Here is a 288,358-nt window from a genome sequence, read left to right as displayed (position 1 = left end):
ACTTGGAAAGTACAAAGCCGATATTACTGCCATACAGGAAATACGATGGACTGGGAAAGATGTCACAACAACACCTAAAGGTGACGCACTGTATTATAGCTGCCATGACACAAAGCATGAGTTTGGTTGCGGTTTTGTAGTTGGTCGGAGGTTAAAACATCTGGTCTCCAGCTTCACCCCAGTAAATGAAAGACTTGCTACAATTCGATTTAAAGCAAAATTCTTCAACATCAGCTTTATCTGCGCTCATGCCCCAACCGAAGACAAGGACGAACAGACCAAAGATATATTCTACGAGAGCTTAGAAGAAACATATGACCGTTGTCCTGCCCATGACATTAAAATTGTTCTAGGCGATTTTAATGCCAAAATTGGAAAGGAGAATATCTTTGGACAAACAGTTGGGAAATTCAGTCTACATAGTGAAACATCAGACAATGGAATGAGGCTGATAGACTTCGCAGCGGCAAAAAACATGGTAGTTAGCAGTACCAGATTTAAGCATCTCGATATTCATAAGGGTACTTGGCTGTCTCCAGACCAAAGAACAATAAATCAAATTGATCATGTTGTGATAGATGGAAGACATTCATCGAGCGTGTTGGATGTACGATCGTTCCGAGGAGCAAACATAGATTCGGACCATTACCTCGTTGCAGCAAAGGTACGTACCCGTCTAAACGTTGCAAATAAAGCACGGACAGACACAACACGAAAGTTGGACATCGCCAAGCTGCAAACACAACAGATAGCCACAGCATATTCCACTCAACTGACCCAATTGCTTAATGATAGCGCTTCTCGTCCCGATAACATATCAGCACAATGGCAAAATATTGCCCACTCCATGCAAACAGCCGCAAAATCAGTACTTGGATACCAGAGACCTCCACCAAAGAATCCGTGGTATGACCAGGAGTGCCGTGCTGCTACCGAAGAAAAAAATGCGGCATATAGGGCTACTTTACAATCAGTAGCAACGCGTAGCGCACGAGAGAGGTATCGGGAGAAAAGGAGAGAGGAGAAACGTCTTTTCCGCAGGAAAAAGAGAGAAATGGAAAAGAGGGAGTGTGAACAAATGGAGATGTACAGGAGACAGAACGAAGTCCGAAAATTCTACCAAAGAGTGAAGCATCAAACTGATGGCTTTGGTACAGGAATATCCTCCTGTAGAGATCAACAAGGTAATTTGGTAACTGATACAGATAGTGTGCTCAGGATATGGAAAGAACATTTTTCCAAACTGTTGGTATCCGATAGCAGTGAAGACGGCGAAGATACCACAGATCCAATCCCAGATGATGGTATTGAATGTATACCGCCCAGCCAAGATGAGGTAAGGACAGCAATAAACCGGCTGAAGAATAATAAGGCGGCAGGAGCAGATGGCCTACCAGCCGAGCTGTTCAAAACCGGAGGCGACACGCTGATAAGGTGTATGCATCAGCTAGTTAGCACCATCTGGCAGGAAGAACGCGTACCCGACGATTGGAACGTGAGCATCCTATGTCCAGTCCACAAGAAGGGTGATAAGACTGTGTGCTCCAATTATAGGGGCATAAGTCTGCTCCCTATTGCATATAAGATAGTATCTGGCATATTGTGTGAGAGACTAAAGCCTATGGTCAATGAAATTATTGGACCCTATCAGTGCGGCTTTAGACCTGGCAAATCCACCATTGACCAGATATTTACCTTGAGACAAATCCTGGAAAAGACCCAAGAAATGCAGATCGACACCTTCCATCTTTTCGTCGATTATAAAGCAGCATTCGACAGCCCTATACGTTCAAAGGTGTTCCAAGCCATGTCTGATTTTGGTATTCCTGCAAAGCTCATTCGACTTTGTAGAATGACATTAACTGAGACGAGATCCTCAGTTAAAATTGGAAAGAACCTCTCCGAAGAGTTTACTACCAAAAGAGGTTTCAGACAAGGAGACGGCCTGTCGTGTGATCTATTCAACATCCTGCTGGAAAAGGTCATACGAGACGCGAAGGTCAAAAGAAATGGAACGATATACACGAACAGCCACATGTTACTGGCTTATGCCGACGACATTGACATCATGGGTCGATCGGTAAAGGAAGTAACTGACACCTTTGCAAAAGTCGAAAGAGAATCTGCTAAAGTTGGTCTGGCAGTAAACGGCGTAAAAACCAAGTTGATGGTATCGACGCGTAATATGTCCATAAACACCGCACCATCTGTGAATGTTGGTACCTATAATTTTGAGGTAGTAAAGGACTTCGTCTACCTCGGCACCGCCATAAACACAACAAATAACATCAGTTGTGAAATACGAAGAAGAATAGTGTTGGCTAACAGATGCTACTTTGGGCTGAGTAAGCAGTTTAGAAATAAAGCCACCTCTCGTCAAACAAAAATAACACTGTACAAAACACTGATACTACCCGTGCTAATGTATGGTTCCGAAGCATGGGTACTTGCTCAAGCAGATAAGGCAGTGCTTTGTGTGTTTGAGAGAAAAATTCTTCGAAAGATCTACGGGCCAATCTGTGTTGACGGCGAATATCGGCGTCGTATGAACATCGAGCTGTATCAACTATACAATGACATCAATATAGTTGAACGAATCGAGATACAACGATTGCGATGGCTAGGCCATGTTATAAGAATGAGTGATGATGAACCCGCTAAAAAGGCGTATAAATACGGGCCGCATGGAGGTTCTCGCAGATCTGGAAGGCCAAAGCTTCGTTGGAGCGAACAAGTGAAACGAGATATCACAAAGCTACATATCCCAGATTGGGAAAATACAGCAGCAAACAGAGAGGATTGGAGATTTTTTCTTAGTTCGGCTTATGGAACAAATGTTCTGTAAAAGGCCAGCTAAGTAAGTAAGTATTTAAGCCACTATGACCCATTATAAGTATTTTTGTCATACCTTCCCATGTAAGTGCCACCAATGTGGGATGCGGCGATTCGTAGCTGCCCTTGAGCTGTTCAGTAATAGACGGAAAAACGACCGGCTTGGGGATTCGTTGCTGGGTAGTAAATGATTTGATGATGATCTGGAATTCACTGATTCGCTGTTCGGTAGTGTTCGATCAGAAGATAATCGGGAACTCGATGATTCGCTGTTCGTTAGTAGGCGATTTGAAGATAATCAGGAACTCGATGATGTTTGGTATGATCGTGGATGCTATGGTTGTTGTTCGGTTGAACGGATACCCAATGCTCGTGCCGTATGTGTTCGGCCACTCGGTGATTCGTATTGTAGATGTTGGGCCACTCGGGGTTCGTATGTGTTCGGCCACTCGGTGATTCGTATTGTAGATATTCGGCCATTCATAGTTCGTACGGTTGATCGGGCTCTCGTGTTGTAGGGGTTCGGCCACTCGCCTCGGTTGTTCGGGTCGTTGTTTTTTAGTGTTAGTTCTATGTTAACCTCTATAGTATACAAGGAGTACTGACTAGTGGAACAACAACCGAAGGTGGAGTGAATGTATTAGCCACCGCGCAAAAGGGGTAGATCTCAAAAGTACTTCCCAACCTTTCTACACTCCCGTGCCGGTTGGCGGACTACGAACACACAACTGTACTCAAGCCCGTATGGCTGGCTCCCTGCAGTAGCAAGCCTACCAGTCCCACCATAAACTGAAATACTTAAGTGAACGGTAGCATAAAGCGATTGAGAATTACTCCGCTGTTGTCATGTTGGTAGTGAATGTGTACTAGTTGTATAGCTATGGGTTTGTGTGTGGATGGCATTGCGTTGTTAGGTGTTGGACCGTAATATGTACGTGATAAATTTGTCACGTTACAGGACCTACCCTGAACCCTGAAAATGTAGTTAAAAACGTCAAAATTCGGAAATCGGTGGGTGGTAGATGATAATTTCAATGCGTTACAAACGAAAAAACAAACTTACTATACGGTGAAGTGTATAAAAAAGTTTAGATCCTCACACAGGTTCGAATGTGGGTGTACTTTAAATTAAAATTCAACGGTATTCTCTGGTAATCATTGTAATTATCTAATTTTTGTTAAGATAACAAATATGTTTTCAATTTCACCTCCTAAATATTTTAGTTCATCATAAAAAACTATAAGTTCTTATCCTGCATGCCATCGGTTCATAATTTGTGTGTATTGAAGAATGATTCTAGTAAGACCAGAGACACTAGGTGGACTTGATAGTAAAAAGGCTTCAAAAATACTTCACAACTGCAAATTTGCAATAACTTTACTATATATACAAGTTTTCAAACTCAGCCTTTTTCTACCACTACATCTGAAATGCCTGATGAGCTGAATTAATTCACCAGCGAAACGATGTGGACTTTGCTAGATTCATTCATTTTGGGATAAATAAGCTAACATTAACAAAAATGTAGGTGTTCTATTCTACTGACGTGGAGTGTATATTGACGATTGTATGTTAGCATTTTTGTCGCCCAACCTGTAAATTATAATTGTGATTGATAAAGTGTATTTATTTTATTTGTATAGCTGTTCTAAGCACAAAGTACACAAATCTTATTTCGTAAACATTACGAATTCTTTTGATCTTCTATTTGTCCTCATATTGGAGAAACATAAACACATTTGTATTTCTTTATCTTATCTTTTTCATCCCCATCAATCATTAAGGACCCTTTTTTGTATTACCAATTGGCTTAATATTCGTTTTTCTTCATGTAGCCTTCCCAATGCTCCCGAAAATGTCTTGCTGTGTTATTTATGTTCTCGTTAAGAAATATAAATTATCCATGTCCAAATCGTTGTCCTCATTGACTGTTGCTGTTACCACAGCATAGAAGAGATTTATGTGTTCTGGTTACTCAGTAGGCCAATGAATTACGAAGTTGTCTATTTTCGTCGTAGACCAATCATTTATTTCAATGCTTGTGTAGTTGTATACATACATACATACATATTTCTTTGTCTGACACATTTCCACTGAAATGAAAAGAAAGCAAATTGAACAAATTAAAAGGCAACTTAAGAATGAAAGAAACAATTCTCTGGGCTAACTTAAAAATGATGTTGTGGCAAAGTGAGGGGATCAGGTAATGGACTGAAAAATAATATGTCAGCAACAGTTAATGGTCTACCAGCCAAAGTTTGAAGTAGAGCTTCAGGCAATGTTTGAAGTACAAAGTGTTTTTATACCCACCACCATATAATGGTACGTATATTAAGTTTGTCATCCCGTTTGAAAACGCATCGTAATAATCATTTTAGATCCCACAAAATATATGAGTGAAAGTCAAAAAAAAAAATAAAATTAATATTGCTAAAGCCAAGGTTTGCACTATTATAGTACGCCAACCATTGCAGAATACCATAAAATATGATATCAGGACCACATGAACAAAGCTCAAAAATTTGTCGAAAAAAGTTAATTTGCGTTAAAGCGTAAATGAATAAAAATAGGTAAAAACACGTTGAGGCAAAGTCGTTTTTTACATTGTTATTCGATCGCTGGTCAACCCGTTTAAATTACGGATATATGTCCAAAGTGAAAGTAGAAGAATACAAAATGAAGATTACACTCCTGAGGTATCTCTTCTTTAAATCTCCACTACAACCACCTTTTATTGATGCTGACATTTTGAAGCATGATTTTGGCGCGCTTTCAGTTATTTCAAAAATCCAATAGTAGGATTAAATAAATCGCGATTATGCACAATTTGATGTGTATATTTATTGACCATGTTGTCTATACAGCATCACAGTAATCTATTGCCAAAAGCCAAAATTTGTGCGATATTTTTTTTAAAAAAAAACCTATTTTATGGGTACAGTATTTACAATATCCTTTTGATTGTGCTGGGACGCCAAGATATTTTTTTTATTATCCGGATCATATAAAACATAGATCTTGAAAATCCATCCACTAGAACAATGAAAACGGCTATTGCAAAATTCAGAAAATGTGCTAAAAATGTTTTCAAAAATATTGCGGATTTAATCACGTTTTCTGTGGATCGTTTAATTTTCAATGAAGAAACTGACACAAAACGCGCGTTTTTGCGAAAACAGCGGTTTAAAAAATTTAGTGGCATGGTAGCTGTATCCGATTTTTCTAAAAAATAATGTGTGATGCTGCACCCACGGTTCTTGATGGATTTTATTGAAATAGGTTTAGATCGATGTATTTTTTCGTGGTTAATAGTGAAATCGGATGCGTATAAAAAGCTTATGCACTTTGTGGATGTTATATGCATTACACAGTTTTTATACCCTCAGCATTTATGCTAACGAGGGTATATACACTTCATACGGGCAAAATGTGCCTCATCGAAATAATGGTTTTAGACCCCAAGTATGTTTGGACGAAATGTGTTTAAGACAATTTGGAGTCGATTTAGCCATGTCCATCCGTCTGTCTGTCTGTCTGGCTGGCTGGTGCGCACGATAACTCTCGAACGGATCAACCGATTCGGTCCAAGATTTGGCTTTCGTAATATTTTGTCCAAACTTATGTTAAGTTCTGATATGGGTTATGTCGGTCCACTCCTTCCGGTACCTCCCCCACAAAACTTCGGAAATGTTCGGAAAATTTGTGCGCACAATAACTCTTGAAGGGAGTAACCCATTTGGTCCCCACTTTGCACATCGTGAAATTTCTACTAGACTTAGATGTGGTTTCAATACGGACCCAATCCGTCCACTCCTTCGGGTACCTCTCACACAAAAATTTGGAAAAGTTCACTTTAGGAGCTGCTCTCGAATCGTTTTGGTTTTTGTTGTAGCAACTTCTATTCATTGTCCTCTATAAGACAGTACAACTCATCAGGGGCAAGTCCATACTTCCTGAGAAAATAGCCTGAATGGTACCAAAAACCCCTATGACACTGTGTGTAGTAGTTGGAGCGCAAAATAACTCTTGAACGGATCTGCCGACTCGGTCTAAAATTTGGCCTTCGTAATATTTTGTCTAAACATAGTTTAAGTTCGAAGATAAACTATATCAGTCCACTCCTTCCTTGTGCGCATGATAACTCTTGATGGTAGCGACCGATTTGGTCCATACTTTACACATCCAAACATATCTACCAAATATATCTCAGGTTCGAATATGGACTTTATTTGTCCACTCCTTCGGGTACCTCCCACACAAAATTTTGGATAAGTTCATTTTAAGAACTGCTCTCGAATCACTTTTATTTTTGTTGAAGCAACTTTCATTCGCTGCCTCAATTTCGACGGTAAAAGTTTTTTCAGGGTCAAGTCCATACTTCTTGAGAAAACAGTCCGAACGGTGTAAAAACCCTCTATGGCACCACCTAGTGGCTGGAGAGCACGGCAACTCTCGGTCCAAATACTGAGTTGATATCATATTTTTCGTAGGCAAGTACATGCTTCCTGATATAATGGTCCAAAACCTGTGAATTATAGGTGACCGACTGAAAAGACAGGTGGTCCCGATATCTTTCGAGGGGAATGACACCCAAAATAAGACCCACTTTCAAAATGGAATATGTCGTTCCATTCCTTTCGATACCTTCCCCGCAAAACTTTTTGAGATTCTATCCAAATCCATATTTTTGTCGTTTCATAGGCCCATAATTTTCAAAACCCTTTAAATATATAGGTTTTTGGGGAAAAATTTGTTTCAATTCACACAGGCTGAGGGTATATATCTGTCGGCAAAGCCTACTGATCCTTTTTTACTTGTTTTTTTTAATAAACTGCAGACGATGCTACATCTTAGCGGACAAAGTAAATCGTAGCAAATGTGTAAAAATTAAAAGAGAAGAATTCGCTGTTTTGGTAAACGGCATGCGCATCAAGTAATTTTGAGGATTTCGCGATTAACACGCATTTCAAAATGAACATTGCCCGATACAGTTTTAGTTCAAGATTATACCCCATTTAAAGGAATCCAAATCTTATTTGTTAGTTGTTGATGTTAGCGTTTATTCGAGAAGTGACTAGAATAAGAAATGTGATTTTGTGCGCGAAATTTAACTAAAATGGAAGAACAACACGGACCTATTTTTTCCTATATTTTACAGTGTTTTTATTATTATTTATTTAACTTGCTATGGTGTCCGTTTAGTTCAAATCTGGTAACTCATTTTGAACACAGTTGCAGTTGACCAATCGAACTGAAACGTTGCACATTTTTCAGATTTAGATGACAATACATGAATATGAAATTAAAACATAGATTAGTCAATTTTACAGTGTTTTAACGGTGTTTTATTTAACTTGCATTTCAAAACTGGTAACTCATTTTTGACACAGATGCAGTTGACCAGTCGAACTAAAACTTTGCACACTTTTAAAATTTGGATGACAATACAAAACTAATATTGGTCCACTTTTACCATTTTCACAGTGTTTTTACGGTGTTTTATTCAACTTGATTTTCAAATCTGGTAAATCATTTGGACATAGGTACAGGTTTTGGTATATAGAGGTACCACCTGATTTCAAGTGTTTTAAGGATTTTATTTTAATTTTTAACTCGATTAGGCTGTAATTTGGCATTTGGGGTTCCCAATGGTACTAAAACTTCCCCAACAAAAATTGTGGACATAGGTCCAGGTTTTGGTATAGCCCCCATATAATGGTACCAACCGATTTCAAGTGTTTTAAGGTTTTTATCTTCATTTTTAGCCAGAATTGGCTGTAACTTGGCATTTGGAGATCCGAATGGTACAGAAATTTTCCCACGAAAAATTATGGACATAAGTCCAGGTTTTGGTATAGCCTTTATTAACGGTACTTCACGACTACAATTTTGTTGTCAGTGGTCAAAAAAATGTATTTACTAAAAGGTTAAAAATAAAAAATAATTTAAAAAATTAAGTTTCAGTGTTTTTCTAAACAAAACTTACTTAAAACTAGAAAATAATTTGTAGCTTAGCCTCAATAAATATATTCTTTCTCATGATGGAATCCCTCAAATAAAACGCTTGCATTTAGATTATAAATGGTGGCAAAATTAAATGGCGTTTTATTTGAGAGATTCCATCATGAGAAAGAATATATTTATTGAGGCTAAGCGGCAAATTATTTTCTAGTTTTAAGTGCTTTTCTAAATAAAACACTCAAACTTAATATTTATACCCTACACCACTATGTGGGGAGGGTATTATAAGTTGGTTTTGGCCAAAAAGTTTGTAACGCATCGAAATAATGGTCGTAGACCCATACTTATATATACCAAAATGAATGTCTCGACGAGCTGAGTCGATCTGGCTATGTGTGTCCGTCCGTCAGTCCGTCCGTCTGTCCGTCTGTCCGTCTGTCCATCTAAACCTTGTAATCACGCTACAGGTCGCAATTTTGATCGGATCGTCACGAAATTTTGGATGTTGATGGGGGTCCCGGAGGGGAAGAAGCCTATTGATTTTGGTGATGGTCGGATAATATTTAGGGGTCGGAAAGGGCAAAAAACTTAGGTGGATAAAAAGACAAGGTTTTTTCCCAAAGCGAATATCTCAGCTTCTACATGGGGTATACCAAAAGCAAAACCTGACAATGAAAGCAGAAAATATCACCTTTCTACTGATGTAAAGTAGGTGCTCGTAGGTGATCAAACAACGAAGATATCACAAATCTAGCAAATAAAACCCCAATTTTCATTTTTTGCGATTTTAATTATATTGACGAATATCACAGCTTTGGTTGGAAACTTTCCAAAAGCAAAGGCTGATTATGAAAGTAGAAGGTCCCGTCTTTACAATGATGTAAACTAGGTCGGCGTAGGTAACCAAATAACGGAGATATCGCAATAGTCGGAAATACATCCCATTTATCCATTTTTTTTGGAAATCACGCTACAGGTCCCAATTTTGATCGAATCGTCACGAAATTTTGAGGGTTAATGGGGGTCTCACAGAGGAAGAAGCCTATCGATTTTGGCAATGGTCGGATAATATTTAGGGGTCGGAATGGGCAAAAAACTTGTTTGGAGAAAAGTCAACATTTTATTTCAAAGCCAATATCTCTGTTTCTTTAAGATTTATATCAAAAGCAAAACCTGACAAGGAAAGTAGAAAATATCACCTTTAAAATGATGTAAAGTAGGTTGTCGTGGGTGGTCAAATAGCAGAGATATGGCAATAGCCGATAATGCATCCCATTTTCCGATTTTTTTGTAATCACGCCACAGGTCGCAATTTTGATCGGATCGTCACGAAGTTTTTGGGGTTAATGGGGGTCCCACAGAGGAAGAAGCCTACTGATTTTAATGATGGTCAGATAATATTAAGGGGTCGGAATGGGCAAAAACTTATTTGGAAAATGGTCAACGTTTTATTTCAAAGCCAATATCTCTGTTTATTTAAGAGGTGTATCAAAAGCAAAACCTGGCAAGGAAAGTAGAAAATATCACCTTTACAATGATGTAAAGTAGGTTGTCGTAGCTGCTCAAACAACAGAGATATCGCAATAGTCGTTAATGCATCCCATTTTCCGATTTTTTGTAATCACGCTACAGGTCGCAATTTTGATCGGATCGTCACGAAGTTTTTGGAATTTTATGCGGGTCCCACAGAGGAAGAAGCCTATTTATTTTGGTGATGGTCGGATAATATTCAGGAGTCGGAATAAGCGAAAAGCTTATGTGGAGAAAAGTCAACGTTTTTTTTCTTATGCGAATATTTCCGCTTCTAGTAGGAGTATTCCAAAAGGAAAGCCCGCCAATGGAAGAAGAAAATATGTCCTTTACATTGACGCAAAGTATGTTGGCGTAAGTGGGCAAACAACCGAGATATCGCAAAATATATTATAAAATGTAATATATCCAATTTTTCCATTTTTTGTAATCACGCTACAGTTTGGAATTTTGATCGGAGAGTCACGAATTTTTGGGGGTTGTTGGGGGCCCCACAGATGAAGATGCCTATTGATTTTGTTGATAGTCGGATAATATTTAAGGATCGGAATGGGGAAAAGCTCATGTGGAGACAAATTCAAAATTTTATTCTTTGTGAATATATCGATTTCTAGTAGGGTTATTTCAACGGCAAAGCCTGTCAATGGAAGAAGAAAATATTACCTGTACATTGGTGTAAAGTTGGTTGCCGAAGGTGGTCAAACAAGGGATATACCACAATAGTCGGTAATGCATACAATTCTTCCATTCTACAGGTCGAAATTTTGATCGGATGGGCACAAAATTTTGGTTGCTTATGGGGGTCGCAGAGAGAAAGAGGCATATTTTTTTGATTAAAAGCCAAAATATGTTTGGTGGTTGTCGGATTATGTTCCCTAAAATAAATGTTTACCAGTGAAAAGCTTATGCACAGGGGTAGTGGTGTAGGGTATCACATGGTCGGCCCCGTCCCGACTATAGCCTTTGCTCACTTGTTTTAAATTATTTTTTATTTATCACACAACTTATAAAATAAATTTGAAATAAAAAATAATTTATTACCCTCTATTACAGAGAGTAATGTTTTTCAAAACGAACTGACAGTGTTGCAAAATTTTACTGATCGCTACCAATATCATGATTTCATTCCGGCGAAGGCATCATTTCAAAAACTGAGAAGGCAATTGATAATTCCCTTCGCCGGGATGAAATCATGATATTGGTAGCGATCAGTAAAATTTTGCAACACTGTCAGTTCGTTTTGAAAAACATTACTCTTTGTAATAGAGGGTAATAAATGAAGTTGAGCCAATGGGGGAATACTCCACTCAAACAATCGAAAATGAGATTGAACTTCAACAATAAACAAAACAAACAAAAAACAGCCGAGGCACGGGCGAATGAATGGAGCTTTGTTAAAAACAAAAAAACAAAATTCCAAAAACAACCTCACAGGCAACTGTGGTGATGTTATTTTCAACTCACAGAATTCGACGAATTCTTAGTTGATACGTGCTGACATGTTGCAAAATATTTTGATTTTGGTGTTTCTTTGGAAAAGCCGAAAAGTGAGTGTGATTCTCATTCATATGAGAATACTAGACACTTAAAGAGTTCGGTTTTTCGCTAAAAAGGCATCATTTCAAAAACTGAGAAGCCAATTGATAATTCCCTTCGCCGGGATGAAATCATGATATTGGTAGCGATCAGTAAAATTTTGCAACACTGTCAGTTCGTTTTGAAAAACATTACTCTCTGTAATAGAGGGTAATAAATGAAGTTGAGCCAATGGGGGAATACTCCACTCAAACAATTAAAAAATAATTAAAAAACAAGTTACAGTGTTTTATTTATAAATGTTCCAACAAAATTCTGAATACCCCTAAACATACTTTCCTATGCTCAGGAGCATAAGACAAACAGACGCAACGTACACTGTAGGCAATATTGTTTGCATTTGGTCGGTTTAGGCATTTCTTGTTGTTTAAAACAATACAAGCTTACTGGTTAAGTCCTTACATGTGAAGTTGCCCATAACTCTCTTAAATACATATTTTTGGAAAGACGTATTTTTATTGGGTAGCTGGTATTCGATCTGTCCATAAATAAAAGTTTTAATTTACAAAGGCTGAGTGTATATCTCTTTCGGCAATACCGACTGATGTTTTATCTAAATTTTCGGGCAAGATTTGCCATATACAGTTTCTAGTCATTTCAGTGGGTCATCGTATAACATTTGGACTAGTATGCCAGGAAGCATGAACTTGTCCACGGAAAACATAATATCGCTGTAAACAGGACCACAACGAATAGTATCGGTATACATTTCCAAAGGATCTTCTAACAGACTCTAAACTGCTCTTAAAGAAAAATATTGAACTTTTGCAGGAGGGGTACCCTAAGAAAAAGGACCATTTTAAACTACATTTGGACAAAATTTTAGAAGATCCTAAGGTTGGACCGGTTACCCCGTTCAAGAAAGTGTGTAGTGCGTACCATTTAAGTGACATTTTTTAAATTTTGGGGGGAAATACTGGAAGTTGTGGACCGGTATTGCCCATCTTCGGACTGAAACTAAGTTTGGACAAAATATGACGAAGGCCAAATTTCTGACCAAATATGTTGACCAGTTCGAGTGCTATAGTGCGCTCCAGCCACTACACATGGTGCCATAGGGATTTTTTACAACTTTCGGGATATTTACCCAGGAAGTATTTACTTGCCCCTGAAAAAACTTGTATCATTTTGTAGGGAGTCAGTGAATGCAAGTTGCTTCAACAGGTCTTAAAGTGAATATATCCGAAATTTTGTGTGGGATGTACCCGAATTAGTGGACAAATAAAGTCCATATTCGAACCTGATCTATACCTGGTAGATATATTTGGATGTGTAAAGTATGGACCAAATCGGTCACTCCCTTCAAGAGTTATCGTGCGCACAATTTTTTCGAACATTTTTGAATTTTTGTGCCTGAAGGAGTGGACCGATATGGCTTATCTTCGAACTTAAACTAAGTTTGGACAAAATATTAAGAAGGCTAAATGTTGGACCGAATCGGCAGATCTGTTCGAGAGTTATCTTGCGCTCCAAAAACAACACTTGGTGTCATAGGGTTTTTTTTTGTAATTTTCAGGCTATTTTCTCAGGAAGTTTGGATTTTCCCCTGATGGAACTTTTAGCGTTGTATGGGGAGAAGCGAATACAAGTTCCTACAAAAAACCAAAGTGATTCGAGAGCAGCTCCTGAACTGAAATTTTGTGTGGGAGGTACCAGAAGGAGTGGACCGATTGAGTCCATATTGGAACCAAATCTAAGTCTGGTAGAAGTTTCAGGATGTGCAAAGTATGGACTAAATCGTTTACTCCCTTCAAGAGTTATCGTGTGCATAAATTTTCCCAACATTTTCGAACTTTTGTGAGGAAGGTACCCGAAGGAGTGAACCGTCTTCGAACTTAAACCAAGTTTATGCAAAATATTACGATACCCAAAATTTGGTTCGAATCGGTTGATCCATTCTAGGGTTATCGTGCGCACCAGCCAAACAGACAGACGGATGGACATTGCTAAATCGACTCCAAATTGTCTGAAACGGATTTCGTCCAAACATACTTGTGGTCTATAACCATTATTTCGATGAGGCACATTTAGCCCGTATGAAGATTTTGAAGATAGGCCCACTTGGAGGTATAGCTTCCATATAACAGTACCGCCCGAAGTTTTTAGCTGACCGAATTAGCTTAAATTATGTGTTTGGGTTTTCAGTGATCTTCTCCACATATAATTGAAGACATTGGTTCTTCCGTAACAAAACGTCTTTTTGACTTGTTCACAGCTTGACGAGATCATTATCAATTATGGATCAATCATCACGACATTTTAAATTAAGGTCGTAATTATAGTACAGTAGAATCGCGATAATTCGTACCTCGATAAATACAAAATCTCGATAATTCGTATAAGCTGTCGGTCCCTTGAATCAATTTTCTTCGCATTTTAACCTCGCTAATTCGAAATCCTCGATAATTCGTATAAAATTGCCGGTCCCTTGGATTACGAATTATTGAAGTTCTACTGTATCACTGAACTTTTATTCATTTAAAATTCGTTATCCTGTTATTGAACATCCCAATAATTTTGTGTCCAATGTAGTTCATAACGGTCATCCCACGGTATTTATTATCATCTACTTTTTTGTGGACTGGGAAAATTTTGCCTGAGAAGAAAGTTTTAACAATTTCGTAACTAATAAAAACATCAGTAAACACATTGAACAATGTTCTTATTAAGCCGTCTGTAGCATTAACCATGAACTTATATGGAATACCGCCATCACCTTGTTCGCCTTTATGTTTAATAACATCATTCTTAATATCAAATATTGATAATTTTCTATCCAATAATGAATCTTAAATTTGTAATTTTAGATTTCTTCGATGGTCTGTGTCATAATGTGGACGTATCGCTTATTTACTCAAAGAGTGGCATAACAACATTTTCTGAGTTAGCAAATTCTATTTTTCTACGACTTCTACTTTGTCTTGTGTCTCGTATCTCTAATAATCGGGTTACAGCTCATTTACTACGGGTTTGGTATAATTCAACAAATAAGTTTTTTTGTGGTTATAATGCACAGAAATTTAGCACGAATATACGATTGTCTGCTTTATATTGGAAAGTCACATTTCAATCGCCAACATAAAAGTTGTTTTCGTTTTGAATAAATGAGCGATGAAGTGAACATATCAAAAAATCATATGCTAAGGGTTTTTATTAAATCAAGCTCGAGGTCATTTGTTGTTAATAATTTTTATTTATTTCCTACATTTCGCAATTTCATAAATTGCATCTTAAGGAATAATGATCTACAACAAATTTAACAAATAAGAAAAAATAATTTTAAAAAAATTAAGTTAAAAATAAAAATAATTAAAAAAAAATAAATTACAGTGTTTTATTTATAACTGCACTGAAAACTAGAAAATAATTTGTCGCTTAGCCTCAATAAATATATTCTTCTTCGTGATGAAATCTCTCAAATAAAACGCTTGCCTTTTATTTTTGCAACCATTTTTATTTTAAATGCAAACGTTTTATTTGAGAGATTCAATCATGAAGAAGAATTTACATAATGAAGCTAAGCGAAAAATTATTTTCTAGTTTTCAGTGCATTTATAAATAAAACACGGCAACTTATTTTTTTAATTATTTTTATTTTTAACTTTTTAGTAAAGTATTTTTTTTTTTTGACCACTGAGAACCCCGTAACCAAATTACAGTCCATTTTATTCCGAAAATATAGATACAAAATTTAAAATGCTTGAAATCGGGTTGTACCGTTTATAGGGGCTATACCAAAACATGTGGTCAAACTTGTATGGGAAGAGCGGCCAAAAATACTTCCTGTGCAGATATCAATACGAAAATTTCAGTAAAGGTTAATTTAACAACACAAATAAAAACCCCAAAAAAATTCAACATAGGTCCAACTTTTGTTATAGCTCCCATAGAACGGTATCCCCTGATTTTTGGCATTTTTGGGGGTCTTGACCATATCGTTCAATGAAATTGGCTAAAATTTGGCTATCGGTATTCTCTAGTGTTAGTAAACCTACTTGCAAAAAAATTTTGAATTGGGTCCACGTTTTGTAAGGGTCCCCATATCATGGTACCGCCCGATTTTAGGGATTTTTAAGGTTTTAAGGTTTATTATATAATTCGAAATGGCCGAAATGCCACTTAATTTTTCCTGGAGGTAGGCAACCTCCAGAAAATTGTCGATTAATGTAGGTCCACACTTTGATGTTGTCCCCATAAATCGATACCAGCAAATATTCGGTATGTTTAGGGTTTTAGCCATAATAATCAATCAAAATGGCTAAAATTTCGAAATTTTACATTGAGAACCATATTTTAACGTATCCTTCATATAACTGAACAGCACAATGTCTCTACTATGTATTTAAAAACTCAAATGTATTACCTGGACATATGAAAAAATGACAAAAATACCCTAAAAGGTATCCTTAGTATTTTGGGAACAAGTTCCAAAGGTGCAAAAAGATGCAGCTGATATTTTAAAAATTGGGGGGGAAAGAGGGGGAACATAACTAAAATTTTACATGAAATTTAAGTATAGAGAAAAAATGACATTACAAAAGTACTTCAGTCAACACACGTATTCAATAACGAATCCAAAAAATAACAAACACAAAACTGCTTAAAAATTAAGTTAATACATTGTTTTTCAGTATTTGAATTAAGTTTGGTCAATATAGAGTTTATTTTGTTTGATATTAATATTTTACTTTTTCCTAACTTTTGCACCGAATTCACCTCGAAATCCAACCCCTTAAATTTTCTATTTTTTGATGCTATTCTCTAGGAGTACAGTAAGAACTAATACATAACAACTTTATTATAGAAAAATTGAACATGTAAGAAATAGATATGAACAAATTTGGTACCAAAAATTAGACTTTCATTTTTATAATGACAGCGACCACTGTGCATTGGGAACTCCATGTCCACGATTTTTGGTGAAGAAGTTTCTGTACAATTGGGATCTCCAAATGCCAAGTTACTGCCAATTCAGTCTAAAAATAAAAATATAGCGGTACCACCCTATTTCAGGTATTTTGAGGACTTTCTAAATACCTGAAATCAGGTTGTACCGCTATATGGGGGCTATAGGAAAAAACGGACCCATATTGGTTTTGGTTTCATATTCATGTATTATCCTCCAAGTCTGAAAAGAGTGTAAAGTTTCAGTTCGATTGGTCAACTGTAACTGCGTTAAAAATATGTTACTAGATTTGAACAAAATCGGGTGGTACCGCTATATGGGGGCTATATGAAAAAATTGACCCATATTGGTTTTGTTTTCATATTCATGTATCTGAAAAGTGTGGAAAGTTTCAGTTTGATTGGTCAACTGCAACTGTGTTAAAAATTAGTTACTAGATTTGAACTAAACGGACACCAAAGCAAGTTAAACAAGTAAGAACGGCGTTAAGTTCGGCCGGGCCGAACTTGTTATACCCTCCACCCTGAGTTGTATTGAATCAAGTATTGGATCAATTAGTTTCCTTTTTTTATGAAGAAGACTTAATACCAACTGTCAGCAATTTCGGTAAAACAATGTGGCTAACCTTCAAAATAGTGAAATTAGTGAGGTACCATTCCGTGGAGGCTATATCAAATCGTCGATCTATACCTACGAATTTCTGACGGAAAGTTTGTAGACTCAAAGAAAGCTACATACTAAATTTCCGATTATTCGGTAAGATAATGTGGGTTAGACCTTCAAAATACCGAAAATCAAGGCTACGCTTCTATGGCGAATATAGGAAGACGTATAGCTATACTGATAATTCACTTCTGGAATATTTTATAACCCCATGGAAGACTAAATAACAAATTTCAATAATTTCGGTGGGATATTAACGTCACAACCGTCAGAATTACGTGATGTTCCGTTCTATGGGGGCTATATGAAGGCGTGGACCTGTACCGACAAATGTCTGGGGAAAGTTTTATACAACTACGAAGACTAAATACCAAATTTCAGTAATATCGGTGGAATATTGGGGCCACAAAATTAAAAAAAAAAAAAAAACGAAGATCGGGAGGTGCCCTTCTATCCAAATTTCAATCAATTCGGTGGATTATTGTGGCCACAACCTTCAAAATACCGAAAATCGGGAGGTACCGTTCTATGGGGGCTATATGTAGGCGTGGACCTATACCCACAAATTTCTGGAGAAAGTTTTATACACTTAACGAAGACTAACTACCAAATTTCAACCATTTCGGTGTGTTAATGATGTGAAAACCTTCAAAATACTGAAAATCGGGTGGTACCTTTCAATGGGGGCTGTATCAAAACGTGGACCGATATAGCCTATTTGCAATACCAAACATCCTAGGTGTAATGGAAACTTATTATATTACAAAGATCTATCCTAAAAATTGCGAGCTGTATCTTGATTACGGACGGACGGACATGGTTATATCGACTTAGAATTTTGCCCTGATCAAGTCTCCGATGAATATTTCGATGTGTTACAAACGGAATGACAAATTTAGTTATACCCTCCATATTATGGTGGAGGGTATAATGAAACACTGTAAAAATAAATATAGTGAATACATGAATTAAAGTAGCTGTGTTGGCATCAATGTAGTAAAATGGGCAAAAATTGGTTGAAGCCAACAAGTTTTTTTATGTCCCCTTCCGACTTCTGGCTTAACCTTACATTTTATAGGCCTATTCCCAAGGAAAGAATCACAGAATACCACTGTGCAATATTTTTAAGGTGATCTTGTGCAAACAATTCGAACTGAGGATATTTTGAAAGTACAGACCCAAACGACAAGAAACCCTAGTTGGGTTTTGTTGTGTCAGATCCAGCTCGGATTTTATGGCCCCATCAAAACATGGTTAAATATTGAGTTTTTAAATAAATTCGGGGCTATATCTCTGAAACCAGTGCGAATCTTCTTCTGACCTCTGAAGCAAATTTGTAGATAAGGACAAGAATAAAATATTTGGAGAAATAATGAACTCGAAAAACTACATTTATTGTCTCAAATTTCAAAATATATGCAAAACTACCACAATTTTTGTACATTTCTCACCGTATCTCCAAAACCGTTATTTTATTTTGGAAAAATATTCCCTGGAATGTAATACACAACTCTTCAGAACATGTCATTGTTGTAAAATGCCTCTATCCCGTTGTTTTCAGTACATTTTTAAACGACGATTTAATAAAAATGTCAATAATGTAGTGAAATCCGAAATGCGAGAATAAACTGTTGGTGTGAACTGTGTTTGAAATACGTGTTGTAAAAGATATGATGCAAAATACCGCTGAAACAACATGAAGTAAGCATTTTAGAGTTTCAGAATGTTCTAAAGAATTGTTCAGAACTTTATTTGGAAGATTTTTGCAAAAGGTTACTTGGTTCAACTCCCAATAGTTTAGCCGATACCGACCAGAATTTCAGCAATTATGTAAAATTTTCTATATTTTATAGATTTTGATGCCCTAGATGGAGTTTCTCTTATGTGGTTTCTTCAAAAGATAAGTTATACTAGTTTAGGGCTACAATATTGCTAAAGACAGCAAGGCTAAATTCCTATTCGTTTCTGAGATAAAGGCCTGATAAATGCAAAAAAGTGTAGATTTAGCCGGGTTTAGATGAGGCCATAAAATCCGAACTGGATCTGACAGGACAAAACCCAACCAGGGTTTTTGTAGTCTAAATATGTACTTTCAAAAAATCCATACTAGAAGTTGTTTGCATTTTCAGTGTTGCACAGTGTACTCCATGGGCAACATGATTCTAGTGTATGATTTTTCGATATATGCACTGCATCCACCTTAAATTGCTGCTGACCTGTTGAAGCCGGAATTTGAGGGCTTTTTGAATTTTTTAATGACGAGATATTATTCCAAACTCATAATAGCATTGGTTTTAGTTTTTCTAACGAATTGGTCGATAATTGGATTTGTGTGCACCAAGAGATAGAAAACTTCTAGTATTGGTCCATGTTTTGGAAAGAACAACAATGTCGTCACATGGTGACTTATTAACTTTCATTAAGGAAACTAATTGTTAATACACTTCGTGGTGGAGGGTATAAAAAGTTCGACCCTGTCGAACTTAAGCGGCTTTTACCTGTTTTAATACTAATTTGTCTCTCAAACACCCCAAGTACTATCTTAACTGCTTTCTTTCGCAAGTACCAACGGTTCTGTTTATGCATATTAAATATCTACTAATTGCAGTTTTATTGATGCTATTACTAAATATGTATATTTAATAAGTTTTTAAAATTAAGAATTTAACAAAATTAATTGGATAATATCAAACATTTACCACAAACGTCAACATAAAAGTTGATTAGAATGTTCATTGTAGATCTGTCAGCTACAAATTATAATTTATCCAATTGTTGTCATGGCTCGATTTTTGAATTTATCAAATATTGTTTGTAAAAATAAATTGCATTTGCTAGTAATCTGATGCTTGTCTGGTGATGTGATATGACTGCCAATTAAATAGTGCATTCAATGTATCTAGAAAAATATCCTGAAAATTAAGCTGACACAATATCTTCACATCACTGTCAATGTCGGTGTTTGTCACTCGAATGATTTTGAAGAACGTGTACATGCATGCATTTGAGTTCCCGTGCTTCCGAAGCAAATTGTGTTGTAAATTGTAGTTTGCGTAGCAGAGGAATAAACAAAATTTCAACACAACAACCAAAATCTCATTTAACATGATTGATGCCGCAGAGAAGTTGGCAATAATATAGTTTAAGATGTTAGTTGCAAAATTGTTATATTCAAGTTATAAAACGAAATTTTGAATAACAATTTTAGACAAATAATTTAATAACAGTATTTTTTATTGGCATATTCAATTTAAACTTAGCCTATCACAAGAAAAAACACATTTTAATTTTTTATCTATATAATATATGTATGTTTTGAATGTTTCTTATTCTAGTTATTTGATATATTGTTTCCATTTTCCAATATTTCGGGTTATGAATCTAAGTTCGTTCATTGGTTTGGACGTTTCTTTCTGAATTGTGCGCTGCCATGTAACTTTTGGTTTTCTTCTCACACCTTGCGGATGTCAGGATAGGGCCGATTGTAGTATATCATCGGTGTGTTTGCGGAGAGTATGCCCAAGTCAGCCATATTTCCTCAATCGAATGTATTTTTCAATGCCATCTTGTTTTGTTAATTCCCATAATTATACCCTCAGCCTTTAGGCTAAAGAGGGTATTTACACTTTGATACGACCAAAAATGTGCCTCATCGAAATAATGGTTTTAGACCCCAAGTATGTTTGTACGATATCCGTTTCAGACAATTTTGAGTAGATCTAGCAATGTCCGTCCGTCTGTCTGTCTGTCTGGCTGGTGCGCACGATAACTCTCGAACGGATCAATCGATTCGGTTCAAATTTTGGGTATCCAAATATTTTGTCCAGATTTGATTTAAGTTCGAAGATGGGCCATCTAGGTCCACTCCTTCAGGTACCTCCCCCACAAATGTTCAAAAATTGTCGCAAAACATGTGCGCACGATAACTCCCGAAGGGAGTAACCGAATTGAACCAAACTTTGCATATTGTAATACTACTTCTAGGCATACATCAAGTTCGAATATGGATTATATCGGTCCACTCTTTCGGGTACCTCTCACACAAAATTTCGGAAAAGTTCAGTTTAGAGCCATCTCTCGAATCGATTTGATTTTTATTTTAGAAACTTGTATTCACTGCCCTCCATACGACGGTACAAGTTTCATCAGGGGCAAGTCCATACTTCCTGAGAAAATAGCCTGAAAGTTGCAAAATACCCCTGCGACACCGTGTGAGGTGGTTGGAGCGCGAACGGATCTGCCGATTCGGTCCAAAATTTGGCCTTAGTAATATTTTGTCCAAACATAGTTTAAGTCTTAAGATAAGCCATATCGGTCCACTCCTTCAGGTACCTCCCCCACATAAGTTCAAAAATGTTCGGAAAAATTGTGCGCACGATAACTCTGGATGGGAGTTGCCGAATTGGTCTATACTTTACACATCCTAATATATCTACCAGATATAGATCAGTAGTGGGATTCTGTAACTCATTTTTGCTGTTATCGATAATTGTCGGTAAAATTGAAATGCTTATAATTTCGATAGTTACCAAAATTTTTCGGTAAGTTTACGATGAATAAAAAGTAGTCGCTAGCCTCTACCGACACAAACAGCGATGCCAACTTTTCTTTATGTTTTTAGTCATAATTTTGCGATTTAATTTTACCGATTTTTGTCGGTAACAGCAAAAATGAGTTACAGAATCACACTACAGGTTCAAATTTGGAGTATATTTGTTCACTCCATCCGGTGCCTCCCACACAAAATTCCGGATAAGTTCACTTTAAGACATGCTGTCGAATCACTTTATTTTTTGTTGAAGCAACTTGCATTCGCTGCCTCAATTACGTTGGTAAAAGTTTTTTAGGGGCAAGTCCATACTTCTTGAGCAAACAGCCCGAAGAGTTTAAAAACCGCCTATGGCACCATATGTTGTGGCTGGAGATCCACTTCCTTAACGGTCAATTACGATCCCTTCCTTTTAGTATCTCCTCCGCAAAACTTTTGATCTTTAATCCTAATCAACAGTTCTATTTTGAAAAAAAAAAATTTGTTTCAATATACACTGGCTGAGGGTATATCTCTGTCGGCAAAGCCGACTGATACTTTTTTACTTGTCTATCATTTATTATGGTATTAGGCCACCATATTTTGAGAATTGCTCGTAGACATCTGTTCACAAACGCTTGCATTTGGTTTGTCGTTGCCTTTGTCACAAGCCATGTCTCGCATCCGTACAATAATAATGTTTTGACGCAACTATTAAAGAGCAGTATTTTGGTGTGCAAACGTAGACTGTTACTACGCCATATTTTACTGGGCATTCCAAAAACATTTCTGGCTTTGCGTATTCTAGTCTCCATACCCCACCATCCGTCTTAATTTGACTTTCTAGGTATTCGAATTCGCTAAAATTGTGTAGGGTCTCATCGTCTAAAAAAATGTTTTTGTGAAGTGCAGAGTTGATGGACGTATTCTTTGTCTTACTTATGTTGACTTTTAATCCAACTTTACGTGCTTCAATAACACTGTGCTACAGTGAAAATTTGCAGGGGTTCTAATGCATAAATTCGGTTTTGTGGGAGTCCACAGAAGACAAAAATACCTTTGGTTTCTTTGGGTCACTTCGGTTTTTCATTTAATAACGGTAAATGTAGTGAAAAATGGGCTTTCTTGGATTTTCAACTTTAAACGGACATTACTTCTTTTTACCACAACCGATTTGCACACACTGTTTTTCATACAAATGGCTAAGTAATAGTGGTTTAAGTGTGACAAAAACGCATTAAAAAACAGTAAAATGCTTTTCCTTGTGCTCTAGGCTGCGTAAATGACACCCATTTTTGGTGTTTCAACTTTTTGGTTTTTTTTCATATTTTCCTTTATAAAACATTGATACCTTGTGCGTAATTGTTAAGCAGGATAATCACAACTAGAATCATACATGCCAAGATACCCATCTTTTATAAAGGAAAATATGAAAAAAACCAAAAAGTTGAAACACAAAAAATGCCATAACGCATTCATTTTTCAACCGATTTCGTTGGTTTTTCCATTTTGGAAAGCCAACTCAATTTCCTACTTGCTAACAGTAAACAATTGTACTGTTAGGTGTCGTTTACGCAGCCTAGAGCACAAGGAAAAACATTTTACTTTTTTTAATGCGTTTTTGTCACACTTAAACCACTATTACTTAGCCATTTGTTAACCGATTTTAAAAATCTATGGCTTGTTCGAAAGGCATTACTCTCCCCTTAATAGTGAAAAACAGTGTGCGCAAATCGGTTGTGGAAAAAAGAAGTAATGTCCGTTTAAATTTGAAAATCCAAGAAAGCCCATTTTTCACTACATTTACCGTTATAAAATCAAAACCCGAAGTGACCCAAAGAAACCAAAGGTATTTTCATCTTCTATGGACTCCCAAAAACCGAATTTGTGCATCAGAAATCCTGCAAAAAAATTTTGTCCACTTTTGTATCACAGTGTAATTAAAACTAGGGCAAATAAAGCACAACCCTGTTTTACTCCACTTCTGGCACTAAAAGGATCAGTCATAATTCTTTTTAATTAGTCGGATTATCTTACTCGGTATGCCTCTGCACAAACGTTATGTAAAGTATTCAGTTGAACTCTACAGACTGTTCAATCAATATAGGGATAGTGTTGATATGATCTATGCAGCTTCTATGAAGGAGGAATCTGGCTTGTGTTGGAGATGTAAGTTTGTTCAAGGGCTCCGCAATTCGATATAAAATTACTTACTTACTTAGCTGGCCCATTACCAGAACATTTGTTCTAAAGGCCGAACTAAGAAGAGATCTCCATTCCTCTCTATTTTTTGCTTTGCACTCTGGAATACCGCGCCTTTTCATCTCATCATCCACTTGTTTGCGCCATCTATTCCTTGGCCTGCCAATTCTGCGTACACCGCCATGTGGCATGTATTCATATGCCTTTTTAGCGGGTTCATCATCGCTCATTCTTATGATATGGGCCTAGCCAACGCAATCGCTGCATCTCGTATGTACGTTTAACAATATTGATGTCGTCGTGTTTCATGCGACGTCGATATTCACCGTCAACGCAGAATTGGTCGTAGATCTTTCGAAGAAATTTTCTCTCAACACACCAAGCACTGCCATGTCTGCTTGCGCAAGTACCCAGGCTTCGGAGCCATACATCAGCACGGGTAGTATCAGTGTTTTGTAAAGCGTTATTTTGTTTGACGAGATGTGGCTTTGTTTTTAAACTGCTTACTTAAACCAAAGTAGCATCTGTTGGCCAATACAATTCTTCTTTTTATTTCACAACTGATGTCGTTTGTTGTGTTTACGGAGGTGCCGAGGTATACGAAGTCTTTTACTACCTCAAAATTATAGGAACCAACTTCAACAGTTGGTCCGATCTCAATGGACGCATTGCGCGTCGACACCATCAACTTGGTCTTCTCACCGCTTACCGCCAGACCCACCCACTTAGCAGATTCTCCTTCGACCCATGATGTCTATATCATCAGCATAAGCAAGTATGTTACTTGTGACTATTGGTGTAGATTGTGCCACTTCTTTTGACGTTTGCCTCTCGTATAACCTTTTCTAGCAGGATGTTGAAGAGGTCACACGAAAGGCTGTCTCCTTGTCTGAAACCTCTTTTGGTACCAAACTCTTCGGAGAGGTTCTTTCCTATTTTAACTGAGGACCTCGTGTCAGTTAAAGTCTTTTACAAAGCGGATGAGCTTTGCGGGGATACCAAATTCAGACATGGCTTGGAATACATTGGAACGCAGCGGACTGTCGAAGGCTGCTTTATAATCGACAAAAAGGTGGTAGGTGTCGATCTGCATCTCTTGGGTCTTCTCCAGGATTTGCCGCAGGGTAAATATCTGGTCAATGGTGGACTTGCCAGGTCTAAAGCCGCATTGGTATGGTCCAATTATCTCGTTGACCATAGGCTTTAGTCGTTCGCACAATATCCCTGACACGATCTTGTAGGCAATAGGTAGTAGACTTATGCCCCTATAGTTATAGCATACAGTCTTATCTCCCTTCTTGTGGACGGGGCACAGGATACTCAGGTTCCAATCGTCGGGTACTCGTTCTTCCTGCCAGATGGTGCTAACTAGCTGATGAATACACCTTATCAGCGTGTCGCCTCCGGTTTTGAACAGCTCGGCTGGTAAGCCATCGGCCCCTGCTGCCTTATTATTCTTCAGCCGATTTATTGCTGTCTTTACCTCATCTTGGCTGGGCGGTATACATTCAATACCATCTTCTGGGATTGGAACTGTGGTATCTTCGTCGTCTTCGCTGCTATTGGATACCAACAGATTTGAAAAATGTTCTTAATATAGTGCGTCACCTTTAGGTGTTGTTGCGACGCCTTTCCCAATCCATCGTATTTCCTGTATGGCAGTAATATCGGTCTTGTACTTTTCAAGTACGTCTGCCAATGCGAAGACTGCACCTTCTCTATAAAGAGTGCGAACATTCCAGGTGCAGATTCGCAGATCATTGTCCTTAAAACGTTTGCGGGGTTCGTCAACTTTAGAGGGGTTTGTTTTTCTTTTCTTTCGTTTTTTCATAGTAGGCTGTTTTTTCTAGGGGTGGGTTACTAACCCGACGCCCAAACCCAAGTTTTTAACGTTCTTATGGGTGAACGCGCGGCACATGTTAGCTCACTACCTTTAACGGGTGTTAAAGGCAGTTCCCCAGGTGACACCACGGGGAGGTCAGTGTCCACTTGGGATGAAAGAGGGACCAAGATAAATCCTGGGCTTTGCCATGTTAAAACCGGTCAGGACCGTTGTTTGGTATCTTCCATCCCCTACGTCACCCATTCGATATAAAATAATCTTATTAAAAATTTTTGTGACGGTGGGTGTTATTGATATTCCGCGCCAGTTGTCACATAAAGTTAGACTTCCCTTTTCCTGCAGTTTTATAAGGATGGATTCTTTCTTTCCATTGCGTACGAATGTCATCTGTTTCCCAAACATGCTCAAACAGATATCATCGATATTTTCATCATGAATTTTGTTGAGTGTATTTTCGAAATGTTTTTTCCAGACCACGAGTTGTTCTTCTTTGTTAGTTTTCAACATTCCATGGTACAGTGGTTCCACTTGTATGAAGAAAGTGGCCATAAAATAAAACGTCTTCATTAAAAATGATCAACATAGGTCCGTGTTATGGTATGGTCACGGCACCGCCGGATTTAGCTACAATTTCTTACCAAACTAGCTGTAATTTAAAATTTGAGGTTGCAAGTTCAAGCCAAACATTATCAACATTGGTCTATGTATTGATAAGGTACCGACCAATTGAAGACATTTATAGATACATTTTCTGAGCTTGTTTAAGTATTTGGGGTATTAGTGGACGAAAAACTTCTCCACCTAAAATTGTGGAAGGGAAACTAATTATTACATTTTAGTTCAGAAGAGTGGAGTTGGCTTTTTTACGCTTTTTTACATGTTTCGTTTTGTTGATTCGCAGATATCCAATATATCAACTGGCATTCCTTTATCTGCTACCTGGGAACGCGCTCCGTTGCATTCGATTATGCTAAGGTGGGCTAAACACCCATACTCAATCTCAATGCGAAGCGTTGTTTCAATGGACACCAACGCCAGCAAAAGCATAAATTTCGCTTGTTTTTATACCTTGAAAGGATTCCTACTCGTATATCAATGGTTTTCATCCTTTTAATTGACTGTTTGTTTATTATTTTATGGTTATTCGTGTCGGTTATTTTATCCTTGGGATGCTGTGCCTAAAACAACCTTCAATTTATTATCGACCATGAAATATGAAAACACGAATTACTCCCACTGGAATGAAAATGGCTAACGTATTGTGTATTAATAAAATCCAGTCTAGGCAAATAAATGTGCATAGACATTTCTCCCTCTTAATATGCTTTAACATATTTTCGTTCGTGCCATGGTATTTGGGGTTTCTACGTTCAGAATGAACAGAGTGATTGTTGTAGAAAAAGAAGATGTAAAGTTTTGCTCTGGGTTGAGTTTTATCAGCTACTATTGATTTTTCATTTGAATACGTTGTTGATTGTTCATTATCAAGCTGTTACTCTTGGTAATATTTAACTTTGCTGACTGTTTTGTCGAATGAATTGAAATTTAACAATTAGCGAAAAATTAGATTTGTTTAAATTATGATTTGTTTGTTAATATAATGGTAAAAGTAAAACTTTGTTAAAAGGAAATAAAAACAAGTGAGCAAAGACTATTGTCTGAACGGGGCCGACTATGTGATACCCTACACCACTATTTATTTATTTATTTTATTTTACATCTTTGTGTTTATTTCAGCTTTAGTCCATATTTTGTTGTAATTCAATTGTTTGAATAACAACAAAATATTTTAAAGTGGATATGAAATTGATTAGTTGCGGGCGAAGGGTAGGGAATACTATAGTTTCAGTTGTCACCAAACAACTTCATCAGTTCCCTTTTTCGCCGACTCTGTATCGATAAACAGGTCAATAAAGCCATCTAGCAAATTAAATAAAATGAGAAATTTGCTGTATGGCCCTAAAGCTGTTTACCCTACAATTTGAGTCGAACTAAAGAATTTCATATCCACCACTGTTTTTATGTCGTCTTTGCTTCGCAAAGAATACGAACATAGGAGTGTTGCTTCAATAAGCGGGGGTAAAAACAACAAGAAAGTTGTTTTTGCATTACGCATTGGTCAACAAGGCCGTGCTGATGCCTATTATTGTTGTTGGCGTTTTTTATTGTTGGACTGCAGAATTTTACATCTTTGTGTTTATTTCAGCTTTAGTCCATATTTTGTTGTAATTCAATTGTTTGAATAACAACAAAATATTTTAAAGTGGATATGAAATTGATTAGTTGCGGGCGAAGGGTAGGGAATACTATAGTTTCAGTTGTCACCAAACAACTTCATCAGTTCCCTTTTTCGCCGACTCTGTATCGATAAACAGGTCAATAAAGCCATCTAGCAAATTAAATAAAATGAGAAATTTGCTGTATGGCCCTAAAGCTGTTTACCCTACAATTTGAATCGAACTAAAGAATTTCATATCCACCACTGTTTTTATGTCGTCTTTGCTTCGCAAAGAATACGAACATAGGAGTGTTGCTTCAATAAGCGGGGGTAAAAACAACAAGAAAGTTGTTTTTGCATTACGCATTTATTTTATTTATTTTATTTTATTTATTTTATTTTATTTTATTTTATTTTATTTTATTTTATTTTATTTTATTTTATTTTATTTTATTTTATTTTATTTTATTTTATTTTATTTTATTTTATTTTATTTTATTTTATTTTATTTTATTTTATTTTATTTTATTTTATTTTATTTTATTTTATTTTATTTTATTTTATTTTATTTTATTTTATTTTATTTTATTTTATTTTATTTTATTTTATTTTATTTTATTTTATTTTATTTTATTTTATTTTATTTTATTTTATTTTATTTTATTTTATTTTATTTTATTTTATTTTATTTTATTTTATTTTATTTTATTTTATTTTATTTTATTTTATTTTATTTTATTTTATTTTATTTTATTTTATTTTATTTTATTTTATTTTATTTTATTTTATTTTATTTTATTTTATTTTATTTTATTTTATTTTATTTTATTTTATTTTATTTTATTTTATTTTATTTTATTTTATTTTATTTTATTTTATTTTATTTTATTTTATTTTATTTTATTTTATTTTATTTTATTTTATTTTATTTTATTTTATTTTATTTTATTTTATTTTATTTTATTTTATTTTATTTTATTTTATTTTATTTTATTTTATTTTATTTTATTTTATTTTATTTTATTTTATTTTATTTTATTTTATTTTATTTTATTTTATTTTATTTTATTTTATTTTATTTTATTTTATTTTATTTTATTTTATTTTATTTTATTTTATTTTATTTTATTTTATTTTATTTTATTTTATTTTATTTTATTTTATTTTATTTTATTTTATTTTATTTTATTTTATTTTATTTTATTTTATTTTATTTTATTTTATTTTATTTTATTTTATTTTATTTTATTTTATTTTATTTTATTTTATTTTATTTTATTTTATTTTATTTTATTTTATTTTATTTTATTTTATTTTATTTTATTTTATTTTATTTTATTTTATTTTATTTTATTTTATTTTATTTTATTTTATTTTATTTTATTTTATTTTATTTTATTTTATTTTATTTTATTTTATTTTATTTTATTTTATTTTATTTTATTTTATTTTATTTTATTTTATTTTATTTTATTTTATTTTATTTTATTTTATTTTATTTTATTTTATTTTATTTTATTTTATTTTATTTTATTTTATTTTATTTTATTTTATTTTATTTTATTTTATTTTATTTTATTTTATTTTATTTTATTTTATTTTATTTTATTTTATTTTATTTTATTTTATTTTATTTTATTTTATTTTATTTTATTTTATTTTATTTTATTTTATTTTATTTTATTTTATTTTATTTTATTTTATTTTATTTTATTTTATTTTATTTTATTTTATTTTATTTTATTTTATTTTATTTTATTTTATTTTATTTTATTTTATTTTATTTTATTTTATTTTATTTTATTTTATTTTATTTTATTTTATTTTATTTTATTTTATTTTATTTTATTTTATTTTATTTTATTTTATTTTATTTTATTTTATTTTATTTTATTTTATTTTATTTTATTTTATTTTATTTTATTTTATTTTATTTTATTTTATTTATTTATTTATTTATTTATTTATTTATTTATTTATTTATTTATTTATTTATTTATTTATTTATTTATTTATTTATTTATTTATTTATTTATTTATTTATTTATTTATTTATTTATTTATTTATTTATTTATTTATTTATTTATTTATTTATTTATTTATTTATTTATTTATTTATTTATTTATTTATTTATTTATTTATTTATTTATTTATTTATTTATTTATTTCGTCTATGAAGTACAAATTCCTTACAGACTAATGCATTAAAAATAAATTAATTCCAACATATTTTAGGATTTTATAATAGTATCAGAGAAATCTAAGTTTGACTGTACATGAATTCTATTAAATTCGCGAAGGATTTTTAAGATTGGTTCGTTCATTGCATACGTTGTTCTATGATAAGGTATATAAAAATGTTCAGTATATAATCCCAGAAGTTGGGGACAATCAATCAATGGGGACAATGACTAGTGTCGACACCTACTTGGTACTGATAGAAAGCTTTGCTGGTCTTCTTGATTAGCATTTTACATGTCTTTAATATACCAAATAGAAGCAGAAGTTTTGTCATTAAAGTAAAAACTTCAAAATATTAAAATTGTGATAGCTTAGCGCGTTTTGCAATAACTCTGATATTTTACCATAAATCCCACATTTTGTAAATATTAACTAAAAACTCAGATGGCTTAGTTTCATTATCAAGCTCTCTCCTTGGAATATGACCGACAGAAGCAAAAGTATCTGACATGGAAATAAAATACTATAAGTTGGAAATTGGTCTTTTCCAACATAACGAGCATTTCGCCAATTTTGTTAACGCAATTGGGAACATTCTAAAGCTCAGAATATTTTTATTGTTGAAACGCATCCAACCAAAGCTGAGATACTCGTAAGTACAATTAGAATAATACAAGTAAAAAAGTATCAGAGATATACCCTCAGCCTATGTGAATTGAAACGTTCATCTACGGACAGATCGAATGTATTTAAGGTCTTTTCAGAATTTTTGGCCCTTTTTGGACATTTGAACTTGCCGACAAAAATGTGGATTTGGATTAAAGTTCAAACTTGTTGCGGAGGAGGTACTTAAAGACATAGATCATTATGGAAGTGGATCCTATTTTGGGAGTCATATATTTTCGATTGATATCGCGCCCACTATTGATTTCAGTGGGTCATCGTATAACTTTTGGACTAGTGTGCCAAGAAGCATGGACTTGTCCACGGATAACATAATATCACCACAACAAACAGCATCGGTATATATTTCAAAAGGATCTTCGAACACTCCAACACATACTTAGAAAAAATGTTGAACTTTTGTGGGGGAGGGCCAATATGGGCCATTTAAAAAGTTAAACTAAATTTTAAAAGTTTAGACCAAATTGGTTGCACCGTTAAAGAGATGTCGTGCATACCATTTTAGTGACATTTTTTAAATATTGGGGGAAGTACCAGCAGTTGTGGACCCATCTTCGAACTGAAACTATGCTTGGGCAAAATGTGATGAATGCCAAATTTTGAACCAAATCGGTTGATAAGATCAAAATTTATCGTGCTCTCCAGCCACCACGGTGGGGGTTTTTAAACCTTAGTTGTTTCAACAAAAATCAAAGTGATTCGGGAGCAGGACTTAAAGTGAACTTATCCGAAACTTTGTGTGTGAGATACCTGAAGGAATGGACAAATATAGTCCACATTCGAACCTGATCTATTACTGGTAGATATATTAAGATGTGTAAAATATGGACCAAATCGGTCACTCCCTTCAAGAGTTATCATTCACACACTTTTTCCGAAAATTTTTGAACTTTTATGGGGGAGCTTCCTGAAGATGTGGCCCGATATGGCTTATCTTCGAACTTAAACTATATTTGGACAAAATATTACGAAGGCCAAATTTTGAACCTTTCAGTTTATTTTCTCAAAAAGTATGCAAGTCCATACTTTTTGAGAAAATATACTGAAAGGTACAAAAAACCCCCATGGCAATGTGTGTAGTGGGTGATAGAACTTATACCGTCGTATGGGGGGCAGTGAATACAATTTGCAACAACAAAAATCAAAGCAATTTGAGAGAGGTCCTAAACTGAACTATTCCGAAATTTTGTGTGGGAGGTACCGGAAGGGGTGGATCGATTGAGTCCATTGGAAGCTCATCTAAGTATGGTAGAAATTTTACGACGTGCAAAGTATGGACCAACTCGGTTACTTCCTTCAAGAGTTATCGGGCCCACAAATTTTCCGAACATTGGTGGGAGAGGTACCGTAAGGAGTGGTCCGATATAACCCATCTTCCAACTTAAACTAAGTTTGAACAAAATATTACGAAAGCCAAATTTTGGACCGAATCGGTTGATCAGTTCCAGAGTTATCATGCGATCCAGCCAGACGGACGGACATGGCTAAATAAACTCCAAATTGTCTGAAACACATTTCATCCAAATATACTTGGGGTCTAAAACCATTATTTCGATATTCGTTAACATAAATGCTGAGGGTATAAAAATTTTGAACTTTTGTGGGGGAGGAACAATATGGGTCATTTAAGAAGTTAAACTAAATTTGAAAAGTTTGGACCAAATTGATTGCACCGTTAAAGAGATATCGTGCATACCATTTTAGTGACAGTTTTAAATATTGGGGAAAGTACCAGCAGTTGTGGACCCATCTTCGAAATGAAACTAAGTTTTGGCTAAATGTGATGAATGCCAAATTTTGAACCCCATCGGTTGATCAGTTCGAGAGTTATCGTGCTCTCCAGCCACCACGTTTTTTAAAACTTTCCGGGTATTTTCTCTAGCAGTATGGACTTGCCCGGAGAAAACTTTTACTGCTGTAATTGAGGCAGCGAACGCAATTTGATTCAACAAAAATCAAAGTGATTCGAGAGTAGGTCTTAAAGTGAATTCATCCAAAATTTTATGTGGGAGGTACCCGAAGGAGTGGACAAATATAGTCCACATTCGATCCTGATCTATTACTGGTAGATATATTAGGATGTGTAAAATATGGACAAAATCGGTCATTTTCGTCAAGAGTTATCATGCGCACACTTTTTCCGAACATTTTTGAACTTTTGTGGGAGAGGTACCTGAAGGATTGGACCGATATGGCTTACCTTCGAACTTAAACTATATTTCGACAAATTATTACGAAGGCCAAATTTTGGACCGAATCGGCAGATCCGTTCTAAAGTTATCTTGCTTTCCAAACATTACTCACGATGTCATAGGACAATTATCTCAGGAAGTATGGACTGTTACAACAAAAGTTAAAGCGATTTGAGAGCTGGTCCTAAACTGAACTTTTGTGTGGGAGGTACCGGAAGGAGTTGATCGATTGATTCCATTGAAAGCTCATCTAAGTATGGTAGAAATTTTACAAATCGGCTACTCCATTCAAGAGGTATCGTGCGCACAAATTTTCCGAACATTTTCCTACTTTTGTGGGGCAGGTACCGGAAGGAGTGGACCGATATAACCCATTTCCGAATTTAAACTAAATTTGGAAAAATATTACGAAAGCCAGCCAGACAGAAAGACGGACAGACATGGCTAAATCAACTCCAAATTATCTGAAACGGATTTCGCTCAAACATACTTGGGGTCTAAAACCATTATTTCAATGAGGCACATTTTGTCCGTATGAAAGTGTATATACCGTCATTAGCATAAATGCTGAGGGTATAAAAAGGTAAGTGGGAGTGGGAGAGTGGCGCCAACCTAGTTTGCATCACAATAAAGGTGATATTTTTCTCATCCATTGACGGGCTTTCCTTTTTGGAGTACGACTACTAAAAGCGGAGATATTCGCATAAAAATAATACTTTGAATTTTTGCCCATTCCGACTCTTGAATATTATACGACACTCACCAAACTCAATATGCTTATTTCTTTCTGAGAACCCTATTAACCACCAACATTTCGTGACGATCCTACCAAAATTGCGACCCGTAGCGTGATTAAAAAAAAAATAGAAAAATGGGATGCATCAACGACTTTTGTGATATCTCCGTTGTTTGCTCACCTACCCCAACCTACTTTGCAACAATGTAAAGGAAATCTTATCATATTCCCTTGACGGGCTTTACTTTTGGCACACGCATTTGATTGTTCTCCACATACGTTTTTTGCCCATTCAGACCCCTGAATATTATCCGACCATCACCAATATAGGCTTCTTCCTCTATGGGACCCCCATTAACCTCAAAATTTCTTGACGATTCAATCAAAATTGTGTCATATAGCGTGATAAAAAAATGAAAAATGGGATGTATTACCCACTATTGCGATATCTCTGTTATATGTTCACCTACGCCAACCTACTTTGCATCATTGTAAATATAGGGTTTTCTACTTTCATAGTCAGGCTTTGATTTTTGAATGTCAAATGAAAACTATTACAAAGAAAATAGTATTTCCAATTTGCAAGAACAAGAATCCAGCAACTGAGTATTGTCTGTACATATGTATAGCGTGTGCTTGCATCCAGGTTTCGAGTCCGTAAAACAAGTTTTGTTCTCCAGGATATGAAAATCGAATTCCACGCGTAGTTGAGGAGACATATGCATGCTTTGCATTGGAAATGTCTGAAATTTTCATTATGAAGTCCTAATTTGGCAGTTTTTCAGTCATCCAGAAACGTTCCATCATCAGCCGAACTACTTATAAGCTTTTAACATTTCTCGTTATGTATTGTCTGCTCCTAGAGCTTTATTGTTCTTTAAAACTTTTACTGTTGTAACTATCTTATCTTATCTGATCTCATTGAATCGGTTTGTGTTGATTTACGTCTATCTATAAAATGTAAAGGATATAAAATACAGACATGTTATATAGTGCGTGCGTATGTTCATCATGAACCTCCACACACTTTCTAACAAAACACAAAATATTTTTCATCAGAATAAAATTGTACGTTCCTACATAAAAATGAAACACAACATGTGGTTGATAACACCAACAACGTTTCTCCGTATATGAGTACTTTGGGAAATCATCTGACAACATTTAAGTGTTTATCACAGTAAACTTTATTTTCTATGTACATAGTTGGTTGGAGTTTTCCTTATTGACAGTCTTCAAAAACCCATCTATAAAAACTTTCTGCCTAAGTGTTAGTTGAGGTCAGTCACGCTCTTAAACGTAATAACAAATACTCGTACATAGTTGGTTTTCCTAACAGATTATGTGACTTTGAAAATTGCCAAGGGAAAGAGTAAAATTTGTTACGCTTGTGTTAAAATCTATTTTATGTTAAAGACATTAGTTATACCCTACTATGTGAAAAGGGTGTTATATATATTCGTGTATGTCCGTGAAATATACTTCGCACAGTGGTTCAGAATAACACTTTCCGGTGAATCAAAAACGATCAAAATCGGTCTAGTAGTTGCAGAGGAGTTCGAGGTCAAAATTAAAATGTTCAGTTTTTTTTCATATTTTGCATCAAAATATTAGAGTTGTGCCAAAGGAACTACATATATCGAACTATCTCCTTCACTTCGCAGTTCCAATGGCCCACATTTTCCTTTGAACAAACTGCGTATACTTAATATCACACGTTACATTTCATGATGTTACTTATACGCTTTGGAACTAGTACAAGGAACTAGATTACCCAACTCTACAAAATATGAGTGTTTTTTTCTTTGTTTTCTATATATTCCAATCTATTAAAAAGGTCAAACCCCAATTAAATGTTCCATGTTGTTCCCCAATATTTAAGTTTGTGTAAACGCTACGGTAATTTATTAAAACGATTGTAAAACACAACAATTCTACCCAATTAACAAAAAAATTAACGCAATGTTTAAAAATAATGTGATATTTATACCCTACACCACAATATGGAAGGGTATTATAAGCTTGTTTTTCCGAAAATTTATGTAACACCGCGAAATATTCGCCATAGACCCCCATGTGGTATACCAAAATTCATATCTCGATGAGATAAAGCAATTTTGAGATGTGTGTCCGTGTGTCGGCCCATTAAAAATTGTAATCAAACTGCAGGCCGCAATTATGGACCAATTTTCACGAAATTTTGTATGGAGGTCGGTTCAGACCAGATTAGAATTAATTCTCTTTCGAGTTGAGCTGTTATGACTTACTTACTTACTTAGCTGGCCCATTACAGAACATTTGTTCTATAGGCCGAACTAAGAAGAGATCTCCATTCCTCTCTATTTGTTGATTTGCACTCTGGAATATCGCGCCTTTTCATCTCACCATCCACTTGTTTGCGCCATCTATTCCTTGGCCTGCCAATCCTGCGTGCACCGCCATGTGGCATGTATTCATATGCCTTTTTAGCGGGTTCATCATCGCTCATTCTTATGATATGGCATAGCCAACGCAATCGCTGCATCTCGATACGTTTAACTATATTGATGTCGTTGTATAGCAGATACAGCTCGTGGTTCATGCGACGTCGATATTCACCGTCAACGCAGATTGGTCCGTAGATCTTTCGAAGAATTTTTTTCTCAAACACACCAAGCACTGACATGTCTGCTTGCGCAAGTACCCAGGCTTCGGAGCCATACATCAGCACGGGTAGTATCAGTGTTTTGTAGAGCGTTATTTTTGTTTGAAGAGATGTGGCTTTGTTTTTAAACTGCTTACTTAAACCAAAGTAGCATCTGTTGGCCAATACAATTCTTCTTTTTATTTCACAACTTATGTCGTTTGTTGTGTTTACGGAGGTGCCGAGTTATACGAAGTCTTTTACTACCTCAAAATTATAGGAACCAACTTCAACAGTCGATCCGAGCTCAATGGATGCAATGCGCGTCGACACCATCAACTTGGTCTTCTCACCGTTTACCGCCAGACCCACCTTAGCAGATTCTCCTTCGACCTTTATAAAGGTATCAGTTACTTCTTTTACTGATCGGCCCATGATGTCTATATCATCAGCATAAGCAAGTAACATGTGACTATTGGCGTAGATTGTGCCACTTCTTTTGACGTTTGCCTCTCGTATAACATTTTCTAGCAGGGTGTTGAAGAGGTCACACGAAAGGCTGTCTCCTTGTCTGAAACCTCTTTTGGTACCAAACTCTTCGGAGAGGTTCTTTCCTATTTTAACTGAGGACCTCGTGTCAGTTAAAGTCATTTTACAAGACCGGATGAGCTTTGCGGGGATACCAAATTCAGACATGGCTTGGAATACCTTGGAACGCAGCGGGCTGTCGAAGGCTGCTTTATAATCGACAAAAAGGTGGTAGGTGTCGATCTGCGTCTCTTGGGTCTTCTCCAGGATTTGCCGCAGGGTAAATATCTGGTCAATGGTGGACTTGCCAGGTCTAAAGCCGCATTGGTATGGTCCAATTATCTCGTCGACCATAGGCTTTAGCCGTTCGCACAATATGCCTGACACGATCTTGTAGGCAATAGGGAGTAGACTTATGCCCCTATAGTTAGAGCATACAGTCTTATCTCCCTTCTTGTGGACGGGGCACAGCATACTCAGGTTCCAATCGTCGGGTACTCGTTCTTCCTGCCATATGGTGCTAACTAGCTGATGAATACACCTTATCAGCGTGTCGCCTCCGGTTTTGAACAGCTCGGCTGGTAAGCCATCGGCCCCTGATGCCTTATCATTCTTCAGCCGATTTATTGCTGTCTTTACCTCATCTTGGCTGGGCGGTATACATTCAATACCATCTTCTGGGATTGGGACTGTGGTATCTTCGTCGTCTTCGCTGCTATTGGATACCAACAGATTCTTGTTCTTTCCATATCCTGAGTACACTATCTGTATCAGTTACCAAATTACCTTGCTGGTCTCTACAGGAGGATGTGCCTGTACCAAAGCCATCAGTTTGATGCTTGACTCTTTGGTAGAATTTTCGGACTTCATTCTGGCTCCTGTACATCTCGATTTTGTCACACTCCCGCTTTTCCATCTCTCTCTTTTTCCTGCGGAAAAGACGTTTCTCCTCTCTCCTTTTCTCCCTGTATCTCTCTCGTGCGCTACGCGTTGCTACGGATTGTAAAGTAGCCCTATATGCCGCATTTTTCTCTTCGGTGGCAGCACGACACTGCTCATCATATCATGGATTCGTTGGTGAAGGTCTCTGGTATCCAAGTATGGATTTTGCGGCTGTTTGCATGGAGTGGGAAATGCTTTGCCGTTGCGCTGATATGTTATCGGGATGAGGAGTGCTTTGATTAAGCAATTGGGCTAGTTGAGTGGAATATGCTGTGGCTATCTGTTGTGATTGCAGCTTACCGATGTCTAACTTTCGTGTTGTGTCTGTTCGTACTTTGTTTGCTACGTTTAAGCGGGTGCGTACCTTTGCTGCAACAAGGTAGTGGTCCGAATCAATGTTTGCGCCTCGGAACGATCGTACATCCAACACGCTGGATGAATGTCTTCCATCTATCACAACATGATCAATTTGATTACTTGTTCTTTGATCTGGAGACAGCCAGGTGCCCTTATGAATATCGAGATGATTAAATCTGGTACTGCTAACTACCATGTTTTTTGCAGCTGCAAAGTCTATCAGCCTCATACCATTGTCACATATTTCGCTGTGGAGACTGAATTTCCCGACTAGACTAGGCCAAAGATATTCTCCTTTCCAATTTTGGCATTAAAATCGCCTAGAATGATGATGATGTTGAAGAATTTAGCTTTTATCCGAATTGCAGAAAGTCTTTTATTCACTGGAGTGAAGCTGGATACCAGATGTTTTAGTCTCCGACTAACTACGAATCCACAACGAAATTCATGCTTTACGTCATGGCAGCTATAATACAGTGCGTCACCTTTAGGTGTTGTTGCGACGCCTTTCCCAATCCATCGTATTTCCTGTATGGCAGTAATATCGGTCTTGTACTTTTCAAGTACGTCTGCCAATGCGAAGACTGCACCTTCGCTATAAAGAGTGCGAATATTCCAGGTGCAGATTCGCAGATCATGGTCCTTAAAACGTTTGCGGGGTTCGTCAATATTAGAGGGGTTTGTTTTTCTTTTCTTTCGTTTTTTCATAGTATGCTGTTTTTTCTAGGGGAGGGTTACTAACCCGACGCCCAAACCCAAGTTTTTAACGTTCTTATGGGTGAACGCGCGGCACATGTTAGCTCACTACCTTTAACGGGTGTTAAAGGCAGTTCCCCAGGTGACACCTGGGGATGAAAGAGGGACCGAGATAAATCCTGGGCTTTGCCATATTAAAACCGGTCAGGACCGTTGCTTGGTGTCTTCCATCCCCTGTTATGACCAATTGATACAAATTATGTTGACTTGCCTGGTCAGATAACATAGCTTCAGTCTATTTTGTACAGTTTTAAGTGTGCAGTGTAATTATAATCAAGCTAGATTTCGCAGTTATAGTTCAATACTGAAAATTTTTGCACGGTTTTTGGCCAAGGAAAATGTCAGTCACCTTGGAGAATAATAGGATCGTAATCAGCGGTTTTTATGGGAAAAATATTCAAAGGTAGTTTTTGTTCTATATTTTTAATTCTTGGGGGCATATTCCGAAAAACTAAGAAAGCGAAATTTGAAAACTAACGCTTGACCTCTCCCATGATGCAAATTATAGCAATTTAACGGTTAAATACCAGAACTACTGTCGAATATATAAATTGGTTCATGCTAGAAAATGTCGCAATAATTATAGAAAAGTTTTTAATTTTGTTTTTTCAAAATAGTCTGGCTTAATCCCATTGTTGTTGTTTTAATATTTTAAAACAACTATTTTATTAGTGGAAAAGATTTGGCATTGTTCGCCAAGGGGTAAGGCAGGGAATACTATAGTTTCGATCCACGCCACTGGATCTCATCAGTTCCCTTGTTTCTTGTTTGTGGATATTCTCCACCGAAGTTATTTTTCAATAACTTCTTCAACAAGAAACTTTTTATACCCAAACATCAATCGTCAGCTCGAAGTATAAAGGTAAGCAAAGAAAAAAGTTCAATGAGAAGTTTTTCCTTGGCAACCTCATACAACTCCGACGAAAGTGTCTGCGAAAACAATTCAAACCTCTTCCACTTGTATGTGTCGTCGAATTTTGACGAATGCACACACCAAAATTTGGTTGGTCTGCTTTACAGCAAAAACAACACACGTCGTGCCAGTGTCTTCAATTTGAAGCATTGTGGCGTTTTTTTTTATAGGGATAGCGTTTGCAATTTTGTTTTTTCAAAATAGTCTGGCTTAATCCCATTGTTGTTGTTTTAATATTTTAAAACAACTATTTTATTAGTGGAAAAGATTTGGCATTGTTCGCCAAGGGGTAAGGCAGGGAATACTATAGTTTCGATCCACGCCACTGGATCTCATCAGTTCCCTTGTTTCTTGTTTGTGGATATTCTCCACCGAAGTTATTTTTCAATAACTTCTTCAACAAGAAACTTTTTATACCCAAACATCAATCGTCAGCTCGAAGTATAAAGGTAAGCAAAGAAAAAACTTCAATGAGAAGTTTTTCCTTGGCAACCTCATACAACTCCGACGAAAGTGTCTGCGAAAACAATTCAAACCTCTTCCACTTGTATGTGTCGTCGAATTTTGACGAATGCACACACCAAAATTTGGTTGGTCTGCTTTACAGCAAAAACAACACACGTCGTGCCAGTGTCTTCAATTTGAAGCATTGTGGCGTTTTTTTTTATAGGGATAGCGTTTGCAATTTTGTTTTTTCAAAATAGTCTGGCTTAATCCCATTGTTGTTGTTTTAATATTTTAAAACAACTATTTTATTAGTGGAAAAGATTTGGCATTGTTCGCCAAGGGGTAAGGCAGGGAATACTATAGTTTCGATCCACGCCACTGGATCTCATCAGTTCCCTTGTTTCTTGTTTGTGGATATTCTCCACCGAAGTTATTTTTCAAAAAAACGCCACAATGCTTCAAATTGAAGACACTGGCACGACGTGTGTTGTTTTTGCTGTAAAGCAGACCAACCAAATTTTGGTGTGTGCATTCGTCAAAATTCGACGACACATACAAGTGGAAGAGGTTTGAATTGTTTTCGCAGACACTTTCGTCGGAGTTGTATGAGGTTGCCAAGGAAAAACTTCTCATTGAACTTTTTTCTTTGCTTACCTTTATACTTCGAGCTGACGATTGATGTTTGGGTATAAAAAGTTTCTTGTTGAAGAAGTTATTGAAAAATAATTTCGGTGGAGAATATCCACAAACAAGAAACAAGGGAACTGATGAGATCCAGTGGCGTGGATCGAAACTATAGTATTCCCTGCCTTACCCCTTGGCGAACAATGCCAAATCTTTTCCACTAATAAAATAGTTGTTTTAAAATATTAAAACAACAACAATGGGATTAAGCCAGACTATTTTGAAAAAACAAAATTGCAAACGCTATCCCAATAAAAAAAATAAAAAAAAAAAACGCCACAATGCTTCAAAAAAAAAAAAAGTTTTTAACCTATAATAGAGAAAATCACAGTTTTTTTAAATTTATGCAAAATGCTGTACGGTGTCTGGAATTTGTGTACCACCAGTACCTCGAAATATTGGTATTTTTATACCTCAGGCTTTAGTCTAAAAAGGGGCGATATACTTTGATGCGAACAAATATGAGCCTAATCAAACTAACGGTTTTAGACTTCAATTCAGTTTCGAAGAAATTCGTTTCAGACAATTTGGAGTCGATTAAGCTCTGCCCGTCTGTCTGGTTGGCTGGTGCGCACCATAACTCTCAAACGGTTCAACCGATTAAAACCTAATTTTGAACTATGTAATATTTTGTCCAAACTTAGTTTAAGTTGGGAGATGGGCCATATCGTTACCTCAGTTACCTCCCCCACCAACGTTCAAAAATGTTCTATAAAATGGTGTGAACAATAACTCTCGAAGGTAGCAACCGATTCGGTACCAAATTAGCACATCATTCCAGCAAAATGTTTGCCTCTAAAGATACCGTTAAATCATATGTACATGTGATAATTTTTACAAGAGCATGACTACTGAAACATGCACTCCATTACCACTTCATTTTAACTAACCCTTCGGAACTGCATTTTAACTATCCCTTTGGAATCGCATTTAACTAACCCTTTAGGGTAGAATAGGATGCAGTCCAATTTGCATCCAAAGCACGTGTTTTGATGCAGTGCTTTCGATTGAATTTAAAGGCACTCTTCGGAATGTGTTTTAAGCAGTTCAAAGATGCAATAAAACTGCAAGTCATTGCAAACTATCCCAAGATAATAACAAGAATTTATTGTTTATGTAAAACAAGAATAATAAGAAATTTATTAGATTAACACAGATTATGAAATTTCTGAGTTTGTTTCGTCCGCTCTCCATTTAATCCAAGCTGAAATGTTTTTGCTTCATCTGCTAAAGTTGTTCTTATATTGTCTTCCCGTCACCAGTTGAGATTTCGACAAGTACTCCAACAGCATTTCATAAGGACATTTTCTTCTCGTAAGTTACCGCAAACATGTTCCTAACTTTTGGTTGTATTTATACCCTACACCACTATGTGGAAAGGGTATTATAAGTTTGTTTTGGTAAAAATTCATGTAACACCGTGAAATATTCGTCAGAGACCCCCAATGTGGTATACCAATCTTCATATCTCGGCGAGATAAAGCGAATTTGAGATGTGTGTCCGTCCGTCCATTTGTCCGTCCATTTGTCCGTCCGTGTGTCCGTCTGTCCATTATAAATTGTAATCAAACTCCAGGCCGCAATTATGGACCGATCGTGACGAAATTTGGTTTGGAGGTCGGTTTCACATCAGAATAGATCGCTATTTTAATTGGTGATGATCGTGAAATATTTAGCGGTTGAAATGGACCAAAAACAAAATTTATATTCGATTTTGTAGCTGCTCTGTAGGTCGCAATAATAGTCCGATCGCCTCGAAATTTTAAGTGAGGTAAGAGTATATGACATAGAAGAAGCTTACAAGTTGAGATGGCGATCAGACAATATTTAGAGGGTTAAATGGACCGCAACTTTTGTGTGAACATTGTGAAAATTTTTAATATACAGCTTATATATTTTTTCCTGGAAAATACATTCCGGGCAAGTAAGCTATGCTTGGAAGAGGAACGCTTGACCTTTCTATTGATTTCAATTGTGTTGGTGTACATAATAATATAACAGAGTTGCAGCATGGGTCGCCTTGCCACCTTTTTGCAAAACGATTCCTCTGCCAGGCAAAATCAAATTTTCATCGGTGGCAAAACATCCTTCAGTATTTCAGCAATATAAAACTTATTTACAAGTGGTGTCCTAGGGCACGCCGTTCGGACTCGGAGCGAATATGAATCGGGGTACACTTACTCATTGATATGAGAGAAGTCTCCATTGTCCCTTCTGAGATGTTTGTGAAACAATTATTATATTATTATTTAAGCTTGGTGTGAAAAAAAAACGTTGTTCCACAACATCCTATACGGGACAAGGGAGACTTCTCTTGTGTGATACGGTACCAGAATCCACAAAGTTATTTCTTACAATAAATTTAATTGTTCCAAAAAGAAATTTTGATTTTTGAGGAGCTAATTCCCAGTGGTAAAGGTGTAGGGTATCACATGGTCGGCCCCGTCCGACTGTAGCCTTGGCATACTTGTTTTTATTTTATATAAAAACTTTAGAAATTGGTGCACTATTTAAAAAAAATTCTGTAATTGTAGGTATCTACAAATTAGCTTGCTTGTTAGGGATCACTAAGCAACTGCTTGTAAAATGTATCGAACGGAGTGCCTTTTTCACGACTCCCTTGAACTGCATCCGGATGCAATTTAAATGTGAGAAATGGATGTCAATCATTGGATCGCATCCAAATCTAATAAGTTAAAATGTTAACCACAACAGCAATTATAATAATGTAAAATTACAGCTTACACACATACAAGCTAAATATAGCATCGTGGGAACTATTATACATTTGCCAATAATTAATTTTGAATTAAAAACATTTAATATAAAAAGTGCAACTGCGCATAATTCTGCATAGGACTAATAATTTTCCATTGAATACATGACGTAATTATACGTTAAAAATGCTTAAAATATTGTGTAGATTCCGTTCTAAAAAGTTTCGATTCCCATGAGCGTTTTCGTGATTGCGTTTTTAATGTATCACGTCATAAGTATGTATAAAATTGCGAACAATGCTGGTGTACAAAGAGTTTTGTATATTATAATTGCGGTAAATTACAAGAAGTTTCAGAATTGAAAATGAATGTGGTCTTTGCGACATTTTTTCTTTTTTTAACTTTCTAAGGATGAAGTAACATTTATTAAACTTCATTTAACATTAATTAACTCAATTTCATTTCCATTCCTTAATAATAAATAATATTTTACTTGTACTTTTTAACTCCATTAAAAATGCTATGCTGCTACTTTTTCGTTTATTTACTACACCAAGATACAGAAAAATGTAAACACATTTGATACATACATACATATGTTAAATAATATTCTTCATGAAGAAATCGAAGCAATCAACGATTTTAAACAAAGCAGAATAATTTGCTAAGAAAATATGGAATTTGGGAACAAAATATTTTTAATTTCATTTTAAGCTTTTATCTGAAAGAGCACTTTGCATAAAATAAATTAGATTTCATCACTTAATAATCTAAAAGAAAGCCGAATCTTGTAAAATAGATAATCAAATTTTAAAATAGATATCAAATTATCAAACCGTTCTGGATCAATTTGTTCTCAAATCGCGCCATTTCGGAGCATATTAAGAACTTTTGACACTATTGCAATTTTTGGTTTTTCTTTATAAACTCGTGAATTTAATGTTTATATTTTTTGTACCTATCGGACAAGAGAATAGGTGTCATTTGCAACGAATTCGCGAAAGTTACAGGCTGTTTTCGTTGACTTTGCCTGTGAGGATTGTATTTATTATTATTATTTATTCAAACAAAGCAAATTTAAAAACTTTTTTCATCGAATGATCTTAGGAACGCGTTTTCATTATTAGGACAAAATTCCCCTCATGGTACTGGTGTTGTATTTCTGTAGACAACAAATACGATTCTCACAGGCAAAGTCAGCGAAAACAGCCTGTGACTTTCGCGAATTCGTTGCAAATGACACCATATTCTCTTGTCCGATAGGTACAAAAAATATAAACATTAAATTCACGAGTTTATAAAGAAAAACCAAAAATTGCAATAGTGTCAAAAGTTCTTAATATGCTCCGAAATGGCGCAATTTGAGAACAAATTGGTCCAGAACGGTTTGATAATGATTTTAAATTAGATTACAAAAAAAATAAAAATTTTTATGAAAAGCAAATAAGTTATTATAACAGATAAAATTAAAAAATGCATTACTGAACTTCAATGCATTTTTTTCGCGATAGAAAAAAATTTACACCGTATTTCATAATAGTTTTCCATGCTTTTCCAATACACACGATGTCATGGAGCTTTTTTGTATCTTTCAGGCTATTTTCTCAGAAAGTATGGACTTGCCCCTGATGAAAATAATACCGTTATATGGGAGGGGTGCGGGAGCAGCAGGTACTAAACTGAACTTTTCCGAAATTTTGTGTGGGAGGTACCCGAAGGAGTGGACCGAATGAGTCCATATTGGAACCTCAACTAAGTCTGGTAGAAATTTCACGATGTGCAAAGTATGGACCAAATCGTGCGCACAAATATTCCGAACATTTCCGAACTTTTGTGGGGGAGGTACCGGAAGAAGTGGACCGATGTAACCCATCTTCGAACTTAAACTAAGTTTGGACAAAATATTATGGAAGCCCAGTTTGGACTGAATTGTTTGATTCGTTCGAGAGTTATCGAAACACCAGAACATTTCAATTCATGCTTGATCTTGGACAGAAATTTAACACTGATATCTGACTAGCTTTTTCCAAAATATGGTCCAAGAGGTTATTTTATTTTTTGTGTTATAATCTTATTAAGTTAGGAAGTCATATTTCAATTACCAACTTAAAACGCGTTTCTCGAGAGGTGTTAAATCGCACGACCTTGGAGGCCAATTGACAAGTCCACTTCTCGAAATCAACTTATCGCCAAATTTTGATTTCAATAAGTCGATGGTTGCGTTCGCCGTATGCCACGTAGCGCCATCCTGTTGAAACCACATCTCCTCCGGATCAATGTCATCCATATTTTCAAACAAAAAATCATTGATCATGGTGCGGTAACGATCTCCATTGAGCTCCGGCCTCATTTTTGAACAAATAAGGTTCTATGATGCCACCAGCGTGAAAACCGCACCATACGGTGCATTTTTCTGGATGTAATGGAGTCTGTAGGGTCTCTTGTGGATTGGTCTCACTCCATATGCGGCAATTTTGCTTATTAACTAACCCGTTAAGCCAAAAATGCGCCTCATCGCTGAACGCCATACAAATGACGAAGTCGTCTATAAGTTGCGCGAATCGACGACTGATTTTCAAAGTAAATTTGGATAATTTCGTAGCGTTGTTCAAGCGTGAGTCTATTCATGATGATTTGTCAGAGTATACTGAAACAAATAAAGAAAAAAGTTTCATCAAAATTTAATTTTTTGTGTTACTTTTTACAATTTAAAGTTCTATCTCGCTTAAAAAAACACACTCTAGTTGGGAAGGAATTGACCAAGGCTACAGCTATAATATCTTTGAGAGACTTCATAAGAATTATGTTGAAATATCTAAATCAGTGATGGCCTAAAACACACATTTGCAAATTATAACTTGCGCTAGTGTGAGTGGAAACGTAAACAATGCATTACCCTGTCGGACTTTTATTAACCAGTTGATAAAATGATTGATAATAGATCGATAATTTTTAAACTGACTAAAACCTGGCTGAAATGTTATCTAGAGATGAACCACTTTGAACAGAAACAATTTTCGGCAATTGTCCATGTCTAGATAACTTTTCGACCAATATAAAGTTAGTCGAAAAGTTATCTAGAGATTAACCACTCTGAAAACAGAAACATGTACCGTCTGCAAAGTATTTGTGTTTGTCGAAGAAATAAGGCACAAATGTATAAATAATTCGCACTTGCTTTTTCTTAATATTCTTCGTATAAATGCAGCATCCAGTTATAGAATACAGTGTTGATGGACTGAACATATTCTTACATATTACTCACATTATTCTGGAATTAAAAAGGAACACAAAGGAAATATACAAATTTGCCCCTTCTTCTCTCTAACAAAAGAGAGAGAGAGACAAAGAGAGGGAGAGAGAGAATATGAAAAGTCAAAAATAAAAAACACACAGAAACAAAAATTGTTTTTTTTTCACATTATGTTTTAAACTGACTAAAAATAGGCAAAAAAAAAGTTAGTTTATTATCAGTCGAAAAGTTATCTGGCGTTGGACAATACTGACCACTCAGGCGCTCATCGCCTTGTAAAATTAGTCAGTTGGCATAAGGCAAAATAATCGATAAAATGCCACTTATGTTTAAAAAAAAGTTAGCTTTATGTGAGCTTTAAATCGGCCACAGTCCCTACAGGGTAATGTAACGAATGTGTTTATAGTGTACGTGTGTGTCGTATGCCCGCGGGCATAGGAATGTTGTTGTTGGTGGCCATTACTGATCTTATTCATTATTTGACTAAAAATTATCAAGTGCGAGTTTCCCTAAGAGTAATTTAATATATCACAATATGTTAATATGTATATGATCTGAAAACATTCATAATATAAATTACAACTATCCTCAAGCTTAAGGTTCTCAAACCTGGTTTTATTCTCAATTTAATTCACTCAGGCAGATCTAAATCCAATCTGTAGAAATAAGGAAAAATTAATAGTGTGAGAATATAGCTTACGTAGGAATACTTATAGTCGAGAAGGCTTTAGGAGGAGTGTTACCCCTGAAACATTCAAAAATACCATTGTAGCGCCATAACAGCCCTGAATGGGTAGAGAACACCTTAATATCTCCTATATTTATACGTTAAAATATTAAAAAAGTTTATATAATTATAGCATTCCATTATATTTAATCTTAGTCGGGGTAGCAAAGCGCACCGGGTTCAGCTAGTTTGGTATAAAAGCCAGACATGTGATAACTTTACTACATCCCTAAAAGACATGTTTACGAGTGAAAATCGTATGCACAGGGGTAGTGGTGTAGGGTATCACCTAGTCGGCCCCTTTCCGACCATAGCCTTTGCTCACTTGTTTTTAGTTAAATTTTCTGCACTAGTAACGCTAAATGCCAAATTATAGCTAATTAGGTCTTAAATGTGTAAAAACGTCAAAATACTTGAAATCGGGTGTTACCAATATATGGGAACTATTCCAAAATGGGAGCCTATGTCCACAAGTTTTGGTACAGAAGTTTTGCCACATTATAGCTCATTTGGTCTGAAAATATAGCTAAAAACCTTAAAATATATATGTAGATGGTTGGACCTACGGACATGCATACGTTGACTCAGAATTTTGGCCTAATATAGAATATATATTTTTTAGAGTCTCAAATGATTATTTCAATGCGTTAAAAACGGAAAAATAAACTTAATCCACCCTCCGTGATATGGTGAAGTGTATAATAACAATAAAATATAAAGGCTTTTGATAAAGGATCACCGTTAGAGGAAGGAATATCAAACAAGATAATTACAGGCGAGCCTCGGTCTAAGAAAAACTGATTTAAGAAATATTTACAGTAAACACTATAAACGAACTAATTGAACAAAAACAATATATGTTATAAAGAAACTTAATTATAATTGAAGAATTCTTATATATAACAATTAAACTAACTTAAATAAACATTTACTTGTGACACATTCGGGAAAGTTACCTATTGAATAAGAATCAGAAATATCATTTGTAATAGAATATTTGTTTATCCAGTGAGTTTCACTGTTTAATTGTTTCTATAACGTTCATCCCCAAAGCCCAAATTTTCAAACCGAGCATTACATTTCGTCGTCAGTGGGCAAACTGGCCTCCACTTCCCGTATAAATCCTTTTTTAAACAGTTCTGTACTATGTTGTATCGTAAATTTCTCCAATCTTTTCTTATAAATATGAAAAAATAAGTAATGGAAAATACAAATAATACAACAACAGCAATAAATTATATCACATTATTTGCACATCAGATGAGTGAGTACATAAGTAAATGTTTACACCAACAAAATGATAAAACATGAAATGAAAAGATGAAACGAACCTTATTGTGGGGGCGTATGGCGTATGCATACATATTCATTCCATGCATCATACGCCATAGAGTTCATTTTGTTACGCTTACTGAAATACATACATAGTACATATTTAACACTTGAGTAAAAGGGTAAGTAGAAAGTACACAACACAAACATAATTGTCATCAATAATAAATTTGACATACAAAACATTCGCAAAATATGCAAACGAAAATACACGTTGTAAAAGTGGTACAGAAACAGAAACATATAAAGTCTACAAGTAAATATACATACATACATTTGGAGCGGACATGAAAAGCTTGCTAAGCTATTGTATGGATTGCTTGATTTACAAAAGAAGAATATAAGGAAATAGACTTTGAGTGATTAATATTTTTCCTCAACACGAATCACATTTAAGGGTGAAAGTAATCTGTTCTTAAATATTCAACTTGCTTGCTCGAAGAATAAGAAAGAACAATAATATATAAATAAGAAAGAAAAACAAAATGTCAAAATTGTCCAGTGAAAGCAAAAAACAAGTTCTTACAATATAGCTAAATTCTAGCTCAGTACCTGTAGTAAGACTAAAAAAAATAAAAACAAAGACAAATTTTTGATTAATGTCTGCCTGGTCGCATTTCTGTTCAAGTAATATTTCATTGAAATGATTAACTAATTAATTGCGAAATCTCCTCCATACTAGTGCATAAATGTTTTAAAAATAAGAATATTGTTCTTTGTACAACAAGGGTTTTGTGCTGTTAAAAATTACTTTTGGGGATGAAAGCCCTTGCTGAATATAATAAGAACCCAAAAGGAAATTTTCGCCACAAGACAAATTTCTGAGTTATGGCGTGTAGAATTTTTTGATTGTCCCTCTATTACGCTTGACATAAAAGTGGTTTATATAAATATCTGTTTCAAATTATTCTAGCTCCGTTCTGAGTTTACATGTCAAATCGTATCGAAACTTGTTTAGAACATATTTGTTTTGTAAATGAGCTATATTGGTCCACGTTTTGATATAGCCCCCATAGAACGATACCTCCAGATTTTCGGTAGTTTGAAGGTTTTAGCCTCCGTATCCCACCGAAATAGCTGAAATTTAGTACGGAGACTTCATTGTGGATACAAAACTTTCCACAAGAAATTTTTTGGTATAGGTCTTCACATAGCTCCCATAGAACGGTAACTACTGATTTTCGGTATTTTGAAGGTTGTGAACGATGCTACATCTTAGCCTCCAAATTGAAATTAATAAATATAGACAACTTAAAAGATATGGTCTTGCTGTACATGAAAATCACATGCGGACAAAATGATTTTGATAATTACGCGATTTACACGTATTTTAAAATGCATATAAATTATAATAGGTTATTTGACCTCTATTTCCATTTCAGAAGCTTTCAGATATATCCTCAGCAACCCAATTATCTTTCCCAATGAGAAAGCTTTAAGAAGAATGTCTATAAAGCAAAATCCGTCTATTTTATTGGGAGATTTAAGCAAAATGAAGGAAGTATTCCTATAAATTTTTCCAATATTTTCTACTACAAAAAATAATTTTTTTGACCAAAATATGTGCTTCTTTTGGTTGTAACATCGAAACTATACAATTATGTGATTCGCAAAAAATTTTTGGATCCACAAAAAATTTTTATATAATTTTATGACCACTAAATGGGCAATTAATTTGAAAACAGTTGACTTAAATTCAATAATTTATCAATTTTATGTACATTCCGCGAATTCTGTGTAACATTTTACATGTATTATGCAATCTTTTCGCTGAAGGCACTTAGAGAGAACTTTTTAGTAACAATTGTGCTCATTAAAATTTATGCTAACGAGGGTATATGGTAATATTCAAAAAAGTTTTACAATCGTTGAAGTTGAGGTTTACCATTTAATAAGTGGCGAACTGTTAATATATTTTATAAAATATGAATATATTTATTTTAATTGAAGTGTTTTAGTCACGATCTCATAATATGGTCCATAACAAATAATTTTCGTGGAAGCTGCGTTGGTGGTAATATAAAAAAATGGGAAAAATGTGTTGAAGTAAACAAGTTTTTTTGTGTTCTTCCTTGATTTCTCGCCAAACCACGCAAAATTCAAACCTGTGCTCAAAGAAAGAGCTAAAGAATACTCCTTGAGCAACATGGTTCTAGTGTATGACTTTTCGATATATATACTGCATCCCCCTAAAATAGATGCTAACATTTTGAAGTTTTGATTTCAGTGCTTTTCGAATTTTTCTTATAATTATAGGGTGCAACTAGATAATAAATCCAAACTAGTTATAGGATTGTAGAACTCGCAATTCCACGTCGTCTGATGTATATCTCATGAGTGTGCTCCCTACAGCTTCCTAGTAATAGGAGTCCAAAGGCGAAAATTTGGTGCGTAAATTTTCTGAAAAAACCTATTTTTTGGCTTTAAAATTTACAACTGTCGTACAGGTACCCCTGAACCCCGCGTGATTTTAGTTTTTTTACGTGCCGGATCTAATAAGCTCTTCCGCGTTCGAATCCGTCCACTAAAACGCCGAATATAGATACCTTGAAAGTAGGAAAATCTGCAAAAATATATTTTGACAATTCCGCGAATTGAACCGCGATTTTCTTTGATTATTTTTACATAAATGTAATCCTTTATACGCGATTATAATATTTGCCAAAAAGAGGTGTCACAAATTACAAAGATTCGGGAGTAATATCCCTATTTATCCCATAATAGAATGTGGTGGCACATCCGCGTTTCTTGACAAATCTGTCTAAAATAATTTATATTGACGTATTTTTAATAGGCGGCCATTGAAACGGATGCACCTTATAATCATATGGACATCGCGTAATTTTTGCCCAATTGAAGGTTTTTTGAATAGTAAGATGCAACTGATGGCACACTTTGGCCGCTGAATGAAACATGGGAAAATCCGTGCATATTGATGGAGATGGACTCTCTGTATCCGAAAAGCACATGCACCTCAACTGATTTAAACGGATTCGCGAATTATACGGTTTTTAATTTCTATGTTTTTTCTTTGATTGTAATTTGAATATTACTCTCTACTTCTTATTTCTATTGCTTATTACACAAAGCAAATATACTTTCACGATGACTAATTACTTTTCTTGTAGGAGTTTAAGCAAAATACTTCAGGATTTGTATGGAAATTTAGCGAAATAATTGAATAACTCCCAACATTTTTTTTTTTCAAATTTTTCATATTTAACCAAAAAAACATATTTTTGAAATAACTTCCAACAATAAGTTTCCGTTCTTTGTTGTTGCTGTAATATGCAAGTTATAAAAGCGATCTTTATAATTTTGGTCTCACATTTTTCTACGCGTTGTCTAGATTTTGTACGTATTTTTAAATTATTTTTTTAGAGATTTTTATGGACTCTGAGTTAGAATAAATAAAATTTACTCCAAGATTTTTTCAATATTTTTTTATTTTCCGCGAAAATAAAAATAAATTTAGCAACTATTTTAGCATCTACGGATAGATATCAAATGCTGTTAACGATTCATATATACATGTTCTTATTACAACACAATAGGAATTTTTAAATATTTTTTCTTTATAAGAGAGTAAAACCCCTCATAACTTTTGAGTGCAGCATCCAATTTTGTGAACGCGAACAGATTTGAAGCCACGATTGTTTTCGTAACCCATGTATCAAAAATGGCGGATGTGCTCGCCAAAAAAATTTTTATTTTTTTTCTATGGAATTGTAAAGGAAATTTGAAATTTACCATATACAGTTTCATGCCGGCAAAATGTGCCTCATCGAAATAATGGTTTTAGACCCCAAGTATGTTTGGACGAAATGTGTTTCAGACAATTTCGAGTCGATTTAGCAATGTCCGTCCGTCCGTCTCTCTGTCTGGCTGGTGCGCACGATAACTCTCAAAGGGATGAGCCGATTTGGTCAAAAATGTGGCTTAGTTTAAGTTCGAAGATGGGTTACATCGGTCTACTCCTTCCGGTACCTTCCCCACAAAAGTTCAAAAATGTGCGCACGATAACTTTTGAAGGGAGTAACCGATTTGGTCCATACTTTGCACATCGTGAAATTTCTACCAAGCTTCGATCGGAAAAGTTCAATTTAGGACCTGCTCTCGAATCGCTTTAATTTTTGTTGTAGCAACTTGTATACACTGCCCCCTATACGACCGTACAAGTTTCATCTGGAGCGATTCATACTTCCTGAGAAAATAACCTGAAATGTGCAAAAAAACCCTATGACACCGGGAACAGTGGTTGGAGAGCACGATAACTCTCGAACGGATCAACCGATTTGGTCCACAATTTCGTAATATTTTGTCCAAACTTAGTTTAAGTTCGAAGATGGGTTATGTCGGTGCACTCCTTCCGTTACGTCCCCCACAAAAGTTCGAAAATGTTCGGAAAAATTGTGCGCACTTTATAATATATCTACCAGATATAGATCAAGTTGGAATATAGACTTTATTTGTCCACTCCTTCCGGTACCTCCTACACAAAATTTTGAATAAATTCACTTTAAGACCTGCTCTCGAATCACTTTGATTTTTATTGAAGCAACTTGCATTCACTCCTCCAATTACGACAGTAAAAGTTTTTTGAGGGGCAAGTAAATACTTTGTGAGAAAACAGCCCGAAAGTTGGTGCCCTATGGCACCATATGTAGTGGCTGGAGAGCTCGAACCGAATACTGCGTATGTTCACACTTGGGATATCGTAATATTTCGTCCAAACCTTCCGGTACTTCCCCCAAAAAAGTTTGAAAATATTCGCTCAAATGGTACGCGCGAAATCTCATAGGCGTATCATACGATTTCGTCCAAACTTTGGATCTCTAAATATTGTAGAAACTTAGTTTATGTTCAAATCTTGGCCCTATCTGTCCAATCCTTGGTGTACCACCCACACAAGTGTTCAACATTTTTGTGTGGTTAAGGGTCTGTTCGAAAATATTCGAGGATCGAGGATCCTTTGGACATTTTAAGGGTCTGTTCGAGGATCCTTTGGACATTTTTACCGATAGTTTTCCTAGTGGCCCTGTTTACAGCGATAATATGTTTTTCGTAGGCTAGTATGGTAAAAAAAGGCCTATCTATCGATATCCCCGCAAATTTTTGAGCTTTAATCCTATCAATATTTTTGTCGGTTCATACGCGCAAAATTTTGAAAACCCTCCTAAATACATAAGTTTTTTTTGGGAAAAAAGTATTTCAATCCACACAAGCTGAGGTTATATCTCTGTCGGCAAAGCTGACTGATACTTTTTTACTTGTTTTCCCACCATTTTCATATAGAAAGAAATACACTAACGAGTAATTTACTATAAAACAGTGTGCTGTAGATTATAACAATTGTATCTTACTTATCTAGAGTAATATTCCCAAAATGATGAAACTGAAATTAAGCCATCCACATACATGCATACATACATATGTTAATCTTTAAACCAACCATAACAACACTTCCCAGTTTCTGTTAAAGCTGATTGATGTTGCTTGAATTTTAAAAGGCATTTGTTATTCTAATTGGCCTCATAGAGCATGTCATCTGTTGTTTCACAAAGTGTAGCGATATGCATCTACTCTATTGCATATTCATTTGGTTTGGCGTAGGAAAATTTGCATATCCACATTCATACTCTAAAGGTATTTGAATGAAACATATCGCCAAAAAGAACAGGTTCAGAATAATAACAAAAAACATCAAAACATTTGGATATAAAACAACTGTGAATAGTAAAGGTGAAACAAGGAAATGGACCGAACGTACTACTATCTTGTTATCTTCTCTGACACTAACACAGACAAATCATAAGCACTTTAAACATTTGATACACTTCTTCAATCAAGGGTTCAAATTAATACAGATTTAATAGAAATGAAAAGTAAATCGTACTTGAATATCATAAGTCATGCAGTCAATAGTAGTTATGATGGCAGTTAGGAGTAGGTTAAAAAAGAAGAAATAGCAAAGATCCAAATCCTAAAAATATAATACTATTGAATATCTTCTAGATGAGCTGATTATCTAATCAATTATAACATAGACTTGCAGACAGCCGTATTGACAACATCAAACAAGGTATTAAAAACAATGCAGAATTCCACAAATGGCACACGCAACTAACCATTCTGCCTGCTTAACAAATGGGTTATTTCTTAAATATGCCACACAAGAACCATTCTTTAATACACCTCTGGGACAAGCTGACAAAACATTAAATATGAAAAGATTCTTAAGAGGGGAAGGAGTATTTGTTACGCTTGCCTGGAAGAAACACCTTTCGAAGAAAATCCTATTTACTGAAATTCGATTTGGCATGACCAAAACAAAGCTATAAAGGTTTAACAATGGGAAAGTTTGCTTTTGAAACACAAACAAATTCATGCGAAACCTCTTTCTTTTGGTGTTAATTTCTAATTTATTTATTATTGCCTTATGGGGATTGTGGGACAAAATTTCTCGAAATTAATTTTTGAATGGCAGAAAACGTTTTTAATGAATAAAAAATTCACAAGCCCTTGTTAAACCATCAAACGTAAATACAAATTGTGTATGATTTGGCATTCACTTTTGTATTTTAAAACTTTATCGGCTACAATTCAAAGAAAGTACACGGTGCTCTTGAAACAATTTTAAATGGAAGGTGCTTACACCTCGGAAGTTTTTGCGGATTCTGAAACTACAATGTTCATAGATGAGAACAATCAAAAAACAAAAAAAATCGCCGGAGCGCCTTTTAAATAAATCGCGATTTAAGTTGACATTTTTAGGGGTTGTTTAGGTTTTCGCCATTTTGCTTAGAAACCGCATTTCCTATCAAAATAGGATTAAAACAAATATTGTAGCTATGAAAATTCTCTACAAGATCGACCATTATGGTATTTTCGTAGTTTTTACCATTTTTGAGATATAGAAGTTCAACTTGGGACAATTCACTGACTGTATCGCCCCCTTATAAAACAATGTCATGTAGGGTGCGCCTTAACTAACTTTTGATGAAAACCGCTTACACAGGGAAAGTTTTTGTGAATTCTGAATCAGCAGTGTTCATAGATGAGAAAAATCCAAAAACAAGAAAAAATCGCTGTAGGGATTTTTAAATAAATCGCGGTCAAAATTCACATATTTAGGTGTTTTTTAGGTTTTTACGATTTTGCTTGAAAACCGCAAGTCCAATCGAAATGGAGCTAAAGAAAATGTTGTAGCTGTCAAAATTCTCTAGAGGATTGACGTTTATCATTTGTTCCCAGCTTGTACCATTTTTGAGATAAGGAAGCTCAGTTTACATTTTTAGTTTTTTTTTTGTTAGGGTTTCGCGAATTTGCTTGAATACGGTAAGTCGTGTCGACATGTGACCTGAGAAAATCTTAAAGCTGTGAAAATTCTCTACAAGACTGGCTTAAGTAACTTATCCTTAGTTGTAACATTTTTTAGATATATAAGTTTAAGTTGGGAATTTGCAGTCATGACATAGTTTTATAAGGGGGCGATACAGAATTGAATTGAATTTGAATTGTCCCAATTTGAACTTCTATATCTCAAAAACGGTAAAACCTACGAGAATATCATAAAGTTCAACCTTGTAGAGAATTTTCATATCTACAACATTTGTTTTAGTCCTATTTTGATAGGAAATGTGGTTTCTAAGCAAAATCGCGAAAACCTAAACAACCCCTAAAAATGTTAACTTAAATCGCGATTTATTTAAAAAGCGCTCCGGCGATTTTTTTGTTTTTTGATTGTTCTCATCTATAAACATTGTAGTTTTAGAATCCGCAAAAATTTCCGAGGTGTAAGCACCTTCCATTTAAAATTGTTTCAAGAGCACCGTGAGTAGGTTTAGTTACTGTTCAATATTAGGCTATGGGGGAAAGGAATTTAGTTTAATAAAAAAACTGATCTATTATGTATTTGATTACATTCTCTCCATAGCACTAACATGAACAATTGTTAGACCACAAATAACAGTACAGATTTCAGGTATTTTGAGGTTATTATCGACATTTTACTAGAGTTGTGTAGTTCCGGAACGAACTAGTTCCAAAGAACTATTCCGAATGAGGAACTATTGGAACTATATCCAGCTCTTTCTTTTATATAGTTCCTTTAGTTCATATAGCTCCTTTTGCTCACCTCGTTCCTTTAATGTATCACCTCACCTACGTCCATCTTTTTTCGTTGCGTTAATATTTCTAATTTTACATTGGCAAATAAAGATAAATGACATGCACCTAACATCGCTGCAATTCATTTATTATTATGTCAATTCCACCAAACAAGGAAAACAAAAGGAATGATATATTTCGCTCTCGGAACTATTTTTAAACGATGGACACAGAAAGAACGGTTAAAGAGAAAGATTCATGGAACTATATCGCTCTCGCAACTATTTGGAACCATGGAACTATATTAAGGAACTAGTTCCTTTTGGGAAAAGGAACTAGAAAGATCGATCCGCTCCGGGAACTGGATTGCCCAACTCTACATTTTACGCCCGTTAAGCTCACTGACCGATCGACTGAAGGCCACGATTGGTCTAATAATAGGTGATACCTATCATCACTGGTAATAGGTGACGCCTATCATCACTGGTAACACTGTGCAACAAAATTCAATTGCTAGGGTTAACTTCGTAAATGCCACCAAAGTAGGAGTGAGTCCCATCATTGTAGTTTTTTTGGACCACACCAAATTGTGCATGTGAGAGCCCATATGACACCTATATTTTCACTGGACCATAGCTGTAGACCTCTAATGTATTTTCGCATGAAATATAAGTAACCAATGGCTTATCCTAACTACGGAATTTAAGTTGAAAGTATTAAAAATACGCAATTTTGGCAGGTTCGATCTGGGTTTTTTTATTTTTTTCAAACATATATATTCACCACAAATGTTTCTTAAGCCGTTTAAATTGAACGCACAACATATTCTGTATGAATTTATAACGAAAAACCATCACTAAGATATTTATATTTTTCAATCACAACGGCAATCTGTATGAAAATTGGAAAATATGGCCCTAAAACCTATATATCAAAAACATGTGCTGCTAAGAATGTTATATGTTATGGTTACAGATTTCTTTTATTCAGAGACTTATAATGAAATTTCAGTTGGAACATTTCTTTCTTTAACAATATTCCCAAAAAGTAAAGGATTTTGCTAGATTTTGATCCAGTATGGAATTATGTAAAATTAACAGTCCAAAATTAAAACATATAATTTCATCCTACTATATATACATTTGTAATCTAATTTTTCTAAGGAAATAGTGTACATAGATTTATGGTTTATTTCAAAACTCATAGTAAAATTTTGTGTAAAATTTTTCATCCTTTGACCTTTTTCACCTATAACCAAGTTTTATATTACTTCCAGGTATCAACTAGAAAAAAGGAGGAAAAATTTTTCATCAAAAAAATTGGGAAATACTTTCATGTTTTTTCAGCAAAATTGATACTGATATTTCCATGCTATAGAATGTAAATAGACATTTCATTTCTTTGGTGACCTATGGTAAAATTTGACGAAGAATATTTTTGTCTCTGACATTATCTCTATAAAATTATGTTTTGTGGGACAGTTTTCAATAAACTCAGATGAAGTCCGACTTTAACCCTAAAACGTGTTTTTCATTTTAAGAGATTCCTGGTGATTGGACAAGAGTTACAGATTTGGTGTATTCTGAGATCTATAATAACAACAATTTTGTAAAATATTCGTATTTGCTACGATCACATTTATAATGAGTTTTTTTAAAGATTTTCGAAAAAAGGACAAAAAAGACCCCTTTGATGAACCGCATTAGGGTTAAAAATTTTGACAAAAATATTTCCCAAACCCTCCTAAGTAAAGTTGCCAAAGACACTATACATATACCTGAAATGCAAGGATTCCAAGATATCTAAACTCGAATATTTCGACAAATTTAAAAATGGGCGGAACTTGCCCCGCCTATTTTGGTTACTTTCCGACGTAAACTTTAAAAACGCCGATACAAGTGTCTCATATTTTTAGCTCTACTTTCTAATCTACTCGATTTTCCTTGTCATTTTTGTTGTTGTTGTCGCACAGTGTAATAAGTGACACCTATTATCACGGTTACCCCTACCAAGAAATGCCTGAATTATATTTGTTTAATGGGTAATAGGTACCGACTGTTTTCCTAAAAAAGGACATTGAAAGGGGATCAGTCACTGTTCACAGGAAGTCAAAGTAACAAGTGCGAGAATTCAACCGAGTGAAGTTAAACAGCTAAACAGTTAAACAGAGAACCAGGTGAGTCAGAGTGGGGATACTTAATTCTTGCCCAGATTCCTTGAAGTGTTCGCAACTCTTGGAACTCCCTCACGTATTCTTGCCCAGATTCCTTGAAGTGTTCGCAACTCTTGGAACTCCCTCGTGTTCTCTTGCCCAGATTCCTTGAAGTGTTCGCAACTCTTGGAACTCCCTCGCGTATTCTTGCCCAGATTCCTTGAAGTGTTCGCAACTCGTGGAACTCCCTCTCGTATTCTTGCCCAGATTCCTTGAAGTGTTCGCAACTCTTGGAACTCCCTCGTGTTCTCTTGCCCAGATTCCTTGAAGTGTTCGCAACTCGTGGAACTCCCTCGCGTGTCCTTGTCCAGACTCCTTGAAGTGTTCGCAACTCTTGGAACTCCCTCGTGTTCTCTTGCCCAGATTCCTTGAAGTGTTCGCAACTCTTGGAACTCCCTCGCGTATTCTTGCCCAGATTCCTTGAAGTGTTCGCAACTCTTGGAACTCCCTCGTGTTCTCTTGCCCAGATTCCTTGAAGTGTTCGCAACTCTTGGAACTCCCTCGTGTTCTCTTGCCCAGATTCCTTGAAGTGTTCGCAACTCTTGGAACTCCCTCACGTATTCTTGCCCAGATTCCTTGAAGTATTCGCAACTCTTGGAACTCCCTCGTGTACTCTTGCCCAGATTCCTTGAAGTGTTCGCAACTCGTGGAACTTCCTCGCGTATTTTTGCCCAGATTCCTTGAAGTGTTCGCAACTCTTGGAACTCCCTTGCGTATTCTTGTCCAGATTCCTTGAAGTGTTCGCAACTCTTGGAACTCCCTCGCGTACTCTTGCCCTTATTCCTTGAAGTGTTCGCACCTCTTGGAACTCCCTCGCATATTCTTGCCCAGATTCCTTGAAGTGTTCGCAACTCTTGAAACCCCTTCGCGTGTCCTTGTCCAGACTCCTTGAAGTGTCCGCAACTCTTGGGTCTTCGCGTAACCTTGGCAGATTCCTTGAAGCGTTCGTTGATCTTGGCAATCTCCCCGTATCCCTGTCCAGACGCCTTGAAGTGTTTGCAACTCTTGGGTCTTCGCGTAACCTTTCCAGATTCCATGAAGTGTTCGTAACTCTTGGAACTCCTCTTCGCGTATCTTTGCCCGAATTCCTTGAGGTATATGCAACTCTTGAGTCCTCTCTTCCGCGTTCACTCGTCCAGATAGCCAATCCGTTCGAAGAACTTATCCACGTCTCCCGCGGAGTCTACGGAAGCCTTGTCCAGGTCTACCATTTAGCCCATATTTTTACGGTAACTTGTCTGAAGGAGGACGCGGACGGTGGGCGAACTTATCCACGTCATCCAACAGGCTGGTATAGACGGATAAGTTTATCCAGGTCTCCCACACAGCCCATATCCGGAATCTACTCGGGTCTCCCGTCGAGACTGGACTGTCAACGACGAGCGGATAGGTGAACTTAGCCAGGTCACCGCAAACGAGCGACCGGAACTCTAAACATTTGTATATCCTTAATCATTTAATAATAATAAAACCCAGTCTCTCGGTCTTTCCAATTACAAATTTCTGTGGCAGACTCTGGACCCCCGCGAGCTATCGCAGCAACCGGAGGGAACTTGTTGTTACACATCCCAGAAGGGACAAGGGAGACTTCTCACATATCTATGAGTGCACCCCGATTCATATTACTGCTTATCTCTGAGAGAAGTTTTACATGGTTGAAATACTCAGGAAATGTTGCCAACATTACTGAGGGTTATTTTTGCCACCGTTGAAAATTTGATATTGCTTGGCCTGGGAATCGAACCGCAGATCTTCTGCGTGAGTGGCAATTGCTCCACGGTGCATACCACTGCACCACGGTGTAGGGTATATTAAGTTTATTTTTGCGTTTGCAACGCAATGCTATAATCATTTGCTACCGAATGAAGTATGTATATTTCGCACATTTATTCAAAGAGTGGCATAACTCAAAATGCGTTTTCTGAGTTATCAATTTCTATTTTTTCGAAGACTTTTACTTTATCTTGTGTCAAATGTTCATACTCATATCTCTAAAACTCAACGAGTTACAGCTCATTTACTTGGAAAGTCAAATTTCCATCGCCAACATAAAACGCGTTTTTCTCAAAACTCGATTTTTTGAGATGTGTTACTCTTTGAGTAAATGAACGATATATTCTTGATCAGTACTGCGATCCTCTAATTTATATTTTGAGTCGTCGCTAATTTACCGAAAAACATTGGTAATTGCCGAAATTATAAGCATATTAATTTTACCGATATTTGTCGGTAATTCGAAAAATAAGTTAAAGAATTGCACTACTGGATAAAATTCTGAGTCGATCTAGCCAAACCCGTATGTATGTATGCTGTTATCGCTATAGCGTCCACAATAATTGGACTAGGTCGCTATATTTTTGCAACATAGGCAGGACAAGTTTGTATTGGTATAGCCACCATATAACGGTACCTCCTGATGATTTACGAAATTTTTAGGATTTTAGCTAAATTTTTTGACAGAACTATCTGTTATATGAAATTAGTTTTAACTGAAATAGCGGTAATTTAAATTTGAATTTTCCAGTGGTCACAACACTTCTCTACCAAATATTGTCAACATAGGTCCAAGTTTTGGGATAACCCCCATATAGTTTTAGGTAATTTTTTTTTTTGATTTTCGATACATCTTTGGACTGAACTGCCCTTAATGTGACATTAGAGGTTCCCTGCAGTCACGAAATTTCTCCACCAAAAATTTTCAACATAGGCTTATTATTGCCATTGCATAACGGTACCTCCCGTTTTCGGTATTAGAGGATTTTAGCTGGTTTTAGCTGAGTTACCCAGTGATCCACCAAAATTGTTTACATAGGTCCACATTTGAGTATGGCCCCCATAGTGGTCACATAATTCCTCCACGATTAATTGTAAGCATAGGTCCATGTTTAACGATACCTCCCCACATTTGTTGACCGAATTGTCTGTAATTATACCTTACACCACTATGTGGGGAGGGTATGTTGGTTTTAGCCAAAAAGTCTGTAATGCAACGAAATAATCGTCGTATACCTATATTATATATGTATATCAAAACGAATGTCTCAACGAGCTGAGTCGATCTGGCTATGTGTGTCCGTCTGTCCCTCCGTCTGATCATCTAATCCTTGTAATCACAGGTCGCAATTTTGATCGGATCGTCACTAAATTTTGGGGGCTGATGGGGGTTGATGGTCGAAATATATTCAGGGGTCGGAATGGGCAAAAAATATGTAGAGAAAAGTACATTGTTTTATTCTAACGTGAATATGTCCACTTCTATTAAAAGCATTCCAAAAAAACCTGATAATGAAAGTGGTAAACATCACCTTTACAAAGTAGGTTGGCGTAGGTGAATAAACTGCGGAGATATGGCAATAGTCGCTAATCCAACCCAAGTTTTCATTTTTTGGGATTTCAAATGAAACGTCGGGTATCACAGCTCTGGCCAGTGGCCTTCCAAAAGCAAAGCCTGATAACGGAAGTAGAAAAGCTCACCTTAACAATGATCGCTACGAATTTTTGGTGGCTGAGAGAAAGTAAGATTGTGGAGCTGGTCAGATAATATTCAGGGGTCGGAATGGACAAAAAAATGTGGAGAAAATTCAACGTTTTGTTCGTATGTAAATATCCCCGCTTCTAGTAGGGGTATTCCAAAAGCAAAGCCTGTCAGTGGAAAAAGAAAAGTTCACTACTCCATAGTTCGCAATTTTGGTGGGAGGGAGAGAGGGTGAAGATTATTGATTTTGGTGATGGTCGGGTAATATTCAGGAGTCTGAATTGGCAAAAAACGTACATATGTGGAGTAAAATTTAACGTAATATTCTTATGCTAATATCTCCGGTTCTAATATGGGTATTCCAAAAGCAAAGCCCGTCAATGGAAAAATAAAAGATCACCTTACAGTGGTGCGAAATATGTTGGCGTACATCCCATTTTTCCATTGTTTTATTATACCCTCCACCATAGGATGGGGGTATATTAAGTTTGTCACTACGTTTGTAACTACTCGAAATAATCATTGTAGACCCCACAAAGTATATATATTCTTGATCAGCGTGCAATTCTACATCGATATAGCCATGTCCGTCCGTCTGTCCGTCTGTCTGTCTGTCCGTCTGTCCGTCTGTCCGTCTGTGGAAATCACTCTAGCGTCCGAACGGATTGACGTAGGTTGATGAAATTTTGGGAAAATATGTTATATTTACGTAGGACTTTTGGTATTGAAAGCGGGCTATGTAGGTCCACGCTTTCGTATAGCCCCCATACAAAATGACGCGTGACGCGTCGTCGTTTTAAGGAATTTTTAAGATATTTGGCCCATTTTACCACCGAATTGGTTGTAATTTGGTACTTTGTGTCTCCAGAGGCCAAAAAATATTCCTACCAAAGTTGGGTTATATAGGTCCACGTTTTGGTAAAGCCCCCATATAAGGCCCCATATAAAGTACGCGTCATTTTAATATATTTTGAATGTATTAGACCCATTTGACCAAAGAATCGGTTGTAACTTTGTATTTTGTGTTTCCAGAGGCTAAGAAACATTTCTACCATAAAATGTTTATATAGGTCCACGTGTTGATATAGCCCCCATAATACAATATCTCCCGATTTTCGATATTTTGAACGTTTTAGCCTCATTATCACACCGATATGGCTGAAATTTGGTATTTAGTCTTCTTTAGGCGTATAAAACTTTCCCCCACAAATTTGTAGGTATAGGTCCACGCCATCATATAGCCCCCATAGAACGGTTCTTTTCCGAATTTCGGTATTTTGAAGGTTGTGGCCACATTAATCCACCGAAATGGCTGAAATTTGTGGTGGAGGGTATAAAAAGTTCGGCCCGACCGAACTTAACGCTTTTCTTACTTGTTTGAATTATACAGACGAATATTCCAGCTTTGCGTAAAATTAATTCCAAATATCTTTGTAACAGTGTTATTGCAAAATGCGCTAAGCTATGCCAATTTTAATATTTTGCAGTATTTGTTGTAATGATAAATACCTCTGCTTCTTTTCTTTTTCTCTTCTGTAAAGCGTTCAATCCGTACAAAGACAGTAGTCAACTATATAATTATTAATTATTATACCCTACACCACTATGTGGGGAGGGTATTATAAGTTGGTTTTGGCCAAAAAGTTTGTAACGCATCGAAATAATGGTCGCAGACCCATACTTATATATACCAAAATGAATGTCTCGACGAGCTGAGTCGATTTGGCTATGTGTGTCCGTCCGTCCGTCTGTCCATTTTTGGATGTTGATGGGGGTCCCGGAGGGGAAGAAGCCTATTGATTTTGGTGATGGTCGGATAATTTTTAGGGGTCGGAAAGGGCAAAAAACTTAGGTGGATAAAAAGACAACGTTTTTTTTCCAAAGCGAATATCTCAGCTTCTGTATGGGGTATACCAAAAGCAAACCTGACAATGAAAGTAGAAAATATCACCTTTCTAATGAGGTAAAGTAGGTGCTCATAGGTGATCAAACAACGAAGATATCACAATAGTAGCAAATAAAAAAAAAGCAAAGCCTGACTATGAAATTAGAAGATCCCGTCTTTACAATGATGCAAACTAGGTCAGCTTAGGTAACCAAATAACGGAGATATCGCAATAGTCGTTAATACATCCCTTTTTTCTATTTTTTTGGAAATCACGCTACAGGTAGCAATTTTGATCGGATCGTCACGAAAATTTAAGGGTTAATGGGGTTCTCACAGATGAAGAAGCCAATTGATTTTGATGATGGTCGGATAATATTTAGGGGTCGGAATGGGCAAACACTTATTTGGAGAAAAGTCAACATTTTATGTCAAAGCCAATATCTCTGTTTCCTTAAGAGGTATATCAAAAGCAAAAGTAAGGAAAGTAGAAAATATTGCCTTTACAACGATGTAAAGTAGGTTGTCGTAGGTGGTCAAATAGCAGAGATATGGCGATAGTCGATAATGCATCCCATTTTCCGATTTTTTTGTAATCACACTACAGGTCGCAATTTTGATTGCATCGTCACGAAATTTTTAGGATTAATGGGGGTCCCAAAGAGAAATAAGCCTATTGATTTTGATGATGGTCGGCTAATATTCAGGGGTCGAAAGGGGCAAACACTTATTTGGAGAAAGGTCAACGTTTTATTTCAAAGCCAATATCTCTGTTTCTCTGTCGTAGCTGCTCAAACAACAGAGATATCACAATAGTCGGTAATGCATCCCATTTTCCGATTTGTTTGTAATCACGCTACAGGTCGCAATTTTGATCGGATGGTCACGAAATTTTTGGTTGCTTATTATATTCCCTAAAAGAAATGTTTACCAGTGAAAAGCTTATGCACATGCGTAGTGGTGTAGGGTATCACATGGTCGGCCCCGTCCCGACCATAGCCTTTGCTCACTTGTTTTGGTTCAGTTAATCCTAAGTCATTTGGTATAAAAGCCAGGATGGAGAAAACTTTAGTATCTACCTACCGACTATAGCCTTTACTCACTGGTTTCATATTTGGGATTCCCAGTGATCACTTCTTTAACAAAATTTTTCAACATAAGTCCACATTTTGATATAGCGCCCGATTGAAGATATTTTTTGGAAACATATTCGAACCTAATTTAGGCATTTAGGGTATCCATGGTCCAAAAATTTCTCCACCTAAACTTGTGGACAGGAAAGAAATATTTTATGTTAGGGCATATAAAAAGTTCAACCAGATCGAACTTAACGATTTTTTATTTGTTACTATTCACGGTGCGCCTTAACTAATTTTAAATGGAAGGTGCTTATACCTTGGAAGTTTTTGCAGATTCTGAAACTACAATGCTCATAGATGAGAAATATCAAGAAACAAAAAAAAAATCGCCGGAGGGGTTTTCAAATAAATTTTACATTTTTAGGGGTTCTTAAGGTTTTCAGCAATTTGCTTGGAAACCGCGAGTCCTATGTAAATGTGCCTAAAAAAACGTTGTAGCTGTGAAAATTCTCCACAATATTGGCTTTTATAATATTTTTGTAGGTTTTACCGTTTTTGAAATATAGAAGTTCAAATTGAGACAATGCACTGATACAGTCACTTATAAAACAATGACATTACTGCAATTTCCCAAATTAAACGTATATATCTTGTAAATGGTACAACCTAGGAAAAAATAAATCATCCATTCTTGTAGAGAACATTCTTCAACATTTTTTTACTCCCATTTTGATGTGACTTGCGGTTTCGAAGCAAAATCTTGAAGACTTAAGATAAAAACCTACAAATTTGAACTGAACCTCTATATCTAAAATGGTAAAACCTACGAGAAAACCTAAATGTCAGTCTTGTAGAGAACTTTCACAGCTACAATATTTTCTTTAGACTCATTTCGATACGACTTGCGGTTTCCAAGCAAAATCGTGAAAACCTAAAAAAACCCTCCGGCGATTTATTCTGTTTTTTATATCTATGAACATTGCTGTTTCAGAATCCATGAAATCTTCCCATGTGTAAGCTGTTATCATCAAAAGTTAGTTAAGGCGCACTGAGCATGATTTTGTTTTATAAGGAGGCGATACAGTCAGTGCATTGTCTTAATTTGAACTTCTATATCACAAAGACGGTAAAACCTACGAAAATAACGTAAAGGTCAATCTTGTAGAGAATTTTCAGTGCTACATCATTTCCTTTAGGTCCATTTATATAGGACTCGCGGTTTCCAAGCAAAATCGTGAAAACCGAAAGAACCCCTAAAAATGTGAACTTAAATCGTGATTTATTTGAAAATCCCTCCGGCGATTTTTTTGTTTCTTAATATTTTTTTTTTTAAATTATAAAATCAGTGTTCTACAAATTCCAAATAAATTACAACAAAAGAGATTCATTTAAAACAAACACATTTCAATTTTCATAGTAGATGATGAACTTTAAATTGTTCCAAGTTTAAAGAATTTCATAATTGCTTTCACCAAACTCTCTTCAAAGTTTATTTTACTTTGTGTTCGCCTGAGTTGTTTTTACTTCATTCCATTTCAAAAAGCAAACATCATGAACATGAGAAGCCCTTAAAGTCTTTTACATTTTAAATTCTAGCAGCAAATTTTATCAGTTTCAAATGTTTTTTCAATACAATAGGTATGTGTTACTTTTTTGAGTTTTTCCGTAACCTAATTTTGGGATTGTAAATATTTGTTTTTGAATATTTAGTGAATGCTAATAATATTGTACATATGCCTACTATAATAAGTAGCCTTTGTTACTGGTTGGATGGAAAATATTATGTACCTTCTGATTTTCTTAAATGTGATCATTAAATTAAGAGATCTCCTTACCATCAACATTAATGTGTGTATTCAGATTTCAGACATTTAGAAGATTTTAGCCATTTATCATTAACTGGAGTTTTACATTTAGAGGTGTGAATAAAACTGCCATAATTTTTAAAAATTCCCCAACATTTTTCAACTTTTTCTGATTTTTATTGCAAATTAAGGGTGAAATCTACTCGAATACTGACGCTATGTAGGACTCCATTTACTAAAACCGGAACTATAAAATTGTTACAAATCTGCTCAACGAACAAATATGGCGAATGATGTATAAATACCGTACAAGCACAACGTATACACCACATGTGCCTACGTACCCTATAACCCTAAAACATTATGGTCTTGCGTAAGGCAACCATTCTAATGGCCCTCATGAGGGTTAATTCATTCAACACGTCTTATTGACTTATTTATCGTTACAGAATCTGCGGTTTTTAAAAGGAAAATAATGCAAACAAGACAAAGGGAACTGATGAAACAATTCTCTTCTCTGCCTCCTCCTGTGGCTAATCAATTTCATAAAATCGAGGTATTCCAAGTAATCTTATTTGGAATATTATTTAAAAAATGAAGAGATGATGGGTAAACTCGTCTAGCCTATTAAGGTTACCTTTCGATTTAAACTTTCAAAACACCGACACTCGTGTCACAAATTTCTAGCTTTTCTTTCATAATATTTCATGCCAGCCATGACATAATTCGTGATTGGTAGGAAGAGCGCGTACCCTACGATGGAACTTAAGTAACTTGCTCTATCTATATGGGCACAAGTCTGCTCCCTATTGCTTAGAAGATAGTGGCAGGGATATTGTGCCATACAAATGCAGTTTTAGACCTAAAAATTGTGCCAAAATTGACTAGATGTTTACACTGTGGCGAATCCTGGGAAAAACCGAGGAGAGGCATATGCAAGCAATGTCTTAATGTGGTATCCCCACAAAGTTCATTCGGTTTTATAAGATGACTTTTACGGATAACCGGTCCTTAGTTCAAATATGATCTCCTTAACATCTTGCTGGAAAATGTCATGAGAAATATCACAATATACACCAATATCCACCTGTTACTTGCTTATGCTGACGACATTGACATCACTAGTAGATGAGTTAAAGAATTAACTGATAACTTTAAGTCGAAGGAGAAACTGCGGCAACGGCGACAAAACCAAGTTCATGGTATCGACGCCCAATGGATCCATAGAACTCCGACCAACTGTGGAAGTTGCAGCTTATAATTTTGGGGTAGGTAAAGACTTCGTCTATCTCCGCACCGATATAAAGCAGTTTAAAAACAAAGCCACATCTTGTCAAACAAAAACAAGTAAGAACAGCGTTTAGTTTGGCCGGGCCGAAATTTTATACCCTACACCTTGACATGTATTGAAGTAAAATAGAACACGTAGTATCTTTTCGTTTATGAAAGTACTAAATTCTTCGCCACGTCAAGGCTTATTCTTAGAATAATATGCTAACTGGAGGTACCTGCGTACATACCAAAGTATTAATCTATGTTGATAATGTTGTGCGTGGAGGATCCGTAGCGAATACAACGTATCGAATTTTATATATTCCTGTAGGATAATGCGACTAAAACCCTTAAAATACCAAAAATCTGACATACCGTCCTCTGGGGGCTGCACAGTGGATCAGCTTGTATGGAGAAAGTGGCCAAAAATATTTAGAATAAAAATCAAGCCAATGGGCCGGTTACAGCTCTGTGCTGCTGGGAAGAGTGTTTTAAGAAACCACGAGGATAATGCGACTAAAACCCTAAAAATACCAAAAATCTGACATACCGTCCTCTGGGGGCTGCACAGTGGATCAGCTTGTATGGAGAAAGTGGCCAAAAATATTTAGAATAAAAATCAAGCCAATGCGCCGGTTACAGCTTTGTGCTGCTGCGAAGAGTGTTTTAAGAAACCACGAGCGTAACATTAACCCCCCCCCCCCTTTCATTTTTGTTATTTTTGGCCAATGAGTGGATCCACTGTGGGCTGAATCAAAACGTGCACCTATACTGACAAATTTTTGGAGGAAAGTTTTTTTGGTGCCAACGAGGACAAACTACAAAATTTCAGCCATTTCAGTGTGATATTGGAGCAAAACCTTTAAATCCCCGAAAGTTGGATGGGACCATGCAATGGGGGCTATATGAAGAGGTGGAGCAATACCGACAAATTTCAGATGAAATGTTTGATACCACCAACGAAGACTAAACACCAAATTTCAACCGTTTTATTGGGATATTGAGGTCTCAACCTTCAAAATACTAAAAATCGAGGAATATTCCATCAAGGGGGGCTCTATGAAGACGTAGACCTGTACCAACAAATTTCGGGTGGAAAGTTTGATTCTCCCAATGAAGACTACATACGAAATTTCAGCCATTTTGGTGCGACATTGTGGCCAAAACCTTCAAAATACCGAAATCCGGAGCTATATGAAGGCGTGCACCTATACCAAATTTCATGTGGCATGTTTAGTACCCCCAAAGATGACTAAATACCAAATTTCAGCCATTTTGGTGTGATAATGATGCTAAAACCTCCAAAAAATCGAAAACCGGGAGGTACCGTTCTATGGGGGTTATATCAAACCGTGGACCGATATAGCTCATTTCCAATACCAGACATCCTAGGAGTAATACAAACTTCTGTACCAAATTATAAAGTTCAATCTTAAAAATTGCGAGCGAGATTGCACCACGGGGCCACCATGGTGCAATGGTTAGCACGTCCGCCTTGCACTCAGAAGGTCTGCGGTTCGAATCCCAGGCGAAGCAACATCAAATTTTCAACGGTGGCAAAATTCCCCCTCAGTAATGCTGGCCACATTTCCTGAGTATTTAAGCCATGAAAAACTTCTCTACAAGTGGTGTCGTAAGGTACGCCGTTCGGACTCGGCAATAAAAAGTAGGTCCCATATCATTGAGCCAATATGAATCGGCGTGCACTCATTGATATGAGAGAAGTCTCCCTTGTCCCTTCAGGGATGTTGTGGGAACATATGTATGTATGTATGTCTAGATTTCAACAGATGGATGGACGGACAGACGGACATGGTTATATCGACTTAGAACTTTAGGCTAAGCCGTGTCATAACAATGAGAGATGATGAACCGCTAGCCAAAATAGCAAAGTCGTATGTTGTTTATTTTCGTGTAGCACAGTGTTAAAGTTGAACATATTTTTAAAATTTAAGAAACAGGTGAAACTTATTAAATGTCTCTGCTTTTAAATCGCCATAACGTAGTCTTTGCTACATAAACTTGACATTTCCAAAATGGATATTTCAAACAGAGGTAATTCTTAATATTTTAGGAAAAAATGTTACTAAAAAAATCTTATACTCGTAGAAATGTGTTTAAAAATTCGTCTAAATGTGTCCAGAATTTGCATAATTTTGAAATGTATTGGAGTATAACAAAAAAGAGTGTAGAGAAGGTCGTGAGATTTTTGTATTTTTTGTATTTTTCTCTTGATTGTTGTCTTTGATATTGCGCAAACAAAACTTGCGTCTTGCTTGCGAATTTTGAGTTATGTCAAAAATGGTGGAAATAGCTGTGGGTAAAATTTTTGCATTTTGGGGTTTTTGTCTTCATTTTCCCTGTTATTGTTGTACAGTATGTCGTGTTTTGGTTTAATGTCTGCTGTCACCCTACATAAGACAATGTGTGCAGGTCCACCACTATGTTATAGTTACTATATATAATGATTTATGTGTATATAATGATGGCGATGTACAAGGGGTGAATTCGCAAACAATGGAGATTAATTAAAAAATGTAAATTCGGTTTTTGGTATAACTGTCGTTACATGGTAATACGGTTTAAAATTCTAAGTCTTTATCCATAATGTCAAGACCATATATTGTTTACTTCTACAGTTAAACTGTGATAAAGCTAAAGAATTTTTAATAATTTAAAGAGCACCATAAAAAATTAAAGTTTTTTGGTGTATAAAGAGTAATATATTTTTACGCATCAAAAGTGCCCATTTTAGAATGGAATCGTCAACTGCAGTTAAAAATCTGAGTGTTAGAAAAATATGTTTATGGCAAAAGAAGTTAGAAGCATATTAAAAATTAATTTAAAATGTATCCATTTTCCCCTATTTTTGAAAAGTATTTAGAGTTAAAAAAAAGTAGCGGAATATTTTATATGAAGGTTATTCCAAAACGAGAATGTATAGACTGATGTTTGATAGAAATATTTTCAATCACTTCAATATGCACAATTCACAATTTGAGCTAGTTTAGTTGCAATATATGAATAAAATATTCGAAAACCCTAAAATTTGACTGTACCTCTATATGGGGTCTATACCAAAACATTGACCCATATTGACAAATTTTCACATTTTGAATTCTTAGGCATTCAGAACTAAAAATCCTTATTTACAGATAAATGTACTAAAAATGTGGTCAAGACCCTCGAAATACATAAAATCGGGAGATACCCTTGTATGGGAACTACACTAAAATATTGACCTAACTTAATAATTTTTTGCCAAATATTAGCTTAACCAATAATATATCATATTAGAAGATTTTAGATTCATCAAATAAGAAGGGTAGGCAAACCCGTAAAAACACTTCATAGTTTTTATGGTACCCATTTATGAGGGCTTCGAATATACCTCTCCAATCCCTCAATTTGCACCAAAACTGTGTTCCGTTATATTGATTGTAGTGTAAACATTCGAATAATATTAACATTAGATCACTCAAATGCTTCCCTGAATTCATCTCCGTTTTTCGGAATCTTGCCCCAATGTGTGCCGGTATATGCAGAACTGGAAGGCCAAGGCTTCGATGGAGAAAACAAATGGTATACGAGATTGAAAAGCACGGGCTTTCAAGTTAGAGAAGTAGAAGAAGCTTATAGGGAAAATGTTCTGTAATGGGCCAACTAAATACTCGTAAGTAACTAACGTTTTCTGCCATTTGGAAAAAAAAACTAATTTTGTTTCATAATGAAACAACTGTAATATAAGGAAGAAACTGGAGAAATTGAAAGGTTTTTTGATAGTTGAAACTTGCAGACAGTGATGCAAATATGTTGTTCTAATATTTTTTGGGAAAGGAGGGAAGTAAGTGAGTGAGTCATTTAAATGGTAATACTCGAACTCGGTTTTTCTAAAAAATCATCAAATTAAAAAGTTGAAAAAGCCAATTAAAAATTGCCAGCCGCGGATGAATTCGTGATATTGGTAGCTATTCGTAAATATTCCACTTTTTTGTCAGTTCGTTTTGTAAACAGTACCCTCTGTAATAGAGTGTAATGTTAAGCCAATATGGGAATTCTTCAGACTTAAGCAATTGTTTTTGTTCTATTACAAATATTAGCTGATTAATTTCAGCGTTTTAACTCTAATATTTATTTAATATTAAGTTAGAATTCACGAAATCCACTCGATACAAAATTTCAATTTCATTCCGTAGACGTCAAATAAATACTCGTCAAAAATCAAGTGGATTTTATTTGACATATACACTTCTGAAATAACATATGAAATTCAGTGGATTTTGTTAATCTAAACGTATTATAAGGCGACTTACCTAATATGTAAGGCATGGCTGATTACAGTTTCGGATCTCGCCACAGATCCTGGACAGTTCTTTTGTATTTTGTTAGCTGATAAGCTGCTGCGGCGAAGTTTTGCATTAGTTTATTCAACAACACATAAAATATTTATATCCAATATTAAATTGCTCTCTCGAATTAAAACAGAGAATCACACTCGTCGAAAATTTCCTTAGCACTCACTAAACTCGAAAAAAAAAAAATTTCCTAGGCAACACGCATTGTTAACAGATGCCATTTACATTTTAATTGAAAAGTTTAATATTTTTAGCAAGTGTTGAGTTTATTGCCGTGACTTGAAAAAATCAATTTGCCAAAAAATGGAATTAACTCGTGAACATTTTCGTGCGAAAATTTTAAATCTTTTTATGTTGATATAGGACTGTCCTACAGCAATATGAAAAATTGAGTTTATGGATTCAACCGTGGTAGATACTTGTTAAGCGGCGAAGATCGTAAGGCTGTTCCAAAAACGGCCGTTGTAATGCAAGATCACCATGTTTTATACCGTGAAATAGAGACATCCTTCCACGAACTAACGTTTGATTTTTCATGAACACCTGGCGCCAAAATAGAGTTTTTTCTCGTTAGATCCCATATCGATCGAATAAGAAGGATCCTGCTGACAAATCATGGAACAATGCGTATGAGTCCGAAAAATACCAGCAATCGCCAGAAGATGATGTAAAAACGTTCAAAAAACATGTTTTGGAGGTGTCTCAATCGGAGTGGAGAAAGTGTTTCAATAATTAGTTTGAGCTCATAAAAAAGTACATAAATCATGATGGAAACTATTTAAGAGAACAATAAAAGTGTTTTGATGATAAATATTCACGTTATTATTAGGCCGGAAACTTTTCTACTTCCCCTCGTATGTACGTTGGTTTTTAAATGAGATTGTAAATGATTCATAAATAATTCTTTTTTTCTCGTTCATTATTAATCAGTAATCCATGATGCTGAAAAATATATTAAAACATATGTTTTCAAATTGGTTATGGCCACAAGCAAATGCTTAAACGTGACTGTGGTTAAACGTAGTGACGGTAAATTATATTTAACATGCATACGCAAATTATTATCATTGGTACATGCATACATATATGAACATATAACGTAAATGGAGAGAAACACAAGTTAAATAGATAATTATATAGATGTGCAGCGTAAATAAAGAAATAATATCAATTTTATCACATGATAATATAAATTAACATACAGTGTCGGCCAAAACTAAAGCACCCCCTCAGTACATTTTTTAAGATGATAATTTTTTTAAGAAAACAAAGTTATAAATTTATTTTTAATTTTTCTTTTTATTTATTTATATTTATACCCTATACCATAATGTGGAAAAGGGTATTATAAGTTTGTTTTGGTAAAAATTCATGTAACACCGCGAAATATTCGTCGGAGACCCCCAATGTGATATACCAATCTTCATATCTCGACGAGATAAAGCGATTTTGAGATGTGTGTCTGTCCGTCCGTCCGTCTGTCCATTATAAATTGTAAACACGCTCCAGGCCGCAATTATGGACCGATCGTCACGAAATTTTGTATGGAGGTCGGGTTCACATCAGAATAGATCCCTATTCTTATTGGTGATGATCGTGAAATATTTAGCGGGTGAAATGGACCAAAAACATAATATTTATCCAATTTTCTAGCGGCTCTGTAGGTCTCAGTAATAGTCAGATCAACGCGTAATTTTAAATAAGGTAAGAGTATATCACAAAGGAGAAGGTTGCAATTTAAGATGGCGATCGGATAACATTTAGAGGGTTAAATGGACCAAAACTTTTGTGTGGAAATTGTGAAAATTTTTAATGTACAGCTTATATCTTAATTCCTGGAAGTGACATTCCGGACAAGTGAGATATACTTGAAAGTGGAACGCTTGACTTTTCATTTGATGCCAATTATGTTGGTGTGCATGATCAGATAACAGATTTACAGCCTAATATATTCCGTTATTTGTTTGTAGTGTAATAATAAACTCGCTAGAAGTCGCAATTATACATCAATAGTCACGAAATTTTGCACCGGGTAAGAGTATAGGTCGAAAATGATGATCTGATATTCTTTAGCGTGTGAAATGGACCATTAATTTTGCATGAAAAATATAAACATTTTATTTTATTAATTTTCTCGTTTAGAGTTAAGCTTAATGATCTGAAATTATTTGCAAGTGAAAAAGGAAAGCCATGGACTCGAACCCACATAGTCACCAAATTACGTTACCTGGTTTCATTGGTGGTAAAGCAAATCTTCGGACGTATCGACTATGTAATGGCTTCTCTGTCCTAGAACTTATCGTTTTTCAAATGCAAATGTGTTTTTATACATTAACGGATATTTGGCCGTTGAAATGTATTTTCTTCACAACAACCGCTTTTTGCGATGCCTTTGAAGTTATGAGTTTTGGCTTTGAACGCTAACACGCCGTGACAACATTTTTTTTGATATGTTTTCAAGGACGTGGGTTCAAATCCCGTAATTTGGTGACTATGTGGGTTCGAGTCCATGGCTTTCCTTTTTCACTTGCAAATAATTTCAGATCATTAAGCTTAACTCTAAACGAGAAAATTAATAAAATCATTAAAAAAAATGATCTTCTCCCTAACAGGCAAAATTTCAAAAAATAAAAAAAAATAGGCTGAGCCCGGCTGGGATTTGAACCCACGTCCTTGAAAACATATCAAAAAAAATGTTGTCACGGCGTGTTAGCGTTCAAAGCCAAAACTCATAACTTCAAAGGCATCGCAAAAAGCGGTTGTTGTGAAGAAAATACATTTCAACGGCCAAATATCCGTTAATGTATAAAAACACATTTGCATTTGAAAAACGATAAGTTCTAGGACAGAGAAGCCATTACATAGTCGATACGTCCGAAGATTTGCTTTACCACCAATGAAACCAGGTAACGTAATTTGGTGACTATGTGGGTTCGAGTCCATGGCTTTCCTTTTTCACTTGCAAATAATTTCAGATCATTAAGCTTAACTCTAAACGAGAAAATTAATAAAATCATTAAAAAAATGATCTTCGCCCTAACAGGCAAAATTTCAAAATATAAACATTTTATTTTTGGTCAATATTTTAATTCCTTGAGGACATATCAGGAAAAATGTCTAAAATTGTCTTTTCCATTTCAAAAAAATCAAAAAAATTTTTTGATACTACATCAATGATTTTTGATACATAGATTAAGAAAAAATCAGCATTCCATATCTGTTTTCGTTACTAACCTTGATCGTTGCGCGCAAAAGATATGACCGTTTTAATTATAATAATTAGAAAAAGATCTAAAAAAATCGCGGCTTAATATAGTTAGCTGTTATATCCTATTATCGTTAACTGAATTCGTAACCTTTGCGATGATGCAAAACATAATCGCGAAGTCTCAATGGATTCGCGAAAAATCAAATTTGTTAAATAATTTCACGTATTTATAAACATATTTTTGAAACAATAGCGCTCATAGTTACGAAAAATATATAAAAAAATTATAACAGCATCCAGACTTTTTGAGGAATAAAATGAAACCTTAGTTGTGAAGGTTGGAGCTATAGTATTCATGTTATTTGCAAAAATACGAAGAAAATATTACGAAAAAATTAAAATCATATTATTCTCATTTTATTTTTTTATGGTTTTATAGGAAAAGTTTGAGAACAAATGTTTGAATTCTTCGGCATTTTCGTCAAAATTTCACGCAATAATGATGATATTCCGCTGTAACAAATTTTTCGCTTATAGTTTTCCTATTGGATAATATTATTAGAACCTTATATTAAATCACAAGGAATTCCAATTATGGCATAACGTTAAAATAATGTTATATTGAATATTACAACATTTGAGACGCATATAAACCGCGTAATTATGAAAATGACATGATGCGCATCCGATTTTCCAACACAGCGAATCAATCCCTTTTATTTGATGTACAGTTTGTTAAATTCTATTTGGCGGCCACGATGTAGCATCTGCTGCATTTAAGGGTGCAAAATACAGTAAAATGGTCATAATTTCCGCGAAGTTCATTTACATTTTATGCGCATCCGATTTCAATAATCACCATTAAAAAATACATCCTTCTATGCCGTTTCAATGCGATCCATCAAGAACCGTGGATGTAGCATCGCACTCAATTTTTAGAAAAAATCTATTATATCTCTGGATTTACAAAATTTTTTAAATATCTGTTTTCGCGCAGTTTAAACACGCGTACCGATCTATTTATTTAAGTAGAACTGACACATCCAAAACGCGTTTCAATATGCGATATTTTCAAAATAATTTTTTGCAAATTTTCGAAATTTGAGGGGCATCATATCCGCCGATCTAGTGTGTGGATTTTTACGCGTCGTGGCTTGTTAGATTCAGAACTTAAAAAAACTAAATTTACGCGGGTTTCCACGGAAATCGAATGACGTTTGTAAATTTTAAACCAAAAAAATAGGTTTTTGAGAAAAATTTACGCACAAAAATTTCGTGTTTAGGCGCAGATTACTGTGATCCTGTGAGGGCTACACCCTCATGTTATACATTAAAAAATGCGAACTCGCGAGTACTACAATCCAATAATAAGCTTTTAGGGAAATCCAGCTGCGCGTCCCGATTATTCAAAAAAACCCATTTTTCAGGTTTCAAAATGTCACCATCCGTTTGAGGTAGATACAGTGGATATATTAAAAAATGATACATTAGAAACTTCAACTCTGAAGTGTGCTCTTTAACTTCTCCTTTGAGCATTAAGCTCTACATTGTGTTGTATAACCACTAATTGGAAAATAACATAATGAAACTCGTTTATTTTTTCCGATTTTTTTACATTAGTACGACCACAGCTTCCGCTGAAATCATTATTTTAAGAAATCCCTCGGTGAATCGGGCTAAAACAGTTTATTTTGCCGAAATACGGTCAAAAATTATGGTATAGTAAAACTGATCGCGAGTTACAATACCTCATATCTCAGTTTCAACATAAGTTAATTTTCTACAAAAAGCTTGATATATATTTCGCAAAGTAGCCTACATATGGGAAAAAACTACTGACCTTTCCTCTGATGTAAATGGCAATAAAGTGTTTGCTAGATAACGGGCCTACTGCCTAATATATAATGGGTTCTGTGTGGAGTACCACTTTTTTATCCCATGCTACATATTGTCTCTCCAAAAGTTTATGTAACACCACGAAATATTCGACCTAGACCCCTTATTTTGTATCCCAAAATTCATATCTCGACGAGATAAAGCGATGTGTGTCCGTCCATTACAAATTGTAAACAAGCTTAAAGCCGAAATTATGGACCGATTGTAACGAATTTTTTAAGGAGGTTGGGTTCGGGCCAGATTGGAAATGATTAGTTTTTGCAGATGATCGTGAAATGTTCAGGGAATGAAATGGACCAAAAACAAAGTTTTAACCAATTTTGTAGCGGCTCTGTAGGTCAAAATAATAACCAGCAAAATTTTAAACAAAGTTTGAGTTTATGATAAAGAAGCGTACAAACCAACGTGAAGATCAGATAATACTTAGCGGGTTAAATGGACTGAAACTTTTGTCTGAAATTGGTAAAAATTTCAATAACGTAGCGGTTAAACAACGGAAGTAGTAGTACTACATAAGTGGGTTTCATTACATTTTAGTTTGTGTGAACTAAATTTTCCTTTCCTGCTACAAAAATATCTTTGTCATACTAGATAACTTTTTGGTTTTGGTCATAAGTATTATAAATTACATCTCTGATATTTTATAATTAAATTTTCACAATCATTGAAAAGAAGTTCCGTGGAGAGCGATTGTCCAGGGATAGTGGTATAGGGTATCCCATGGTCGGCTCCGTTCGACTATAGACTTTTCTAACTTGTTTTTTTTTGTTTTGTTTGACTGACATATAATTTTCTGCCAGGTCCATTTTCAAGATATTAAAAATGTCCACATTTTATAATTATTAATGTCACACATAAACTTAATTATAATCAAATATTTCAAAAAGATTTCGCTGTGGTCTTCATAAAATTCTCAGTTACATTGATAGATTCACTTTAAACAATATTTAAATTACCAAATTTTTATCTTCTCTTTCTCAAGCAGAGCAGTTGGAAACTTCATATTTTGTGGCTTAATAATATTAGATGTAATTAACATATTTCATCGTTGATGGAAAAACCGCCAAGTTTAGCCTTCTCATAGCCAGCCAATGGCGCTTTTATAGCGGATGGCAGCCAAGACATCACTCTAAGGACTGTGAAAGAAAAAGAATAATACGAAACTTATTTTGTACATTTATTTTGGACATGAAAGCTTTTGGTGTGTATATTGAGAACACCGAAGAAAAGATCCCCTTGTGAGTTATGGTGTGATGAATTTTTTGGTGAAGACCATATTGAAATTAAGATTTAGCTTTATATCTTTTAGCTCTGAAATATTTCAGTCAAATCAAATTAGGATTTTTTGTAGAATGCATATTTGTGAAAACTAATTTCTAATACACTTTCCACATTATAGTGTAGGGTGTACATAAGTGGGTACGTCGAACTTTTGGCAGCCCCCATAAAAATTGACACGTTGATGCTTCGACGCTTTAACGAATTCTGAAGGCATTAGCCCCACATGTCCCATGCAGACTTTGATCATCGTATTATTTGATGTATCAGGTTGGAATATGGACTATATCGCTCCACTCCTTCGGGTACATCCCACACAAAATTCGGAAAAAGTGAAGTTAAGGAGCTCCTCTCGCATCGTTTGGATTCTTTTTTGCAGTAGGTTGTGCTAGCAGCCTCATTTACAACGGTACATTTTTTTCCGGAGTAAGTCAATACCCTCCAAACCCCTGGGGCACATACTAAAATGGCTATTGTGCAATATAACTCTAAAACTTTTCCAAAAATTTCTTTCAAGCTTAGTTTAACGTAACTTAATATTTCGAGTCCTTTATGTCCTTTTTATATACGGGATAATTATTGTGTTTGGTTTGGAATTGTTGTTTTTTGTTGGTGGCGGAGGGTATATCTCCGTCAGCACAGTTGATTGGTACTTTTTATTTGGTTTATTTTTAACTTTTCAGTACACTGAGAACCCCATAATCGAATTACAACCAATGTTGGCCGAAAATGTAGATAAAATCTTTAAAATGCCTGAAATCGGGTGGTAAAATTATATGGGGGCTATGCCAAAACCTGGACCTATGTCCACAATTTTTGGTGGGGAAGTGTCTGTACCATTGAGAACTCCAAAGGCCAAATTACAGCCATTCGGGCTAAGAATGACGATAAAATCCTCAAAATAAGTGGGTTCATTTATCGTTATGGTTTGTCTACAAATAACTATATCAACATCATTCTACAAAATGTCACAATCATTATAGAAAAGTTTTTAAACCACGACAGAGAATTTCCCAATTTTTTAAATCGACGAAAAATGCTGTACGGTGTCTGAAGTTTGTGTACCACCTTTGGTAAAAGGCAATGCAATACCTGGAAATATTGGTATTTTTATACCTCAGCTATTAGCCATACGAAAGTTCAAGGACTTTGTATATAATGGTGTGAACGATAACTCTCGAAGGGAGCAATCGATTTGGTCCCAAATTGGCATATCATATTATTCTTTCTAGATATAGATCGGATTCGAATATAGATCCACTCCTTCGAATATCTTCTACACAAAATTTGGAGAAGGTGAAGTTTAAGAGCTCCTCTCAGATCGTTTTGATGTTTTTCAGCATAAATTTGAATCAGATGTTTGCTTATTAAAAATTGTTGGTAAATGTCAGGTATAGCCACGGTCCCTACAGATTCCATGAATTTAAAACAAACTTGTGATACAACAAACAAACTTTGAGTTCATATATATTTTTTATTTCATAATTTATAATTGATTCAAAATTTTTAAGAAAATTAAGTACAAAGTAAATTGTAGCCAATACAAATCGAGCTATATTCAAATGCCATCAAACCTATTTTAAACGAAAAATTCTACCTACAGGAAAATAAATAAGTTGTTGTTGTTGTTTTCAAAATACTTTCTGAAAAACGAAAAGCGCCAAAATTTAGTCTATCTATCTATGCCCCTCTGTTCGTATTTTTGCACTCAAGTTGTATAGCCCCCATACAACGGTACCTCCTGATTTTCGGTATGTTTAGGATTTTATTTACAATTTTTAACCGAACTAGCTGTCATTTGAAATATGAGGTTCCCAGTGGTCACAAAAGTTCTCCATCAGAAATCGTCATAATTGGTCCATGTTTTTGTAAAGTCACCATATAACGGCACCTCCTGATTTTCGGTATTTTCAATATAGTTCCACTTTTTGGTATAGGACCCTTCGGTATTTTGGGAATTTCAGCTTTATTTATTTACCGAACTTGCTGTAAATTTACATTTGAAGTTTCTAATGCGCACAACATTTCTCCACCAAAAGTTGTCAATACAGGTCCATGTTTTGGTATAGGACTTATTTTCGGTATTTATTTGAGTTTTTTGAAGCTATCTGCAGTCACGAAACCTCCGAAACAAAAATTGTGAACATCCGTTTTTTGTATTTTGTGGGTTTTAGCTACATTGTTTGATGGAACTACCCGTAATTTTACATTTTAGTTTCCCTGCAGTCATAAAACTTTTCCAACAATAATTGTCAACAAAAGCCCACACTTTGAAATAGCGCCCACATAAAGGCACCAACTGATTGAACACATTTATTAGATTAGATAAAAAATTAGTGACTTCTTACTTACTTACTTAGCTGGCTGGAAGATCACTCTGCCTGTCTCCTTGCCTGAAACCTCTTTTGGTAAAAAAAACTCTTCGGAGAGGTTCTTTCCTATTTTAACTTAAGATCTTGTGTCAGTTAGAGTAATTTTACAAAGCCGAATGAGCTTTGCGAGGATACCAAATTCAGACATGGCATGGAATACCTTTGAACGTAGCGGGATGTCGAAGGCTGCTTTATAATCGACAAAAAGGTGTTAGGTGTCGATCTGCATCTCTTGGGTCTTCTCCAGGATTTACCGCAGGGTAAATATCTGGTCAATGGTGGACTTGCCAGGTCTAAAGCCGCATTGGTATGGTCCAATTATTTCGTTGGCCATGGGCTTTAGTCGTTCGAACAATATCCCTGACACTATCTTGTAGGCGATAGGGAGAAGACTTTTGCCTTTATAGTTGAAGCATAAAGTCTTATCTCCAATCGTCGGGTACGCGTTCTTTCTGCCAGATGGAGCTAACTAGCTGATGCATACACCTTATCAGCGTGTCGCCTCCGGTTTTAAACAGCTCGGCTGGTAGGCCATCAGCTCCTGCTGCCTTATTATTCTTCAGCCGGTATATTGCTGTCTTTACCTCATCTTGGCCGGGTGGTATACATTTAATACCATCTTCTGGGATTAGATCTGTGGTATATTCGTCGACTTCGCTACTATTGGATACCAACAGTTTGGAAAAATGCTCTTTCCATATCCTCAGCGCACTATCTGTATCAGTTACCAGATTACCTTGCTGGTCTCTACAGGAGGATGTGCCAGTTCCAAAGCTATCAGTTTGGACCAGTTGAGTGGAATATGCTGTGGCTATATGTTGTGATTGCAGCTTACCGATGTCCAACTTCCGTGTTGTGTCTGTTCGCACTTTTTTGCTACGTTTAACCGGGTGCGTACCTTTGCTGCAACAAGGTAGGGGTCCGAGTCTATGTTTGCACCTCGGAATGATCGTACATCCAACACGCTTGATGCATGTAATGTGCAACGTGATCTGGCTTTCTTGCAGCTGCAAAGTCTATCAGTGTCATACCATTGTCAGATGTTTCACTGCGGAGACTGAATTTCCCGACTGTTGGGCCAAAGATAATCTCCTTTCCAATTTTGGCATTCAAATCGCCTAGTATAATTTTAATGTCATGGGCAGGGCAACGGTCATAAGTTTCTTCTAAGCGCTCGTAAAATACACTGAGGGAAAAACCCCGTTGCGAAATCAAGCACGTATGTTGTCATTTTCACAACGACCCGTTGTTATTTTTTTCAACAACGGCTGTTGGTGCATTGTACACGAACGTGCTCAAATTGTCAACTTTCGGTACCAACAACGGCCGTGCTTAATTTGTCCACCGATGTGCTCAAAATGACAACGTTGCGTTTTTAATATTGGTAATTGCAGCCGATTACACACGAGTAAAAAATGACAACGGTGGTGCATGATTCATACACGGTCGTTGTCAATTTGACACCGAACGTGTATGAATTATGCACCACCACCTGCATAAATCATGCACAACCGTTGTTACTTTGTACACCGACGTGCATGAATCATACACGGTCGTTGTCATTTTAGCAACGACCGTGTATGAATCATTCACCACCGTTGTCATTTTTTTACTCGTGTGCAATCGGCTGCATATTTACCATTTTTTTTCGTGTTATTGAAAGAGAAAGGACGCATTGTGCAAAAAATTTATTGAAAATGAATAATATTCAAGAAATTAATTCGCAAGAGCTTCAAAATATCATTGGTGAGTTGCTAGAAAACGATGGCAATATTGTTGTGGTTCGCGATACAAGCCATTGCAGCAGTCAAGATGCGGAATACCATGAGGACGATTATATGTTAATGGACTTTTTAAAAGGAATAAATATGGAGTCGCTTTCTGAACACTTAAAAGGTAAGTAAATAAAAATGAAGTTTTCAGTTAATCAGTGTAATTAACAAAGAATTTTCTTTTTTGTTCTTTTAGTATCACATGTAACATTTCGCAGTTTGCAGTACTTGAAAAAAGAAGATTTAAAGGCAGCAGTGCCACCATTGGGACTGCGTGTTGAATTCAGAGAAGAGCTCTTTGCTTGGAAAAAACGAAAGGTACGTTTATTTGTATTACAGTGTTGAACTCAGTATTAATATACTCAGTATTAATATTAATATAGGTGAATGGTGGAAACGCAACGAGACACCTGCAAGTACTCCTGGTACTCCCGGTACTCCCGACACTACAGGTTCGAACTGCTCAAAAGCCAAAGGAATTCTGTCAGAGGCAAGGGGAAACTAGCGCTTGAATGTAGTAGTGCTAATAAGAAATTAGGTGACGAGCAAAGAGATGATAAAATTAATATAATTATTGAAGATATTTTAACCAACAATGTTTCTCTTTACGCTCAGGACTATATGCGCATATTGGACGAAATTTGTTCCGTTTTTCCTCTTGAAAACGAAATGAGGGTAAGATTAACAATATAAATAACGTATCTGATTATGTAGTTTCTTAACTTATAAAATGTCTTTATTTTTAGGATTATTATTACATTTCAAGAAAACGAAAGAACAACGCAAGCGGAAAACTTTATGCCAAGAATAGAAACAAGAAGTCCAAAAAATAAAGCTTTTGAATTCAGAGCCTAGCACAAGCAAAGCAGCAACGCACACGTCTCCTAATTTTTGCGACAAAGATGTTCCCGAAGTTGATGAATCAGTTGAAAATTCATTGAAAGCTTCCTTACTAAGAGAATGTAATGATTGGGGATCGATCACTTATATCCTATGAATAATGGAAAAATTTATTTCAGAGTTAAGTTAATTTAATTTGTTTCCATATAGGAATATATGTAATTCGAATTGTTTTGTCAAATCAAATATGTATTTATATTGAATGTATTTATATTGAATTTATGTAATTGGTTTCGTTTAATAAAATACTTTTCAAAAAATTTCATTTCTTCTACTAAGGGTATAAAATGGGAAAGGAACGGATATCAAAAAAATGACCACCATTGGTTTCAATCTGACAACGGGGCGTTGACAATCTGACAACGGAGCGTTGACAATCTGACAACGAAGCGTTGACGATCTGACAACGAAGCGTTGACAATCTGACAACGGGGCGTGCTCGAAATTACCACGTATGTGCTCATTTCATGCACGTCTGTTGTTGAAACCGTTGCTAAAATCTCGGTGTCAAAATGACAACGGCGTGCTCATTTTGACACCAAACGTGGTTGATACACTATCATACACGGATGTGGTCATTTCATACACGGATGTTGTCATTTTTTCACTGGGTGTATATCTTTGGTCTGTTCGTTCTTGTCTTCAGTGGGAGCATGAGTGCAAATAAAGCTGATGTTGAAGAATTTTGCTTTTAATCGAATTGCCGCGAGTCTTTCATTCGCCGGAGACCAGATGTTTTAACCTCCGACCAAATACAAATCCGCAACCAAACTCATTTTTTAACGTTCTTATGGGTGAAGTTGCCATGCCATGTTAAGATCGGTCAAGACCGTTCCTTGATATCGTCCATCCCCCTACGTCACCCTTGTGACTTCTTACTTGTTTAAAATAAAACTTGTTGATGATTATATCCGTCAAAGATGTTTAAAGTATAAAATAATTTGATTTTTATCGATAATAATATCATTATATTATAATGTAATTGGAGTTGTTGGTTGGTTTTTCTCCTCCTTTTCCTGGTAAGATGTAAGAAATTGTGGTTGGTGGGTGTATGGTTGACTCATTAAAAACCACAAGTTTAAACTTAACGCAAATAAACCCATGTTCAAAAAAGTTCCAAAGTTTTCTAACAAAACAATTTCAAATAAAAAACTTAATATACAATTTTAATTTATAAATTACTAGCTGAACCCGGTGCGCTTAGCTGCCCCGACTACGATTAAATATAATATAATGCATAATTATATTAACGTTTTTAATATTTTGGCGAATAAATATAGGGTTGTTATGGATCTACTATGGTATTTTTGTATGTTTCAGGAGGTAACACTCCTCCGAAGCCTTTCCGCCTATAAGTATTCCTAATGATTTAGATATGTCATAATAAAACATAAACCTTAAGAAGTCTCTCAAAGATATGATACTTAATAGCTGTAGCCTTGGTCAATTCCTTCCCAACTATAAGTACTTGTGTAAATAATGATGTCTTCTAGTGACTGCTAAGTCTTCAAAATTTCATTGAAATTGAACATACGTAACAAAAATATGAACAAATTCCGTCAGACATTCAAAATTTCAGCGAAATTGGACATATATACCGTGTTTGGTGCATCAAATGTTGAAAATCGGCCGAAAATATATATTGGAGTTATATCCAAATCTGAACCGATTTCGATATAATTCGGCACATAAATGTTGCACATTCCAAATTTCAGCGAAATTGGACATATATAGCGTGTTTGGTGCATCAAATGCGGAAAATCGGCCGAAAATATATATGGGAGCTAAATCCAAATCTGGACCCATTTCAATATAATTTGGCACATTTATTTCTAGACCAAGTTCTGTAACACATTCCAAATTTCAGCGAATTTGGGCATATACTCGTATAGCGTGTTTAGTGCATCAAATGCGGAAAATCGGTCGAAAATATATATGGGAGCTACATCCACATCAGAACCGATTTCGATATAATTTGGCACATTTATGTCTAGACCAAATCCCGTTACGCATTCCAAATTTCAGCGACATTGGACATATATAGCGGGTTTGGTTCATAAAATACAGGAAATCGGCCGAAAATATATACAGGACCTATATCCAAATCTGAACCGATTTCGATATAATTTGGCACATTTATTTTTATACCAAGTTCTGTAAGTTCTGAAATTGCATTGAAATTAGACATAAATAGCATGTTTGGTACATAAAATAAGGAAATCGGCCGAAAATATATGTATGTGGGATATTCAAATCAGAACCGATTTCGATATAATTTGTCCCATTTATTTCTAGAACGAATTCCGTCAACCTTTCCAAATTTTAGTGAAATTGGACATATATAGTGTGTCCAAATCTGAATCGGTCTCGATATAATTTGGCACATTTATTTATGGAACAAATTCCGTCATACATCCCAAATTTCAGCGACATTGGACACATATAGCGTGTTTGATGCATCAAATACAGAAAATCGGCCTAAAATATATATAGGAGCAATATCCAAATCTGAACCGATTTCGATATAATTTGGCACGTTTAATTCCAGACCAAGTTCCGTCACACATTCCAAATTTCATTGAAATTGGACATAAATAGCATGTTTGGTACATAAAATAAGGAAATCGGCCGAAAATATATGTATGTGGGAGCTATATCCAAATCTGAACCGATTTGAATGTAATTTGGTAAATTTATTTTTACATCAAATTCCGTCACACATACAAAATTTGGAGGTTGTATCTATAATAGTTCTAAAGATATTTGCATACAAAATTTAAATTTTTTGGAGGTACCTCCGGTTTTGATGCTATATCTCCAGATCAACGCGAAATTTCAAAAAATCATATAGCCTATTTTCATTCCAGGCCATGTAGCAATGTACCCTAAAAATGTCAGTAAGATCTGTTCAGCGCTTTTCGAGTCTATAAGGCACAAACAAACAAACAAACAAACAGACAAACAAATTTCAATTTTATATATATAGATGTATGCAAAGACTGTCAACTTTTTAGACATCTCTCCTTAGTATGCTTAATGTTAAAGTAATTGCTTGCCAAACACTTGATGTCTGACTATTATTAAATTTTGTACTTTTTAGAAACTTTGTTTGTTTGTAGTTACAACTGACTACACAATTTAATGACGACGAAGATAAACAAGTAAAGAAGACAGTAAGTTCGGCCACGCTAAACTTTTGATATCCTTCACCATGTAGTAAATTCACAACTTCAATAATGTGAAATGATATCGCCTGTATGAAGCCCGAACATAATATAGTTCTGTTGCCAAATCTTTTAATATGGTAAATATCTGAAATCTGCAGAATTTTAACATGGGGACATACATAAATTAAATGTGGACCTAAATTGACAGTTTTTTATAAAAATATTTTCTACTCTCTGGAAAGTAAAATTGAAAAATATTTGATAGGAAAAAAATATATACTACCCCCAGCGAAAATAATCCAATTACCATGATTAAAAATGTGGCTGAACCTCTATAGATGCCTTAAATCAGGCCCTACCGTTTATGGAGGCAATACAAATACGTGGACCTATGTTAGAAAATTTTACTAGGACTACCCTTAAAGAAAAAATGCCAATTAACATCCAATTCGATTGGAAAATCCGGCTCAAACACTAAAAATACATAAGAACGGGAGGTACTGTTATATGGAGGGTGTACCAATCCTATTCCAACAATGCAATCCATTCGAAAGCCAGTGTGATTTTCACGGGCGTACGGACATGTCTAAATCAACCTAGAATGTTATGCTGATCAAGAATATATACTTTCTAAATCTCAAGATAAGTGTTTCGAAGAGTTACATACGGAATGACACACATAATATACCCTCCACAATATAGTAGACATTTTAATTTATTTATTGACATTAAATAAGAAAAACAAGTAAGATAAGCGTTAAGTTCAGCTGGGCCGAACTTTGTATACCCTCCACCACGAACTGTATTGAAGTGAATAGAAACAATTAGTTTTATTTCGTTTATGAAAGTACTAAAGTCTTCCTTTTGTTGCAGAAGTAGTACATATATCTCAACTGATAATACTCCCTTCAAAACAATTAATATTGGGCGACATTTTTGTTCTTTCCAATACTTTGACCAATATTTACAATTTTCCGAATTGAGCAAAATACATAAAATTGGGCAAAACCGACTAGACCTAAACCTGGATATTCTAGATTTGGATAGTTAACAACGTTAACCTGTACCGATAAATTTCTGGAGGAAAGTTTCGTAACTCCAGCGAAGACTAAATACCAAATTTCAGTTATTCCCATTGAATATTGTGGCTAAAATTTTTAAAATACTGAAAATTTGGAGGGATCTTTCTATGGGGGGTATATAAAAACATGGAACAATACCGGAAATTTTCATGTGGAAGTTTTATATCACCAACGGAGATTAAATATTAAATTTCACCCGTTTCGATGGAATATTGATGACACAACCTTAAAATACCGAACATCGGGAAGTACGCTTCTATGGGGTTATTTGATGAAAAGGGCTTATACTGATAATTCTCTTCTGCAAAATTTTATACACCCAATTTAAAAACTAAATTTCAGTCATATCGGTGGTATATTGAGGCCGCAACTTTCAAAATACCGTAAATCGGAAGGTACGGTCCTATGGGGGTATTTGAGGACGACGACCTATACCGGCACATTTCGGCTAGAATGTTTCATACCTCTATAAAAAACTTAATACCAAATATCAGCTATTTTGGTGGAGAACGAGCTATATATATGTAGAAAATAGGGAGGTACCGTTCTTTGGGGGCTATATGAAGACATGGACCTATACCGACTAATTTCAGGTAGAAAGTTGTATACTCACAACGAAGACTATGTACCAAATTTTAGCCATTTCGGTGTTATATTGAGGCTAAACCCTTCAAAACACCGAAAATTGGGATGTACCGTTCCATGGGGACCGATACAGATAAATTTCTGGGAGAAAGTTTTGCATCCCAAAAGAGGACGAAATATCAAATTTCAGGCATTTTGGTAGTATAGGATAGCTAAAACCTTCAAAAATACTGAAAATTGTGAGATGTCGTCCTGTGGGGACTATATGAGGGCGTGTGACCTATACCGTCAAATTTCATATGGAATGTTTTATACCCCAAATGAAGACTAACCATCAAATTTCCGCCATTTCGGTGGAATATTGAGGCCACAACCTTCAAAATACCGAAAATCGGGAGGTACCGTCCTATTGGGGTTATATGAAGGCATGGACCTATACCTACAAAATTCTGGGGGAAAGCTTTATACCCCCAACGAAGGCTAAAAACCAAATGGCAGCCATTTCGCTGCGATAATGAGGCTAAAACCTTCAAAATACCGCAAATCGGGATATATCGTCCTATGGGGTCTATATCAAAACCTGGACCTATATAAACATTTTATGGTAGAAATATTTCTTAGCCTGTGGAAACACAAAATACAAACTTACAACCGATTCTGTGGTCAAATGGGACTAATACATTCAAAATATCTTAAAGTGACGCGTAATATACATATATATGGGGGCTCTACCAAAACGTGGACCTATAAAAACAAACGTTTGTAGAATTTTTTTGAGCCTCCGGAGACACAAAATACCGAATTACAACCAATTCGGTGCTCAAATGGGACTAATACATTCAAAATATCTTTAAATGACGCGTACTATACATATGTATATGGGGCGTTATATGGGGGCTATACCAAAACGTGGCCCTATGTAAACATTTTATGGTAGATATATTTCTTAGCCTCTTGAAACGCAAAATGTAAACCGATTCAGTGGTCAAATGGGACTAATACATTCAAAATATCTTAAAATGACGCGTACTATATATGTCGTCTTATATGGGGGCAGTTCCAAAACGTAGACCTATATGAATAAAATTTGGTAGAAATATATTTTAGCCTCTGGAGACACAAAATACCATATTACAACCAATTCGGTGATCAAATGGGACAAATATCCTAAAATTTCCTTAAAACGACAACGCATCAAGCGTCACTTTGTATGGGGGCTATACGAAAACGTGGACCTACATAGCCCGCTTTCAATACCAAAAGTCCTACATATATATAATACATTTCACCAAAATTGCATCCACCTACTTCAATCCGTTCGGACGCTAGAGTGATTTCCACAGACGGACAGAGGGACGGACATGGCTATGTCGATGTTGAATTGCACGCTGATCAAGAATATATATAGTTTGTGGGGTCTACAATGATTATTTCGAGTAGTTACAAACGGAATGACAAACTTAATGGATGGGGGGTATATCCTATAGTGGAGGGTATAAAAAATAAAAATTATATAAACATGAATACTCCAAATCTTAGTTTCAAGATACATATGTATGTACGTTTTATGCACAAGTAGCTTCTTATTATGTATCGCCCAATGAGTATCGTCTCTGTCATCAACATTCCATGTAGTTTGGCGTAAAATGTAACCATTTTTGTTCCTTATTGTTTCAATGTTACAAAAAACACAAAATTCTATTGACACCTTAAAATATTTCACATCCCATTTTTTAAGTTGTTTCCCAAGCGAGAAGAAGGGTAAATCATAAGGGTGCATATTTAAATAATGAGGGTATCGTTGTGTGAAATGAGAAAAACACAGAGATGTCATTCATCTCTAACGTAATATGAACAGACAGAAGGTAAGGCTAATATTTCATAGTGTATCTAAAGGAATAACATTGAAAATGTACACTGGAAATATTTTTTGCTTGAGGTTTTAACAAATTGTGCACATATAATAATGTTTATTCAGTCCCATTTTAATAAAAGTTTATCAGTTTTTCATATTTATTGGGGAAAATCAAATTTAAATGTTTATTAAGTGAAAAATATGTGAAAACTCTTTAAAATGCCCAAAATGGGCCACTGTATTTATAAAACGACATATGTATGTGGACTAGGGTTATGACTTTTTTACAACCTCATATCCCTGTATCATAGCGTGATGACTTTTGCCATAAGATTACATAAAATCTTAATTATAAGGTGATTCGGTGAAAAAACCTCACGCACAAAATGATTTTAAAATTTGAATTTATCAAAATTATGGACAATTTTTTGAAGTCACTGAAAACAGATACATAATTGAAAATAAACTTTGGAGCCACATGAGATAATTAAAATGACATAAAATTTATTTCTCACTATTTTTCTTCAATTCTGAGAATCGTAAAAATGTCGTAAACGCTTTTATTCAAAAATATAATTTTTTAACAAAAAACAAAAAACTTAAAATTTTTTCAAAGTGACTTTTTTCGCGACTTTTTTAATATTTGAATGAAATAAACGTTATTATAGATATTAGTAGGCTTATATTTATTTATACGTGCAACAAAAAATAATTTTTTGAAAAAAAATTTTTTTTTCATTTCATATATTTTTTTAAAAAAATATTTTTTTAAAATCGATTTGTGCGTGAACTTTTTTTATATTTTGATGGAATAAACGATAGCATAGTGATTAATAGGCAAAAGTTCATTCATCCCTGCTACAGGAAATCATTTTTGAGGAAAAATGTCAAAAAGTCATAACCCTAATGTGGACAATACAAAAATGTAGGCCGTAAGATTTTATAATTTTCGAAAAAAAAAACAAAACAACAAAAAAGTTTATGAGTGATATTGAATTTGCTTACTTGGGCGGAGTCAAAGAAGATTATAGTTCGGCTTGGTAGCGGTGAGTTACGTACAGAACAAGTAAATAAAAAAAAAATTAAAAAATAAAGTTGCAGTGTTCTATTTATAAATGCACCAAATACTAGAAAATAATTTTTCTCTTAGCGTGAATAGCACATTCTCCTTCAAATAAAACGCTTGCCTTTTATTGCCATTTAATATTGTCACCATTTTTAATAAAAACGTAAGCATTTTTTTATACCCTCAGCATTTATGCTAACGAGGGTATATACTCGTACACTTTCATACGGGCAAACTGTGCCTCATCGAAATAATGGTTTTACACCCGAAGTATGTTTGGACGAAATGTGTTTCAGACAATTTGAAGTCGATTTATCAATGTCCGTCCGTCCGTCTGTCTGGCTGGCTGGCGCACGATAACTCTCAAACGGATGAGCCGATTTGGTCCAAAATATGGCTTTTGTAATATTTTGTCCAAACTTAGTTTAAGTTCGAAGATGGGCCATATCGGTCTACTCCTTCAGGTACATCCCCCACAAAAGTTCGCAAATGTTCGGAAAATTTGTGCACACGAAGGGAGTAACCGATTTGGTCCATACTTTGCACATCGTGAAATGTGAACCAGACTTAGATAAGGTGTCAATATGGACTCCTGAGAAAACAGCCTGAAATGTGCAAAATAACTGGCATGACACCGTTGTAGTGGTCCAAAATTAGATCTTAGGAATATTTGTCCAAACTTAGTTTAAGTTCGAAGATAACCCATATCGGTCAACTCCTTTAGATACCTCCCCCACAAAAGTTCAAACATGTTCGGTGCTCTCCTTAGTGTATTTCACCCACAGAAGTGCAACATTTGTGTTTACAGCGATATTATGTTTTCCGTGGACAAATCCATGCTTCCTGGCATACTGGTCCAAAAGTTGTACGATGACCCACTGAAATGACTTCCAAAATAAGATCTACTTCCATTAGGGACTATGTCGGTCCATTGCTTTAAGTACCTCCTCCGCACCACTTTTGAATTTTAATCCTAGTCAACATTTTTGTCGTCAAGTTCAAATGTCCAAAAAGGCCACAAAATTCTGAAAAGAACCTAAATACATAGAATCTGTCCGATACTTTTTTACTTGTTTACATTGATAATCTAATTACACCCTCAGAATTTATGCTAACGAGGGTATATACAATTTCATACGGGCAAAATGTGTCTCATCGAAATAATGATTTTAGACCCCAAGTATATATGTTTGGACGAAATCCGTTTTAGACAATTTGAAGTTGATTTAGCCATGTCCGTCCGTCTGTATGTCTGGTTGGAGCTCAGGATAACTATCGAACGGATCAACCGATTCGGTCCAACATTTGGCTTTCGTACTATTTTGTACAAACTTAGTTTAAGTTCAAAGATGGACCATATAGGTCCACTCACTCGGGTACCTCCCAAAAAAGTTCAAAATTTGCTTGCAAAAATTTTGCGCACTATAACTCTCAAAGGGACTTACCGATTTGATCCATACTTTGCACATCGTGATATTTCTACCAAATGTGGAATATAGCGGTCCACTCCCTCGGGCACACCCCACACAAAATTTCGGAAAAGTGTATATATTAAGACCTCCTCTTGAATCGTTTTGATTACGGTACAAATTGTTTCAGGGGCAAGCCCATATTTCCTAGGAAAATGCCACTATGCCACAATATGTACTGAATGGAGCGCACGATAACTCGCGAATGAATAAACCGATTCGGTCCAAAATTTGGCAGTCGTATTATTTTGCGCAAAATTAAAACAAGTACTAAGATGGACCCTATCGGTCCACTCCTTCGGGTACCTCCCCCACAAAAGTTTAAAAACTTTTCGCTAAAGTTGTGCACATTATAACTCACAAAGGCAGTAACCGATTTCATCCATACTTTGCACATGGTAAAATTTATACGAGAGATAGATCCGGTTGGAATATGGCCCATATATATGTCAACTCCTTCGGGTATCTCCCACACAAAATTTCGGAAAAGTGCAGTTTAGGACCTCCTTTCGAATAGTTTTGATATTTCTTGAAAAATGTTGTGCTCAAAGCCCCTTTTGCGATGGTACAAGTTTTTTGAGTGGCAAGTTCACACTTCTTGAGCAAATGACCTGAAAGCTGTAAAAAACCCTACGGCCAGCATGCGTAGTGGCACGTGAGTTATGTATTTCAATAATAATTTGTTGTCAATTTTGTCATTCACTGTACTTTATTCAATGTTATCATAATTCATCAAATATTCTTTTTTATAACTTACTAGCTGAACCTGGGTCGCTTCGCTACCCCGACCAAGATAAAATATAATGGAATGCTATACTTACATATATTGAAATTATTCTTTAAAATACTTTAATACATAAATATAGCAGATTTGAAGGCTTTCTCTACACATTCAGTGCCGCGTATGGAGCTTATGTTATGGTATTTTTGTATGATGCAGGTAGTAAGACTCCTGCTAAATCCTTTCCTACTATAACTACACCTAAGTAGGTGACATTTGGAAACGTCATATCTTCACCATAAATGTCCCCTTTAAAGAAGGGAACTAAATTAGGAATAACGTTAAGATTGAGAACGTTTTTCCAAGGCATATATCAAGCTGTTGTGACACCTTAAATTACTATTAGGTTAACTCCCACTTGCATTGACAATTTTTAATCCAATAGTAATAAAAATGAGGATAAGGACATGTCTTAAGTAAATATAGGTAACTGTTTCCCTATCGCCCATCCCACCTAAGAAGCCTCGGAGATATATGATATTTAATAATATTAGCCTTGATTTTCTCCAACTAAAAGTACACGCATACTATTATGATGACTTCTAATGACTTCAAAGACACTTCCTTAAATAATGAATCAGAGATTCAATATTTTATTATTATTCCTTATCTCTACTCATGTGAAATTTTTAACATAAGGATGACCTTAAATCTGAACTGTTTTCAAAATATTTTTTCGAACATTTTTTAGTCCAAATTCTGCACACAATTTACAAATCTCGACCGATTTCAATATAATTAATAGTTAGTTTTTTTTTAGTTAGTTTTTAGTTAGTTTTTATTTTGTTTCTTTCAACATTACAATTCAAATGTATTACATATTTTTACAATAATTTTATGGATATTTTACTAAAGATAACAAAATATAATGTCTTGACAATAACTTATCAAAGTTGTCTGTCAGCAGATATTTTAATTTCTGTTAAAGATATTTTAAAGTGATATAGTAATTCAATCTTTTGGTACTGTAGATATGTTACTACATATTTTTTTCATTTGTATTAAAATTGCTCCTGCATTATCCTACTTCTATATTTTAATGCTTTTCTAACATAATTGTATAAGTTATCCCATGCATTTTCTATACATCCATTTAGAATATTTGTTAGTTCCTCCTCTTGGAGATATATATTTCCTAAGTATCTAACCCTGAGTTCTCTCAATACTGGGCATTTGGCGATAAAATGTTGCATATCTTCAACATCTCTTGTATTGCAAAGCGTACACTGCTTACTTTCCTCATTTCCATACTTATTTCCATTCAAGGGCAGTACGTCGGCTCGGGTTCTCATAATAATTGAAATCTTTTCTATGTTCCATACATTTGCCATGTAGTCTACTCCTACTTCTGGATTTAAAAAGCGGTAGAATCTTGTTGCACTTGCGTTAGCTTTTTCCCTTTTTTGCATATAGCTTTGACTTCGGAGCTGAATTAACATGGTGTTTATTTTATTTCCCCAATCGTTTGAGGTTATATCTATATTCGTTATAGGCACATTTAGGTTTTCTGCCAACGTTGTTATGGTTTTCGCCCAGAATATTCCTCTATCCCATATCTTTTTTGCTAGAATATGTGGTAACCGATTGCTTTCATATTTATATATTACCTTCGAAATATAATCAACGTGTAACTTCAAAGTATAAAAGTGGTTGTCTTGTATGTCCGTCTCCAGAGATAAGATATAATTTGGCAGTGATTCTGGCAGTTTTAATACTCTGTTTAGGAAGTACCTTTGTAATTTATCAACCTCTTCAAACCATCCGAATCCCCAAACTTGAGCTGCATATGCTTGTGTTGTCCTGCATACACTTTGGAATATTTTCCATTTCGCCACCAATGATATATTTGGGTTCGCTATAAGTTTTGTCCACGCCGCATTGATACATGTCTTCGATTTGATATTTCTAGATTCTACATGCTCCTTGAAAGACATTTTTGGTGTTAATATGACGCCCAAATAGCAATATTCGTTGACTATTTCAATTTCGCGATTTTGATACTGCCATCTCTCATTTGCCGATATTCGCCCACCATTCCGAAATACCATTATTTTAGATTTTTCTAAATTGACCACCATATTCCAACGCATACAATATTTTTCTAGATTTAGTATCATTTTTTGAAGTACTTGTCTTTCTTCCGCTAATATTACAATATCGTCCGCATACAGCATCACTCGAATATTCAAATCATCTATCATTAGACCCCCTTCTAGCCAATCATGCAGGTCGTTCAAATAGAGGGCAAACAGTAATGGTGATAACAGGCAACCTTGCCTTACTCCTGTGTATGTGTTGAAATGTTCTGAAACTTCCTTTCCGGTCCATACTACAGACTTTGTATTTTCATAAATATTTTCAATAAATTTTACAACTTTTGTTGACATACCCATGTTGTAAAGTTTGAAGATCAAAAGTTTTCTAGATATCATGTCAAAAGCTGCAGAAAAATCCACAAAGAAAGCGTACACCTTTTTTCTTTTACTTATCTTTATGTGGACAATAGCGGCTAAATTGTACACATTATCTGCAGTTGAGTAACCCGATCTGAAACCTGCTTGAAATTCGCATAGAATTTTGTTTTCTTCCGTCCACAACTTAATCCTTTTATTCAGGATTCCCATAAGAATTTTGGCAGATGAATTCATAAATGAAATCCCTCTGTAATTACTGGGATCGTTAAGGTCACCTTTTTTGTGAATGGGGAATAAAACTGTTTCTTCCATTATGTTATCCATATACCCGGTATTAAAGATTATGTTGTATTGATGTGCTAATTCGGCAAGAAATTCTTGAGAAGCGTGTTTATAAAATTCGTAAGGCACCCTGTCCATTCCTGGAGCCTTATTATCCTTGGCTGTTTTTATTATATCTTGTATTTCAGCAAGCTCGATATCCCTGTCCAAGATCGGATCTGATTGGAAAGGTGCTGCATAGTGAATGTCATTTGCGAATTGTTCCTTGTTTAAGAGCATATCAAAATACGATTTAAACTCTAAAGCTGATATGTTTGCCCCAATTTTAAAGTTCTGGCCTCGTATCTCTTTTGCGACCCTCCACCACTCTTTAGCGTCGACGGTATTAGATAGTTTTTCCTGCAGCTCTCTCTCATACTCCCTCCTTCTGTTTCTGCATATTCTTGCGTAAGTTCTAGAAGCTTCTGTGTAATTTCTTTTATCCTGTTGGTTGTTGGTTTTCCTAAAGATATTGAGTAGTTTAAAGGACTTACTGCGTGCTTTCTCACAAGTACCATTAAACCATTTCGAATTGTAGCTTTTTGATCCTGTAGGATTATTAATTTTTGTCGAAGATTTATATATAATATTTGTTAGCTCATTTAAACTATTCACGCCATTATTGCATTTTGCTATTTGTAGGTTTTGGTTGAGCCTTTGCTTATAATCGCCAGTTTGTTTTTTCCATTGTAATGCTGGCAGCAAATTTAGCGATATTCCATTATTTGGGGATTGAGTTGTTTCGACTTCTATTTTTAGAGGCAAGTGATCCGACCATACTTTCCCTTCCACTTCAAATCCTTTTACCATCCTTAGCCCATCATACGTCATAGCCGCAATATCATTCACAGAACTACCAATACTGCTTATAAAGGTAAACTGTCCTGATTGGTCACCTTCTGTTCTGCCGTTTAGAATAACCATACCAATATCCTCACAGAATTCTACAAATTTCTTGCCTTTTGTATTTACCACCGTATCCTTTGACATTCTCGTTTCTCTTCCTGCAGTGAAATCCACGAGCAAGCATGATTCCAAGTTTTCTTGCAGATTTCCTATTCTGATATTCATATCCCCCATCAGTAGTATTTTATTTTCCTTGAACTCTTTAACGGTTTCTTTTATGTTTTCAAATTCGAATGACCAGTTATCACCTCTGATATAAACAGGAACAACAAGAAAATCTGTTTCCATTGTTTTTATTTTTATTGCATTTAAACTATTTTTTTGTATATACTCATGGACTATTCCTCTACTTTGTAAATCTCTTTTGTTTCCGCACAAAATGCCACCACTTGCTCGACCGTATACATTAATTCTCTGTGCATTCTGCCAGTATAAAATGAAGCCACTTAAGTGTTTTGCCCATCCATCTGTTTCGTTCTCTTCTATATGAGTCTCACTTAATGCAAAAATATCAAAGTCTCTAACATATTGAAAGAACTCGGGATAAAGACACTTGTTTTTAAGTCCGTTTATATTTTAGGACAGTATTTTAATATTTTTTTGTTAATAACACTTAGATTGTTTTTTGTTGAAATGGGAGTTTTGGAGTTTTTTAGTTTTTTAAATTCAAAGATTTTTTTATAATATTATACTTAAGGTTTAGATTAAAATCATTTCCGTATATTTCTAACAATGTTTTTACAGCGTCCTCAGGCCCGAAACCAATTTTTTATCTGAATTCCATCTAAACCATTTGTTACCAATCTTCAGTCTATCATCTCGAACCTTTACTTGCTGCTTCTTGTTGAAATCCGCCAATAGTCTTCTCACTTTTATCATCACTATCTTATCTAACCTGCGGTCTGCGTTTAGATCACGTTCGATGTAGATCGGGGTGCCTTTTAAGTTGCTAGTCTGACGAAGTATTCTTTCTGCATCACTTTCAGCTTCAAATTCAACTAAGATTGTTACTATTCCATTCCTTTGATACAAGGATTTCACTGACTTTACTCTTGAGTCCATTTCAGCTTTTAGTGTTTCCGATAAGAATTTTCGCACTTCGTAAACATTGGCCTGTTGAGGATTGAGACCTCTTATTATTAAGTTTTTTCCTTTAGTCCCATTTTCCAAATCCGTGTTTCAAATCATCATTAGTTGCCCTTAACTTGTTCACTTCTTCAGTAAGACTTGATATTTTCCCCAATACATCTTCATTGCACTCCTTGATAATGGCTTTCAAGCTGGCCACACTTAAATCGCCAACTTTTTGTTCATTACTCATTTTGAATTGCTTTGTGTTATTCAAAGTTTCTCCTTCCGGAGACAGATTTCTAGCTTTCCTTTTTTCCAGTTTGTTGCGATATTTTTTTCTTTGGGCCACTGTAATTTCAAATTAACGGACAGCGTAACATAAATGCGACTCTACTATAATAATAGTTGTGTAAACACGGCTATTTTAATGAAATGTCACAAATTGCAGCATCAGCTGTTGTATGTTATTGTTTTGATTAGTTGGTTATCTATACCGATCATCGGTTAACATAAAATAACTTCGTTGTGCAATTTTGTAATAATGTTAATGAATTTTATAAATGTTTTGTTTAAATATTTGTTTAATTTCGCGTTGTTACGGTTGCTTTCATTAACTTTGTGCCGATATATCACTGTCGATTATATGAAATAGTTTTTGGTGTCCAAACTACCGCTTTTCCCTCTTAAAAAGAACACTTTTTTGGAGCTCACTTAAGGTGCGTGTTTACTTTAACAGACTTGAAATGAAATAGTCCCAATATAATATATAGTCCCAATACCTTCACACTTAAAAACTTCATTTGAAATTGGACATTCATAGCGTGTTGGTGTGCATAAAATTCCAATTCGATGTGCCTCAGTCTGCCCGTCTGTAGAAAAGTAGACAAAGCTCTCAACATTTTTAATGAAATTTTTAATAAAATTATACAGTTCCTAAGACTTTGGACGGATCTGCAAGAGGAACGAAGTCTTTTGAAAGCTGCCAGAAACCGAAGGCTTTCGATAATTGAATAAAAATGTATTTAAATAATTTTAACAATTAGTTAAGTTAATTATAGTAACACGAAATTGTAATTGTATAATCGGGAACATCCGAATACAAATTGTCGGATGAAGAAGAAGAGGAGATTTTGTTATTGAAGATGATTTTATCGGTCGTTGTTTTAAAATAGACTCCATAGAACAATACCATATTTTCGGTATTTTGAAGGTTCGGAAATTAGATGTATACCACTATGTTGTAGAAAATTGTTGGTATAGACCCAAAAACAATACCTACATATTTTCGATATTTTGTTGGTGTTAGGCACATTGTACAATAAAAGCGTGTGCAAAATTTTATCTTGGTCTTCGGTCCAGGTACAAACATTTCTTGCCGAAAATGTTCGGCGAAGCTCCACATTTCGCGCATAGCACCCATAGAACGACACCGCCCGAAAGCGGTATTTTTGGAGTTGAGCATAAATCACTGCGCTGTGGGTATTCTTGATCACCTATATACCATTGATTGCGGTAATTTCGAATTTTCAGACTCGTGGTACCAGAATATAAACACAACTGCATAAAAGATGTTTTGTCGTTACTTACGGTTACAAAATTAATATCGGAATGTATTTGCTTTCCCAAATAATAATAAAAAAAACAAAAAATTTTAAACTTGAATATAAGCATTTAAGACAATCGCGAAACAAAACAGTTGTAAATTGGTCGAATTTTCGATCCACATACGAACGACATTTGAGTTTTATATAATAGAAGTAGCGACATTGAAATATGATAGATCATGTAGCAACCACATAATAAGCTTTTGTCATTACTTACAGTCACAAAATTAACACCGAAATATATTTACTTTTGGGAATGTAGGTATTTTCTTACTAAACTAATAATAATAATAATAATAATAATTGCCTCTCTCGAAACCACTAATAATCGTTGACAATTTGTATCGTTTTAATTCCCTTTAAATAATTTCAATACAAATTAAATTGTCGTAAATAAAACATTTCAAATATTGATAAAATTAAAACATAAAATATGACAATTTGTGCATAATAGGAAAAGTAAGAATTTTTTTATATTCCATTTGAAAAAATTTAAAAAAATTGTTTGACGCTACATGAACGATTTTTGGTACATGGATTGAGGAAAAATTCCCATTCTTAAATCTGTTCGAGATACTAATTTTGTACATTGCGCGCAAAAGTTATGGCGGTTACAATTCTGATTATTAGAAAAAATCTTATAAAAACGCTATTCATTATATCGAGAAACATTGTTAATTTATGGCTTCCTACATACTATATGTTTACTGAGGTCCCATAACTTTAGTGAAAAAGTTGTAAATGTTCGCGGAAATTAGGAAATAATTCAAAACAATTGGTAGTTTGCAACTTGTTTTAATAAAATTCAAGCTGTTTATGCATCCGAAAAATCCGAAAAATATATAAAAATATGTACGTAATCTAAACATGGCGAAAATTCAAATGAAAATGAAAACTATACAAATCAGTTTAGTGGTTTGCATATTATAGCAAAAACAAAAAAAATATATTGAGGAAATTTATAAAATTTTTGTAAGAGAAAATATTTATTAAAATTTATTTTGTGAGTTAGATGAAGAAAATGTAGTAAAAATAGGTCGGAGTTATTCTTCTATTTTAGTAAAATTTCACACAAAAAATCAAATTTTTTATTATATTCACTTCTTGGATACACTCTAACATCTAACGGAAGATCAAGTTCAAATATATTTTGGGTTCCTTTAAATGGGGTTTGATCTTGAAATAAAACTCTATCGGGTAATGTTCATTTTGAAATGCGTGTGAATCGCGAAATCCTCGAAATAGATTGATGTGCATGTGGTTTACCAATAAACCGGATTCTTCCCTTTTAATTTGTACAGATTTGCCAGAATTTACTTTGGCCGCTAAGATGTAGCATCGTCTGCAGTTTAGTGTGCAACAAACTGATTACGCTTATATTTTGCACAAAGTGCATACACTTTTTATGCGCATCCGATGTCACTATCATCCAAGACAAAATACATCGATCTAAACCTATTTCGATAAAATCCATCAAGAACCGTGGATGTAGCATCACACACAATTTTTGGGATAAATCGGATACAGCTCTCATGTCACTAAATTTTTTAAACCGCTGTTTTCCCAAAAACGCGATTGATGTGTCAGTTGCTTCATGGAAAAGGAAGTGATCCACAGAAAACGTGACTAAATCTGCGATATTTCCAAAAACATTTTACGCACATTTTTCGGTTTTTGCAGGTGCTGTTTTCGCCGTTATAGTGGATGGATTTTCACGATTTATGATTTATATGACCGGACCGTCAAAAAAATAAAATATCTTGGGGTCCCAGCACAATAAGAAGGATATTGTAAGTACTGTACCCCAAAAATTTTGGCCTTTGGCAGTGGATTACTCTGATGCTGTCTGCGCTACATGGTCAATATACATATCAAATTATGCGTAAGGGGGATGCAATGGAAATTTTGAAATGTGATACATTAGAAGTGTAATCTTCATTTTTATTCTTATACTTTTACTTTGGACAGATATCCGTTATTTAAAATAACAACGTAAAAACTCGTTTGCTTCAACGTGTTTTTACCATTTTCGTGTTTTTATTCATTTACGCGGTCATAGCTTCCGCGAAAATTAACTTTTTATCCACATTTTTGAGCGTTGATTAAAAACACTTCGTTTGATGCAATTATAACAGTGCAAACCTTGGCTTCATCAATGTTAAATTTTTTTGACTTTCCGTCATATACACTTTTCGCTAAAAATTTGAAAAAGGTGGAAATAAGCAAGTCGACAACAAAAGCCTCCAACAAAATATGAGGAAACAATTAACTTTCTTCAAAATATATTTTTGCAAATTTTAGCGGATTTTTCGCGCTAAAAAAATTAAAAATGTGGAAATAAGCAAGTCGGCAACAAAAGCCTGCAACGAAATGTGAGGAAACAATTACCTTTCTTCAAAATATATTTTTGCAAATTTTCGCGGATTCTTCGCGATTATTCAAAAATAAAATACGTCAGATCCTTCCTTGGATAAATACGAACATTTTAAGACAAACGCGAAACAAATCGGTTGTAAATTGGTCGAGTTTTTGATTCACGTACGAACGTCATTTGAGTTTTATATAATAGATTATTTATGTTGCTTTCAATTTCATTTATCATCATTACTTTCAATTATCTCTTTCACTACATTCCAAAACATATTTGTTTTTGTAATTAATCTCTCTTTATCTTAAAACCGCTATTCCTAATTATAAGAAATTAGATTTAAGCATTGATCTTTCTCTAATTACAGTCAGTTCTAGTTTGGAGTAGAAATCGTCTGTTTGTAAAGTTTTAAGAAAAAAGTAAAGTTCAAACTGAATATTAAAAATATGAATGTGTTTTAATTTACATAACTGGCGCAATTTAAAGAACCTTTTAAAGCTACGACATTGTTTTTAATGCAATATTACAAAAAAATAACCAAAATAAACTAAAGTTCATTTAAATGTTTCGCTGTCAAAAGAAATACAAAACATAGTATTATTTCTAAATACTACCTTGTGAAAAGAAATAATCAGTGAAAGAAAAAACTTTAGTAAACAAAACATAGTATTATTTCCAACGCAAACTGAAACGACGCAAAGCGAGGTCTTAGTGTACTATCTTGTGAAAAGAAATAATCAGTGAAAGAGAAAACTTTCTTAAGAAATAAATGTTTATTATTACTTAAAAATATATCAACAAAAAAATCAAATAAAAAGTTTAAAAATATTAACAAAATCAATCAACGCAATCAAAAGTTCAACATTTCAAGGTCAAACTAACTTTCCAATAATTCTAATTGAACAAAAAAAAACAACAACAAAAGGAGAAATTAATAAATAATGTGAAAAAATCACCATGCAAAAAAAATATAATAACAACAACACATTTTAAAATAAAACAAAAACAATTCATCTTGAACAAAAAGGCCTACGTGACTTTTATCACAAGTGAAAATAAACGGTGATTGATTATTGAGAACTTATCACTTCATTTAAGAGATAATTTAAGAGATCAGCAAAATGTCACAGCTATCACTGACAAGGAACGATGTTCTTAAAGATGCTCAACGTATCCATGAGTACAGAGGTGATGATACGTACGTTCTCACGTCTTTTTTAAGAGAGGTGGACACAATTTTATGCCTTGTTCAAAGTGATGAGGCAGCGAAGGAGTATATCTACAAAAGAGTCGTGCTGAATAAAATACAAGGAGAGGCGCTCCATGTTTTAAGAACGTTGGGGCCAAATCCAACTTGGGAAGAGACGAAGGAGGCCTTACTAGGCAATTTTGGTATTCGTGAGTCATATCATCAGCTGTATCAACTAGCATTTGAGGCAAATACTGTATGCATTATAAAATATTACAAACAATTGAGAGACGTTCTGTGTAAACTTAATGAAAAATACGAGTACGATAAAGACAAACCTTTGGAGTTCAGTCCATTGTATGTTGAGAAAATAATGTTAAAAACGTTTTTAAATAACATAGATATCAATTTGGCTTCTGTTATTATTAACAAAAATGTTGATAAACTTCGCGATGCATACAATTTACTTGAACGTGAAGGTTTGATTAGAGTATGTAATAAGAAAACAGAAATAGATCAGCCAAAGAAATACAATAACATCAATAACAATAGTAACCCAGCAAAATGTTCGATGCCAAAGATGACATTCAATCATGGGTGCATGTGATCTAGCATGTCATCTTTTTAGCATCTTCATCGATGAATTTTATATGAGCGTGGACCCCAAAAGATGACGTTCTTTTCTGGATCCTAAGCATGTCATTTTAACCAATGCGTTGACATGTCATTTCCACCAATGCTTTGGCATGTCATTTCCACCAATGATTTGACATGTCATTTTCACCAATGCTTTGACACGTCATTTTCACCCATGCTTTGACATGTCATTTTAACCAATGCTTTGGCATGTCATTTTCACCAACCCCTTGGCATGAAATTTTCATATTGTTTGGAAAATGGAAATGCTGTATTGAAATATGGTTTTCATGAAAAACAAAACTCTTTATTAATTCAAACGAATTCATGAAATAGCTACAATTAATTTATCAGTTTAGTTTTTCAAAAGTTTACATCCAAAATTGCAATGTAATCACCACCGCTGCAACGCAAAAGATTACTTCCTCCGTTCTCCGCAACTGATATTCTTTCATCTTACAAAAGGTTTTTTCAATTATCTTCCCATCACCAGTTCAGATTTCAACATGGACTCCAAATGCACTCCTTTAAGTATTTTTATTTCGTAAATTACTTTTATTTTATAATTTTGTTATTTTATAACAACATTTTGGTAATTTATACTCTTTTGTTTAGTGACGGAAATATGTAGGGATCTACAACCCGGCTTGCTTTAGGGATCTCTAAGAACAAAATGTAACGAACGGAGAGGAGAGACTTTTTCTGGAAAATACCATTTATGCTTAATTAATTTATTTTTAATTGTTGCTTTCCAAAAGTCGTTTCTTCTTTATTTTCAGATTCTTGTTCCTTTTCGTTTCGGACTTTTTTTCAAATTCCAAGAAGCGAGATTTGATTGATTTCGTTCTATGTCAGATTTAGAACAGACAAGGGAACTTTTAAAATAGCAATGTGTGCAGTCCGATTCTATTTTTAGCTCGATGATTGGGACTTCATTTTTATTGCAGACATTTCGAGCTTCATACAATACCAATTGTTTAGAAGTTTTTGTTGTCTGATATGCAGGAAATGTAAGACAACATCACGACGACAGCTCTAACAACTTTGGTCTGTCCCAGAACCTGCAAGAATCTACTAATTTTTACTACGATAACAATTTTGCCTTTATGTTATCGGAAAAAATAGTAAAAATTAGATTTTTCCAGTACTGGAACATACCAAAATGAAAATAAACAGGTGTGCAAATAAAAACACAAACATCATCTCTATTGGATCGATGGAATGGGTACAAATGCTGATGAAAAGATCGGATCTTTCACGACTTCGTTTGCATTGGTTCAAATCCTAATGAAAAGATCGGATCTTTCACGACTTCCTTTGAACCAATGCAAAAGATGACATGAAATCACGTCATCGCAAAGAACCCATTCCTTCAAATTTTGCTGGGAACAGAAATAATTTTTCTAACAGAATGTATGTTAGTAGCTACAATAATAATAATAATAACACAGCTAATAGAAATACTACATTTAATTCTAATCAAACTAGAAGATCATTTAATAACAATCCAAATCAAAGAAATTACCCACGCAATAGCTCTTACTTTCATGCATCTGGGGGAAATAATGAAAATAGTCCAAGAGATAATTACACAGGAGAAATGGAAATAGATCATATTCACGCTTGCCAAAATTTAAATGTAAATGAAGAACAGGTAAATTTTCTTACAGCAGCCTCAAAAAGGCACTTCCTGTGATTTACTTAAGCATAGGAAATGATAAAATTAAAGAACTTATTGATACAGGCTCTACTACTTCCATTTTGGATGAAAATAAACTTCCTACATACAAGCGTATTCCACTTCCTAATAAAATATTATTCACATCTTTAAACGGGAGTATGAACATTACTCATGAAATTGTTACAGGCTTACCAAAAGAATTCAACGAAGAGGCTACTATGTCCTGGAAACTATCAAAATTTGTTAATAAAGACTTTGATGCTATTATAGGCCAACATATTTTAAAACCACTAGGAGCGATTATAAATATGGACAAAGATACTTTGACCATTAACAATAAAACTTTAAATTTTATACGAATATGTCCTTATGATTCAGATATGATACACCAACTTGAGACATTAAATATTAATAATGTAGTGTTGGCTCATTTGTTTAAAAATTTAAACAAAGAAGAAGCTATAGCTTTAGAAAAAATTCTAGATTCTTTTAAGGACCTTATTTATCAGGAAGGTGACATATTGGGAAATACTCCCGCCATAGAAGACGAAATAAAAACAATTACTGATAAACCTATTTATACGAAGATTTACAGATATCCTCATATATACGAACCAGAGATATGTCGTCAAATTGAAGAAATGTTAGCAAATGGTATTATTACGGAGAGTAATTCTCCTTACAACAGTCCCTTATGGATTGTTCCAAAAAAGATAGACAACTCTGGCGAACGTAAATTTAGAATTGTTATAGATTATAGGAAATTGAACGATAAAACAATTGACGATAAATTTCCAATACCTAATATCGATAATATTCTTGATAAGCTTGGCCGATCCCAATATTTTACAACAATAGATCTAGCCAAAGGCTTCCATCAGATTATAGTAAAAGAATCAGACAGACATAAGACGGCTTTCTCAACACCATATGGACATTATGAGTTCGCTCGAATGCCATTTGGGTTGAAAAATGCACCTGCAACATTTCAAATTGATTGACTAACAACGTTCTACGTGATTATATAAATAAGATATGCGTTGTTTACTTAGATGACATTCTTATTTTTTCCACAAGTATTCAGGAACATATAACTAGTGTTACGAAAATTTTGAATAGACTTAGGGAAGTGAATTTAAAGGTTCAGATTAATAAGTGTTCGTTCTTTGCGAAGAAAACTTTGTATTTAGGACACTTATTAACAACAGATGGTGTGAAACCAAACCCTGAAAAAGTAGATGTTATTTTAAGTCTAAAACTACCTAACACAATTAAGGGAATAAAATCTTATCTCGGTATTACGGGATATTACCGAAAATTTATTAAAGATTATTCGAAGGTGGCATATCCAATGATAAAATATTTAAAGAAAGAAGTCAAGTTGAATGTCTCTGATCCGAATTATATAAATTCATTCGAAAAACTGAAGAGGATTCTAACTGAAGATCCTGTACTAAAATATCCAGACTTCAACAAACCCTTTCAGTTGATTACGGACGCCAGTGATTTTGCAGTTGGCGCCGTTTTGCAACAAAACGGCCATCCCATCTGCTATGCTAGCAGAACTCTAAACAATCATGAACACAATTATTCAGCCACAGAAAAGGAGTTATTAGCAATCGTGTATGGGATAAAGTTTGAAATACTTTCCGATCATCAGCCATTGAGATGGCTACTCGTAAAATCTCAGAGTAAGGAATTAAGTCCGCGACTCTATAGGTGGATAATGAAACTTAGTGAATTTAACATCACAATTGATTATATTAACGGAAGAGACAATACAGTGGCAGATTTTTTAAGTAGGTTAAATAAAGATACCGGACAAATCAATCACTTTAGTGAGTCCAGTGACTCTTTATACAATCATGTCGATGATGATTTGCTTACTATTCATTCGCAATATGAATCAGATGAAAATTATATCAACATTTTGGATACCATTGTAAACAGATTTAAAATTCAAATAATCTTATCTGATGAGAAAATTCAATAATGAAGTTATACATGGAAATAAAAGGATTTACATCAGTTCTAAAGATGTAGAAGATGGCATTGTGGATAATATTCTTACTGATAAAATAGAGAAAGGACAAGTTGGAGTATTTACTAACCTGAATGATCACACCTACAATATTTTACAAAAAAAAAAATCATTCAATTATATATAGGGTAATTCAGGGATTACGTTTGTACGATGTTCGTATATGGCTCAGGATATGAATACAGAAGAGGACACATATCAACAGATACATTTATATCATAAAAATGAGACGGGACATACAAGAATCAATGAAAATTATGAAGGTTTGAAGAGGAAAATTTACTTTCCAAATTTAAAAGTATTAATTCAGAATTATGTCAATAACTGTGATATTTGTAGCAGAGTCAAATTCGACCGCAAACCTATCAAAGCTGAGTTTCCAATCACAGAAACCCCCACAGACATAAAACAAATAATTCACATAGATATATATATTAATTCAAAGTCTCCATTTTTGACATTTTTTGATAGATTCTCAAAATTTGCTACAGCATATTAATTGGAAGACAGGAATAATCAAACAATAATAGAAAAAATTCGACTATACAAATCCCAAATGGGTAATTTCAATATGTTAATCACAGATAACGAAAAGCCATTTGATGTAGAATATGGATTTTGTGATAAAAGAAAAGTGTATGAAAGAGCCATTGCTATTAAGAACCACATAATAAATAAAAGAAATATTGGAAGAGAAATTTATAGAGAAGATAGAGATAAAGGTTACATTAGAAATTATAAATATCTAAGGCATAAAGACGAGCCGAAATTTAGATTAAATGATCTTCAAAACGTTCACCCTTCTAATATAAAAAGAAAAACAAAATATAAAGATGATCATAATTCTTCAATATAAGTGGATAATAAATATTTTAGACAAACGTATTTTAATATCTATTTTATGTTTTTTTTTTTTTTTTTATTTTTTCTATCACATTCCTTAAAAATATATGTATATATTATCGTTAAATTTTCAAACATTGATACCAATTTTTAATATAGAAACAACAATGAGGACATTGTTTTCATTTAAACGAAGGGGAAGTTATGTATGTATTTCAATAATAATTTGTTGGCAATTTTGTCATTCACTGTACTTTATTCACTGTTATCATAATTCATCAAATATTCTTTTTTATAACTTATTATTTATGTTGCTTTCAATTTCATTTATCATCATTACTTTCAATTATCTCTTTCACTACATTCCAAAACATATTTGTTTTTGTAATTAATCTCTCTTTATCTTAAAACCGCTATTCCTAGTTATAAGAAATTAGATTTAAGCATTGATCTTTCTCTAATTACAGTCAGTTCTAGTTTGGAGTTGAAAACGTCTGTTTGTAATGTTTTAAGAAAAAAATAAATTTCAAATTGAATATTAAAAATATGAATGTGTTTTAATTTACATAAATCGTGCGCGCGACAACTCTCGAACCGAATACTGCGTTGGTCCACACTTTTAAAATCGTAAAATTTCTTCGAATATTAGATGGAATTCGAAGGTGGTGCTTATAGGTCCACCCCTCCCCTTACCTCCCCAGCAAAGGTTGAAAATATTCACTAATACTTTTTTACTTGTCTTATTTCGAAATAAATCTGAAATACTCTATATATTTTGCTGCAATCTTTAATTTCGGAAAACAGACCCAACAGACCTTATGTCCGCTATAGGTGTGGCCATACCGCCCAATTTCATTTTGGGCGTTATGTCCTTTGGGCGTTAAGCCAGGTCGCCATTTCAAAACATAGAACTATATAAATAAATTTTGGTGGAGAAGTTGTCTAACCACTTCGAATATTAAATTCCATATTGGATCCAATTGGGACAGAAAACATGGGACGTGGACTTGCCCACTAAAAACATAATGTCACTGCAAACCATACCACAAGAAATACCTTCGATAAAAATGTCCAAAGCATTTTCGTATGTAGAACTTTTGCGAAGGAGGAACCCAAAGATGTTCTCAATTCGGGCTTTCTAGAGCTTTTGGTCCATTATTTCTGGAGGTATGGACTTATAATTGTGCCACAAACATCCCAGATGGGACAAGGGAGACTTCTCTCATATCAATGAGTGCACCCTATTCATATTAGCTCAATGATATGGGACATACAGTTTATCGCCGAGTCCGAACGGCGTGTCCTACGACACCACTTGTAGAGAAGTTTTACATAGCTGAAATACTCAAGAAATGTCACCAACATTACTCAGGGGTATTTTGCCACCGTTCAAAATGTTGATGTTGCCTGGCCTGCGAATCGAACCTACGACCTTCAGCGTGCAAGGCGGGTGTGCATACCATTGCACCACGGTTTTATTCAAGGTATGTACTTACCCCCGAAAAAATGTGTACCTAACAAAATACTGCGAATGTTTCGAAAAAATCGGAAGAGTGCAATCTAAGGACATGGTTTGGCTAAAACTACATACTTCCGATTTTTTACATTTTAGGTGGGAGATACATAAAACTGTGTGTAGATATAATCCATATGCGAAACTATTCTATGTCTACATGAAATAATGCGATGTGCAAATTTTAGAGCAAATCAGCTATTTACACCATTTTTGAGAAAACTTTTGAACTTACTCGAAAAAGTGGACGAACTTCGAACTTAAACTAAGTTTGGGCAAATATTACGAGATACAAAGTTTGGACCAAATCGGTTGATCCGTTGTACAGTTATCGTGTGCTCTAACCAGCCAGACAAACGTACAGGGCTTAATCGACTCTAAATTAAACGGATTTCGTCCAGACATGCTTTATTTCGACAAGATACATTTTGTTCGTATCAAAGTGTATTCCTTCTTTAGCCATAATGCCGAATGTATAATAAAATGTACATTACAAAATTTAATATTGAAAGCCAAACTTTAACATACACCTAAATCTTATACGAGAATCAATAATTTCCATTTTAGTGTAACGAAACTTGTTTGCAAACAATTTGCTTTTGCCTAGAATACACCACTTCAAGGACATTATTATCGTTACGCTATCAGGCAAACACCTTTGCCACGACAATTCTCTTTGCCTGTAATTCCAGTTGACATGTCCAGAAACAAAGAACCTCTTCTACACATTCTACCTTTTGAAATCTATTTGTTTTGTTTTCTTGTTTGTTTTGTTTTAGTAACCCAAAGGAATTCATGCGAAACCACATCCTTGTCTTTCATTTCTTATTTCCTTATGATGACTTTATGAGGGTCATGGGACAGTTTTATCTAAATCAATTTTCAAATGACAGCAAACATTTTAAATAAATAGACATTTTGTTTTTACAAGAACACGATATCTGACAAATGGTTTCAGACCAAGGACACCTATTTATAACCTACACCACAATGTGTAAAGAGAACTATAAGTTTGTTTTCTGAAAATTCGACCGACCGACTGTGGGTCCGAAAATGACATGGAAATCGGTTCAGAAGTTTTGGAGATATAACACATTTAAAAAGTGGGCGTGGTCAGGTCTTAATGCCACAAATAAGTGCCTAGGGTCGGAGACACAATCACCATCGTCTATCGAATTAATTTTCAAACTCCGGTCAGCCGAAATTCAACAAAATATAAAGCTTATTTTCACCAAGAGACATCCCTGTACATAATTTGAATATTACATAAAATCGCTTCAGAAGTTTTAGAGATATAACATATTTAAAAAAGGCATGGACGAATCTTTATGTCCCCATTAAGCACATATGCATGGACAGGCCTTTATGTCCCAAATAAGGACCTAGAGTGGGAGACACAACCACCATTGCAAATTCATTTTCAAACCGATACTTTCTCAAGATTTACAAAAATAGCGTTTTAAAAAATGGGGCCTAGCGGAGGTATCCCGGCCCCTCCGAAATTCAAAAAATATATTGCCTATTTTCACCAGTGGTCATACTTGTGCAATCTCTGAAATTTTCAGGAAACCGAGATCATCTTGGTACATTCTCTGAAGTCGGATATGTAGACCCTAAATAAGTACTTACGGACGGAGATTCAACCACCGTTGCCTCGCAAATTAATTTTCTAACCGAAACGTACTTAAGTTTAGCAAAAATAGCGTTTTTAAAAAAGAGGGCCTAGGGGTGGTTCCTCGACAACAAAATATTTAACCTATTTTCACCACTGATCACGCCTACAGATTCTCTGAAATTTTCACGTTAAATAGTTTTGGATATATAACATATTTAAAAAAGTGGACGTGGTCGGGTCTTTAGGCCTCAAATGAGTACCTAGGGTCTGAGACACAATAACCATTGCCTCGGAAATTAATTTTCTCACCGATATGTTCGTCAGTTTTGCTAAAATAGCGTTTTTAGAAAATAGGGCATAGGGGAGGTGCCTCGCCCCTCCAAAATTCAATAAAATATATAGCCTATAGCCACGAAAATCAGTAGTTTTGGATATATAACACATTTAAAAAGTGGGTGTGCCAAGATTCAACCATATATTTTACCTATTTTCACGACTGGTCATCCCTGTACATTCTCTGAACATTTCAGTTTTGGATATATAATATATCGTCACCATAAATGCCCGAAGACGTAACCCACACGCAAATCGAAATTCTTTTTTTTGATGGAATCTGATACATAAAGCTAAAATACATGCTCTGGCAAAGTTTCAAGTTTCTACTTTCAAAAATAACGATGCTATTCATGAAGTTGCATTTCGGAAAATGGATAACATTACATATTTTGTTGTAATGACGTATCCCAAAACCAAGCGTGTCCGAGGTTTTGGTTTTATTACTTACTGTCATTCGTATATGATTGATAATATCCTATATACTCGCCTTCATAAGATTAATCTAAATATATAAAAGAGCTTAGTGAATGAGTGAGTGAATGACTGACATATCATCGCCCAGACGAAACCGCTGAAGCTAGAAAGTTGAAATTTTGACTGTAGGTTGCTGTTGGTGTGTAGGGGTGAGATAAGGGTAGAACTAGAAGGGTACGAAAAGTACTAAAAGGTACTAAATATGGTACCCTTTGATTAGGCAAACGGGAAGAGCTAGAATTGTGAAATTTGGAATTAGGGTAACTGATGGAGAGTTAGAAAGTCGTACTAAAGGGTTTTTGAAATTCAACCTATAAGTGTACGAAAAGTACTAAAACTTTTTAAATTCAGTACCAATTGTATATTCTGAACGGTTATAGCTAGAATCTTGAAATTTGGTATTGGAATCTAGTTTAGGAAAAGGTGTTATTATAAGGAAATCGTTTTGGAAGTTCGTACTTATGGGCACGAAAAGTACTAAATGGTAATAAATTTGGTACAAATTGGATTTGGGTGAACGGATAGAGCTGGGGTCCTGAAATTTGGAATTAAGATTACTGATGGATTGAAGGATGTTTTGGAAATTCGTACACATGGGTACAAAAAGTACTAAATGGTACTAAATTTGGTACAAATTGGATTTGGTTGAACGGATAGAGCTGGGGTCCTGAAAGTTTGGAATTAAATTACTTTGGAGAATAGGATTGAGTTAGTCTTGAAAATTCGTACTTATGGGTACGGAAAGTACTAAATGGTATTAAATTTGGTATAATTAATATTTGGGTGAACGGATAGTGCAGGAATCCTCAAAAGTGGAGTTAATATTACTGTTGGAGTGTACGATTGAGAAAGTTTTTGAAATTCGTACTTATGGGTACGTAAAGTAGTAATTGTACTAAATTTGGTACAATTTGGATTTGGGTGAACGGAGTGAAGAACTGAGGATGTTTTGAAAATTCGTACTTATGGGTACGAAAAGTACTAAATGGTACTAAATTTGGTACAAATTCGATTGGGTCAACGGGTACTTTTGGATATGCGTACTTATGGGTACGGAAAGTACTAAATTTAGTACAATTTGGATTTGGGTGAACAGAGACAGCTGGATTCCTGAAATTTGGAATTAAGATTACTTTTGGATTGTATGATTGAGGTACTTTTAGAAATCCGTACTTATGGGTACGGAAAGTACTAAATGGTACTGAATTTGGTACAATTTGGATTGGGGTGAACGGATAGAGCTGGAATTCTGAAATTTGGAAGTAAGATTACTGTTGGACTGTAGGATTGAGTTATTCTTGGAAATTCGTACTTATGGTTACGGTAAGTACTAAATGGTACTAAATTTGGTACAATTTAGATTTTAGTGAACGAATAGACCTGGAAACCTGAAATTTGGAATTAATGTTACTGTTGGAGTGTAGTATTAGGGAAGTTTTGGAAATTCGTAGTTGTGTGTACGAAAAGTACTAAATGGTACTACAATTTGCCACAATTTGGATTTGGGTAAATAGATAGAGCTGGAATCCAGAAATTGGAATTAAGATTTACTTAAGGAGTGCTGGATTGAGGTAGTTTTGGAAATTCCTACTTATGGGTACAGAAAGTACTAAATTTGGTACAATTTAAATTTAGGTGAACGTATAGAACTGGAATCCTGAAATTTGAAATAAGATTACATATGGAGAGCAGGATTGCGGTAGTTTTGGAAATTCGTACTTATGGGTACCAAAAGTAATAAATGGTACTAAGTTTGGTACAACTTGGATTTGGGTGAACAGATAGAGCTGGAATAATGAAAATTGCTTATGGGGTGTAGGATTGAGGTAGTTTTGGAAATTCGTACTTATGGGTACGAAATGTACTAAATGATACTAAATGTGGGTGAACGGATAGTGCTGGAATCCTAAAATTTGGATTTAAGATTACTGTTGGACTGTAGGATTGAGTTAGTCTTGGAAATTCGAACTTATGGTTACGGAAAGTACTAAATTTGGTACAATCTAAATTTAGGTGAACGGATAGAGGTGAAATCCTGAAATTTGGAATTAAGATTACTTATTGAATGCAGGATTGCGGTAGTTTTGGAGATTCGTGCTTATTGGTACGGAAAGTACTAAATGGCACTATGTTTGGTACAATTTGTATTTGGTACAGATACGGCTGGAATCCTGAATCCTGGTACAGATAAGATTGACTCCTGAAATTTATAATTTAGTTTACTTATGGAGTGTAGGATTGAGGTAGTTTTGGAAATTCGTACTTATGTGTAGGGAAAAGTGCTAAATGGTACTAAATTGGGTACAATTCAGATTTGGGTGAACGGATAGAGCTGGAATCCGGAAATTTGGAATTAATATTACTTATGGAGTGCAGGATTTATGTAGTTTTGAAAATTCGTAATTATGGGTACGGAAAATACTAAATGGTACAATTTGGGTGAACAGATAGAGCTGGAATCCTGAAATTTATAATTAAGATTATTTATGGAGTGTAGGATTGATGTAGTTTTGGACATACGTACTTATGGGTACGAAAACTACTAAATGGTACTAAATTTGATTCAGTTTGGATTTGGGTGAACGGATAGAGCTGGAATCCTGATAATGGAAATTAAGATTACTGTTGGAGTGCAGGACTGAAATAGTTTTGGAAGTTCGTACTGGTTACGAAAAGTACTAAATGATACTACATTTGGTACAATTTAGATTTGGGTGAACGGATAGAGGTGGAATCCTTAAACATTCGAAATTACTGTTGGAGATAGTAATTGAAATTCGTACTTTCATACGAAAAGTATTCATTTTATTATGAGCCGCTGTTGGTGTGTAAGGTTGAGTGTACGAAAATTACTAAATGGTCATGATAGCTCTATTAATTCAATTAAATGAAACTGACACAGAATTTGGTTCAAATTGTTACTTTGTAAAGTTGGAAAGTTTTGGAAATGATATATACGAAAAATACTAAATTGCGGTTGGGATGTGGTCTTGGGTATAAGAAAATAATTTTTGAAACTTATACATATTATAAGTACTAAATTTGGTACCAGTTTGGTATTGCATGAAGGGTAGGTATATAACTTTTTGCACTTTTTTGCAAATATCAAAAATACCACCACATAGCCGTGTAGAGCATGAAAAACTATTGTGAAATACGGTGTCAATTTTTCTCTACCGCGAAAAAAGTTTCCGCACCAAATGCATTGAAGTTCTGTAATGCATTTTTTAATTTGATCTGTCATAACAACATATTTGCTTTTCATTAAAATTTTTATTTTTTTGTAATCTAATTTAAAAACATTATCATAGCGTTGTGGACCAATTTGTTCTCAAATCGCGCCATTTCTGACCATATTAGGATTTTTTGACAGTATTGCAATTTTCGGTTTTTCTTTATAAACTCGTGAATTTTATGTTTATATTTTTTTAACCTAATGGACAAGAGAATATGGGGTCATTTGCAACGAATTCGCGAAAGTTACAGGCTGTTTTTGTTGACTTTGCCTGTGAGAATTGTATGTTTTTCTATAAATATTTATTCAAACAAAGCAAATTTAAAATTATAAGTAGAAAAAGCTCGAAAGGGTTTTAGTAATCAAAGTTGGTGCGGAGACTTTTTCACAGGATCGATCTTAGAAACGCGTTTTCATTATTAGGACAAAATTCCCCAACTGGTGCTGGTGTTGTATTTTTGTAAAAAACAAATACGATTCTCACAAGCAAAGTCAACAAAAACAGCCTGTAACTTTCGCGAATTTGTTGCAAATGACCCGATATTCTCTTGTCCGATAGGTACAAAAAATATAAACATAAAATTCACGAGTTTATAAAGAAAAACCAAAATTGCAATAGAGTCAAAAAATCTTAATATGGTCCGAAATGGCGCGATTTGAGAACAAATTGGTCCACAACGCTTTGATAATGTTTTTAAATTAGATTACAAAAAAATAAAAATTTTAATGAAAAGCAAATATGTTGTTATGGCAGATCAAATTAAAGAATGCATTACAGAACTTCAACGCATTTGGTGCGGAAACTTTTTTGCGGTAGAGAAAAATTGACACCGTATTTCACAATAGTTTTTCATGCTCTACACGGCTATGTGGTGGTATTTTTTTGGTTATAGCCCTAATGAAGGGATATATGTGGAATTTCGAATTGTTTAATGAGGGTTTGTGTTTGTGTTGAGATAAGGATTTTTTGAAATGCTGATTTATTGAGAAATAGGAAATGTACTAAATGGTATTAAATTAGACGTTGGGTGTAGCATTGAAGCTGCAATTATATAATTAGTGTGTGAAAAGTACAAAATTGCAATATGTTTGGTATTGGACTAAGGAATAGAAGTGGAATTCCGATTTATTATTTATTTGTCAGGTTCATTGTTAGTTGTTAATACTAAATATTGAAGCACTGATATTGAGTGAATCGATAAATGAAATTTGTTATGAGAATCACTGTTGAGATCAGAGGATCAGGATCAGAATGTTTATTAAAATCCAGCTTTAAATGTATGAAAGGTTCTTATATGTAATACCACTGGCATTGGGTGAAAAGTAGAGTTAAAACTGTGACATTTGAGCTAAGGTCCTTAATTTAATAAATGTACTGCATAGAGTACTATTGTTTTTATGTTAACACTAATTCGGTTTCTAAAAAATTTACTGAAATCAAAAGTCAAAATTGTTTTAGTTTTTGTTGTCTATTCTGAACGTTAAAGTAAGTTCATTTGAAAAAGGAAAATCTATGCAGCTAATGTTTTGCAAGAAGGTTTTTACATCCTGAGAACAAGAAGACCTAAAATAAAATGTCTCAAAAATTAACTTTTATATAGGGTAACATCTTTCGAATAAAGGCTTTCTACATTTTGATATCACAAATTCCAAAACTCGGTTGGAAAATATGGATAAAATTTTCAAAATATTCATACCGTTCTAATAAAAAATGGAATTTAAAATGTAGGCTGTTGTAGTGTAGAGGTCTGTTTTTGAAATTCGAACAAAACGTGTACGAACAGTACTTAAACGAAATTAAATATCAATTGAAATAGGTATTAGAACATCAAAATTTTCACTGTTCACCATATTATATATTGTTTATTTGTATAGTATTCCTTTTCCGCATACGAAGTAGCGGGCATTTTGCTAGTATTCCATAAAACAGTTTTTAATTTTATAAAGTTTTTTGCTTCACCTGCAAAGTTTTGATTTTATGGGTTACGTCTTTGGGCATTTATGGCGACGATATAATTGTTCCATAAACATCCCAGATGGGACGAGGGAGACTTCTCTCATATCAATGAGTGCACCCCGATTCATATTAGCTCAATGATATGGGACGTACTGTTTATTGCCGAGCCCGAACGGAGTGTCTTAAGACACTACTTGTAGAGAAGTTGTACATGGCTGAAATACTCAGGAAATGTCGCCAATATTACTGAGGCGTATTTTACCACTGTTGAAAATTGTTTGATGTTGCTTGGCCGGGGAATCGAACTCACGACCTTCAGCGTGTAAGGCGGGTTTGCATACCATTGTACCACTGTGGCATATAACATATTTAAATAGTAGGCGTGCTAAAATAGTGTTTTTAAAAAAGTAGGTCACGTGGCAAGTTCTCCGCCTCATCCCAAATTTATGAAAATATCTAGCCTATTTTCACCACGGTTGTTCCCTGAACATTATCTGACATTTTCAAGAAAATCGGTTCAGACGTTTTTGAGTCTATACGGAACATACACACAAACATACACACTAACATATACACATTGTCTTTTAGATATAAGATTCTTTCCATCGCCTTTGCACTTACTCACGTCGGTCTTCATTGTTTTATTGTAGCACTTTCTCTCACTCGCCATGTTATTTAAATTCCCAACAATTTTCTCATCTCTATATTTTCATTTTTCATATAAATAAAACAATTCTCTAAGGCATCCTCTGAAACATAACTTGTGCAAACGTTTAGTTTTGTGGCTGTATAGTTATAGTTAACGCAAACTGATGTTACCTCTTAGCAAGTCGTATTGTAATATCAGATGGTGCCCGTAAGGATATATGCGAAAGGAGAGAGTAAAAACTGAAATTGTATATTTAAATGCATATTGAAAATTTTAATTTATTTCGTTATTTAATATTCAAGATAACATGATGGGAAAATAGTAAAAATGTTTATCCGATAATATGTTACACTTAGTATAACTTTGACACATATTTAGACATATAACTTCATTTACGCACTATACCAAAAAAATTCCACGTTAAAAAACACAATAACAGCATCAATTCGAAATTTCAAACACATGTTGACAAATATGTTAATTCCAACCATTCAAATGGAGAAAACAATATTGTCAATCAATGTCATGGAAGATTCTTGAAAAGAATTCTGTAAGCACAAAATGACAAAAATTGTGACAGATACAAGATGTGATTTTAAATCAGATAATAAAATGTAGGAAAAAACTAGAGTAAGGAGAAAGCAAGTGCAAATGAACATGTCAGCTTTGCCGACGAGAAGTGGTCTTGAACTGGATTAATGCTCAAAAATATTGTAATTTTGTGGAGGAGATACATGAAAAAAGCACCGACATATTCCATTTTTGAAGTGGATCTAATTTTGGAATATTATAGCTGTCGTGCCAATAAGCTAAATTTTGTTGGTCTTTGCAGGACTTTTTTAAGCTTTTGGGCCCATGTTGCCACGAAACGCAATCTTTGGTTAAAATATCAAAACAATCATCAAACAGCCCTTCAGAAAAGTCGTCAAGAACAACCTTATGGCTGCTGTGGATAACGACAAGAAAAGAAAGCTGTCCCCTATCACCACTGCTGAAGGGATAAGGTAGAAACTAATTTGTCGGATATGTTTTTATTTGTTTTTACAAACGTATCATGGTTACAGGGTTATCAAAGCTTCCTGGCCCGGGAAATCCCAATGAGATCACTTGCTGAATTTTTGTTGCTCAGGATAAAATGCAACAGCCCAAAGCTCCTGAAAGTACTGTCGAAGAGAAACAAGGATGTTTTATGTGACTGAGCCGCCCTACAACATAAACATAAAACTAATTATCTCGATAACATAGGATTGTAAGCACTGGAGATACAGAAAAATAAGCTGTTCATTGGCATAAGAGAGGCCAAAGTTTAACCCCCAGTTTATGTATTTCGAAACGAAAATGTGTGCGCATGAAAGACACCCAAACTTTAGTTTTTGAATTATTATTTCATTTGCTTTTGCTTCAAAACAAAAAACAAATTTGAAATACACACTCAAGTTTGGTAGTTTTTCTTCCGCATTCGTTTTCTTATCGACATACATAAACAGGCCCTTAATCTTACACCCGCTTGGCTCGAATGGAGAAGATGACGTACATGAAGTAGACGATGCCGAAAATCGGCTGGACAACATGCAGCTAGAGGCCCTAGCCACATCATTGCCCACAAAAAACCCGCTCAATGTCAAGCAAATCAATCTGAAACACTCTACAGTCGCTTCACAAAACGTCATTGAACTCACTCTTGTATCATAAAGAAGAAAGTTTTTAGACTCAAATAACACTAAATACGAAATTACCGATATTTCGGTAAAACCTTCAAATCAAGATGTACGCTTCTATAAGAACCCGCGGGACCTGTACTTATAATTCATTTCTGAAATATTTTATAACCACATGAAAGGCTAAATAACAAATTTCAGTTTTCCGGTGAGATATTGACGTCACAACCTTCAGAATTATGAAAATCGGGAGAACCGTTATATCGAAACGTAGACCTATACCGACAAATTTGAGGGAGCAAGTTTTATCCCCCATCGAAGACTGAGTGCCAAATTGCAGCCATTTCGGTGGGTTGCTGTGGCCACAACCTTCAATATACCGAAAATCGAGAGGTACCGTTCCATGGGGGCAATATGAAGTCGTGGACATATACCGAAAAATTTCAGGGAGAAAGTTTAATACCCCCAACGAAGACTAAGTGCCAAATTGCAGCCATTTGGTGTGAAAATAAGGCTAAAACCTTCAAAATACCGAAAATCTGGAGGTACGTTCTATGGGGGCTATAAGAAGGCGTGGACCTTTACCGACAAATTTCATACGGAACGTTTAATATCCCAAATGAAGATCAAGTACCATATTTCAGCCATTTTGGTGTGATAATGAGGCCTTCAAAGTACCGAAAATCGGGTGGTACCTTCTATGTGGACCGATATAGCCCATTTGCAATAGAAAACATCCTAGGAGTAACAAAAACTTCTATACCAAATTACAAAGGTCTATCTTAAAAATTACGAGCTGTATCTTGATTTCAACAGACGGAAGGACGGATGGACAGAGGGACATGGTTATATCGACATAGAATTTTAACCTGATCAAGAATATATATATATACTTTATAGGGTCTCCGATGAATATTTCGATTTGTTACAAACGGAATGACAAATTTAAGTATACCCTCCCTGGGTATAACAAAACAACTGTCAAACAATGTCTATCTTATTAAACATTAAACATGAATTTCTGAAAAAATATTCTGCAGTATGGTAGCATAACGTCAACGACCAGGAGGGACAAAGGAGGTAAAACAACTTGAAAGTTGTGAACGACATGGAAAAGCGAGGATTCAAGCTCATCACAGTTTACAATCAATTACTTACAAAGGACGAGCAACAAAAACAATACCTTGTCCTAGTTGTCAGTAGATGCCGTCATCTGTATCCAGATAGCTCCAAAACCACATTATGTCCGTCACTTGAATAATTTTAAATAAGAATAAAAACAAGTAAAAAAGTATCAGTCGGCTTGGCCGACTAAGATATACCCTCAGCCTTGGACCTAAAGAAAAGAACACACAATAATTCTGAAGTCTATATAATACGATGTACAACGATTGGACCAAATCAGTTTTTCCCTTCGAGGGTTATCTTACGGACTGCCCAGTTTAGTTGGTGCCGGCAGATTTTTTGGAGCTTTTGGGTCATTATATCAAGAAGTAAGGACTTGCCCTCGGCAGAAAACTTTTACCGTCGTAATGAAGAAAGCGAATACAAAATGTTGCAAAACAAAATCAATGGGATTCGATAGCCGAAGCCAGTTCGAGAGTTGTCGTGCTCTCCAGCCACTACGCATGGTGCAATAGGGGTTTTTTGTAGCTTTCGGACAATTTTCTCAGGAAGTATGGATTTGTAACTAAAAGCACGTGTACTGTCGCAATGGGGACAGCGAATTTAAGTTGTAAGAAGGAGCAACAAAACGTTTCGAGAGCAGGCTTTAAACTGCGCTTTTCCCAAATTTTGTGTGGGAGGTAATCCAAGGAGTAGACCTATATAGTCCATATTCGAACCTGATCTATGCCCCATAGAGATATTACGACATGAAAAGTATATACCACATCGGTTACTGCTTTCGAGAGTTATGGTGGGCACATTTTTTCCGAACATTTTCCAACTTTTGTAGAGGAGGTACTTGAAGAATGGACCTATATGTCTCGAACTTCGAACTTAAACAATTTTTTTACAAAATTTTACTTAGGAAAAATTTTGGATCAAATCGGTTCCTCCGGTCAAGAGTTATCGTCGCTCGAGCTTCTACACACGGTGTCATGGCGTTTTTTTACTATTTTCTGAGGAAGTATGGACTTGCCCCTGAAAAAATTGTACCGTCGTAATGGAAGCAGCGAATACAAGGTGTTACAACAAAAATCAAAGCGATTCGAAAACAGGCCCTTAGCTGAACTTTTCCGAAATTTTGTGTGGGAGGCACCCGAATGAGTGGACCGATAGAATCCATATTTGAATCTCATTTATGCCTGGTACGAGTACAAATTTCACAATGTGCAAAGTATGGATCAAAGCGGTTACTCCCTTTAATAGTTATCGTACGCACAAATTTCCTGGACATTTTCGAACTTTTGTGGGGGAGGTACCTGAAGGATTGGACCGATATGGCTCATCTTCGAACTTAGGCTAAGTTTGGACAAAATATATCCGTTCGAGAGTTGTTGTGCGCTCCAGTCTGCCAGACGGACGGACATTGTTGAATCGATTCCAAATCGACTTCTGTCCAGTTTTGTGTTTTATAAGTCAAATAGGGCGAAACAATATATGAGACCTATATCAAATCGGGTAAACATATATATGGGAGAAATATCCAAATCTTAATCAATTTAAATATAATTTGGCAAACATCTTTTTATAGCAAAAACATTTCAAATGTCATCGAAGTTGGACATACATTGGGAGGTTGATGCACCAAATAACAAATTTGAACCGATTTCAATATAATAAGGCAAACTTATTTCTAATGCAAGTTCGCTGACATTATCCAAATTTAACGAAAAATGGACAGAATTTGCGTGATTGCCAATCACTGATTGTTGCCATAAAAGCGTCAAATCGGGCGAACATATACATGGAAGCTATATCCAAATATCAACCGATATCAATACAATTTAGCAAAAATTCCGCCAACCTGCTGGACAAGTCCGCTACACACGGTCGCGATAAAAATGGCGACCCTGTGGCGACTACCATCTTTGAGCACGGCCTCCGAGGAAGGAATATTTTTTAACAATTGATCTGGTGCAAGCTTATAATCAAATTCCTATTGCTCCTGCAGATGTCCCAAAGACAGAAATTGCACCGACCTTTGGACTCTTTGAGTTCGATTACTTGACATTTGGGTTATGTAATGCGGGACAAACATTTATGATCCTGCCCAGAGTCACCCCGGCCCCTCCTTCAGCAAAATCGCTTCACCGCAGCCCCTATTGAATTAAGTACCTATGTTATCCAACTAACTTCACTTCTCAAAGATCACAATAATTTTTTTATTATTATTGAATTCAAAGAAATATGCATTACAATTCATTTTGTGTAGCCCAAGCGCCACATGGACATTTTTGGGGTATATAATTTCACTGTTGATTCCCATTTCAAAATGCTCGAAAGAGTATTTAAAGGAAACGTATGTATCTATGTAGAAACATAATAATTTTCAAACTTTAGCGTCGTTATTCTGGTTTGCAGGTAAATGTGTAAAAACTATTCTGGCTGGCTGGTGAGATGGAAAATATTTCTATGTTTTTTGTTCGATTGTGTAAAACTTGAAAATGGCGTGAATAATAGTCATTATGATTTAGTTTGTTGGAGCCACATACATATATGTATGTGTGTATGTAAATATCGCAAATGTGGATGCAGCTGTGGACAAAACACGACAATGCTATGTGCAGGTAAAGCCTAGAAAGACTAATATTCAGAACATAATTTAAAAGGAGAATTCGGCAGTTTTAGTGTAAAGATTGGAACATTTCCCGCGGGCACAATACATACTGCGAAAATGAAAAAAAAACGAGGCATGCACTCGAACTACACGTTTGAGACAAATTTTGAAATTTTGTGGGGGAGGTACCTTAAGGAGTGTGCTCATTTTCAATCCTATCTATGCGAAAAATATTTAACTTTGTGGGGGAGGTACCGAAGTAGTAGACCCATAAAACCCATCAACTGACTTTTTTTATACCCTCCACCATAATATTGAGGGTATAATTAAATTTTTCATTCCGTTTGTAACACATCGAAATTTTTCTCGGAGACCCTATGAAGTAGATATATTCTTGATCAGGGTAAAATTCTAAGTCGATATAACCATGTTCGTCCGTCCGTCTGTTGAAATCAATATTCAGCTCGCAATTTTAAAGATAAAGCTTTGTAATTTGGTATGGAAGTTTCTATTACTCCTGGGATGTTTGGTATTGCAAATAAGCTATATCGGTCCACGTTTTGTTATAGCCCCCATAGAACGGTACCATCCGATTTTCGTCATTTTGAAGGCTTTAGCCTCAAAATGACTGAAATTTGTTACTAAGTCTTCGCTGGGGGTACAAAACTTACCCCCTACATTTTTCGGTATAGATCTACGCCTTTATATAACCCCAATAGAACGGTACCTCCCGATTTTCGGTATTTTGAAGGTTGTGGCCTCAATAACACTGTGCAACATTTTTAAGGTGATCTTGTGCAAAAATTCGAACTGAGGATTTTTTGAATGTACAGACCCAAACGACAAGAAACCCTAGTTGGGTTTTGTTGTGTCAGATCCAGCTCGGATTTTATGGCCCCATTTAAACATGGTTAAATATTGAGTTTTTTAAGAAATTCGGGGCTATATCTCTGAAACCAATGCGAATATTCTTCTGACCTCTGAAGCAAATTTGTAGATAAGGACAACAATAAAATATTTGGAGATATAATGAGCTCGAAAAACTACATTTATTGCCTCAAATTTCAAAATATATGGTAAAATTCCATAAGTTTTATACATTTCGCACCGTATCTCCAAAACCGTTAATTTTTTCTGAATATTTTCTTACGTGTTGTAAAAGATATGATGCAAAATACCGCTGCAACAACATGAAGTAAGCATTTTAGAGTTTCAGAATGTTCTGATGAATTGTTGAGAACAAAATTTGGAAGATATATGTGACAAGTTACTTGGTTCAACTCCCAATAGTTTAGCTGATACCGACCAGAAATTCAGAAATTATGTAAAATGTTCTATATTTTATCGATTTTGATGTCCTAGATGAAGTTTTTCTTATGTGGTCTGTTCAAAAGATAAGTTTTACTAGTTGAGGGCTGCAAAATTGCCAAAGACAGCAAGGCCAAATTCCATTTCGTTTCTGAGCTAAAGGCCCGATAAATGCAAAAAAATGTAGTTTTAGCCCGGTTTAGATGAGGCCATAAAATCCGACCTGGATCTGACAGGACAAAACCCTACTAGGGTTTTTGTAGTCTTAATATGTACTTTCAAAAAAGTTATATTAGAAGTTGTTTGCATTTTCAGTGTTGCATAGTGTAATCCACCGAAATGGCTGAAATTTGGTATTTAGTCTTCGTGAGTGGTAAAAATCTTTCCCTCAGAAATTTGTCGGTACAGGTCCATGTCTTAATATAGTCTCCATATAGCGGTATATTCTAAATTTCATTATTTCGAAAGTTAGCCACATTGTTTTACCGAAACTGCTGAAATTTGGAATTTAGTCTTCTTCATAAGCGAAGGGAAATTGTTCCATTTTACTTCAATACAACTCGTGGTGGAGGGTATAACAAGTTCGGCCGGAGGGTATAACAAGTTCGCCGTTCTTACTTGTTTTATTTAGAAAACACTTTACATTAATTGAAAGCCATCGTGCAAAAAAAAAATAAATTTTGGAAAAAAAAATATTTCAAGATCCAAAAGTTGGACGGAATCGGTTGATCAGTTCGAGAGTTATCGGGTGCTCCAGGCAGACAGACGGGAGGACGAGGCTATATCAAACCCATACCGACCAATTTTGGTCCTAAACGCCAATACATCTTATTCGTTATTATATCTAATTTTTTCGCTTTAACTGATTTTTCAATATATTTAATAAAATTTTATTTATTCAAGAACAATTTGGATATCTATATATATAAAATTGAAATTTGTTTGTACGTTTGTTTGTTTGTTTGTTTGTTTGTTTGTTTGTTTGTTTGTTTGTTTGTTTGTTTGTTTGTTTGTTTGTTTGTTTGTTTGTTTGTTTGTTTGTTTGTTTGTTTGTTTGTTTGTTTGTTTGTTTGTTTGTTTGTTTGTTTGTTTGTTTGTTTGTTTGTTTGTTTGTTTGTTTGTTTGTTTGTTTGTTTGTTTGTTTGTTTGTTTGTTTGTTTGTTTGTTTGTTTGTTTGTTTGTTTGTTTGTTTGTTTGTTTGTTTGTTTGTTTGTTTGTTTGTTTGTTTGTTTGTTTGTTTGTTTGTTTGTTTGTTTGTTTGTTTGTTTGTTTGTTTGTTTGTTTGTTTGTTTGTTTGTTTGTTTGTTTGTTTGTTTGTTTGTTTGTTTGTTTGTTTGTTTGTTTGTTTGTTTGTTTGTTTGTTTGTTTGTTTGTTTGTTTGTTTGTTTGTTTGTTTGTTTGTTTGTTTGTTTGTTTGTTTGTTTGTTTGTTTGTTTGTTTGTTTGTTTGTTTGTTTGTTTGTTTGTTTGTTTGTTTGTTTGTTTGTTTGTTTGTTTGTTTGTTTGTTTGTTTGTTTGTTTGTTTGTTTGTTTGTTTGTTTGTTTGTTTGTTTGTTTGTTTGTTTGTTTGTTTGTTTGTTTGTTTGTTTGTTTGTTTGTTTGTTTGTTTGTTTGTTTGTTTGTTTGTTTGTTTGTTTGTTTGTTTGTTTGTTTGTTTGTTTGTTTGTTTGTTTGTTTGTTTGTTTGTTTGTTTGTTTGTTTGTTTGTTTGTTTGTTTGTTTGTTTGTTTGTTTGTTTGTTTGTTTGTTTGTTTGTTTGTTTGTTTGTTTGTTTGTTTGTTTGTTTGTTTGTTTGTTTGTTTGTTTGTTTGTTTGTTTGTTTGTTTGTTTGTTTGTTTGTTTGTTTGTTTGTTTGTTTGTTTGTTTGTTTGTTTGTTTGTTTGTTTGTTTGTTTGTTTGTTTGTTTGTTTGTTTGTTTGTTTGTTTGTTTGTTTGTTTGTTTGTTTGTTTGTTTGTTTGTTTGTTTGTTTGTTTGTTTGTTTGTTTGTTTGTTTGTTTGTTTGTTTGTTTGTTTGTTTGTTTGTTTGTTTGTTTGTTTGTTTGTTTGTTTGTTTGTTTGTTTGTTTGTTTGTTTGTTTGTTTGTTTGTTTGTTTGTTTGTTTGTTTGTTTGTTTGTTTGTTTGTTTGTTTGTTTGTTTGTTTGTTTGTTTGTTTGTTTGTTTGTTTGTTTGTTTGTTTGTTTGTTTGTTTGTTTGTTTGTTTGTTTGTTTGTTTGTTTGTTTGTTTGTTTGTTTGTTTGTTTGTTTGTTTGTTTGTTTGTTTGTTTGTTTGTTTGTTTGTTTGTTTGTTTGTTTGTTTGTTTGTTTGTTTGTTTGTTTGTTTGTTTGTTTGTTTGTTTGTTTGTTTGTTTGTTTGTTTGTTTGTTTGTTTGTTTGTTTGTTTGTTTGTTTGTTTGTTTGTTTGTTTGTTTGTTTGTTTGTTTGTTTGTTTGTTTGTTTGTTTGTTTGTTTGTTTGTTTGTTTGTTTGTTTGTTTGTTTGTTTGTTTGTTTGTTTGTTTGTTTGTTTGTTTGTTTGTTTGTTTGTTTGTTTGTTTGTTTGTTTGTTTGTTTGTTTGTTTGTTTGTTTGTTTGTTTGTTTGTTTGTTTGTTTGTTTGTTTGTTTGTTTGTTTGTTTGTTTGTTTGTTTGTTTGTTTGTTTGTTTGTTTGTTTGTTTGTTTGTTTGTTTGTTTGTTTGTTTGTTTGTTTGTTTGTTTGTTTGTTTGTTTGTTTGTTTGTTTGTTTGTTTGTTTGTTTGTTTGTTTGTTTGTTTGTTTGTTTGTTTGTTTGTTTGTTTGTTTGTTTGTTTGTTTGTTTGTTTGTTTGTTTGTTTGTTTGTTTGTTTGTTTGTTTGTTTGTTTGTTTGTTTGTTTGTTTGTTTGTTTGTTTGTTTGTTTGTTTGTTTGTTTGTTTGTTTGTTTGTTTGTTTGTTTGTTTGTTTGTTTGTTTGTTTGTTTGTTTGTTTGTTTGTTTGTTTGTTTGTTTGTTTGTTTGTTTGTTTGTTTGTTTGTTTGTTTGTTTGTTTGTTTGTTTGTTTGTTTGTTTGTTTGTTTGTTTGTTTGTTTGTTTGTTTGTTTGTTTGTTTGTTTGTTTGTTTGTTTGTTTGTTTGTTTGTTTGTTTGTTTGTTTGTTTGTTTGTTTGTTTGTTTGTTTGTTTGTTTGTTTGTTTGTTTGTTTGTTTGTTTGTTTGTTTGTTTGTTTGTTTGTTTGTTTGTTTGTTTGTTTGTTTGTTTGTTTGTTTGTTTGTTTGTTTGTTTGTTTGTTTGTTTGTTTGTTTGTTTGTTTGTTTGTTTGTTTGTTTGTTTGTTTGTTTGTTTGTTTGTTTGTTTGTTTGTTTGTTTGTTTGTTTGTTTGTTTGTTTGTTTGTTTGTTTGTTTGTTTGTTTGTTTGTTTGTTTGTTTGTTTGTTTGTTTGTTTGTTTGTTTGTTTGTTTGTTTGTTTGTTTGTTTGTTTGTTTGTTTGTTTGTTTGTTTGTTTGTTTGTTTGTTTGTTTGTTTGTTTGTTTGTTTGTTTGTTTGTTTGTTTGTTTGTTTGTTTGTTTGTTTGTTTGTTTGTTTGTTTGTTTGTTTGTTTGTTTGTTTGTTTGTTTGTTTGTTTGTTTGTTTGTTTGTTTGTTTGTTTGTTTGTTTGTTTGTTTGTTTGTTTGTTTGTTTGTTTGTTTGTTTGTTTGTTTGTTTGTTTGTTTGTTTGTTTGTTTGTTTGTTTGTTTGTTTGTTTGTTTGTTTGTTTGTTTGTTTGTTTGTTTGTTTGTTTGTTTGTTTGTTTGTTTGTTTGTTTGTTTGTTTGTTTGTTTGTTTGTTTGTTTGTTTGTTTGTTTGTTTGTTTGTTTGTTTGTTTGTTTGTTTGTTTGTTTGTTTGTTTGTTTGTTTGTTTGTTTGTTTGTTTGTTTGTTTGTTTGTTTGTTTGTTTGTTTGTTTGTTTGTTTGTTTGTTTGTTTGTTTGTTTGTTTGTTTGTTTGTTTGTTTGTTTGTTTGTTTGTTTGTTTGTTTGTTTGTTTGTTTGTTTGTTTGTTTGTTTGTTTGTTTGTTTGTTTGTTTGTTTGTTTGTTTGTTTGTTTGTTTGTTTGTTTGTTTGTTTGTTTGTTTGTTTGTTTGTTTGTTTGTTTGTTTGTTTGTTTGTTTGTTTGTTTGTTTGTTTGTTTGTTTGTTTGTTTGTTTGTTTGTTTGTTTGTTTGTTTGTTTGTTTGTTTGTTTGTTTGTTTGTTTGTTTGTTTGTTTGTTTGTTTGTTTGTTTGTTTGTTTGTTTGTTTGTTTGTTTGTTTGTTTGTTTGTTTGTTTGTTTGTTTGTTTGTTTGTTTGTTTGTTTGTTTGTTTGTTTGTTTGTTTGTTTGTTTGTTTGTTTGTTTGTTTGTTTGTTTGTTTGTTTGTTTGTTTGTTTGTTTGTTTGTTTGTTTGTTTGTTTGTTTGTTTGTTTGTTTGTTTGTTTGTTTGTTTGTTTGTTTGTTTGTTTGTTTGTTTGTTTGTTTGTTTGTTTGTTTGTTTGTTTGTTTGTTTGTTTGTTTGTTTGTTTGTTTGTTTGTTTGTTTGTTTGTTTGTTTGTTTGTTTGTTTGTTTGTTTGTTTGTTTGTTTGTTTGTTTGTTTGTTTGTTTGTTTGTTTGTTTGTTTGTTTGTTTGTTTGTTTGTTTGTTTGTTTGTTTGTTTGTTTGTTTGTTTGTTTGTTTGTTTGTTTGTTTGTTTGTTTGTTTGTTTGTTTGTTTGTTTGTTTGTTTGTTTGTTTGTTTGTTTGTTTGTTTGTTTGTTTGTTTGTTTGTTTGTTTGTTTGTTTGTTTGTTTGTTTGTTTGTTTGTTTGTTTGTTTGTTTGTTTGTTTGTTTGTTTGTTTGTTTGTTTGTTTGTTTGTTTGTTTGTTTGTTTGTTTGTTTGTTTGTTTGTTTGTTTGTTTGTTTGTTTGTTTGTTTGTTTGTTTGTTTGTTTGTTTGTTTGTTTGTTTGTTTGTTTGTTTGTTTGTTTGTTTGTTTGTTTGTTTGTTTGTTTGTTTGTTTGTTTGTTTGTTTGTTTGTTTGTTTGTTTGTTTGTTTGTTTGTTTGTTTGTTTGTTTGTTTGTTTGTTTGTTTGTTTGTTTGTTTGTTTGTTTGTTTGTTTGTTTGTTTGTTTGTTTGTTTGTTTGTTTGTTTGTTTGTTTGTTTGTTTGTTTGTTTGTTTGTTTGTTTGTTTGTTTGTTTGTTTGTTTGTTTGTTTGTTTGTTTGTTTGTTTGTTTGTTTGTTTGTTTGTTTGTTTGTTTGTTTGTTTGTTTGTTTGTTTGTTTGTTTGTTTGTTTGTTTGTTTGTTTGTTTGTTTGTTTGTTTGTTTGTTTGTTTGTTTGTTTGTTTGTTTGTTTGTTTGTTTGTTTGTTTGTTTGTTTGTTTGTTTGTTTGTTTGTTTGTTTGTTTGTTTGTTTGTTTGTTTGTTTGTTTGTTTGTTTGTTTGTTTGTTTGTTTGTTTGTTTGTTTGTTTGTTTGTTTGTTTGTTTGTTTGTTTGTTTGTTTGTTTGTTTGTTTGTTTGTTTGTTTGTTTGTTTGTTTGTTTGTTTGTTTGTTTGTTTGTTTGTTTGTTTGTTTGTTTGTTTGTTTGTTTGTTTGTTTGTTTGTTTGTTTGTTTGTTTGTTTGTTTGTTTGTTTGTTTGTTTGTTTGTTTGTTTGTTTGTTTGTTTGTTTGTTTGTTTGTTTGTTTGTTTGTTTGTTTGTTTGTTTGTTTGTTTGTTTGTTTGTTTGTTTGTTTGTTTGTTTGTTTGTTTGTTTGTTTGTTTGTTTGTTTGTTTGTTTGTTTGTTTGTTTGTTTGTTTGTTTGTTTGTTTGTTTGTTTGTTTGTTTGTTTGTTTGTTTGTTTGTTTGTTTGTTTGTTTGTTTGTTTGTTTGTTTGTTTGTTTGTTTGTTTGTTTGTTTGTTTGTTTGTTTGTTTGTTTGTTTGTTTGTTTGTTTGTTTGTTTGTTTGTTTGTTTGTTTGTTTGTTTGTTTGTTTGTTTGTTTGTTTGTTTGTTTGTTTGTTTGTTTGTTTGTTTGTTTGTTTGTTTGTTTGTTTGTTTGTTTGTTTGTTTGTTTGTTTGTTTGTTTGTTTGTTTGTTTGTTTGTTTGTTTGTTTGTTTGTTTGTTTGTTTGTTTGTTTGTTTGTTTGTTTGTTTGTTTGTTTGTTTGTTTGTTTGTTTGTTTGTTTGTTTGTTTGTTTGTTTGTTTGTTTGTTTGTTTGTTTGTTTGTTTGTTTGTTTGTTTGTTTGTTTGTTTGTTTGTTTGTTTGTTTGTTTGTTTGTTTTTTTGTTTGTTTGTTTGTTTGTTTGTTTGTTTGTTTGTTTGTTTGTGCCTTATAGACTCGAAAACCGCTAAACAGATCTTACTGAAATGTTAAGGGTACATTGCTACATGGCCTGGAATGAAAATAGGCTATATCATTTTTTAAAATTTCCCGTTGATCTGGAGATATAGCATCAAAACCGGAGGTACCTCCAAAAAATTTAGATTTTGTATGCAAATATCTTTAGAACTATTACAGACACAATCTCCAAATTTTGTATGTGTGACGGAATTTGGTGTAGAAATAAATTTACTAAATTTTATTCAAATCGGTTCAGATTTGGATATAGCTCCCACATACATATATTTTCGGCCGATTTCCTTATTTTATGTACCAAACATGCTATTTATGTCCAATTTCAATGAAATTTGGAATGTGTGGCGGAATTTGTTTTAGAAATAAATGTGCCAAATTATATCGAGTTTGGTTCAGATTTGGATATAGCTCCCATCTACATATATTTTCGGCCGATTTCTTTTTTATGCACCAAACACGCTATATATGTCAAATTTCGCTGAAATTTAGAATGTGTAACGGAATTTGGTCTAGAAATAAATGTGCCAAACTATATTGAAATCGGTTCAGATTTGGATATAGCTCCCATATATATTTTCGGCAGATTTTCTGCATTTGATGCACCAAACACGCTATATATGTCCAATTTAGCTGAAATTTGGAATGTGTAACGGAATTTGGTCTAGACATAAATGTGCCGAATTATATCGAAATCGGTTCAGATTTGGATATAGCTCCAATATATATTTTCGGCCGATTTTCAACATTTTATGCAACAAACATGTTATATACGCCCAATTTCGCTGAAATTTGGAGGGTCTGATGGAATTTGTTCTAGAAATAAATGTGCTAAATTATATCGAGATCGGTTCAGATTTGGATATAGCTCCCATATACCTACATTTTCGGCCGATTTCTTTATTTTATGCACCAAACACGCTATATATGTCTAATTGCGCTGAAATTTAGAATGTGTGATGGATATTGGCCTGGAAATATATGTGCCAATTTAAACAGAAATCGGTTCGGATTTGGATATAGCTCCTATATATATTTTACAGATCTTAGTCTAGAAATAAATGTGCCAAATTATATCGATTTCGGTTCAGATTTGGATATAGCTCAAATATATATTTTCGGCCGATTTCCTGTATTTTATGCACCAAACACGCTATTATGTCCAATTTCGTTGAAATTTCGAATATGTGACGGATATTGGCCTAGAAATAGATGTTCCAAATTATATCGAAATCGGTTCAGATTTGGATATAGCGCTCATATATATTTTCGGCCGATTTCATGTATTTGATGCTCCAAACACTCTATATATGTCTGATTTCAATGAAATTTTTAACGTGTGACGGATATTAGCCTAGAAATATATGTGCCGAATGATATCGAAATCGGTTTAGATTTAGATATAGCTCCCATATATATTTTCGTCGGAATTGATGAACTTAATGCACCAAAAACGCTGTATATGTACGATTTCAATGACATTTGGAATTTATGACGAATATTGGCCTGGAAATAGATGTTCAAAATTATATCGAAATCGGTTCAGATTTGGATATAGCGCCCATATATATTTTCGGCCGATTTCATTTATTTGATGCACCAATTACGTTGTATTTGTCCGATTTCAATGACATTCGTAATGTGCGACGGAATTTGGCCTAGAAATAATTGTACCAAAATATTTCGAAATCGGTTCAGATTTAGATATAGCTCCCATGTATATTTTCGGCCGATTTCATGTATTTGATTTGATATATACGTCCCATTTCATTGAAATTTTTATCATTATTGACATATCTCTATCAATATTGGAGTAAAAATTATCAATAACAGAAGCAGTTATCCTAAGAATAATTTAAGATGTCCCAATACACTGAATAAATTACAAGTATCCTCATGCTTAAGGTGCTTAATTTTAGTGTTGTTCCTAATTTAATTATCTTCTTTAAAGGAGAGAGTGGACTCAGGAGTGTTAGAGTATATAAAATTTGTAAATGTGACCTACGTAGGACTCATTCATTTATTTTTCACTTAGTCGGGGTAGCGAAGCGCACCGGGTTAAGCTAGTAATCTATATATATAAAATTGAAATTTGTTTGTCTGTTTGTTTGTTTGTTTGTTTGTGCCTTATAGACTCGAAAAGCGCTGAACAGATCTTACTGACATTTTTAGGGTACATTGCTACATGGCCTGGAATGAAAATAGGCTATATGATTTTTTGAAATTTCGCGTTGATCTGGAGATATAGCATCAAAACCGGAGGTACCTCCAAAAAATTTAAATTTTGTATGCAAATATCTTTAGAACTATTATAGATACAACCTCCAAATTTTGTATGTGTGACGGAATTTGATGTAAAAATAAATTTACCAAATTACATTCAAATCGGTTCAGATTTGGATATAGCTCCCACATACATATATTTTCGGCCGATTTCCTTATTTTATGTACCAAACATGCTATTTATGTCCAATTTCAATGAAATTTGGAATGTGTGACGGAACTTGGTCTGGAATTAAACGTGCCAAATTATATCGAAATCGGTTCAGATTTGGATATTGCTCCTATATATATTTTAGGCCGATTTTCTGTATTTGATGCATCAAACACGCTATATGTGTCCAATGTCGCTGAAATTTGGGATGTATGACGGAATTTGTTCCATAAATAAATGTGCCAAATTATATCGAGACCGATTCAGATTTGGACACACTATATATGTCCAATTTCACTAAAATTTGGAAAGGTTGACGGAATTCGTTCTAGAAATAAATGGGACAAATTATATCGAAATCGGTTCTGATTTGAATATCCCACATACATATATTTTCGGCCGATTTCCTTATTTTATGTACCAAACATGCTATTTATGTCTAATTTCAATGCAATTTCAGAACTTACAGAACTTGGTATAAAAATAAATGTGCCAAATTATATCGAAATCGGTTCAGATTTGGATATAGGTCCTGTATATATTTTCGGCCGATTTCCTGTATTTTATGAACCAAACCCGCTATATATGTCCAATGTCGCTGAAATTTGGAATGCGTAACGGGATTTGGTCTAGACATAAATGTGCCAAATTATATCGAAATCGGTTCTGATGTGGATGTAGCTCCCATATATATTTTCGACCGATTTTCCGCATTTGATGCACTAAACACGCTATACGAGTATATGCCCAAATTCGCTGAAATTTGGAATGTGTTACAGAACTTGGTCTAGAAATAAATGTGCCAAATTATATTGAAATGGGTCCAGATTTGGATTTAGCTCCCATATATATTTTCGGCCGATTTTCCGCATTTGATGCACCAAACACGCTATATATGTCCAATTTCGCTGAAATTTGGAATGTGCAACATTTATGTGCCGAATTATATCGAAATCGGTTCAGATTTGGATATAACTCCAATATATATTTTCGGCCGATTTTCAACATTTGATGCACCAAACACGGTATATATGTCCAATTTCGCTGAAATTTTGAATGTCTGACGGAATTTGTTCATATTTTTGTTACGTATGTTCAATTTCAATGAAATTTTGAAGACTTAGCAGTCACTAGAAGACATCATTATTTACACAAGTACTTATAGTTGGGAAGGAATTGACCAAGGCTACAGCTATTAAGTATCATATCTTTGAGAGACTTCTTAAGGTTTATGTTTTATTATGACATATCTAAATCATTAGGAATACTTATAGGCGGAAAGGCTTCGGAGGAGTGTTACCTCCTGAAACATACAAAAATACCATAGTAGATCCATAACAACCCTATATTTATTCGCCAAAATATTAAAAACGTTAATATAATTATGCATTATATTATATTTAATCGTAGTCGGGGCAGCTAAGCGCACCGGGTTCAGCTAGTAGAATAAATATGTAAATATAATATAGAATACACTTATACTTTATAACATTAACAAACACTATGCAGTTCTCTCTGTTGTCTCTCCGTTTGTTCCATACTTATACCGAAGACATGTTTATGTTAGACAACATTATGAAATAACAACAACAGTTGTTTATGTTATACATGCATACTTTTTCATGTTATTTTGATCACTTGCATACGATTTCTATTACTTATTAATTACAAAATGAAATAATGCACAAAAATTGCAGGAAACAGTCGGAGATTCTTTTTATTTAAGAAGTGAAAAAAAATGAAACACACCTCAGGCACTGATATCCTTTTGTCATTTTTATACCCTCAGCATTTATGCTAACGAGGGTATATACACTTTCATACGGGCAAAATGTGCTTCATCGAAATAATGGTTTTAGATCCCAAGTAATATTTTGTCCAAACTTAGTTTAAGTTCGAAGATGGGTTATATCGGCTCCTTTCGGTACCTCCCCCCCACTAAAGTTCGAAAATGTTCGGAAAATTTGTGCGCACGATAACTCTTGAAGGGAGTAACGGATTTGGTCCATACTTTGCATATCGTGAAATTCCTACCGGACATAGATGAGGTTTCAATATGGACTAAATCGGTAAACTCCTTCGGGTACCTCCCACACAAAATGTTGGATAAGTTCAGATTAGGACCTGCTCTCGAATTGCTTTGATTTTTGTTGCAACAACTTGTATTCACTGCCCCACATACGACGGTACAAGTTTCATCAGGCGCAAGTCCACACTTCCTGAGAAAATAGCCTTAAAGGTGCAAAAACGCCCTATGACACCGTGTGTAGTGGTTGGAGCGCAAGATAAATCTCGAACGGATCTACTGAGTCGGTCCAAAATGTGGCCTTCGTAAAACTTTGTGCAAACTTGGTTTAAGTTCGATGATAAGTCATATCGGTCCACACCTTCAGGTACCTCCCCAAAAAAGTTCAAAAATATTCAAAATAATTGTGCGCACGATAACTCTGGATAGGAGTGACCGATTTAGTCCATACTTTACACATCCTAATATATTTACCAAATATGGATCAGGTTCGAATATGGACTATATTTGTTTTGTTCAGTCCTTCGGGTACCTCCCACACAAAATTTTGGATAAATTCACTTTAGGACCTCTTCTCGAATCACTTTGATTTTTGTTGAAGCATCTTGCATTCTCTGTCTCAATTACGACAGTAAACGTTTTTTCATGGGCAAGTCCATACTTCTTGAGAAAATAGCCCGAAAGGAGGAAAAAACCACTATGGCACCATATGTAGTGGCTGTAGAGCTCGAATCGAATACTTTGACATCGTAATATTTCTTCGAATATTCGATGAAATTCGAAGGTAATGCTTATAGGTCCACTGCTTCCGGTGCCTCTCCCACAAATGTTCGAAAATATTCGCTAAAATGATAAGCGCAATATCTCACAAACGTAGCAACCGATTTGGTCCAAATTTTCGATCTCCAAATTTTTTGTCCAAGCATAGTTTATGTTCTTACAAATGTTCAACATATTTTGGTAGTTGAGGGTCTGTTCGAGGATCCTTTGGACATTTTTACTGAAGGTTTTGCTAGTGGTCCGATATTATGCTTTTGTAGGCTAGTATGGTACAAAAGCCCTATCTATCGATATTTAGGGAGGTTTTCAAAATGTTGGGCGTATGAACCGACAAAAGTATGTATAGGATTAAAGCTCAAAATTTGCGGCCATATCGATAGATAGGGCTTTTTATCACACTAGCCTACGAAAAACATAATATAGCTGTGAACAGGGCTACTAAGAAAACCTTCGGTAAAAATGTCCAAAGGATACTCGAACAGACCCTTAACCACACAAAAATGTTGAACATTTGTGTGGGTGGCACCACAAGAATTGGACAGATAGTGCCTAAATTTGAACATAAACTAAGTTTCGACAATATTTAAAGACCCAAAGCTTGGACCAAATCGGTTGCTACGTCTATGAGAAATCGCGAGTACCATTTTAGCGAATATTTCCGAACTTTTGTGGGGGAGGTACCGGAAGGAGTGGATCTATAAGTACCCCCTTCGAATTTCAACTTATAGTCGAAGAAATATTACAATATCCAAAGTGTGGACGAATGCAGTATTCGGTTGTGTGGGAGGTACCCGAAGGAGTGGACAAATATAGTCCATATTCGAGCCTGATCTATATCTGGTAGATGTATTAGGATGTGTAAAGTATGGACCAAATCGGTCACTCCCATCCAGAGTTATCGTGCGCACAATTTTTCCGAACATTTTTGAACTTTTTTGGGGGAGGTACCTGAAGGTGTGGATCGATATGGCTTATCTTCGAACTTAAACTAAGTTTGTACAAAATATTACGAATGCCACATTTTGGACCGAATTGGCAGATCCGTTCGAGAGTTATCTACCACTACACAAGGTGTCATAGGGTTTTTTTGGAACTTTCAGGCTGTTTTCTTAGGAAGTATGGACTTGCCCCTGATGAAGCTTATACCGTCATATGGGAAGCAGTGAATGCAAGTTGTTACAAAAAAGAGCGATTCGAGAGCAGATCCTAAGCCGAACTTTTCCGAAATTTGGTGTGAAGGTACCCGAAGGAGTGGACCGATTGAGTCCATATTGGAACCTCATCTAAGTCAGGTAGAAATTTCACTATGTGCAAAGTATGAACCAAATCGGTTACTTCCTTCAAGAGTTATCGTGCGCACAAATTTTCGGAACATTTCCGAACTTTAGTGGGAGGTACCGGAAGGAGTGTACCGATATAACCCATCTTCGAACTTAATCCAAGTTTGGACAAAATATTACGAAAGCGAAATTTTGGACAGAATGGGTTGATCCGTTCGAGAGTTATCGTGCGCTCCAGCCAACCAGACAGACAGACAGACGAACGGACATTGCTAAATCGACTCCAAATTGTCTTAAACGGATTTCGTCCAAACATACTTGGGGTCTAAAACCATTATTTCGATGTGGCACATTTTGCCCATATGAAAGTGTATATACCCTCCTTAGCATAAATGCTGAGGGTATAAAAATTAAACAAAATTTACAACCTTTTTACTCAGCGAAGGAACAACTAATGAGAAAATATCAGCTGTTCACTGCCAAGAACAGCTGTAGTGCGTGCATCGGGCATGGTTCCTATGTAGTTTTCGACACTTCATATGTCAAAATGAGAAAGTTAAGCAGATTGTGGTTGGACTGACTATCAGATAATTATGAAAATATTACCATATATCAAGATTTTGTAATTTGTTGTTGTTTTATATGGTGAACAGAATCAAAATTAGCAATATAAATTATCGCCATTAAAATAATATGTGCGCCAAAAAAAATATTTGGTACCAGCCAAAATAAATAAATAAAATAAATTTTGCCCACCACCAGTTAAAAAAAATATTTTTTATCTGCTTGCAAAAACAAAACATAGTTTTCTGAACAAAAACCGGATAAATGCCAAAAGGACCATGAAAACGGGGAAATATCGATTAGTCATCAATGAGAACCGTACCTAAAATCTTCTGAACAAAATTATTGTAGAATATTTGGATGCTGTAAAATCTCGTCTTGTGGTACTTTTACTAATGTGGAAGAAATAAAGGACAAAAAGGACGAGGAAGGAATTGTGTTAGAGGGATGAAGTATTTTACAAAAAGATTCGTCATTCGATGTGACTGAAGACATGTAATCTCAAAATTAAGCTACAATAACCCTTAACAGATATATAAAGCTATTTCCTCAAAATTATGGAGCCAAAATGAAACCATTCATCACGCGATATCTCAGAAACTTGACCTATGGTGAAAATGTCCTTTTGGGTTCTTAGTACACTCACCAAGGGCTTGCATCTCCAAAACGAATTTTCCAACCATTGACTTTGAGTCACATTTTGTAGCACAGTGTCATTTATCGATATTTTCCAAAAAATGTGCACCTTCTCGGGCCATAACTGCTTTTGCAATGTAAAGGGTGTTTTTTTAAGCCCGATAGAACTTGAAATTGTAAAAAATAACACAAAAAATTAAATTGTAATCAAAAAAATTTTTTTATTTGAAAGATCAATACAATTAACATTTGAAAATGATTTCGGGCATATGGGCACCGCGGCTGTTCTTGACGAAGTGCATTCTGGACGTCCAATTTTTGGCCACTTTTTCGAGCACTGCTGGCCGTATGTCACGAATAACACGAACAATGCTGGCCTCCAAGGCATCAATTGTTGCTGGTTTATCAGCATAAACCAGTGACTTCACGTAGCCCCACAGGAAATAATCGAGAGGTGTCAAATCGCACGACCTTGGAGGCCAATTCAGCTCAGGCCAGGTCCACTTCTCGAAATCAACTTATCGCCAAATTTTGATTTCAATAAGTCGATGGTTGCGTTCGCCGTATGGCACGTAGCGCCATCCTGTAGAAACCACATCTCCTCCGGATCAATGTCATCCATATTTTCAAACAAAAAATCATTGATCATGGTGCGGTAACGATCTCCATTGACCGTAACGCGAGCTCAAGCCTCATTTTTGAAGAAATAAGGTCCGATGATGCCACCAGCGTGAAAACCGCACCATACGGTGCATTTTTCTGGATGTAATGGAGTCTGAAGGGTCTCTTGTGGATTGGTCTCACTCCATATGCGGCAATTTTGCTTATTAACAAACCCGTTAAGCCAAAAATGCGCCTCATCGCTGAACACAATTTTGCGATAAAGAACAACGCAAATCGACGACTGATTTTCAAAGTAAATTTGGATAATTTCGTAGCGTTGTTCAAGCGTGAGTCTATTCATGATGATTTGTCAGAGTATACTGAAACAAATAAAAAAAGTTTCATCAAAATTTAATTTTTTGTGTTACTTTTTACAATTTAAAGTTCTATCTAGCTTAAAAAAACACCCGTACTAGAGAGTTCTTAATTATTGTCTTGGCTACAATTTTTGTCTTTGTGTTGGATCGATAATCAGTGGCTCGGCTGTTATATGCCAAAATATAAAAAAACCATTGAAAAAACTTCAAGCCAAAATCCGGAGGATTGATTTTCACCGACTTTTTTGCTAAGTACAATCCCAAGAATCAGAAACTCCAGGCGCTCGTTAACATTTGTTTGCTTCCATACAAATCGCCCCGGCCTAATACATAGGTTCATATTTTGATATATACCAGTGCTCACCAGAGAACCCTTACTGAGGGCAGGTGAGCGTAACTTTCAATGTAAAACACACAGTAATGTATCATATGTATGTGTCGCGACCTTAAGGGCTCGCTGGTGAGCAGAGCTCCGAATACTCGCCCGAATTCCACTCGCGAGTGAAACTCTTCTCGAATTTGATCAAGTTGAGGGCGACAACATGTCCCCTCCCCACCACCAAACAAAAACTTACCCCACAAAAAACTTGCCCCACCGCCAGAAAAATGTTGCACCAACAAAAAAATTATCACCCCCATATTTTCACTCGCGAGTAAATCGGAGCTCTGCTGGTGAGCACTGATATATACCCTATATCAAGGTACCTGGTATTTCGGATTTTAAATAGGTAGAAAACATTGGTTGTCTCATTTCTATTTTATTTCAATCGAACTCGTGTTGGAGGGTATAAGAAGTTCAACCCGGTCGAACTTAACACCGTTCTTATTTGTTACAGCTTTATGTTTCTGGTTCTACTTACCACCGAATACCTTACATGTTAAAGAATAAAAATCGAATTTTCGTACAATGGTCATTACATCATTATATGTTTATTTCTATGGAATTTTTAGCAATTGTCATCTTTATAAATACGATACGATACCCCTTGTTACGCTAATATTACAATTAAGAAATATAATTATCACATCTCATATACATAAGTTCATATACATATATAATTTTTTTCTTTGGTTTATATAATATCGCTTATGAATAATTTATTAAGCACAAATTTATGCCATGTTTATGTGCTGTCCATAAAATTGATGCCACATTTTATAAAATTGTTATATTTACATTTGATAATGTAGCCGATTTTTTTTTTGTCTAAACTAATGCTAAGTTTTCTATTTATACGATGTCAGCATTGTGTGATTAAAATAAACGATAACATAATAATTATAATATTATATGTATGTGCAATAGCTACATAAATATGTGTGGGTTTAATTTCATTTAGTAATGTGAAATTAATATTACTATTAAATAAAGAATAATTAAAATAAATATAAAAAAATATTTGTTTCAGAGCCGCAAATGTATTTTTTCCATGTTCTATTTGAAATTGAGTCAAAATAAGTGAGAAATAAATAAATGAAAGGAAATAGAGAAACGAGCCTCCTAGTTTCGATAAAATTTCGTGCGTAATATTTCTTTTTGAGAAGTAACGACAGCAGTAAAAAAACAATACAATGTAGGGTTCTACGATACCGGATTGTTCAGCAACCACACTGCATTAGCGTTACGGCCAGCGGCTGCCACCTCATCGTACTCATGTTTGTGTTTGTATCGTCTTTCTGTGTTGGGGAAAGCATATCCCGGAATGCCTGCCCAGGATTCTTTTGATCCGTGTCTGTGGAAGAAAAATCCTGGACAAATATGTATATTTTCAGATGCAATAGATCCGGTTGTGGATGCATCCCTCAGTAACCCCAACAGCAACAGTGTACACCACTGGCGACCAAGAAGAGAGCACACAAAATTCTGAATATTGCAACTTTTGACAGTGTGTTAGTAAGGTTGTACGCCCGCATGATGCAAAACAAAAACAAATCAAAACATTTGCTCTCTTTTGTGTGCTCTTTCGTAACTTCAACAATACTAAAGAACGGCATTGGTGTACACCAGCCGCTTTTTCCCAATCCCCGCAAATATTTCCTCTGTGCAACTTAATTGTCATGGATTTCGCGGTAAGATCGATCGATTAATGAGTCGGAAAAATAACAAGGTAGCTTCGGTGCAAGGAACCAAATTTAATAACAACTGCAGTTTACAGCGTTTTGATGGTTACCACGTACTGTGGAAGGATCGCACCAGGAGTGGAGGTTAGGTTTAGCTTTCATGTTGCACCAGTCTGTTCAATACAGAACTACTTCGCTTGATCCTGGCTCTAATACATACATGGAATGTATTGGGATATCAGTCTTTGGGGACTTTAATGCTCATCATGAGTTGTGGCATTCGGTCCTCGAAAATGACAAGAGGAGTATAGTGTTGGCTGAGCAGAATGAATGTTCTACGGCTGCACGGCCAAGGAGAACGCTACTAACAGAATAAGCGTAGAGTGCCACACTTCGCCAGATTTAACCAACGTGTCACTTGGCCTGACAAATGGCTTCAAATGACAACCCGTAATATCTCTTTAGTGAGACCATCTCCCCATAATTGTTTCAATCAGTAGACCGTCCGATTTCACCACTTCAACAATCATGGAAAAGCTAATTGGCCTAGTTTCAAAGAGTTCAATAGTTACGGCCTCTGAGACCAACTCTTCTGATGTTCGGGATCAGAGAGCACGTTCCGAAACATCGTCACTGCTGCAATCGCTTTCTATATACCTGTTGGTCGGATATCCGGAGTGAGAACAAATTTCTCAGCAGAGGCGACGGGATTAGCAAATGAGCGTGATGAGCTTGGTCGTGCCAACCCCAGTGATCCAAAGTCAGGCAGTTGATGCTGGAAGTTAACACAGGTTGGTTGATGAGTTGGAGCCGAAATACGCGAATTGTGGACCATGTAGTGACTTAACTCTCGAACCCTGGAAAGAAGGAATATAAGACTTCAGTCATGTTGCGCAAGTTATTTTAATCGACAGTTTGTCGAGCACCCTGCTAGTGACAGGGTGAAGAGAAGAGTGCCACGTCGCATTAGGTCTCTGCCGAGGAGGAACCACCACAATTTACAATCGATTACGTTGCCCATACCTTCACGAACGCTAAATCATACAAAGCGTTGGACCCTGACGGAATTTCCATGGTAATGCTGAAACAGCTGAATGAGGCGGGAGTCGAGTATCTCACCAAAGTTCTCAACCTGTCACTGGTTACCCACATCGTCCCCGAAGTTTGGAAAATGGACAGGGTGGTCCCGCTACTGAAGCCAGGCTAGATACCAGCAAACGTGAATTATATAGACCCATTTCCCTTTTGTCGTCCCTAGCAAAGACCCTTGAGGCTTTACTCCCCTCCCCCCCCCCCCCCAACTTCAGAAATCAGTATGGGTTCCATAAGAAGCACAGCAAGACAATAGAGCTGCACGCCACCTCCACACTTAATAGTCGAGGCATCAGTCATAGCAAGTCGTGCGATTGAAATATCACAGTGGCACTAGAATTATAAAAAGCCCTTGATACTGTCAAGCACTCCACGCTATTTGAGGACGTTGGATAATCATTTATATGTGTGGACTCCAGGGGCTGGATTCTTGTTCTATGAAAAATATTTCCTTTAATTTTTCTCGTTTGATAGTTTTTTCTTTAAAAATGTTCATTTCACATTTTCATAGAAAAAGAATTTATCCCCAGGAGTGAGTTGGTCAGAAAGTTACTCAAGTGTTTAACCTCTACCCCTACTGTATTCAACTGCCTCTAGACGACATTAAAATCGAAACGTATGCGAATGAGCGTGTTCACGTCGTCCGAGCTTGCCACAATTATCTACGACAAGCGGAGATGCAGGAACAAGGTTCTCAAGTCCTTAGCCGGGAGCACTTGGGGTGCAGATAAATGCACCTTGATTAGTCTGTAGTAAGCTATGCGGTACCAGTATAGTCCGCGAATAAAAGTGCAATGCGATGCAACCGTGAGAGCCATGATCTGCAAGTTGAGGTTCAGCGTTACAAGAGAGAACCCTTCGATTATCAAGCATCAAGAAGATGTAGTCGCTGATGGCATATACAACTATCGTGTGAATGCGGTCCCCGGAGAACATCACCCATCTATCGTAGGTAAGGAGCGTCAATTGCCTCGACAATCCGGAGTAGTTTTGGCTCAACTTTGTTCGGGATGGTGGAGCTGTATACATTTCTATAGGGCAAGGATCGTTGAAACTGTCAAAGCATCTGTCCTGTATGCGGCACGGGCCCGCACGACACTCTGCATCTTTACAACTGCCCTGCCCAACCCACGGCAAACCGTACATACAGAAGGGCACCTGGCTCTCACCGGACCATCGGTTAGCAGCAATCACAGCAGATATGTACAGCATACTAGTATTCAATACACTGGTCCAATTGGTTAATGAAAGCGCTCCTCGGTCCGTAATATATCTGTAAAATGGAGAAGTATTACAGGAGCCAGAATGAAGTCCGAAAATTCTACCAAAGAGTGAAGCATAAAACTGATGGCTTTGTTATAGGCACATCCTACTGTAGAGACGAGCAGAGTCATTGAGTTTCAGATACAGATAGTGTGCTCTGTATATGGAAAGAGCTTATTTCCAAGACACCACAGATCAGATCCCAGAAGATGTTATTGTGTGTACACCGCCCGACCAAGATGAGGTCAAGACAGCAATAAACTGACTGGGAGCTGGAGCTGATGGCTTATCTGCCGAACTTTTCAAAACCAGATAGCTAGTAGCACAAACTGGCAGGAAGAACGCATCCTATGTCCCGTCCACAAGAAAGGAAATAATACCTCAAGAAGTAGCAACAGTATACGTCTCGAAACTATATTCGCACAGACTCTAAACTTTACTTAAACAAAAATGTTGAACCTTTGGGGGGAGGTATCTTAAATAGAATACCGATTTGGACCATTTTCGAAGTAAAACTAAATCCGGACAAAATATTAGGAGATCCGAGGTTTGGACCAAATCGGTTGTTCCGTTTAAGATGATCATGCTTACCATTTTATTGAATTTTTTTGCACTTTTGAGGGGATGTACAGGAAGGAGTCGACCGATATGGCCCTTCCTCGAAATTAAACTAAGTTTAGACAAAATATTACGAAGGCCAAATTTTTTGTCGAATCGGATGATCCACTTGGTGCTTTTCACACCTTTCAGGTCATTTCCTCAGGAAGTATGGACTTGTCCCTGAAAAAATTGTACCTTCGAATACAAGTTGCTACAAAAAGAATCAAAGCGATTCAATAGCAAGCCTTGAACTGCAATTTTCCCATATTTTGTGTGGGAGGTACCCGAAGGATTGGAACCTTAGCCGTGTCTGGTAGAAATTACAATTCCGTGCGCACAATTTTAGCGAAAAGTTTTGAGCTTTTGTGAGTGATGAACTGAAGGAGTGGGTTGATATGAGTCATCTTCGAACTTAAACTAACCTTGAACAAAATATTACGAGGGCCAAATTTTGGACCCAATCGATTGATCTGTTTGAAAGTTATCGCGCGTTCCAGCCAGACAGGCAGACTGACGGAGAGAGGGACATGCCTATTTCGACTCCAAATTGTATGAAACCGATTTCGTCCAAACATACTTGGGGCCTAAAACCATGGGACACATTTTGCCCATATAAAAGGGTATTATAAGCATAAATGTTGAGGGTATAAAAAGCCGAACGGGAATCTGCTAAAAGTAGTCTAGCAGTAAACGACTATAAGACCAAATTGATGGTATCAACGCGAAATGCGTCTCCAGAACTCCTACCAACATCGGAAATTGGTAGTTATAATGTTGAGGTAATTAAAGACTTTGTATACCTCGGTACCGCCCTAAACACAACAAACAAAGAGTTTTGAAATAAGAAGAATAGTATTGGCCAACAGATGGCTAAAGTAAGCGGCTTAAAAGTCCGCAATTTTTATGATAGAACTTTAAAATTTGGTATAGAAGTTTCTATTACTCCCAGGACGTTTGGTATTGAAAAGGGTATATCGGTCCACGTTCCGTTCCACTGAACGGTACCTCTCGATGAAGGTTCTGACCCCAAAATCGTCCCGAAGTGGCTGATATTTGGTATTTAGTCCTCGTTGGGGGTATCAACCTTTCCACCTGAAATGTTCGTTATTGGTCCAGGTTTTCGGTATTTTAAAGGTTGTGGCCTCAATATCCGTCACGAAATGGCTGACATTTGGAATTACGTCTTCGTTGGGGGTACAAAACTGTCTGCTTGAAATTTGTACGTATACGACGACGTCTTAACATAGCCTCCCAATTTTCCCAATTTTCGGTAGTTTGAAGGTTGTGGCCTCAATATAGGACTGAAATGGTTAAAAATTTGGCATTTAGTCTCCGTTGGGGCTATTAAGCTCTCGACCTGAAATTTGTCATTATAGGCCAACGTCCCCATAGAACGGTACCTCCCAATTTTCGGTATTTTAAAGGTTGTGAACTCAATATGCCACTGCAATGGTTGAAATTTGGTATTTAGTCTCCGTAGGGGCTTTAAAATCCTTGACCTGAAATTTGCCGGTATAGGTCAACGTCGACATAGAACGGTTTGCGGTATCTTCAAGGTTTTAGCCTTAATATACCACTGAAAAGGCTAGAATTCGGTACTTAGTCTTCGTTGGGGGTATAAAACTTTCCATCTGAAATTTTTCGGTATAGGCCAACGTCTTAATATAGCCCCCATTGAGCGGTACCTCCCGCTTTTCATTATCCCTCCCGAAATGGCTGACATTTGGAATTAAGTCTTCGTTGGGGGTATAAAACATTCCACCTGAAAATTGTTGGCATAGATCAACGTCTTCGTAGAGCGATACCTTCCAATTTTCAGTATTTTCAAGGTTTTAGCTTCAATATACCACAGAAGTGGCTGGAAATCGGTACTTAGTCTTCATTGAGGGTATAGAACTTTCCACCTGAAATTTTTCGGTATAGGCCAACGTCTTAATATAGCGCCATAGAGCGGTACATCCTGATTTTCGATATTTTCAAGGTTTTAGCTTCAATATACGACTGAAATGGCTGGAATTCGGTACTTAGTCTTCGTTTGGGGTATAAAGCTTTCCACCGGAAATTTGTCGGTATAGGCCATTGTCTTAATATAGCCCTTATAGAGCGGTACATCCCGATTTTCGATATTTTGAAGGTAGTGGCCTGAAATTTATAATTGAGTCATCGTTCGGGGTATACAACTTTCCGCGTGAAAATCGTCGGGTAAGTCCACGTCTTCATATAGTGCCCATAGAACGGTTCCTTCCGATTTTCGGTATTCTTAAGGTTGTAGCCTCAACATCCCACCGAATTGGCTGAAATTTGTGTTCCCAGAAAATAGAAAATTTACTCGCAAAAACTGTGTAGTCAAAGGATAGAAAGAACAACGATGAGCTATTTTAAAGAGTGTTGCTACATTTTTTCTCTGAAGTGGATGTAGCTTGGTATTTTCGAATCGCAATGGAAAATTATCAATATAAAGTAATTATCATCGGTTAAGATATTATTCTCCTCCAAGGAATTATACTTAACGTAGAGAAAGAGCTTAGTAGTTACTAAATGCTCATAGTTACTTCAAAACAGTGGTGGAGGAGGGTATAGAAAGTTCGATACGGAGGTATTTAACGCCCTTCCTACTTGTTTTTAAACATTTTTCAATAGGTCCTCTTACTTTCAAAATATTAAAAAATACACTATTGGCTCTGAGTAAATACTTATTTATGTGTTAATTACGCAATGAAGAAAATTATATTATGCTGCAAATTGGCAAATGAAATTGTTTGTATTAAAACAAAATTTTAATTTTATATAATTTTTCAAATGACTGAATGGCTGTTTTTCATCAGAAAAATTATAAAAATTATAATACTACTAAACATAAATCTAAAAAAGAATAAAACTTAAACAAAAATCACAAACTATTAACAAACATATATAATATTGAAAAATATATAATATTAATTAGATAATTAAATTCACTAAAAAGCCAAAGAATACTATTTTCATACACAACTCCAAAATCTATCAAAGGTCCTACCTGTGTGGCTAGAAGTTTTTCAACTAACGTTCATTACCATGACAAATGTGCTATTTTAATTTGGTTTGACGTAAAAAGTATGAAACAACTGTCAATCAAATTAAGATAGAGCAATTATCATTATAAAAAGTGCCAGTATAAACGTACTATAATGATTCAATTGTGATCTAACTATCATTAACATTTTAAAGAAACAAACGTAAAAACTTATTTTAAATGTAAATAAAGGAATTTAACTTTGTATTGTAATGACAATGGACCGTCCAACAGAAATAAAAACATAATCTTAGAAAATTAACAAAAAAAAAAAAAAAAAACAACAAATAAAAGTCTTACAAATGTGCAACAATTTTGTTTGTTGTTGATTCCAATTTCTTTTGCTCTAAAAATCTTGCGTACACCAGTCGACAGAAGAATATTTTACCAAACCCAGAAACTCTTACAATTCACTTGCTTTCATCAGTCTCTTCGTCTTCCTTCCGATTTCCGTTTCATTATATTTATTCTGCTCCCCCATTTGTTTAGTATATACATTCACCCAACAAATCACATTCACCTCTATCCAAGGGTTTCATCCAGAGGGGATTGTAGTGTGGACATACTTTTCTCTGCATGGGTATTTTAATTTGTACCGTTGTTATGGGTGCACCCTCCCACTCATAGCCTTCAAAACGGAAACCATCAGATTTGTTGCATTGCATACTAAGTGGCTCCTCAATGTACATCGTATACAATTGGTCGACTCGTGGTTGTGTCCACTTGATGCTGCGATAATTCTTCGAACGTGCTCCATTCAAATGTATGTGACGTTGATGTTCCTTCCTGGAAGACAAAAAAAAAAACAGAGTGGAAATACAAATAGAAAACAACAAAGATTAAGGCAATCGTATAATATTTGTATGTGGGATTTGTTGGAAATTGACAATGCGAATAGCATGTGCTGCTGACCTCGAAGCCAATACTCAATTGCTTCCAAAGCAAAAACAAATTATTTAAAATTGGCGCCAAAGGACAACCTTAATGATTGCATTGAATTTTTCCGATTCAATTACCTCAAAGGCAGATAAATTATTTGTAAAATCTTTTATGTAACGATGACGAAGTGCAAATCAATCAATAATTTAAACAAACAAAAACCGAAGTTAATTTTGAACCCGTAATACCCTCACGATCTTGTGGAAGAAATCAAAATTTTGAACTTAATAAAATCGTGTTAAATTTGGTGAGATACCAAAACTTTGACTTCTATTGTCTACGTCCTAGGAATTGGTATCTAGACACTCAAAACAACATAAATTCCAATAATACCTGAGCATCAGTTAAGATATACTTAAAAAGTATATACTTAAACATGGACTTTCACTGTTAATTTATTATACATTTATGCATTTATGCTAACGAGGGTATATGGTATATAACAAAAATGTTTTGCAATCGATGAATCCGAGTTTCACCCTTTCAGAATTCGGGAACTTTTAACATATTCTATAAAGTATGACTACAATTCTTTAAAATGAAGTGTTTCAGGAGGGATCCCACAATGTCGGCCATTGAAATTAATTTTCGTGGAAGCTGTGTTGGCATCAATGTAGAAAAATGGGTAAAAATGGGTTGAAGCCAACAAGTTTTTTTATGTTCCCATGCGATTTCTAGCTTAACCTTACATTTTATAGACCTATTCCCAAAGAATGAATCACAGAATACTCCATGGGCAATAAGATAGCTGTGTATGATTTTTCGATATATCCACTGCATCCACCTAAAATTGATGCTGACATTTTGAAGCCGGATTTTCGGGGTTTTTTGATTTTTTTTAATAATCCGGGCGCGCAAGAAGATGATATTCCAAACTCATAACACGATTATAGAACTCGTGATTTTACGTCGTTTGGTGCATATCTCATGAGTGTGCTCCTTACAGCATCCTAGTAATTGGAGTCGAAAGGCAAAAATTTCATGCGTGAATTTTCTTACAAAACATATTTTTTGCGTGTAAAATTTACAAGTGTCATTCAATTTCCTTTGAAACCAGCGTGAATATAGTTTTTTTACGCGACGGAAGCCTTCCGCGATCGAATTCATCTACTAAAACCGCGGATATAGATACCTTGAACCGTTAAAAACCCCTAATGAAGACCAAATTTCAGCCATTTCGATGGAATATATAGGCCATAACCTTAAAAATACAAAAAATAGGGAGGTACCATTCTATGGGGGCTATATGAAGGCGTGGACCTCTACCGACAAGTTTCTGGGGGAAAGTTGTATACCACCAACGAAGACTAAATATCAAATTTTAGCGATTTCTGAGGAATATTGAGGCCACAACCCCTAAAAAAAACGAAAATCGGGAGGTACGTTCTATGGGGGCTATATGAAGGCGTGGGGGCCTATACTGACAAATTGTATATGAAACGTTTAATGACCCACATGAAGACCAAATACCCAATTTTATCCATTTAGGTGTGATATTGAGGCCACAACCTTCAAAATACCGGAAATAGGGAGGTACCGTTCTATGGGGCTATATGAAGGAGTGGACCTATAGCGACAGATATCATAATGAACGTTTAATATTTTAAATTGCAGCCATTTCGGTGGGTTGCTGTGGCCACAACCTTCAAAATACCTCAAATCGGGAGGTACAGTTGTATGGGGGCTATTTAAAGCGTGGACCTATACCGAAAATTTTCTGAAGTTTTATACACCAATGAAGACTAAATACCAAATTTCAGCCATTTCGGTGTAATGATGAGACTAAAACCTTCAAAATATCGAAAATCGGGTGGTACCGTTCTATGAGGGCTATATCAAAACATGGACCGATATAGCTCATTTGCAATACCAAAAATCCTAGGAGTAATAAAATCGTCTATACCAAATTACAAACATCAATCTTAAAAATTGCGAGTTGCATCTTGATTTCAACAGACGGACATGGTTATATCGTCTTAGAAATTTACCCTGATCAAAAATATATATACACTTTATAGGGTCTCCGATGAATATTTCGATGCGTTACAAATGGAATGACAAATTTAATTACACCCTCCATATTATGGTAGAGGGTATAAAAATTAAGTTACAATGTTTTAGTTATAAAAACTAAAAACTAGAAAATAATTTTTCTCTTAGCCTCAATAAGTATATTCTTCTATATTATGTGATCTCTCAAATAAAACGTTTGCATTTAATTTAAAAATGGTTACAAAATTACATGGCAATAAACGGCATGCGTTGAGGCTAAGAGAAAAATTATTTTCTATTTTGTAGTGCATCTATACATATAAAAGAGCTTAGTGAGCAAGTGACTGAGTGAGTGACTGACATATCATCGCGCAGACAAAACCGCTGAAGCTAGAAAGCTGAAATTTTGACTGTGGGTTGCTGTCGGTGTGTAGGGGTGAGATAAGGCTGGGTTTTTGGAAATTCGACCTAGAACCAGTATTGAGATATGGAAGTACTTTTTGAAATTCGTACTTATGAGCACGAAAAGTACTTAATTTGGTACACTTTGGATTTGGGCGAACGAATATAGCTGGGATCATGAAATTTGGAATTAAGATTACTGTTGGACTGTAGAACTGACTTAGTCTTGGAAATTCGTACTTTTGGGTACGGGAAAGTACTAAATTTGGTACAATTTAAATATACCTGGACAGTTAGAGCTGTAATCCCGAAATTTGGAATTAAGATTACTTATGGGGTGTAGGATTGAGGTAGTTTCGGAAATTCGTACTTATGGGTACGGAAAGTACTAAATGGTACTAAGTTTGGTACATTTTTGATTTGGGTGAATAGATAGAGCTGGAATCCTGAAATTTATAATTAAGGTTACTTATGGAGTGTAGGATTGATGTAGTTTTGGAAATTCGTACTTATGGGTACGGAAAGTACTAAATAAAACTAAATTTGGTACAATTTATATTTGGGTGAACGGATAGAGTTGGAATCCTGAAATTTCCAATTAAGGTTACTGTTTGAGTGTAGGATTGAGGAAGTTTTGGAAATTCGTACTTATGAGTACGATAAGTACTAAATTTAGTACAATTTGGATATTGGGGAACGAATAGAGCTGGGATCCTGAAATTTGGAATTAGGATTACTGTTGGACTGTAGGATTGACTTAGTCTTGGAAATTCGGAGCTGGAATCCTGAAATTTGGAATTAATATTACTTATGGAGTGTAGGATAGAGGTAGTTTCGGAAACTCGTAATTATGGGTACGAAAAGTAATAAATGGTACTAATTGGTACAATTTAGATTTGGGTGGATGGATAGAGGTGGAATCCTGAAATTCGCAATTACTGTTGGAGATAGTTATTGAAATTCGTACTTTCATACGAAAAGTATTAATGGTATTATGAATAAAGGTGAAATTCGGAAATTTGGTATTATAGCCGCTGTTGGTACAATAAGTGTATGAAAATTGCACAGAATTTGGTCCAAATTGTTATTGAAATTGTGAAATTCGGCAGAAGTATAGCAGTTGACGCTTAGAGTGAAGATAGAGAGAAAGTTTTGGAAATTAATGTATACGAAAAATACTAAAGATATAGTTTTGGATAAAAGGAAGTCATTTTTGAAACTTATACATACTACAAGTACTAAATCTGGTACCAGTTTGGTGTTGCATGATGGGATATAGGTGGAATTTCGAATTGTTGTATGAGGGATTGTGTTGGTGTTGGTGTGCATACAAATTCTAAAATTAGGCTGAGGGCTGGATGATTTATTGAGAAATACGAAATGTACTTAATGCTATTAAAATTGACGTTGGGTGTAGCAGTGAAGATGAAATTATATCATAAGTGCGTGAATAGTTAAAAATTGCAATAAATTTGGTATTTGGCTAAAGAATAGAAGTGAAATTCTGATATAGTGTTGATTTGTCAGGTTCATTCTTAGAGGTGGTCGTACAATAAGTGTAGTAGAAGTATTACATAATACTAAATATTGATGCGCTGGTATTGGGTGAATCAATAATGAAATCTGTTATGAGGATAACTGTTGAGATTGGATCAGAATGTTTATTTAAATCCGCATTTAAATGTATGAAAGGTTTCTACATGTAATACCAGTGACATAGGGTGAACAAGTAGAGCTAAAACTTTAACATTTGAGCTGAGATCCTGGATTTTAAAAATTGTACTGAATAATTGCTTCTGGTTAACACGAATTCGGTTTCTAAATAATGACTGAAATTAAACGTACCTTTTCAAAAAAAATTGTTTTTATCTTTGCTGTCTATTGTAAACGTTATAGTAAGTTCATTTGAAAAGGTAGATATATGCGGCTAATGTTTTACAAGAAGGTTTTTACTTCCTGAGAAAAAAGGCCTAAAATAAAATGTCTCAAAAATTAACTGTTATATAGGGTAACATTTTCTACATTTTGATATCACAAATTCCAAAATTCGGTTGGAAAATGTGGATTACATTTTCAAAATAACCATACCGTTCTAATAAAACGTGGACTGGAATTTAAAATGTAGGCCGCTGTTGAAGTGTAAAGGTCTTTTTTTGAAATTCGAACAAAACGTATACGACGAGCATTACTTGAAAGAAATTAAATATCAATTCAAATAGGTATTAGTACATCAAAATTTTCTGTTTTCTTCTTATTAAATATTGTTTATTTGTATATTATTGCTTTTCCGCTTACGAAATAGCGGGCATTTTGCTAGATTATATATAAAACAATGTAACTTATTTTTTTTTTTTTTTAATTACACTGTACAACAAAATTGAACTTTTTTTAAATCATAAGAAACCCCGCACAGATTATGAAAGTTTACCAAAAAAAGACAAAAGACACGTGTATCGGCGTTTTGAAAGTTTACGTCGGTAAGTAACCTAAATAGGCGTGACAAGTTCCGCCCATTTCTATAGGTTTTGAAATATTCTACATCAGATTCCTTGGAATCCATGCATTTTAGGTATAAAGTGTCTTTGGAAATATTACTGACAACAATGTGGGGTATTTTTTTATGTAAAAAATTAACCCTCATACGAGTCACTAAACGGGTCTTTTTGGTCCCTTTTTCCAAAAACCTTTAAAAACTCCTTTAAAATGTGATCATATCATATCAAAATATTCTACAAAATTATTTGTCATCAAATTTTACTATAGGTCTCCGAATACAAAACTCTAATAAGTCGCCGAATAAATAAAATATGTATTTACAATATATATCATGAAAATATATACATCAAATTTACCAACAAAACACCCAAATATTTTTTTAATAAATTTGTTTTGTTCTTTTTTCGAGTTGATGCATGAAAGTAACATGAAATTTAGTTCTAGACGAAAGGTGTTAAAAGAAGAAATATTCTACATAAAATTTCATTGTGAATCCCGGAACAAACCAGATATCTAAGTAAAATACTTTGTTAACAAAATGACGTTACAAAATTAGATATTATAGATAGAAACTATTTGTTAAACTTTTACACTCTTAATTCAAATTTATGCAATCCTGAGTCAAAATCTCCTAAAATACTTCACTTTTTGGGGATTGTGTTAAAAGGAGAAATGTTCCAAATCAAATTTCATTATGAGTATCTAAACAAAAGAAATTTGTAGCTACAATATTTAACATTTCCAGAAGATTTCGCTTTTAAATATGATTTAGGACCATATTCTACCGTTTTTATTCAAATTTTCGTTATCTGCGGTTACAAAATATATTTTATTGATGTTTTTTCATAATAAGTTCTTTCCGATGATTATGTGTGCTCGATCCAAATTGTCCTGATCGGACGTATTTAAGTACTATAAACTAAAATAACGTCATCAGGATAAGTCATCGATTCCTGATATTGTATGTGAAAATACGGGGATAATCTACGGCTATTGTCCAGTGAATATATATAACAAACGAGTCCTAACGAGTCCTCTGGCAAAATTGAGTGAATTAATCAAAGTAACTAGCCATACCCTAACTAAATTTGTTATAATCATTCATAATACCCACATGTATGTCTGTGTCTACGGTTAATTCAGTCAATTTTATCAGAGCAGGAGTAGCTGCCATCATTATAGTATTAAGGATCATGCCAAAATCATTGGTTTTAGGACTCGTATGTCGGATATATTCACTGAACAATAGTCGTAAACTATCCCCGCATTTTCACATACAATATCAAGAATCTATGACTTATCCTGATGACGTTATTTTAGTTTATACTATTAAAATACGTAATTTTACAAAGTCCGATCTGGGTTATCAATATTTTCCCCATATATATTCACAATAGATATTTCAAAAACAATTTGGATCGAGCATACATAATCTTCTGAGAGAATTTATTATGAAAAAAACATCAATAAAATATATTTTGTGACCACAGATAACGAAAATGTGAATAAAAACGGTAGAATATGGTCATAAATCATATATCAAAGCGAAAGCTTCTGGAGATGTTAAATAATAATAAATAAGATGTTAAATATTATAGCTAAAAATTTCTTTTGTTCAGATACTCAGAATGAAATTTGATTTGGAACATTTCTTCCTTTGACACAATCTCCAACAAGTGAAGTATTTTAGGAGATTTTTAATCAGTATGGAATGAATTTTAATTAAGAGTCTAAAAGTTTTACAAATAATTTCTATAATTTTGTAACGTCATTTTCTTAGCAAAGTGTTTTACATAGATATCTAGTTTGTACTGGGACTTACAGTGAAATTTTGTGTAGAATATTTTTTCTTTTAACACCTTTCGTCTAAAACTATATTTCATGTTATTTTCATGCATCAACTCGAAAAAAGAACAAAACAAATTTATTCAAAAAATATTTGGGTGTTTTGTTGACAAATTTGATGTATATATTTTCATGATATATATTGTAAATACATATTTCATTTATTCGGCGACTTATATTGAAATTTTATGGAGAAAATTTTTGTCTTTGACGTCTTCTATATAGAATGAAGTTTTGTGGGACAAAAATTAATAATAAAAGATAAAGTACAACATTAAGCCTACAACGTAATTTTACTTTTGACAGATTCCTGGCGCTTAGTTACGATTTAGAGTTTTGGTGTATTCGGAGACCTATAGTAAATTTTTATGACAAATAATTTTGTTGAATATTTTGATCAGATACGATCACATTTTAAAGGAGTTTTTAAACGTTTTTGGAAAAAGGGACCAATAATACCCGTTTAATGACTCGCATGAGGGTTAATTTTTTACATAAAAAGATACCGAACACTGTTGTCAGTAATATTTTCAAAGACACTTTATACCTAAAATGCATGGATTCTAAGGAATCGGATGTCGAATATTTCAAAACTTGTAGAAATGGGCGGAAATTGCCACGCCGATTTAGGTTACTTCCCGACGTAAACTTACAAAACGCCGATGCACGTGTCTTCTTGTTTTCGGTCCTCCTTCATAATCTGGCCGAATTATCTTTTAATTATTTTTTGTGTTGTACAGTGTTCGTTTTATACCCTTCACCATAATATGGATGCTATAATTAAATTTGTCATTCCGTTGGTAACACATCGAAATATTTTAAGTCGATAACCATGTCCGTCTGTCCGTGCGTCCGTCTATTGAAATCAAGTTACAGCTCGCATTTTTTAAGATAGAGCTTTTTAATTCGGTATAGAAGTTTATATAACTCCTAAGAAGTTTGGTATTGAAAATGGGCTATATCAGTCCACGTTTTGATATAGCCCCCATAGAACGGTGCTTCCCGATTTTCGGTATTTTGAATGTTGTAGCTTCATTATAACAACGAAAATGCTGAAATTATATATTTAGTTTTCGTTCTGGGTACAAAACTTTCAACCTGATATTTGTCGGTATAGGTCCACGGTCTCATATAGCCCCCATAGAACGGTACCTGCCGATTTTCTGTATTTTGAAGAGTGTGGCCTAAACATCCCACCAAATTTTCCGTATTTTGAAAATGTTGGATACAAAATCCCACCGAAATGATTTAAATTCGGTGTTTAGTCTTCGTTGGGGCATAAGACTTTCCACCAGAAACTTGTTGGTATAGGATCACGTCTTCTTATAGCCCTCATAGAACGGTATCCTCCGATTTTCAGTGTTTTGAAAGTTGTAGCCAAATTATTCAAACGGAGTAACTGAAATTTCATCCCTTGCAAAAAATCAGACAGTATTGGTTAACGTTTTGCGATAGCCCCATTTAACCGTAGCCACCATTTAAAGTGGTTCGTGTTGGATGGTATAAAAGGTTCGGCGCGGCCGAACTTATCTCCGTTCTTACTTGCTTTTTCCATCGTTATTTGTACTTGTCCTTCTGTATTAGAAGATTTGATCATCAATATTTGTCATCGGAAATTTTGACAAGTTGCTGGTGGCTTATACCCTAGATGGACGACAACGTTAATTTGCATTAACTCCTTTATAGCCTAGACAGATGGTAGCGTTAATTTGCATTGGCAATACCGTAAAAGAGAACCCATATTCATGTAGGAGCATAGATGGTCAAAATTACTCTTAAATATTTTTTAAGGGAAAAATAAAACTGCGTTTCTGTTAGAATTGTTTAACTTTTTTAATATTTTTAACACACAGACGACATCTAAACAATTACAACAAATGATTTTATTAAAAATAAAATAACAAAACAACCCGTAAATGTTTATTTATCTTGTAACTAGAGTTGTGTCGTTCATGAACGAACCGGCTCAAAGGAACGATTCCGTGAAAAGAACGAACGGATGCGTATCCAGCTCATTCTTTTATATCGTTCATTTAGATCCCCGATGGACGAGTCATTGCTGCTTACAAAATTAGCAGCATTGGTTTTGCTCTAAACAAACGCTGCGTTAGCGGAAGCAGCACAAATTTCCACACAAAACAAACAATGATTCAGAGAGCTACTCTCGCTCAGTAACTCACCTCATTCAGTAGCAGATCTCGGTCTCTCTTTTGCATCATTCGTTCATCTGGTTCTTTCATATCAAAACCACCACCACCACTACGTTCAGAAACAAAACCACCCCCATTAGCACACAAACAAGCAAGTAACACAACAGTTGTGTCATTCGTGAACGAACATTTTCAAAAGAACGATTCGGTGAAAAGAACGACGGAGTCATATGCAGCAGAGAACGAACGACTTCAAAAGAAAATAATACAGTCAAATGTATTGTTGAACGAAAAAGAGCCAACGAAAGAAGTAAATGACCCGGATCTTTTTGGTGAACGGAATGAAAAAGATCGATCCGCTCAATGAACGAGATTGCCCAACACTAGTTGTAACAACGAAAAAGAGAAACAAACCACAGCAACGCTGTCGTGCGAGAAAGCCCATCTATGTGTAGGAGAGAGAGAGAGCATATTCATGCTCTGAGACACAAGGAAAACAGCAAATTGCAGCGCAAAAAACAACAAAACAGTTGTCTACCAGCAATCAGCTGTTTCGTAAATGCAGAAACTGTCGTCTGTCGGGCAAAATTTAAATGCCGTCTGTCTAGGGTATTATTTAAATTAATTCGTGCATTATCCTAATTCTTAATGCACAAAATCGAACTGTATTTAAACTGCATTTACTAATTTTAATATGGCAATACTGTAGCAACATTCTATTGATTTGCACTGAGTATCAAGAAATAGATATTGCAATGCAATCAAAAATTTGCAGTTAAAACAACAAAATACATGTTAACCAACAATCAGCTGATTCATAATTGCAGAAACTGCAGCCTGTCAGGGTAAAATTAAATACACGTCTTAATGCAACTTAACGTTGCCGTCTGTCTAGGGTATTAGAACGCCGAGATGCCGGCAACCTTGTTGTCGGAGACCCAGGTTCGAATCTCAGAATGGCTCATGCTGAAATCAGTTTATTTTTGCCTTATTAAGGCGGTTATGACCTAAGAGGTACATTGAAAAATTAGGAATCCCCCGAAGTCCCACACATTCAACCATTATGCTACGATTCACGGTTGGTTGAGTCCGATCATCAGGCATACCAGTATGGTTTACGTATATATGCCAGTTTCCAAGTTTAGCTTTCGTCTGGGCTAAATGGAGGTTATGGCCAGAAGAGCAAAACATCATAGAGGTTTTTAATTCCCACGCCAATTTGTTATTTTATTTTAAAGTCTCTATATATTTGGTAGTTACGTCTACCAAAGTAGTAAATACCCGTTATTTTGAAGTTTTTGCTGGGAGAATGTTGTTTAGGAGTTCTCCCGTTTTTAATTTAATTAGCCGAATAGAAACTTCTTGGCAAAAATGTGTTTCAACCACAAGATTCGAAGTTAATGAATATAAATATAATACAGGAACTAAATTATTACAAAATATTACAAAAAATCCCTCAAAATTATTCACGTTGTTTTTGTCTTCATATAACCACTGGTCGTGGTGGCATTGCCTTATTTCGCCATCCTTCTACACCCGCAACATAATTTAAATTCCCATTTTTCCAACTCTCTATACTTACTTTTTCATATAAATGAAATAATTCTCCAGGGCATCCTCTGATACAGAGCTTTTGCAAACTTCAAGTTTTGTGGCCGGATAGTAGTGAACGTAATTAACGCACATTTCATCGCTAATGGAAAAACCGCCAAGTGTGGCCTTTTCATAGCCAATGGTATTGTAGTAGCAGGTGGTAACCAAGGCATCGCCCTAGAAAATGTACAAAACAAATGAGAATAAAAACCAAATAATTTAAAAAAAATGAATATTTAAGACTTTATGAAAAATTAGAAGAAAGGATATTTTATAGAAAATATGAAGAAAACTATGTAAACGTTTCCCAAACAAAGGTCATTGTTTTAATGTGTCTAACCTAAACATCTTCAGTGGTATATTATAGCAAACCCCGTTTGTCCTTAGCAGCATCGTTCAACAACATCATCAAGTCCTAATTTAAAATAATGATGTTGACGGCTAAGTTTATTCCACCCACACAACAGGATAGAACAATATTGTCAATCAATGTCACGAAAGATTCTTGACAAGAATTGTGACGAAAAAAAAAATGCAAAGAAAATGAGATTGCTACAAGATTTGAATCTAAATCAGATCAGCTATTGTAACAAAGACATATTGTAAATAAGTAAGAAAGACGTCTGACAGCACTGACCATGTGCCACCACACAACAATACGTAATACGAAATAAGTAAAACACATTTTCAAGGATGTTCACCTACTTTAAACTGTAAAAGAAACAGGATAATGTAAAAGCGGCTGGACAATAATTAGTGCAAAACAAGTAAAAGAAAGTATCAGTCGGCTTTGCCGATAGGTATATACCCTCAGCCTATGTGAATTGAAACTTTCATCTACGGGCAGATCGAATGTATTTAGGGTCTTTTCAGAATTTTATGGCCCTGTTTGGACCTTTGAAATTGCAGACAAAAATATGGATGAGGGTTAAGGAGGACTTGAAGGAATGGACCGGCATAGTTAATTATGGAAGGGAATCTTATTTTGGGAGTCATATTTTTTCGATAGATTTGGCACCTTCTAGTCATTTCAGTGGGTCATCGTATAACTTTTGGACCAGTATACCAGGAAACATGGACTTGTCCACGGAAAACATTTTATCGCTGCAAACAGGACCACAACGAACAACATCGGTTTACATTTCCAAAGGATCTTCGAACAGACCCTTAACTGCACTTAGACACAAATGCTGAACTTTTGTGGGGTAGGTGCCCTAAGGAGCGGACGGATATGGACCATTTTATAAGTTACACTAAATTTGGACAAAATATTAGGAGATCCAAAGCTTGGACCAAATTGGTTGCCATGTTCAAGAGAGTTTACCATTTTAGTGAATTTTTAAATATTGGGGGGAAGGAAGTACTGGAATTTTTGCCAATATTCGGATTGAAACTATGTTCGGACAAAATATGATGAAGGTCCAATTTTGGACTAAACCGGTTGATCAGTTCGTGAGTAATTGTGCTCTCCAGCCACTACATTTAGTACCATAGGGATGTGTACACCTTTCCGGCTGTTTTCTCAAGAAGCATTGACTCGCTCCTGAAAAACTTTTACCATCGTAATTGAGGCAGCGAATGCAGGCCTTAAAGTGAACTTATCCGAAATTTTGTGTGGGAGGTTCCCGAAAGAGCGGACAAATATAGTCCATATTCGAATCTGTTTTATGTCTGGTAGACATATAAGGGTGTGTAAAGTATGGATCAAATAGGTCACTCCTTTCAAGAGTTATCGTGCGCAATTTTTCCGAACATTTTTGAACTTTTGAAGGAGTGGACCGATATGGCTTATCTGCGAACTTAAACTATGTTTGGACAAAAAAGAAGTAAGAAAGTATCAGTCGGCTGTGGCAATGTGGCAGCGAATAAAAGTTGTTACAACACACGATTCGATAGCAGCCCAAAACTGAATTTTTACGAAATTTTGTGTACTCGAAGAAGTTGACATATATAGCCGATTTTCGAAGCTATGTCTCGTAGAAATATAACGATGTGCAAAGTATGGACCAAATCGGTTACTAACTTCGAGAGTAATCGTGTGTACCATTTTAATGAAAAGTGTTGAACTTTTGTGGGGTAGGTATCTAAAGGAGTGGACAGATATGATCCTTCTTAGAACTCGAATTCAAATTTGCACAAAATATTACAACTGCCAAATTCTGAAACGGTGCGGTTCAGCCACTACATATGGTGGCATAGCGGATTTTTAGAGCTCTCGGGACATTTTTTTCAGGAAGTGTTGACTTGCGCCTGAAGTCAGTACTTCCGGAAAAAATGTCCCGAGAGCTCTAAAAATCCGCTGTCCACGTTTTGATATTGTCCTCATAAAAGGTACATCCCGATTTACGGTTTTTTGAAGGTGAGATAACGTTGCTATTATCTCACCGAAATGTCTGAAATTTGGTGTTAAGTCTTCTTTGAAGCTACAAAATTTTCCCCCAGACGTTTGTGCGTATAGGTCCACATTTTGATATACATAGACCCCATAGAAACCCCTAGATTTTGTAAATTTTGAAGGTTTCACCCTCATGAACTGGCTGAAAAATTATATTTGGTCTTCTTTGTGGCTACAATACTTTCCCCGAGAAATTTGTCGGTATAGTTCCATGTTTTGATATAGTCCCCATAGAACGATATCCCCCGATTTTCGTTATATTTTTATGATTTAACCACATAAATCTACAGAAATTGGAATATACAACATTCCTGCAGAGAATTGTCGATACAGGTTCACGTTTTGATATATCCGCTATAAAAATGTACCTCGGGAGGTATTTTGAAGTTTCTGGCCATATTACCCTATCGAAATGACTTAAATTTGGTATTTAGTATTCGATATGGATATAAAACATGCCTACATATAATTGTGGGTATAAATTCACGTTTTAAGATAACCCCCGTAGAAGAGGTAATGAGGATTTTACGTATTTAAGGTATTGCCATACGGCCACTGTAGTGACTGTAACTTGGCATTTCTACTTTTCAATAGGTAGAAAAGTTTCACGAAAAAATTATCTATATAGTGGAGAAAATTTGTGACCACTGGGAATCTCCAATGTCAAATTACGGATTGTTCGATAAAAAAGTTTAGCTAAAATTTTTAAAATATCTGAAATCGGAAGGTATCGTTTTGTGGGGGCTATACATATTGACAATTTTTGATGGGGAAGTGCTACGAGGCTACGTCTCAGACGGTCCATCCATTGAGTTCAATTTTCAATGACTCGTTCAAGCTTTTCGACTGGTAACTGGCGAATGGTACGTCTGATGCTTTCCCCTAAGATCGGAATCGAAGCTGCTTTATCCGCATACAATTTTGACTTTACATATTCTCACAGGAAAAAGTCGAACGGAGTGATATGAGACGATCTTGGTGGCCAATCGACTGGTCCAAAACGTGCTCACCGAAGTGTTCTTTCAATAAAAATAAATCCATTGATTGATGCGATGCGTGGGAAGTGGCGCCGTTTTGTTGAAATCAAATGTCGCCAAGATTAAGAGCTTCAATTTCAGACATCAAATAGTCGGTTGTCAGTGCGCAAATAATGGTCGCCATTGACGATGAATTCCTAAGCGGAATTCAAGAAATAGGGTCCGACGATTCTACTGACCCACAAACCGTTATTTTTTCTGAATGAAGTGGTAGCTCTTGAATCTCATTAAATTGCTCTTCTTCCCAAATGTGGCAATTTTGCTTTTTTACATACCAATAAAGCCAGAAATGTGCTTCATAACTAAACAAAATTAGGATCGAAGCACACTCCCCGCATAACACGAATTTTTGTAATAAAGTTGAACGATTTGTAACCCAGCAAAATTTGAAGGAAGGGGTTCCATGCGATGACGTGATTTCATGACATCTTTTGCAATGGTTCAAACGAAGTCGTGAAAGATCCGATCTTTTCATTAGCATTTGATCCAATGCAATGGAAGTCGTGAAAGATCCGATCTTTTCATCAGAATTTGAACCCATTCCATCGAACCAATATAGATGCATTTTGTGTTTTTATTTATACACATTTTTCTAAATATATAAGATTAATTATTTACAATAGGCTTGATTTTGTCGGAGACTCGAAATCGCGACCAATGTTGTAAAAACTCTCGTCGTAGTGATAATGTCATTGCAAAGGGTGAAAATGACATGTCAAAGCATTGGTGGAAATGACATGCCAAAGCATTGGTGAAAATGACATGTCAAAGCATTGGTGTAAAGGACATGCTTTGGATCCCAAAATGAATAGCATCTGTTGGGGTCCACGCTCATATAAAATTCATCAATGAAGATGCTAAAAAGATGACATGCCAGATCTCTTGCACCTTATGATTGAATGACATCTTTTGCATCGAACATTTTGCTGGGAAACGTTGTAGAAGCGCAAGCTTTTACATTATAAAACGTCAAACAGTACTAAACAAACACAACATGAACACGCGTGATCTGTTAAAAAATGGCTGTTAAAAAAAGTACCTCTTGTTGGATCACCCGTTATAACTGTAAATGAAATATTTGTCTATGCCATCTTAAAGCCTACAAAATCCCAGCAAAATTTGAAGGAAGGGGTTTTGTGCGATGACGTGATTTCATGGCATCTTTTGAATTGGTTCAAACGAAGTCGTGAAAGACCCGATCTTTTCATTATCATTTGAACCAATGCAAAGGAAGTCGTGAAAGATCCGATCTTTTCATCAGCTTTTGAACCCATGCAAAAAAGTCGTGAAAGATCCGATCTTATCATCAGCATTTGAACCCATTCCATCGATCCAATAGAGATGAATTTTGTGGTTTTATTTATAAAATTTTTCCTAAATATATGAGATTAATTGTTTTCAATAGGCTTGGTGTTGTCGGAGACTCGAAATCATAACCAACGTTGTTAAAACTGTCGTCTTAATGATAATGTATTGCAAAGGGTTGTTAAAATTGCATGCCAAAAGCATTGGTGGAAATGACATGCCAAAGCATTGGTGTAAATGACATGCTTTGGATCCAAAAATGAATATCATCTTTTGGGGTCCACGCTCATATAAAATTCATCGATGAAGATGCTAAAAAGATGACATGTGAGCTCACTTGCACCCATGATTAAATGGCATCTTTGGCATCGAACATTTTGCTGGGATTATATTTGAATTGTTAAAAAATCTCAATCGTTTCGAAGTTATCAACGATTACATTTTTTATTACATGTTCCATAATTTTCAGTGAAAGTCAATGTATATAAAAGAGCTTAGTGATGACTGAGTGACTGACTTATCATCGCCCAGACGAAACCGCTGAAGCTAGAATCTTGAAATTTTGGGTGTGGGTTGTTGTTGGTGTAGGGGTGAGATAAGACTGGGATTTTGGAAATTCGAACTAGAAGGGTATGAATAGTAGTAAATATATTGGAATGAGGGTCACTATTGAAGAGTTAGAAAGATGTACCAAAGGGTTTTTGGAAATTCCACCTTTAAGTGTACGAAAAGTACTAAACATTACTATATTTGGTACCAATTGCATATTATGAACGGGATTGATATAAGTCCTTGGTCACTTTAGAGAGTTTTTGTTGAAACAATGTTATGAAATCAAGGGTTCCTTGATCGTGCCCCTTACTAGAGCAATATCATGAAGTGGCTGACGTGATGAAACCACTTTAGTGTGACCTTTGCTAAAGGAAGTACTTATGTGTACGAAAAGTACTAAATGGTAGTAAATTTAGTACAACTTGGATTTGGGTGAACTGATAGGTCTGGAAACCTGAAATTTGGAATTAAGATTACTGTTAGACTGTAGGATAAAAAATATTAAACGATACCAAATTTTGTACAATTTGGATTTGGTCGAACAGATCGAGAAGTATAGCTTAAAATTTGGAATAATGATTACTGTTGAGGAGTGAGGTCGTTTTGGTAAAACGTACATACATATGTGAACGAAAATACTAAATGGTACCAAATTTGGTACAATTTTGATTTGGAGACCGGATAGAGCTGGTAGCCTGTAATTTGGACTTATGATTACTGTTGAAGTGTAGGAGTAGGATATGCAGGTGGTTTTGGAAATTCGTACCTATGTGTGGCAAGTGGTACTAAATTTGGTACAATTTGGATTTTTGTGAACGGAATCCTGAAATTTGGAATTATGATTACTGTTGGATTGGAGGGTTTAGGTAGTTTCGCAAATTCGTACTTACGTGTACGAAAACTACTTAATGGTACCAACTTTGGTACAATTTGGTGGACTCCTGAAATTCGGAATTATGATTACTGTTGGAGTGGAGAGTTTAGGTAGTTTTGGAAATTCGTACTTATATGTATGAAAAGTAATCTTAATTCAATATTCAGGAAAAAATCAGGAAAAAATCCAGAAATATAGAATTAAGATTACTGTTGGAGTGGAGGATTGATATAGTAATTGAAATTCGTACGAAAAGTACTAAATGGTACTAAATTTCGTATATAAATAGAGGTGGAATTCGGAAATTTGGTATTTTAGTCGCTGTTGGTGTGTATGGTTGAGATATGGATGTGGAAATACGTATCGTAAGTGTACGAAAAGTACTAAATGACACAGAATTTGGTTTAAGTTGTTAAGCGTATCTTTACACATTTTTTTTATTCTGAACGATTTAGTAAGTTCATTTGAAAACGAAGATCTATGCGACTATTGTCTCAAAATCAACAGTTATATAGGGTCCATGTCAAAGCGTGCGCATTAAGTAAAATTTTTTAATACAGGCTTTCTACATTTTGATATCACAAAATCTGAAATTATAGCTACTTCGGTTAAAAAATGAGGATAAAATATTCAAAATACCCTAAACCGGGGTACCAATTTGCAGCCAATAAATAGGACAATGCCTATTCGGGTTCTGGGAGTGTATCTGCGAAATGAAATCGCAATCTTGGAAATTCGAATGCCGTGCGGTATTTAGCAAACTGGTAAAGTAATAAATCTGAAATTTAATATGTGGGTCGCTGTTGATACGTAAGGGTGGATAAGGTAGTTTTTTGGAAACTCGAACTAAAGATGTGCGAACAGTACTTAAATGAAATTAAATATAAATTAAAATAGGTAGTATTAGTTCATAAAAATTTTCAGTGTTCACCATTTTCATATTAAATATTGTTTATTTCAACATTATTCCTTTTCCGCGTACGAAGTAGAGGGCATTTTGCTAGTAATATATATTTTTAGATATGAAAAACCCGGCTAATGGTATGTAAATGAAGATTTTATTAAAACTGTCCACTCCAAAGAACCTTGAACGACACCACAGCCTACATCAAAAAACATAACTTTATTACATTAGATTAATAAAGTTATGTTTTTTGATGTAGGCTGTGGTGTCGTTGAAGGTTCTTTGGAGTGGAAGATTCGGCCCAAACATGTAATGTACTGAATTTCTGGATAATTTAAGAGATGAGTCAACGACTTTTTTACGAATTTGGTGTAGAATAAACATCAATTGGGATGAACATTTTGTATGGGAGATATATTCAAATCTGAACCGATATAACATGACAAACTTATTTTTAGTACTAATTCCGTAATATTTTCCAAATTTCATAAAACTGGGCCAGAATTTTCGTGTTTGGTCCATCAATTACATGAAATCGGACGAAATTGTATATTTGTGAGCTATATTTAAATTTTAGTCGATTTCGATATGATTTGGCAATCTTTTTTCTGTACCTAATTCCGTCACACATTTTAAATTTCATCAAAATTGGACATACATAGCGAGATTGATGCACCGAATTCCTAAAATCGGACCTAAATGTATATGGGAGCTATATCCAAATCTGAACCAATTTCAATATAACTTGGCTAAATTATTTCTAGGCTGAATTCTGTCACAAGTTCTAAATTTCATCAAAATTGGACAGAATTTGCGTGTTTTGTGCATTATTTTTTTTTTTTAAATCGGGCGAACATATATGCGATCTACATCTATATATGAACCGATGTTTAACTTACCGGTAAAACTCGCGGCTTGTAATGCAAATTTCGCATTTCCTGAAAATGATGTGAATAAAAGTCATCACGATTAAGTTCTCGCAATTCTTCGGATCCCCGGAAATGTCGTGTTAATATTCGAACACCACGCAAATGTGTATGCAGCTGTGAGCCAAAAACCACAATACCAGATGGAGGTAAAGCCTGGAAAAAAATAAAAGGGATTTACACATAAATTATATTTTTTTTTTATTTATATATTGGAACATATTAGCTTTGTTCCCGTACTTTTTAATAGTAAAACTCGTAAAAGGGAGAAAAATTCTTGTCGTTCGGGAACGCAAAAATGGAAAAAAAAACATCAAAAAAGTTGGAACAAATGTATAAGTCGGCGTACCAGCCAATCAATGTTATTATTTTTTATATGCTCAAATTTGTCGAGTAAAAAGTTTTTAAAGAGAGAGCGATATTTTTGGTTAAAGAGAAGTGAACATTTTACAACTGTTTTGTGCACGGGAACGGGTTTTCAGTAAAATGTGTAAAAGTCGTAAAAAATGTAAAAACTTGTTAGTTTTGGAACAAAGCTATTATGTAGAGTTATAAAATAAGGAAATGAAAAAGTGTTTATTTATTTTATTGTAGTCTTATTAGGACGAAGGTCATTATTTATGAAAGTTTTTAATTCACTGAATTAATCGAGCTAACATGACCTAAAAAGTTTTGTATTGGAAAAGTGAATTCTAGCGAAGTCCCACACACCCAACCAATATGCTACGATCATTTCGCTAGTAGTTTAATTCAGCTCGTCAGGCATATTGGATGTGAACGGCTAGAAGACAAAGGCTGAGTTTGATAACTTCTATTTGCACAAACATTATTGCAAATTTGCAGATATGAAGTATTTTTGAAGCCTTTTTCTTAACAAGTGTCCTATCTAGAATCGTTTCTCAGTACATAATACACATGTAAGGCGAGGTACCTCTCCTGTGCCCTTTTTTACAAACGCTATTTTATCGGTGAGAAAATTAATTTGCGAGGCAATGGTGGTTGTGTCTCCGACCCTAGGTACTCATTTGGGGGCTGAATACCAAAACTACTTATACCCTAAGTCCTTATTTGGGACATAAACGCTCGACTATGCCTTTTTAAAATATGTTACATCTACAAAATTTCGGAACGGATTTTCAAGTAATTTTCAGATGTCCCCTGGTGAAAATAAGCTATACATTTTGTTGAATTTCGGCGGGCGGGGTTTGAAATTAATTCAATAGACAATGGTTTTTGTGTCTCCGACCCTAGGCATTTATTTGTGGCCTTAAGTCCCGACAACGCCCACTTTTTTTAAATATGTTATATCTCCAAAATTTCTGAGCCGATTTTCAGACGACGTACATGGATATATATTTTGTTGAATTTCGGAGGAGCGGGTTATCCCCTGTGCCCTATTTTAAATTCGCTTTATATGTAAAACTTACGAACCCGTCCGTTTTCCCAACCCTGGGTACATATTTTAGCCATAATACCCGACCACTCCCACTTTCTTACATATACTACAAATATTTGGAAATACTAGATGATATGCATAATGAAGCTTTGGTCTTATTGGAAAGCAAGTGTTAAGATTGGAAGGTAACATATCAATAGCTATAGCTCTATCAGGTATATAAGAAGGTAGAAGTCGGCCCTTAAGTTGCCCCTAGACATTCATTTGAAATATTAAATAGAAGTTATCATTTGGAACGAATGTACGATGGCACATACAAATTCCATATAAGCTTTAGATCGATTCTTAAAGGATATAAGAAGCAATTCATGTTTAGATTTCAGACAAACACTTCCAGTTATACTAATCAGCAGTTCTTTGGCGGTATATTAAAATTGCATATCGACATTAACATTTCTGAAGAATTTTTATTTATAGGCACTTGCAAACCCCGACTATTTTGCGATGCAAAAACAAATATAATAGACTTAAAAAGGTAACATTAAACTGTTTCAAGGGCCAGCAACGCGGACTAGGTCGGCTAGATTCTTTATATAAAATGTTCAAAATGACAAATTGAACACATAAGCGACGGCACATACATATATGTACAAAATATTTTTTTAATGAAAATATTAATTAAATATTTCCAGAATTACACTAAAATTACACTTAGCCTAAATTTGATCTGCGTCCAATAACTTTACTTCCTGACATAATTAGTAAAAATATGTGCAATTAATTTAATTAAAAGGCACATATAAACTGCCAATAAAGAATAAAACGCAAACAATTTTATAATAATGAACTTTTTGAGCTGCCGCACCTTGAATCCCAATAAAAATGAAACTCAACACAGTATTAGAACGTTAATAATATTCACTATACCCATCCATCTACTTACCAATTCCGTACATTCGGCAATGCAATAACCACTCAAAGGAAAGGCAACCTGCCCAGGTGGTATGGCCATTTTGTCCGTATACTCTAAGCCCAATTCCATGACGCCGGCATCAAATTGCCTAAGTTTGGAAACCATTTTAATGTGCATTCCAGAACTGTCGATATGACCTGTTACGGGGAAAAGAAACGAGGTAATAAATTGAAAGGGGAGCTCTAGTGAAAGAGGTGACGAGATGATACGATGGCAAAGTAAAAGAAGAAAATGTCGTTAGCGAAAGTAAAATTAATGATGATGCTGACGATGATGGTATTTTTTGCATTGGTTGCAAACATTGGTAGGCAACTGAAGAAGTGCAGAATGATACACTTACAAAAAAAATAATAATATGTATATTGCACACTGGATAACAATATTTTAGAGGCGAAATAAAATAGGATGTATGGCTAATTATTTGGATTTTATAACATCCACCGTAAGATAGATAGAACGGTACCACCCGATTTTCGTTATTTTGAAAGCCCTAGCTTCGTTATCTCACCGAAATGGCTGGGAGTATACAATATTCTCCCAGAATTTTGTCGGTATAGGTCCACGGCTTCATATAGCGCCCATAGAACGGTACCTCCAGATTTTTGGCATTTTGAAGGTTGTGGTCACAATGGCTGAAATTTGGTATTTAGTCTTCATTTGGGGTAGAAAACTTTCCATACGAAATTTGTCGGTATAGGTCCACGCCTTAATATAGCCCCCATATCCAGATTTGCGGTATTTTGATGCTTGTGAGATCATTATTCCACTGAAATTGTTGAAATTTGGTATTTAGTCTTTATTCGGGATATACAATTTTCCATAAGAAATTTGTTTGTATAGGGCCCCCATAGAACAATACTTTCCGATTTTTAGTATTTTGATTGTTGTGGCCTTATGATTCCACAGAAATGGCTGAAATTTGGTATTTAGTCTTCGTATGGGGTACAAAACTTTCCACCTGAAGTTTTTAGATATAGGTCCATGCCCACGGTGCTCTTGAAGCAAATTTAAATGGTAGGTGCTTACCAGGGTTTCGGAGTCGAGCCATTTTTCCTTCGACTCCGACTCCGACTCCAGGCCAGTTTTTTGTCACGACTCCGACTCCGGAGTCGACTCCGAGGGTAACTTCCTATACCACTAAAAATTAATAAAATTTGCTAAATTTTTCAACTTTTCCTATACTAGGACCCTATATGCTTATGTGTTCTTTTCTCTAAGACAATTTGTAATGCAATGCGATGTAAAATTGATGTTCCATATTGAATCTGCTGTATCTTATATCAAAAAGAACAACAACAACAGAAAGAATTTAGAAAGTTTCAGTAGATTTTGCCGAAATATATGTACGAGTATACCCTCCGATTATCAATTTAAAACAAAAACAAGTAGAATTGACGAGTTTGATTAATTTTTTTTTTTTGTACGGACGCACAGAGGGGAAACATAGGCATAAAGTTTCTCAAAACTCAAAATATGAAAATCGTTTTTTTTATGAAAAAATGTTGATAAACGACAACCAGACTCTTTTCTACATTTGCTATAACCATCCTCGACTTTGTAAGATTAACCAATCCAATGCAGCAGTCGATTGAACTCAGCCTTACTGAAAACAAACAGTAAATTTTCGAAAACTAACTAAATTAGGTGAACATTAAAATGACATTATTTTCGCGAAAACTAATATTTTTCAAGATTTATTGTTTTTGTACAGTCTCCGAACAAGATTAGCATTTAAAATTTTCAGATTGATTTTACATCTTTGCTCTTTAATAATGGTAATATATATCCTCTTTATGAAAATTGTTTATGATCATTTTTAAGATTACTACAATTTCAATAGTGAAAAAGTCTATTTCTCCGTCGTTTTCCGACCATAGTTTCTTTTAATGTTTTATGCGATTGAGCCTCGAATATCAGATTCAATCATAAAAAATTGCGCATATTTGCGCCATTCCGAAAAAATCTAATTTTTCTCAACTAAAATATGAAATATTTTTATATGGAATTGAAAGGTTTACTCACACTAAATTTTGCTCCGCGTTATAACCGGGGCTCTAATTTATCAAACTAAACCAACACCTATCAAATATGTTTGCATTATTCAGAAACATTCACGGCTTTCCTCATGTGAATTGAGAAAAATTTTATTTAAGTAAATTTCAAAAAATAAAATTTGGAATGAAATATATGTATATGGGACTATATATACATCTGTACTGATTTGTTTGAAGATTGGCTCAATGTTTTTTAAGGCTAGTTCAGGTTGCATGTGTAAAATTTCAGTGATTTTGGTGCATTTTTATCTCATATCAGATGCGAATATATATGGAAGCTGCATCCAAATCTGGACCGATTTTCATTATTTTCTATAGGATTAATCCTTGTGCAAAAGATATGCTTTGTGCAAAATATTATATCAATCGAAGTATAAATGAGCTTTCTAGGACTTTTGATCAACTTTTAACACAAATTTCCCCTCTGTGGGACGGGTCACATATCTTTTTCGTTTTATTTTGTCGAAATATGAAGATGGGTATGCCAACAGTAATTTGTTACTTACAGATTTTACGAAAGCGAAATTTTGACTTCTACAGTTCCCTTTTTTTAAATGCATATTTTTTAATTCGTTTCGCTTAAATACACGATTATTATGTTCTTAATGATCCCACAAAAACATATGCTGATCGGTTTATTCGTTTTCGAGCTTCAGTGGTCACCGCAAACTGCAAGACCAGTAGGAAAAGACCAAAGTCGGGCGGGGCCGACTATGTAATACCCTACACCAGAAGTTTTTTAATAACCCAAAACAAACATTGAAGTAAATTTTTTGAACTCATTAAACTCCAAATGGCAAATTGGAGCCATATTTGGGGAAAATCGTTAAAATACCTAAAATCGGGAGGTGCCGTTATATGGGGGCTACAAAAAAGCATAAACCTATCTTAACAATTTTAAGTGGCGAAATTTCGTGGCCACTGTGAACCACATATGTAAAATTTCAGATAGTTCAAGCAAAAAATGTGGCTAAGATCCCTAATATACCTTAAAACGGGAGGTATCGTTATATGGGGACTATACCGTACCGTGGACCTATCTTGACAATTTTTAGTGGAGCAATTTCGCGGTCATTGAGAACCTCAAATGTAAAATTTCAGCTAGTTTGGGCAAAAAATGTGGCTAAGATCCCTAAAATACCTTAAATCGGGAGGTATCGTTATATGGGGGCTATACCAAAACTTGGACCGATATAGCCCATCTTCGAACTTGATCTTCCGACGGCTAAAAAAATGGTATTCCCCAATTTTCAGCGAAATCGGTCAACAAATGCGACCTGTATGTTGCGAACGGACGGACGGACATGCATAAATCGAGTCAGAAAGTGATTCTATGTATATCCCTAGAAGGAACTATGGGTCTATCTCGCTTCCTTTTGTATGTTACATACAAATGCACTAACACATAATACCCCTTACCACATAGTGGTGTAGGGTATAAACAGTGTTTCGTAGGTGGCCATTTGTCAGAAAACTGTGCAATATTTTTCAAAAAAAAAAAAAAAAAATCTGAAAGTAGCTCAAGGTATTATAAATCAGATGAAAACAATATCTTTTGGAAAAAATTGGTAGATTAATTGTAAAAATTCATGAAAAATTTCATTTTTCGTGCGCAATAAGTGACCATAACCCCTTAATTGTGGACAAAATAAACTTATAATACTTTTTCCACATTATATTGTGAAGTATAAATATGTGAGATCTAAAACTAGTATTCCAGAGTGTATATAAGTTTTGTCATAAATGTGATGGTATATTAAGAAATCGATTCATATTGAAAGATGCAATTATAATTCTTTTGTCATGGAACATTACTAAATATAATAAATCCTTTGCTTACAAGTTTACTCATAGATTTCCTATAAAATGAATAAACGATTTATCAAAATGTTAATAAAGTTAATCTCTCTATCATAAAAAAATAAAAACTCTTTTGATAAATGTAGAAAAAAACATTTTGCCCGGAGTCGGAGTCGAGCTTTTTTCACAACTCCAGACTCCGACTCCGACTCCAGCAAAATTTGCTAGACTCCGACTCCAGACTCCGACTCCGACTCCGCAGCCCTGGTGCTTACACCTGGGAAGTTTTTGCGAATTCTGAAACTACAATGTTCATAGATGAGAATTAATCGCGATTCAAGTTGACATTTTAAGGGTTGTTTAGGCTTACACAGTTTTGCTTGGAAACCGCAAATCCTATCGAAATGGAGCTAAAGAAAATGTTGTAGCTATGAAAATTCTCCACAAGACTGACTTTTATGATATCTTCGTAGTTTTTATCGTTATTGAGATAGAGAATGTCATGTATGGTGTGCCCTAACTAACTTTTAATGAAAACCGCTTACACCTGGGAAATTTTTGCGGATTCTGAAACAGCAATGTTTATAGAGAAAAATCCAAAAGTAAGAAAAAATCGCTGGATGAATTGTTGAATAAATCGCGATCAAAATTCACATTTTTGGCCTTTTTTTAGGTTTTCACGATTTTGCTTAGAAACAGCAAGTCCTATCGAAATGGGACTAATGTAAATGTTGTAGCAGGGAAAATTCTGTACAAGATTTGCTTACTGGCATTTTTCTAGCTTTTATAATTTTTAAGATATAGAGTTTCAGATCAAGCTTTCAGATTTTTTCTTAGGTTTTCAGGATTTAGCTTGAAAACGGCAAATCCTTTGAAATGAGTCTATCGAATATGTTGTAGCTGAAAAAATTCTCTACAAGATTGGCTTTTGTAATTTTTTTCTAGGTTGTACCATTTTGGAGATATATAAGTTTAAGTTGGGAAATTGCAGTCATGCCCTTGTTTTATAAGGAGGTGATACAATCAATCCATTGTCCTAATTTTAACTTATATATCCCAATAACGGTAAAAACTAAGTCAGTCGTGTAGAGAATTTTCATAGCTACAAAATTTTTTTTAGTCGCATTTTGATAGGATTTGCTGTTTTCAAGCAAAATCGTGAAAACCTAAAAACCCATCAAAATGTCAACTTGAATCGAGATTTAGCACCGTGTGCCTTCATATTGCCCTTATAGAACAGTACATCCCGATTTTCGATATTTTGAAGGTTTGTGGCCACAGCCAAAATGGCTGAAATTTAGTATTTAGTCTACGTTGGAGGTAAAAACCTTTCCGTCTGAAATTCGTCGGTATACGTTTACGTTTCGATATAGCCCCCATAGAACGGTACCTTCGATTTTCGAAATTCTGAAATAACTGAAATCTGTTATTTTGTTTTCCATGGGGTTGTAAAATATTCCAGAAGAGAATTATCAGTATAGGTCCATGTCTTCCAATTCCCCCATAGAAGCTTACCTCTTGATTTTCGGTATTTTGAAGGCTTTAGCCACATTATCGTACCGAAATATCGGAAGTGTGGTATTTAGTCTTCTTTGGACCTAGAAACTTTCCGCCAGAAATCGATGTTTTGATATAGCCTTTATAGAGCGGTACCTCCCGAATTTCGGTATTTTAAAACTAATTGCTCCTTTTTACTTCATTACAGCTCGTGGTGGAGAGTATAACAAGTTCGGCCCGGCCGAACTTAACGCCGTTCTTACTTGTTTACCTCATAAAACGAATTTTCTTCAGTTTTTATGTACATTTTCGGGCAATATTGGTTGTCCTTTGGAATTTATGGTCCCCATTAGTTAAAAACTTCTCCATCAAATATTCTGACATAGGCCCACGTTGTAGTATAGCACCCATATGACGTTTCCGCCTCATTTCAGATATTTTCAAGGTTTAAGCTTACCGAATTAGCTAAAATTAGGTATTAGGGGTTCTTTACTAACTTACTCACTTAGCTGGCTTTTTACAGAACATTTGTTCCATAAGCCGAACTAAGAAAAGATCTCCAACCCCCTCTGTTTGCTGCTGTATTTTTCCAATCTGGAATATGTAGCTTTCCAATGTCTGGTTTCATTTGTTCGCTCCAACGAAGCTTTATTTATACGTCTTTTTAGCGGGTTCATCATCACTCATTCTTTTGACATGGCCTGGCCATCGCAATCGTTGTATCTCCATTCGTTCAACCAAATTGGTGTCGTTGTATAGTTGATACAGCTCGTTGTTCATACGACGTCGATATTCGCAGTCAACTCCGATTGGCGCGTAGATATTTCGAAGAATTTTTCTCTCGAACACACCAAGCACTGCCTTATCTGCTTGCGCAAGTACCCATGCTTCAGAACCATACATTAACAGTATCAGTATTTTGTAAAGTGTTACATTTGTTTGACGAGACGTGGCTTTATTCTTAAACTGCTTAATTAGCCCAAAGCAGCATCTGTTGGCCAACACTATTCTTCTTCGTATTTGTGTTTATGGCGGTGCCGAGGTTGACGAATTCCTTTACTACCTCAAAATTGTATGTATCAACCTTCACAGATGATGTGAGATCTGTAGACGTATTAGGCGTCGATACCAATAACTTGGTTTTATCACCGTTTACTGCCAGAGCGACTTTAGCAGATTCCCTTTCGACATTTGCAAAGATATCAGTTTCTTCCTTTACCGATCGACCCATGATATCAATGTCGTCGGCTTAAGCAAGTAACATGTGGCTGTTTGTGTATATTGTTTCACTTTTTTTGACTTTCGCATCTCCTATGACTTTTTCCAACAGGATGTTGGATCACACGACAGGCTGTCTCCTTGTCTGAAACCTCTTTTGGTAATAAACTCTTCGGAGAGGTTCTTTACTATTTTAACTGAGGACCGAGTATCAGTTAATGTCATCTTGCAAAGCCGAATGAGATTTGCGGGGATACCAAAATCAGGCATGGCTTGGAACACCTTTGGGGCTGCCGAAGGCTGCTTTATAATCGACGAAAACGTATAAGGTGTCGATCTGAATTTCTTGGGTCGTTTTCAGGGTTTGGCTGAAGGTAAATATCTCGTCAATGGTAGATTTGCCCGGTCTAAAGCCGCACTGATAGGATCCAATTACCATAGGCCTTAGTCGCTCACATAGAATGGCAGTTACATGCAATAGGAAGCAGACCTATGCCTCCGGTAATTGGACATAGGATGTTCAAGTTCAAATCGTTACGCGTTCTTCCTGGCTGATTGTGCTAACTAGCTGATGTGTACACATTATCAGCGTGTCGCCACCGGTTTTGAACAGCTCGGCTGGTAGGCCATCGTCTGCCGTTGCTTTATTATTCTTCTGCCGTTTTATATCTGTCTTTACCTCATCTTGGCCGGGCGGTATACATTCAATACCATCTTCTGGGATTGGATATGTGGTATTTTCGTTGTCTTCGTTAGTATTGGATATCAGCAGTTTGGAAAAATGCTCTTTCCATATCCTGAGCACACTATCTATATCAGTTACTAAATTACCTTGCTGGTCTCTATAGGAGGATGTGCCCGTAGCAAAGCCATCAGTTTGATGTTTTACTCTTAGGTATAACTTTCGGACTTCATTCTGACTCTTGTACATCTCGATTTTTTACACCCCGCCTTTCAATTTCTCTCTTTTTCCTACGAAAAAGACGTTTCTCTTCTCTCCTTTTCTCACGATATTTCTCTCGTGCGCTACGCGTTGCTACTGATTGTAGAGTAGCCCCTTATGCCGCATTTTACTCTTCGGTAGCACGACAGTCCTGACAATGAATTTCCCGACTGATGGGCCGAAGATATTCCCCTTTCCTATTTTGACATTAACATCGCCTAGAATAATGTTAATGTCATGGGCAGGACAACGGTCACATGCTTCTTCTAGGGACTCGTAGAATATATCTTTGGTCTGTTCGTCCTTGTCTTCGATTGGAGCATGAGTGCAGATAAGGCTTATGTTGAATTTTGCTTTTAACCGTATTGTAGCAAGTCTTGCATTCACAAGTGTAAGGCTGGAGCCCAGAAGTTTTAACCTCCGACCAACTACAAATCTGCAACCAAACTCATGCTTTGCCTCATGGCAGCTACGTCATCTTTAGGTGTTTTTGTGACGTCTTTCCCAATCCCAATGTGGCAGTAATGTCGGCCTTGTACTTTTCAAGTACATCTGCCAACGCGTATACTGCGCCTTCTCTATAAAGTGTGCGAACATTCCAGGTGCAGATTCGCAGATCCTTAAAACGTATGCGGGGTTCGTCAACTTTAGAGGGGTTTGTTTGTTTTTGTCTTTCGTTTTCTCATAGTAGGCTGCTTTCTCTAGGGTAGGGCTGCTAACCCAAGTTTTTAACGTTCTTATTGGTGAACGCGCGGCACATGTTAGCTCACTACCTGTTAAAACCATCTCCCCAAGTGAGGAGGTCAGTGTCCACTTGAGAGGAGAGAGGGAACAAGATAAATCGTGGGCTTTGCCATGTTAGAGCCGGTCAGGACCGTCCCTTAGTATCTTTCATTCCGTCACCCATTAAGGTTTCCCAGATGACAAAAAAATTCTAAATTATTATTCCATATAAGTTCATAATATTTCATGGTGGAGGGTCTAAAAATTTCGGCCCGGAAGAACTTTACGTTTTTTACTTGTTTACACTGTGCGACACGAAAAATATTAATCTCAGTTAACAACTTCCTAGAACATATGAACATTCTAGGAACGGTCGTTCATGTTCAAAATTCGCTAACAATTATATTATGGTTAATGCTCAGGTCTGGAAATAACAAACTGTTCAACACTCTAGAAAATTTGAAAGGTTTGTTATTTACGGACCTGACCAGGAAAGAATGGGTAAAACTAATGGAATTTTGAGCTTAAAGGACCGCTCCTAGAATGTTCGTATGTTAACTGAGATCTTAGGTACATTTTTGTAGTTGTTGTAGGTTCGGTATCTATAGACCAGAATCGGAGAAAAAAGTATAAAAATCGAATATTTTCTAAAGTTTTTTACTATCTTGACCTTTAAGAACAGTTCGTAGTGGGCTCTAATGTTGCACAAAGTTGTATACTGATATATTCGCTACATTATTGTGGTTGAATGTTTTCTTGAATTTTGAATGGTTTAATATCTATGGAGCAGAAACCGAAAAAAGAAAATAAAAATTGCATTTGTTTTGCTATTTTGACCTTTAAGAACCATTTCTACAGGGTTCGTATGTTCTAGAAAGTTGTTTATTGAGATCTAAGGTAATTTTTTGTAGTTGGCTGTTCGATTCAATTTTGATCGGTTTGATATCTGCAGGCCAAAATCTGTAAAAATAAATTATAACGGAAACTTGACCTTAACGATTTTGACCTTGAAGATAAGGTTGAATGGATTTTATGCCTTCACAATTATTATACTTTAAGATGAGAGCTACAACTTTGCCTCCACTCGTAAACCAAAATTCTTAGCGGTTTAGAAGATATGAGCCTGACAAAATGGTCCTTTTTGAAATCAAGGCTTCAGGTTTTTGGGGGCCCATAACCGCGAAATTCGAAGTAACAGGGAAAAACGCCGAGACACGTGTCTTCTTAATTTTCGTTTTCCATTACGCTGCGGTGTCAGAATATGGTTAATTTTTCATGACACAAAAATTACACACAGTGTTATTAATGGCATACCTTCCTTTTTGTTATGAAATGAACATCCGACCATTTATATAAACAAGTAAGAACGGATTTAAGTTCGGCCGGCCAGAATTCGTTATATCCTCCACCACGAGCGATATTTAAGTAAAATGGAACAATTAGTGTCTTTCGTTTATGAAGAAGACTTATTTCAGCAATTTCGGTAAAAGCCGCTAACCTTCAAAATACCGAAATTCGGGAGTTACCGTACTATGGGGGCTATATCAAAACGTCGATCCATACCGACAAATTTCTGATATTTCAGTAAGATAATGTGGTTAAAACCTAAAAAATACCGTAAATCAAGAGGTAGGCGTCTATGGAGGATATAGGAAGACGTGGACCTTTACGGATAATTTTTTCTGGAACATTTTATAACCCCATGAAAGACTAAATAACAAATTTCAGTCATTGCGGAGGGATATTGACGCCACATCTTTCACAATTACGAAAATCGGGAGGTACCGTTCTATGGGGGCTATATCGAAACGTGGACATATACCGACGAAATTCAGTCGGAAAAGGTTTTACTTCTAACGCAGACTAAAAACCAAATCTCAGCCATATCGGTGGGTTGTTGTGGCCACAACCTTCAAAATACCGTAAATCTGAAGGTATCGTTCAATTTGGGCTATATGAAGACGTGGACCTCTACCGACAAATTTCATATGGAAAGTTTAATACCTCAATTGAGGACTAAATACTAAATTTCAGCAATTTCGGAGGAATACTGAGGCCACAACCTTACAAATACCGGAAATCGGGAAGTAGCGTTCTTTGGGGGCTATATGAAGGCGTGGACCATACCAACAAAATTTAGAGGTGAAAGTTGAGTACCCCCAATGAAGACTAAATACCAAATTTCAGCCATATCAATGGATTATTGTGGCCATAACTTCAAAATACCGAAAATCGGGAGGTACCGTTCTATCGGAGCTATATGAAACTGTAAACCTATACCAACAAATTTCTGTGGGAAAGTTTCTTACCCCCAACGAAGACTAAATACCAAATTTTAGCCATTTCGATTTAAATACCATTTCATTTTAAATACCAAATTTTAGGGGACATTTTATACTGCCAACGAAGGCTAAGTACCAAATTTCAGCCAAGTCGGTGTGATAATGAAGCTAAAACCTTCAAAATACCGAAAATCGGGTGGTACCGTTCTATGGAGGCTGTATTAAGGCGTGGACCTGCACCAACAACTTTCAGTGGGAAAGTTTCGTAGACTAAATACCAATTTTCAGTCATATCAATGGATTATTGTGGCCATAACCTTTAAAATACTGAAAATCGGGAGGTACCGTTCTATGGGGGCTATATGAAGTCGTGGACCTGTACCAACAAATTTCTGTGAGAAAATTTCGTACCCCCAACGAGGACCAAATTTCAGCCATTTCGAAGGAATATTGAGGCCAGAACCTTCAAAATACAGAAAATAGGGAGATACCGTTCTATGGGGGCTGTATGAAGGCGTGGACCCTTACCATCAAAATTCTAAGGGAATGTTTTATACCCCCAACGAGGACTTGGTACCAAATTTCAGCCATTTCGGTATGATAATGAAACTAAAACCTTTAAAATACCGAAATCGGATGGTACTGTTCTATGGCGGCTATATTAAAACGTGGACCGATATAGCCCATTTGCAATACAAAACATCCCAGGAGTAATAGATACTTCTATACCAAATTACAAAGCTCTATCTTAAAAAATGAGAGCTGCATCTTGATTTCAACAGACGGATGGAAAGACCGACATGGTTATATCAACTTAGAATTTTACCCTGATCCAGAATATATATACTTTATAGGGTCTCAGATGAATATTTCGATGTGTTACGAACGGAATGACATATTTAATTATACCCTTCATATTATGGTGGAGGGTATACAATTTACATTTTTCTTTGAATGTCAAAATAACGCCTCTTATTGAAAAACCCTTTATGTGTCATTAGACCCAAGGTCTATAAGTTCAGACAGTAAGCCAAGCTTACTACTAAATTTCCCCGTCAATATGAATTATATGTGATTTGAAATCCAAAAAAAAAAAACGTTGTTCCACAACATCCCATACGGGACAAGGGAGACTTCTCTCATATCAGTGAGTGCACCCCGATTCATATTTAGCTCAATGATATGGGACCTACTGTTTATCGCCGAGTCCGAACGGCGTGTCTTAAGAATCCACTTGCGGAGAAGTTTTTCAAGGCTGAAATACTCAGGAAATGTCGCCAACATTACTGAGGGGTATTTTGCCACCGTTGAAAAATGTTTGATGTTGCATGGCCGGGGAATCGAACCCACGACCTTCTGCGTGCAAGTGGGCGTGCATACCATTGCACCACGGTGGCACCCATTCGAAGTACTATATCCCATAATGAGAGAAGCTCAAATCCCAAAAATTTAAATTCTACTAAGTTTATGGGATTTATCTTTTTTTCAATTCTAAAGTAATTTTCGTGTAAATTTCGAATAAAATCTTCCATTTTTTCTTTAAGTGTATTCTTAACCCATCACCCCTCTCACATTGTTGGCAATGATAAATCTCAATTTTTTTACTATTCTGCACTTTTCATTCATCCACGCCACCAAGCGTACTTCATCAACGCCCCAAATGGAATAAATCACTCTTTGACAATATGATACTGGTGTACAGTTTCTTCTCCACCTACCTTTCTCAAATTCTGGATTATTGAAATGCACCTCCAGGCGAATATAAGGATTGTATGCCTTGCCACCAATAGGTAAACCAGTTTCGGGTGGATAGGTAAATGTGCTTGCACCCATGGCCCACAATGCAATAACTTTGGAACAAACTTTTGCCTCTTCTGGCAGCTGTTGACAATCACCATTGTACAGTGGAATTTCAACATCCCAGTCGGTTTCACAGTGAAACACCTCCATGTGATGGACAAGGCCCGGTGTCGTAATAATGGGTTCAAATTGGACAATGTGGTGTTTTTGTTGCAGGAAGCTGTCGAGCTTTTGTATGTGACACCAATAAGTGGTCTCTTTGTCAGGCACTGTCACGTTATTAAGTCGTATTTCGACTTGTTTCAGGTCACTTTACAGCAGTAGCAGCAGTAAGAGCAGCAAAAATGTAAAAAGAAGAGATAAATGAAAGAAAAACAAAAAGTTTTTAAATTGTTATGGACAGCTGGGAAAACAAACTGTTGTTAAGTTAAGATATTCAATTTTATATCCACTAGGATAAAATATAGTTTGTGCTTTAAAACAGAAATATATTTAAACAAATTGCAAACAAAACTATGTTGGAAATTTTTATTTTCTTAAATTTTACTTACGTTTCTGGTATTTGAATCTTATCAGCTCTCAGTAATTGCATCATTTTTATCCCCGACTCATGGGAAGATACATTTGGAAAGGGAAATTGATAATCAGTCAGCTCCAATTCATTTTCACCTCTTGCCCACATGATGTACATTGTGCCTTCCTATTTAAAGAACGAAAAATAAGGTACAACAACGTGTTCAAATCAATTAGCCACATCTGAAGCAAAATCTTCTGTTCTTAGCACTTACATGAAAACGAAAATCCGATGGATCACAAGTATCAAACTTTCTCTTAAACGCCAATGTTGATTCATCCATCTTGAAGAGCACACAATCCTGTTGATAGTCCTTGTGTACATATTTACCATCCGAACTTGTATAAATGTCCGTAACAACATTGAAAAAACCATTTTGATTTTCGAAGAAGCAAATGTCGGCATCACCAATACCACCACGTTTCGAAAAGCCCAAATAAAACCATCGATGCTGTTCATTGAAGGCATTCTGTAGGTGGAAGAGAACTTCTTGTTTATACCAATCGACCATCCAGCTGAGTTTGATTTCTTTATTATCCAATAGAATTTCATGGAGTTTTGTATCGGAAAGGCCTGTAAGCAGAATGAATGAAAGGAACAAATGAGCCACAACATTAAATAACGATTTGAAAAATATGGTGCCAAGTAATTGACTATCAATGCTGACGATTACGGTCAGCATGTTGAGCAATAAATTTTAAATAGAATAACGATATTTTGTGGAGTCTATTGATTTGTTGTAGACATTTGGTTTGCAAAAAAAGGAGGAGTGTCATACCCACACAATTATACAAACCAAAAAAAAAACAATATTTTCAAGGTTTATGGTCATGGTCTTGTCATTGAAAACTTTTCACATAATTACATAATTACACAATTTACAATTGTACAATTTGTTATTGTTTGTTTTACAGAAACACAAATTATTTATCTTGTTGTAAACACAATGATAACATTTACAACAACATCGAAAAATAATTTGCATTTCATCTCCCAAAAAAAAATTCGTTTGATTATTTGTAGCTTTCACTGCCTCATTTAACCTTGAGTATGTTTTTGTCAAAAGTAGAATTATAATGGTGGCAGAATAGTAACGTCACAATAAGTTGGCGGTCAATAATATCAATTAATTATTGTTAATTTTTGATTATTAATTCCATTAAATATGTTAAATTTTGCATCGCGACGCAAAAGAATTATCGAGGAAATATTTTTCAAACACGAAGAAGTTTCATGTGAGTGCCTTAAATGATTTAAGACCCAGACAAAATTGGAAACCACATTTGCCGAATAAATAATTACAATATTAGCAAACTATATGGTACCCTACACCACCATGATTTCAACATAATTTTGCGAAAATTTTCTCCAAATCTTAACGGAATTCAAAAAATTTGACAAATATACTTCTAGTCCAAATTCGGTGACATTTCAAAATTGCATCAATATTGGGCAGAATTTGCGCACCAAATTCCTAAATCGGTCGAAAATATGTGTATATTGGCAAACTTTTTTTCTAGACCAACTTCCGTAACACAGTACAAACTTCATCGAAATTGGACACACAGCTTGTTTGGCGCACCCAATGCCTAAATCTATCGAAAATATGTATGGGAGCTATATCCAAATCTGAACGATTCTTAGAAAAAGCAAAAGCGTTCTTCCTATGGCTAAAAAATTATCTTCCTCAAGTTTCAACTGAACAACGGACATGCATACATCGAGACAGAAAGTGATTTTACGTATATCCCTAAGAGGAACTGTAGGTCTATCTCGTTTCCTTTTACATGTTACAAAGAAATACACAATGACCTAATATCCCTTGTCACAATGAGGTGTAGGGTATAATAAAATTGGAGTGTGTTGAAATTGAAAACAAATTCACCTCAACTCTAACTCTAACTCAACTAAATATTGAGCATACGAGTATGATTTTTAGCTAATTACTCAATTTCGGCAAAACCTTCAAAATACCGAAAATCAGAATGTACGCTTCTCCGGGAGATATATGAACCAGCGGACCTATACTGATAATACCCTTCTGGAATATTTTATAACCCCATGGAAGACTAAATAACAAATTTCAGTCTTTCGGTGGGATATTGACGTCACAACCTTCAGAATTACGAAAAACGGGAGGTACCGTTCTATGGAGGCTATATCGAAACATGGACCTATACTGACGAATTTCAGTCAGAAAGGCTAAATCCCAAATTTCAGCAATTTCGGTGGGTTGCTTTGGCCACAACCTTCACAATACCGTTCTATGGGGGCCATACAAAGTGGAAGTGGACCTGTACCTAACGAAGCTTAAATACCAAATTTCAGCCATTTCTGAGGAATATTGAGGCCACAACCTTCAAAACACCGAAAATCGGAAGGTACTTTCTATGGGGGCTATGTGAAGGCGTGGACCAATACGACAAATTTCATATGGATCGTGTGGTACCCTAAACGAAGGCCACATACCAAATTTCAATCATTTCGGTGGATTATTGTGGCTACAACTTTCAAAATACCGCAAATCGGGAGGTACCGTTCTATGGGTGCTACATGAAGGCGTGGACCTATACCGAAAAATTGCTGGGGGAAAGTTTTATGCCTCCAGCGAAGACTATGTACCAAATTTCAGTCATTTGGGTGTGATAATGAGGCAAAACCCTTCAAAATACCGAAAATTGGGCGGTACCGTGCTATGGCGGCTATATCAAAATGTGGACCAATATAGCCCATTTGCAATACCAAACATCCTAGGAGCAATATAAACTTCTATACCAAATTACAAACCTCTATCTTAAAAATTGCTAGCTGTATCTTGATTTCAACAGACTACGGACGGACGGACAGACGGACATGGTTACAAAATACCGAACATCGGGAGGTACCGTTCTATGGGAGCTATTTCAAACATAGGAGTAGTAGAAACTTCTATACCAAATTACAAAACTCTATCTACAAAAGTGCGGGCTGTGTCTTGATTTCAACAGACCGACGGACAGACGAACATTGTTATATCGACTTAGAATTTTACCCTGATCAAGAATATATAAACTTTATAGGGTCTCCGATGAATATTTCGATGTGTTACAAACGGAATGAAAAATTTAATTTTACCCTCCATATTATGGTCAAGGGTATAATAAAGGTTTAGATATTGTATTTCCCGCACAAACAGATTGAAGTCTGTTAGTCAGATAGGACATAATTAACCTTGTTGCTGTCGTAGCCAAATTGAAAAACCTCCGAAGTTTCATAGACCAATTCCTATGGTCAACGGTGTCAAAGTCTTTATAATGATCTAAAAGAATAAGAAATCCGACTATGTTTTGATCAATGTCATTTCTGATTGATTCTGCTACCTCTTCCAGGGCAATAACACTGTGCAACATTTTTAAGGTGATCTTGTGAAAACAATTCGAACTGAGGATTTTTTGAAAGTACAGACCCAAACGACAAGAAACCCTAGTTGTGTTTGATTGTGTCAGATCCAGCTCGGATTTTATGGCCCCATCTAAACATGGTTAAATATTGAGTTTTTAAAGAAATTCGGGGCTATATCTCTGAAACCAATGCGAATCTTCTTCTGAACTCTGAAGCAAATTTGTAGATAAGGGCAAGAATAAAATATTTGGAGAAGAAAAGAACTCGAAAAACTACATTTATTGCCTCAAATTTCAAAATATATGCAAAAATTCCACAATTTTTATACATTTTGCACCGTATCTCCAAAAACGTTAACTTTTTCTGAATATTTTCTTTTGGAAAAATATTCCCTGGAATGTAATACATAACTCTTCAGAACATGTCATTGTTGCAAAATGCCTCTATGCCGTTGTTTTCAGTACATTTTTCAATGACGATTTAATAAAAATGTCAATAATGTAGTGAAATCCGAAATGCGAGAATAAACTGTTGGTGTGAACTGTGTTTGAAATACGTGTTGTAAAAGATATGATGCAAAATACCGCTGTAACAACATGAAGTAAGCATTTTAGAGTTTCAGAATGTTCTAAAGAATTGTTGAGAACTTTATTTGGAAGATTACTTGGTTCAACTCCCAATAGTTTAGCCGATACTGACCAGAATTTCAGCAATTATGTAAAATTTTCTATATTTTATAGATTTTGATGCCCTAGATAAAGTTTTTCTTATGTGGTTTTTTCAAAAGATAAGTTCTACTAGTTTATGGCAACAATATTGCTAAAGACAGCAAGGTCACATTCCTATTCGTTTCTGAGATAAAGGCCTGATAAATGCAAAAAAGTGTAGATTTACCCCGGTTGAGATGAGGGCATAAAATCCGAACTGGATCTGACAGGATAAAACCCTACTAGGGTTTTTGTAGTCTAAATATGTACTTTCAAAAAATGCATACTAGAAGTTGTTTGCATTTTCAGTGTTGCATAGTGTAATGCAACTATGGTTAGCTCGAAAGCCTGAATGTTGTTCGCACAACAAGGACTTTCTGTGAAGGTACTCCGACATCTGAATGTGTAGTAGTTTCTCAAAAACCTTGGATAAGTAGCATAAAATTAAAATTGGTCTATATTCAACAGTAGTTTTGGGGATTGGAATGATTTTTGAGTGCTTCCAGATGTTAGGGTATGTACTTGTACTCAAGATAGTATTGAAGATGTACGTGAAGAAGGTTAGGAGACGGGGAAGTAATATTCTTACAAATCTAGGATCAATGCCGTCAAGATCAATTGCATTTGACTCAATCATATGGGACCTATATTTTATCGCCGAGTCGGAACGGTGTGTCTTACGACACCACTAATAGTTTTTATGGCTGAAATACTCAGGAAAATTTCGATTTTCTGTTAACGGAGTGGGCCGCAGAACTTCCGAGTATAAGGCTGGCGTGCTTACCACTGCACCACGGTGGCTTCCAACAATACATTTGTAGAAAATTGTATCCACCTACCTCAATCCCTTCGGGCGCTAGAGTGACTTTGTTAGACCGATAGAGGGACAAACATGACTATATCGATGTAGATTGCTGATCAATAATATATATATACTTTGTGGAATCTAAAGTGATAATTCCGAGGAGTAACAAAGCCACGTTGTTACAACTTCGATTTTTAGCATCATTTAATTCGAAACTAACTGGTTTTTTCACAAAAACTCGCATTGTTGTGGTTAATTGCAGTTTTGAGAATAAAAAAATGTGGAGATTATGGAGCTTTATAAAATCAGTGGCTTTTCTATCGTAAGAATCTCAAAGGAGTCGATCCGAATGCAAAGCATATGGCGTTAATTCAATTTAAAATGGAAATAGCATACGAGTTGCTAACTGCTACGCCATCCACCTAGTTATCTGTTCAAAGGAAAAGAGGACGATCCAGTTCTAAAATTTTGGAACAAGAGGATACTTCTTCCAATTCCAAGCGCCATAAAGTCACTTACGATCTGCCAAATTCGAAGAGATTTGATGAAATTGGCCATTGGTTTGTATGGGGAGAAAAAGGTCGATTTCCTTATTGCAAGACGGGACCTCTGTCAAAATTTTTGAAATGTGGTGTTTATCTATGTTCCAATACAAGTAAAAATTGTTTTCTTTTCTACTCTCTGGTATTTATTACCTTTGCCCCTTTTGTTGTTTACTGTCATCCGTCTGTTTGCATGCGTGTATGTATATTTTTGAATCGATTAACATTTCGCTTGCCCATTGTATAACATCCAAGATTGAGGATTCTAGAACAGGTTATGCTTCCGCGAGCGGGTATAAATACGGGAGAGTAGCAGGTGGGTGAGTGAGTTGTAATTCAGATTGCGAATTGAAACAGTCAGCTAAGTAAAATACAGTGTGCTTAGTAAAGTTATGTGTTAATCAGTAAAGTAACGTTAACTGCACTGTATCTATATTAATAAAAGAGTAGAGTGACTGATTCACTGACTGACTGATTGATTCATCAACGCCCAGACGAAACGGCTGAAGCTAGAATCATGAAATTTTGGGTGAGGGTCACTCTTGGTCCGAAGGTGACAGATAAGGCTTGGTTTTTGGAAATTCGTACTAGAACGGTACGAAAAGTACCAAAAGGTACTAAATATGGTACCGTTTGTATTTGGAGAACCGGTAGAGCTAGAACTTTGAAATTTGGAATGAACGTCACTGATGGAGTGTAGGAAAGATGTGCTAAAGGGTTTTTAGAAATTCGAACTATTAGTGTACGAAAAGTACTAAAGTGTACTAATTTTGGTGCCAATTCGTATTTTGTGAACGGATAAAGGTTAAAGGTTGAAATTTGGTGTGAGAATCAAGGTTAAAAGGTACGGTTGACATAAGGAGGTGGTTTAGGGAAAGGGCACACATGTGTACGAAAAGTACTAAATGATACTAAATTTGGTACAATTATGATTTGGGCAAACGGATAGAGCTGGAATCCTGAAATTTTGAATTCAGGCTACTGTTGGAGAGTGGAATGGACATAGTTTTGAAAAATCGTACTTATGGGTACGAAAAGTACTAAATGGTACTAAATTTGGTACAATTATGATTTGGGCGAACGGATAGAGCTGGAATCCTGAAATTTTGAGCTAAGGCTACTGTTGGAGAGTAAAATGGATGTAGTTTTACAAATTCGTACCTATGGGTACGAAAAGTACTAAATTTGGTACAATTTGGATTTAGGTTGAACGGATAGACCTGGAATCCTGAAATTTCGAACTAAGGTTACTGTTGAAGAGTGAATGGAAGCAGTTTTGAAAATTCGTACTTATGGGTACGAAAAGTACTAAATGGTACTAAATTTGGTACAATTATGATTTGGGCGAACGGATAGAGCTGGAATCCTGAAATTTTGAACTAAGGCTACTGTTGGAGAGGAAAATGGATGTAGTTTTACAAATTCGTACCTATGGGTACGAAAAGTACTAAATTTGGATTTAGGTTGAACGGATAGACCTGGAATCCTGAAATTTTGAATTAAGGCTGCTGTTAGAGAGTAGAATGGAAGTAGTTTTGAAAATTCGTACTTATGGGTACGACAAGTACCAAACAGTACTAAATTTGGTACAATTTGGATTTAGGTTGAGGGGTTAGGATCCTGAAATTTTTGAATTAAGGCTGCAGTTGGAGGGTAGAATGGAAGTAGTTTTGACAATTCGTACTTATGGGTACGAAATGTACTAAATGATACTAAATTTTATACAATTACGATTTGGGCGAACGGATAGAGCTGGAATCCTGAAATTTGAATTAAGGCTACTGTTGGAGAGTAGAATGGAAGTAGTTTTCGTACTAATGGGTACGAAATGTACTAAATGATACTAAATTTGGTACAATCATGATTAAGGCGAACGGATAGAGCTGGAATCGTGAAATTTGAATTAAGGCTGATGTAAGAGAGTGGAGTGGAAGTAATTTTGAAAATTCGTACTTATGGGTACGAAAAGTACTAAATGGTACTAAATTTGGTACAATTACGATTTGGGCGAACAAATAGAGCTGGAATCCTGAAATTTGAATTAAGGCTGCTGTTAGAGAGTAGAGTGGAAGCAGTTTTGACAATTCGTACTTATGGGTACGACAAGTATTAAATGGTTCAAAATTTTGTACAATTTGGATTTAGGTTTAGCGGCTGGAATCCTGAACCTTTGTATTGAGGCTACAGTTGGAGGGTAGAATGGAAGTAGTTTTGACAATTCGTACTTATGGGTACGAAATGTACTAAATGATACTAAATTTGGTACAATTACGATTTAGGCGAACCGACAGAGCTGGAATCCTGAAATTTTGAATTGAGGCTACAGTTGGTGGGTAGAATGGAAGTAGTTTCAAAAATTCGTACTTATGGGCACGAAAAGTATTAAATGGTACTAAATTTGGTACAATTACGATTTAAGCGAACGGATAGACCTGGAATCCTGAAATTTCGAACTAAGGTTACTGTTAAAGAGTGAATGGAAGCAGTTTTGAAAATTCGTACTTATGGGTACGAAAAGTACTAAATGGTACTAAATTTGGTACAATTACGATTTGGGCGAACGGATAGAGCTGGAATCCTGAAATTTGAATTAAGGCTGCTGTTAGAGGGTAGAATGGAAATAGTTTTGAAAATTCGTACTTGTTGTTACGAAAAGTACTCCATCATACTAAATTTGGTACAATTATGATTTAGGCGAACGGATAGAGCTGGAATCCTGAAATTTGAATTAAGGCTGATGTTAGAGAGTAGAATGGAAGTAGTTTTGAAAATTCGTACTTATGAGTACGAAAAGTACTAAATGTGGTACAATTACGATTTGGCCGAACAGATAGAGATGGAATCCTGAAATTTGAATTAAGGCTGCTGTTAGAGAGTAGAAGGGAAGCAGTTTTGAAAATTCGTACTTATGGGTACAACAAGTACTAAATGGTACTAAATTTTGTACAATTTGGATTTAGGTTGAGCAGACAGAGCTGGAATCCTGAAATTTTTGAATTAAGGCTGCAGTTGGAGGGTAGTATGGAAGCAGATTTGAAAATCGTACTTATGGGTACGAATAGTACTAAATGGTACTAAATTTGGTACAATTACGATTTGGGCGAACGGATAGAGCTGGAATCCTGAAATTTGAATTAAGGCTGATGTAGGATAGTAGAATAGAAGTAGTTTTGAAAATTCGTACTTATTAGTACGAAAGGTACTAAATTTGGTACAATTACTATTAGGGCGAACGGATAGAGATGGAATCCTGAAATTTGAATTAAGGCTGCTGTTAGAGAGTAGAATGGAAGCAGTCTTAAAAATTCCTACTCATGGGAACAACAAGTACTAAAGGGTACTAAATTTTGTACAATTTGGATTTAGGTTGAGCAGATAGAGCTGTAATCCTGAAATTTTTGAATTAAGGCTGCAGTTGGAGGGTAGAATGGAAGTAGATTTGAAAATTCGTACTTATGGGTACGAATAGTATTAAATGGTACTAAATTTGGTACAATTTGGATTTAGGTTGAGCAGATAGAGCTGGAATCCTGAAATTTTGTACTAAGGCTACTGTTGGAGAGTAGAATGGAAGTAGTTTTGAAAATTCGTGCTTATGGGTACGAAATGATACTAAATTTGCTACAATTATGATTTAGGCAAACGGATAGAGCTGGAATCCTGAAATTTTCAATTAAGGCTACTGTTAGAGAGTAGAATGGAAGTAGTTTTCATTCGTACTTATTGGTACGACAAGTACTATATGGTACTAAATTTTTTACAATTTGGATTTAGGTTGAACGGATAGAGCTGGAATCTTGAAATTTTGAATTAAGATTGATATTGTAGTATGGGATGGAGATTTGGAAATTCGTACTTATGGGTTACGAAAAGTAATAAATTTGGTACAATTAAGATCTGGGTCATCGGATAGAGCTGAATTTCTGAAATTGGGAATAAAAATTGCTGCTGGATTATAAGAATGACTACTTTTGGATTGTAGAATGGAGTTGTTTTGAAAATTCGTACTTAAGGTTACGAAAAGTACTAAGTGGTACTAAATTTGGTACAATTTAGATTTAGGTTGAACGGATAGAGCTGTAGCCCTAAAATTTCGAATTAACATTAATGTTAGAGTATGGGATTGAGATAATTGTGAAATTAGTACTTCGTAGGGTATATTTTGAGTGTAAAATGGAAGTAGTTTTAAAAATTCGAACAAAAAGTACCAAATTTGGATTTGGGTGATCAAACAGAGCTGGAATAATGAAATTTAGAATTAAAATTGCTGTTGGGGTGTAAGATGGAGTTAGTTTTGCAAATTCTTACTTACGGGTAAGAAAAATACTAAATTTGGTACAGTCTGGATTTGGGTGAACGAAAAGAGCTAGAAACTTTAAATTCGTAATTGAGGTTAATGTTGAAGTGTAGGATTGAGGTAGTTTTGGAAATTCGTACTTATGGAAACGAAAAGTACTAAATTTGGTACAATTGGGATTTGGAATCTGGAATCCTGAAATTTGGAATTGAGATTATAGTTGAAGTCTAAGATTGAGGTAGTTTTGCAAATTCGTACTTATGGGTACGGAAAGTACTAAATGGTATTAAATTTGGTACAGTTTGAATTTGAGTGGACGAATACACCTGGAATCCTTAAATTTGGAATTGAGATTACTGTTGGAGTATAGGATTAAGGTAGTTTTGGAAATTCATTATTATGGGTACGAAAAGTACAAAATTTTGTACAGTGGGTATTTGGGGGAACGGATAGAGCTGGAATCCTGGAAGACTACGGTTGGAGTGTAGGATTGAGACATGGAGGTAGTTTTTGAAATTCGTACTTATGGGCACGAAATATACTAAATGGTACAACTTGAATTTGCACTGATAGCGCTGAAATCCTGTTTTTTGAAACTAAGTTTACTGGTGAAGTGAAGGATTGAGGTAGTTTTGGAAAATCGTTCTTATGGGTACGAAGAGTACTTAATGGCACTCAATTTGTTGTTGGGTGTAGGGACAGTTCCGGAATCTGTATTTTTTGGATTTAGTGTGAGTATTGGTGTGCAATGTTGGTCTCGCTGTTAATATGTAAGGGTGAGATATGGCTGATCTTTTTGAAAATCGAACTAAAGCGATACGAACAGTACTAAAATAACAATAAATATTGATTAAAATTGGTATAAGTACAATAAAGTTTTCAGTGTTCGCCATTTCCATTATATTATTGTTTATTTGTTTTTTATATCCTTTCCGCATACGAAGTAGCGGGCACTTTGCTAGTTCAATTTAAAATGGAAATAGCATACGAGTTGCTAACTGCTACGCCATCCACCTAGTTCTCTGTTCAAAGGAAAAGAGGACGATCCAGTTCTAAAATTTTGGAACAAGAGGATACTTCTTCCAATTCCAAGCGCCGTAAAGTCACTTACGATCTGCCAAATTCGAAGAGATTTGATGAAATTGGCCATTGGTTTGTATGGGGAGAAAAAGGTCGATTTCCTTATTGCAAGACGGGACCTCTGTCAAAATTTTTGAAATGTGGTGTTTATCTATGTTCCAATACAAGTAAAAATTGTTTTCTTTTCTACTCTCTGGTATTTATTACCTTTGTCCCTTTTGTTGTTTACTGTCATCCGTCTGTTTGCATGCGTGTATGTATATTTTTGAATCGATTAACATTTCGCTTGCCCATTGTATAACATCCAAGATTGAGGATTCTAGAACAGGTTATGCTTCCGCGAGCGGGTATAAATACGGGAGAGTAGCAGGTGGGTGAGTGAGTTGTAATTCAGATTGCGAATTGAAACAGTCAGCTAAGTAAAATACAGTGTGCTTAGTAAAGTTATGTGTTAATCAGTAAAGTAACGTTAACTGCACTGTATAATCGTAATATAAACGACTCGGTTTATATATCGTATCGGCGAATAAAACAACATCTACATGGCATTAACCTAAACCTAATTCTGTTACAATTGGTGTCAGAAATTGTATTACGAAAATATTACAATGAAGTTTAAGGAACTATGAACGGAAGGCTTGAAGAAGGAGCTACGCAAGTTGGAGTTGCCACAAACTTTAGAAAAAACAAGTAAAAATGTATCAGTCGACTTGGCCTACAGAGATACATATACCTTCAACTTCGGATCTAAAGAAAAGAAGTAACACATAATACTGCTGACGTCTATGTAATACGATGTACTTACCGGGAAGTGCCGGATGACTTTTTTGTAGCATTTGGGTCATTATCTTAAGAAGTAAGGATTTGCCCCTGAAAAAACATGTACCGTCGTAATGGGGAAAGCGAATTTAAGTTGTTACAACAAAAATCAAAGAGATTTGAAGTCCAAATTTTGAACTTATTCGATTCATCCGTTCGACAATTATCGTGCGCTCCGGCCGCTACAAATGATGCTCTAGGGTTTTTTCTTTAAACCTTTCGGACTATTTTCTCAGGAAGTATGTACTTTCCCCTGATAAAAACTTGTACCGTCGTAATGGGGGCAGCAAATACAAATTAATATAACGATTCGAGAGCAGACCCTAAACTAAACTTTTCCGAAATTTTGTGTGAGAGGTACCCGAAGGAGTGGACCGATAGAGTCCATATAGGAATCTCATCTATGTCTGGTAGAAATGTCAAGATGTGCAAAGTATGTATCAAATCGGTTACTCGTTTGGCGTGGCTAAATCGACTCCGAATTGTCTGAAACACATTTCGTCCAAACATACTTGGGGTCTAAAAACATTTTTTCGATGAGACACATTTTGCCCATATGAAAGTGTATATACCCTCGTTAGCATAAATGCTGAGGGTATAAATATTGCTGGAATTTGAAAAAAAGCTCCAAGAGCATGGAGGAATGGTTTTGAAAATTCGACAATAAAGTAGACTAAAAATCAAAAGGTCTCAAAATGGAATAGGCAAATTCTCAAACCAATGACCAATTACTGAAAAACAATCCGAAGAATGAGACACCAAGTGAACCGAATAAAGTGTTTGTTAAAAAGAAATATTTTATAACCTCTTAATTTAACAATTCCTTTTTCTGTGTTTTCATTTTCATTTATAATATTTATATGAGGTTGCCAAAGTAATTTCTAATCAAATATTAAAACAACAACAATGTATGTGACAAGCCAGAATATTCTGAAAAAAATTGAACAGTGTGTCATGTTGTGATGCTTTCCAGTCTCATCCCGCTTTCTGTAAAGCAAGAATATAGACATTGCACTTTCCAACTACATCCGCCACTGTGTAAACTGCACCTTCTCTATACAGAGTGCGAATATTCTAGGTGCCGATTATCTAATTTCCCTTAACACTTGGGTTATACGAGTACGAGCATTTTGATCGAATGTACCTCACGAATCAAATGCGCGTTAAATTTTGCCAGCTGAAGATATACATATACATACATATAAATGAACAATGCCTTTACCCTCTATCAAAAAATTATGTGTCATTCACAACTATTCCATGTCGTGACTTTGCTCCAGTTTATTTATAATTTTACTGCAGTCGTTAAATTTTCAATTCAATGCTCTGTGGAAGTCGGATTTCATTAATTGCTGCGTTTGAGTTTGGGGATAAGTTACTGCTGTTTCTAGGTCACGCAACATATTAGTGCGGTTGTTGCATGCGTAGGCATTTTAATACTTATACCACATAACCTGTGTATGTATATATGTATATTAGGGTGGGGCGATTTGTGGGGAAGGAAAAAACCTTAATGAGCCCTTCGCGTTTCTGATTCCTGGGATTGAACTGAGCATAAAAGTCCACTGGACCATATATCTACCGTGAAAATCGAGCCTCCCGATTTTGACTTTAAGTTTTTTATTGACGTTTTTTGGATATTTTGACATATAACAGCCAAAACATTGAGATTTTCGATTCAACACAAAGACAAAAATTGTAGCCAAGACAGTAATTGAAAACTCTATAATACATCGCAAAAACATTGGAACGCTCCTTCTGTCAGTTTTGGCCTTGAGAAGGTGCAAACTTTTCGAAAAATGTCGATAAATGGCACTGTGCTACAAAAGTTGACCAGAAATATATTCAAGTGTTCTGATGCAAAATTATGTCGTGTTGGGATCCATGGACAACGACGATGCCTTTAGTTCGTTCGGGTCACTTCGTTTTAATTATTAAAAGTTAAAGTAGTGAAAATCTGGGTTTTTTACATTTTCAAATTTAATCGGACATATCTTCATTTTTTCACAACGGATTTCTAGTGATCCTTCTTCCTTTTAAAGGGGTGAATAATATCTTTAGAACAAGTTATTATTTGTTTAAATCGGTTAACAAGTGGCAAAGTTATAGTGGCTTAAGTCTGAAAACCCCCTCAAAAAACTAAAACTGAATTTCTCATAATTTTCAAAAATATAATGTTTTTTTGTTTTGCTCAATAATTATTTTCAAAATTATGAGAAATTCAGTTATAGTTTTTTTGAGGGGGTTTTCAGACTTAAGCCACTATAACTTTGCCACTTGTTAACCGATTTAAACAAATAATAACTTGTTCTAAAGATATTATTCACCCCTTTAAAAGGAAGAAGGATCACTAGAAATCCGTTGTGAAAAAAAAGATATGTCCGTTTAAATTTGAAAATGTAAAAAACCCAGATTTTCACTACTTTTACCGTTATAAAAAAAAATAAAACGAAGTGACCCGAACTAAAGGCATTGTCGTTGTCCATGGATCCCAACACGATATAATTTTGCATCAGAACACTTGAATATTTTTCTGGTCAACTTTTGTAGCACAGTGTCATTTATCGACATTTTTCGAAAAGTTTGCAACTTCTCAAGGCCAAAACTGACAGAAGGAGCGTTCCAATGCTTTTGCGATGTATTATAGAGTTTTCAATTAGTGTCTTGGCTACAATTTTTGTCTTTGTGTTGAATCGAAAATCTCAATGTTTTGGCTGTTATATGTCAAAATATCCAAAAAACGTCAATAAAAAACTTAAAGTCAAAATCGGGAGGCTCGATTTTCACGGTAGATATATGGTCCAGTGGACTTTTTTGCTCAGTTCAATCCCAGGAATCAGAAACGCGAAGGACTCATTAAGGTTTTCAAATCGCCCCGGCCTAATGTATATGCTCTTGTTTTATGTTTGTACGTGGAATTCACAATTCAAAGTTTTAAAGTACAAAAACCGTAACCACAAAAATCAAACAAATTTTTATGGTCGTTATACGAATTAAGGTCGTATGTACAAATGTATGTTTGTTCGAATGAAAGCAATGATGTGTAAAAAAGTGCATGTGTTATTACTTTTAAAATATTGATAAACGTATGTACAACATACATTCCAATGTAAGAATATATGTGCGTTTTTTTCTTAAAATGCACAGAAAAAAGAATTTACTAATTATTATCGATATTTTTAGAAATGGTATTTCTTTTGGTGACGTAGGGGATGAAAGATACCAAGCAACGGTCCTGACCGGTTTTTACATGGCAAAGTCCAGGATTTATCTTGGTCCCTCTTTCATCTCAAGTGGATACTGATCTCCCCGTGGAGTCACCTGGGGAACTGCCTTTAACACCCGTTAAAGGTAGTGAGCTAACATGTGCCGCGCGTTCACCCATAAGAACGTTAAAAACTTGGGTTTGGGCGTTAGGTTAGTAACCCTCCCCTAGAAAAAAACAGCCTACTATGAAAAAACGAAAGAAAAGAGAAACAAACCCCTCTAAAGTTGACGAACCCCGCAAACTTTTTAAGGACCATGATCTGCGAGTCCGCACCAGGAATGTTTGCACTCTTTATAGAGAAGGTACAGTTTGGCATTGGCAGATGTACTTGAAAAGTACAAGGAAATACGATGGAATGAAAAAGGCGTCACAACAACATCTAAAGGTGACGCACTGTATTATAGCTGCCATGACACAAAGCAGATTTGTAGTTAGTCGGAGGCTAAAACATCTGGTATCAAGCTTCACCCCAGTGAATGAAAGACTTGCTACAATTCGAATAAAAGCTAAATTCTTCAACATCAGCTTTATTTGCGCTCATGCTCCCACTGAAGAAAAGGACGAACAGACCAAAGATATATTTTACGAGCGCTTAGAAGAAACTTATGACCGTTGCCCTGCCCATGACATTTAAATCATTCTAGGCGATTTTAATGCCAAAATTGGAAAGGAGAATATCTTTGGCCCAACAGTCGGGAAATTCAGTCTCCACAGTAAAACATCAGACAATGCACATAGGTTTCAATCAGGAAATTTTTGGCCATAACCCTATTTTCGAAGTTTCGAAATTTTAACTTTTTTGCACAGAATAATAAAAAACACCTCAAGTCATCTGAAAATAATTAGTTTTTGATAATAACGTTAGTATTCGTTGATTGGCGCAGTACCAAAGTTGACACTTTTTTATGTAAAAATAAAACGGACTTTGTGCTGTAAAATATACAATTTTTGTTGTATTGCGTCGCTGCATAAATATACAGAAGTGAGACCAAAGTTATTATGAATCGGGAAGCTGTTCATCAGTACTTTCATAATATTTACAAAAAGAGCGATGAAATTTGTAAAATTAGCGTAATAAAATCAATTTTTATATATATACTAGCTGACCCGGTCCGCGTTGATGGCCCGTTTTTAGTTTTTTTAGTAGTTTTTTAGTTTCCCGTGTAAACATTTATAACCCATCTACATACTCGTATTTACATATCTACACCTTTTCAAATTCAATTCGAATCATTTTAGTTGTAATTCGAGAATTCCATTTTTAATTCGTAACATTTTATTTGTAATTCGATAATTGCATTTGTAATTCGAAACATTTCAATTGTAGTTCAAATTATTCCATTTGTAACTCGAATTTATCTATTTGTAATTTGAATTATTATATTTGTAATTCGAATTATTCCATTTGTAATTCGACTTATTTTACTTGTAATTCAAACTATTTTATTTGTTATCCGAATTATTCCATTTGTTCCTTTCCTTTTTATAAATGGAATAATTCGAATTACAAATGGAACAATTCGAATTACAAGTAAAATAAGTCGAATTACAAATGGAATAATTCGAATTACAAATATAATAATTCAAATTACAAATAGATAAATTCGAGTTAAAAATGGAATAATTTGAACTACAATTGAAATGTTTCGAATTACAAATGCAATTATCGAATTACAAATAAAATGTTACGAATTAAAAATGGAATTCTCGAATTACAGCTAAAATGATTCGAATTGAATTTGAAAAGGTGTATATATGTAACTACGAGTATGTAGATGGGTTATAAATGTTTACACGGGAAACTAAAAAACTACTAAAAAAACTAAAAATTTGAACAAAATAATAATTAATTTCAATACAATATGGACGTTGAAATAGTTTTGGCCAGAAAATTTGGATTTAGGACCATTTTGCAATGGTATGAGGCTGATGCAAAAAACATTCTAGTTAGCTGTACCAGATTTAATCATCTCGATATTCATAAGGGCACCTGGCTGTCTCCAGATCAGAAAACAAGAAATCAAATTGATCATGTTGTGATAGATGGAAGACATTCATCGAGCGTGTTGTATGTACGATCGTTCCGAGGCGCAAACATTGATTCGGACAACTACCTTGTTTCAGCAAAGGTACGCATCCGCTTAAACGTAGCAAACAAACTACGAACAGACACAACACGAAAGTTAGACATCGGTAAGCTGCAATCACAACATATAGCCACAGCATATTCCACTCAACTAGCCCAACTGCTTAATCAAAGCACTCCTCATCCCGATAACATATCAGCGCAATGGCAAAGCATTGCCCACTCCATGCATATAGCCGAAAAATCCATACTTGGATACCAGAGACCTCCACCAAGGAATCCATGGTATGATCAGGAGTGTCGTGCTGCCACCGAAGATAAAAAATGCGGCATATAGGGCTACTTTACAATCCGTAGCAACGCGTAGCGCACGAGAGAGATACAGGGAGAAAAAGAGAGAGGAGAAACGTCTTTTCCGCAGGAAAAAGAGAGAGATGGAAAGGCGGGAGTGTGATAAAATCGAGATGTACAGGAGCCAGAATGAAGTCCAAAGAGTCAAGCATCAAACTGATGGCTTTGGTACAGGCACATCCTCCTGTAGAGACCAGCAAGGTAATTTGGTAACTGATACAGATAGTGTACTCAGGATATGTAAAGAACATTTTTCAAAACTGTTGGTATCCAAAAGCAGCGAAGATGACGAAGACACCACAGTCCCAATCACAGAAGATGGTATTGAATGTATACCGCCCAGCCAAGTTGAGGTAAAGACAGCAATAAATCGGCTGAAGAATAATAAGGCGGCAGGAGCCGATGGCTTACCAGCCGAGCTGTTCAAAACCGCAGGCGACACGCTGATAAGGTGTATTCATCAGCTAGTTAGCACCATCTGGCAGGAAGAACGAGTACCCGACGATTGGAACCTGAGTATCCTGTGCCCCGTCCACAAGACGGGAGATAAGACTATATGCTCTAACTATAGGGGCATAAGTCTACTCCCTATTGCCTACAAGCCTATGTCAACGAGGTAATTGGACCATACCAATGCGGCTTTAGACCTGGCAAGTCCACCATTGACCAGATATTTACCCTGCGGCAAATCCTGGAGAAGGCCCAAGAGATGCGGATCGACACCTACCACCTTTTTGTCGATTATAAAGCAGCCTTTGACAGCCCGCTGCGTTCAAAAGTATTCCAAGCCATGTCTGAATTTGGTTCCCCGCAAAGCTCATCCGGCTTTGTAAAATGACATTAACTGACACGAGGTCCTCAGTTAAAATTGGAAAGAACCTCTCCGAAGAGTTTGGCACCAAAAGAGGTTTCAGACAAGGAGACAGCCTTTCGTGTGATCTCTTCAACATCCTGCTGGAAAAGGTTATACGATAGGCAAACGTCAAAAGAAGTGGCACAATCTACACCAATAGTCACATGTTACTTGCTTATGCTGATGATATAGACATCATGAGCCGATCAGTAAAAGAAGTAACTGATACCTTTATGAAGGTCGAAGGAGAATCTGCTAAAGTGGATCTGGCGGTAAACGGTGAGAAGACCAAGTTGATGGTGTCGACGCGCAATGCGTCCATTGAGCTCGGACCGACTGTGGAAGTTGGTTCCTATAATATTGAGGTAGTAAAAGACTTCGTCTACCTCGGCACCTCCGTAAACACAACAAACGACATCAGTTGTGAAATAAAAAGAAGAATTGTATTGGCCAACAGATGCTACTTTGGCTTAAAAACAAAGCCACATCTCGCCAAACAGTGTCCAATTTTCTGAAAAACCTGGTCAAAAATCGGGGAAAAAATTGTTATCAATTCACACCACATAGGGTCAAATATTGTTTATAGGATCCCACTGCATGAAGTTATGAAAAAAATTTATAAGTTTCTTGTTTAATAAGCGGGTATAAAAACAGGTCAAAATTTTGTCTCAATATTTAAGTTCTTTATAAAACTATGATAATATCCAAAATAAACAACGGGTTTTAAATATTTTTTTTTTTTGTAATTATAATGAAAGGTATGTCGAAGGTGTTTATGATGTTCAGTTTCGCCAATGAAATGTGCGTTCTTTAAAAATTGATGCCCGCACGTGTTGATTTTTTCAAGGTCCATTTTCACAATAAATGATGAAAATAGTTGTGAGTAAGATCGAGTTGGGCTGTATACCTTATTATTTCATAAAAAGGGTAGAGTTGTTTACCAATTTCAATCGAAACATCCTGCACATATTTTCACTTTTCGTTTTTATGTGATTTTTGATGAGTGAATTTTGATGTATTCTAGGACTTATAGTAAAATTTATGGCGAACAAGATTTTAACGATTTGTGGAAAAAGGGACTAAACAGACTCCTTTTATGACTCGCACGACGATCAATTTTTCTAAGAAAAATATTCCTCCCATTTTAGTCAGTAAAGTTGCCAAAGACCATATACCTAAAGTGCAAGGAATCCAAGTAATCTTAACTCAAATATTTCCAACACTGTAGAAATTGTAGAAGCTTGCTCCCCTATTCTTGTTTTTTATACCCTCCACCATAGGATGGGGGTATATTAAGTTTGTCATTCCGTTTGTAACTACTCAAAATAATCATTGTAGACCCCACAAACTATATATATTCTTGATCAGCGTGCAATTCGACATCGATATAGCCATGTCCGTCCGTCTGTCCGTCTGTGGAAATCACTCTAGCGTCCGAACGGATTGACGTAGGTTGATGAAATTTTGGGAAAATATGTTATATTTACGCAGGACTTTTGGGATTGAAAGCGGGCTATGTAGGTCCACGCTTTCGTATAGCCCCCATACAAAATGACGCGTGACGCGTCGTCGTTTTAAGGCATTTTTAAGAGATTTGTCCCATTTTACCACTGAATTGGTTGTAATTTGGTATTTTTTGTCTCCAGAGGGCAAAAAACATTCCTACCAAATTTGGTTTATATAGGTCCACGTTTTGTATAGCCCCATATGACGCCCCATATATAGTACGCGTCATTTTAATATATTTTGAATGGATTAGTCCCATTTGACAACAGAATCGGTTGTAACATTGTATTTTGTGTTTCCAGAGGCTAAGAAACATTTGTACCATAAAATGTTTATATAGGCCTACGTTATGATATAGTTCCCATAGGACAATATCTCCCGATTTTCGGTATTTTGAAGGCTTTGACCTCGTTATCACACCGAGATGGCTGAAATTTGGTATTGAGTCTTCGTTGGGGGTATAAAACTTTCCCCCAGAAATTTGTAGGTATAGGTCCACGCCATCATATAGCCCCCATAAAACGGTACCTTCCGATTTTTGGTATTTTGAAGGTTGTGGCCACATTAGTACACCGAAATGGCTGACATTTGTGGTGGAGGGTATATAAAGTTCGGCCCGACCGAAATTAACGTTTTTCCTACTTGTTTTTTTTTTTTGATACCAACATTTCATTAGTAAGTAATTGCATATTTCTTGAGTTTATGTAAGATGTGGAGTTTTGGTGTATTCTAGGACCTATAGTAAAAATTAATGGCGAACAAATTTGTACTATATTTTGATCTGATACGATCAGATTTTATAGGAGAAGGGACCAAAGAGATCCCTTTAATTACCGTCTAAGGGTTAAATAAAATGAAGCCAGCCATCCAAAAAATATAAGAACCCATGGTTAGGTCAAAATCCATTCATTTATAGCTTTTTTGCCAGGATTTTCGTTCAAATTTGGATACAGCTCCCATATATATTTTCGGCCGATTTCACGTATTTGCTACATCAAACACGATATATATGTCCGATTTCGACGAAATTTGGAATGTTTCACCGAATTCGGTCAAGAAATAAATGTGCCAAACTACATACATCGAAATCGGTCAGATTTATATATAGCTACTATATATATTTTCGGCTGATTTCACGTATTTGCTGCACCAAACACGATATAAATGTCCGATTTCGATGAAATTTGGAATGTTTGACCGAATTCGGTCTAGAAATAAATATGCCTAACTAGATCGAAATCGGTTCAGATATAGATATATCCCCCATATATATTTTACATATTCACAGTGGTGTGTGTATCATATAGTCGGCCCCTTCGGTGTTATCAGCGAACCGGAACTCTCTAGATTAAAAAATTTGACCCATATTACCCATTTCCCATATAAAACCAATGACCATCTGCTGTATTTAAGTCGAAAACTAAATTTTGTATTACGAAAATTTGAGTAAATAGCAGGTGAGATATCAAAGTACATACTAAGGTACATAAAACGTAATTATACCTTACACCTCTATTTGGAAATGCAATTTATAATTGATTTCTCAAAAATGTTACACCGAGAAATATTGGTCTTACGCCATGTTTACATTTACTTGAATGGAAATTGATACTGTATTGGCACATAGTTTGTTGAGTGATTTGTCCAATAATTAATAAATATTTAATCTAATTTCGGTATGAACGTCGCAAGTACATACATTATTCGTCTTAAACCACACTTCATGTTGAACAATAATCTATTTTACAACCTTGATAACAATAATTGTAATTGCAAACAGTGTCATCTACAAACAACAACATTTGACACAAAACATTGCCATAGGAAATGATATGTGGTTATAACCGAAATCGCTTGGATGAAACCCCATAGCCACACAACATACATTTACTTACGTTGTCTTCTGTTCTTTGAAACAGTCTTCTTTATTATGAAACAGTCTTTGGAATCCATTGAGGAAAGCAAATGACTGAATGGAAACAATATGTTGAAGTGGTATATAAATATACATAGTTTCTTTACTACTATGAAAATACCACAAATCATTGTCTACATCCATATCGGTGTAAGAATACAACGCACCATAATTATCCTTTAGATAATAAAATAAAGAACAAGTAAGAAAAGCGTTAAGTTCGGTCGGGCCGAACTTTTTATACCCTCCACCACAAATTTCAGCCATTTCGGTGGATTAATGTGGCCACAACCTTCTAAGTACCGAAATTCGGAAGGTACCGTTCTATGGGGGCTATATGATGGCGTGGGCCTATACCTACAAATTTCTGGGGGAAAGTTGTATACGTCTAAAGAAGACTAAATACCAAATTTCAGCCATATCGGTGTGATAATGAGGCTAAAACGTTCAAAATATGGAAAATCGGGAGATATTGTATTATGGGGGCTATATCAACACGTGGACCTATATAAACATTTTATGGTAGAAATATTTCTTAGCCTCTGGAAACACAAAATACAAAGTTACAACCGATTCTTTGGTCAAATGGGTCTAATACATTCAAAATATATTAAAATGACGCGTACTTTATAAGGGGTCTTATGTGGGGACTATACCAAAACGTGGACCTATATAACCCAACTTTGGTAGGAATATTTTCTGGCCTCTGAAGACACAAAATACCAAATTACAACCAATTCTGTGGTCAAATGGGTCTAATACATTCAAAATATATTAAAATGACGCGTACTTTATATGGGGCCCTATATGGGGGCTATACCAAAACGTGGACCTATATAACCCAACTTTGGTAGGAATATTTTTTGGCCTCTGGAGACACAAAGTACCAAATTACAACCAATTCGGTGGTAAAATGGGCCAAATATCTTAAAAATTCCTTAAAACGACGACGCGTCACGCGTCATTTTGTATGGGGGCTATACGAAAGCGTGGACCTACATAGCCCGCTTTCAATACCAAAAGTCCTACGTAAATATAACATATTTTCCCAAAATTTCATCAACCTACGTCAATCCGTTCGGACGCTAGAGTGATTTCCACAGACGGACAGACGGACAGACGGACAGACAGACAGACGGACAGACGGACGGACATGGCTATATCGATGTAGAATTGCACGCTGATCAAGAATATATACACTTTGTGGGGTCTACAATGATTATTTCGAGTAGTTACAAACGTAGTGACAAACTTAATATACCCCCATCCTATGGTGGAGGGTATAAAAACGCATTAGTAGGAAGAACGTGCCCAATAGCATCAAAAGTCAATATCTTGGTTCCTACATGTTTAGGCAAGAATTTTATTAGCAATTCGTAAACATAATTATGTTAGAGATAATATTTTAACACCAGTAAGGGATAGCCCAGTGTTCACAATGCACAGTGGTGGCACTTACATGGGAAGGTGTGACAAAAATACTTCTAGATGATATATCGAACTGAAATTTTTAACAATTGGTCCTTGGGGGCTAGAAACAATCTAACAGAAACATTGGAGTCCTAGGTCCAAAATTCCGCGTGGTTCCCATGTAGCGAGTCATTCTGAATTGAAGTATTTTACTGTTGCCAACATATTGTTTAACCGAATTCGCTGTAATCCGGTGCTAGGCGTTGTTATTCCATAGTAAACCTCTCCGCGAGAATCTGTCAATATTGGTCCATGATTTGCTATACCCCCATATATGATTTCTATCTCGATTTTATGTATTTTACAGATATTTAGCAAATTTTAACCGGATTAGGCATTAATAGTTAAGTCAGAGTTTAGAACAGAATTTATAAATAAATGTGACATTGGTCCACTTTTGGCCACAGCTTCTATAGGGTTACCATATATTTTTCTGTATTTTATAAGATTTAATCTCCTATTTTCTGTAGAATTACCTGTAAAAACGTATTTGTGGTTCTCAGTCCGGGGAAAATTTCCACGTTTTGACGTGTTGCAACGTTAGGGTGTCCAAAACAAGAAAAAATATTTATTAAAGTGTATACCCCCAAAACCTTTTATTTTTCAATCGCGAATTTTCAGAGCGTCTCCAAGTTACCATGTTAAAAGAAATCACTAATAGCACAAAAACATTATTTTGAACATAAATATAATAAAGGATAATAAAAATAATTTTAAAAATTCAAAAAATATGAATTCAGCAGCTAAAAAATGGAGTTAAACTTTTGGCCATAACTGCCAAAGCCGCAAATTTCCGCAAAAAGTCTATACAGTTTTGAAATCTACAGGAGCTAGGCTTCAATTTGGTACTATTGGCCATTTTGTGCGAATTTGTGGAAAGTGACTAAAAGCTTAAGGAAATCCATACATCTATATTAAATAATTTAATTTTTACCAATATTACAACCAAAATATTTGGCAACCCTTGCAATTTAGAGGAATTTTCATAACTAGAAAAATGAAGCTTAGGCAATTCACTAAATGATTCAAGTTAAGTTAAGGCGTTAAAAATAGTCCTTTGTTTCATAAATTCGCTTAGAATATAACCATTTTTTTCTCATTTTTAAATACATTTTTTCTTCAAAATTAGTCATGTTTGTGAGGCGTTTTCTCCTTAAGAACCGCGAAAAATGGAAAAAATAAGCTGAGTTTCGAAAATTTTGGAAAGTTTTGAAGCTATTTGCATTTTTAAAATTTTAAAACGACGACATTTTTTTTTTTTGATTTTTGTCGTTGGGCGCATCCACTGTGCAATGTTTGAAAACTTCTATAGTTGATGGGAATTCCGAAAATTTTGAATTATTTGATTACACTATGCGACACGAAAATAATTAACCATATTCTGACAGCATATCACCAAAAAAGAGAGGACACATGTCTTTCCGTTTTTCCCCCGCCGTTTATTGCAGAAAAAATATACAAATCAAATATTTTCAAAAGTTTTTCTCTATTTTGACCCTCAAAAAAAGTTCATTGACAGTTCGAATGTTTCAGAAAGTGGTTCACTGACACCTTTGCTACATTATTTTAGTTGAATTTCTCGAATTTTGAGCGGTTTAGTATCTAGGGACCAGAACTTGAGAAAAATAGGGAACAAATCGCATTTGTTTTCTTATTTTGACATTTAAGCAGTGTACGTAAAAATACTTTATGAACCATTTCCAATGGTTTCGTTTCGTACTTTCCATAGGAACAATACGAAACGAAGCATAACCCACGCTGACCGAACTCGCTGTTTAGTTTCAGAGGTCAGAAGAAGATGTGCATTGGTTTAAGAGATAAAGCCCCGAATTGCGTTAAAAAGTCAATATTTAACCATGTTTAGATGGGGCCATAAAATCCTAGCTGGATCTGACAGAACATAATGCCACCAGTGGGTTTTGTCGTTTGGGTCTGCACTTTCAAAAGATCCTCAGTTCAAATTGTTTGCACAAGATTACCTTAACAATGTTGCACGGTGTAATTCTAATATTGTTTCTATAGATTTTAATTATTATTTATAAGATTCGAACAAATATTTGTTTGACCTTGAAGACATTTTAACTTTAATGACAGTTCAACAGTTAAACTAATATCAACGTATTATGGCGCTCAATTATTTTAATTAATTCGTGTTGTGTTGTATATTAATGATTATTTTGGGTAATTTGTCAACTTCGTAGGCGGCAATGAAACGACAGTTGATGTTTATGTTTTGCATCAACAGAATGACGACAGCATTTAATAATTTAATTGGTGTAATTCAATCAAATTTCTTAGTATAAAGTCTTTGGAAGCCAAATTTTTTGTGAAAACAAAAATTTAAATATTTAAAATAAATGTCTACAGATGCAAAATTTTATTACAGTTTGTGTGCACGGGTATGATATTGTTTGTCACTCCTGTTTCTAGGTTAAATTATATTTGTATTTTTCTAAGATGTGAGTAAATATTAATCAAAACTTATCGTGTTGTTGGTTTGTCAAAGAAATTACCGGTGTCCATTGAACGAGATAGTGATCCGGATCGTTCAATTGAACGAGATTGCCCAACTCTAGCAATTAGTGCAGATAATAATGTTAGAATTTAAATATTTATCTTAAGTAAACCTAACTAACCTTTGGGCATATTGAGATGTATAACATTTACTATTGTTTCATTAGTGCAGCCTTTAAGAAAATGTTACGGGAAATTATAATAAACATTCTCGAAAAGCTATTAAAACATTTACGCCATAATAATTTATATCGTGGGATAAATTACCTTGCCATCCCTGTTACGTAAAACATATTTACACCTGAAAAAACATTTAAGCCAGCATTGAATAAATGAATACACATATTGTGTGGCATATTACCATAGATAATATATTTTATTGTTCTCGTGTCAGTAGATTATTTATATTAATAGCTGTTACACATAAACAATACGAAGAATGGAAATAATTTTATCCATATATTATGTCAACAAAAATTGGAAATGAAATTTCTAGCAGTTTATTTTGTGAATATGTATTAAGCTGCCAAAGGTCAATAAGGTAAAGAAAATGCCAAGAGAAAGGCATAAATTAAGTCAGGCATATTCTTAGTTGGGCAATTTACGTGGTAATTCCCCTTCTAAACAACGTTGTTAAAATAATTATGAAACATGCATGCGCCCCATTTTTATTCAGGATAGGTTGATGATAAATCATCAAAAACAATTGAAATTTTACTTAGAAATCTTGGCATATCGTCGGCGTCATACGTAAGTGTTCCATACGCAATTTTTGAGATTTTGAAATGCTGTTGATTTCTAGGGTTTTCCGGTATGCGCTTTCTGGATTTTTTGTCGGGTTTCTCATGTCTGTGTTATTTTTCGAGATATCCACGCTATTTAAAAAACATACAAGTTTAAAAACATATTTCAAAAATCAGATCTTTAGTTTTCGATTAAGACGTTTTTAACCCTTTGAACCCCGAATTTTTTCCGTAGAGATAAACATATTTTTTTATACCCTCCGCCATAGGATGGGGGGTATATTAAGTTTGTCACTACGTTTGTAACTACTCGAAATAATCATTGTAGACCCCACAAACTATATATATTCTTGATCAGCGTGCAATTCTACATCGATATAGCCATGTCCGTCCGTCTGTCCGTCTGTGGAAATCACTCTAGCGTCCAAACCGATTGACGTAGGTGGATGAAATTTTGGGAAAATCTATTATTTGTATGTAGGACTTTTGGTATTGACGCTTTCGTATAGCCCCCATACAAAATGACGCGTGACGCGTCGTCGTTTTAAAGAATTTTTAAGATATTTGTCCCATTTTACCACCGAATTGGTTGTAATTTGGTATTTTGTGTCTCCAGATGCCAAAAAACATTCCTACCAAAGTTGGTTTATATAGGTCCACGTTTTGGTATAGCCCCCATATAACGCCCCATATAAAGTACGCGTCATTTTAATATATTTTGAATGTATTAGTCCCATTTGACAACAGAATCGGTTGCAACTTTGTATTTTGTGTTTCCAGAGGCGTAGAAACATTTCTACCATAAAATGTTTATATAGGTCCAAGTTTTGATATAGCCCCCATAGGACGATATCTTCCGATTTTCGGTATTTTGAAGGTTTTGGCCTCATTATCACACCAAAATGCTGATATACCCCCAACGAAGACTAAATACCAAGTCTTCGTTGGGGGTATAAAACTTCCCACACAGAAATTTGTAGGTATAGGTCCGCGCCATCATATAGCCTCCATAGAACGGTAACTTCCGATTTTCGGTATTTTGAAGGTTGTGGCCACATTAACCCACCGAAATGGCTAAAATTTGTGGTGGAGGATATAAAAAGTTCGGCCCGACCGAACTTAACGCTGTTCCCACTTGTTATATTTATTATGATTAGTAGTCGCAAAACAAATTCTTATAAATTCCTCGTGGTTAGGGAGTTAACAAATGTTGCCCACAGGTAACGTTGGGCCATTGTGGTTATACAAATTAACAAAGTTTGTTTCTTAAGTCTTTATAGTAACGTTATATTTTTTATGATGTGGAAAAACATAAACTGATGAGTTTGTTTGATTCTAGAGGAAAATTGATGAAAATGGAAAATTGGTGTATATCATTTACAGTTCACAAATTTTGACGTACACTAAGTTATGAGTACGGCGGCACAGAGCGAGTGTGTCCGACTACAAAGCGAAGAGTTGTCTGTTCAACGCTCGCGGCAGCCGTGTACTTTTTGTTAAAACAAGTAAAAAAGTGTCAGTCGGATTTACCGATGATCTATATATGCCATTTTAGAAGTTAAATTAAATTTTGACAAAATAGTAAGAGATCCTAAGTTTGGACCAAATTATTTGCCCCATTCAAGTGATGTCGTCCTAGTATTTTAGTGACATTTTTTGAATATTGTGGAGAAGTACCGGAAGTTGTGGAGCGGTAATGCCCCATGAAACTAAGGATAAAATATGACGAAGACCAAATGTAGGACCAAAACGGTAGAACTGTTCGAGAGTTATCGTGGCCGCCACATATGGTGACATAGGAGTTTTCCAAGAAATATGGACTTATCTCTGAAAAAACTTTTACCGTTGTAATGCAGGTAGCGAATGCAAATCGCTTCAAAAAATCAAAGTGACTCGAGAGCAGGTCTTAATGTGAACTTATCCGAAATTTTGTGTGGGACGTACCAGAAGGAGTAGACAAATATAGTCCATATTCGAACCTGATCTATACCTGGTAGATATATTACGATGTGCAGAGTATGGATTACATCGGTCACTCCCTTCAAGAGTTATCGTGCGAACAATTTTTCCGAACATTTTTGAACTTTTGTGACGGAGGTACCTTAAGGAGTAGACCGATAGTGTTTATCTTCGAACTTAAACTATGTTTGGACAAAACATTACGGAGACCAAATTTTGGACCGAATAGGCAGGCAGACTACCACTACACATGGTGACATAGAGGTTTTTTGCACCTTTCAGGCTATTCTCTCAGGAAGTATGGACTTGTCCCTAATGAAACTTGTACCGTCGTATGGGGGACAGTGAATACAAGTTGTTACAACGAAAATCAAAGCGATTCAAGAGCAGGTCCTAAACTGAACTTTTCCGAAATTTTGTGTGGGAGGTACCCGAAGGTTCCTCCCTTCAAGAGTTATCGAGCGCACAAATTTTCCGAACATTTTCGAACTTTTGTGGGGGAGGTACCGGAAAGAGTAGACCGATATGGACCATCTTTGAACTTAAACTAAGTTTGTTCAAAATATTACGATAGCCAAGTTTTGAACCGAATCGGCAGAATAATGACAATATTATTGAAACATTTTTAAGATCATTTTCATATTTTGTTATAGAAATTATGAGTTATTTGATTTCAAATACAAAAGGTGCCGACTACTGGTGCATGCCGGAGTTAGGAGCACTTACCCTACTATTATTAATAATTTAAGTCAAATATATAAACATTTTCTTTAATCACTTTCACGCAGTTGTGACGCAAAACAGAAAATTGCGATTATCTCAAAACAGGCAAATGGCGTATGAAGCACTTAAGCATGACACCGACAATATGTTAATATAGGCTGAGGAAAAATAAACATAGGAGAAACCAAACAGATCTAATGCCTTGAAATTGGTTGTATAAAACCAAATTTTCAATATTGTACACAAATTGCATGTGGAGAAATATAAAAAAAGATAATAAATATGTTTTACTTTGGTTGTAAAAACGTATCCTGACAATTCTGTCCACAGAGGCATAAATTGTCACTTAATGTTGGACATTAATCCATTTTACAACTTCGACAACAACAATAACTGTAATTGCAAACAATTTCATTTACAACCAACAACATTAAAGTGACACAAAACATTGTCAACGGCAATGATGTGTGGTTATGACCGAAAGTGTCTTCATGCAACACCATAGCCGCACAACAACAACAATACACAAAGCACTTTCATTTAGTTTGTGCTTGTGTTTGTAATATAAATATTTCTTAATTACGAAAATGTATCTGTTATGTAATGAGGGAAGAAGAGTCACTGTGAAAGAGAATAATTCTTAACTGCGTAGTGAGTGGGCAAGGCACATTTGGAGGAGCATAATGGGTTTTCACATCCGCATCGACATAAGAAATACAAGTCACCTTAATTATCCTTTGGAGATTAAGATAAAGAAAACCACATTAGGCGATAGTACGTGCCCATTGACTCCACAAGCCTTCGTCTTGGCCCTTAAGTATTTCGCCAAGCATGTATTTAAGATTACAAGGACATAATTATGTTATGTTAGCTATTATTTAAGAAGATCAGCAAGTGCCTGCAAATTCGTATCCGTAACATTGAAACATAAAATATGACTTAACATAACTTTGCCAATTGTAGTATGTATTAACCAACTCTCATTACGCAGTAATGATGGATGGTAGGTAATTCCAAGTGGGTGGTATACTAATTGGTAAGTAGAGTAAAATTCTAATAGGGTTTGAATTTTCAAGCCAAACCTTTACTTGTTATTGTAGGTAAGCGTGACAATGAACATCAATTATTTATCACTGTGCCCAACGACAAAAATCAAAACATTCATGTCATCATTTTAAAAATGTAAAGATGCAAATCGCTTCTAAATATGCCAAAATTTACGAAACTCAATTTATTTTTGTAATTTTTCGCGGTTCTTAAGGAGAAAAAGGCTTACAAACATGACTAATTTTGAAGAAAAAAAATTATTTTAAAATTAAGTTGTAAATTTCATAAGCTTCGTTTTCCTACTTAAAAAAATCCACTAATCTGCAAGGGTTACCAAATATTTTAGTTATAATATTGACCAAAATTAAAATATTTAATATAGATGTTTTCCTTAAAATTTTTCATTGCTTTCCAAGCATATGCAAGATTCGCCACTAGTACCTAAATGAAGCCAATGGTCTGTTGACCTCAAAACTGTTTAGACTTTTTGTGGACATTTGCGGTTTGGGCAGTTATGACCAGAAGATTGAGTCGATTTTTAAGTGTTGAATTTATATTTTTTTGGAATATTTTTAGGTTATTTTAATATCCTTTCTTTTATGTATGTTCAGTATAATGTTTTTTTTCTGTGCCATTAGCTACTCCTATTGTCATGGTAAAATGGGTCCGCTCTAGAAACTCGTGAAAGAGAATGAAAACGGTTGGGGATATTCTCTTTGATAATTGTTTTTTCTGTTTTGGGCACCCTAATGTTGGACTAGGCCAACACGTGGACATTTTCCCTGCAGTGAGAACCAAAAATACATTATTACATGTAAGTCTGCAAAAAAAAAGGTGATAAAATTTTATTAAGTAGTGAACAAGCGATGGTAACCTTATATATAGAGGCTGTGGTCAAAAGTGTACCCATATCACATTCCTTTATAAAGTGGTTATCTGAACTCTGAGTTCATTATTAACAAGTAAGAAAGTATCAGTCAGCTGTGCTGACGGAGACATAACATCAGCCATTGACAAAAAAAAAAACCTGTAAGGAAAGGATCAAAGTTGGGCGGGGCCTACTATATAATACCCTACACCACTGTGAATATGTAATATATATATTGGAGCTAAATCCAAATCAAAACAGATTTTGGTATAATTTTTCACATTTATTTGTAGACCAAATTCCGTCACATAGTTCAAATTTCATCAAAATTTCACATATATAGCGTGTTTTGTGCATCAAATACCTCAAATCGGAGCTATATCCAAATCTGAACCGATTTCGATATGATTTGCAACAGTTATTTCTAGACTAACCACCGTCACACATACCAAATTTCATTGAAATCGGACAAATATAGAGTGTTTTGTGTATCAAATCTGCCTAAAACATTTATGAGAGCTATATCCAAATCTGAACCGATTTCGATATAATTTGGCACACTTATTCCTAGGCCAAATCCCGGCAAACATTCCAAATTTTATTGAAATCATACATATATAGCGGGTTACGTACATCAGATACCTAAAACCGGCTGAGAATATTTATAGGAGCTATAGCCAAATTTGAACCGATTTCTATATAATTTGGCACACTTATTTCTAGACTAAATCCCGTCTCACATTCCAAATTTAATTGAAATCAGACATATATAGCGTTTTCGTGCAGAAAATTCCTTAAACCGGGCGAAAATATATATGGGGGCTATATCCAAATCTGAACCGATTTCTATATAAAATTTGGCACAATTATTTCTAGACTAAATACCGTCTCATATTAAAAATTTAATTGAAATCGGATATATATATAGTGTTTCGTGCAGCAAATTCCTTAAATCGGGCGAAAATATATATGGGGGCTATATCCAAATCTAAACCGATTTCTATATAATTTGGCACACTTATTTCTAGACAAAATTCAGTCGCACATTTCAAATTTCATTGAAATCGGACATATATAGCGTGTTTCGTGCACCAAATTCCTTAAATCGGGCGAAGATGTTTATGGGGCCTATAACCAAATCTGAACCGATTTTTACCAATATAAATAGCGTTCGTCCTTCGGCCAAAAAAACTATCTTCCCCAATTTTTATGCGAATCGGAGGATAAATGCGACCTGTACTTTGTTTACAAAAATACATGGACAGACATACGGACATGCGTAAATCGACTCAGAAAGTGATTCATCGTATATCCCTAAAAGGAATTATGGGTCTATCTCGTTTCCTTTTGCATGTTACAAACTAATGCACAAAGACATAATTTCCCTTACCACAAGGTGGTGTAGGGTATAATAAAAAATTTAAAAAAAAAAATAAAACAGTGAAACATCAAACAGATGGCTTTGGTACAGGCACATCCTCCTGTAGAGACCAGCAAGGTAATCTGATAGCAGATACAGATAGCGTGCTCAGGATATGGAAGGAACATTTCTCTAATCTGCTGGTATCCAATACATAGTAGCGAAGATGATGATGCCACAGATCCAATCCCAGAAGATGGTATAGAATGTATACCGCCCGGCCAAGATGAGGTAAAAACAGCAATCAACCGGCTGAAGAATAATAAAGCAGCAGGAGCCGATGGCTTATCAGCCGAGCTGTTTAAAACCGGAGGCGACGCGCTGATAAGGTGTATGCATCAGCGCGTTAGCACCATCTGGCAGGAAGAACGCGTACCCGACGATTGGAACCTGAGCATCCTATGTCCCGTCCACAAGAAAGGAGATAAGACTGTATGCTCCAACTGTAGGGGCATAAGTCTTCTCCCTATTGCCTATAAGATAATATCAGGGATATTGTGCGAATGACTAAAGCCAATGGTCAACGAAATAATTGGACCATACCAATGTGGCTTTAGACCTGGCAAGTCCACCATTGACCAGATATTTACCCTGCGGCAAATCCTGTAAAAGACCCAAGAGATGCAGATCGACACATTTGACCTTTTTGTCGTTTATAAAGCAGCATTCGACAGTCCTCTCCGATCAAAGGTATTCCAAGCAATGTCTGAATTTGGTATCCCTGCAAAGCTCATCCGGCTTTGCAAGATGACTTTAACTGATACTAAGTCCTCAGTTAAAATTGGAAAGAACTTCTCCGAAGAATTTTGTACCAAAAGAGGTTTCAGACAAGGAGACAGCCTTTCGTGTGACCTATTCAACATTTTGCTGGAAAAGGTAATACGACATGCAAATGTCAAAAGAAATGGCACAATTTACATCAATAGCCACATGTTACTTGCCTATGCTGATGACATAGACATCATGGGACGATCAGTAAAGGAAGTAACTGATACCTTTAGGAAGGTCGAAGCAGAATCTGCGAAAGTGGGTCTGGCGGTAAACGGCGAAAAGACCAAATTGATGGTGTCGACGCGCAAAGCGTCCATAGAGCTCGGACCAACTGTGGAAGTTGGAACCTATAATTTTGAGGTAGTTAAAGACTTCGTCTACCTCGGCACTGCCATAAACACAACAAACAACATCAGTTGTGAAATAAGAAGGAGAATTATATTGGCCAACAGATGCTACTATGGTCTAAGTAAGCTATTTAAAAACAAAGTCACATCTCGTCAAACAAAAATAACGCTCTACAAAACGCTGATACTACCCGTTCTAATGTATGGCTCCGAAGCATGGGTACTTGCGCAAGCAGATAAGGCAGTGCTTGGTGTGTTTGAGAGGACAATTTTCGAAAGATCTACGGGCCGATTTTTGTTGACGGTGAATATCGACGTCGTATGAACCACGAGCTATATCAGCTATACAAAGACATGAATATAGTTAAACGTATCGAGATGCAACGATTGCGTTGGCTAGGCCATATCATGAGAATGAGCGATGATGAACCCGCATGGCTGTGCACGCAGAATCGGCAGGCCTAAGCTTCGATGGAGCATACAAGCGGATGAAGAAATGAAAAGGCGCGGAATTCCAAAAAGTCAAGCAAAAAACAGAGAGGAATGGAGATCTTTTCTTAGTTCGGTCTATGGAACAAATGTTCTGTAATGGGCAACTAAGTAAGTAAGTAAGGACCCCAAAAGATGCTATTCATTTTTATATCCAAAGCATGTAATTTTCACCAATGCCTTGGCATGTCATTTCCACCAATGCTTTGCATGTCATTTTCACCAACCCTTGGCAATGACATTATCATTACGACGAGAGTTTTAACAACGTTGATTGTGATTTCGAATCTCAGAATAAATCAAGACTATTTTAAAGAATTAAACACAAAATTCGTATCTATTGGATCGATGGAATGGGTTAAAATGCTGATGAAAAGATCGGATCTATAACGACATCCTTTGCATTGGTTCAAATGCAATGAAATCACGTCATCACATTGAAACCCTACCTCCAAATTTTGCTGGGACAGCACCGTTTTATGGAGCTATACCAAAACATAGACCTATGTCCACAATTTTTGGTAGGTAAGTTTGTTTTACAAAAAGGAACCCTATATGCCAAACTACAGCTAATATGGTCTGCAAATGTGGCGAATTCGGTCTGAAAAAACACGTCAAAATACCTTAACTCCGGCGGCTAAACCAAATCATGGACATATTTATGTCCATAATTTTTGGAAGGTAAGTTTCTTGGCCTCTTATACCCAGCAAAATGTTCGATGCCAAGGATGCTATTGAATCATGGGTGCAAGTGATCTGTCATGTCATCTTTTTTGCATTTTCACTCATGCATTTTATATGAGCGTGACCACCATAAGATGACATTCATTTTCGGATCTTAAGATGACATTCATTGTCGGATCCTAAGCATGTCATTTTGACCAATGCTTTGACATGTCATTTTCACAAACCCTTTGGTATGACATTTTCATGTCTTGTTTGGAAAATGGAAAATTCTGTATTGAAATATGATTTTCATGACAAACCAAACTCTGTATTAATTTAAACTAATTCATGAAATAACTAGAACTAATTTATCAACATAAATTTTTAACCCAAAATTTCAATTTAATCACCGCCGCTGCACCGCAACAGAGTTTACTTCGTCCACTCTCAGCCACTGATTTTGTTTCAACTTACAAAAGCTTTTCTATTATCTTCTCATCACCAGTTCAGATTTCGACATGGACTCCAACAGCACTCCTTTAAGAATTTCTAGTTCGTGAACCTACACATTTGTAATTTTATGACAAAAATTTTGGAAATGAATACTCTTTTGTTTTGATGTCGCTATTTCTAGGGATGTACAAATCGACTTGTTTTTGTTTTTTGTAGTGATCTGTACAAATGATTCAAATGCTGATAAAAAGATCGGATCTTTCACGACTTCCTTTGCATGGGTTTAAATGCTAATGAAAAGATCGGATCTTTCACGACTTGCTTTGAACCAATGCAAAATATGCCATGAAATTGCGTCATCGCATGGAACCCCTTCCTTCAAATTTTGCTGGGTAATGCTAAATGCCAAATATACCTAATTCGGTATGAAAATGTAGCTACAAACGTGAAATATGCTGAAATCGGACGGCACCGTAATATACAATTTTTTTTAGGTAAGGACACTAAATGTCGAATCATGGCTAATACGGTCAGAAAAATGTGGCTAAACACGCCCGATTACCTCAAAGTGGGCGATTCTCATAAATGGCGGCTGTACCAAAACATGGACCTATGGCCCTTACGAACCTTAAGTGCCATGTTATTGCTAATTTGGCCTCCAAATGTGGCTAAAAACTTAAAAATACCAAAAATCTTAAGGTATCGTTGTATGAGGGCTATATTAAAACTTGGACTGACAAATTTCTAGGGATAATTTTTGTAGCCCCAAGGAAGATCAAATACCAAATTTCAGCCATTTCGTAAGGAAAATAAGGCTGAAACCTTGAAAATACCGAAAATCGGTCGATACCGTTCCATGAAGGCTATATCAAAACGTGGGCCTATGTATATATAGAAAATCTTTGGTGGAAATTTCTTTTAGCCTCTGAAACACACAAAATACAAAATTGCAACCAATTCAGTGGTCAAATGGGCATAATACATTCAAAATTCATTAAAATGACGCTTACTTTATACGGGGCATTATATGAAGCGTGGACCTATATAAATAACATTTGGTAAAAATATTTTTTAGTCTCTAGGAACTCAATAACTTGTCTACTTCACCTTGTCTCCTTCATTACAAACTTATTTATAATGTGCTATCAAATATTTAAGTGCTATTTCTAACTAACGTTTTATCTTCTAATGATATGTGTATGTATGTACTTCTTTACTTTCCTGCATCCTCGTGTGTGAACTTTTAGAAAGTTTGCCAACATATACATATCAGGGTTATGATTTTTTTTTACTTTTTTCTCAAAGATAAAAAGATAAAAATCAAACAAATTTGATTTTTTTTTGTTGAAAAAATGCTATGAAATGCAAAAATAAAAGGTTTTTCAAATAATTATTTCTGTTGTATGAATGAATGACTTTTTGCCTATTAATGACTTAAATAACTTTTATTCCATTTAAATATTAAAATAGGTCCCGCACAAACCACTTTTAATGTTTATGATATATGAAACAAAGTTACATATAATATAAAATTATATATTTGTTATAATACCATGATAATATTAATGAGGAAACAAACAGTTATGTCCTTTTTGGTTATGTCGTAGGCCCTATACCTTGTTTTGAGTTAAATATCTGCTTACAGTGAATTCAAAAAATTATCAAAAGTTCTGATAAATAACAACTTTAAAAACTTTTTTGATGCGGAAGATTTTTTATCAAATCACTTTATAATTAAGATTTTATGTAATTTAAAAAACTCATCAAAGTGTCATACAGAGATAGGAGGTTGTAAAAAAATCATAACCCTAATACATATAAACAAATATCCTGTTGAAAAATATTTTTCTTATATTCCTAATTAAGTGGGTAACTTCTAACACTCGAATTGGTAATTATTGCTTAGACAAAGACAATAATTAAATGTCACATAAAACTGTCAAAGTTTTGCCAATCTAATTTATAGTGGTACGTGGGTAGTCATGGCGTTACTATTTGGTAACCATCATTAATTTAAGTTTCCGTGTAAGTTAAATGTGGTTAATGTGATACAATAGCTTTGTAGGTAATTACAGGTGGTAACAAAATATGGGACAAAGCTAAGAAGAAACCAAGCATACGCGTGTATGTTTACCATTCACTTTTCTATTCCTAATATGTATGTATGTTTGTGTTCTACATATACCTGGAATAAACACTAAGATTGGTTGATGCTTTAGTATATTTTGGAGTGTCATAGCCATGTTATTGGATATTAACTTTTCAAAAAGGGAAAAACGTATGTGTAGGAGCGTCTATATGCATCAATCATTTACAACACGATAGGAAATGTCATAACACTTTATTTTGTACATTTAGAAAATGTCTCACATTTTCAAATTTAGTTTTCTTAACTTTAACCGCTAATATTTTCCATGAATACACAAAAACAATCGAAAGATTTTTATGTAGAAACACCACTTGTATTGGCGTTTTGAAAGTTTACGAAGAATTACTTATCTCAACTAAATAGGTGAGGTAAGTCTCCCCGATTTCTACAGTTTTGAAAAGATTTGCGTTAAATTTCCTTGGAATCCACTATCATGTTTCTGAAGCAAAGAGTCTATTTTCAAGTCATATATTTGAATAAAAAGTATGTTCATAACACCTTGCACCATTCAAAATAAACCTCATTTCAACCGGGCAACCTTTCACGATGACATACCGGGCTGTCAAAATATTACATCTTACATATTAAATTTTTTTAATAATGAAAAACACATGGAAAGGTATATAAATTAACTAGCAAATGCCCGCTACTTCGTATGCGGAAAGGGAATAAAATATTTTATTTTTAATATCAATATTTAATTGATTTAATTCCTTTTAATACTGTATACTGTAGTTAGAATTTCCCAAAAAAAAAATATCAGCCGTATCGCACCCCTACTATATTTTTTATTTCGAATTACCAAAACTACGACCTCATATCACAGGCATACACCAACAGACTTGACTTCTGGTTTTACCCCTTCACTAACACAGCATTCCCTCCCAGTACGAGTTTCCAAACACTAAACTTTATCTCACCCTTTCACAACAATTCAAGGTTCTAGCTTCAGCGGTTTCGCCAAGAACCCGAAAATTTTACGAATGCCGAAAATTCTACGAACCTAATTTTCAGAATTCAAAATGGCCACAAAAATTCGTATATCACCATATAACGGTACCCCTCGACTTAGTGTATTTTAAAAATAGAGCAAATCTATATTACAAAATTTTCTTTAAATTTGGACCTTGTATACTCAGAGGATACAAAAGTTTCATTTTTAAAATGTCTACTTCAATCCACTTTTATTAGAAGAGATATTTTGAAGATTTTATGCACATTTTCCGACCGAAATTCGGAATTTGTGGCATGAAAGGTTAGAAAAAAAAACTATTTTACAAAAAATGTTACTTAATGTACACGGGTATGTTAACCGTATATAACTGTACATTTTTTGATGCATTTCAATTTAAGTCTTTTTTTATCAGGGGATAATAACCTTCTAGTTAACAAAATTGTCGCATTGAACCACGTTTTCAAATTAACATAAAAAAACACAAAGAAAAAAAATTTAAAAGATACTTCACGTTTAACTACATACTTCCAGTACATTATTTAGAAACACCTTCGCGTTAGCATAAAATCAATAGAACAATATTCAGTACAATTTTTCAAACTCCGAACTTTATCTCAAATATCAGAATGATCTTCTTAACAAATATTTTTCCATTTCGTAGTTTTTTGTCCAAATTATATGATCCAAGCTTTGTTCCTACACCCAACCCAAATGTTTCAAAAATTACTTCTAATATTAAACATAAATACCAACCGCAATTCACTTTTCCAGCTTTATCTCTTCCTCTGAAACCAATTATAATACTATTTAGTACTTTTTGTATAAATAAGTAAGCATTTTCAAAACCTCCTTTCTACCTCCTCTCTAAACACCAATTTCTAATCTAATACCGAATTTTAAAATTCCAGTTCTACCCCTTTACAAAATCACAAATTGAACAAAATTCTGTACCATACAGTAAATACCAAGTGTACCAAATTTTGTACCACTTAGCACTTTTCGTACACGACTTTCCAATAACTACTTTCATATATCTGCAATGTTGTTCAATTTAGCACTTTTCAGGATTCCAGCTCTATCCGTTCACCCAAATCCAAAGTGTACTAAATTTCGTACGTTTCGTGTACTTATAGTTAGAATTTCCAACTCAATCCGTCCACCCAATTTCAAACTTTACTAAATTTAGTACCATTCCGCACTTTTCGTACCCTTATAGTTCGAATTTCCAAAAACCTTTCATTGTTACTTTTCATCAGTAATCCTCATTCCAAATTTCGGGATTCCAGATCTATCTGTTCACCCAAATCCAAATTGTACTAAATTTAGTATCATTTATTATTTTTCGTGCACTTATAGTTCGAATTTCCAAAAACTTTTTTTGTTACTTTCCATTAGTGAACGGCATTCCAAATTTGAGGATTCCAACTCAATCCGTTCACCCAAATTAAAATAGTACTAACTACTTCTCATACCCTTATAGTTCGAATTTCCAAAAACCTTTCATTGTTACTCTTCATCAGTGGCCCTCATTCAAAATTTCAGGATTTCAACTCTATCCGTTCACCCAAATCTAAATTGTACTAAAATTAGTACCATTTAGTACTTTTCGTGCACTTATAGTTCGAATTTCCAAAAACCTTTCATTGTTACTTTTCATCAGTGACCCTCATTCCAAATTTCGGGATACCAGCTCTATCTGTTCACCCAAATCCAATTTGTACTAAATTTAGTACCATTTATTATTTTTCGTGCACATATATTTCGAATTTCCAAAAACTTTTCTTTGTTACTTTCCATTAGTGACCCTCTTTCCAAATTTCAGGATTCCAACTCAATCCGTTCACCCAATTTCTAATTGTATTAAATTTAGTACCATTTCGTACTTTTCGTACCCTAATAGTTCGAATTTCCAAAAACCGTTCATTGTTACTCTTCATCAGTGGCCCTCATTCAAAATTTCAGGATTCCAACTCTATCCGTTCACCCAAATCCAAATTGTACTAAATTTGGTACCATTTAGTACTTTTCGTGCACTTATAGTTCGGATTTCCAAAAACCTTTCATAGTTACTCTTCATGAGTGACCCTCATTCCAAATTTCGGGATTCCAGCTCTATCTGTTCACCCAAATCCAATTTGTACTAAATTTAGTACCATTTATTACTTTTTCGTGCACTTATAGTTCGAATTTCCAAAAACTTTTCTTTGTTACTTTCCATTAGTGACCCTCATTCCAAATTTCAGGATTCCAACTCAATCCGTTCACCCAATTTCTAATTGTACTAAATTTGGAACCATTTCGTACTTTTCGTACCCTAATAGTTCGAATTTCCAAAAACCTTTCATTGTTACTCTTCATCAGTGGCCCTCATTCCAAATTTCAGGATTCCAGCTCTATCCGTTCACCCAAATCCAAGTTGTACTTAATTTAGTACTTTTCGTACACATTAGTACGATTTTCCAAAACCATTTAATTACATCAACACCACTTCCCAACCTTGATTTCCATACCAAATTCCATGGTTCTAGCTATATCCGTTCAAAATATACAATTGGTACTAAATTTTGTGAATTTTAGTACTTTTCGTACACTCATAGTTCGAATTTCCAATAACCCTTTGGTACATCTTTCTAACTCTCCATCAGTGACCCTCATTCCAAATTTCAGAATTCTAGCTCTTACCGTTTGCCTAATACAAAGGGTACCATATTTAGTACCTTTTAGTACTTTTCGTACACTTCTAGATCGAATTTCACCCCTACACACCAACAGCAACCTACACCCAAAATTGCAACTTTCTAGCTTCAGCGGTTTCTTCTGGGCGCTGATGAATCAGTCAGTCAGTCAGTCAGTGAATACCTCACCTCACTGCTCTTTTATATATAGAAGATTAAATTAAGTGTAGAATTTGTATTGTAGTTTATATATCACAAATGTCAAATATTTCTTATCCCATTTCAAAAAAAAAAAAAAAAACAGTAAGGAAAGGATCAAAGTCGGGCGGGGCCGACTATATGATACCCTACACCACTGTGAATATGTAAAATATAAATCGGAGCTATATCCAGATCTTAACAGATTTCGATATAATTTGGCACATTTATTTCCAGACCGAATTCAGACATACATTCCTAATTTCATCGAACTCGGACATATATAGCGTATGTGGTACAAGAGATACGTGAAATCGGCCGAAAACATATATGGAAGCGTTATCCAAATCTGAACCGATTTCGATATAATTTGACACACTTATTTTTAGACCGAATTCAGTCACACAAGCAACATTTTATCAAAATTGGACGTATATAGCGTGTTTGAGCATCAAATACGCCAAATCGGGCGAAAATATATATGAGAGCTATATCCAAATCTGAACTGATTTTCACCAAAAACAATAGCGTTCTTCATATTGCTAAAAAAATTGTCGTCCCCAATCGGACAAAAAATGCGACCTCTAGGCTGCGAACAAAAATACATGGACAGACTGACGGACGGACGGACAGACGGACGGACATGCATAAATCGACTCAGAAAGTGATTCTATGTATATCCCTCAAAGGAATTATATGTCTATCTCGTTTCCTTTTGCACGTTACATACAAATGGACAAAGACATAATACCACTTACCATATAGTGGTGTAGGGTATAAAAAAATGTTAAATTTTTTTCGCGCTACATCAAAGATTTTTGGTACATAGGTTAAGAAACAAATTCCCAGTACGAATTCGCTCGCGAGCCAGTTTTTTGTTGATGCGGACAAAAGTTATGGCGGTTTTATTTTCGTTTTAAAGGAAAAATTGTTATAAAAACGCTAATTATTGTACCACGAGCAGTTGCTATTAAAAAGTTATCTGTTAGTGGCTTGAGTTAGTACATTGCATAATATTTGTTAAATGTTACTCAGTACTCGCGAAGTGTATAATAAATTGATAAATTATTGAATGTAAGTCAACTTTTTTCAAAATAAAGATCCATTTACCCGCTATAAAATTACGAAAAAATTCGTATGGAAGCAAAACTTAACGGCGAATCAAATGAGAATAAATCCTACAGATTGGTATTATAGTTTCGATGTTACAGCCAAAATAAACACATATTTTGGTTAAAAAATAATTTTTTGTTTGAAAAAATATTTTTTTTTGTATATATTTTTCGATATTTCATTTGGAGGCTAAAATAGCATCGGCTGCATCTTAGCATTAAAAAACCTATAAAATATCGCTAATTTGCGCAAAGTGCATACAATTTTTGTCCGCATCCGATTTCAGTGTTAACCATGAAAATCTATATCTGTTTTCGCTAAAACGAAGATGCTGCACAAGTTTTTTTTCATTTTTGTGGAAACGACCAGCAGAAAACGCTATAAAACGCTATAACAAAATTTCCGCATTTGAATGCAGATTTCTATGAAGCTGTACATACTGCATTCACAATATACATATCAAATAACTCAGAATCGCGAGTTCTACAATCATATATATGATTTTTTTTAAAAAACCTGCTTGCGGAAAGATTTTAGAAGAAAATGTCAAAAAACACTGTAAATCTGGCTTAAAAATGTCAGCATCATTTAGTGGTAGAAGCAGATCAAATTTTGAAAAGAAATACATTAGTGATATTATCCTTATTTAGTTGACTTCTAATTTTACTTTGACAGGAAAATTGTGGGAAGTGTGGTTTACTCACAAATCGAGAGAAAACAAAAAAGGAAAAGTGGGCTTCAACCCATTTTTTTTAAAATAAATATAGCTACAGCTTCCACATAATTTAAGGCTAATATTTTTTGCCACGTCCACAAACATTTCATTTTATGCAAAAATATTTAATTTGTATAATATACAATCACAAGTCGCGTGTTCTAAAAGGGTAAACCTTGGCTTCAGCTATGTTAAATTTTCAAAAATATTGGTGATATACCCTTTCTAGCTTTAAGGCTGAGGGTATAAAAATCGTAAATATAAGCCAATGTTTTGGTATAGCCCCCATATAACGTTACCTCCCAATTTTTGCTAGTTTGAGGATTTTAGCTACTGTTTTTAACCGAACTAGCTGTAATTTGTCATTTGAGGGGCTCAGTGGTCGCGAAAGTTATCCACTAAAATCGTCAACATTGGTCCATGTTTTGGTATAGCCCCGATATAACGGTAGCTTCAGATTTTTGGTATAGCCCCCATAGAACAGTACCTCCCGATTTTCGTAATTCTGAAAATTTTGAAGTCAATATCCCACCGACGGACTGAAATTTGTTATTTAGTCTTTTATGGGCTTATAAAATATTCCAGAAGAAAATGATCAGTATAGGTTCCCATATCCTCCGTAGAAGCGTACCTCTTGATTTTCGGTATTTTGAAGGTTTTACCGATATATGGGAAATTTGGTATTTAGGCTTCTTTGAGTCTAAAAAATTGCCGCCAAATATTTGTAGATATAGATCGACGTTTTCATATAGCTCCCATGGAACGGTACCTCTCTATTTCCGGTATTAGCTAGATTAGACGTGGAAACGAGAAAGGGGCACGTAATCCACTAAATTTGCCTGTTAGATCATTTTCTAGGCAAAAAGTAGCTCCTATATATAACAATATGCCTACATACAGCTCAGAAGATGTCCCATTTTGGTATTGTTATACCCTCCACCATAGTATGGAGGGTATATTAAGTTTGTCATTCCGTTTGTAACACATCGAACTAATCATTTGCGACCCTATAAAGTATATATATTCTTGATCAGGATAAAATTCTATGACGATCTAGCCATGTCCGTCTGCCTGTCCGTCTGTTGTAATCACTCTAGCGTCCGCAATAATTGAGATAGAGTGCTGAAATTTTGCACCCGACGGTCTTTTTTTCCATAGGCAGGGCAAGTTCGAAGATGGGCTATATCGGTCCACTCTTTGGTATAGCCCCCATATAACGGTACCTCCGGATTTGAGGTATTTTGACGTTCTTCGCCACATTTGCAGACCGAATTAGCTATAATTTAGCACTCAGGGTTCCTAGTGATCAACAGACTTATATCCGAAAGGATATGGGCATAGGTCCATGTTTGGTATAGTCCCCATATAACGGTACCTCCCGATTTTCGGTATTTTGAGAATTTTTGCCACAATTTTTAACAGAACTATCTGCAATTTTGAGGTTATCAGTGGTTAGAAATATCTCCACTAAACATCGTCAATATTGGTCCATGGTTTGGTATAGCCGCCATATATCGGCACCTCCCGATTTTCGGTATTTTGAGAATTTTAGCTGCAATTTTTAACCGAACTAGCTGTAATTTGCCATTTGAGGTTCTCAGTGGCATGAAATATCTCCACCAAACATCGTCAACATAGGTCCATGTTTTGGTATAGCCCCCATATAACGGTACCTCCCGATTTTCGGTATTTTGAGAATTTTAGCCACAATTTGTAACCGAACTATCTACAATTTAACATTTGAAGTTCTCAGTGGTCATAAAACATCTCCAACGAAACATCGTCAACATAGGTCCATGTTTTGGTATTGCCCCATATAACGGTATCTCCCGATTTTTCTGTATTTTGAGAATTTTTGCTGCAATTTTTAAACGAACTAGCTGTAATAATCGGTATTTTAGCTACAATTTTGGATATTCAAAAATAATCGTCAATATAGGTCCATGTTTTGGTATATCCCCCCATATAACTGTACCTCCCGATTTTCGGGAATTTTCAGTTGTCACGAAATTTCTTGACTAAAATTGGTCAACATGGGTCCATTTTTTGGGGTCTGTATTGTTTTTATGAAACTGTCCTCAACTTGACTCTTAAAGTTGCCTGCAGCTATAAGATACGTTGACTCTTTGATATAGCCCCGTAGGTGGTACCTTTCACCAAGCTGAACACATTTTTTAATATTAGATTACATAACACTGTGCAACAAAATGGAGGTAAAAGTCTGGGGCACGGAAATTTCCTCTTGGGCAAGAATGGACTTGATGAGTATATTATGAACCCCGAAGGACAGATCCGCCGTGGGCCATCAGGAATTAGTGTTATATCTTTGTTCACTGTTGCTTAAGTGCTCTACAAAAACAACAAACAATGATATAATGCTAATTCATGATGGCTTACAGGGTCTCTTGCAAAAACGTTATCGCGCCATAACGCGGAAGTTCGACTCAGGGCGCATCTGTCCTTGTGGGTTTTTAATATACACACACCAAGGGCTTTCATTTCCAAAAAGAATTATCTGTGCCCCAACATTTGTGTTCACAGTGCAACTGTCGAAAAGTTGTTCCACCTAAAATTGTGAAATGACCCTAATTATTTCATTTTATTCTATTTTATGGCGGAGGGTATAAAAAGTTCGGCCCGGCCGAACTTAACGGCTTTTTACTTGTTTTATTTCACCCCGTGAACAGCATCGTACATATCATACTATTTTGTACAAAGATTTATTTATAGCTAGTGTATGTATTAAGAATCCACAAAAGCACGTCCACTTCCATTGCGAATTAGTATGAATGAGTATAGCACAAAATCGATGTAACAAAATAACTTCATATAGAATGTATGAATGTAGGTGTGTACTTCCATTTACACATGTAATTGCTTGTAAAATTACATTTCAGTCACCCACATAGTGTGAACTTTGTTGGCTTCTACACCACATTCAACATCGAACGTAACCTTAGACACCACCATTTACTATTGGTTGGGCGCTTTTAACAAATTGCACACCATTAAATCAGACCCACGAAAAATGTATGTCAGTTTTGAGCAACATCAAGCTGTAAACTGCAGCTATAAATATTATTTTGTCATGAAAATTTCATGAAAGCCAACAAAGTAATAAAAATGAAAAATATTAAATATTTAGCACAAATAAAGTGATACGAGTATATCCTTGGAAGAAGAAAAGTACATCACGTACACAAGGACAGCTTGATATGATGTTATTATTTATATTTTGTTTAAAAACAAGTAAGAAAGACTTAAGTTCGGACGAGTCGAATCTTTTAAACACTACACACTGAACTTTTCTGAACTAAAATTGCAATCGGGCGGTATCGTTCGTTATATATGGGCTATATTTTATTCTATGTTAGTTCCTTTCATTTAAAGTTACTTAAGGCGTACCGTGAAGACCTCTCCACCTATAATTGTGGATAGGTGGAGAGGTCTTCACGGTGCGCCTTAACTAATTTTTACTGAAAGGAGCTTACATAGATGAGAAAAATAAAAAAAAAACAAAAAACCGCCGAAGGGATTTTCAAATACATCCCGGTCAACGTTCACCTCAAGCCCTATCGAAATGTGATTGAAGAAAGTGTTGCAGTAGTGAAAATTATCTACAAGATTGTTCTTTATGGTGTTTTCGTAGGTATTGCCATTTTTGAGATATAGAAGTTCAAATTTTGACAATTTACTGACTGTATTGTCTCGTCCTATAAAACAAGTTATTCCCGGATAATTGTTGGGAGAGAGGTTTCTTAACAACCTTAAACCTCAAATGTCAAATTACCTTAAATTTGGGTCGAAAATGTCTATTAAAACTTTAAAATTTTAGGTGGTACCTACCACCATGATGTGAATTTATGGCGGTGTCGAGGTTGACGAAGTCTTTAAGTCATTTCTCTTAACATTTGCATATCGTAAAAACCTTTTCCAGCAGGAAGTTGAAAAGATCACACGAAAGGCGGCCTCTTTGTCTGAAACAGGTTTTGGTACTGAATCGTTCGAAGAATTTTTTTCCTATTTTAATTGAGGACCGGGTATCAGATAAAGTCATCTTACGAGGCCGAATGAACTATGCGGGGATACCAAATTCAGACATGACTTGAAATACCTTTCAACGTAAGCGGCTGCAGAAGGCTTCTCTATAATCGTCACAAATATGGAAAGTGTCTATCTCCAAATCTTGGGTCTTTTTGCCGGTGGATAAATATCTGGTCAATGGTAGATTTGAAAGGTCTAAATCTGCATTGGTATGGTCCAAATATGTCGTTGACCTTATGCTTTAGTCGTTCGCACAGACACAGGATATTCAGGTTCCAATCGTAGGGTAGGCGATCTTTCTGCCAGATGTTGCAAACCAGCTGTTGCATACACCTTATCAGAGTGTCACCTCCGGATTTAAACAGATAGCACTTAAGGCCATCGGATCCTGCTTGGTGGTGGTCTCTGGTATGCAAGATTGGATTTTGCTGCTGTTTGCATGAAGTAGGCAATACCTTGCCAATGTGTTGATATTTTATTGGTACGAGAAGTGCCTTTATTAAGAATTTGGGCCAGTTGTGTGAAATATGCTGTGACTATCTCTTGTGTTTGCAACTTCAATGTTTTGTCTGTTCGTACTTTATTTGCTAAGTTTCCTTCACGGAACGATCTTACATCCAACACGCTCGATGAATGTCTTCCATCTATCACAACGTGATTAATTTGATTTCTTTTGATCTGGTGACAGCCAGATGCACTGACGAAGGTGCAACTCTACTGAATGTCCCAACTGTTGTTCCAAAGATATTCTCCTTTCCAATTTTGGCATTAAAATCGACCAATCTAAACGCTCGACAAAATATATCTTTGCTTTTGTTGTTGTAACAGTGTTTTTATTCTAGGAATGTGGCTATTTCGATGGGATGTAGCCACAGATCTACTGGAGTTAGTTGAGTAGGTTTGGCAGGACAGTTGAAAAGGTGTAGTGTGTCGTGCGGGGCTCTGCCGCATGCTGGGAATATGTTTTGCACTGTGTAATCGATCTTTTTATTTTAAGAAATCAGCCGACTACACCATCCCAATTGTAGTTGAGCTAAACTTACGCGGGCTTGTCGTGGCAGCCGACGTTCCTCAGCTGCGAAAGATGGGGGATGTTCTCCGAGGACTGCATTCACACGATAGTTGTTTAACGCAGCATCCGGCAAAAAGGGGCACACGTGCCCTTGATGAGAATAACAACAGAACAACCACCATTCAGTCTTCGTTCAGAAGTCAGTGAAGAAGGTTCTACTGTCGCTTGTTTCAATGATTTTTAATTTTGCATTAACGCACATTCTGTTTGTGGAGAGAGCGAGAGAGAGTAGTATGCGTGAGACCGCAAAAAATGCGTTTGTATTAGTGCAAAGAGAGCTTCTCTCTCCACTCACTAATTGAAAAACGATGCACTGACAACAGTGTTTGCTCAAATTGTTGTTGTTGTGTGCGGAAAGCTGCTGTACTGGAAGAACCTTTGTATTTTTTTATATGTAGATGGTCCACTGAAGACATGAAAATGCACCCTGTTGATGTTCTCAGTAGTGGAATTCTGTAAATCATTTTTCGAGTTACCGACAAATATCGGTAAAATTAAAATTCTTAAAATTTTCGATAATTAACGAAAATGTTCGAAAAGTTAACAACCAAAATAAAACTGTTGCTAAATCCTACCGATAGCAACAGTGTTGTCAACTTTTATTGATACTTTTCATTCATAATTTTTCGTTTTAATGTTGCCGAATTTGTCGGTAACTCAAAAAATTAGTTACAGAAGTCCACTACTGGTAGGCATTCTGAAAGGTTTGAATATTTTTCCACCGCGTTGCACTTCTTTCGCGGTCCAAACTGGTGCCGCATAGCTTACCACAGAACGACCTATCGCATTATATGTGGTCAACAAGGTTCTTTGTTTGCACCCCAAGTGCTGCCGCCTAGGGACTTAAGGGCCTTGTTCCTACATCTCAGCTTGTCGCAGATATCTGGCCAACAAGGTTCTTTGCTTGCACCCCAAGTGCTGCCTCCTAGGGATTTGAGGGCCTTGTTCCTACATCTCAACTTGTCGCAGATAGCTGTGACATGCGCGGACGATGTGAACATGCTGTCGAATGTGCCCCTAGAATTTTGTGGTAGTCTGTAGTCGGAATTTTGCTACCATCGACCATGTCATTCAACTTTGTTCTATCCTTTGCCGAACATGTGGTGAACAGAGTGGCCGAAGATTTAGTGACCCATATTTGTTTATTCCTCGCGTGGAAAAAGGTGGTAAGAACAATCAAATAGGAATTCAGCCGTACACAAATGTCATCGGGGAAGGTACCTGACGCCAAAATAGTGCAATCACCCGCATAGGTTACGATCTCAATGTTGCCTGGGGGCTTGGATTTCTTATTCCTGAATTCCACTTACGACTGGCGTCCACACATATAATTGATTATCCAACGTTTCAGACTTGGGTGGAGGGTAGTCTGCTCGATGACCTTAAACAGCGTGTAGTGATTGATAGTATCAAATTCTAAGTCAAGCGTTCTATCACACGGCTTGCTCTGGTTGAGTCCTCGACTAATATGTGTGGAAATTGGCTTGTACGATTCACCTTTGTTAGAATCCTTGCCTGGCTTCAGTAGCGGAGGGTAGCTGGAGGGTATAAATACAGGGAAGTCCCAATCTACGGTAACTATATGAAAACGTGGACCTATACCGACAATTTTTGACAGAAATGTTTTATACCTCAAAATTTAAGCTATTTCTAGTGCGGTCAGAACCTTAAAAATACCGAAGTCGGAAGGCATCCTTTGAACCCAAGTCATTGAAAAACACAGGAAAAAGGTGTCGTCACGTTCAGAGCCAAACTCATTACTTTCAAAGACAGTGCTAAGCATTTGTCATGAAAGGCATACAATTAAATGGGCAAATACCCATTGTTGTTGTAAAAAGAAAAATTGCATTTCAAAGAAGAAAAGTCCAATGCCACTCCAAATCCGATATATCTGATGAGCGGCATATCACATAGTGGTGGCTGTGTGGATTCGATTCTTCGGCTTTCCTTTTTCACTTGAATAAACGGTCCTTAAGCTCGATTTCAACAAGAAATTAATTATAACTAAAATGTTCTTTTTTTATTTTCTAACAAATTACTTAATAAGGATTATATTTGTGTACCCTGTCCGTGGAATGATTATGTCCAATCCTTTTGGTATTCTCGCATCACTGTTTTTATTTGTTTAGTGTCCATGGCTGAGGGTATACGTATGTCGGCAAAACCAACTGACATTATTTACTTATTTTGTCTACAACACATCATCCCATCCCTTTATTATTTTTGACCCACATCTATGGTATCATACGATGGCTAAAAAGTGCACATTGTTCTTGTTAAGCATTATGTGAGTGAAGTGTCCATTTCGTCAAAATTATTCCTTTTGCGCCCCTCACTCGCTAGTACCTTCATATTTGATTGCGATTAATTTTTAAAATCTCTGGTTTTGACACCAAGCAACGAAAAAGAAACGTTCATAAAAATATAATGAACATTAAATTAAGGTTAAACAAAAAACAGGACACCACCGTAAAAGCTACATGGCATTTTACGCTAAAAGCTACTCAAGGTACAGCATCATAGCTCGTATAAGAACAGAACAAAACATAAATAAACAGATTACTTACGATTGGCCATTACGTTGAGCGGCAATAAGGACATAAATGTTGTAGCAAGCATCATAAACCACCACCAGCTGGGACGGTTGGTGTTGTGACAGCTACCGTTATTACTCAACAACGGGCTGGTAATTTTCGCCTGATATGAAAGTTGCAAATTATTTCTCGTGCTTTGGTTGTGTCGGTATGAGTAAAGAAGTTGCTGATGTTTGATGTGCTGAGCATGATAATGCGGCTGCCGTTTTTTGTTCGTCCATGTTGAAGACTTTCCGCTTCCCGTTGATAAATCCGTCGTCAACATCGCCATTTTTTTCGAAAAGAAAAACAAAAGCTGAAAATACAAAACGGCAAGAACACAACAAAAAAATTAAATTATTATTTTTGCTTGTTGTCAAAAGCACGCAATGTTGAGGATTTAAACCTAATGTAATTACACGATAATGTAATTTTTGAGATTTTGTTTTAGTATGTTTCGTAATTTTGTTATTTGCTCTTGCTCTTTCCAACACGTTTTACCACTTTGCAAGAGATGTCACAGTACTTGAAATTTGTGTGAGTGTGTGCTTGTTGACTTTGTGCTTTGTAGAAGCCGAGAATTTGGTGTGACAGTAAATAATACAAAAATGAAAAAACGTTTTACACTCCCAGAGTACATCACAAAAGAAGGTATTAAAATACATCAAATCGGAAGAATCGAATAGTACGTCTCCATTAAGAGCAATTTCCCAAAACTCCAGATATTTCCTCGTCTGAATTCGCTACTTTACATGTTTCTGATCCGTATTACACCAAATGTATGGGAAAAGGGTTTCTATTTTCAATATTTTTCTTCGTTTTGTCTGAACACAATTTGTTTTGTTAAATTGTCGCTTATTCCTTTAATTTCACAGTGTGTAATTTTTTGAGTCATGTTTTATTAACCATATTCTGGCACCACAGGGTGATAGAAGACCAGAAAAGGGAAGGCACGTGTCTTTCGCGGAAAGGGATTATTTTGCCAGGATCATATCTTCCAAACGCCTAAGAAAATTTGATTTACTCTCAGAGGCACAGTTGTAGCTCTTGTCTTAATGAACAAAAATTGTGAACACATCTGCAAAGTCAAAATCGCCAAGTTAAAATTTCATTTAAAATTTTTTCTCGGGTTATGGTCTACAAATATCAAAGCAAACAACCAACTACAAAGATGTACCTTAGATCTCAATAAACGTCTTTTTTGAACATACGAACTCTGAATAAAGGGTTCTTAAAAATTTTGTTTCAGCTATCCCATATTGGATAAAAATATACCTATTGAGGCTAAGAGAAAAAATATGTTCCAGTTTTTAGTACATTTATAAATAAAACACTGTAACTTAATTTTTTTTTCAATTATTGTTTTATTTTTAAATGTTTTATTAAATAGATTCTGAACAACTTCCGAACAACCTCTTCCGAGCTTCTCCTTCTCAACATGCAATTTCCACCTTTAACGGAACCCCATAACCAAATTACAGCCAATTTAAGCCGAATTATCTACATATTCTACAAGTAAGAAAACCTTAAGTTCGGCGGACCGAACTTTTTGTACCCTCAAAATTTCAGGTAGAACGATTTTTTATATTCTCAACGAAGACGAATTACCAAATTCCAACCATTTTGGTGGGATACAGAAGCTAAAACCTTCAAAATACCGAATATCAGGAGGTACCGTTCTCTGGGGGCTATATGAAGGCGTGAACCTATACCAACAAATTTCAGGTGGAAAGTTCTATACACCCAACGATAACTAAATACCAAATTTCAGCCATTTTGGTTTGATAATGAAGTTATAACCTTCAAAATACCTAATATCGGGAGGTACCGTTCTATGGAGATTATATTAAGGCGTGGACCTATACCAACAAATTTCAGGTGGAACGTTTTATATCCTCAACGAAGACTAATTAACAAATTTCAACCATTTTGGTGGGATAATGAAGCTAAAACCTTCAAAATACCGAATATCGGGAGGTACCGTTCTATGGGGGCTATATGAAGGCGTGAACCTATATCAACAAATTTCTGTTGGAAAGTTCTATACACCCAACGATAACAAAATACCAAATTTCAGCCACTTTGGTAGGATAATGAAGCTAAAACCTTAAAAATACGGAAAATCGGGAGGTACCGTTCTATGGGGGCTATATCAAAACGTGGACCGATATATCCCATTTTCAATACCAACCATCCTGCAAGTAATAAAAACTTCTGTACCAAAAATTGACTCTCTATCTTCAAAATTGCGAGCTGTATCTTGATTTCAACAGACAGACGGACGGACAGACGGACATGGTTAAATCGACATAGAATTTTATGATCACTTTATAGGGTCTCCGACTAATATTTCGATGTGTTACAAACCGAATGACAAATTTAATTATACCCTCCATATGGTGGAGGCTATAAAAACTTCAAATACCTGAAATGGGAGGTACCGCTATATGAGGGCTATACCAAAACCTTGACCTATGTTCACAATTAATGCCAAATTACAGCCAATTCGGGCTAAAAATGAAGTTAAAATACTCTAAATACCTGAAATCGGGTGATACCGCTGTATGAGGGCTATAGGAATAAATGGTCATCCAAATCTGAAAAGCGCGCAAAGTTTTAATTCGATTGGTCGACTGCAACTGCGCGGAAAATGAGTTACTAGATTTGAACTAAACAGACACCAAAGCAAGTTAAAAAAACACTGTAATAACAAGTAAGCCATGGCTATAGACGGACGGGGCCAACCATGTGATACCCTACACCACTACCCCTGGGAATTAGCTTTCCACATATCAACATTTCTTTATAGAAATTTTTCGTTACGGTGCGCCTGAGCTAACTTTAAACGAAAGGTGCTTATACCTGGGAAGTTTTTGCGGATTTTGAAACCACAATGTTCATAGATGAGAAAAACCAAAACGAAACGTTCACATTTTTATGGGTATTTTTTAAAGATTTTCACTTTTTGGCTTGGATTAGAGAAAATATTGCAGCTGTGAAAATTCTCTACAAGATTGACCTTTACGATATTTTCGTAGGATTTGCCATTTTTGAAAATGGAAGTTCAAATTGGGAAAATTCACTGATTGCATCGCCTCCTTAAAGCAATGTCATGTACGGTGCCCTGAAAACCGCTTACACTTGAGAAGTGTTTTGCGGAATCTGAAACATCAATGTTCATAGATAAGAAAAATCCAAAAACAAGAAAAAATCGCTGCAGGTTAGGTTTATTTTAGTTTTTCGGGATTATGCTTTGAAACGGCTTAGAGAAAATGGTGATAGTCCCATTTCGATAAGACTTGCCGTTTTCAAGCAAATTCTTGAAAACATAAAATATACCTAACAAGTTAGCCAATGCTATAGTCGGGTCTGGGCAGACTTCCTCTGTGTATAAGCTTTTGACTGGTAAAATTCAAAATATTAAAATTGTGATAGCTAAGCATTTTTGCTCTGAATGTCATGTCAGGTCAATTTTGATGAAACGCATTTAAGTGCATCGTCAGTACAACTCAAATAAAAAAATGGAAAAGTGAGATGTACACCAACCATTCAGACCCCCCAACAACCCCAAAAATTTCGTGAGGATCCGGTTATAATCCCGATCTGTAGTGTGATTGCACAAAAATGGAAAAATGCATTACCGACTATTGCGAAATCTGTGTTGTTTGACCACCTATGACAATCTACTTCACATCGTTGTAAAGGTGATGTTTTATACTTTCTTTGCCATATTCGCTTTGAAATAAAACGTTGACTTTTTCTCCAAATAAGTTTTTTGCCCCTAAATATTATCCGGCCAGCACCAAAATCAATAGGAAAATAGAAAAATTGGATGTACTACCGACTATTACGATATCACCGTTATTTGGCCACCTACGCCATCCTATTTTGCATCATTGTAAAGATGGGGTTTTCTACTTTCATAGTCAGACTTTGTTTTTGGAAGGTCCCCAACCAATGCTGTGATATTCGTCATTATAATTAAAATCGCAAAAATGAAAAGATGGGTTGTATTAGCGACTATTGCGATATCTTCGTTGTTTGCTTTTTATATACCCCATATAGATGCGTAGGTATTCGCTTTGAAATAAAACGTTGACTTTTCCCAGTAGAAAGTGTCTTTAAGACAACATGGATGAAACTCTTTGCAGACAGCCCTTTGGGATCGTTGACGACATTTTTTTTTTCAATGTTCTTCAACCTAAATTCACCTATTCAAAAAATAACTACAATTAATTTTAAAGTATTTAATTCTATTTCATCTTACTTACCGTTTTCTACATAATTCAAGTTGTATAAATAAAAATAGTTTAATCAGTAACGCGGTTTCCGAATTTTGTGACTTTATAATTTCACATTTATTACATATCAAAAATTGTATATCTGAATAAATATGTATAGAATTGTTTCAAAGCACACTTTAGAGCATTTTTCTGTTTGTTGCCAAGACATAATGCAAGACATAGTCATGCAAGTTTTCGTACATGACAATTTCGGAACATTCAACGAATCGTCGATGAAAATGTCATCGAAAACTCGATCCGACTATCACCAAAATCAATAGGCTTCTTCCCTGCCGGGACCTTCATCAACACCCAAAATTTGGTGACGATCGGATTAAAATTGCGACCTGTAGCGTGATTACAAGGTTTAGATGGACAGAAGGACAGATGGACGGACGGACACATATAGCCAGATCGACTCAGCTCGTCGAGACATTCATTTTGGTATATATATGTATAGGTTAAGCCGTAATTTTGTTGGTCGCCGTAGGACTTAAAGCTTTTGGGCCATTAATTCAGGATGCAGGAATTACGAGCGAGAGGAGTACCATTAATAAAAATATTCAATTGATCCTCGAACAGACCTTAAACTGCACTTATGTTGAACTAGTAGGAAGTATCGAAAAATGTGGTCCCATATAGATCCTCTTGGTACTTGATATAGGTCTGGAAGTAATTTTATGACGATAACAGTTTCCGTGATATCGGATATTTGAAATGTGGGATGTACCTGAAGGACTAAACCGATATAATATTCGAACCGAATCCATGTCTAAATGAAATCGATATGGACCAAATCGATTATTCCCCAGAAAATGTTGAAGGAAGGGGTTCCATGCGATGACGTGATTTCATGGCATCTTCTGCATTGGTTCAAACGAAGTCGTTAAAGATCCGACTTTTTCATTTGCATTTGAACCAATGCAAAGAAAGTCGTGAAAGATCCGATCTTTTCATCAACATTTGAATCCAGTCCATCGATGCAATAGAGATGAATTTTGTGTTTTTAATTATACTTATTTTTCTAAATATATAAGATTAATTATTTACAATAGGCTTGATGTTGTCGGAGACTCGTAATCACAACAAACGTTGTTAAAACTCTCGTCGTAATGATAATGTCATTGCAAAGCATTGGTGAAAATGGCATGTCAAAGCATTGGTGTACTCACGCTCATATAAAATTCATCGATGAAGATGCCATGATTGAATGTCATCTTTGGCATCGAACATTTTGCTGGGATGAACAGTTTGTACGAAAAATCAAATTTTCTAGTTTTTGCTTCAGTTTACCAATTCACATCATTTGACTGCTACGAGTTATTTTTGCCAATGCGTTGTCGAAGGCACTTCAAAGAGATGGAATGTTAAATAATTTTACCGATAGTTACTGTCACTGTTGTGATAGGAGTGGTATATTGTTGTTATATGCATGATAAATTCAACCTACACACTTTCTAATTTTAATCATAGAGTACGTTTATATTGGAGCTTATTATCATGAAAATGACCCTATTTTGATTTAGTTGGTAGATTTTTTCCTACATTTCGCGTCAAATAAATCGAGATAGACCCCCGTTAGCATAAACATAATTGTCCATTCCTTTGCCCTCATAAGTACATACTTGTACAAAAATGCATCTACCTCGGTAATTTCCTTCTATTTTTGTCCACGTTTAAAAAGAGCCAGCACCACTGTGCCGGACGATTGCTGATCACTTGCATATATCAGTGATGGACACCAGCAACAACTTCCCAATGCTCGCGGACATACGAAAAACGAACGTAAGCACGCGTACATTACGAGGACGGTTCGGTTCGGTTCTTAGCCTATCAATGAAAAAGAATAGTTAGTTTTTCAAAAATATTTTTATTTTTCAATATAATCCCATGGAAATTCAATACACTTACTCCAACATTCTTCTAGCAATTCTATCCCTTGATTAAAATAGTTTTCCTCAAGGTCTTCAAAATAGTGGTTTACAACTGTAATTGCATCTTCATTTGAGTTAAAACGCTTGCCAGCAAGGCATTTTTTTAGATTTGGGAACAAGTGGTCAAGCAACTCGTACTTTAATTAGTTGATTTTAGCCATTGTTAAAAAACTCTTGTGCGCTGGTGCGTTGTCTTGATGAAAAATTATTTTTTTTGTGTTGTAAGCCAGGACGTTTTTCTCGAATTTGTACATTTAATTGATCCAAAAGGTTGCAATAGTACTCTGAATTTATTGTTTTACCCTTTTGCAGATAGTCAATCAATAAAATACCTTTGATGTCCCAAAAAATCGTTGCCATAACCATACCAGCCGATTGAATTGTTTTTTGCCTTCTTTGGGGCACTTCTTCCAGCTTCAGTCCATTGTTTAGATTGTTCTTTTGTCTCTGGATTATAGTGGTGGATCCATGTCTCATCAACAGTTATGAAACGACGCTTAAAATCCATTTTATTTCGCTTAAAACGATCCAAACAAGCTTGAGAAATGTTCATTCTTATGCGTTTTTGATCGACTATTAACAAATGCGGCACCCATCTTGCAGAAAACTTTTCCATCGGTAGTTCTTCATGCAAAATTAAATGGACTCGATCATTTGAGATGCCCATGATATTAGCAATTTCACGAACTTTTATCGTCGATCATTTAATACCATATCCATGCACTTTGGCTACAATTTCTGTTGTTGTTGCTGTTTTTGGACGTCCACTACGTGGTTCATCTTCAATGCTTGTACGACCACGTTTAAATTCAGCAACCCAATTTTTTACTATTGCATATGAAGGAGCACTTTCACCTAACACATTCACTATATCATTATGAATTTCTTGTCCTGATAAACCTTTTTTATGTAAATATTTAATGACAGCACGAATTTCTAATTTTTCCATTGTAAAAAAATTGCGGATGCGTCTTTTTTGAACACCTGCTTTTATATGAAGGAGTTGCCAGATCAAAACAAAAATTTAACATGTTTTTATAACAGAGATGGAAGTTTCCAAAACACTTAACTTTTTTCTGTTTATACCGCGCTTTTTGTGCTAGGCTAAGAAGTTTCCAAACTGCCCCTATAAACATCAACGAGTGGCTTCGTTAGGTTGACTCATTGTTTACATTTTGCAAATTTGTTGATGAGAAACACTTGCACGACATGTGCAATACTAGTGGTGGCCAATCGGGGTTTTTCCACTCACACCAGTACAATTTATAATATGCAAATGTGTGTTTTTGTCCATCGATGGCATAGATCCAAGATTGTTATTCCCAATTGCAATTTACCAATAAATTCGGCGAAACTTGGTGAAGTCACTTGATACACCTGATGGGCAAAAATCTTCTGATCGATCGTTTAGCGAGAAAACTACTGAAATTCTACCATACGATCAAAATCGCCGTAACAGGAAAACATAAAGCATAAAGCAAGCTACCATGAGCCAGCATTCATGCATGAGCCATGCTAGTGTTGTCAACCGTTGAATTTCGTTGTATCTAATTATTCCCAATTGCGGACGCATAGCCAGGCTGTCACTTGATACAAAATAATTAACAATGCATCATTCGGCTTAGTCGATACAGATATACCCTCATCCTCAGTGAATTGAAACTTTCATTTATGGACAGATCGGAACAGCATTACAAAAAATTACAAAATTTGGAAAACCCCTTTTATACGATTATGTATGTACATAATTTTTGAAAAAAAAAAAACAAAAAAACAAGTAAGAAAAGTCTATAGTCGGACGGAGTCGACTATGGGATACCCTATACCACTATCCCTGGACAATCGCTCTCCACGGAACTTCTTGTCAATGATTGAGAACATTTAATTATCAAATATCAGAGATGTAATGTATAATACTTATGACCAAAACCAAAAAGTTATCTAGCATGACAGACATTTTTGTAGCAGGAAAGGAAAATTTAGTTCACACAAACTAAAATGTAATGGGACCCACTTATGTAGTACTACTACTTCCGTTGTTTAACCGCTACGTTATTGAATTTTTTACCAATTTTACACAAAAGTTTCAGTCCATTTAACCCGCTAAGTATTATCTGATCTTCACGCTTGTTTGTACGCGTCTTCTTCATCATAAACTCAAACTTTGTTTAAAATTTTGCGGGTTATTATTTTGACCTACAGAGCCGTTACAAAATTGGGTAAAATTTTGTTTTTGGTCCATTTCATACCCTGCACTTTTCACGATCATCAGCAAAAACTAGTCATTTCTATTCTGGCCCGAACCCAACCTCCTTAAGCTTGTTTACAATTTTTAATGGACGGACACACATCGCTAAATCGCTTTATCTCGTCCAGATATGATTTTTGGCATACCAAATAAGGGGTCTAGGACGAATATTTCGTGGTGTTACATAAACTTTTGGAGAGGCAATCTGTAGAATGGGATAAAAATGTGGTTCTCTACACAGAACCCATTATATATTAGGCAGTAGGCCCGCTATCTAGCAAACACTTTATTGCAATTTACATCAGAGGAAAGGTCAGTAGTTTTTTTTTTTCCATATGTAGGCTACTTTGCGAAATATATATGTACTCAAGGAATTAAAATATCGACCAAAAATAATTTTTTTTTATTTTTCATACAAAAGTAATGGTCCATTTCACCCGTTAAAAAATATCAGATCATCATTCAAAATTATAGGCATCTTTTTAGACCTATACTCTTACCCGTTGCAAAATTTCGTGACTATTGATGTATAATTGCGACTTCTAGCGAGTTTATTATTACACTACAAACAAATAACGGAATATATTAGGCTGTAACTCTGTTGTCTGATCATGCACACCAACATAATTGGCATCAATTGAAAGGTCAAGCGTTCCACTTTCAAGTATATCTCACTTGTCCGGGATATCACTTCCAGGAATTAAGATATAAGCTGTATATTAAAAATTTTCACAATTTTCACACAAAAGTTTTGGTCCATTTAACCCTCTAAATATTATCCGATCGCCATCTCAAATTGCAAGCTTCTCCTTTGTGATATACTCTTAGCTTATTTAAAATAACGCGTTGATCGGACTATTATTGAGACCTACAGAGCCGCTAGAAAATTTGATAAATATTATGTTTTAGGTCCATTTCACCCGCTAAATATTTCACGATTATCACCAATAAGAATAGGGATCTATTCTGATCTGAACCCGACCTCCATGCAAAATTTCGTGACGATCGGTCCATAATTGCAGCCTGGAGCGTGTTTACAATTTATAATGGACAGACGGACGGACACACATCTCAAAATCGCTTTATCTCGTCGAGATATGGAGATTGGTATACCACATTGGGGATCTCCGACGAATATTTCGCGGTGTTACATGAATTTTTACCAAAACAAACTTATAATACCCTTTTCCACATTGTGGTATAGGGTATAAAAAGGCACAACCAAAATTAAGGGGTTTTCCAAATTTCGTAATTTTTTGTAATCCTGTTCTGAATAAATGTTTAAGTTTTGCTAATGAATTTGATTTGCATTAGTGCGCCAACGGATTAGGAGGTACTTGAATGAATTGTTTGTTCATTCCATCCATTTTGTTTATGTTGGGACGACATCATTTATTGTGAAAAATACAAAGCGATCTAAGACATCACCCTTGGGACATATTTTGTTTGGGAGGTACCAGAAGGAGTGGACCGATATAGTTCATATTCCATCCGATCTATATTTGGAAGAAATATTACGATGTGCAAAGTTCCTTATCTGGTTCGAAAGGCGTCATGGACGCTAGTCATTGCATACTCGTAGCTATGTGGTCGAACTTGTATGGGAAGAGCGGTCAAAAATACTTCCTGTGCAGATAGTCCGGTCAAAATAGACATGCGTATAAGGGGGAAATAGCAAAAATTCCCACAAAGCTGAATTTTAGTGGAGAGCTAGGGTTGGCCATTAGAAGCAATGTCCTAAAAGTCCCCATCGATCTCATGTGTGCAAAACGAGTTATTCGGGGTCAAAGGTCATTTTTTGAGGCATTATTCAGTTTTTTTTTTTTTAATTTTTCTCAAAAACGGTAAGACTTAGCAAAACCCGGCTAAAGTGAAAATTGTAGATTCAATAATTGTCTACAAGAGTGGTCTTTACGATTCTTAAAAAAGACACCATTTTCGAAATATCGCGATCTAAAAGTCAAATAAAAAATTACCCGCGTAAGTACATTATGAGGCGAACCGGTTAAAGTAACGACACTATGTGTTAGATACTTCCGTAAGCTTTCAAACGATATCCACTTTGCAGTAATCGGTTCAGTAAAACCGGGTCTAACCCGGTTTTTAAATTTGGCCTTTCGGGTCTAATAACCGGCGAACCGGATCCGCAACCGTTGAAAATTATACATTTCCGTAATCAGCGCCACAAACCCTACCTTTGGACAAAACTTGAAAAAAATCGGAGAGTTTTCGTTGGGGTCGTTGCCGTTGGGCTTTCGATTACACGTGTGGGTTAAACGGGCTATTTTTGCATAAAATGACTCTAACATTGAATAACTCTACTAAACACGCTTCGATTTTGTTGGATTCTTTTTAAAAGATAGCTATAATTTCGTTCTTCAAGAAAATATATATTTTTTGGGGGACAGACTCGGTTATTTCGCTTATTTTAGCCGGTTCGTCTGAATATGTGCATGTCATCATGTGTTTTTTAGAACAGCTATATCTCAAGAATGGTTCCTTTTAGGAAAAAAATTATAAAGGTCAAACTTGTAGATAAGGCTAGTTTAGGAACACATATAAAAAGGAGCAAGAAAATTCAACATACAGTATCGGCCAAAACTAAAGCACCCCCTAAGTAAATTTTTTTGAAATGATAATTTTTTTATGAAAACTAAATTATAAATTTATTTTTTATTTTTCTTTTTATTTATTTATAACTTTATAATTGAAAAATACAAAAATAAGGAGATCTGAATTTAATAAACAAAAGTTAAAATTCCAAAAAACATTTTAGGTCGCAAATATAAGCGGACAAAACTAAAGCACCCCCCCATTTGAGGTACAGCAAAAACTATTGAAATCAATATTTCGTTGCTTATTCTCTATTCTGGATTACACAATCACATCTTTTAGGCATAAAGGATACTAAATTATTAATTATTGCTGGCGAAATAATCGATTTTCGGAAAATTTTGCTTAAATCCTCAAAATACTGAAAATCGGAAGTTACCGTTATATGGAGGCTATACCCAAAGGTGGGCCCAGGTCCACGATTTTTGTTGGATATGTTTTGTGACCACTAAGAACCCTAAGTACCTAATTACAGCTAATTTAGTAGGAAAATGTGGCTTAAATATCCGAAATACCGAAGATCGGAAGGTACCGCTATAAGGGGGCTATACCAAAACATTACCCGATATTGTTCATATTCATCCAAAAATGATGCTACAGCATCCACTAGTCAAATACAATACGCTAACGTTTAAAAATTAGGAAAAGAACGAATTGCAGAAGAACGATAGACGCCGGCTTATTCAGTCGACGACCAGCAAAAAAAAAACCTTTCATATCGACTAAAAATGAAGGAGCCAGATGGTAAAAGACTTGGACCAAATGGGCAACCGTTAAATCCTAAATATTGCAAAGACGCTGTAAAACATGGAGGCGGAAGGTTTTTTGCTGGTCGTCGACTGAATAAGCCGGCGTCTACCGTTCTTTTACAATTCGTTCTTTTGCTAATTTTTAAACCTAAGGGATTTAGTATTTGACCAGAGAATGTTGTAGCATCATTTTTGGATGAATATGAACAATATCGGCTAATGTTTTGGTATAGCCCCCTTATAGCGGTACCTTCCGATCTTCGGTATTTCGGATATTTAAGCCACATTTTTGTACTAAATTAGCTGTAATTAGGTACTTAGGGTTCTTAGTGGTCACAAAACATATCCACCAAAAATCGTGGACCTGGGTCCACGTTTGGGCATAGCCTCCATATAACGGTACCTTCCGATTTTCAGTATTTTGAGGATTTAAGCTAAATTTTCCGAAAATCCACTATTTCGCCTGCAATAATTAATAATTTAGTATCCTTTATGCCTAAAAGATGTGATTGTGTCATCCAGAATAGAGAATAAGCAACGAAATATTGATTTCAATAGTTTTTGCTGTACCTCAAATGGGGGGTGCTTTAGTTTTGTCCGCTTATATTTACGACCTAAAATGTTTTTTGAATTTTAATTTTTGTTTATTAAATTCAGATCTCCTTATTTTTGTATTTTTCAATTATAAAGATATAAATAAATAAAAAATAAATTTATAATTTAGTTTTCATAAAAAAATTATCATTTCAAAAAAAAATTACTGAGGGGGTGCTTTAGATTTTGCCGATACTGTAAGTCCAACTTTAGATATAGCCCCCATAGAACGGTACCCCCTGATTTCTGGCATTTTGTGGGTCTTGACCACATCTTTCAATGAAATTGGCTGAAATTTGGCAAACATTTTTTGAATTAGGTGCACGTTTTGATAGGTTCCCCATATAATGGTACCGCCCGATTTTCGGAAGTTTGAAGGTTTTATATAAATTATTAATTCGAAATGGCCGAAATGCCACTAAATCTTTCCTGGAGGTAGGCATACAGAACATACAAAAACACAAAACACAATTTTTTCTGAGCAAAAGGGGGTAAATGTAAAAACTTACTATGAAAACGCGACAAAATCGATTAGTTGTCAATGAGAGCCGTACCTAAAATTTTCTGAGCGACATTTTTGCAGAACATTTCGATGCTGAAAAACGACATTTTGTGGTACTTTTATAGTGGCTTTTAAAATAAAGGCCGAAAAGGACAGTGACAGTGTCTCTAGCAAGAACTTAATCACGCCATAACGCGGAAGTTCGACTCACGGCGGATCTGTCCTTCAGGGTTCTTAATATACTCACCAAGGCCTTTCTTCTTCAAGAGGAATTTTCCGTGTCCCATTTTGCTGCGCAGTGTAATTGATCCCAAAAATTAACAATGACAAAACTGCATAAAATTTAAGTTATTACATTGTTTTTCAATATTCGAATTAAGTTTGGTCAATATGGAGTTCATTTAGTTTGATATTAATATTTTACTTTCACCTAACTTTTGCACTGAATTCACCTCGAAATCCAATCAGTTAAAATTTCTCTTTTTGATGCTATTCTCAAATAGTACAGTAAGAAGTAATCCATAACAAATTTATTTTAGAGAAAAGGCATCATTTCAAAAACTGAGAAGCCAATTGATAATTCCCTTCGCCGGGATGACATCATGATATTGGTAGCGGTCAGTAAAATTTTGCAACACTGTCAGTTCGTTTGGAAAAACATTACTCTCTGTAATAGAGGGTAATAAATGAAGTTGAGCCAATGGGGGAATACTCCACTCAAGCAATCGAAAATGAGATTGAATCTTCAACAATAAACAAAACAAAAAAAAAAAACAGCCGAGGCACGGGCGAATGGAGCTTTGTTAAAAACAAAAAAAAAAAAAACAAAATTCCAATAACAACCTCACAGGCAACTGTGTTGGTGTTCTTTTCAACTCACATAATTCGAAGAATTCTTAGTTGATACGTGCTGACATGTTGCAAAATATTTTGATTTTGGTGTTTCTTTGGAAAAGCCGAAAAGTGAGTGTGATTCTCATTCATATGAGAATACTAGACACTTAAAGAGTTCGGTTTTTCGCTAAAAAGGCATCATTTCAAAAACTGAGAAGCCAATTGATAATTCCCTTCGCCGGGATGAAATCATGATATTGGTAGCGATCAGTAAAATTTTGCAACACTGTCAGTTCGTTTTGAAAAATATTACTCTCTGTAATAGAGGGTAATAAATGAAGTTGAGCCGATGGGGGAATTCTCAACTCAAGCAATCGAAAAAAAGAGAAATTTAACATGTAAAGAATAGATATGAACACATTTGGTACCAAAAATTAGACTTTATTTTTTATACCCTACACCTCTATGTGGGGAGGGTATTATAAGTTGGTTTTGGCCAAAAAGTTTGTAACGCATCGAAATAGTGGTCGTTGACCCATACATATATATCAAAATGAATGTCTCGACGAGCTGAGTCGATCTGGCTATGTGTGTCCGTCCGTCCGTCCGTCTGTCCGTCTGTCCATCTAAACCTTGTAATCACGCTACAGGTCGCAATTTTGATCGGATCGTCACGAAATTTTGCATGTTGATAGGGGTAACGGAGGGGAAGAAGCCTATTGATTTTGGTGATGGTCGGATAATATTTAGGGGTCGGAAAGGGCAAAAAACTTAGGTGGATAAAATGACAACGTTTTTTTCCAAAGCGAATATCTCAGCTTCTGTACCGGGTATACCAAAAGCAAAACCTGACAATGAAAGAAGAAAATATCACCTTTCTAATGATGTTAAGCAGGTGCTCGTAGGTAATCAAACAACGAAGATATAACAATAGCAGCAAATGAAACCCCAATTTTCATTTTTGCGATTTTAATTATATTGACGAATATCACAGCTTTGGTTGAAAATTTTCCAAAAGCAAAGTCTGACTATGAAAGTAGAAGATCCCGTCTTTACAATGATGCAAACTAGGTCGGCGTAGGTAACCAAATAACGGAGATATCGCAATAGTCAGTAATACATCCCATTTTTCTATTTTTTTTGGAAATCACGCTACAGGTCGCAATTTTAATCGGATCGTCATCTCACAGATGAAGAAGCCTATTGATTTTGGTGTTGGTCGGATAATAATTAGGGGTCGGAATGGGCAAACACTTATTTGGAGAAAAGTCAACATTTTATTTTAAAACCAATATCTCTGTTTCTTTAAGAGGTATATCAAAAGCAAAACCTGGCAAGGAAAGTAGAAAATATCACCTTTACAACGATGTAAAATAGGTTGTCGTAGGTGGTCAAATAGCAGAGATATGGCAATAGTCGATAATGCATCCCATTTTCCGATTTTCTTGTAATCACGCTACAGGTCGCAATTTTGATCGGATCGTCACGAAATTTTGGGGGTTAATGGGGGTCCCAAAGAGAAAGAAGCCTATTGATCTTGATGATGGTCGGATAATATTCAGGGGTCGGAATGGGCAAACACTTATTTGGAGAAAAGTCAACATTTTATTTCAAAGCCAATATCTCTGTTTATTTAAGAGGTACATCTAAAGCAAAACCTGGCAAGGAAAGTAGAAAATATCACCTTTACAAGGATGTAAAGCAGGTTGTCGTAGGTGGTCAAATAGCAGAGATATGGCAATAGTCGATAATGCGTCCTATTTTCCAATTTTTTTGTAATCACGGTTTTTTGTAATCGGTCGCAATTTTCATCGGATCGTCACGAATTTTTTGGGAGTGGATGCGGGTCCCACAGAGGAAGAAGCCTATTTAGTTTGGTGATGGTCGGATAATATTCAGGAGTTGGAATAAGCGAAAAGCTTATGTGGAGAAATGTCAACGTTTTTTTATGCGAATATCTCCGCTTCTGGTTGGAGTATTCCAAACGGAATATCCCTCAATGGCAGAAGAAAAGATCTTGTTTATATTGATGCAAAGTATGTTGGCGTAAGTGAGCAAACCGAGATATTGCAAAATTCAGTAATATACCCAATATTTCCATTTTTGTAATCACGCTACAAGTTAGAATTTTGATCGGATAGTGACAAAATTTTTGGGGGTAGATGGGGGCCCACAGAGGAAGAAGCCTATTGATTTTGGTGATAGTCGGATAATATTTAGGGGTCGGAATGGGGAAAAACTCATTTGGAGACAAATTCAAAGTTTTTTTCTTTGTGAATATATCGGCTTCTAGTAGGGGTATACCAACGGCAAAGCCTGTCTATGGAAGAAGAAAATATTACCTTTACATTGGTGTAAAGCAGGTTGGCGAAGGTGGTCAAACAAGGGAGATACCACAATAGTCGGTAATGCATCCAATTCTTCCATTTTTTGCAATCAAGCTACAGGTCGTAATTTTGATTGGATGGTCACGTAATTTTGGTTGCTTATGGGGGTCCCAGAGAGAAAGAGGCATATTATTTTTGGTGGTAGTCGGATTATATTCCCTAAAAGAAATGTTTACCAGTGAAAAGCTTATGCACAGGGGTAGTGGTGTAGGGTATCACATGGTCGGCTCCGTCCCGACTATAGCCTTTGCTCACTTGTTTTTTTTTTAATTTTGGCCAATGGCAGCGACCTCTGTGCATAGTTGCCGTTTTTTGCAACTTTCGAACAATTTTCTCAGGAATTATTGGCTTGTCCCCTAAAAAACGTGTACCGTTGTGCCGCGAGAACAAGCTCTTGAAAAAAACCGAAAGGAGGTCTTAATCTGCACTTTTTCGTAAATGGTTGAAACTTTTTGAGATGTTCAATATGGCCCACCTTCGAACTTAAAACTACTTAAAGTACAGATACAAGAACAGAGAGACAGACGTACGAACATTGCTAAATCGACTCCAAATTGTCTGAAAAGGATTTCGTCCAAACATACTTGGGTTATTAAACCATTTTTTTTTTTTTTTTTGAGGAACGGTTTTACTGAGGTTAAGCGAAGACTTCTCCATATATATATACGCATGAACTAATCTTGTTGAATAAATGTTCCTTTTATAAATTCCATCATTCCAATTCTGTAAGCCATCTTCATTACGCTGAGTGATTTCAAGTTTGTTTTTCGTCATTACGGTGAGTGATTTCAAGTTTGTTTTTCGTCCTTTAAATAGTTTGATTCCACACCACCACTACCAGCAGAACTTTGTGTGATATATAATTTCATTGTTTGTGTAAAGCACTTGTTTGTTCCTTAATAAATATTAAATTGGCTTTAACAGCTGAATTCCATTTGTTTTATTGCATTTAATTTGTTATTTGCGGAGCGAAAGCCATTGCCCTCAAAACAAAAATTATGAGATAAACTTTATGATTAATGATTGAGGTCGAGACTACAAAGGAATTCACTGGGGTTTGTGGTAATGGCAGCTGGCAGTTTATTTAAATGTCATAAACGGTTTGGGTTATTAAGAGATAATGAGGTAGAGTAGTGAACTCGGCTTGGAGTGATTGTATCATGTTACTGAAACAAGGTCACATTGATTATTGAAAATTGCAATTTTTAGTAATAGTCGATTCGATGTTCCATTAAAGGCATATTTTAGTGTATATCTATGAAGACAAGTTAAATATTTCTGTTATTTATAAAAAAATCTGTAAACCATGCCATGACCCAAACTTGAAAATCCATTTAACTAAAAAAGGGACAAAAACAAACCCATTATTTAATTTCAATACCAATCTACTATGTAAAATTTGAATTTTGCTCTTAAGTCCAATACTTCAAACCTTTACACTCTTCCGCTTAAATATAGTTGCTATGTTAATGCCTTTCTCTAATACAAACTCACACTAACAACAATTAACCTTTTCAACCCTAGCGTATAAAACTCTTTGCTCTCAGCATTTGACATGCTTAGAGATTTTTATTCAATTAAAATCGTTGCTCAAAGGTTCATTCCGTTCGTTCATTTCACTACAAATGTTTACATAGATAACATTATTTACCGACGTGGCGTTTGTAATCTGCTACAAAACCTTAAGGTCAAATTCGTTAGAACTTTGAAAATGTCTGTTTGCAATTTAATATGCTAAGAAGGGAAATGTAAGATGGTAAACATTATCCTGCTCTAGACGTCTCTTTGTAGCCGCTTTAACAATTCCTATTAGACTATTGTGTAAACATCCGTTAACTAATTCTAGCACAGCACAAGAGGAAAAAACGGAACGTTGATAACAATAACAACGCAACATAGCAACTAACGTCATGGTGATTTCCAAAGGAAATGAGTGTCACATATTATTGTAACATTAAGGCGTTGAATGTTAAGCTGTAAATTATTTACATTCCCATTTTGAGAAAATAAAATATCGAACAGTCATTAAGATACAGTTACATTGAAACATATGCTCGTAATATTGGAACATTTATTAACACAATATTTGCAATGTTTATTCAGACAACACAATTTTGTTAAGTTTAAGTGACACTTAGTTGGTAATATTTGTGGAATATAACAACAATTTTATACAATTTTTATTGCTTTTCCGTTTGTAACGCATTGAAATATAAATAAAATCTGAGTCGATATAGTTATGTCCGTCTGTTGTAATCACTTTAGCGCCCACAGTCATTAAGATAGGGAGCTACATTTCTGCATCTGTGTTTTTTCCATAGGAAGGTAAAGTTCAGAGATGGATCGGATCTGTCCACGTTTGGGTATATCCCCCATATAACGATATCTCCCGATTTTCGGTATTTTAATGATTTTAGCCACATTTTTGAACGAACAACCTGTAATTTGACGTTTGAGGTTTCCAGTGGTCACAAAACTACTCTACCAAAAATTGTCAGCATAGGTCCATGCTCTTGTATAGTCCAAATAAAATGGTACCTCCCGAATTTCGGTGTTTTGACCGAACTACCTGTAATTTGACATTTGAGGTTCCCAGTGATCAAAAAATTCTCCATAAAAAATTGAAAAAAAAAGGTTCATGTTTTGGAATAGCCGCCCAATTTTGGGTATTTTGAGGATTTTACTAAAACTTTTGCTACAACGTTTAACCAGCTGTTAATAAAGCTATTGTTTGAAGTTCCTAGCGGTCACAACACCTCTCCATTAAAAATTGTGTATATAGGTCCATGTTATGCTATAGCCCCCATATAACGGTACTTCACGATTTTCGTGTTTTTCGAGGATTTTAGCTATATTTTTTTTAAACGAACTTCCTGTAATTTGAAATTTAAGGTACCAATGGTCACAAAGTTTCTCCTCCAAAAATTATCAACATATGTCCATGTGTATATATATTTGCAACAGTCCCAAACATAACATATGTTTGGCTCCTGCAAACAAATATATTTTTGGGTGCAAACAAATATGTGCTTGGATTAAATATAAATACAAACCCAAAAGCCCCAAAAAAACACACATTTATAAATGGTGCTGCTTAATCTTTTATTATAAATACCAAACACAAAAGTAACAACAGACGCTTATAGCATGTTCACATGGACGTTAGAAGTACGTTGTTCGCCTATCGAACGACGTATACGAATTAACCCGTTTCCACGACACCATTCGTAATTGAGAGAAACATAATTTATTTTTCGTTACTTTGTTTTTTCTCGTTTTCATGAGAATTTGAACAAATAACAATTGTAACATATATTAAATGTGCAGGAAAAGCACTACTATCCTGCGAATGTATATTTTACATTTAATTGCACACTTTTCATTCATATTTTCCATTAATTCTGAAAATTTTGGTATTTTCTGTTCATTTTCATATATTTCTATTTTCAAAATTAATGAGAAAGAGACATGTCAACAATATTTGTGTATACAGACTTTCAGGCAGGTATTTGGCTTTTGTTTCTAGATTTGTACGCGGATTTGAAAGAACGGGCAACAAATTTAGCTGCATTGAAAGAGAATCGTTGAACCGTTTACTTCTCATTCATGTTTTGCAGTTGTTCTAAAAAAGCTCTACATTTCTAAATTTTTAATTTTGTCTGTCATAATTAATTTATTTCGATAAATGTTCTCATTTGTTAGAGATGGGACATATTTCTTCGTCATTCTGAGAGTATTTCTACTTAAACAACGTAGAAAAGTCGTCGTTCGTTCTCAGAATTGTGTATGGGGAATCAAGTAATTTATTCGTATTTCAGTGTCGAACAACGAAGGGAGAACGAACGACGTACCGTGGAAACGGGCTATTAGGTACATACAAAATTCCAAATACAAAAAATAATGTCACACTTTTAGAAAGAAAAACAAATAAAAGCTATTAATTATAAAATATAGAAAAATCGAAATAAAACACATTCTCTTCAGAATTGAAATCATCGATGCATATACATGCATATAGTTATATATATATATATATATATATATATATATATATATATATATATATATATATACTAGCTGACCCGGTCCGCGTTGCTGACCCGTTGTTTGGGTTCTCCGTGTAAACTTTAGTTATCTATCCAGCATTGATACAGCCATAATTAGGCATCCCTCTAGAAACTTCATAATATAAATCAATGTTTTGACATAAATTCAATGTAATGGTATCCCCCAAATTTAAGTTATAAAATCTCTTTTATTATACCCTTCACCATAAATTGACAGTTTAAAGCACTTTGTGACCCATATATAATGATCGGTGCACGTAAATTAACATTGCTACATATTGAATTGTTGGTCTTGGTTGGGGTCGTAATTATTACTGCAGAGAATTGTCAGTATAGGTCCACGTTTTGATATAGCTCCCATAGAACGGTACCGGCTGATTTTCGCTATTTTTGAGGATTTAACATCATTATCACACCGAAATGGCTAAAATTTGGTTTTAATGTAATTTAAAGAGGAGAGCATAAATATTCGTGTCGACCGAAATACACGCCTTTTTATTTGCGCTCGGTATGCAACAGTTATAGGTTCACGTTTTGATATAGCTCCCATAAAGCAGTACCTCCCGATTTTCGACAGTTTGGAGATATAGCCACTGTTCAGTATACGTCCTCGTTTTGATATAGCTCCCATAGAACGGTGGCGCCTGATTTTCGCTATTTTTGGTGGATTTAACCTCATTCAGGCCGATCGAACGTAACGCTTCGCGCTCTATATGCAATCGTGGTAAAATTCCCCTCAGCGAAATGTATGTTCCTTCGGGATATGTATGGAAACATTTATATAATTAACTAGCAAAGTACCCGCTACGTCGTATGCGGAAAGGATATAAAAAACAAATAAACAATATATAATATGAAAATGGCGAACACTGAAGATTTTATTGTACTTATACCAATTTTAATCAATATTTATTGTTATTTTCGTACTGTTCGTACCGCGTTAGTTCGATTTTCAAAAAGATCAGCCGTATCTCACCCTTACATGTTAACAGCTAGACCAACATTGTACACCAGTACTCACACTAAATCCAATAAATGCAGATTCCAACACTGTTCCTACACCCAATAGTACGATTTTCCAAAACTACCTCAATCCTTCACTTCACCAGTAACATAAATTCCAAAAAACAGGATTCCAGCGGCATCGGTACACTCAAATTGTACCATTTGGTATATTTCGTGGCCATAAGTATGTATTTCAAAAACTACGTCCATGTCTCAATCCTACACTCCAATCTTAGTTATACCAAATTCCAGGATTCCAGCTCTATCCGTTCCCCCAAATACCCACTGTACCAAATTTAGTATCATTTAGTACTTTTCGTACCCATAAGTGCGAATTTTCAAAACTACTTCCATTCTACACTCCAACTGCAGCCTTAATTCAAAATTTCAGGATTCCAGCTCTATCAGCTCAACCTAAATCTAAATTGTACGAAATTTAGTACCATTTTGTACCTGTCGTACCCATAAGTACGAATTTTCAAAATTGATTCCATTCTACTCTCTAATTCAAATTTCAGGATCCCAGCTCTATCCGTTCGCCCAAATCGTAACTGTATCAAATTTAGTATCATTTGGTACTTTTCGTCCCCATAAGTACGAATTTTCAAAACTACTTTCGTTCTACTCTCCAACAGTAGCCTTAGTTCAGGATTCCAGCTCCATCCGTTCGCCCAAATCGTAATTATTCCAAATTTAGTACCATTTAGTACTTTTCTTACCCATAAGTACGAATTTTCAAAACTATTTCCATTCTACCCTTCAACTGTAGCCTTAATTCACAATTTCAGGATTCCAGGTCTATCGATTCAACTTAAATCTAAATTGTACAAAATTTAGTACCATTTAGTACTTGTCGTACCATGACTACAAATTTTCAAAACTACTTCCATTCTAATCTCTAACAGTAGCCTTAGTTCAGGATTCCAGCTCCATCCGTTCGCCCAAATCGTAATTATTCCAAATTTAGTACCATTTAGTACTTTTCGTACCCATAAGTAAGAATTTTCAAAACTACTTCCGTTCTACTCTCCAACAGTAGCCTTACTTCAGGATTCCAGCTCCATCCGTTAGCCCAAATCTCAATTATTCCAAATTTAGTAACATTTAGTACTTTTCGTACCCATAAGTACGAATTTTATAAAAAACTACATCCATTTTACTCTCCAACAGTAGCCTTAGTTCCAAATTTCAGGATTCCAGCTCTATCCGTTCGCCCAAATCATAATTGTACCAAATTTAGTACCATTTAGTACTTTTCGTACCCATAAGTACGAATTTTCAAAACTACTTCCATTCTACCCTCCAACTGTAGTATTAATTAAAAATTTCAGGATTCCAGATCTATCCGTTCAACCTAAATCCAAATTGTACCAAATTTAGTACCATTTAGTACTTTTCGTACACATAAGTACGAAGTTTCAAAACTACTTCGATTCTACCCTTCAACTGTAGCCTTAGTTCACAATTTCAGGATTTCAGGTCTATCGGCTCAACCTAAATCCAAATTGTACAAAATTTAGTACCATTTAGTACTTATCGTACCTATGAGTACGAATTTTCAAAACTACTTCCATTCTAATCTCTAACAGCAGCCTTAATTCAAATTTCAGGATTCCAGCTCTATCCGTTCGCCCAACATCGTAATTGTACCAAATTTAGTACCATTTAGTACTTTTCGTACCCATAAGTACGAAATTTCAAAACTACTTCAATTCTACCCTCCAACTGTAGCATTAATTCAAAATTTCTGTATTCCAGCTCTATCCGTTCAACCTAAATCTAAATTGTACCAAATTTATACCATTTAGTACTTTTCATACCCATAAGTACGAATTTTAAAAACTACATCCATTTTACTCTCCAAATTTCAGGATTCCAGCTCTATCCTTTCGCCCAAATCATAATTGTACCAAATTTAGTACCATTTAGTACTTTTCGTACCCATAAGCACGAATTTTCAACACTACTTCCATTCTACTCTCTAACATTAGTCTTAATTCAAATTTCAAGATTCCAGCTCTATCCGTTCGCCTAAATCATAATTGTACCAAATTTAGTATCATTTGGTACTTTTCGTTCCCATAAGTAAGAATTTTCAAAACTACTTCCGTTCTACTCTCCAACAGTAGCCTTACTTCAGGATTCCAGCTCCATCCGTTCGCCCAAATCTCAATTATTCCAAATTTAGTAACATTTAGTACTTTTCGTACCCATAAGTACGAATTTAAAAAAAAAAACTACATCCATTTTACTCTCCAACAGTAGCCTTAGTTCCAAATTTCAGGATTCCAGCTCTATCCGTTCGCCCAAATCATAATTGTACCAAATTTAGTACCATTTAGTACTTTTCCTACCCATAAGTACGAATTTTCAAAACTACTTCCATTTTACTCTCCAACAGTAGCCTTAGTTCAAAATTTCAGGATTCCAAATCTATCCGTTCGTCCAAATCATAAGTGTACCAAATTTAGTACAATTTAGTACTTTTCGTACCCATAAGTACTAATTTTCAAAAATACGTGCATTCTACTATTCAATAGTAGCCTTAATTCAAAATTTCAGGATTCCAGCTCTATCCGTTCGCAAAAATCATAATTGTACAAAATTTAGTACTTTTCGTACACATGCGTACACTTTTCCTAAGCCACCTCCTTATGTCAACCGTACCTTTTAACCTTGGTTCTCAGACCAAATTTCAACCTTTAACCTTTATCCGTTCACAAAATACGAATTGGCACCAAATTTAGTACACTTTAGTACTTTTCGTACACTTATAGTTCGAATTTCTAAAAACCTTTTAGCACATCTTTCCTACACTCCATCAGTGACCTTCATTCCAAATTTCAAAGTTCTAGCTCTACTGGTTCGCCAAATACAAACGGTACCATATTTAGTACCTTTTAGTACTTTTCGTACCCTTCTAGTTCAAATTTCCCAAAACCCAGCCTTATCTGACCCCTTCGGACCAAGAGTGATCCACTCCCAAAATTTCAGGATTCTAGCTTCAGTCGTTTCGTCTGGGCGTTGATGAATCATTAAGTCAGTCAGTCAGTCAGTCAGTCAATCACTTTACTCTTTTATTAATATAGATAACAAGTAAAAAAGTATCAGTTGGCTTTGCCGACAGAAATATACCCTCAGCCTGTGTATATTGAAACAATTTTTTTCCCAAAATACGTATGTATTTAGGGGGTTTTAAAACTTTTGGGCGTTTGAACCGACAAAAATGTTGATTAGGATTAAAGATCAAAAGTTTTGCGGAGGAGATACTAAAAGGAATGGATCGACATTGACCGTTATGGAAGTGGATCTCCAGCCTCAACATATGGTGCCATAGGGGGTTTTTACACTCTTCTTTGCTCAAGAAGTATAGACTTGCCCCTTAAAAAAACTTTTACCATCGTAATTGAGGCAGCGAATGCAAGTTGCTTCAACAAAAATCAAAGTGATTCGATAGCAGGTCTTAAAGTGAACTTATCCAAAATATTGTGTGGGAGGTACCGGATGGAGTGGACAAATATAGTCCATATTTGAAGCTGATCTATATCTGGTAGATATATTATGATGTGTAAACTATAGACCAATTCGGACACTCCTTTCAAGAGTTACCGTATGAACGATTTTTCCGACCATTTTTGAACTTTTGTGGGGGAGGTGCTTGAAGGAGTGGACCGATATGGCCTATCTGTAAAGTTAAACTATGTTTGGACAAAATATTACTAAGGCCATATTTTGGACCGAATCGGCAGATCCGTTCGAGAGTTACCTTGCGCTCCAACCACCTCACACGGTGTCGTAGGGGTTTTTGCAACTTTCATGCTGTTTTCTCAGGAAGTATGGACTTGCTCCTGATAAAACTTGTACCGTCGTATGGACGGCAGTGAATACAAGTTGCTAAAAGAAAAATCAACGCGATTCGAGAGATGGCCCTAATCTGAACTTTTCCGAAATTTTGTGTGGGAGGTACCCGAAGGAGTGGACCTATTGAGACCATATTGAAAACTCATATTACTCTGGTAGAAAGTTTACGCTGTACAAAGAATGGACCAAATCGGTCACTCTCTCCAAGAGTTATCGTGCGCACAAACTTTCCGAACATTTTCGAACTTTTGTGGGGGAGGTACCGGAAGGAGTGGACCGATGTAGCTCATCTTCGAACTTAAACTAAGTTTGGGCAAAATATTACGAATGCCAAAATTTTAACCGAATCGGTTTATCCGTTCGAGAGTTATCGTGCGCTCCAGCCAGCAGGACAGACAGACAGCCAGACGGACGGACATGGCTAGATCGACTCCAAATTGTCTGAAACACATTTCGTCCAAACATACTTGGGGTCTAAAACCATTATTTCGATGAGGCACATTTTCATCGTATCAAAGTGTATATACCCTCCTTAGCCTAAAGGCTGAGGGTATAAAAAAATTACTTCTATAAATTGTAGCTGTTATTATCGAGATTTTGCTGTATTTAAAAAATTTATCTTTACCTAGCTATTCCAAGGACTAAAATCAATGCTCATGAAGTTTGACTTCCCACATTTTGAGATTTTGTCCGTAATTATAATATTTTCAAAAATCGAACACGATCGCGGTATTCTGATTCCAATGATGATATTGTATTGTATATCAATAACTTTGTCTGATTTCCAATGGATCTTTCTGGAATTTCGATCTTGTGACATCTCAAGTTATCCGGATTTTACTGTATTCCAAAATGTGGAGTTGATCGCGCTGTCCCACTTATTGTTTAGTGTTCAACGTTTATAGCGTTTTTTAGACATGCTTACAAAATTATGTATATTATCTGAAATAATAAATGTTTGCAAATTTTGTGATGACCGCGATATTTCACTTTTCGCGATATTTCACTTCCGCGAAGACCATTCAGGGTCAAGACAGTAATTACAGTAGTATTGCAAACAATCTGTAAATAATATATTATATATTATTATATATTACGTTCAAAAATATAATGGACTTCAGATTTAAAAAAAAATTTTTTTTGAAGGAGAACCTCCGGTCACTACTCTTAGCCGTATTAAAATAGCTCACGATCGCGCTATCCCACTTGTTCAAGCTAGTGTTTATATAATTTTTGTGTCACGCTTACTAAAATTATGTATATTAATTGAAATAATACATTTTTGAAAACTTTGTGATGACCGCGATCATTCAGGGAAAACAATCTGTAAACAATACGTTCAAAAATATCAAAGATTTCAGATTTTCTTAAAAACATTGTATAAAAACAGCTTACGACAGTTCTAATTAATTGAAATAATACATTTTTGAACATTTTGGGATGACCGCGATTTTCACTTCCGCGACGACCATTCAGGGTCAAGACTGTAATTACCATAGCATTGCAAACAATTTGTAAACAATATATTAAAACGTATCTTGAGTTTCGCGGTTTTCTTAAAAAAATTGTGGGGAGGACCACCGGTCACTACACTTAGCGGGATAAAAAAATAGATTACGACCTATTCCCAGACCTAAAAACTCCACATACAAAATTTCATAAGATTTCCCGATCGATTTTTCGGAATTTCAATATAGTGACATCTCAAGTCATCGGGATTTTACTGTATTCTAAAATATGGCGTTGACCGCGTTATCTCCCATATTGAAGCCAGTGTTTTAGCGGTTTTGTAGTCACGCTTACTAAAATTAGGTATATTATCTGAAATAATACATTTTTGAATAATTTGGGATGACCGCGATATTTCACATCCGCGGCGACCATTCAAAAAAATATATAGCCTATTTTCACCACCGGTGTTCCCAGTACATTATTTAAAATTTTCAAGAAAATCTATTCAGCCGTTTTTGAGTCTATTCGGAACATACAAACATACAAACAAACAAACATACTAACATACACACATTGCCTTTTATATATTACCCCCCCATACCATTGCTATCGAAAACGATATCGTTTTCGAATGTTTCTCGAGAGTTTTGCGGATATTTTGTTCGAGAACGACACACGAGAATGAATTAAAAACGATTCACTCGTCGCTCAGTTTGTGGCAGGAAATCCTTCGATTTCGAATATCGTTAATAATATTATTAGCGAATGATTGACGATAGTGGCGAAAAACATTTTTTGTGGAGTTTCTTGATGTTTCTGTTATGTACCTTTTCCGTTTTTATTTCTTTATGTTTGCGACGCGATATTTAACTGTTGATAAACATTGTTGTCTTGTGTTTGGCAACCTACCCATATGTTGTCTTTATCAACACTTATTGTCTATATTATACGTAGCATTTATATCGAAATTATTTGAAAAAAGCAAATGGGAATTTTTTACAAACAACGTAAATTTTTTTTTGAAACAAAAAAATTTTCAAAGTAAAAAATGTTTCTCGAAACAATTTTTCTTGTGAAGAAAAAACATTCGCCAAATGTTCGAAAACGATATCGTTTTTAAACTTTTGACGAACAAAAGAACAACGTGCTTGTGTACACCCGAAAAACAATTGCCAATTCTTCGAATGTGATATCGTTTTCGAAAGTTGTGTCGAACATTCGAATAATATCCGCAATTGGTATGAGGGGTAGATATATATATAAAAGAGTAGTCAGGTGAGTGACTGACTGACTGATGCATCAGCGCCCAGACGAAACCGCTGAAGCTAGAAAGTTGATATTTTGGGTGTAGGTTGCTGTTGGTGTGTAGGAGTGAGATAAGGCTGGGTTTTTGGAAATTCGACCTAGAAGTATACGAAAAGTACTAAAAGGTACTAAATATGGTACCCTTTGTATTAGGCAAACGGTAAGAGCTAGAATCCTGAAATTTGGTCACTGATGGAGTGTTAGAAAGATGTACCAAAGGGTTATTGGAAATTCGAACTATAAGTGTACGAAAAGTACTAAAATATACAAAATTTAGTACCAATTGTATATTTTGAACTGATATAGCTAGAACCATGGAATTTGGTACGGAAATCAAGGTTGGGAAGTGGTGTTGATGTAATTAAATGGTTGTGTATGAAAAGTAAGAAATGGTACTAAATTTAGTACAATTAGAAATTGGGTGAACGGATTGAGTTGGAATCCTGAAATATGGAATGAGGGTCACTAATGGAAAGTAACAAAGAAAAGTTTTTGGAAATTCGAACTATAAGTGCACGAAAAAGTTATAAGTGGTACTAAATTTAGTACAAATTGGATTTGGGTGAACAGATAGAGCTGGAATCCCGAAATTTGGAATGAGGGTCACTGATGAAGAGTAACTATGAAAGATTTTTGGAAAATCGAACTATAAGTGCACGAAAAGTACTAAATGGTACCAAATTTAGTACAATTTGGATTTGGGTGAACGGATAGAGCTGGAATCTTGAAATTTTGAATGAGGGCCACTGATGAAGAGTAACAATGAAAGGTTTTTGGAAATTCGAATTATAAGGGTACGAGAAGTATGAAATGGTACTAAATTTCGTACAATTTGAATTTGGGTGAACGGATTGGGTTGGAATCCTGAAATTTGGAAAGACGGTCACTAATGGAAAGTAACATAGAAAAGTTTTTGGAAATTCGAAATATATGTGCACGAAAAATAATAAATGGTACTAAATTTAGTACAAATTGGATTTTGAGGGTTACTAAATATATTAAATGATACTAAATTTAGTACAATTTGGATTTGGGTGAGCAGATAGAGCTGGAATCCCGAAATTTGGAATGAGGATTACTGATGAAAAGTAACAATGAAAGGTTTTTGGAAATTCGAACTATAAGGGTACGAAAAGTACGAAATGGTACTAAATTTAGTACAGTTTGAAATTGGGTGGACGGATTGAGTTGGAATCCTGAAATTTGGAATGAGGGTCACAAATGGAAAGTAACAAAGAAAAACATTGCAGATATATGAAAGTAGTTATTGAAAAGTCGTGTACGAAAAGTGCTAAATGTTACAAAATTTGGTACATTTGGTATTTACTGTATGGTACAGAATTTTGTTCAATTTGTGATTTTGTAAAGGGGTAGAACTGGAATTTTGAAATTCGGTATTAGATTAGAAATTGGTGTTTAGAGAGGAGGTAGAAAGGAGGTTTTGATAATTCTTACTTATTTGTACAGAAAGTACTAAATAGTATTATAATTGGTTTCAGAGAAACAGATAAAGCTGGAAAAGTGAATTGCGGTTGGTATTTATGTTGAATATTAGAAGTAATTTTTGAAACATTTGTCTTGGATTATATAATTTGGACAAAAAACTACGAAATGGAAAAATATTTGTTAAAAAGATCTTTCTGATATTTGAGATAAAGTTCGGAGTTTGAAAACTTGTACTGAATATTGTTCTATTGATTTTATGCTAACGCGAAGGTGTTTCTAAATAATGTACTGGAAGTATGTAGTTAAACGTGAAGTATCTTTTAATTTTTTTTTTTTTGTTTTTTTATGTTAATTTGAAAACGTGGTTCAATGTGACAATATTGTTAACTAGAAGGTTATTATCCCCTGATAATAAAAAGGCTTAAATTGAAATGCATCAAAAAATGTACCGTTATATACGGTTAACATACCCATCCACATTAAGTAAAATTTTTTATAAAATAGTTTTTTTCTAACCTTTCATGCCACAAATTCCGAATTTCGGTCGGAAAATGTGCATAAAATCTTTAAAATACTCTAAGTCTTCAAAATATCTCTTCTAATAAAAGTGGATTGAAGTAGACATTTTTTTAATGAAACTTTTGTATCCTCTGAGTATACAAGGTTCAAATTTAAAGAAAATTTGGCAATATAGATTTGTTCAATTTTTAAAATACACTAAGTCGAGGGGTACCGTTATATGGTGATATACGAATTTTTGTGGCCATTTTGAATTCCGAAAATTAGGTTCTAGAATTTTCGGCATTCGTACAATTTTCGGGTTCTTGGCGAAACCGCTGAAGCTAGAACCCTGAATTGTTGTGAAAGGGTGAGATAAAGTTTAGTGTTTGGAAACTCGTACTGGAAGGGAATGCTGTGTTAGTGAAGGGGTAAAACCAGAAGTCAAGTCTGAATATGAATAGCTGTTGGTGTATGTCTGTGATATGAGGTCGTAGTTTTGGTAATTCGAAATTAAAACAATCAAAAAAAATCAGTCGGCTTTGCCGACAGAGATATACCCTCAGCCTGTATATATTGAAACAATTTTTTCCCAAAAAACGTATGTATGTATTTAGGGGTTTTTATAAATTTTGGGAATTTGAATTGACAAAAATGTTCATTAGGATTAGGGATCAAAAGTTTTGCGGAGGAGATACTGAAAGGATGGATCTACATTGACCATTATGGAAGTGGATCTTCAGCCACTACATATGGTGCCATATGTGGTTTTTACACACTTCGGGATGTTTACTCAAGAAGTATGGACTTGCCCCTGAAAAAACGTTTACCATCGTAATTGAGGCAGAGAATGCAAGGTGCTTTAACAAAAATCAAAGTGATTCGATAGCAGGTCTTAAAGTGGACTTATCCGACATTTTGTGTGGGAGGTACCGGATGGATTGGACAAATATAGCCCATATTAGGATGTGTAAAGTATAGACCAATTCGGCCACTCCCTTTAAGAGTTACCGTATGAACAAATTTTCCGAACATTTTTGAACTTTTGTGGGGGAGGTACATGAAGAAGTGGACCGATATGGCTTATCTTCAAACTTAGACTATGTTTGGACAAAATATTACTAAGGCCAAGTTTTGGACCGAATCGGCAGATCCGTTCTAGATTAATTTTGCGCTCCAACCACCTCACACGGTGTCATAGGGTTTTTTTACAACTTTCTGGCTATTTTTTCTGGAAGTATGGACTTGCCCTTAATGAAACTTGTACCGTCGTATGGAGGGCAGTGAATACAAGTTGCTAACACAAAAACCAAAGCGATTCGGGAGATGGACTTTACCGAAATTTTGTGTGGGAGGTACTCGAAGTAGTGGACCGATTGAGGCCATATTGGAACCTCATCTTCCACTTGTAGAATGTTTACGATATACAAAGTATGGACCAAATCGGTTACTCCCTTCAAATTTATCGTTCGGACAATTTTTCCGAACATTTTTGAACTTTTGTGGGGGAGGTACCTGAAGGAGTGGACCGATATGGCCCATCTTCGAACTTAAATCAAATCTAGACAAAATATTTCGATACCCAAAATTTGAACCGAATCTATTGATCCGTTCGAGAGTTATCGTGCGCACCAGCCAGCCAGACAGACAGAGAGACTGACGAACATTGCTAGATCTACTCAAAATTGTCTGAAACGGATATCGTACAAACATACTTGGGGTCTAAAACCATTATTTCGATGAGGCACATTTTTGGCCGTATCAAAGTGTTAATACCCTCTTTAGCCTAAAGGCTGAGGGTATAAATATAGTAGGTGCGATACGGCAGATATTTTTTTTGGGAAATTCTAACTACAGTATACAGCATTAAAAGGAATTAAATCAATTAAATGTTGATATTAAAATAGGTTTTAGTACAACAGGATCGCCAGTGTTCACCTCTTCCATATTAAATATTGTTCATATATATTTTATTCCCTTTCCGCATACCAAGTAGCGGGCATTTGCTAGTATAATGTATATAACTATATGCATGTATATGAAAATTTTAATAATGTTATTACCAATAATTAATGCGATTTCTTCTTTGTCCAATAAATATCACCTCTTTGATTCAGTTATAGAACTTCCAATTATAAAATGTTCAACAATAAACAAAACAAACAAAAAACAGCTGAGGCACGGGCGATTTGGAGCTTTGTTAAAAACAAAAAAACAAAATTCCAATAAACAACCTCACAGGCAACTGTGTTGGTGTTCTTTTCAACTCACAGAATTCGAAGAATTCTTAGTTGATACGTGCTGACATGTTGCAAAATATTTTGATTTTGGTGTTTCTTTGGAAAAGCCGAAAAGTGAGTGCGATTCTCGTTCACATGAGAATACTAGACACTTAAAGAGTTCGGTTTTTCGCTAAAAAGGCATCATTTCAAAAACTGAGAAGCCAATTGATAATTCCCTTCGCCGGGATGAAATCATGATATTGGTAGCGATCAGTAAAATTTTGCAACACTGTCAGTTCGTTTTGAAAAACATTACTCTCTGTAATAGAGAGTAATAAATGAAGTTGAGCCAATGGGGGAATACTCCACTCAAACAATCGAGAATGAGATTGAACTTCAACAATAAACAAAACAAACAAAAAACAGCCGAGGCACGGGCGATTTGGAGCTTTGTTAAAAACAAAAAAACAAAATTCCAATAAACAACCTCACAGGCAACTGTGTTGGTGTTCTTTTCAACTCACAGAATTCGAAGAATTCTTAGTTGATACGTGCTGACATGTTGCAAAATATTTTGATTTTGGTGTTTCTTTGGAAAAGCCGAAAAGTGAGTGCGATTCTCGTTCACATGAGAATACTAGACACTTAAAGAGTTCGGTTTTTCGCTAAAAAGGCATCATTTCAAAAACTGAGAAGCCAATTGATAATTCCCTTCGCCGGGATGAAATCATGATATTGGTAGCGATCAGTAAAATTTTGCAACACTGTCAGTTCGTTTTGAAAAACATTACTCTCTGTAATAGAGAGTAATAAATGAAGTTGAGCCAATGGGGGAATACTCCACTCAAACAATCGAGAATGAGATTGAACTTCAACAATAAACAAAACAAACAAAAAAATTATAAAATGTATTTAAGAAAACACAAAACACAGATTTATTCACTCATTTTACAATTTTTACTCAAAGATTGTCTTTAGGAAACTGAAGAAAAAAGAACAAAATTAATTCATACCTTTTTTCTGTTCCCTTGCTAGGTTGATTAACTGTGAGTTACACAACAAAATGCCTGCTTGTGGAAGAAAAAATCGCAACAACAGCAAACATGAAACACACTAGTTTCCGTCTTCGCTTCTGCGTCTTCTATTACACCACACACCCAGCTCTTTATTATAAAATAAGCAAGAGCCCTGTTGTTACGCTCTTTGACAAAAACCCTCTCTCCACTCATAACAAATATGTTGGAACCCAGACAAATAAAATTGATATATGTGAGAAGTTGCAAACAACATACATGTAGGTCCTCGTTTTTGCATACCCCCAATATAACGGTAACTCACGAATTTCCATATTTTTAGAATTTTAGCTACAGGTTTTGACCGAACTATCTATAACTTAATATTTGAGTTTCCCCTTGGTCGCAAAAGATCTTCACCAAAAATTGTGATAAGTCCGTTTGGTATAGCCCCCTATAAAGGCCAATTACACTATGCAACACTGAAAATGCAAACAACTTCTAGTATGCATTTTTAGAAAGTACATACAGTATCGGCCAAAACTAAAGCACCCCCTCAGTAAATTTTTTTGAAATGATAATTTTTGTATGAAAACTAAATTTTAAATTTATTTTTTATTTTTCTTTTTATTTATTTATATCTCTATAATTTAAAAATACAAAAATAAGGAGATCAGAAATTAATAAACAAAAGTTAAAATTCAAAAAATATTTTAGGTCGCAAATATAAGCGGACAAAACTAAAGCACCCCCCCATTTGAGGTACAGCAAAAACTATTGAAATCAATATTTCGTTGCTTATCCTCTATTCTGGATGACACAATCACATCTTTTAGGCATAAAGGATACTCAATTATTAATTACTGCAGGCGAAATAATTGATTTGCGGAAAATTTAGCTTAAATCCTCAAAATACTGAAAATCGGAAGGTACCGTTATATGGAGGCTATACCCAAAAGTGGACCCAGGTCCACGATTTTTGGTGGCTATGTTTTGTGACCACTAAGAACCCTAAGTACCAAATTACAGCTAATTTAGTAGGAAAATGTGGCTTAAATATCCGAAATACCGAAGATCGGAAGGTACCGCTACCAAAACATTAGCCGATATTGTTCATATTCATCCAAAAATGATGCTACAGCATTCTCTGGTCAAATACTAAATCCCTTAAGTTTAAAAATTAGCAAAAGAACGAATTGCAGAAGAACGATAGACGCCGGCTTATTCAGTCGACGACCAGCAAAAAAAAAAACATTTCCTATCGACTAAAAATGAAGTAGCCAGACTGGCACTCGCCAAGACCCATTTGAACTGTTTTCCGATGAATCTATGTTTAATTTAAAGTATTCAGATGATAAAAGGCTTGGATCAAATGGGCAACCGTTAAATCCTAAATATTGCAAAGAAGCTCTAAAACATGGAGGCTGAAGGTTTTTTGTTGGTCGTCGACTGAATAAGCCGGCGTCTACCGTTCTTTCGCAATTCGTTCTTTTGCTAATTTCTAAACTTAAGGGATTTAGTATTTGACCAGAGAATGCTGTAGCATCATTTTTGGATGAATATTAACATGATCGGCTAATGTTTTGGTATAGCCCCCTTATAGCGGTACCTTCAGATCTTCGGTATTTCGGATATTTAAGCCACATTTTTCTACTAAATTAGCTGTAATTTGGTACTTAGGGTTCTTAGTGGTCACAAAACATAGCCACCAAAAATCGTGGACCTGGGTCCACGTTTGGGTATAGCCTCCATATAACGGTACCTTCCGATTTTCAGTATTTTGAGGATTAAAGCTAAATTTTCCGAAAATCAATTATTTCACCTGCTGTAATTAATAATTTAGTATCTTCTATTCCAAAAAGATGTGATTGTGTCATTCAGAATAGAGAATACGCAACGAAATATTGATTTCAATAGTTTTTATTGTACCTCAAATTGGGGGTGCTTTAGTTTTGTCCGCTTATATTTGCGACCTAAAATATTTTTTGAATTTTAACTTTTGTTTATTAAATTCTGATCTCCTTATTTTTGTATTTTTAAATTATAAAGATATAAATAAATAAAAAGAAAAATAAAAAATAAATTTATAATTTAGTTTTCATACAAAAATTATCATTTCAAAAAATTTACTGAGGGGGTGCTTTAGTTTTGGCCGATACTGTATTTAGACTACCCTAGTAGGGTATTGTCCTGTCAGATCCAGTGCGGATTTTATGGCCTCATCTAAACCGGGCTAAATCTACAATGCATTTATCAGGCCTTTATTATTTAATATTGTAGCCCTAACCTAGTAGAACTTATCCTTTGAATAAACCACATAAGAAAAACTCCATCTAGGGCATCAAAATCTATAAAATATAGAAAATTTTACATAATTGCGGAAATTCTGGTCAGTATCGGCTAAACTATTGCAAGTTGAACCAAGAAACCTTTTGCAAAAATCTTCCAAATAAAGTTCTCAACAATTCTTTAGAACATCCTGAAACTCTAAAATGCTTACTTCATGTTATTTCAGCCGTATTTGCATCATATATTTTATAACACTTGAAATACGTACACAGTTCACACCAACAGTTTATTCTCGCATTTCGGATTTCACTACATTATTGACATTTTGAATAAATCGTCGTTGAAAAATTTACTGAAAACAACGGTATAGAGTCATTTTACAACAATGACATGTTCTGAAGAGTTGTGTATTACATTCCAGGGAATATTTTTCCAAAAGAAAAAATTTCCAAAAAAAAAAAAATTAACAGTTTTGAAGATACGGTGCGAAATGTATAAAAATTGTGAAATTTTTCATATATTTAGAAATTTGAGGCAATAAATGTAGTTTTTCGAGTTTATTATCTCTCCAAATATTTTATTCTTGTCCTTATCTACAAATTTGCTTCAGAGGTCAGAAGAAGATTCGCATTGGTTTCAGAGATATAGCCCCAAATTTCTTTAAAAACCCAATATTTAACCATGTTTAGATGGGGCCATAAAATCCGAGTCGGATCTGACACAACAAAACCAAACTAGGGTTTATTGTCGTTTGGGTCTGTACTTTAAAAAAATCCTCAGTTTGAATGTTGCACAGTGTTATCGTTTTTGTGTATTTTGGGAATTTTATTACAATGTTTAACTGAACTGGCTGTAATTTTCCATTTATGTACTTTACTGCTTTGGCCCTTTGTCATTAAAGAAATCCTAAGCAAATTTTACCAAATGTCGATTAAGGTAGTTGCTTAAGTGGGCGATGCGTTAATACACGTTCCTGGCTTGTTCCGTCCGGACTGAGTGACACCATGAACGGAGCCATAAAATCACTGGTAACATACGCACAAGATATAAACTGAGACTGAATCCAGGGAAAAACTGAGATGGTGTTGTTCACTACAAAAATCAAATATGGATTCCACATTTTACCACGACCACAAGTGCATTAAATGCTCTGAAAATCGTTTCCGATTTTGATATATCTCCGAACCAACACAAGGTCGTACAGATATTTTGATAAAATTTGGGAAATTTAACGGAAATTGTTCTAGAAAAAACTTATATTGAAATCGTGGTGGTGTAGGGTATCGTATAGTCGGCCAGACGCAGATCCTTTCCTTACTGGCTTTTAAAAATGTTATATTTGGAAAAATTTTGGATAACCTTGATAACCAATTGCATTTCCAAATACAGGTACTCCTTTGGGACCAAAAGACCCGACCACGCCTGCTGTTTAAAATATGTTATATCTCAATGGTTTTCATGAAATTTACAGCAAATGTTCAAGGTTTGCGTAGTAATGTATATTCAACCCCTACACCACTATGTAGGGAGGTTTTGGCCAAAAAGTTTGTAACGCATCAAAAAAATGGTCGTAGACCTATAGTTATATATACCAAAATGAATGTCTCGACGAGCTGAGTCGATCTGGCTTTGTGTGTCCGTCCGTCTGTCCATCTAAACCTTGTAATCACGCTACAGGTCGCAATTTTGATCGGATCGTCACCAAATATTGGCCTATTGATTTTGGTGATGGTCGGATAATACTTAGAGGACGGTATGGGCAAAAAACTTATTTGGATAAAAAGTCAACGTTTTTTTTTTAAAGCGAATATCTCAGGGATATACATACCAGAAGCAAAAGGTGGTCAAACAACAACAATAGTCGCAAATAAAACCTAACATTTTTGCGATTTTAATTATAATGAAGAATATTACAGCTTTGCTTGGGGACATTCCAAAAGCAAAGCCTGACTATGAAAGTATTAAATCCCATATTTACAATGATCCTAACGAAATGTTGGGGGTTAATAGGGGTTCCATATAGGAAGAAGCCTATTGATTTTGGTAATAGTAGGATAATATTCAGGCGTCGCAATGGGCAAAAAAACTTATGTGGAGAACATTCAAAGTTTTATTCATATGCGCATATCTCCGCTTCAGTATTCCAAAAGGAAAACCCGTCAATGGAAAAATTTAAGATGAATTGTGCTGACGAGTATCTCAGCTTCGGTTGGAAGCGTTTGAACAATGAAGACATTCTGAGGTTTAAAATGTTCCGAATTGGGTTACCAAAATTGGTGAAATGCTTGTGATGTTAAAAAAAGACGACTATTCCAAGGAAAGTGTTCGATATTGAAACTAATCCATCTAAATTTTTTACTTAATGACAAATACCTCTGCTTCTATTTGGTGTATTAAACACATGTTAAATGCTAATCAAGAAGACCAGCAAAACTTTCAATCAGTACCAAGTAGATGTCGACAGTAGTCAAATATGAAATTAAATATTAATTAGTTTATTTCAGTTCGCCTTAAGAGTCATATGGTATAAAACCAGATACGTGAAAACGTTAGTATCTCCCTAAAAGAAATGTTTACGAGTGAAAGCTTATACACAGGGGTAGTGGCTCACTTATTTTGCTATTTGCGAGGATTTGGGGTACCATTTGGAGTACCCACGTCCATTTTTTAAGCGCTATACATATGTATGTATGTATGTTTGTATGTAACGTAAAACTTTTGACTATATAAGTTTGAGCATTAATTTTGGGAGACACTGGTTGTTGTGTCTCCTACCCTAGGATCATATTTGACCCGACTAAGCCCAATTTTGAAATAAGTTATATCTTGAAAACTGATGATCACGCCCACTCTTTTCATTACATTATACTTCAAAAACATCTGAACCTAATTTCATGAATTTTTCTAAAAATATCAGGAATGTCCCGTGGTGAAAAAGGGCTAAATATTTGTTAAAGAATTTCGCAGCGCCTATTGTTTTAATATCGTTCTTATTTATCGTTTCTTACTTGTTTGGATTTTAACGGTAATGTCGAATATTCCAATTGCAATGTCGAATATACCAATGGTAATGTCGAATAATCCAAAAAGTTATAACCCTAATGTCCATATGTGTGTGGTATACATATATCTGCTATTTTAGCATGTACTAGACATGACCATATGTAGGTATGCCCGGACCGATTCAAAATTTCGTATTCAAGAAAATTATGCTCAGCGAAACCCTTCTAATTTTTGTAATCAAAATACATGTCGCATTTATTGTTCTATTCATATAAAAATCAGAGAAGATCACTTATTTGGTCTAAGAGCGAACGCTATTTATATTCGTAAAAATCGGTTCAGATTTTTATATAGCTCTTATGTATATCGCTCATTTACTCAACGAGTGGCATAACTCAAAAAATTCGTTTTTTTCTATTTTGTCTACGACTTCTACTTTATATTATGTCAAATTTTCAGGGTGATATCTCCAAAATTCAAGGAATTACAGCTTACTTACTACGAGTATGGCATAATTCAACAAATACAGTTAGTCAACTTAATTATTGCAAAACCAAAATTATTGCAAAATTTAAAATAAAACATTAATATATTGGTATAAATAATTATCATTATAAATATTTTTGTTTAAACTGGTAACACATGTTTATTAATAAAATAAAATAAAAAGGTAGCTAAATTTCACTAAAAATGTTCTTAAAATTAACAAACAGGAGAACAACCCATTATTTGCACTGTCAACTGAAGAATTGGAAAATTCACAACTTGTCAGTCTTTCGCGGTATTTTAAGAAAAGTTGGTTCTAATATTTCGTATGCCCACATTGGACATCAATAACCCCCCCAGGTGTACCCATGAATTGTCGATGGGGTTAATATCTAGACTTTGGACTGCGGTGTTAATAATGACTTTGGTGCAGTTGTACAACAATCAAGTCCTACATAAATAAGATTTATGCTTAGAGCCATTATCTTATATTGCAATTAGTTAGAATTTTCCGGAAACATCTAAATAAAACTCCTCTGTCATTGGTCCTCCAAAATCTGGATAGTACCAACGCAACTGTTTTATATACAACCCCATATCATAACTGGAAGTTTTCCGAACTTTACGGTATGTTTTAAATTTTTGTTTTCCATGGCTGTAAGGGCTTTTCTCAACACTTTTTGAGGCCCATCGTGATAACATAATTTAAGTCTAATCAGAAAATATAACGTTATCCCAATACTAAAGATGGCGTGAAATGTTGTTTGTAACAAGTCTGACTAGTTGTGCTGGGAGGGAAATGGTTTTTACCCAGACACACGTGATGAAGGCTTGAAGCACTTTTCTGACTATTCCATGTGAGTCCAAAATCTTTTTTAATTAAAAAAAGCAATTTTCTGGTGCTGCTTTGGGATCTTTCGTCAATTTCTTTAGTCATTCTTTTGTCAATTCGTGGGATTACTATTTTGGCCTGCCATGTAACGTCTTTAGTTTGAGCCTTCCTTCGCTCTCGGTGCGGTATATGATGTTGTATACAGTTCTTAGCTTATGAGAGCTGATTTTAGCGATTTTTTTGGCGGATTTACCATTATTATTGGAATAACCCAAATTTAGCATAGTTTCCCAAATCCGTTTACCTGACTTTCTTTTTTCTGAATATAACGTCTATATTAGACACAATAATTAATTTATGATGAAAAACAAGTGGTCCAAGGCTATAGTCGGGCCGGGGCCGGCTATGTGATACCGTACACCACTACCCCTTTTCATAAGTTCTTGACTAGTAAAATTCAAAATATAAAAATTGGGATAGCTTAGCGCCTTTGCTCTGAATGTCTTCATTAACACAGGTCAATTTTGTTGAAACGCATTTAAGTGCATCGTCAGTGCAACCCAAATAAAAAAATGGAAAAGTGGGATGGGCGCCAACCATCAATAGAATTCTTTCTCTGTTAGGCCCCCATCAACTCCCAAAATTTCGTGAAAAATGGAAAAAAGGGATGCATTACCGACTATTGCGATATCTCTGTTGTTTGACCTCCTATGACAACATACTTCACATCGTTGTAAAGGTGATATTTTCTACTTTCTTTGCCAGTTTTTGCTTTCGATATACCTCCTACAGAAGAGAGATATTAGCTTTGAAATAAAACGTTGGCCTTTTCTCCAAATATTTTTTTTCACATTCCGACCCCTGAATAATATCCGAATTATAATTATCAAAAATCAAAAGGTTTTTTCCTCTGTGGGACCCCCATTAACACCTAAAATTTCGTGACGATGCAACCTAATTGCGACGTGTAGCGTGATTATAAAAAAATTAAAAAATGGGATGTATTACCGACTATTGTGATATCTCCGTCATTTGGATACCTACGGCAACCTGCTTTACATCATTGTAAAGATTGAATTTTTTTATTTTCATTGTCAGACTTTGCTTTTGGAAGGTCCCGAACCAAAGCTGTGATATTCGTCATTATTATTAAAATCGCAAAAATGAAAAGTTGTGTTCTATTAGCGGCTATAACGATATCTTCGTTCTTTGACGACCTACGACAATCTACATCGTTGCAAAGGTGATATTTTTTACTTTCAATGTCAGGTTTTGCTTTTGGTATACCCCATATAGAAGCTGAGATATTCGCTTCGGAAAAAAACGTTGTCTTTTTATCCAAATACATTTTTTGCTCATTCCGACCACCAAATATTATCCGACCATCACCAAAATCAATAGCCTTCTTCCTCTGTTAGACCTACATTAACCCTCGAAATTTCCTGATCAAAATTGCGACCTGTAACGTGATTTCCAAAAAAATGGAAAAATGGGATGTATTAACGATTATTGCGATATCTCCGTTAGTTGGTTACCTACGGCAACCTGCTTTACATCATTGTAAAGATGGAATTTTCTACTTTCATAGTCAGGCTTTGCTTTTGGAAAGTCGCCAACCAAAGCAGTGATATTCGCATTATAATTAAAATCGCAAAAATAAAAAGTTGGGTTTTATTTGCGACTATTGTCATATCTTCGTTGTTTGATCACCTACGAGAACCTACTTTGCATCATTAGTAAGGTGATATTTTCTACTTTCATTTGGTATACCCCATATAGAAGCTGAGATATTCGCTTTGGAAAAAACGTTGTCTTTTATCCAAATAAGTTTTTTGCCCATTACGACCCCTAAATATTATTCGACCACCACCAAATTCAATAGGCTTCTTCATCTGTGAGACCACCATTAAGGGTCACAATTTAGTGACGATCCGATCAAAATTGCGACCTGTAGCGTGGTTTCCAAAAAGTGGACAAATGCGATGTATTACCGACTAGTGCGATATCTCCGTTAATTGGTCACCAACGCCGACCTAGTTTGCATCATTATAAAGATGGGGTCTTTTACTTTCATAGTCAGGCCTTGATTTTGGAAAGTCCCCACCCAAAGCTGTGATATTCGTCATTACAATTAAAATCGCAAAAATTAAAATTTGGATTTTATTTGCGACTATTTGGCCCCGTAAACATGACCATTAAGGCAGCCCACTCTAAAATGTCTGCCGGGTGCCCTATTTAAGAACCTGACTTAGATATACCAATATCATTGACATAAATTATTATCATGCCCCACTTGCTGATGAGTAGATGATTTTCGGTAATGCTTCTGAGATGTTCGTGATTCACGAAGAAGTTAAAGTTGATATCTCAGTTTATATTATTTAACTAATGTTCTGTCTCAACCCACCACAAAATGTGGCACATCTATCAACATCGATATTCCTTATTTCCATCTATCCTTACTTTGGTAAGCTTTTGCTGGTTATCACAAGGCCATTATTCTTAAATGACTTCTTTTTATAACATATATTTTATCATGAAATGCCTCATATTAACTCATTTAGCCTATTAAAAAGACAGGCATTTCCAAGTCCTTGAAATGTAACAAGACCGCATACTACATTTACAAAGTCCTTTACATAATCCTCTTAAAAGGTTGTCATATGCAACACAATAATAATCCTCATCGTCATCATATCACAACTGACAATTATCAACATTGACAGTTATTCCAAGTAACCAGGACAGGACATTTCAACATGATGTATAATAATAAGGTTAATCCGTAATACTGCATGTGTTTACTCCACTTCTGTTAACACTATCACACTTTCATATGTAAGCAGATGTATTTATTCACTGGTGTTTATTTTCAGCCACTCTGCTCTTTCTACACATTTCTTTTTTTTCTTCTTCTGTGTAAACAAATTTAATGTTTTGCCTTTGTTGACTTAATGTTGTTTTCTATGACAACATTCGATGGCTAAACAAACAATGAAAGTACCACTGAATAAGCACGCAAACTATAGGGAGACGACCATCATTTCAACACCCGTCCCCCACAAAACACATTTGGCACGAAACGAGCAAACCGGCATATCAAGATATCGAAAACAAAAGAATGGCTAAACTTTGGACGATTTTACAGACAACCAGTCGCAGGTTGTCCTAGACACAATGCAAGTTGTTTGTTTTGCAAATATTCCATTGGCTCCAGTTATCCTTTGGTGCACTGCGAACATACACTCTGACACAAATTCACACACACACATATACATCAGGTACATTCCATGCACATACACACATTTACGAGGTGCTGCACAACATTCTTTTAACAATTTTCATTTTCAAACTTTACTTATTGATGTTCGTCTAGGGGTTTTTCCTTTACTTTAACTCATCGAGCAGATGTACTATATCTGTGTACTCCCCCACATCCTCTTAATATCTGTTTGCACTTACTCTATTTTTTTTTTTTTTTTTTTTGTTTTCACTTTACTCTTCACTTCTGTGCTATTGTGTTAAACTCTTCGTGTAATGGGATTATTTTTTCGATTTATTTTTGTGATAACTTCAAATTACATATTTTTTTCTTTCATTGTGCGATTTTTTTGCTTTTTGTAATACTAATTTGACTTTGCCAAAAACAAAAACTTTCTTTTTAAGAACACAACACTGGCTTCCGTTTACCGTGTCTTATGTCTTGAGCACACGAAATCTTAGATGAAACTGCGTTCACAATTGAATGGTACATTCATTTTATACACAACTACGTTTATGGCATCAAACACGTTCGATGTTGTGTTATGTTCGAATGTGTAAGCGGCATTTACTTCCGTTTCGTTGTGTGTTCAATGCAATTTTGATTCATGATAAGAAGACTATGGTGGCGTATAAGTGTTGCGTCAATAATAATATATAACACTTATACGTCGACAATGTGTTGGAAGTGTTTTATGATGTTTGATACTTGCTTTAGTGATGTATTAGAGTTATAAATCAATTCCCGAAAATATTAAGATTTATGATTGAGGCCAAACTGCCTTTGGTCACAATGGTTATTTTGCCTTAGATGTCCTTTCATAATAATCCATTCGAATGGCTTTCTCCAAGGTAATCCTTGTTTCATTGAAGAAGAAGATGTTATCAACAAAATGACACTGTCCCAATTTTATTAAGAAAAAGGTTAACGACTGGAAGTATTTTTAATATAATCATTCTTAATTTTTTATTGTAAAGTAATTTATTAATTGATCAGATATTTAATATTAAACAAGACGTAGTCAGTGCTCAGAAGGTTATATATAAAAATAAGAAAGAATATGGGTGGAATTATTTATGGGAATGCTGACATTTAAAAAAACTACACGGTGAGCCTTAACTAATTTTAAATGGAAGGTGCTTACACCTCGGAAGTTTTTGCTGATTCTGAAACTACAATGCTCATAGATGAGAAGTATCATGAAACAAAAAAAAATTGCCGGAGGGATTTTAAAATAAATCGCAATTTAAGTTCACATTTTTAGGGGTTCTTAAGGTTTTCACGATTTTGCATGGAAACCGCGAGTCCTGTGTAAATGGGCCTAAGAAATATGTTGTAGCTGTGAAAATTCTCCACAAGATTGACCTTTATGATATTTTCGTAGGTTTTACAGTTTTTGAGATATAGAAGTTCATAGTGAGACAATGCCCTTACTGTATCGCTTCCTTATAAAACAATATAATGCTCAGTGCGCCTTAACTAACTATTGATGAAAACCGCTTACACATGGGAAAATTTCGCTGATTCTGAAACAGCAATGTTCATAGATAAGAAAAATAAAAAAATCAGAAAAAATCGCCGGAGGGATTTTTAAATAAATCGCGATCAAAATTCAAAATTTTAGAGGTTTTTAGGTTTTCACGATTTTGCTTGGAAACCGCAAGTCGTATCGAAATGAGTCTAAATAAAATGTTGAAGCTCTGAAAATTCTCTACAAGATTGGATGATTTATTTTTTCCTAGGTTGTACGATTTTCAAGATGATGTAAGTTTAATTTGAGAAATTGCAGTAATGACACTGTTTTATATGGAGGGATACAGTCAGTGCATTGTCTCAATTTGAACTTCTATATCTCAAAAACTGTAAAACCTACGAAAATATCATAAAGGCCAATCTTGTGGAGAATTTTCTCTGCTACAACATTTTCTTTAGATCCATTTACATAGAGCTCGCGGTTTCTAAGCAAAATCGTCAAAACCTTAAGAACCCCTAAAAATGTGAACTTAAATCGCGATTTATTTTAAAATCCCACCGGCGATTTTTTTGTTTCATGATATTTCTCATCTATGAGCATTGTAGTTTCAGAATCAGCAAATACTTCCGAGGTGTAAGCACCTTCTATTTAAAATTAGTTAAGGCTCACCGTGACTAGTCTATAATTTGTAAACAAGTAAAGAGTGAAAGTTTTAAAAAAATTAAAAAAAAAAACAAGTAAAAAAGTATCAGTCGGTTTTGACGGCAGAGATATACCATCAGCCTATGTGAATTAAAATTTTTAGTATTTTGTGCCGACGAAAATATGGATTAGGATTAAAGTTGAAAAGTGCTGCAGAGGAGGTACTTGAAGGAATGGACCGACTTACTCGATTATAGATGTAGATCTTATTTTGAGAGTCATATCTTTTCGATAAATATCGCGTCCACTAGTCATTTCAATGGGTCTTCGTATATACTTTTGGAACAGTATGGAGCATGGACTTGTCCACGGAAAACATAATATCGCTGTAAACAGGACCACAAATTTTGAACTTTTGTAGGAAGATACGCTAGGTACATCCATTTTAGAAGTTAAACTAAATTTGGACAAAATATTAGGAAAGTACCGGAATCTGGTACATATAGTAGGATGCGTAAAGTATGGACCAAACCGGTCACTCCTTTCAACAGTTATCGTGCGCACAAACTTAAACTAAGTTTGTACAAAATATTACAAAGGCCAAATTTTGGACCGAATCGGCAGATCAGTTCGAGAGTTACCTTGTGCTCCAACCACTACACACTTTCAGGCTATTTTCTCAGGAAGTATGGACTTGCCCCATATGAAACTTGTATCATTGTATGGAAGGCAGTGAATACAAGTTGCTACAACAAAAATCAAAGAGATTCGAGAACAGGTCCTAAACTGAACTTTTCCGAAATTTTGTGTGGGAGGCACTGGAAGTTGTGGACCGACCATACTAGAACCTCATCTAAATCTGATAGAAATTTCACGATGTGCAAAGTATGGACCAAATCGGTTACTTTCTTCAAGACTTGTCGTGTGCACAATTTTTGCGAGCATTTTCTAACTTTTGTGGGGGAGGTACCCAAAGTATTAGACCGATCAGGTGGTACCGCTAATGGGGGCTATGGGAAATAATGGACCCATATTTGTTTTGGTTTCGTATTCATGTACTGTCATCCAAATCTGAAAAGTGTGCAAAGTTTGAGTTCGATTGGTCAACCGCAACTGAGTGAAAAATGAGTTACTAGATTTGAATTAAACAGACAACAAAGCAAGTTAAATATAAGTATGTAATTAAAAAAAAATTAAGTAACAGTGTTTTATTTATAAATACACTTAAAAGCAGAAAATAATTTTGATGATGGAATCTCTCAAATAAAACGCTTGCATTTAAATTAAAACTTGTGATAATATTGAACGGCAAGCGTTTTATTTGAGAGATTCCATCATCTAAATTATTTTCTGCTTTTAAGTGCATTTATAAATAAAACACTGTTACTTAATTTTTATACCCTATACCACATGTGGAAAAGGGTATTATAAGTTTGTTTTGGTAAAAATTCATGTAACACCGCGAAATATTCGTCGGAGACCCCCAATGTGGTATACCAATCTTAATATCTCGACGAGATAAAGCGATTTTGAGATGTGTGTCTGTCCGTCCGTCCGTCCGTCCGTCCGTCTGTCCATTATAAATTGTAAACACGCTCCAGGCCGCAATTATGGACCGATCGTCACGAAATTTTGTATGGAGGTCGGGTACAGATCAGAATAGATCCCTATTCTTATTGGTGATGATCGAGAAATATTAAGCGGGTGAAATGGACCAAAAACAAAATTTTTATCCGATTTTGTAGCGGCTCTGTATGTCGCAATTATAGTCCGATCGCCTCGAAATTTTAAATAATGTAAGATTGTATGACAAAGAAGAAGCTTGCAATTTGAAATGGTGATCGGATGATGTTTAGAGGGTTAAATGGACCACAACTTTTGTGTGAAAATTGTGAAAATTTTTAATATACCGGTAATATCTTTATTCCTGGACCACACATTCCGCCCACATAAATAATATTTGGAAGGACAACTCTTGTCCTTTTAATTAATGCCAATAATGTTGATTTATGTGGTCAGATAACAGAGTTACAGCCTAATATATCCAGTGTTTTGCTTGTAATGTAATCAATAGCATACTAGAGGTCGCAATTATAGATCAATAGTCACGAAATTTTGCACGAGGTATGGGTTTAGGTCGAAGAAGATGCCTACAATTTTTGATGATGATCTGATATTATTTAGCGGGTGCAATGGACCATTACTTTTGTATGCTAAATAAAAACATTTTATTTTTGGTCCATATTTGAATCCCTGGAGGCATTATACCGGCAAAGTCGCCTATATATGAAAAATTAACTACCGATCTTTCCACTGATGAAAATTGCAATAATATGTGTGCTTGGTAACGGACCTACTACCTAAGATATAATGAGTTTTGTGAAGAGAACCACATCTTCCTCCCATGCTACAAATTTTCTCTATCATGGCAGACAAATTCCCAGTTCTTACAAATTGCGTGGAACCCTATCATATTACCTGTCCAATTGTTCAAAATTTAAAGATGTAGCAGAAATTGCTAAACAACGCCAATTTTCAAATTTAAGAATATTTCTTAAAATGTACTGTATATAATTGTTCCACAAACATTCCAGTAGGGACAAGGGAGCCTTCTCTCATATCAATGAGAGCACCCCGATTAATATCAGCTCAATGATATGTAGACAGCGGAATTTTATGCAACACCTATTTTTGTAAAATTTGCATATTTTTGGCTTCTAATTAAATTCCAATCGAAATATATCACATATGCAAAAATGTATAGATTATGCATATGCAAATATTATTTTTGTATTTCACATATTTTCGTATGCTACATATATTTCAATAATATCTTCTAAAATGTTTATGTGTACATTTTTCTGTTTGAAATTCACTTCAGACAAGTCAATAAAATAGAGAAATCTGTAACCAGAGCCACAATCTTCAAAATGTCGAAAATGGGGAGATTTCGTTGTATGGGAGCTATATGAACGCCTAGACCTATACAGACAAATTTCAGAAAGTTGAATACCCCCAATGAAGACTTAATACCAAATTTTAGCCAATTCGGAGGGATATTGAGACCATAACCTTCAAAGTACAGAAAATCGGTAGGTTCTGGTTACGGGAGCTATGTATATGAAGACGTGGACATATAACGACAAATTTCAGGTGGAAAGTTTTTTACCTCCAAGGAAGACTGAATACAAAATGTCAGCCATTTCAGTTTGATATTGAGGCCACAACCTTCAAAATACCGGGTATCGGGAGGTACGGTTCTATGGGAGCTATATGAAGACCTGGACCTATTCCGATAAATTTCAGGTCGAAAATTGTGATGAACGAATACTTAATACAAACTTTCAGCCAATTCGATGCGATATTTAGGGCACAAAGTCTTGCATATGGTTTAGCAAATATGTCAAAATATGCAAAAAATTAGGTCCAGACTAAATGTCCGTTCTAAAATTACTTATTGGTGCCACCATGGTACAATTGTTTGCACACCCGCCTTGCACGCTGAAGGTCGGGCGTTCGATTACCGGCCATTAAACATCAAATTTCCAACGATGGCAAAATACCCCTCAGTAAAGTTGGCGACATTTTCTGAGTATTTCAACCATGTACAACTTCTCTACAGGTGGTCTTTTAAGACATGCCTTTCGGACTCGGCGATAAACTGTAGGCCCCATACTATTGCTGTAATATGAATCGTGGTGCACTCCCTGTCCCTTCTGTGATGTTTGTGGAATAATTATTATATTGTTAATGTGATAAGGTTGCAGACTCCAAAAGAAACTTTGATTTGCTGAAAGCTAACTCGCAGGGTAGTGGTGTAGGGTATCGTATGGTCGGCCCTGTCCGACTATAGCCTTTGCTTACTTGTTTTTTAATTACATACTTATTTTCTAGTTTTTAGTGCATTTAAAAATAGAACGCTGAAACTTATTAATTTTATAATTATTTTTAATTTTTTTGTAAATACATTTTTTTAAGATTTTAAATTTTATTTGTATATATTTGAGATTACAAATGATATTTACTGATGGTGCCCATATAGCGGTACCACCCGATTTAAGTTGTTTTGAGGATTTTGTCTTCGAGTTCCCAGTTGTACAGAAACGTCCCCACCAAAATTGTGTACATGGGTCAGATTTTGAAATAAGTATTTATTTCTTGACCGTTTGTGTGCTTGTGTGTGTGGATGTGTGTAGTAGTGAACAAGTTAGACTGAATGTGGAAAAGGCAAGTTGAGAAGGGGAAGTTCGGAGAAGGTTGTTTGGAAGTTCGGAGGGGGGTGGAAGTTCCTAACATCCACCTTTACAACACCACCCCTTCGAACAACCTCCACCGATCTTCCGAACACCTCATTCAAACTTCCGCAAAATCTCCTCCGGACAACCTCATCCGAACTTTCAAACAAACTCCTCGGAACTTCCGAACAACATTCACATTAACTCCTAACAACTTACACCGAAAAACCACTGCCGAACTACCTCCTCCGAACTTCCCCTCTCAACGTGCTCTTTCAATTTTCAACGGAACCCCATAACCAATTTAGGCCGAAAAAGTAGATACAAACTTTAAAATGCCTTGGGTGTACCATTTATAGTGGCTATATCAAAACCTGGACCTATGTCACAATTTTTGGTGGAGAAATTTCTGTACCACTGGGATCTCCAAATTGCAAAGTACATGCAATTCGGTATAAAAATGAAGATAAAATCCATAAAACACTAGAAATCGGGCGGTACCGCTATATGGGGCTATACCAAAACCTGGACCTATGTCCATAATTTTTAATGGGTACGTTTCTGTACCTAGTTGTCAAGAAGCAGCCAATACGGGCTTAAAATGACGATAAAATACCTTAAATCGAGTGGTACCGCTGGATGGGAGCTACAGGAAAAAATGGACCCATATTGATTTTGGTTTCATATTCATGTATTGTCATCCAAATCTGAAAAGTGTACAAAGTTTTAGTTCGATTGGTCAACTACAACTGTGTGAAAAATGAGTTACCAGATTTGAAAAGCAAATTAGATAAAAAACTGTAAAACAGTGTAAAAATGGACCAATATTGGTTTTAATTTCATATCCATGTATTGTCATTCATATCTGAAAAGTGTGCAAAGTTTTAGTTCGCTTGGTCAATTACAACTGTCTTAAAAATGAGTTACCCGATTTGAAAAGCATGTAAATTTGAACACTGTACAACACTGTAAAAATGGACCAATATTGGTTTTGATTTCATATTCATGTATTGTCATCCAAATCTAAAAAGTTTACAAAGTTTTAGTTCGATTGGTCAACTGCAACTGTGTGGGAAATGAGTTACCAGATTTGAAAAGCAAAATACCGGAAATCGTGTGGTACCGTTAAATGGGAGCTATAGGAAAAAATGGACCCATATTGATTTTGGTTTCATATTCACGTATTGTCATCTAAATCTGAAAAGTGTGCAAAGTTTAACTTCGATTGGTCAACTGCAACCGCTTTAAAAATCAGTTACTAGATTTGAAAAGGGGGTTAAGTTAGACACCGTAAAAACACTGTAAGAATGGTCCAATATTGGTTTTGATTTCATATTCATGTATTGTCATCCAATTCTGAAATGTGTGCAAATTTGAAGTTCGATTGGTCAACTGCAACTGTGTGCAAAATTAGTTACCAGATTTGAAAAGCAAATTAGATAAAACTCTGTAAAACAGTGTAAAAATGAACCAATATTGGTTTTGATTTCATATTCGTGTATTGTCTTCCAAATCTGAGAAGTGTGCAAAGTTTTAGTTCGGTTGGTTAGCTGCAACCGTGTTAAAAATGAGTTACCAGATTTGAACTAAACACACACCAAGGCAAGTTAAATAAAACACTGTAAAAACATTGTAAATATAGACCAAAAATTTAATTTGGATATTTTTCCCACAAAAGTACACCAGGTACGAACTATCCGCTCATTATCCAAAATTGTTGAAATCTTCCTTGACCAAAATGCTTACATCGCGTAAAAATTTGTGAGTATTAAACTATAACTGCGAACTCTAGCGTGGTTATGGTTACTATACACACAATTAAAACTGTGGAATTTCTGTATATACTAGGCTGTAACTTTGTTATCTGAGCACGTACATCAACATAATGGAAAGATCGAGAGATCTTTCATAAATAACTCACGGGCAAAATGTGCCTCATCGAAATAATGGTTTTAGACGCCAAGTATGTTTGGACGAAATGTGTTTCAGACAATTTGGAGTCGATTGAGCAATGTCCGTCCGTCTGGGTTATATCGGTCCACTCCTTCCGGTACCTCCCTCACAAAAGTTCGAAAATGTTCGGAAAATTTGTACGTACGATAACTCTTGAGGGGAGTAACCGATTTGGTCCATACTTCGCAAATCGTGAAATGTCTACCAGACTTAGATGAGTTTTCAATATCGACTCAATCGGTCCATTCCTTCGGGTACCTCCCACACAAAATTTGGGATAAGTTCAGTTTAGGACCTGCTCTCGAATCGCTTTGATTTTTGTTTTAGCACCTTGCATTCACTGCCCCCTATACGACGGTACAAGTCTTATCAGGGGCAAGTCCACACTTCCTGAGAAAATAGCCCCAAAGTTGCAAAATGACCCTATGACACCGTGTGAGGTGGTTGGAGCGCAAGATAACTCTTGAACGGATCTGCCGATTCGGTCCAAAATTTGGCCTTAGTAACATTTTGTCCACACATAGTTTAAGTTGGAATATAAGCCATATCGGTCCACTCCTTAAGGTACCTCCCCCACAAAAGTTCAAAAATGTTCGGAAAAATTGTTCGTACGTTAACTCATGAAGGGAGTGGCCGAATTGGTCCATACTTTACACATCCTAATATATCTACAAGATATAGATTCAAATATGGACTATATTTGTTCACTCCATCCGGTACCTCCCACAAAAATTTCGGATAAGTTCACTTTAAGACCTGCAATCGAATCACTTTAATTTTTGTTGAAGCAATTTGTATTCGGTGCCTCAATTACGATGCTAAAATTTTTTTCAGGGGCAAGTCCATACTTCTTGAGCGAACAGCCCGAAGGGTGTAAAAACCCCCTATGGCACCATATGTAGTGGCTGGAGATCCACTTATATAATGGTCAATGTCGATCCATTCTTTTAAGTATATCCTCCGCAAAACCTTTGATCTCTAATCCTAATCAACATTTTTGTCGGTTCATACATCCAAAATTTTTAAAACCCCCTAAATACATACGTTGTTTGGGAAAACATTTTTTCGATATACACAGGCTGAGGCATGATACAATAAGAAGATAGCATCAGCCCAGCTGATGGTAACATAATGTGTCAATTGCATTGAATTTATGTCAAATTTTGACATCATATGTTACCAAAAAGACGGCAGTTGCTGCTACCTTCTTATTGTATCATGGGCTGAGGGTATATCTCTGTCAGCAAAGTTGACTGATACTTTTTTACTTGTTTGTCATAAGCTTACACCTTATTTAAAATTTCGCGCTGATCGGGCTATGATTGCGACCTACAGAGCAGTTATAAATTGGGATAAAAATTTTGTTTGTTTTTGTTTTGTGACGGTTAGTCCATAATTGCGGCCGCTAGTTTAATTACAATTTTTACTGGACAGACGGACACGGATGGACGGACACACATCGCAATATCGCTTTATCTCGTCGAGATATAAAAATGGTATATAACATTGGGGGTCTACGACGAATATTTCGCTGCGTTACATGAATTGTTAGCAAAACAAACTTATAATACCCTTCCAACATTGCACTGTGGTGGCACTTACATGGGAAGGTGTGACAAAAATACTTCTAGATAATATATCCAACTGAAATTTTTATCAATTGGTCCTCGTGGCCTAAAAACACACTAACAAAAATATTGCAGTCCTTCGTCCAAGATTTCGCGTGAATTTATTGTACTGTTACCAATACATTGTTCAACCAAATTTGCTGTAATCCGGTACCAGCAATTATTTTGCATGGTAAGAAAAATTGTCAGTATTGGTCCATGATTTGGTATACTCCCCATATGATTTATATATCGATTTATTTGGGCAGATGTCAAACAAATCTTCTAACCGAATAGGTTATAATAACGAGCTCAGAGTTCAAAATACCACCTTATAAAGAAATTTTATATCGACGCACTTTTGACTACAGCCTCCATATAGGGTTACCATCCTTTTTCGGTCTTTATAAGTTTTAATCACCTTTTTCTGCAGAATTACCTGTAATAATGTATTTTTAGTTCTCAGTGCGGGGAAATCTCCAACATTAGGGTGTCCCAAAAAATAAAAAGTATTTGTTAAAGTGAATACGCCCAAAAATTTGTCTTTTTCTTTCACGAGTTTTCAATGCGTAAACAAAAATCAAAGCGATTCGAGACCTGATCCTAAACTGAACTTTTCCGAAATTTTGTATGGGAGATACCCGAAGGAGTGGACCGATTGAGTCCATATTGGAACGTCATCTAAGTTTGGTAGAAATTACACGATGTGCAAAGTATGGAACAAATCGGTTTTTCCCTACAAAATTTATCGTGCGCAC

General features: G+C 35.2%; 1 protein-coding gene across 2 annotated transcripts; it reads right to left on the bottom strand.

Annotated features, from left to right (window-relative positions):
* Nucleotides 1-142,408: 142,408 nt before the first annotated feature.
* Tbh (Tyramine beta hydroxylase) lies at nt 142,409-278,160 on the bottom strand. Of its 2 annotated transcripts, none has more exons than XM_073974586.1 (9): nt 277,890-278,160; nt 234,799-235,120; nt 184,445-184,803; nt 184,208-184,356; nt 183,575-183,966; nt 171,310-171,476; nt 168,944-169,126; nt 160,967-161,154; nt 142,409-150,346 (listed from the first exon to the last, which is right to left on the bottom strand). In XM_073974586.1, the coding sequence occupies exons 2-9, from the start codon at nt 235,094-235,096 to the stop codon at nt 150,046-150,048; spliced, it is 2,037 nt and encodes a 678-aa protein (XP_073830687.1). In that variant the 5' UTR covers nt 235,097-235,120; nt 277,890-278,160; the 3' UTR covers nt 142,409-150,045. The 2 variants fall into 2 exon arrangements, with proteins under 2 accessions (XP_073830687.1, XP_073830688.1); XM_073974587.1 differs by lacking the exon at nt 277,890-278,160 and adding an exon at nt 235,224-235,297.
* Between the last annotated feature and the right edge of the window lie 10,198 nt (nt 278,161-288,358).

This window comes from Musca autumnalis, unplaced genomic scaffold, assembly GCF_047663935.1.
Source record: "Musca autumnalis isolate F117 unplaced genomic scaffold, ASM4766393v1 scaffold_3, whole genome shotgun sequence".
NCBI lineage: Eukaryota > Metazoa > Arthropoda > Insecta > Diptera > Muscidae > Musca > Musca autumnalis.
This window is presented reverse-complemented; position numbering and strand designations above follow the sequence as displayed.

Bases quoted from the DNA above. Each gene is read 5' to 3' on its own strand.
- Tbh (XM_073974586.1), bottom strand. From the start codon at position 235,096: ATGGCGATGTTGACGACGGATTTATCAACGGGAAGCGGAAAGTCTTCA. The intron at 184,804-234,798 runs GTAAGTAATCTG...TTCTGCTTACAG, and splicing joins GCTCAACGTAATGGCCAATC to GCCTTTCCGATACAAAACTC. The intron at 150,347-160,966 runs GTAAGTATAGAG...TTTGTCTTCCAG, and splicing joins TATTTCATTTATATGAAAAA to GAAGGAACATCAACGTCACA.